This window comes from Ochotona princeps, chromosome 2 (assembly GCF_030435755.1).
Source record: "Ochotona princeps isolate mOchPri1 chromosome 2, mOchPri1.hap1, whole genome shotgun sequence".
Lineage (NCBI taxonomy): Eukaryota > Metazoa > Chordata > Mammalia > Lagomorpha > Ochotonidae > Ochotona > Ochotona princeps.
In genome coordinates, this window is record NC_080833.1 from 96,399,219 (window position 1) to 96,638,879 (window position 239,661).

Below are 239,661 nucleotides of genomic sequence, written 5' to 3' on the forward strand. Positions count from 1 at the left end.
CTGGGGAAGAAAGAGACTTGCCTTTCATGTAAAATAACTCTGTTTCCAGAGTTTGTGGGAGGTCTTGCCATTGGCCAAGAAATTGGAATGGGATGAGAGAAAGAAGGAAAGTTCAGTTTTAGATCGAGTTGATATGAAGGCCCAATTGATCCATTAGTCCTCCATTTTGCCAATTTAGTGATTTAGGTTTACCATTGTGCAAGAAATAAGATTTGTGAGTCACCTATCAACCTATTCCTATTGTTATGGGTTTCCAGATTTTTAGCCAATAAGAAAATTTTGTTTCTCCGCTCTTTGCCTTCTTAGTTTTTCTATTAATTTTCAATGCACATACAGTCTTTGAACACATCCCATCATGCTGTGATGCGTATGCTAGGGCAGGGAGCAGGGTAGAGCTTTGGGTGTCATAACACACCAGGGCACTGAAGCTCTGTGATTCAGGACCAATACTTGGTACCTCTAATTGATAATATTTTCTGCTTCACAGGAGCTGGGCTGAATTGCTCAGACTTGGAGGAGTAAATGAAACAAGTGTTTTATGGAACAACAGGCAAACCATTTAAATCTATAACTACTGTGCTTATGCTTCCTGCTTCCTTGTCTACAATGGAATGTAAGTGGTATCTGTGAGCCACATACAGTCATTTCCTTTTATGTTTGCAAATAACACTCTGAGTGATATTATATCCTTGTTTTGGCTCACAGGAGACTTGAAAGACTGAGTTGACAAAACAGGAAAGCTAAATCATTTAGACGGATGTAAACAACCAAATTTTTACCTACACCACTCTCCCCAAGATGCTGGGGGGAAATAAAGGACTTCCTAGCAAACGTAAATACTGAAAGATCAAGCACTTTTGTTTTACTAGGAATAATAAATACTTCTTTGGCTTGCCTACAAAGTTTTGACACCCCTAAAATTCATAGATGATTTCAAAGTTTAGAAAATCTCAAAACAAGAATTATGTACAAAACCACTTGTATAGAGTCTGACAATATTGCATAGTATTTACAGCTTATTTTAAAATTTAAGAATAAAAAACTATATGTTCAGGTAAATATCTGCAGATACATTGTAAAGAATACAACAGCAGAACAAATAGGGACTTAAAATGGCATGAAAGGTTATCACTAACGGATCATTAATACAGGTTAAGAGAAAAGAGCTGCTGGCGTGGCAAATCTGTACTATAAGGCAGCATTTGCTCTTCTAGAATATGGCAGCATAGCACCTGCATCAATCACCTTGCCTTGGGACTCAGTTATTTTGGCTAGTTCTGGTTTATACAGCAAACCTGCTTAAATCAGAAAATGTACAACTCAGTTTTCATTCCCAGTATTAAGCACCTGAAGCAGCCTACTTTGGAAAGAAAGGGGTTTATGTAGCTCACAGTTATGGAGGCTAAAAGACCCAAGCTTGGCAGCCTCAATGAGGTGGCCTCTGGTGATGATCTACAGGTGTCACCAGGGCAGGAGGGACAGATCCCATTTCAGAGCAGAAAGCCAGAGAGCCACTCAGGAGTTGAACTTCCTCTTACGTCAACTCATCCTCATGACAGCTCAAGGATCACCTGAGAACTCCCTTCCTTAGCCCCTGCCAATGACTAGGCCTCACCCTGTGAAGGTTCTCCCACCCCTCAAAGCTACCACACTAGGGACTAACTTCCAGCTAGGAACCATGGAGAGACACTGAAGCCATATGCAAACCACAGTGGAAGGGTTTGTACAATTAGTGCTAGCATCCCCTTTCACTTCTAAAAGTATCTACATTTAGAAAGTGTGTGTTCACCTGCATCTTCATGCAGTGATTCCATATGCATTTTTTAAAACTCCAGAGCTTATACCAACTCTAATTCAATTCTGAAGTTACTTATTTTCTATCAAGTTAGCATCCTATATACCAGGAATGATTGTTTGAGATACAAATAAATGGACACAATGACATAGTGGCTATATCCTTGCCCTGAATGTGCCAGGATCAAATATGGGTGCTGGTTTGTATCCTGGCAGCTCCACTTCCCATCCAGCTCCCTGTTTGTGGCCTAGGAAAGCAGTGGAGGTGGCCCAAAGCCTTGGGACTCTAACCCATATGAGACCCAGAAGCCTGGCTCCTGACTTCAAATTGGCTCAGCTCTAGCTACTATAGCCATGTGGGAAGTATACCACTGAAGGGATGATCTTTCTTTCTGTCTCTCCTGCTGTCTGTGAATCTTTCTTTCCAATTAAAAAAAAAATTCTTAAAAAAAAAAAAAAGATGATGATACTGTCCCTGCCTGTGAGAGGTTTACCCAATGCAACATGAAAATGTCCCAAGAGGATCAGCATTGTGGCATAGTAGGTTAAGTCTCTGCCTACTATATGAGCAATAGTTCAAGTCCTGGTTGCTGCAATTCCAATTCCAATCCAGTTTCCTGCTAACATGCCTGGAAAAACAGCAGAGGATGGTCCAAGTGCTTGGGCCCTGCATCCATGTAGGAGAACTAGATTTAGGTCCTGGTTTCTGGTTTCCACCAGGAGTGACCTAACAGGATGAAAAAATCTCTCTCTCTCTCCTTCTCTCTCAGTAACTCCACTTTTCAAACAAATAGTGTCCCTGGAGACTTAACCACATTTTAGTTATTTCTCAAGTAATGACTATACCACTGTCAACTGACCATGTTATTATTTGGTTAGGCAGATTTAATATAATGGTGTTTTGCTCCTAAACCGAGTGATTTCTCTCCAGCTATCATTTTGAGATCTGCGGTTGAGGTCCAAGAAAAAAGGCCCTGGGTGAATTTGATGTCAGTTTGCCTTGATTGAAACCCAGGCTTTGTCATGGCATAGCTGAACGCTCCTGGGCTCCTTCTTCACCCTCTATTCATCATATGCTCACCCACAAAAATAAAGGTAAGCAGTGTCTGCTTTATAGGATTTTTCCCAGAATTAAAAGGGTTTCCCAGAATTTTAAGATGCCTAGCACATAGTGAATACTCCTCCCATTTCAACTGTTGTTATTTAAACACAAGTATTTCTACATTGTCATGACCACTCAAGCTAGGATCATAAAATATCACAAGCCCGATGCGTAAACATCCAACATTTCTTTCTTACTGTTCTGGTGGTGGGAAATCCAAATCAGGGGCAGAGGACCTTGGTGAGGGCCCTCCCCTTGGTTTACAGCTAGCTATAGAGATCTATGGGCTCTCTCTCTCTCTCTCTCTTTACAGAATTAAAAGCAGTGGAGTCTGAACAAGAATCACTACATGCAACTCAGCCTGATTGAATGCTGTAATATAACTCTAAGTGCTCTACAAGTCCTTACTAGCAAGATAGATTAATTCTGTTTTACACACACAACACCTTCTAATTTTGATTAGGAAGTTTCATCGAAGTAGATCCCAGCACCAAATACTGGCATTATTGCAAACAGCTATCAGAATGCTGCCACCCTGCTAAAACTGGCTTGTCCAATAGCAGCACCACGTTTAGGATGAGTCAGGGTTGTACATTTTGCTTTAAAAGGATCTTCTGATTCCCAAACATAAAATTTGCCAACCTGATTGCCCAATGCAAGCATATTTTTCCAGAAAGCCTTAGAAAACCTCATGCACCAAATGTCACATTGGCTGTAATCAAATCACACAGGAATAGTCACATTCAATGCACTAGGTTTAATTTTATCTATATCTTCTTCCATTTTGCCAGGCTTCCAGCACACAATGGCATTTTCCCAAGACTTGAAAAGTATCAAATTACAGCCACTGCACATGATCAACATAATTGCTTTATATGTCTCTGGTAGAAAAGTGTATTCTACACAGAGGCTTAACTTGCTGTGCCGCAACACCTGGCCCCCAAGGGGAAGAAGGGATTGGAATAAGTCCACACAGGTACACGGTAGAAAACGCTCCAACATAGGTTGCATATTAAGGTAATAAGGCTTAAGTTTCTCCTGAAGCAGTATTAAAATAAAGGGAAGGGTGACCTTTGGATGCTTTCTGACCCATCTGTGTAGGGGTTGCTTTTGCAGTAGGTGGGGCTGGACCAGCCAAGGCTGGCTGGTAGCATCGCTCCCTGGAATGTGACTAGAAACATGAAAGACAACTTTGGGGAACCTCAGGTGTTTTTAGGGGCGTGAAAGGAAAGTGAATCACGGGGCCCGGCGGCGTGGCCTAGCAGCTAAAGTCCTCGCCTTGAAAGCCCCAGGATCCCATATGGGCACCGGTTCTAATCCCGGAAGCTCCACTTCCCATCCAGCTCCCTGCTTGTGGCCTGGGAAGGCAGTCGAGGACGGCCCAAGGCATTGGGATCCTGCACCCGCGTGGAAGACGCGGAAGAGGTTCCAGGTTCCTGGCTTCGGATCGGCGGGCATCGGCCTGTTGCGGCTCACTTGGGGAGTGAATCATTGGACGGGCAATCTTGCTCTCTGTCTCTCCTCCTCTCTGTATATCTGACTTTGTAATAAAATAAATAAATCTTTGAAAAAAAAAAGAAAGAAAGAAAGTGGATCACAGTAGGGATGGCTTCTGTGTCCTAGCAATTACAGCTATTGCTTGAAAGGCCGCTCTCCTAGACTAGAGAGCCCAGTTAGAGTCCCAGCTCCCTTGCTGTTGACCCAGCTTTCTGCTAAGGTGCCTTTTTGCAGACAGTGGCTGGTGGCTCAGCAGCTGAGTCCCCGATGTGGGAGACCTAGATGCAGTTCCGGGTGCCTGGCTTCACCCTGGCCCAACTCTGGCTCCTACAGGCATTGAGAAAGTGGTCCAAAGGCTGAAAAAAAAACTCTCTCTACTTTTTTTAAAATTTTCTCTTTCTCTCACCATTTACAATGAAATGAAAATAAATTAACTAAACTGTTTAAAGAGAAATGAGTCACAATAAAATTTTTTGAGCTAATGGGGCATTAGCCAGTGATTGTATTTTTGTCTGTTTAAGCCAAAGAGGAGGATGAAAACTTCCCTAAACTGAAAAAAAAAAGTGTTAGAGTTTACTGAGCATTTTGCTGACATTTATGAAAATGAGTTCGGTTCTATCCAGTTAGGGCTAGTTCAAAAATTTTGTTTTAAAAATCACAAAGAAGCTAAAGAATTCCCACATTGATGAAAGCAGCTCAGCAGAAGGAGTTACCAAAACCCAGTTTGTTTGTTTTACATAATTCTACTTTTATTGTATTTTTGTCCACAGCTCTCAGGATTGTAACACTTATACGTGTCCAGGGACCACCTCAGTATAAAATTGCTGTTTGCTTATAGCTTTGTTTCTTAAAGCAATTTTTAAACCTACTGAAAGGGAACAGAGCCCCTTGAAAGATAGACTGGCTCCTGGCCTCTGGCAGGAAATTAAGAGGCATCTGAGGCACTTGCCATGCTGGGAAGCAAGGAAATGATCAAGGACTAAAAAGTCAGGTCAGACGCATGCAGGAACAACAAGGATGAAACAAGGGGAAGGAAAGAAAAAGAGAAAAAAGGAGCAGTAATGGAAAGATGACAAAGCTTCGTAGCTGTTGATTCATTTTATCATTTTCTCTTTAAGTTTGATTTTTTCTTTGTATAATAAACATTCACACCATGTAAGCTTCCTTGAACACAAGGCAACACACATCGACACAGCCTCAAGAAAATTAGACAACTCAGATAAGTCAAACACAAAGCATTGTGAATTCTACCAGAGCTAATTACTCAACCGATGCTAACAACTTGTAATGCTTCCTTGACATTCTTCGCTGCATATGCAATTTTGGAAAAAAAAAAAAAGATTTCTTCTCCTTCAACTACTCACATCTTCCATGGCCTAACAACACTACTTGGATTATGTTATTACACTGCGCTGTAATCCACTAAGGCTTTCCATAATTACCAGAATCTGGCTTCCTTCCAACATTCTTTCCCTGTTTCTCGCTACTACTTTGCATCTTCGCAAGCCACTCTGGGCACCCCAAGAGCCAATCCAGATTGTTTTCTGTCTAAATGTCATAATCTGTAACCCGAACAAATACACAAGACCTTTCAAATAATGTATTTGGGGATTTCAAAGTTTAGAATTCTTGGTAGAGCTAGCAACTTGTCCCAGCACAGAGCCTAATTTTTGTGAAAAGGCCAAGCTATTACATAAGCAACTTACCGAGGTCCATGAAAAGAAACCAAGAGAATGCATTTCAGCCTGCAAGGAATGACTTGAAAACTGGAAAAAAAAAAAAAAAAAGTGGGAGGACCTCCCTTCACAGGTCGCAATCTTCCTGCAATATTTGTTTCTGTGCTTGCGGTGATGGGAGCAGGAAGAGCATGTTTCTTGCTTAGCTGAGCGCAGGGGCCGTGAGCGTTTCTAAAACTCAGGGCGTTGTACTCTTCAGAATGGGGGATTGGGAACCCTTGAAGAACCTTAGCTTTGTCCTACACTACGCTCTGTTTCCAGGCACTCTGTTTCTGCAACTAGGAGTGGTTGTTGATACGACTGAAAGAAAAAAAAAAGTATCACTCCATTGTTTTTTCTAAACATTAAGAATCCTGAATGCCAATTATTTTGCTAATTAGATATTTTTACAACTGGAAAGAATTTTACTCATGACAGATGATGAATATTTCCTTTGGTATTTATTTTTAACCAGTCTTTCAGAACCAGCCAATTTGACACTAATACATTCAGAGTGGAATTCCCAATAATTTCCTGTCTTTTTGCCTGTGTACGTTGGCTGCTGCTCTACTAGTACTCTGTAAAATTTTGTTTAGATTCATTTTCAAAACAACCTGATTTTGATACTATCAGCCAGCTAGCACAGGATAAACATGGACTAGAACTCCCTGTGAAAGCAACCCCAAACTTTACCACAAAAATCTATCTTGATTTCTGCTATAATAGATGTTACCCTAGTAACGTAAATTCATCCTTAGCTTTAGATAGGTAGCATGCTGCTTGGGCATGTTAGTATTTTTTTTCCCCCACCGATGTTGATTTGCTCTTTGACTCATTTAAGACAGCAAGCGCTGAGTAAACTTGAATTTCTGTCTCATAAGGACTACCTGCAAGACCCTCCCTAGCCTGAGCATCTCATTTACCAGATCGTCTGGTCTTCACAGGTTGATATGAGTTGAAAATATTGGACTGGACTTGGATGGCATTCAAGATTGGTAGGAGTAGGAGAATCAAGATGGCAGAACAGGGTAAGGACACATTTAAATGGATGGAGAAACATTTCATCAGGATGAAGCAGAGAAAACATGTTCCATGAAATAGAAGAGGACAGAACAACACCAGAGGGGTACCTGGAGACTGACAGACACAGGAAAGCAGCGGACAAAATGGTGTGGTGTTGTAGTGACTGATATTCCAGCGGCATTCAGCTAATGGCAATCTGAACTGCACCAGCAGCCAGAACTCCACCAGCAACCAGGTGGGAAGGGACTTTCAGTGGGAGCTTGGGAGGTGAACCCAAAGAACTGTCCATTTGATTTGACCAGGAACAGAGACAGAGCAGCAGATCCCAGAAGGGCAGTGTGAGAATAGGGTGAATTTCACAGCCCAGTCAGCGCCCTAGAGCTGAATTGGGTGCCATTTTGTGTAAGGAGGCAAAGGCAAGGGAAGGGACTGAACATATGCTGAACTGGGAGTGAACTCATTTCTGACTCAGTGAACTGCATCAACGTGGCATTCTACAGGTTCCACCCAAGACAAGTCTGGGGAGCCCTCAGACCTGATGGCCAGCAGATCAAGAACTCTAGTAGTGGTATGTCAGGTGCCATTTTGTACACAGTGGCAATAGCTTTAGGACTGCAGGGGACAACAGTGAAGTGCGCATGTGCTGAGCTCACGAGAACTCACTGAGTTGTATGGATTGCACTGGACCCACAGGAAAATAACACCGACTGTGGCATCATATGGGTCAAAAGAGGTCTGTGTGGCACCCAGACCTAACGTCCCACAGATTCCATCAAGATCAGTGCCATCAACAACCTAGCTAAATAGGACACCTAGTGTCTCCCTAATCCTGGGACCTGCTCTAAGAGGAAGTGGGGGAAAGGTTGTACAGACAATGGTTCAGCTTCAGCATGGGATCACAGGAGGTTGAGAGTGGTAAGCCAGCAGCTGGGGCTACAGAGTTCTTTGTGGAAATCTGACATAAAAACCCAGACCTGGAAACTCGCTGGAAGGAGTGATACAATTGGCTGCAAGCAAAGAGTTGTGTACCAACCACAGTAACTAAAATCGCGTTGTAGACCTGTGGGTGACACAGCTTAGAAACCTGCCCCGGGCTCGGTGGCATGGCCTAGCAGCTAAAGTCCTCGCCTTCAACACCCCGGGATCCCATATGGGCGCCAGTTCTAAACCCGGCAGCTCCATTTCTCATCCAGCTCCCTGCTTGTGGCCTGGGAAAGCAGTCGAGGACAGCCCAATGCTTTGGGACCCTGCACCTGCGTGGGAGACCCGGAGGAGGTTCCAGGTTCCTGGCTTCGGATCGGCGCGCATCAGCTCGTTGTGGCTCACTTGGGGAGTGAATCATCGGATGAAAGATCTTCCTCTCTGTCTTTCCTCCTCTGTGTATATCTGGCTGTAATAAAATGAATAAATCTTTAAAAAAAAAGGTTCATGATTTTCATTTCTTCAGCTACACATTAGTCTTTTAATAACATGTTATTTAACTTCATGGTGTTGTTAATTTCTTTTTTATCCCTCATGTTGATTTTGTTTTGTGGCTTTTCATTTAAGGGAATGTATAGTAACTGTGTAATGGAGACTGTCACATCTAGTAACATGTTATTTAACTTCATGTCATTGTAAATTTCTATTTTTCTTTCTATTGTTGATTTTGTATTATGACTTTTCATTTGAGGGGATGTACAGTAGCTATGAAATGGAGACTAACATATCCAGATGTGAGGATACAATGTAGTATGCATTTCTACTTCCAGACAAAGATGGACTTACAATGAAACTGTGTACTGTATCTTGACAATAGGATGCTGGGCTCTCTGTCATTGTCCATGCCCTCAATGATGGACATATGACTGTGTAGGAAGAACTTTACTTTAGTAATGATATAGAGGAACTAGTTGTGGGGGGAATTGGGGCTGGGATAAGGGAAATACCAGGAGCCTATGGAACTGTATCATAAAATGATGATGATGATGATGATGATAATAATAATAATAAAAAAAGAATAAAACACACACAAAATAAAATCTTCTCTAGCTATTTTGAAAGGTTCAGTATGATATTGGTTAACTGTGATCATCCTTCTGTGTAATAACCACTGGGAAAAAAAAAGATTGGTAGGAATAGTCATAGTTTGGGAGTTTTATTTATTCATCATACTCTACGTCAGACTGGGTGACTGCAGGACATGCAGAAGCAGAGCTTTCGATTATTTGTAGCTCTGTTCCTCCCACGCTCTTTGTCCGCTACTCCACTCTCCTTTATCCCCCTTCCTCTTCATTCTAGAAACACGATGTTTTTATTTTCATGTCTTCTTTTTCATGTAATGCATGTGTTTGGATTTAAAAAAAAATAACAAAAGGAATTCATAGTACAAACAACATTTGACAAAAGCATTTCTCCCTTCCATCTTCCCAGTCATTGCCCAGGGTGACTACAGCCAATCAGTTCTTGTGTACCTTCCAGAACAATATATGCATATCGGGTTCTACTGCTTGTGTATGTTCGATATTTCCTCTGAACAGGAGCAAATGCTTCTGAATCTTTAAATTTTATCTTAGGGATCTTTGCACATTATTAAACAAAGCTCTGCCTCATTCTGCACCATAGTGATAGCTAGCCAGTGTTTTGTACAGCAAATGCTGCAATGTGCACACCATGTCTTTCATGTCTTTCACTGGCAGAAACTGTGTTGCAAAATTTATAACTTTGGATGTGATATACTGACCAGCAAAGAAGCATAGCAATTTGTAGTTCTGTCTCAGCAGTATATTGTTACTAATTTTAAAATGAGGTTGACTGACTTTCCTTCCACATATTTAAAGTCATTTTTTTTCTATAAAAGAGCTTAGCTTGCCTTTTCACCAGATAATTTATTTTGCCTTGTTTTACATATTCACTTATGTATAAAAGTTCCTTGTATGAGAAGGAAAATTGCCTTTGTCAACAAATATAAATCAATATAGTCAGTTATTTTTAAAGCTTGTTTATAGTGTTTGTTTTGCGATGTATATATCTATTTGCAGAGTTAATCTTTTCTTCATGATTATCTTCTTTTATATCTTAATCAGAAAGACTTCCTTTTCCCCCCAATATTGTAAGATAATATTTACAATTTTTAAAATATTTGTTTACTATTTGAAAGGCTGAGGGACAGAAATACAGATGTCCTTCATCTACTGGCTGACTGCACAAATGCCCACAGCTGGGGCTGGGTCAAGCCAGGGTCTGTAGCCAGGAGTGCCTGAGTCTCCCACGTGGATCACAGGCAACTGTGCACTTGAGCCTTCATCTGCTGTCTTCCAGGCTCCTCCAGTACTTGGAAATTTTTTGTGCCTAAATATTTAATCATCTGAAATTTAGAATATGTTTTGTTTTCAGATGGCTAACCAGGTGTTTTATAACCATTTAATGCATCATTTCCTCATTGAATAAAACCATTCATTAAAAAAAAAACATTTTTTTCTTTTGAGTGGTCTTCAGAAAGTTCAGAGAAAATGTGTAGCATGAAAAAAACATGCAAGGAGTTTGGAAAAATTTTGCTAAAATACAAACACCCTGGGGCCAGCACAGTGGTACAGTCACCAATTTATGTGTTCTGGGTGCTCCACTTCTGATTCAGCTCTCTGTTTACGGCCTGGGAGGGCACTGGAGGATGGCCAAGTCCTTCGACCCCTGCACCCACAGCTAAGGCCTGGAGGAAGTTCCTGGCTCCTGGATTTGGATCGGCTCAGCTCTGGCTGTTGCAGCCACTTGGGGAGTGAATCAGTGGATGGAAGATCTTTCTGTCTCTCCTCTCTGTAACTCTGCCTTGTAAATAAAAATTAATAAATCTTTTTTTAAAGGGATATGTGATGTAAATACAAAGTGGAATAATATTCATGGTGCTCTTTTAAAAATAAACTCTAATTCAATTTTCCACACAATTACTCTTTTGGGTGGGCCTGCCGTGGGAGCCTAGTGGCTGAAGTCCTTTCGCTAGTAGTCTATTGGCTAAGGTCCTTGCCTTGTTGCCCCTGGATCCCATATAGGTAGTGGTTTGTATCTCAGCTGCTCCACTTCCCATCCAGCTCCCTGCTTGTGGCCTGGGAAAGCAGTGGAGGATGGCCCAAAGCCTTGGGACCATGCACCTGAGTAGGGGACCCAAAAGAAGCTTCTGGGTCCGGATTAGTTCAGGAATCTGGCCATTGTGGCCACTTGGGGAGTAAACCAGTGGGTGGAAGATCTTTCTGTCTCTCTTCCTCTCTGTAAATCTGACTTTCTAATAAAAATATAAATAAATATTTTTTTAAAAAAAGAATTACTCCTTTGGGCAACCTCATATAAATCTCTTACATAGTGAGTTATATTATCTTATGTGTACAGCCAGGTGTATTCCCACTTATTCTTATACCTTTGTAAAATACTATACAGATGAAGACATCTCTCACTGTCAGGATCCAGAAGGACCATTCAGTTGATATCCTTTCCAAGCTAATCATCATTCAAGGGGTTGCTGCTGTGGTGTACCACAAGCTAAGCTTCCACCTGCAGAGACAGCATTCCATATGGGTGCCAGCTTGAGTCCCTGCTGCTTCCAGCTTATTCCAGCTGCTTCACTTGCATTCCAGCTTCCTGATTGTGGCCTGAGAAAGTAGTGGAGGATAGCTCAAGCTACTGGACACCTGCATTCAAATGGGAGACCTGGAAGAAGCTCCTGGCTCCTGGCTCCTGGATTTGGACTGGCTCAATTTGAGCTGTTGTGACCATTGGGTGGTGTATTGGGCCGGGGGAGTTCATCAGCAGATTAAAGATCTATTTCTCCTTTCTCTGTAACTCTTCCAAATTAAAATAATAAAATTATTTTATAAATAAAGGTAATTATCAATCTGACCTTAATCACCATACATTAATTGTTCCTATTCTTGAAATTCACATCAATGGAATTCACTCAGCAAGTACCTCTGTGCCTGGCATTTCTTTTTTTCTTTTTTATTTTTTTTGCTTAAAATTACAGTTTGGCATTCATTCGTTGTGTGCTAATTAGGTTTTTTTTCCCACATTGCGGTGTATTGGTTTATTGTAAGATTATCCTAAAACTGATGTAATCTTTCCAACTTCAAGGGAAATTTGAATTGTCTCTAGTTTCAGGCTATCAGGGATAATTCTTCAACAGCTCTTTAGTAAGGCATAAATATTCATTTCTGTTACATATATATACCCAAGAGTAGAATTGAATAAACAGCTGCCAACTTTTGTGGAAACTGCCAGTTCACCAAAGTGAACCAACTTAAATTATCTTGTGATGTGTAAGCATTCCCAGCAGCCTACATTTTTTTTTTTTTTTTTTTTTTGCTAACATTCAACTGGGTCAGTCCTGTTAGTTTTAACTATTCCAATGCAGTTGCAGTACAGACCGCTGTTTCTTAACCTGAGCACTTTGATGTTTGGCTTCACTGAGAAAATGTCTTAGAATGACTACCATGGCACACTGAAGGAAGCAATATATGGGGTAAAAATATCTGAGCGCAAGTTGGACTCAACCTTTAATGTTACCCGTGAGTGGACTATTTTAACCATAGTATCTGCTACAAATAGGAATATGATGACAGCCACCTCACGGGATTATAATAGGCTGAATTATGTAAAAAATCATGGATGGAGGCTAAATTACATGGTATAGTTATTATATGTGAAAGACATTTGAAAGGAAAACATTTGGCAAAAACTATTTCCTGAAATCCAGCCATGAGCTAAGTTCTCTTCTAGGCATTGTGGATAAAGTAGTGATCAAAGCAAAGATCATTATCCCTCTGGGACTTGTGTTTTTAGGCTAGAGTCAGAAAAAAATAATAGACAATGATAAGTAAATTTTTAGCAAGTTAGAGAGTGATAAAGAGAAGAAAATGTATATCAGGGCAAGGAGGGTTAAGGGTTGGGAGGATGGCATGTTTTGAAACAGGAAGGCGAGGACGGATCCCATGAAGTGGTCTGTAAGCACAAATTTGGAGGTGAGGGGATGAGCCACGCAGACATCCTGGGAAGAGCCTTCGGGGTGGAGGCAAGACTTAGGCAGAAGTATGATTGCCATGTTGAATGAATAGCTAGAAGGCCAATGTAGCTGGAATGTAGTCACTAAGTGGGAGAATAAGGGACAGTCACAGATGACGTCAGAGGTCACTGGGGACAGTGGTAGTAGAGAGGGGTAAGAATGGTTTATAACACAAAGGGCCTGTTGGTCATTACAGCTGGCCATAACAAAGCAGTTTATCTTGTCATGGTTCTGAAGAGTTAAAGCTCAAAATCAAGTGTCAGTACTCAGATGCTGGTGAGGGTTTTCTTCCTGGCTTGCAGACAGGTGCCTTTTTCATAGTGGAAAAAGAAGAGGGAGAGGAGACCTGGCGTGATAGCCTAGTGGCCAAACCCTCTCCTTACATCCACCAGAATCCCATATGGGCAGCGGTTTGTGTACCGGTTGCTCCACTTTCCATCCAGTTTCCTGCTTGTAGCCTGGGAAAGCAGTCAAGGACAGCCCAAACCTTGGGAACCTGCACCCACGTGGGAAACCCAGAAGAAGCTCCTGGCTCCTGGCTTCGGATCAGCTCAGCTCCAGCTGTTGCAGCCGCTTGGGGAGTAAACTAGCAAACTGAAGATATTTATGTCTCTGTATCTCCTTCTCTCTGCATATCTGCCTTTTCAATAATAAAATAAAATAAAAAGAAGGGGGATGGAAAGTAAGAAACCCACTATATAGCCTCAGGTAACCTTCATTATCGTTTAAAGACAGCTACATTGTTGAGAGCAAGGCATTGACTCATGAATTTGACCATTCCCTAGCAAGGTATAGCTTGAAACTCTCCATTTTTTTTTTTTTTTAAAAGCATTCTCAAACACAGCAGGACTGAGAAACTAACCTTAAAAACCATCCATGTATTGTTTGTATTAGTGGTCCCACAGACTGGCTGTTGATTGAACCAGTTGCTCTCTTTGTCCCTGGCTATGCCTTTCAAGCTGTAAATGGACAATCCCAATACATTTGGACATGCCAAGATTAGATTCAGATGCCAAGCACGGGCACTCCTCATCAGAGCCCACAGGACCTGGAGTTCTGCCCTGCTTCTGGACTGGCTGATAACCAGTGACTTTCTTCCTTCATCTCAATTTAGCAGGATCACTCTCCATTATTTATTTATTTAGATGTTATTGAATGATGTCATGTTGCAACCATATACAGGAATGAGGTACCAATGATCACTGAATCAAGCTAATTTATGTATCTACAACTTCCACAACTTATCATCTATTTCCCCTGTCTGAAACATTGTATCCTTTGATCAACATCTCACTTCCCTCCTACCTGCCTTTGGTAATTACCATTCTGTTCTTGGCTTCTGTGAGTTTTAGATTCCACATGTAAGTGAGAATATGCAGCATTTGTCTTCCTGTGTTTGTAGTGTGATGTTCTCTAAGCTGATCTACGCTGTCATGAATGACAGAATTTCCCTTCTTTTTAACGGCTGCATAATATTCATTTGTGTACATATGCCAGGTTTTCTTTACCCGTTCATTATCTGGTATGTTAATTCCACAATGTAGCTGTCGTGAATGTTTTGATACATACAGAAGTATAGAAATCTCTTAGATAAACTGGTTTGAAATCTTACGGATAGGAAGCCAACAAGGTGGTGCTGTGTGTTAAGCTGCTGCTTAAAACTCCGGCATCTCACATTGAAGTTCCAGTTCAAGTTCCAGCTGTTCCTAATCTAGCTCCTTGTTGATGTGCCTGGGAAGGATGTGGATGATGGCTCAAGTGCTGGGACCTAGGCTTCTCATGTGGGAGACCATGATGGAAATCCTGGCTCCTGGCTTCAGCCAGCCTTAGCTCGGAATGTTGTCGTCATTCAGGGAGTCAAGATCTCTCTCTCTGAACTCTGCCTTTCAAATAAATACTAAATCTTAGAAAAACACTTTGGAAATATGCCCAGAAGTGTAATTTTCGAACTCTGTGGTCATTCTATTTATAGTTTGTACAGAAATCTCCATACAACTTTCCATAATGGCTCTAATAATTCTCATTTCTACTAACAGTGTACAAAATTCCTTTTTCTCCAAATCCTGGACAATGCAGGTTATCTTTCATCTTTTTGATAGTAGCTATTCTGCTAGATATTATGGGATATCTTGCTGGGATTTTAATTTGCATTTTCCTGAAGATTAATGATGTTGAACATCTTTTCATATACCTCTTGTCTATATCTTATTTCGGAATACCATCGCTTTTGAATGAAGGCAAATAGAAATTTTGTTTGATAACCCTTAGAATGAGAAAGGCCAAAATCCCCTATGTTTAGAATGTGTTTAACTTGATATGATATGTTTCCAATCATTTCATTTTACTGTGAAATTTGGGAGTGTACACTTGGAACTACTTCATCTAAGTTTATCAAGTAAATGAGAATTTTCCTTTTGTTGACAAAAGAGATCTCACATTGTGCTTTGTAATGGAATTTACTAACAGTTTTCTCCCAGTCTTTAAGGATAAAATAAGATTCAAGAGTTTGCAGTTTTCTAACTGAAGAATCTAAAAGATTTTATGTGGTGGTACAGCTCTTTCCTTTATAATTTAAGAAACAAATTCCACTTGTACAACAATGTTCTATAGAACAATACACGCATCACAAACCTTAAGGTCATCTTATGCTTCGAGTGAATATTATTTTGTTTTTAAAGATTTATTGGATATTATCTTCTTAAGAGCTTAAACAAAAACCATAAAATTACATTATATCCCTTTGGAAGTTCGTCTCAATAAATACAATAAAGGAAAGACCTTCTATAAATTTAAACTTAATTAAAAAAGGTTTCCTCACTTTTTATTTTATAATCTCTTCCTCCTTATCTAACTGGAAAGGGACATTTCAACAAAGCAATCACATTCCACAAAGATTCTTATTAAAGGCAATTATAATTTATATTTCTTTAACTATGATCAGCCTAAGGCAATTAAAGCTGTAATTTCTTTTTATTTCCACAGTGCATTCAACAAATAGTCATCTTCATTGTATCCATTCTGGCCCAAGCCATGGGCATCTCTCACTGGGTTCCTCCCCTAGGTTTCCATTTGGTTTGCCTGTTATCAGCTGTTACCTTCCCCCTGCCATCCTTTCCAACAGAGCATTCAGAATCGTAACAATCATGTTAGATTATGCTGTTCTTCCCCTTAAAATGCCACACTGAATAAAATCCAAATTCCTTGTTTTAGTCTACAAGGCTTTATGATCCTGCCTCCAGCCCATCTCTCTTGACTTCATTTCCTACCACTCTATCTTCCCTAAGCATAATCCACTCTCTGTTCTTCACAGTTAGACACTCTAACTGGTCTCCCTAGGGTTTCCATGCTGTCCTAGAATGTTCTGGATTTCTGTTTTCACGTTGTTCAGTCATCTTTCCTCAGGTCTCCACTCAAATGTCACCTTCCCAGGGAGGTCTGTAAGCCATGTTTTCCCTGTGGCCTGTGGTGCAGTTTCGTGGTGCAGCACACCATCCTAGGACAGTACTAACCGAAATTACTTTCTCACTTATTGACTATCTTCTTCCTCGTGAAAGGAGGGCCAATAATATAAACCAGCATCTAAAATGATGCCTGCTCATCTGTGTCATTTTAGAGTGAATGAATGCTAACTATGCACAGACAAAGCACCCAGTCCATTGGGAGATACATAAATGAACCAGAAAGGGAGTTTGGGATCAACAGAACAGCATAAGACACAGCATGCTCCTGCTTGTGGAGAAGGAAGAGCTGACATCCATCTGTGAGAAAGCAAAGCCAGCCTTGAAAACAGGGTTTTTAAGCTGGAAGGCCACAAACAGGCATTTAGGCATTTTCTGTCTCACTCAGCGTTCTCTTTGTCCTATTTTGTTAAACAAACTTGACATCTGATTGTCTAACTCTCTTTTCCAAAGCATGTTAGACCTGTAGTTGACTTTTAATGATTCTGTGCTGTGAATTTAGGCTGAATTCATTTGATCATTTTCAGGTAAGTGCACATACGGGAAAAAAATACATGTTTATGCATGACCCATAGGAATACTGTTTTTAACCAATAAATTAGTTTGTTAATTGAAATAAAAAATTTCTGTGTTATTGCTTTTGTAATTGAGCATTTTTTTTGCATTAGCATACAAATTAGTCCACAGGCCTAGGCAAATAAAAATCCTAATAAAATGTAGAGATACAAGTGAATAGTAATACTGAATTTGGTTAGACTTTTTTTTTTATCTTAGGAGGTTTATTCCAACGGGGCAGGAACAGGGTAGAGGTGGTGAAGATCAGGAAAGAAAGGGAAAGAAGAGAGAGAGAGAAGAGAGAGAGAGGAGGAGAGGCCAGAGAGACCAGAGAGGGAGGGATAAGAGAGACCAGAGCGGTTAGACTGTTAATGTTGGGCTACATTGCATATATCACTTTCATTATAAAGGTAAATATGAACATTAGCTAGGTCAGTAAAAGATGTCATGAATCAGAATGTAAGCATCTTTTATAATTTTTGTTTTTTTTTTTTTAAAGATTTATTTTTATTACAAAGTCAGGTATACAGAGAGGAGGAGAGACAGAGAGGAAGATCTTTCGTCTGATGATTCACTCCCCAAGTGAGTGCAACGGGCCGGTGCTGTGACAATCTGAAGCCGGGAACCTGGAACCTCTTCTGGGTCTCCCACGCGGGTGCAGGGTCCCAAAGCATTGGGCCGTCCTCGACTGCTTTTCCAGGCCACGGGCAGAGAGCTGGATGGGAAGTGCACCTGCCGGGATTAGAACTGGTGCCCATATGAGATCCCAGGGTGTTCAAAGCGAGGACTTTAGCCGCTAGGCCATGCCACCGGGCCCCCCATTATACTATTCTATGAGAAGAAACCAGGAAAAATTTCTTTGTACATTGCATAGAGACAACTACTTCTCTGTCCCCTCCACCTCTTTTCTACTTTTTGACAACTTCATACTTGAGAATGACTTCCTCTAAAAATCTGATGGCTTAATAACCTGTGACTAGAAATCCAGGAAAGAAACCAGTGAAAATATAAACACAACATAACATCCCTCTGCACTTGTCCGGCTCTGGCACAGACTTGTGTATGATCTCAGGGGTGCAGCTCCCACAGTCTCTGAACCACCTACCATGAGTGTAGATGAGTAACTAAGCATGAACCACTTCAGAAAAATTGGAAGCTCTACTTTCCATTTGGGAGCTTTCCTACTTAAACAGGTAGACTTATTTAAATCTCATTAGGAATACTTCACACAGTATTAGGAAATAAACTTTCCACTTGGCTAAAAAAAAATAGAATTAAATCATTGCCGTGTATTTGTGGCACTATGGATTGTTTATCCAAAAGCCATCATCCTCTCTTCACAGTTCCTACAAGACTACCCCCCTTCTTGTCACTTTTGTTTAGATACTGCATAGCCATGCTGATTGCAAGAGGCTGGGCTTTTTTGGCACCTCAACGATGAAACTACATGATCATGTGTGGCATTTCATTCACCTTGGCGAAGACTGGTTACTAAAGGACATTTGGGCAACTGTGGCTAATGAACTACAGGCCTTCTGCAGAAGTGTCCCTTGATCTATAAAGAAGAAAGGAGTTCTCTCCCTCCCTTCTTTGGGACATCATTGTTTGAGAATGTGATGCTTGGAACTGCTGCAACCTCTCTAGAGGTTACAGATGGCCCAAAGAAATCTTGGAGCTCATTAAACTCAACTGTCTCATTTTTTTTTTTTTTTGGTTTATTAATATTCCCCAGTGGAAATCAAAACTATGAAGTCCACCATTAAGTTTGGGAGCCACTGATAAACATAGCTGCAATCTGATTAATTAAGTGGTATTTTAGAGACAGAAGCTTATAATATGATCCTGTTAACCATGTAATAATTTCCAGACTAGTATCCTACATGAATTAATCAACAGAGTAGGCAGCTTACTTCTAGAATACTTTAAAAAATTGAATCTAAGCTTACTCTAAGATGGTGGATTGAAAAGTTCACAGAATTATAAAGGTGATTAGCAATGGATTTGGATTTGTCATAAATATTACAGTTTAGCCCAAATGAAAATTATTTTGGTATTCTTTATTGGTCATACCCTATTTGGTGCTTAACTCAAATAGCTTTGCCCAGTGTTACAAGCCAGTTAGAAAAGTGATATGCCCATTTTATAGATGAGGAAATGGAAGTTAGATGAAGTTAAATACCTTGCTCAAGATCATAAAACTAGCAAGCTGATTAGCTGGGATTTTCAAGCCCCTAATCACTGTAGTTCTGTGCCCAGGAATCAATGTAACTTCATCTTGATTGAGGTGTGTGGCCGACACTCTTGGGGGTGTCTAATACTAGTTCCTTCTTTTTCCTTTCAAACAGAACTCCTCTTTGTTTGGAAGTGACTCATGGTCAACTTAATGAATGGTGGCAATCCTATTTACCGAGTGACTGATCTGAGGTAGGCAGGTGACCACGTGGGAGGTGAGCAGGTGACCATGTGGGAGGCAGTCTGGGAAAGACTTTTCTTCCTCATAAAAGTGGCTGTGAGTGCTCCTTAACCCTCCCTTCCTGCTTCCAGGATATCAGGATTGCACAGTGACCTCTGAGGATATAATGTCTAGAGCTGTGGCAGCTACACTGCAATTAAGAGGTGACAAAAGCCAACAGGCTTGTCATGACACTGAGCAAACCCAAGAACTCGATTCCAAGACTAACCTTGAAATGACCAATAGTTGGAATTCTTGTTAAAGATGCAATATATGCCCTCAAGCTTTGGGCTATTGTTCCTTATGGCCAGAGGCATGCTAAACAGATGGGATCTAGGCGGGGGAGAGGCTTCCTGAGTTTTAGCCAAAATAGTTGATGTGAAGTTTGTCAACACTCCATCCAGGAATCCATTAGTCCAGGTAGTAGTTTTATCTCACGTCTGCATGCTGGGTACTTCCCTTCACCCTGCTGATACACAGTTCTTCTTTTTTGGGAAACTGGCTGAGGACGGACCACATCCAAAGGCTCCTCTGGCTTCCAGTGGGATTTAGCCCAGGAGATGGGACAGAGGAGGTGGGATGTTGGTCCCCAGCTTCTTTTTGGTGATGACGCAGAAGTGCCTCTGCCCACTGCAGGTCACAGGCTCTGATCAAACTGGACTCTCCGGCCCTGTGTTTTAGTAACGGTTCCTTCTCCTGCCTTCATAGATCTAGGAGCTGGGAGCCCCAGGGTTCCACGCCTCCCTTGTGGTTTCCCACGCCTTATGCATGTTATTTGTTTCCTGCCAGAATGCTGCCTGGTGCAATGATGGGAACGAAATCACAGCCACTGTCCTGGCTTGGTTCAGTCGATCTGAGATGTGCTGAGATTCTGGGGGAGTTATTCACAGTCTAAATACTGGCTTTCTTCTGCCACTAAAGGAGAGCAAAAGCAAAATCAAAGTGTCAGAGCACAGAAGCCATGAAATCAGAGAAGGCTACCTGGAAGAATTAACATTTGGGGAGCTAGCGCATTTGCTCAGCTTTCCAAGTGCTAGGATCCCATATAGGCGTTGGTTCACGTTGGGGCGACTCCACTTCCCATCCAGCTCCCTGCTTGTGGCCTGGGAAAGCAGTGCAGGTCAGTCTAAACCCTTGGGACCCTACACCTGCGTGGGAGACCCAGAAGAAGCTCCTGACACCTGGCTGTGGATCAGTTTGACTACAGCTGTTGTGGCCACTTGGGGAGTGAACCAGCAGATGGAAGATCTTTCTGTCTCTCCTTCTCCCGGTAAATCTGCCTTTCCAATGAAAATGAAAAAATCTTAAAAGAAATGGCAGTTGGGATGAGAAAAGATATAATTTCTTCAAAGACACGGAATGAAGGGCATTTCAAAGACAGGGAAGGCAAACGAAGCCAGGGAGGAAAGCTCAGGAGTTTCTTAAAAAAACAAAAACAAAATAAAATAATAAAGTAAGTGTTGGAAAGACACTGGGGTGTCCATTTGGCCAAGGTCACACAGCAAGTAAGTATGGTGGCTACGAGGCGAGTTCCGAACGCACCTTCCACCACCAAGCACTCCACACCACATCTTGTCCCAGGCAGGAGGCCTTCTCCCTACAATGCAACCTCCAGGAGAGCAGGACCTCTGTTTCAGTCACCCCTGAAGCCCAGGAGCTAGCCCAATTGCTTTGGGCCACAAATTCAGCATCAACTGCTACTGGCGCACTAAGCCGCACTCCTTTTCTGGCAGGCACCATGCAGCTCTCTCACAAGAATCTCACACAATCTTAACCAACAACCCGGCCGGGTGCGTATAAACATCTCCACCTTTCAGCCAAGGCTGCCGCGGTTCAGAGCGGTGGTCTCCTCTGCTGCGCTCACGGCGCAGTTAAAAGAGCAGGGCTTGTCTGCCACCTTCCACGCACAGGACTCCGGAAGCCTGCGGAGCTTCGGCGGCCGTTCAGGAACCATCTGTTGCACCAAGGGAACGGTCGACTCCAGGTTCAGCGACCAGCAGGCCACTCGGGGACTCGGGGCGCGCGGCCGACCAGTCTAACCACCTCGGCTCCTCGCCGCGCCCCGCAGCAGCTCCGCCCCCGGCCGCGCCTGGCTCGCCGGCCACGCCCCCCACCTCAGGGAGTTCAGGCACTCCTCGGATCCGAGTTTTCTCGGGCTCCCGTCGCCGCCCCGGAGGGCCTCTCCCAGCCGGGCGACCCGGAGTCCGGTCCACTTCCCCGCCCCTCCCCTTGGGCCTCCAGCTCACTCTCCAAACTTCTTTTTTTTTTCCAACCCTCTCTTGAACTTCAGTCATTCTAGTACCCGCCTCCTCCACTCCCATCCACCAATCACCCGCCCTCATCCTCGCCGAGGGCCCGCCCCCTGTCTGCCGGGGCCCAATCTCAGGCGCGAGAGTCGAGAGCCCGGCTCGTTCCCAAGCGCCCGGCCTGTGACGGCAGCGCGCCGGGCGCCGCGCGGCGGGAGGGGGCGGGGCTGTGGCTGAGGGCCGGGCGGGGGGAGGGGAAGGGGGGAGGAGGAGGAGGAGGTTGCGGCGGGTTTGAAAGCGGCAGTTTCCTGGCAGCCTGGGCCAGGCGTCGGTCTCCGCGCTCCAGCTCCGCAGCGGCCGCGATCGATCCGGCGACGGGTCTACACGCGCTTCTGCGCGCCCCCGACGGATTATTTTTTTACGCCCGATCCGGCTCTTCCCGTCCCCCCCACCACCTCCCCTCGCCTCCCCGCCCCCCTGCCTCAGCCTTTCCCGCCGCTGGGGCGCGGAGCCCGGGGGCCAGCCGTCGGCAGTGACCCCGCCCGGAACCCCTTCTAGAACCGCCCGGGGACAAATTCCCTTTCTCTTTCTTCGGCCCGGTCAGCTCCGGAGAGCGCAGCCGGGAGGGGCGTCTTGGGGCTCGCAGGGGTCGACCCCCGGCGGGCTGTGGTGGTGGGTGTTGGGGGGCCCCCCCGGAGCGGCGAGGCCCCCCACCCCTGAGCCGGGTTACGGCGGGCCGCCCGGGGTGCCCAGGCTGAGAGGGGGGCGGGAGCGGCGCCCCGGCCGCCCGCGCGGGGTCTCCCCCATGGTGCAGCGGGGTTCGGGATGTCGAAGACGCTGAAGAAGAAGAAGCACTGGCTCAGCAAGGTGCAGGAGTGCTCGGTGTCCTGGGCCGGGCCCCCGGGCGACTTGAGCGCCGAGATCCGGGGCGGCGCGGAGCGCGGCGAGTTCCCCTACCTGGGGCGGCTCCGCGAGGAGCCCGGCGGGAGCACCTGCTACGTCGTGTCGGGCCAGGCGCCCAGCCCGGGGGATGTGCTGCTGGAGGTGAACGGGACGCCGGTCAGCGGGCTCACCAACCGGGACACCGTGGCTGTCATGCGCCACTTCCGCGAGCCCATCCGTCTCAAGACCGTGAAGCCAGGTACTGCCTTTCTGTGATGCTGGTGGTGGGGAGAGGGGTCACGGCGGTCCGTGGTGGGCGTCCTGGGGCGTCGGCTTCTCCCCCCTCCGATTTCTAGGGTGTGCCTGACTCCCTGGGGAGAAGTGGTGATGGGGTGGGAAAGCGGTGCTGAGTCCCATTTTGCAGATTGGAAAACTGAGTTTCTGGATTTGCTGTGACTGCCCTGTCACACACAACTGCGACCAGAGGCGCTGGGTTTTTCCTAAATGTATGGCTCCGTCTCCCACCGCAAGCAGATTTTTTGGCTAGAGGGGAGGCCAGCCGGTCCCTGTGTTGCTTTGTGGAGAAGGTCCTCGGGATTTGTAGCATGTTCTTGGGCACGGTCTTATGCACCTTTTAAAAGGGAATACGGTTTTTACTATTGGTACGCTTGGTGCCAGGGTTCCCACCTGGTGTTGGCGGTGCGGTGCAGCTTAGCTGCTTATGGCTTTCCTACACACCCGCAGACGTCTCCCTCCTTCCAGGTGGTTCAGGTGTCTGGGTGTGGAGGACGGTAGGATATGTGATATCTGCCTCCAGCGGGAGTTTTTGCAAGGAGCTGTTGAATAGAGGTTGGGTTTTGAAGGAAGAGCCAGGTACCCTAGCTGAGTAAAAGGATTTTGTAGAGCTTTGATTTTTCACGGAATTCTGTTGAAGTGGTAGGCGCAAAGAGGACCCGTTGCCCTGGTGTATTTCATGCTAGTAAAATCTGCTGCAAAGCACATTACGTTTAAGGCATACTTGCCAGTTTCAAAGCATTGATCTTGCGTACAGTGAGAGCTGGTGGTGTGTAGTAGTCTTGATGGATTGTTGTCCACTACAACATCGATTCTTTTAGCATGGGTGGGACGTTGTTCTGTCTTCTGTGATGCTTGTAGGAAAGGGAATTAGGATTATAATATTGTTAATATTGTTAGAGATTTTTTTTTCTTTTTGGCTAAATGTGCGCTACTGAGTGTATGGTGCTGCTTAATTGTGATCTGTCCTAGCTATCATTCCATCTCTTCGCTACGGAATGCTAGAAAATTCTGGAGAAAAATTTGTCTACCTCCTTTTTTCCTCAGCAGCTCACTTTGGAAACATCTCTGGTAGGTTCTTGTGCTTAATGGGAACTGATGGTTTGTGGTGCAATGTATACATAGGGGTGAGTGTACTGGCTTATCCATACATACATGGTACTTTAATGTTAAGATTTTCTTTCTATTCCATCATCATCATCATCATCATCATCATCATTTTGTATTTATGCGTTTATGTGAATTTTTCTTTGTTGATTTTAGGAACTCTGGCAGACTTTACAACTTTCTGTTTGTAGTTTTGAGGGTCGCAGAATTCTTTCTGAGCCAAAGGTGAGGAAGGGTAGAGGAAGGGGCTTTCTTGGAGCCAGCACTGTCAGCAATTGTCCACCTAGTAGACGGACAGCGTTTCTGCGGCCAGGTGCCGTTTGGCTCCGTCCCAGGAGGCACTGGGCAGTGAGAGCATCTGCGGCATCACTTTGTGTCTTGTTTTGATTAGTTGAGGCATAAATGAGAGTATAACTGTTATTTAAAGAAAAATTGCTTTACTGTGTTTAGATTGATGAAACAAAGGCATTCCAAGTAATTGTGATGCTTTGGGAAAACTGGGGAAATAGCTCTTTAATGAACATCAGTCTGTCTACATATGATGCAGTTCCTCAGTCTGTATATCGAAGTTAAGAAGATAATTCAAGGTTTAGAGTGTGTTTCATAATGCTCATAATACTCATTTCTGTGTTAAATATACATCTTATGCCTCTGAATGTTGTTTTTATAGTAAGAATACTTTGCCCTCTTGGTGTCTGAAGACACTGTCCGGTTTAGGTATTTAGTCATAGTAAAGAGGATAGCATTGATTGCAATTCAGCTTATAATTATTAGTATAAGGTCTAAATACTCTGCTTGTTCATTTACTTATTTATGTACTTTATATTGATAATTCCCGGTGGACATTATTATGTTGGTGCCACTTGAGATTAATATTATTGTTTCTAAGCAAATTGAGTATATAAGTCTTCATGTGTTTAAAAAACACTATCACTGCTATCTTAGTGTTGTGTTAGGTTTTATGTTAAATGACTTTATTGAATCACTTTTTTAAAAAAAGCAGTGTTTGTTTTAAAATAAGCCAAAGATTTTTGCGCAGTAAACACAAGACTTTTAAATATTGAAAGTTAAGAGCTTGAGATTATTTGTAGAATTTTGGATTTGACTAAAACCAGGATAAATGTCATCTCCAGAGGAGGCAAGGAGCTTCTGCTGCTATGGCTGATGTAGAAGAGGTTAAAACACAGTCAGGGGAAGGAAGGTTGCCCTGCCAGCTTTCCCTTTTATCTGAACTTTGTGAAATGAATTTTTCAATTTAATGAGGTGCTGTAAAGTGTACTTAGCCTTCCTTGTCTTGTCTTGACTAGTGACTGCTAAGCTGTGTCTATAACACGTCATTTAGAAACTAGCAAGTATAAGGATAAAATAGAGAATGTAGGCACATCTCTCAGCTGTAACACTAGTGGGGACTGACTGGGTGCGGGGTAAGGCTGAGCTGGCTTGTGGGCTGTGACTGCCACACCCCTGATAACTCCCTGCCTCCCTTCTCCCTTTCACTGGGTGCTGAAGGAGACCTGCCACAGCCAGCACCATCCATCAAATGACTTCTTGTGTTTCTCCGGCAGTGACTGACTACAGCTTTGATTTGGAGATTTATTTATTGTTTATTTATTTATTTATTTGGTAATCTCTAGTAGACAATGGAAAATAGCTCTGGTCCCTGAAGCTTTTCTGTGGCAATTAAGGAATTTCCTACTACAGTTTAATATTAATATCGTATTTAGCTGTCGGTAGTTTTAATACTTCCTGGTTCTACCATTACTTAGCCCAACTAGTTAGCCATTTGTTAATTATGACTCTGATGTTTATTTTTCTGCAGAGAGAAGTTGTCACTTGAATTTGAACTTTGTTACTTTCCTAGCAGTAAAGGAAGCTGAACTTTGGAACTCAGGGGAAATTGTTTTCGTGATAGTCATACTATGACCAGAATTAACTTGTTTGATTTCACTTCAGAATATGTTCTTAATAAGTTGTAGTTTGATTAGTGATACTGGTAGTTAATTTAGTTCTAAAATTCCCCTAACTTTGAGTGTACAGAATTTTATGAAATTTATAAAGTTGCTTTTCCATGTACCTGTAACATGTATTTAATCATGTAAATATGTGCATTTTTTATTCTGGAGATTAAGTGTTGACACAGTCAGAACCTGATGTCTTTGTGAACTGATTTTTAAGGAACTTACTGTCATCACCTTCTATAGCTAAAGGTGAAAATCAGGGGAACAGTGTTACAGTTTGTTTCAGAAAAACTAATTTGAAGCATCTTTTTAATGTCAGTGAAATATAGGTAAAAAGCCTTGACTGTTGGGGATAACTAATTTATAAGGGAATTTTGCCAAAATGTGCTGATTCCTGGAAATCACTTCCTCATGGTGAAGAAACATGACTAGGAACTTTTAAATAAGGCATATTTATATTATGTAATTAATGAAAAAAAAAAAATCTCAGTGTCTTTCTTTTTGGCCCTTGGATCCTTTTGCAGTGTTTTGTTTGCTTTGATGGAGGAGGTCCTGGCAGATTATTTGGGACTTCTGTGAGTCTTTCTTAGAAGGTTGTAGTGTTTGAAGAAGACAATGGTAAAAGAAAGCAAGTGCCAACCTCCTAGGTTTACAATGGGAAAAATTCTTCAGTACCTTATTTTAAGTTGTAAAAACTAGAGATTGGATGAAATAAGCCTTTTTTGGGGGGAGATGTCACATTTTGATACATGTAAATTTGACAAAGTCCCCCCCCTTTTATATTTTGTTAGCGATTTCTTTTTGTTCTGTTGGTCATAATAACAAGAGGATTCAGGTTGCAGATTCTGTTCACTGATGCCTTCTTTTCACATGAGTGATGAGTTTATATCATAGTGGCAGGACTCAGTGATGTAATGGCTCCTACTACGTCATTGACATCTTCTCTACCCATCATTTTGTGGGAGTACAGTATCCAAACATCTCAGTTATATTTAATCTTATTCATTCTTTTAGTATATCATTTTTTTTCTGGTTGCTTTATTGGTCCTGCTCTTAGATATCTTTTTTTTAAATGGATTTATTTATTTTCATTGGAAAGTCAGATCTACAGAGAAGGATAGACAGAAGGAAAGATCTGCTGTCCATTAGTTCACTTCCCAAGTGGCCATAAGGTCAGAGCAGAGCCGATCCAGAGCCAGGAGCCTCTTCTGGGTCTCCCATGCACTTGCAGGGTCCTAAGGCTATGGGCCATCCTGCTGCTTTCCCAGGCTGCAAGTAGGAAGCTGGTTGGGACGTGGAGCTGCCAGGACATGACCCGGTGCCCATATGGGATCCTGGCACATGCAAGGCAAGGACTTTAGCCATTAGGCTACCATGCCAAGCCCGCTCCCCAGATCTTACAACTTAGTCTATAAAATTTTTTGAGTGACTTTATAAATTATTATTTCCCCTCAGATCCTGAGAAGTACTGTGTAAAACCTTTTGTTATGAGACAAAGTTCATTACTATTTGGTGATCTCTACTTTATATAAGTAGAAAATAAAATAAATTGCCTAAATTTGCCATGACGTCAGTGTCTGACTTTCCCAGGGTAAGAACTCATATAAAGTCCTTGTTCTGTGACCTTCAAGTGCTTTGTAAGTTTTTTCGGCTCTTAACATCTGTGGAGTGTGTTGTAGGAGAGCTTCATTTTTTGAACCATTGTATCTACCTGTTTCAAACCACACCAATTTCAAAGTCATTGTTTGATTCTTTGTGATTTAACAAAGGATAAATGTTTTGTTATTGAAAACTACAAAACTGTCACCTTTAATTATGTTTTGCTTCTCTTATGAGATTTTGAGGAATAATTTCTTTGAAATACTACATTGTGTAGAGAATGCATGTCCTGAATTTTAATCTGTTATCGAGGGCAGGAGTTCCAGTAGCTGGGAGTTAGGGGTTGACAGACTTGTTTGTGGGAAAAGAGAGACAGATCCATTCATTGCTCTTCTCCTTGAAGAATAAATATTATCCAGCATGTTTTCCAAGGAGAGCTGCTTACTTTGATTTATAAAGCAAAACAACAAGCTCTGTTAGTGGTAAGCATTCATTCCCTGCACCAGCTCTTAGTGCTGCACCCCCATGTGGAGTGCTGAGCTGGCTGACAATGTAAAAATGAGTCAGAAATGGTCTCTTATCACGAGTGTGGCAATGTGGTGGGAGCTCAATGACTCACTGGTGAGGAATGCTTGTGGTAAGGATTTCACTTTTATCCCAATATTTAAACTCTTCAGGTAAGTTTTAGCGAGAATTTGGGTGAAAACTAGACTGCTTAATTGGATGTGTACTGTATTCTAAAAAATGATTGTGGGGTTGTATTTTGGAAAGTTTTCGGGATCTCAGGTTTCTCTAATACACACACACAGACACACACACACACAGCAACACACACACACAGAGGAAATGAAATATAAACTGTATTGTCTTTGGGAAAATTCCTTAAATTGCCCATAAAATACCATACTGTCTCATTTTTAGGATAGGTCTCAAAGGCCACTTTTTCACTCATCTTGAAACTGGTTATATTTTGATTGAACACCAAATCAAGCAATTTGCTTGCAATAAAGAAATGTTTTATTCCCATAAAATATATCTTTGAATTCTTAGGAATTGCCCTCATCTTGGTGATCACACAGCATCTGTGAAAATGTGAAATGTGTCTTAGATAAAAGAAAGGTTTCCTGTTTTTTTAATGTCTTGAAAGGGGCCTTGTCACCTGCCCTTATTTTGTGACTTGTGCTGTTGGGGAGGACATGGTGAAGAATTCTGACCTTATTCTGGCTTTGAAAGATGGACAGGTTTTGCTTGAGTGGAATTAGAACCTTTTGAATAGTAGGTAAGAAGCAGAGGAGGAAAAAACACAGGGCAAGAAAATTCAGCACAGAAAAATCTGCAGTGTGGTTCTTCTGAACTGTGTGTGTTTGTGTATAAAAATTTATTTTGAGCCAAATGTACATTATAGAATAATTAGAAAATGAAAGTCGTATTAGTTATTTAAATGTGTAGGTAATTCCACTATTAACTGTCTCATTTTTTTTAATTGGAACTTGAAACATGTTTTCTCATAGAAAAAAATCTTGGTAAGGTGCTTAATACTGTTTCTTCCTTCAGCATTATTCAGCTTTTGATGTAATACTGGATGTATGTTTATTTAAGCTATAACATTAGCTGTAATATAACCATTTAGTAGTACTCTTTGTGATAAACTAGTGTATTTGGGTTGCTTTGGAAATCCAGCCAGTTTTCTGGGAAAAAACAATTTGCTATTGTACTTAAAAAGGATCTCCAAAAAGCTTTGCACCTGAATCCTGCCTGCTTTTTGTAGTCGCGGATGGTTGATTTCCGGTGAAGAGTGATGTCCTAGTATCTCCATTCCCTCTTAGACCCCCACCTCCAACTCCAGCAGTTTTATCCTGATGCAGCCATTTAGATGCATGGCAACAGTTCCAAGGAGCAATTTCCCCCACCTTATCTGTCATTCTTGTATGGCCAGCGGAGCCTGGGCTGCCCTTTGAGGATGATAATTTGGCTTCTGGCATTTCTAAATGTCTAAGAAAGGAGAAACTGTACTCATAGGTGTTCTATTAATGCATACTAAAGATAAACATTGTCTCAGAGACTCGTAAGAGACATAAAGGGTAAAACTTTTTTTCTCCCATAACTTATTTGAGAAATATAGAATAGGAATGGGAAATAAATTTTGATTCAAACTTATTAACAGGATCTTTTATTTAATGGCTTTCCGTATTATATTGGTGTGCGTATGCACAGTGACTGATCTACTTGAAACTTTCTGGCATCTTTGCACCTTTGCTGCTGTTAGGTCTTTATAGAGAATTTAAAACATATTTTTCTTGCTTCAGGAATGTTTGTGAAAAGCTGTACTGTATCTTGTCCTGATTGGGAGTTACATAGGACGAGTGGAATTTTACTATGCACGGTGACATTTAACGGAAGTAGTTTTATGAAATAAAAGTATCCCAGAAGCAGAAAAAGGGAAATATTTATTAATAAATGCTTTGTTCTCTGGGTTGAAATGTGTAGTATAATGGATTAAGTTTCCACTTGTAATACCTCCAACCCCGATGAGCACCAGTTGAAATCCCAGCTGCTTCACTTCTGATTCAGCTCCCTGCCAACATGCCTGGGAGAGCAGCAGGAGGTGGCTCAAGCCGAGCATCCACACGCAGACCTGGGTGAAGCTCCTGGCTCCTGGCTCCTGGCTTTGGCCTGGTCCATGCCTGGGCTTTGTGGCCATTGGAGAATAAATGAGTGTGTGGAAGATTGCTCTTTCTCCCTGTCACCGTTGCCTTTCAAAAAATAAAATAAATCCTAAAAATAAATAAATAAATAAAAATTTCTGAATTTAATCAAAGAGAATTAAACTTGACTGTGTTTTCCTTCAATAGGATGACATAAAAATATCTACTTTAATGGATTAATCCTGGAGATAACATTACTCTTTGGATGTAGTTATCTAGTTTGCAATAAATGTTTTGTGATGTATAGCTTTGCTTTCATAAAAGGGAGGAAAGTCACACGAGGTCGCATTCTGATTTCTCTCTGTGTTAGAATTGTGTAGAAGGCAGAAGATGTTAATTTAGGCCAAGAAGTTATTTACTTGAATGCATGAAAACTCCAGGCATAGTGCAGTAGCAGCGAAATTAATGTTCTCAAGTGATGCTCATCTGAACTACTACTTGGCTTGCTTTGCTTCCAGTTGGCACATTCCTCAGAAAAGAGCAGGGAGGTAATGGAATGCTCCAGTTGCAGAGGATCCACAAAGCTCTTGTCATCCTTGTGTGTGTATCTGAATCCAACAGCAGATATCATGCAAGGTTTGTGCAAGGTCCTGTGCCTATGTCTTGGATCAGTTACTGTGAGAAGAGGGCAATGGGTGGCATGCTTGGGCAGCCTGGGTGACATATCCATTCTTACAATGGGGTGTAGCTAGCATGTGTTATTAACTACAGCAGGACTGTGTAAGACTAATTAAGGGGGCCATCCTTAAAAGGATGGGATGCTACAAAGACAACAGTATCGGAAATGATCTCCTTTCTGTTGCAATATCTCCTGCTTTGAAGCCAACAGTGGTACATAGTTGATATACAAATCGCCATTTATATAAAAAAAAAAAAATATTGACTGTAGACCAAAATGGAAACATAGACTTTACACAAATACTACATTTGATGTTTTTAATTTAAAAGGTGTTTTGTATTTGAAAACAATTTCTCAAACTGAGGTATTGATACTTTATATAATTTGAAAGTGCTTATAATTTTTCCTTATTTCTTTAAAATATCAAGATTCTCTAAATCAGTGATTCTTATTCTTAGAATACTTTGAAGAATCATTTAACATTGAGAAAATGACTACTGGTCTAGTTAAATAATGAAGTTTTTTCACACTTATTTTACTGTTTTGAAAATGAAATTCTAACTGAATTACTGTGAATGGTGTTTTGCTTTTAAAACAATGACTTTTTTTAAGATTTATTTTTAAAATTTTTATTGGAAAGTCAGATATGCAGAGAGGAGGAAAGAGAGAGAGGAAGATCTTCCATCCGTTGATTCACTCCCCAAGGCCCCGTTGGCCTGAGCTGTGCTGATCCAAAGCCAGGAACAAGGAGTCTCTTCCGGGTCTCCCATGTGGGTGCAGGATCCCAAGGCCTTGGGCTGTCCTCGACTGCTTTCCCAGGGCGCAAGGAGCTGGATGGGAAGCAGGGCTGCCAGGATTAGAACTGGCACCCATATGGGATCACGGTGTGTGCAAGGCAAGGACTTTAGCCTTTAGGCTAACGCGCTGGACCCAACAATGACCTTTTAAAAGATGAATTATCTCAAAAAAAAAGATGAATTGTCTCAATAGTGTCATGAATGTATTATTAAAATTTTTTTAATTTATTTATTCGAGAGTCAGATATTCAGAGAGGAAGATTTTCTGTCAGCTGATAGTGCCTGCAACAGCTGGAGCTGAGTTGATCTGATGCCAGAAGCCAGGATCCTCCTCTGGGTCTCCCATGTAGGCCTTGGACTGTCCTCTACTGTTTTCCCAGGCCACAAGCAAGAAGCTGAATGGGTTGTGGGGCTGCCAGGACACGAACCAGTGCCCATATGGGATCCTGGTGCATGCAAGGCGAGGACTTTAGTCACTAGGCTACTGCACCAGGCCTATTAATGTATTATTTATAAGGAGTTCCTAGTAACACCCTTAAAAAAATTTTTTTTAAGAGTTATTTAATTTGAATGAGTTGCAGAGAAAGAGGAAGATCTACCTGCTAGATCATTTCCTATATGGCTGCCAATGACTAGCACCACGCCGGACTGGAGCTGGGAACTTTATCTCAGTCTCCCACATGTGCAGTAGGGGCTCAGACACTGGGCCATCTTCTGCTGCTTTTCCCAGGCCATTAGCTTAATTGCTCAGCTGGATTATAAGCAGGACAGCCAGGACTGAAACTGGTACCTGAATGGGATGCTCCTATTACAGACTGTGGCTTTTCCTACTATGCTGCAGTGCCAGTCCCTTTAACCATGATCTGTTAGAAGTTACCCAAACTACTTCATTGACTCTTAACTTTGAAATGTGGTGTAATGTAGCAGTTTAATTAGCAAAAAGTTATTTGATGTTGTAGGATAAAATCTGACCCCTTTTGTGAAGCTTTTTCCTGTCTTCACTGAGGGAACAGAGGGTTCTTGTAGAAAAGAAAGGCCTGGGTGATGTAGATATCATTTCATATTATTTTGTATTAACCATTAAAAAATTTATTTTCATTGAAGTGAAAGGCAGAGAGATAGATCTTCCATCTGATGGCTTATTTTCCAATTGCCCACAGGAACCAACAGATGAAAGTTTTTTTCACTGTCTTTCCTTCTGCCTTTCCAATGAAAATAAACAAATCTTAAAAAATAAACAACAAAAAAACACTAGAATAGTTTTATGTGTGACAGAATGGGAATTTTACAGTTTTACTGTGTGTTGTTTTATAGATGAAACTTTAGTGCATATTAAATGTTGGTAATTTTTTGGAAAAGTAAATATGTATTGCACATGCAAATAAGTGTTCATGGAATTGGCTGTGATTTACCTATAAGAATCCTAGCAGGGACTTTCTATTTTTGGAAAAGCTATGCACCCTTGGGATATCTTTCAGCCATATTTGGAAAATTACTGCTTCAATTGTGAAAATCTGCATTGTAGAATTCTCCAACATTAATTCTGTATGTTGATTAATTAAGCCATAAAATCTTTTGAAAATCTTAGTCTTTCTTAACTCTGCTTACAGAATTATATCTTAATCCATCTTAGTAGCTTTTAATAGACTACTTTGTCAAAATATTTTCAGTTTTAGCTAAGGATTCTATTCATTCATATTGTTATTGACGTTGGAATGTCCATGCTAATAAAAATTTAAATTTCTTCTGAGTAGAGATAGATTTGCTACTGGTGCTGTCTCACAGTGTAATACTGATGGATGAAATAACACTTTAACCTCCCTCTGGTGGCATCTATGAGTTTAAGCTCTACCTTGCTCTTATCTAATTAGCGGTGTTCAGGCTTGGGGACTTGTCATGGTAATCTGGTTTAATTTACTGAATAAAAACCTTGTGTCAGCGCATTATATACCCATTTCATTTGGCTTATGAGGATTTACATGTTGGCACTTACATCTTCCTGCAAAGAAATGAACCAGTGGTTGTCATATCCCTTTGCACCCGAGAAAACTAAGAAACAGAGAGATTAACACATCGGTGTTCATACAGGCAGGACTATCATCACAAACAATATGGAGTTTGCTTCCTTTTCTGGCTAGAAAATAGTTGTGGTGGTGCCATTTAATCTGTACATCTAAGCTGCATGATAGCTCTTACTAAGAATGACCAACAAATGGGAAGTTAGTATTAATTCTTGCATGAGAGTGTTTTCAGCAGTTTTATATGTATATATTAAAAACTTAGATACTTTAGGATAAGCGTAACTGGGAGAATTCTGTATTTGAGATTGGAGTGATACCTTGTTCTCGTGTTTCCTGTCCTCTTGCTCTGTAATTCACTCACCAGGAAGGTGTTTGTTAGCACACTTATCTGGAGATAGGTAGCTTAGAAAGTGTTCTGGGTAAATATAGGAATGAATACACTGGAATTAGAGGATTTTTTTTTTTATAAGTATGCAGACTATTTTCTTTTTCTTTTTTTTTTTTTTTTCCCTTTTTCCTTCAAAGATTTATTTTTATTACAAAGTCAGATATACAGAGAGAGGAGGAGACATCCGAAGCCAGAAGCCAGGAACCTCCTCCAGCTCTCCCACATGGGTGCAGAGTCCCAAGGCCTTGGGCCGTCCTCAACTGCCCTTCCACGCCACAGGCAGGGAGCTGGATGGGAAGTGGAGCTGCCGGAACCAGAACCGGCGCCCACATGGGATCCCGGCGTGTTCAAGGCGAGGACTTCAGCCACCAGGCCACGCCGCCGGGCCCGCAGACTATTTTTAAAGTTTATTTTGGTAAGTAAAATTTAGTCAAGCTAGTAACTCACTGCAGTCAAGTAGAGCTCTCTGCTTGCAGTCTTCAAGTACTGCACACTAAGATGGATTCTTTTGAAGAGGCGGGTTGTAGAGTGTTGGCACTCTTATTCTTTAAGTGTTTGTGCTGTTATGTTTCGTGTTTAGGCTTAAAATCAGTCACTCAACTGGAAGGAATCATAGCAGGCCAATCAGTACCCTTTAGTCTATGAAGAAGTTGAGGCTTAGCGGTGGCAAGAGTCAGCATGAACCTGGCAAACAGACACTAAGACTTGAATCATCTGGTTCCTTTTATTGTTTTGGTTTCTGGCACAAGCATTTATGTAGAAAATTGATCAAACAAACAAAAACTGTTAAGCATATTCTTTATGCAATCTGCATTCCTTTGGAATTAAGTGTAATGTGCTAAACTCAGTTTGTTAGGCCATCATTATTTATGAGTGTGGTTAGAGTCAGTGGTAACCCAGAAGTTGGAGGACTAATAATTTTAAACATTATATTCCACAGATTTTTTCAGGGCATTTTCACCCTTACATAATAATATAGCTTATGGTTTATGTTTAAAAAGTCATAAAATAATCAGCAGCATAACAACTAATATTTAAGTATATGTTCTTGTTTTAGTTTTTTTCTATCAGATTCTTTTTTTGTTGTTTTTGTTTTTTTAACATATATTTTTATTGCATTTCCTTTTTTTTTAAACTAATTACATTGCATTATGCGATACATTTTTTAATGCACTGGGATCCCCCCCGCCCCTCCCCACACCCTCCCCCCATGGTGGATTGCTCCACCTTGTTGTATTTCCATAGTTCAAATTCAGTTGACATTCTTTCATTGGAGGTATTTACCAAGCATAAATTCCAGCATCTTATTGTCCTGGTAAGTTCAATGGTTTCTTGGTGAGACCATCTCTGGTCTGAAGGTAGAGCCGGCAGAGTATCATTCCAATCAATTAAAAGCCCCAACATAATATTTCCAACCATTTACAACATTATGGCATTAATTGACATGGTATTGATTAACCAGTATGTTCATAGGAAAATGCAGGTTCTCAACCACAACCTGTGACTTCTTCATAGACATTTCAATTTTGGTTTATATTCAACCGTATTCTATACACCTTAAAATGGCTTAGATTGCTATTCAGCTGTCTCATGCCTATTTTAATTTTAGTCTTTAGCAGTTTATAGCATTGAAGCATGATTTCGCTGAACCTGGCTGTTTTTCGGGTGGTCTAACTCTATAATTCTAACAGGATATATGTCAACAGTTTAGGTGAGCATGTTTAGGAGGGGTGTGCAGAGAAATCTTCCATACCCCAGTTAGGAGTAACTAATCTTTGTGTCCCACCCAGTGAGTTATAAGTGCATTCCCGCTGACCGTTTCCTGTCTGGTTCTAAGCTTTCCTTGTTGTTCTCTGTCTATCTATTCTAGTTTTGTTTGTTTGTTGGTTTTGAGGGGTTTCTGGAGCGCTCCTGATGGTTATTATAAGAGGGGGGTGGGGACTCAAAGTTGGAAGAAGGCAAGGACCAGAGAAAATTCCTCTCCCTAATCCCGAAGGAAGTTTACTGTTCTTCTGTTTCTGCGGACTGCTCAGGGATCCTGGTTGTTGTTCCAATGACCTTGGAACCTGCTAGGCAGGATTTGGGCTTCTTCCATCCCATGTGGTAGATCCAATTGGGGGTGGGTGACCTCAGAGTTGTTGGTCTCCGAAGGCACTCCATTTCCCCGTGTTCTCCTTGGCAGTAGGGATGTAGTCCTCGGTGCTCCTTGGTGAGGATCTGGGAGTCTTCAGGATTGGGATAAAAGCCTCCTCCTGTCCGCCTGCTCCACTCTGGGGTCCCCCCCTGCTCTATGCGTATGGCCTCCTGTTAAGAGGTTGTTAGGATTACTCCTGATACCCCCATATGCTTTTGTAGTTTTGCTAATGCTAATTCGAGTCTGTTGTCTATGAGTTACCAGTTATGATCCTGTCTATCAGATTCTTAGTGTTCATAGTAGAATCCTTCTGGTAGTTGCTGCTGTATTATGGATTGCTAGTGCTGTTTCTTGCCCTTGTCTTTGGGGTAATTGCTACAAGTCTGAATTACAGTAAGTTGTACTTTTATTTTTTGCTTGGCTGGCCAGGGAATGCAATGAAGAAAGGTAAGTTTTAGGAGTAAGAAGTGCTCAGGGATGTGGTAGAAGTACTGTAAAGGTTGCCTTTGGCTCAGAGCCCTGAAATTTGTCGGGTATTCTAAGGGCCAGCTGACAAAACAGGCAGGAGGGACTGTGCTGTTGCTGGTTGCAGGATAGGTAGGTGCAGGATGGCCACATATGGCTGGCTGCAATGGAGGAGAAGGCCAAAGTGAAGGATAAGGATTAAGGTGGGATTTCTGGGGAGATAGGCTCTTTGTATGTGTCTTGAGGAAATCACATTGTGAAGACATGAAAAAAAAATTATGTTTATAGTCAATCACATAAGTCTTTGCAGTGTCAGTTATGATCCAGTGCAAGAAAGCAAGGGCTACAACACAGACAGTTAGTTGCTTAGGGCATTTTTGAAAGGACTGAAAGGTTGAGCTGTTGGCCAGACCTCTGAGGATGACTTCCAGGGCACCTTGGAACAACACACCGTGGGAGTTGCCAACTCTGCCACTTTCGGGACAGTGGCAGCCAAGAGGTCACCACTGAAAGTTGCCCTATAGCTGTGGTCAAGGACCGTTGGTGGTTGGCATCCTAACCAGTACAAGTCTGGAGTGAAATGTCTGAGCCCTGCTCTGGTGACTTCCTGCTAAGGGCTGGTGACTAGCTGCCAGAAGACTGCCTCTGGACTCTGCTGCCTCTGCCACTGTCCATAAAATCATCAGGACACGGTAGCTTTTGTGTCTTTATGACCTTTGTTGTTTAAATAGTTCATTGTGATTTTATGCAACTTGATTCCTAATAATGAGTGTTTAGCAATTGACTTATAAAAATCCTTAAAATTTAATATTTTATCTCATGAAGGAATATGATCAGCTCCAGTTTTACTGTGTTAAAACCTTTCAGTTGAAGCTGCTAGTCCTAATAAGAATTTCTTTTTGTGTTAGTTCAAAGGTGAAGTCTAGACAATGAAATGTCTACAACTAAAGCAACTAAAAACGATAGGCTGGTTGGGCTCTGTTCGCTTTTGCCTTCTGTTTGTTGCTTGTGTCTTGTATTTTAATGGTGGAATCAAGTTTGCATCTGGAATACTAGCTGAAAAGGAATATAGAAAGTGGTTTTTAGTTTTTCTCCTTCTGCATTCAGGAAGGCATACCATGAAGAGGTGGAGGTTGTGTGTTAGTAGATTCTTTCCCACATACTTATCTTTGTTAAATGTTATGGTGTCTTAATCCTAGGTTAGTCAATTCTTGATAACTCATTGCCATGTCATTGAACCTGTCTTTTTGAAATAGCCTGCAGTTGGAATGATCGTAGTGCTAATGGGTTGTCACATTTGCAGTGACCTTTTATACTAGGTTGGCTGGTGTCTATCATGCTGCCATATCTGCTGCTGAGCCCCTGATGGTCCATATCATTTGATCTTGGCCTTCCCTACAAGCCACAGGCATACAGAGCAAGGAGGGGGACCCAAATCGAAACATAGAAACTGGTCAGCAACCTGTAACTTCTGTGGCTTGAAAAGGTGAGAGCAATCAGTAATAATGTTTCTTGAGGGTTTGAACTAAGGCAAAAAGGAAAATATTTCCATTTGGAGTAGAGATGGAAACTTCGTTTTGCAGTGGATGTATTCTTTCACAAGAGCAATTGTTAATTTTTTGAAAATTGATCAGAGGGTGTGAAGTTTCAGGTGGACAAGGGGGGGCCTATCATTGTAAAAAATGACAAATAGGCAACATAATGGATATGTTGAGGTTAATTTGATATAATTCTGTATTGTATATATAAATCAAAGCATCACATTGTATACCCTATAATTTGTCAGTCAAAAATAAAAACACCAAATACCACAGTTGTCAAGCGCAGACACATTATTAGAAATCAGACTGCACACAATCACAATCAAATCAGCAAAGATGATGAAAGCTCAATTATTTTCTAATTATTTTACTACTTTCTATGTTCATATGTTTCTTAGTTATTATAGCTGTATTATGAAGTCTGATAGTTTACTTCTCCATTTATTTTCCCAGCTCTGTTTCCATTGCTTCGAGTTGACTGGTAGTAGTTGTTAACTGTTACATAATGCAATACTGATTATAGGGGTGGGGATAGAGAGTCAAGGCTGGATTGGAACGGAGAAGAGCCTGTGAGTGTGCGGAAGAAGCTGGTGTGTTAAGTACTGCTGAGTGGTATTAACAGTGCAAAACTGGAGGGAAGGGCTACAGAGTGATCAAGAATCAGAGTCATTCTAGATCACCTGCCCCTGTAGTCTGCAAGGTATTTGGCCTTCTCTTATTTCCTGTTCTTGTCATAATAAAACACTCTTGGGATTTTATTTTTATTTACTTATTTATGCTTATTTACCTTCTCATGAAGAGAAGACAGTGTATTCAAAGTTAGGCTCAAATTTTCTGGAGAGAACTGTAGGCAAAGAAGGAAGGAAGGAAGTGTGATACTTATGTAAGAGTTTCCAGAGGAAGACCATTTGTAGCTTTTAAGTATGTGGTCCACATCTCCAAAACAATAAGATTGAGGTCTCTGTTGAGGGATACATGCTTGTCATACTGTTTTATTTTGGGATATATTTAGCATACAAATATGCAGACTGTTGTAGTTGCTTGTACAGAGAATAGCATATTACCATATCAGTGCTCTGAACCTGAAGTGCTAGACACGCTTAAGTGATACCTGCCTCTTGCCTGTGCCTTTAAAAGCTGCTAAGGTGGAGACTGATCAGCCAGTTAATGCCCAGCCTCGGCCTCTCTGCTGCTCTCTCCTCATCTCTCCTTTTCAGTTTTCACTTTACTCTTACTGCTTTTCCCACGCTTCTCTGTTTCTAAAGAAAAAAATGACCTTATGGAGTATGGATCCTGCCAACCAGTTAGGGATTGTTCATTCTCAGGCTGTCAGGTGTAAACCTAGGCTGCTGTTCCTCTCCCTCTCTCAGTTTGCTCTTGTTTAGATATTCGGAGCTGCATTTTACCCCAACCTACCTACCTGTCTGTGCATTTCTTTCTGGATCTGGAAATATTTCAGATGCTTTTTATTTGGTACCCTTGTTTTAGAGGTTCAAATTGGACCAAATCCTGTCTTTTCAAAAGTTGTGTTATGAAAGAAATAATGATTTGGAATGAATCTTTGATGAAGCATCAATGGATTATTTTTAGGGTGATTTCTTACTACATGAAGAATAAAATGTTCTAATTGTGGCATGAATCCACTATTGAAGTGTAAGACTGAAGATGACAGATTCCTCAGCACTCCTCATTTGGAGCTTGATTAGCTTGTTTGTGGAGGGCCTGCCTGAAGAGGCGACCTGAAACCTTAAGTTGGCTTCAAAGAAGGAGTTTGTCATGTGAAAGCTTTCTTTCAAAAAAAAAAAAAAAGAAAGCTTTCTTTCAGAAGTTGCATAGCGTGAAGAGCTCAGTGTCAATCTGGTATCTTACAGAAACACAAAGTCCAGTGTGGCTGGCACTTAGTAAGTGAGGGGATGAGAGTGATAGGGATGAAATCAAGGGAGTAGACCAAGACCAGCATGGTGGGGCGGAGCAGGAAGGGGAAGGTGGGAAATGCTGTAAGGCCCAGTGAGGAGTTGGAATCTAATCTTTGTCAGTGGGAGAATGGTTTGTGTTTCTAAAAAAAAAAATTTTTTTTCCTGACTTAGAAGGAAGAGTAAGTGTGGAAGGAAGGAGACCTTTTAGTTTACTTGAAACTTACAGGGACAGAGGCAATGAAGCAAAGTGGTACCATTTGTTACTGGTAACAAAAGGAAGGGGTTTGAGGATAACTGTTAGGTTTATGCTTTGAACAACTGAATGGGGTAGTGGTACCATCTCCAGAGATGATGGAATGATGGAATGATCACATGTTTTATTTATTTATTTTTGTGAAGAAAATAGATCTACCATCTTGATGGTGTTAATATTTCTTTTTTAAAAAAAACTTTTTATGTATATATGTATTTGAAAGACAGATACACTCCCACGGAGGTATCATCCATCCACTAGTTTGCTTTCCAAAGTGCCCACACCGATCAGGGCCGGGCCAACCTGCAGTAAGGAACTAGGAATTCCATCTAGATTTCCCAGGTGATTTACAAGAAAACTGTTGCCTCCTAAGGTGTGGCAGCAGGAAGCCAGGTTGGAAGCAGAAGTAGGACTCAGCTCGGTTGCAGACGTACTCCTAGGAGGTTCAGGTATCACAAAAGGGGGATACCCTGCTGTTCCACAGCATCACCATTTTTTTCCTGGCTTGCTTTATAATGTATCAATCCATCCCTGTATTCATTTTTTCACGCATTTCACAATTAATTGCAACCATTGAAGCACTTTCCCTTGGCAGGTTTTTACATACATGTTTTTCTCATTTCGCAGATGAGGCTTGGAGAAAAATAAGTGCAAAGTCATATAGCTAGTTACTGGTGGATTGGGCACTCTGATGTACATGTTTTGATTAGCTTAGAACTCTAAGCTGATTACATTTTAACTTAGAAGTAATCGTAGAAAGTGAACCAAATGCAAAGGATGAATAGCTAGTGTTTGTATTTGATGGATTAGCATGGAACTTAGGACATGTTAGAAGAAAGTACTTTATAATATTGTAAAATTGTGAACAATTTTCAGTTTCAGGTTTTTAGTTTAGGAAACTAGCTTGGGATTCTTCCAAACATTAGTCCTCTTGTTGGCAAGGTCTTTGTATTTAATTAGCAAAGGTCCCTTGCATGCCTGCTGTGCACCAGCTCTGTGTAAGCCATAGAGATACAAAAGGGGAAGGATTCAAGTTCGGTGTTTTGAAGGAATTCAACCTTTCCCAAATTCTGCTTCATCTTTTGTTGTATGTATTTGTTGAAAAATATAATAAAAGCTGAAATTCAGTAGAAAAGCTTATCCAACTTATATAAAACTTTAATGTATGCTAAAATTATATCCATAATAACAAGCTGGGATTGAATCAGTTTCTAGTAGTATAAATAGGGAAGTAGATTCTGTTTCTTTGTATTAGCACTTTTTTTCCGTAGGGAATGAAAATATAATATTTCAGTTTATATCTGATGTAATTAACTAATCAAGTTATCAGTTAAGTTTGTATCTAACCTGGAAGTTTGTTTTTTTAAAAGATTTATTTATTTTTATTACAAAGTTAGATATACAGAGAGGAAGATCTTCCGTCCAATGAATCACTCTCCAAGTGACCACAGTGGCTGGTGCTGAGCTGATCCAAAGCCAGGAGCCAGGAACTTCCTCTGGGTTTCCCACATGAGTGCAGGGTCCCAAGGCTTTGGACCGTCCTCAACTGCTTTCCCAGGCCACAGGCAGGGAGCTGGATGGGAAGTGGAGCTGCCGGGATTAGAACCGGCGCCCATATGGAATCCCGGTGCGTTCAAGGCGAGGACTTTAGCTGTTAGGCCATGGCGCCAGGCCCTAACCTGGAAATTAATAGTGATTTAAGCTAGTACAGAAACATGAGACATGTTTGGCTTTAAAAGTCAAACTAATTGCTTTATATTGATGTTATTTTTATGCCTTCCTATAAACATTTATATTTTAGGAAATTAGTTCAAGAGCATTGTATTTGTTCCTTGCTTTGGTTATTCTCAGTTCTTATATCCATATCCTTTAGTAACTTTGTTTGCTCTTATCTTCCCAAACTCATTTCTCATTAGTATCCAAGATGGATACATTATTATAGACAGTATACTTGTTGCAGTTCCTGAAAATTTAGCCCTTATTTCCTTCAGACATTTCTAAGGATTAATCTGTTAAAATGTATTTGTACATTGGATGTATACTTACTATAGTTTTACATTTTGTCATTATACACTTTTAGCTTTAGACTCCATATACCAGACTTTGTGGATAGAATTGGTCAATCAGTAAACATTTTCTAGACTAGAAGACAAGTCTTATATTTGAAGATCCTCACATTGATTGGAAAGTTTAAAGATGAATACACATAGAGTAAAAAGGAATTTTGTATTAGTCAAATTGTTTGTTGCTATTGTAAAATACCTGAGAAAACAAACTTTATAAAGAGGAAAGATTTATTTAACTTGGAAGTTCTAGTCCATCATTGATGTGCCCTGTTGGTCTGTCCTCTGAAGAGGGTGGTGATGGTTGAATATAGAGGCAGATGGCGGATCACATAGGCAGGAAGGAGAGTCGTCGGGTCCAGTGAGGCTTCTTTATGAGACTGTATATCCATCTTTCCAATAAAAGTAAATAAATAAAGAAAGAAAGAAAGATAAATGTCTGCATTAGTTCAGGAGCCAAATCCTATCCAGACCATAACAGGTTCATTTCCCCCACTCCTCCAATTTCCTCTGTCAGATTAATCAAGGACAATGAGAAGTAAGTGGAATTTAATTTCTTGTCATTAGAATTTGAAAAGTATAGAAGGGAAAGAAAATAAAATTGGTGACCAGTTGCATTTCTTGGGGATATGTGTTTTAGGTAGATTGACTTTAAAGATCTTTTAAAAAATGTAACAATATAGAATTAGTTTACCCAGCTGAATTGTTTTTTAAACATATAGCTGACAAATCAAGTCCAGTAAGGAAGAGCTGTGACATTGTTATCTATACAGTTTCCCATAACTGAATTTGTACATAGATTTATAAGTGATCATATGTCACCTTTGTTCTTTTGGGATCTCCAACTTATCTTGGTAAAATGTTCCTGAAAAAAATTTTTTTAAAGATTTATTTTGTTTAAAAGGCAGCATGATAATGCGAAAAAGAGAAAGATTTCTGTGCTGATTCACTCCCCAAAAGACCACAATGGCCGGAGCTGGGCTGATTTGAAACCATAAATCAGAAACTTCTTCCAGGTCTCCTACATGAGTGCAGGTTCCCAAGAACTTGTGCCGTACCCCACTGCTTTACCAAGTCTTATGCAGGGAGCTGGATCAGAAATGGAGCAGTTGGGATACAAACTGATGCCCATATGGGATGGTGGTACTTGGGGGAATTAGTCTGTTGAGCCGCTGTGTTGGCCTCATATTCCTGAAATTTTTGCACTTAACAATAACATGTCTGAGATGACTTAATGACCACATTTGAGTCATTAAGGGCAGATAGGGCTTAAGGCTATGTATAGGTCAGATTGCAATGTGAAATTAATATTGGCATCTCCTTAACGTTTTTTCCTAATTCATCCATATTTTCACCTTTTAATAAATATTTTTCTTTGCATGTGCAGATGCATTCTCTTAAGATTTATTGACTTATTTATTGAAAGGTAGAGTTATAGACAGAGCGAGCAATCTTTGATTTGCTGATTCACTCTTGAACTGATTGCAACAGCCATGACTGGGCCAGGCCAGAGCCAGGAGTTTCTTCTAGATGTCCTGCATGGATGCAGGGGTCCAAGCGCTTGGGCCAGCTTCTGCTGCTTTCCCAGGTGTAGTAACAGGGAGCTGGATCAGGAGAGAAGCAGCCGGGCCCATATGGGATTGCCTGTGCTCCAGGCCACAGCGTTCATGCACCGTGTCTTGATGTTTGGCCTCTGTTCCCTTTTACCTAGTTGGCATTCATCAACCCTTGACATTTTTTCATTATAAAAGAGGTAACAAAGTTATATGATGAACATATTCTGTATGTTATTCTATTTTATTCTGTATTAACATATTCTAACATTAATTCTATATTATATAATGTACTATATAACATTCTGTATACTATACTATATAGCATATTGTATAACATTCTGTATACAGTATAACACTATGACATAACAAATGGCCATCACTGATGTGAAGCATGAGCACGGCTCAAACTGCTCCAGGTGTACTTTCTTATTTCTTATTAACTTTCAATCTCTGTTATCCAAAATAACAAAACTTCAAGTTGTGCTTTAAGAACTTTCTTTTGGTCACATCATTAAATTTATTTTGACTAAAGCAACGAATCCTGGGAAGTATATGGCAGATGTGTGTGGCTGCTAGCCCAATCTTTCATCACCGTAGTTCTTCAGGCAGCTCCACTTCTCTCTGAGGCTTACTTTTCTCTTTTTATCTGATTTCTTTTCATAATAACAATACTGTATTTTGTTGTTCAAAATAAATTAATTGAGGGGTGTTGTGTATTTTGAGATTCTTTGTAAAGACTGAAATATGAGTTGACTCTTTTCTGGGTGACAATTCTTTAAGGAAGTTGGAAAACCTTTTATGTTATGAGGAGACCTAAGGCTAGGTTTTTGATTATTATTCCTAAATGTGAGTCTTTGTATTCCCCTGATTTTGAGTTCAAAAGCTTCCAAGTTTTGAAGAATTGGGGCAAAGACTCACCAACAATTCACCACCCAGAAGTTATCATAATAGTTTCCTTTTTTATAATTTTAAATTATTTTCACTATGACATTCATAGACATGTAACTATATCATCAAAAATAGGCACTGTTTGGTAATCTTGATAACTTAACATTATCTCTCTGACTATGTAGTGCATAGATTTTCATCATACTGCATTGGGTCATTTGGAGTTTTATTTACTATTTTAGATGGCGTAGATTATTTTAGTCGAAGAGATTCTCTTCTGGTTCCAAAGCCATCCATTATTTTGAGTTATTTACTAAATTGCTAACTATACAGGAAACCTTCAGCCTTCACCTCATAGCACCAGCTGTCATGTTGATAAATGATCCTGATATTCCGGGTTGTTAGCCCTGCTTAAGTAGCTAAATCGTCCAGTGAGGATGCCTGGTATTTACTGGTGGTTCCTTGGGCTTTGTTTTGTGCACCTGAAGTTTTGCCATGGGTAGCTGCTGTGATCAACACAGGGTATGGTCCTTTTACTCTGTGTGTAAACATCTTCTCCAGTGTGCATCTCTGGAAGTTAACTCCTCACCTTCCAGTTGCTGCCCTCCTTTAATCAGCTGGATTGAATCTTGTATAAATGTAGAAGTAATCACGCTTATCCAGCTGGAACTGTTGATATTTTCAGTTTAAAAAGTTGAATTAGTCTGGGCCCAGCGGCGTGGCCTAGCAGCTAAAGTCCTTGCCTTGAATGTACCGGGATTCTATATGGGCACCGGTTCTCATCCTGGCTGCTCCACTTCCCATCCCTGCTTGTGGCTTGGGAAAGCAGTAGAGGATGGCCCAAAGCCTTGGGACCCTGCACTTGCATGGGAGACCTGGAAGAAGTTCCTGGCCCCTGGCTTTGGATTGGTGCAACTCTGGCCGTTGCGCTCACTTGGGGAGTGAATCAGTAGACAGAAGATCTTCCTCTCTGTCTCTCCTCCTCCCTGTATATCTAACTTTGTAATAAAAATAAATAAATCTTAAAAAAAAGTTGAATTAGTCTGAATTTTGAGTCAGTAAGTAAGTTAAAAACAAACCAAAGCAAACCTTTGGTGAAATACTCATAAGTTAACAAAAGATTTATTTATTTATTATTATTAGACATTTATTTATTTGAATGTTAGGGTGATAGGAAGAGACACAGATAATGAGATCTTCCATCCATTGACCTGCACTCCATAGAGCTGCAGTAGGGCTCTATGCAATAGAGCTCAATAAGGCTGGGCCACTCCGTTGGAGTTTTCCTTGTTGATTCTAGGGTCCCAGGCACTTGGGCCGTCTTCAACTATTTTCTCAGGCACATTAGCAAGGAACTGGGTTGGAACTGGAGCAGCTATGACTTGAACCAATGCTCAGATGTGTTATGCCAGCATGCAAAAAGCAGCTTAACTTGTTGTGCCACAACCCTGCCCCCTTAACCAAGTATTTAAAAAAATTAACTTGATAAACATAAAACACTAATGTACTCTTTTTTTTTTTAAAGATTTATTTTATTTTTATTACAAAGTCAGATATACTAAGAGGAGGAGAGATAGAGAGGAAGTGGAGCTGCTGGGATTAGAACCAGCGGCCATATGGGATCAAGGCGAGGACCTTAGCCACTAGGCCACGCTGCTGAGCCCCACTAATGTACTCTTATGATGTTTTCTCAGTTACTGAAATCTGTTTGTGAGTGGTAGTATTTTGAAATTTAAACTATTTGGATACACTGACCTTAGTAGAATAGAAAACATATTTTAAAATCAGCACTGTGCCACAAACCTTTTATTATTATTTTTTAAAGTTCTATTTATTGGGCCCGGCGGCGTGGCCTAGCTGCTAAAGTCCTCGCCTTGAAAGCCCCGGGTTCCCATATGGGCACCGGTTCTAATCCCGGCAGCTCCACTTCCCATCCAGCTCCCTGCTTGTGGCCTGGGAAAGCAGTCGAGGACGGCCCAATGCATTGGGACCCTGCACTCGCGTGGGAGACCTGGAAGAGGTTCCTGGTTCCCGGCCTCGGATTGGCGCGCACCGGCCCGTTGCGGCTCACTTGGGGAGTGAAACATTGGATGGAAGATCTTCCTCTCTGTCTCTCCTCCTCTGTGTATATCTGACTTTGTAATAAAAATAAATCTTTAAAAAAAAAAACCAAAAACAAAACATGGAGTCCACAAATAGGAGCTGGGAAACATACCATCCAATGCTCAATGTATGAAGCCCTCCTTTAAAAAAAAAAAAAAAAGATCTATTTATTTTTGTTGGCAAGGTAGAGTTACAGCAAGAGAAGGAGAGACAGAGAGATCTTTCATCTGCTGATTCACTGCCCAAATGGTCACAGCAGCCAGAGAGAGAGAGAGATTGATCTTCTGTTTATTGGTTTACTTCTCAAATAGGTCCAACAGCCAGGGCTGGACACAGGAACTCCATTGTTCTGATATGGGATGCTGGCCTTGCAGACAGCAACTTAACATGTTATGCTACAGTGCTGGCTTGAAATACCTCATTTTTGTAAACCTTTTGTTTAACTACTTCTGACAGTTTGTTTAGGCACAAGTCATTTATCAAAAGGCTGATTTGTATTTAAGTGCGTATTTTGATTTACTGAGAATTACTGTAACTGATTACTGCCCAGATAATTTATTCTTACCATTAAGTATCTTGAAGTGATACACTTTAAGTATAAATATATTTTTAATTTTCTTTTAAATATTGTTTACTAGTTGTTAGGGATGTATGCCCATGTGGACTGGCAGGTGTTATAGTCTAAACTGGCCTGGCCTGCATCCCATCCTGTCTTTCGCTCGGGCCAGTGTGTACTGTGCCTTGTTTCCAGCTTGCCCCCGAACTTGGCTAACATATGCGCCAATGGGTTCTGCAGCCTAGCCTGAGCTGGCCTGCTCCCGGTCCAGCTCTCATGCTCACTGGTGGGAGCTGGAGCCTAGCAGGGGAGTTTACCAAGTTTCCCTAATAGTCCTGCTCCCAGCCCTGAATCTCACGTATGCTGGCAGATGCAGTGGCCCTGCTTGGCATGGTCTGCCCTCAGTCAAGGCCTTTGCATGTGGTGGTGCTACAGCCTGGGTCTGTCCTGCTCCATCCCAGCCCCAGCTCCTGGTATGTTAGGTGAATTCTTTGATCAAACCTGGCTCAGCTGGGTTGGATCAACTCCAACTTTCTCGCAAACTGGAGAGGACTGCAGTCCCACAGAGGCAAGCCCTCAAGTTCCCTACAAAATCTCCAGATCTGGTTATCTCACAATCTGGTGGGTGCTGTGGCCCAGTCTGATGTGGCCCACTCCCTGCCTTGACATGAGTGAGTACTACAGCTGTTTATTGGCTCAACTCTGGCCTTGTGGCCACTTGGGGAGTGTACCCAGCAGATGGAAGATCTTTTTCTGTCTGTCCTTCTCTCTGTAGATCTGACTTTCCAATAAAAATAAATAAATCTTTAAAACAGTATGGGAATGGTTATTAATAGATCACTATAAAAAAGTGATATTGGCCTTACTTTGTGTCTAATATAACATCAAGTAACTATTGAATTACCTTTGGCTATTTGCCATTGAATTTAACAATTGGTAAGAAGTAAATTATCTTTTTTAAAAAATGTCAGATTTATTGAGGTATAAACTGTAAAATTCACTCTTTGAGTGTGTAGTTATGTTGTTTTTGGTGAATATATAGGGTTGTATAATCACTGCCATAATTGAAATACAGAATATTTCCATCATTCACGAAATTGTCGCTTTTTTCAATTACAGAATGCAATTTCACCTTGTAATGTATTTTTATTTTTAATTTTAAGTAAATTATGTAGGTGGTTATTTAGTGGTTGTGTTAATGATTACATTTATCTCTGATCATGCAATTTGAATTCCCTTTGTTTAACTTGATTCATTCGCAAGAGAGACCTAAAGTCCTTTTTTTTTTTCCAATTGTTTTCTTCATTTTTTATTATTCTCATCATTTTATGATACAGTTCCATAGACCTTGGGATTTCCCTTATTCCCTCCCCAAATCCCTCCCCCCACTTAGTTCTCCTGTATTACAATAGTATAGTTCTTCATAAACAATCATATGTCCATCACTGTCACAGTTTCATTGGGAGTCCATCTTTGACCTGGAAGTGAAATGCCTACTGCATTATACCCTCCCATCTGTATATGAGAGTCCCCATTACAGTTACTATATATTCCCCTATTCCAGCATCTTGATTTAGAGACCTAAGGTCTTATATACGCTTTTACTGTTCTCTCTCTGACTCCCCACAATTGTTCTCATTGGATTTCCTCCCTAATGTCAGTCTGGGCTGTGTGTTCTTCCTGTGGACTTTCCTTTCCCTATTCATAGCATTTGTCATGTCTTAAGAGCTGATAGTTACATGTCTGTGTCCTCTTAGTCCATAAATCTCATTGAGATAGTTATTTTGATCATTATTTTATCCCCGTTACCTCATGACTGGCAGAGTCTTTTTTCAGTAAATATTTTCTGAATATGTCTTCCTTATAATCCATACTCAAGTCTTTTAGAATAGTATTAGACTAAAAAAACAGAGACTACTGAAAAAATCAAGTTACCATTTTTGTCAGTCATTTTTTTTTGCAGTGTGTGTGCGTGTGTATTTATATCCCCATCTACTTTCAGATCTACCTCTTTGCCTGGGCTTTTTCAACCTTAAAGCTGAAGTTCCTTGGTTTCATTCTTTTCTTTTACCCTATGCGTTAGTGGTAAGTCAATTTTGTAGAAATTCTTCTTTTTTTTAAAGTTGTTTAAAGATTTGTCTATTTTTATTTGAAAGACAGAGTTACAGATAAAGAGGGCAAATGGGAGGGGGCAAGAAGAAGGAGATGAAGAGAGAGATCTTCCACCCTCCGGTTGACGCCCCAAATGGCTGCAAACACCAGCTGCAGCTGGGCTAGTCCGAAGCCAGGGGCCAGATTCTTTCATGTCTTCCACGTGGGTGCAGGGATGCAAGCATTTGCACTATCCTCTGCTGTTTTCCCAGGCAATTAGGAGGAAGCTGAATTGAAGTGGACCAGATGGGACTTGAACCTGCACTCATATGAGATGTGGGTGTTGCAGGTGGAGGCTTCACATAGTATGTCACTGCACTGACCCCATAAATCATTTTCTTTTTTTTTTTTTTTGGATGCAATATGTCTTTATTTTTTTTTTTATAACTGATTTTTTTTTTTAATTATTTATTATTTAACTTCAGTAATTACATTGTATTATGTGACACAGTTACATAGATACTTGGGTTCATTTTCTTATACAAGGAACTCAATGGTTCCTTGCTATGTACCATGAAAGACAGAAGTTTATTTGTTTAGCATTTAAGGTCTTTGTTATTTATTTCAAAAATGTGGATGTTTGGTACTTGTAACACACTATGATAGGTCCTATTTGTTTCCTACCCATATTTCTGGTCATCTTTTTCTACTCCCCTACTTAAAATTCTTACAGTGTCTAACTTGGCTGCTTACTTTCTCAGAGTATCTCTCTTTTTTTTTTTTCTTAAAGATTTATTTATTTTATTTTATTATTTTTTTAAAAAGATTTATTTATTTTATTACAAAGTCAGATATACAGAGAGGAGAGACAGAGAGGAAGATCTTCCGTCTGATGATTCACTACCCAAGTGAGTGCAACAGCCGGTGCGCGCCGATCCGCCGATCCGAAGCCTGGAACCTGGAACCTCTTCCGGGTCTCCCACGCGGGTGCAGGGTCCCAATGCATTGGGCCGTCCTCAACTGCTTTCCCAGGCCACAAGCAGGGAGCTGGATGGGAAATGGAGCAGCCAGGATTAGAACCGGTGCCCATATAGGATCCCGGTGCATTCAAGGCGAGGACTTTAGCAGCTAGGCCACGCCGCTGGGCCCAGATTTATTTATTTTATTGCAAAGTCAGATATATAGAGGAGGAGAGACAGAGAGGAAGGTCTTCCATCCGATGTTTCACTCCCCAAGTGAGTGCAATGGCCGGTGCTGTGCCGATCTGAAGCCAGGAACCAGGAACCTCTTCTGGGTCTCCCAATGCGGGTGCAGGGTCCCAAAGCATTGGGCCTTCCTCGACTGCTTTCCCAGGCCACAAGCTGGGAGCTGGATGGGAAGTAGAGCAGCCGGGATTAGAACCGGCGCCTATATGGGATCCTGGGGCGTTTTAAGGCGAGGACTTTAGCCGCTAGGCCACGCCGCTGGCCCTCAGAGTATCTCTTTTGCATTCTTGCATTCAGTTGTTAAATCACTATTCCAATACTATCTTTTTTCATTTCTGTTATGTCTTAAACCAAGTCAATCCCACTTTCAGTTTCTTTGTACTTTTCTAAGGTTTACTTTTCTTTGAAAGGCAGATTTACAGAAAGAGAAAGATCTTCCATCTGTTGCTTCATTCCCCAGATGGCCACAACAGTCAGGCTGAGCTGATCTGAAGCCAGGAGCCAGGAGCTTGTTGCAGATCCATGTGGGGAGAACTAGTCCCAAGGTATTGGGTCCCTAGAGTCCCAAAGTTTTGGGCCATCTTCTTCTGCTTTCCCATACCATAAGCAGGAAGCCAGATCAGAAGTGGAGCAGCCAGGACACAAACTGGCGTGCCTGTAGGATGCTGGTGTTAGAGGCAGTGGTTTACATGCTATACCACAATGCTTGTCCCTGTCATATTTCCTGTCGCTCACTCTGATCCTCTCTTAGACAGCCCCTTGTGGTTTTGCTGGGTTATGAGACTTACCCAGAGCAATCTCCTCGCCTCAGAATCCTTAATTATATATTCAAAGTCCGTTTTTCCCTGTAAGGTAAATACTCCCTGGTTCTGGGGATTGGGGAGCAAGCATCTTCGGGGAGCTATTATTCAGTCTACTATAATACTTATGAAAAACTTGATAGTTATCTTCTAGTGGTTGAAGGAAAGGCCAGCATATGGAAGATTGAAGAAGGATTTGGCCTTTTCTGTGCGGTCCTAAGGGACAGAATTAGAACCTGTGGGTGGAAATTACTGCAGAGACAGATTTGTACTCATTTTCTGAGAGAACTTTCTCACAGTCAGAGCTGTGAGGATGGAGTGGGCAGTCTCAGAAAGTAGCAGCGTGTCCCAGCCACTGGCACTGTTGAACAGGAGGAAAGTCCTGTTAGTGGCGTTGCTGTGGATTGGATCTAAGCATTGCCAGGGCTGCATGAACCTTAGACATTTACCATCCCTAAAGTGGAGCCCTTTTCCGCACAGCCCATGCTGTTATCTCTTGCCAAGGAGCCATAGCTCCTGCCTTAAGGTATTCAACTGGCTCCATTAGCTGCTTTATTGTACCCTCTTCGTTAGTGCAGCAAGCACAAAGTCTTAAAGAGAGGCTGGGGAAAGAGCTGTGAATTTTGGAACCTACTACCTAAGGCAATGACCCACTTGTGTCGAGAAGTCAGTATAGGAGGGTCTTCAAAGTTAAATTATTTTGAATGTAAAAGCTTGAATTCATTGTAATTTTTCATAACATGCATTTCCATAAACATTTTGAGGACCATATGCATAGACCCAAAAACATGTGTGCCAAAATAAACTTAATCTTTTAGTTTCATTTTTCATGAACTTTTTGAAGCATCCTCTTTTAATTATTTTTCAGTGGTTCAGATTCTTTCTTTCACATGAAAAACAAATCAGAGTTTTTGAAAGAATAAATGATGTTCCTAAAGAGCATGTGGAAAAGAGCATGACCATTTCCAGATAGGAGATGGATGGATATTTAATGTACTAGGCTGATGGGAAAGGCTGTGGGTGAGGAATATAGTAGCCGTAGATGGTTTCGTCCATAATGTGTTAGTGGTTTCACTTGGAAGATGTCTCTGCTCAGTAGTTCCCTTTTAGGCATGCCTTAAAAGCTATCTAAGTGAATCCAGCTGAAAGATCTGAACAGAAGACGTTGATTTTATGGTGGTAATCAATGAAGATTGCAATGGGAGACCTAACAAAGTTTATGGACTTTTTGACATCTTATAATTTATTATGTAGGCTACTTATTTCTTATTTTTGCTGAAACAGCTAAATTGAGTATACTTGCTAAGCAGTCTGATATCATGCAACATCTGGGCACTCAACTTCTTGTTCTGAGACTGTTATGTCTCATGTTTTCTACTTAAGCATGCCTTTGCTAATAACATAAAAACTTCCCATAGTTTGTCCAGCTTATTCCTTGTATTTAAAACTTCTCTCGCTTGGCAGATATGCTTAAACGGCCTGTTCAGTTAAAACTTCTCTGCCATGACATTTGACAGTGGAAAAAAAAAGTGTTACTAAGCAGGCTTGACCAGTGGCTTCACTAAATAATAGTATTTTAGAAAGGACTTGGAGAAGTTGTCGTATTTTCCTCTTGCTCCAAGGAAGCAAATAACCTAATTCTCCAGGGCAGACTCTTCAAAATGCAAAATCTAAACCAAGATTTCCTACAATCTGGGCTCCAGGTACTCTCAAGTAGCCTGCACAATTTGTAGGAATGGGTTAAAGGTTTGTTGAACTTATTCATTCATTCATTATTTCCTCCCTTTCGTCTGTTCTGTAGTGAATGTTATATATATAAAGTTTTTATTATTTGTCCCTTTTCTTAATATACATAGTTTATAATAAAATTGACTTGTTTTTTCTACAACCAATGGGAAGTAACCAATTTTCTAACAGAAAGGAAACTAACACTATTGTGATCATGGATGCCAGTAATTACTGTCATAGTGAAGTTGATATCACAGAGTTTTTTTATTATTTTAGGAAATAACTCCTGATTTGATTAATAGTTGCATGTAATAAATCAGATATAAGGGACTACGTGGCTCTGTAGTTATTTTTTTTGAAACATTTATTTATGAGGCAGGTGTTGTGGTATAGTTGGTTAAACCACTGCTTGCTATACCAGTGTTCTGTATCAGAGTCCCTGATGCTCTGCTTCTTTCTTAACCTGCTTCCCACCAGTGCTCTTGGGAAGGCAGAAGTGGCCCGAGTAGTCGAGCCCCTGCTGCCCACATGAGGGACCTGGATGAAGTTCCAGGCTCCTGATTTTGACCTGGCCTAGCCCTGGCTGGTGTGGTTATTTGGGGAGTGAACCAGCAGATGGAAGATCAGTTACTTTATTTGTCTCTCTTCACAATCTTTTTTTTTTAAATATTTATTTTCATTGCAAAGTCAGATATATATAGAGAGGAGGAGAGACAGAGAGAAATATCTTCTGCCCAGTGATTCACTCCCCAAGTGACTGCAACGGCCGGTGCTGTGCCGATCTGAGGCAGGAGCCAGGAGCCAGGAGCCTTGAGCCTCTTCCAGGTCTCCCACGCGGGTGCAGATTTGCAAGGCTTTGGGCCATCGTCGACTGCTTTCCCCTTGCCACAAGCAGGGAGCTGGATGGGAAGAAGGGCTGCCGGGATTAGAACCAGTGCCCATATGAGATCCCGGCATGTTCGAGGTGAGGACTTTAGCCGCTAGGCCACTGCGCTGGGCCTTCTTCTCAATCTTTAAAAAAGATTTATGGTTATTTGAAAGGCAGAGTGACAGAGAGGGACACAGATGATCTGTCTACTGTCCTTCCACTTGTTCACTCCCAATGCTTGCAATAGCCAGGACTGGAACAGGCCAAAGCCAGGAGCCAAGATTCCAGCAGGTTCTCTCACATGAGTGGCGGGTACCCAAGTACTTGGGTTGGCATTTGCTGCCTTCCCGTGCACATTGGCAGGAAATAGGATCAGAAGTGGAGTCAGTGGGACTTGAATTGCATTTTGATAGGGCATGTAGTGTTGGGTTAATTTGTTGTGTCACCACACCTGCCTGCCCAGGCAATTACTTCTATTTGCTTTGAAGTATTATTTCTAGTCTAACATTAATCTATTGTTATACTCTGTTGTTGTAACTGTTTTTGCTTTGTGTGTGTGTGTGTTTTAAATACTTAATGTGTTTGTATTTGACTTTGCTTATTGATCCTATCATATGATTTGGTGACTTGTGTGCTGGACTGAGTGCTTCCTTAAATTTGTTAGTTTTTGAAATTTCTCTTCTCACAATTAGTGTGAGCCAACTTTATAGCTATAGATAAAGCAGATCATACCCAATTTTTCTCTCCTCCTTTTTACTGTATGACAGGAATGTGAACTTAACAATTATTGTTTTCTCTGTTTAATTAACATTTTTACTAATATTACTGTAAATTGAAAGGTAGTGAGAAGAAATAGGTCCCATATATAGGTCCCATATATCTTTCCCTTCAATGTTACTAATGATAACATCTTGTAAAACTATGGTTCAGTATCATAGTCGGGATATTGACATTTATGCAATCAGTCATTTTATCAAATTTCCCATTTGTACTCATTTGTGGTTTATGTGTATTTGCAGACAGTTTTGTTGTTTTTATCAGTTTGTAGTCATCTCCCAAGTCAAGATATCGAATACTTCATCACCAGCAGCATCTTTTCTGTTGCCCTTTTAAACCCACATCCACCTGCTCACATCATTTCCCTCTCCTATCCCCAGCAAAAATAACTTTGTTTTCCATTTCTAGAACTTTATCATTTCAGAAATCTAATAAGTAGAATCATATATAACGTTTTTGGATTGGCTTTTTCATTCAGCATAATTTTCTGAAGATTCATATAATTGTATGTATCAGCCATTCATGACTGTTGAAAGACATATGGATTCAGTTTTGCCTATTGTGACTAAAGCTGGTATAAACATTCATCTATTTTATTATGTGAATGTAATTGAAAAGTAAATGTTAGTCAAAACATTGGGAAATAATCTTTAATTTTCTTTTTTGAGGAAGAGTGTATGTATGTATCTATTTGAAAAGTAGAGTGAGAGAGAGAGAGATTAGGGAGAGAGAGAATTGGTCTTGAATCTTCTGATTCACTCTCCAAATGCCCTCAACGTCTGAGGCTGAGCCAGGCCAGTGTCATGAACCAGGAACTCAATCTAGGTCTTCTCTATTGGTGTCAGGAACCCAAGTACTTGGCTCATTGTTGCTTTCCAGGGAACCTGGACTGGAAGCAGGGTGGACTTGATCCCAGGCATTCTGTTAGGGCACCCCATTACTTCTGCTTTCTTTCCTTTTCCCTTCCTCCCTCCCTCCCTTCCTTCCTGCCTTCCATTTCAACATTTACTTTATTTATTTCAAGGGTCGAATGACAGAGAGGCAAAGACAGGTTTTCTTCTGTTGGTTCACTCCCTAATTGGCCTAATGGCTGAGGTTGGTTCCTTTGGAAGCTAGGAATCTGGGACTCCAGCTGGGACTCCCTTGTGGGTGGCAGCTATTTTTCCAGGCAGTTAGCAGGGAGCTGTTTCTGAAATGGAGCTATGGGGTTTTAAACTTGCTGCCCCACAATGCTGACCCTACCTCTTCTGTTGCATAAAAGAGATTAACAAATGGTATAAAATTGGTGCTGATTTTTTTTCTACTACTTTTAAATTACCAATTCAGTCTCTTTAATGTTTATGGGACTAGATTGTTTCGTTTTGGCTGAGTGGTCAGTTGATCTGTTTTAAGACAGACCTCCTCCATCTGCTGGCTCATTCTCCAATTTCCTACCGTTTCTCTCCGGGGACAGGCTGAACTCAGGAGCTGGGAACTCAGTCTGGGTCTCATACATGTGTGCAAGGGTGCATGTACTTAGACCGTTACCTGCTACCTTCCAAGGGGCACATTAGCAAGAAGCTTGAATTACAAAAAGCAGAGGCTGAATTTCATCTAAGCCCTCCGGAATAGTAACTGGACAGTTCAGGGGGCATTGTCTAGCCAGACACACAGCCCCATGTCTGCTGAACTGTTGAATTTTGAGTATTAAGTTGTTCACAATATTCTCTCATTTATAATGGTTGTTGGATCTGTAGTGGGACCCCCTGTTTCATTTCTGACATTGCTGATTTGTCTGCATTTTTGTGCATTTCCTACATCGAACAGTACATTCAGAAAACCAAAAAACTTTGTTTTTTGTTCATTTTTCTATTAGTTTCCTATTTCAAGTATTAATTTTCTGTAACTTTTCTTTCCTTCCCTCTGTTTGTTTTGGATTAATTTTTACTCTTATTTTTTAGCTTTAAGAAGTAATAACATTGGTTTGAGATTTTTCTTATTACTACAATATATAGTGCTATAAAATTTCTTGTCAGCATTGTTTTAGGTGCATCTCATTTGTTTCATTATGTTGTATTTTCATTTTCATTCAGTTTTGTAAACTGTTTTTTAAAGGAAGACTATATTTATTTGAAGGCCGAGTTACAGAGAACAAGAGAGACAGAGAGATCTTTCACCTTTTGATTGACTCCCCAAAGTGGCAGCTGGGGCAACATGAAGCTAGAAGCCTGAGATTCCATCTGGATCTTCCATGGGACCCAAGTATTGGGCTGTGCCTCTGCTGCCTTCCCGGGTGTCTTAGCAGGGAGCTGGACTTGAAGTGGAAGAGCTGGGAATCACTGGCGCTCATAATGGATGTAGCATTGCAGGGCAGGCTTAACCCCAGTGCACCACCGTGCTGGCCCCTGGAAGATTTAAGACTAGTAGATTATTTACAAGTGTGATGTTTAATTTTCATGTGTTTCAGAGGTTATTCTGCTATCTTTCTGTTACTGATTTGTAGTTTGATTCTGTTCTGTTCAGAAAACGCACTGTTTCCGTTTACAAAAAAAATGCTGAGGTTTGTATTAACTGGGGTGTGTGTGGTCTGTCTTGGTGAGTTTGCTGATGTGTATTCTGTAGGTGGGATGAGTTGGGAGGGGTTGTGTCCTTTAGATCCTGTTGCTTAGTTTTGTTGTTCACATCTGTGTCTATGCTGATTGCCTTGTTAGTAGTTCTTCCGTTTTGAGAAGAAGAGGTTGTTGAAACCCCTATACTTGTAGCCTTGTCATTTCTTCTTTTGTATCTGTCAGGTTTTGTTTAATGTATTTTGAGTCTCTTTTACTTGGTAAGTAAACACTTAGGATCATGTTTTCTTGCTAGATTAGTCCTTTTAGCTTTATGGAATAGCTCTGTCTCCTAATTTTGTTTGGTCTATAATAAACTATAATAAACTTTATTGGATACTGATATAACTATTCATAGGTTTTAAAATTAATATTTTCATAATATATTTCCTATCATTTTGCATTCATCTTAGTGTTGAATTTATATTGTGTTTTTTTAGATAATATATAGTTGGGCCTTTTTAAAGTAAAGATTTATTTATTGTGATTGGAAAGACAGATTTACAAAGAGAAGGATAGACAGAAAGAAAGATCTTCTGTCTGCTGGTTCACTCCCCAAGTGGTTGCATTGGCTGCAACAGCCAATCTGAAGCCAGGAGCCAGGATCATCTTCTCTGTCTCGCATGTGAGTGCAGGGTCCCAAAGCTTTGGGCCATCCTCGGCTGCTTTCCCAGGCCACAAGCAGGGAGCTGGCTGGGAAGTGGAGCAGCCGGGATGTGACCTGGTGCTTATATGGGATCCTGGTGCATGCAAGGCATGGCTTTAGCCCCTAAGCTATTGAGCCAGGGCTAGGTCATGTTTGTGTGAATACTCTAGACTGATTTTTTAAAAAAAGATTTCTTTATTTGAAAGACAGAGTTACAGATTGAGAGAAAGAGACACCCTTTCATCTACTGATTGACTCTTTAAGTGGCTGCAGTGGCTGAGACTGGACCAGAACAAAGCCTGTAACTCCCATCAGTGTCTCCCACTAGGGTGGCAGGAACCCAAGCACATTGGCCACCTTTTGCTGTTTCCCAGGCATTATAAGCAGGGAGCTGTGTTCGAAGTGGAGTAAGCTGGGATTTGAACCAGTGCTCATATACCATGTTGGCATTATATGTGCTTAACCCACTGTGCTAGCCTCTCAATCTTCTCATTGTATTTGGGCTATTTACATGTAAGATAATCACTAATAAGTTAGACCTTAAGTCTGCCGTCTTGTTTCTTTCTGTATAAATGATTATTTATGGTAACTTCATATGTAACTTTTTCTCATTTTATATTTTATATATGTGTGCATATATGCACTTAAAATATACATACATATTTATACAACTCATCACATGTAATGATTTTGTTTAATTTTAGCTTGATACCCTGCTTCCCTTTGTGGCCTGTGATTCCAATCAATATTTAACTTGTGATGTTACTTTGATCTGTAAGATTACATTAGTGTCCCTGGGGTTCCCACTGACTGACCTGTGTTGTCACCTTTGGAGGTAGAAGGGCTTTTCCCAGGCTGGGCCACCTCATGCTTCTGATTGTAGGAAGGGAGATTGAGGCCTTGTAGGCCAAGGGTGACCCCTAAATTGGGATTTTAGCGAGGAATCCCTCTTGCTGGTGCCATTTGGGTCCCCTGGCAGCCTCTTGTTTCAGATTTACCTGGTGGTACAGTAGAGATTCCTTTTGGTCCTGGAGGAGTGAGCCTGCCTGGCCTGTCTTCTCTGCTAGACTGGGAGCAGTTCCTGCGGCTGTTTGCCTTCCTCCTTTTGAATGGAAGGCTGTTAAGATGCCCTGCTTTTGTGTTGCTCTTGTCTTGGGGTCACAAAACAGCTTGTCTTCTCTTTACCATTTCTACCTCTCTCTCTGTCATTTTTTTCTGAAGATTTTCTGAATATTTATTTATTTTTTATTGGGAGAAGGAGATACAGAGAGAAAGATCTTCTGTCTGCTGATTCACTCTTCAAGTGACCGCAGTGGTCAAAGCTAAGCCGATCCGAAGCCGGGAGCTAGGAGTGCAGGTGCAATGTTCCAAGGCCCTGAACCATTCTCCACTGCTTTCCTAGGCCACAGGCAGGGAGCTGGATGCGAAGTGGAACAGCCGAGACACAAACCAGTGCCTGTATGGAATCCCATAAGGCAAGGATTTAGCTGGGCCTCTACCATTTGTCTCACATATTTGTAGGATTAATAGGTATACTTGGAGTGAAAGATTAAGGGAAAGCAATCAAAGCTGTATTATATGGACTAAATGTTTAAAAATATTAATTAATCTTCATTTGAGAGTAACTTTCCAAGGATACTTTTTTTTTTTTTTGGAAGATATATTGTATCCTAACTCTAACAGTGACCATGTGTGGTCTTGTAAAGACTGAATTTGTATACATTATCTTTAATAATCAAGCATATGTAGTAAGTTTTTCCTAAAGTAAATCAAAATTGGCTAAGTTAGATTTTGTTTCTTAAATGTGTAAACTTTAGTTTCTCAAAATTTTTCTTCTTTGGAACATGTTAACAGGAAATCAGTGGTCAGATATTGCGGCATTTCTGTTTATATAGTGGTTGTGCCCTTTCAGGCTGTGTGTGTGTATCATATTCTCTTCCATGTACATACCCAGGTCTGAGGATTCTTTTTCCATACTTGCTTGTCCTTCTTAGTCATGTCTTTTGATGAACAGAAGTTATTAATTTTAAGTGTAGTCTAGTTGATCATTTGAAGATACTTTGTTTTCTTCTAACAACTTTATTCACATTAGACTTTCACGTTTAGGCAAACAGTCCATCTGGAATTGATTTTTTTTTTATTGTGTGAGGGCCCAGGATTCATTTTTATCCTATATGGATATTCGGTTCATCCAGCTCCATTTATTTTAAGATCTATTTATTTTTCCTGAAAAGGCAAATTTACACAGAGAAAGAGACAGTTAAAGATCCACTGGTTCACATCCCGAATGATCCCAAGTGACTAGAGCTGAGTCAATGTGAAGCCAGGAGCTAGGAGCTTCTTCCGGATATCCCACACAGATTCAGGGTTCTAAGAGTTTGGGCCATCCACTCTCCCAGGCCACAAGCAAAAAGCTGGGTGGGAAGTGGAGCTGCCGGGACATGAACTGGCGCCTATATGGGATTCTGGTACTTGAGGGTAGAGTATTAGCAAATTGAACCAGCTCCATTTATTAAAAAGACCATCCTTTACTCTCTACATGTCTAATATCAGCTTTCTTACAAATTCTGTATAAACATGTAGTACTGTTTCTGGACTGACTATACCAGGACTATCCAATAGAAATATAACACAGGGGTCCGGTGTGGTAGCCTAGTGGGCAAAGTCCTCGCCTTGCATGCACTGAGATCCCATATGGGTGCTGCTTTACTTCCCACCAAGCTCCCTGCTTGTGGCCTGGAATAGCAGTCCATGAGGGCCCCAAAGCCTTTGGATCCTGCACCCACGTGGGAGACCTGGAAGAAACTCCTAGCTTCTAGCTTTAGATCAGCTCAGCTCTGGCCACTGCGGCCACTTCGGGAGTGAACCAGCGGGCAGGTCGTCCTTTTTTTTTTTAATTAAATTTATTCATTAATTACATGTGTTCTAATTTCATAGGAACTGGAATTCTCCCCCCACTTCCTCACACCCTCCCCCCATGGTGGGTTCCTCCACCTTGTTGCGTAACCATAGTTCAAGTTCAATTGAGATTCCCTCTTAGCAAGCATATGCCAAGCATAGAGTCCAACATCTTATAGTCCAGTCAAGTCCAACTACTTATTGGGGAGACCCTCTCTGGTCTGAGGGCAGAGCCAGCAGAGTATCATCCCGGTCAAATAAAAGCACTAATATACCATCTGCAACAATTAACATCGTTATGGAACTAATTGACATAGTATTGAGCAGCCAACATGTTAAAAATAAATGCGATTTCTTAACCCCATTCTGTGACCACCCCCTTCACATTTCCATTTTAGTTTATATACTACATATGACATAACATCCATAACATGTCAGGTCGTTCTTTCTGTCTCTCCTTTTCTCTGTAAATCTAACTTTCTAATAAAAATAAATAAATCTTAAAAAGAAAAAGAAATACAACACAAGCCACAGGCTTGAGCCATGTGACTCACTTTAGATCATTTAGTAGCCATATTTTTAAAATAAAAAGTATAAGGAAATTTATTTTGATAATTAACTTCAAATACTCAAAATACCATATTGAATTATTTTGATGAGATAATTTACATTATTTTTGCAATATTTCTTTTGAAACTGGGCATATATTTTACAGGTACAACATCTCAGTTTATACTTAACATCTGCATTAGAAACACCTTATCTCTATTGAGATATTAAAAATTGCACCAACTGCTAGAGTCAAATACTTAAAAAGCGCTGTAACTCACAGTTGAAAAAGTTTTCCAATAATCAGTGGCTGTTTAGCCTAGTATTTAAGGTGCCTGCCTCTATATCAGAGTTTGGGATATGTGTGTGTATATATATATATATATATATATATATATATATATATATATATACCTGAGTTTGGGTTCCCAGCCCAGGCTCCTGGTGCTAGCTTCCTGCTAGTGCAGATCCTAAGAAGCAGGAGTGGTGGTGTTAGTAATTGGATTCCTGCCCCCTGCATGGGAGACCTGGATTGCATTGTAGATAGAGAGATCTTCCATTTCCTGGTTCATTCTCTAAATACTCCAACTAGGACTGGATCAGGCTGAAGCGCAAGAGCCTGGAACTCTATCCAGGTCCATCCTGTGGGTGCCAGGGACTCATGTACTGGAGGCATCACTTATTGTGTTCCAGTGTGTGTGTGAACAGGAAGCTGGGACTGAGAGAGGAACAGACTCAAACCCAGACATTCTAGACATTCTGTGAATATCCTAGTTGCTGTCTTAACCACTGTGCCAAACACCTGCCCCTTTGTGTAGTATTTGTAACAGGACCTGGTGCATAGTAAATATTCAAATATTTAAATATGTAGGAGCATTATTCTTGGTGAGATATGAAACTATGGTAGTTTATAAGTGAGGTCCTCTGTTAACTACAAACTGACTTTATTTGGTTGAAGTGGCTGAATAACATAGAAAGTCATATGTGAGATTTAGCTTTGTAACATTTTTTTGCTGTCCAAAAAGTGGTGTTAGGAGCTATAATTACAATAGAATTGCTGTATGATTGGTATAAGTCAGAATGCATGGATATATAAGTAAAAAGTAAACTGCACTGATTTAAATAGAACACTATTGAAGTAAACCCGTCTCATGTTTTTAAAAATAGTTACCAATTTGTAGTCACACTAGATCAGTTATCTAGTTAAGTATTCTAATACAAACATTGCCAAGTTTAAATATCATGGTGATTTCATCACCACCCAAGTGAATTGCCTTATCAAAATCTTGTTTGAAGGAGTTTTCCAACTGGAATAAAGTATCTTAAAGTAACTTCTGAAATAGCGCCTTTAGGAGAGAAAAGGTCTAGAAACTCAATAGGTTGATGTTATTAGCTTGAGCAGTGAAGGAAGGAGCCACTGGGTTTGCTTCTCTGACAGTGTGGCTGATTGAAATTTTCATTTGTAAAACATGCTAGATTAAAAAAAGAAACTTGATAACAAAAAATCATTTTAAATGAATGAAAGAAGAAAAAAGAGCCCTCAGAGCAGGGATGACTTCGAAGCCACTAAGTACCTGGGGGTGTATACAGGCATAGAGCACCTGGAACCGTAGAGCACAGAGCTGCTGGGGCTAAGACAAGGGCTTCCACGGGGTGGATAGCCTGACTGGACACCACCTTCAGGAAGGGGAGCAAGCAGCGAGGGGAAATGAACGCTCACTCACTCTGCAGAAGTAGGCCAAAACAAACAAACAAACAAACAAAAAAAACCCAAAAAAATCCTACCAAACCAAAACAAAACAAAAAACTTTTCTATGTGGCCTTGAATTTGAGTTATAGGTTAAGAAGGAGAAAAAGTTTCTGAGTTCTAAAAAAGGTTCTAAAAAAGACTTCATGACAACTCATTTTCCCTCATGTATTTTTGGGTTCTAAATTAATACTGTTTGCATTATCTGATAAAGCCTAAACCAAGAATTATAATTAACATGGATCTTGGTCTTGAATGTTCCAAGCAAGGGCCCAGCAGAACTAAACACAGATTCCACTTGGTGCAAAACATCTTCACCCCCACTGTTAGAGAATTGCCAGTTATATAAAATAGGTGTTCATATTCAGAGATATTCATAATCAGGAACCACTGTCATAACAAGCCACCATGTCAGGGTCAGTAAGTAGTTTCCTGAGGAGACAATTCCCAAAACTTCGGTTAACAGAGTAATGAATACAAATTATGAAATGAGTGTTTTAAATAATAGTTGGAGGGATAAAAGGAAAAGTTGAAAATATGGGTAAGGAATAAGTGGTCAGTTTTGAAAATGAACCAAAAACAGGTTGTAGGGCCCAGTGCTGTGGGCTAGCGGCTAAAATCCTTGCCTTGAATGCCCCGGGATCCCATATGGGCACCGGTTCTAATCCCAGCGGCTCCACTTCCCATCCAGCTCACTGCTTGTGGCCTGGGAAAGCAGTTGAGGATGGCCCAATACTTTGGGACCCTGTACCCGTGTGGGAGATCTGGAGGCGGTTTCTGGCTCCTGGCTTCAGATCAGCACAACACTGGCCATTGTGCTTGCTTGGGGAGTGAATCATCAGACGGAAGATCTTCCTCTCTCTCTCTCCTCCTCTCTGTATATCTGACTTTGTAATAAAAATAAATAAATCTTTTAAAAAAAAAACAGGTTGTAGAATTGCAAACTAGGAAACATTTTAAAAATCGGCGAAAAGTTTAAATAGCACGTTATCTGAGGATTTTGAAGCTATAATCCAGAAGCATAGGCATGGAAATTGTGGTAAAAGGACTGAGATACTCTGGATACATTTGAAAAGATGCCAGAGGGGGGAGGAGGCGATATATCTCTAATTATTTATTTGAAAAACAGACACAAAGATTGTGAAAGATCATCTGATCTCTGGTTCACTCTCTACATGCCTGAATCCTGTGTCCGAGTATCTGGGTTCAGGTGTCAGCTCTGCTTGCGGTGCCCATGTTGCTACTACTGCCGTGGCTTAACTGCTGCGCTCAACGTCTGCCCCTGGGGAGGAGGCGATATGTGAAGCAATCAGTGGCTGCACAATTTGTAGACAAAAGATTGAAGTGTTCATGTTCTCAAAGTCCAGCAAATAAATACAAAGAAATCTACACCTGGTAGTTGAAGTGTGGGACAAAGGCAGAGATATTAAAACAGAAACCTGAAGACAGTGGAATAATCAAAGTCCTAAAGAAGATAACGGCTAACCTAGAGCTGTTACTAGTCTTTCCAACATGAGAGAAAGGTAAAGATTGTGAGGATAAACAGAAATCCACTGTATGCCACCCTCTTTCTCGGGGTAATTTGAAATGTTTGCTCCCGATCATAGAAAAGGATTTGAATGGTTAAGTGTGGCAATAAGTCTAACTAAACACTGGTTATATATAATAAAAACACTTTCATTTTTGGAGTTTAAAAAACCCAATAACAGGATAATACTAAGCTACTGTACTGCAAATTCAGTTTGTGTGGGGGGGGGGGTTAGGGAAGATAACCAGATTTAAAACCTCTTAGGATATCATTTGGGGAGAAGCCAACAAATAGGATTTTGGTAAGAGGGAATGTTAAACATTAAAGCTTAATGTCACAAGAAAGAAAACGAGGAGAGGAAGAAATATGACATGAGAAAAGAGTACTTTATTCAAAAATCAAGAAAGAAAAAATGTTGGGAGAAAAGCACAAGATTATATGATAGAAATAAATCCAAGTATTATAATAATTAGTGGATTGTATTCTTAAGTTAAAGGTCAAAGGTCATATGGAAAAGGGTAAATTAAAGCTAGCCATATGGTATTTATAAGAGAATACCTGAAGGTTAGCATAGAAAAGAAGGCTGAAAGTATGGAGAAAATCGACAAATACTAAAAAGATTTATTTTTTGGGAAGATTTATTTGACAGGCGGAGCAACAGAGAGTGAGATAAGAGATTTAGATGATCTCTCCTAGTGGCTAAAATAGGTAGATCGAAGCCATGAACCAGAAACTCCATCTGTGTTTCCCATATAGGTGTCCTGCCTACCCAGCATTTCAGCAGGAAGCTAGAGTAGAAGCAGAGTAATCATGACTCAACCCAGCACTTGGATATGGGATGCTGGCATCATGCATTTCACTTGTCATTCCATAGCACTGGCAAAAATGCTTTTTGTGTAGTGACCATATTGTCAGAGTATATATAATGTATGGCAAAATATTAGCTTTGTGAATACTCCATAATGATAAAAGTTTGGTTTTACTGAGAAACTATGAAATTTTAAGTTTACAAATGAAGGTAATAACCTAACTTCAAACTATAAAGATTTATTCATTTTATTGCAAAGTCAGATATACAGAGAGAAGAGACAGAGAGGAAGATCTTCCATCCGATGATTCACTCCCCAAGTGAGCCGCAACGGCCAGTGCTGCGCCGATCCGAAGCCGGGAACCTGGAACCTCTTCCAGGTCTCTCATGCGGGTGCAGGGTCCCATGCATTGGGCTGTCCTCGACTGCTTTCCCAGGCCACAGGCAGGGAGCTGGATGGGAAGTGGAACTGCCAGGCTTAGAACCGGCGCCCATATGGGATCCCGGGGCGTGTTCAAGGTGAGGACTTTAGCCGCTAGGCCACGCCGCCGGGCCCTATATTAATTTTTTATGAATGTATTTGAGTTCAAACAATTCCACTGAAAATTCCAATAGCTCTTAAAGTTATTTTTAAAATTTACAAAGACAAATTATCTTGTGTAACTGAAGAACAAGTTGGAGATGGTGGGGCTTCTTGGTCCGCACCATGTAGTTTAATAATTATTGATGTCGGAAATTTCTCGTCTGACAATATGAGATCAGGATGCACACAAGAGAATTAGATCAATGTGGCAGAGAGGCACAGAAAGAGCTTATGTCACAGTGACATTGCACATCTGTAGGGAAAGGAATACATTATTATATATGCTGGGACAGTTAGTTAAATGGCAGACATGCAATGAAATGTCTAAATTCTGTATGAAAATTAGTTGCAGGCGTATCAAAGGTTGAAACCTGATAACCTTTATGTAGTTGTTGTTATTTTTAAATACTTGACTCTATCCTAGCATTTCACATACATTTACTTCTATAATTATGTCAACTGTCTTCAGTTTTTGCATGAGGAAGCCGGGGCAAACAGAGAAGTCAAGTCAGTTGCCCAGGTTCACAGTTGTAGAGTTCTATTTGAACTCAGGCAGTTTGGCTTCATGTTAGTGTTCTTAGCCACTGTGCTGAGCCTGACTCAGAAGTTTTCAGTGGGGGTTGGCATGGTGGCTCAGTAGGCCAGTTGTGCAACGCTGGCATCCCATGTGGATGTGGGTTCTCATCCCACCTGCTCCACTTCTGATTCAGCTCGCTGCCTAGGAAAGCAGTGGAGGATGGCTAACGTGCTTGGAGTCCTGCATGCACATGGGCAACTCTAGGAGCTCCAGGCTCCTGGCTTCTGATCAGCTGAGCTATAGCTATTGTGGCTGTTTAGGGAGTGAACCGATGATTGAAGAGCTGTCTTTCCTTCTTTCTATAAATCTGCTTTCCAAATAGAATAAATAAATCTTTAAGGAAATTTTTGATGTTAGTTTTTATGACCTTAAACTAGGAAAGCACTTATGTTTATTGTAAGTAGGGAGAAATATCAATACGTTTGAATAGCTTCAAGTTAAGAACCTCTGTTTAATAAAAGATTCCATAGGGGCTGGTGTTATGGTGCATCTTCTTGGGCTGCTTCCTGTAGTGCTGGCTTCCAATATGAATGCCGGTTTGAGAAGATGACCCCCAAGTCTTTGGGCCCCTGTACTTGTTGGGGATATCCCAGTGGAGCGTCAGGCTCCTGGCTGCGACTATCTGGGAAGTGAACCAGTGGACAGAAGACTTGTCTCTCTCTCACCCACACCCCATATCTACCCCCATAAGTCTGCCTTTCAGATAAATAAATAAGTCTTAAAAGAGGGGGCATAAATAAATAAGTTAAATCAGAAATTGAGGAGGGCCTGGCACAGAGGCTAAATGGATAAATCCTCACCTTGCAAGCACTGGGATCCCATATGCGCACTGGTTCATGTCTCCCTGCTTGTGGCCTGGGACAGCAGTAAAGGATGGCCCCAAAGCCTTGGGACTCTGTACCATGTGGGAGACCCAGAAGAAAAAATGCTGGTTCCTGGTTTCGGACTGGCTCAGCTTCAGCCATTATGGCCATTTGGGAAGTAAACCAGTGGAAGATAGTTTTCTCTGTCTTTCCTTCTTTGTAGATCTGCCTTTCCAATAAAAATTGAAGGATCTTGAAGAAAGAAAAAGAAATTGTGAGAAAATATGTGTAACATTTCTGATAAGAATTGTAACCATAAATATAAAGAGGCCCACTATATCATGGAAGTGTGAATTTTTACTGATTTGTATCCTTTATTGCAGTTACTTTCTCCTGCTTTTCATTGATATTGGGATACAGCAGGTTAAGGTTATTGGAGTCTTATTTAACTCTGCTGCCATGCCGCCTACCTGGCTTCCTGCTAATGCGTTGGGAGGACAACAATGGATGGCCCCAGTACACAGGCCTCTGCCACCTTTTTACAAGACCTGGATGGAGTTACTAGCTCCTGGCTTTGACTTGGCTCACCTAGTTCTTGTCGCTTAGTCAGTGAACCAACAGATGGAAGACATTGCTCTTGTTCTTCCTCGGTCTGTTTCTTTCAGGTAAGTACATCCTTAAAAAATTCTTCTGAAAGGAACTCATATAATGGTATTCACTTATTTGTACTTTTAATATGTGTTCCTTGATTTTTTAAAAGATTTATTTATTTTTATTGCAAAGTCAGATATACGGAGAGGAGGAGAGACAGAGAGAAATATCTTCTGTCTGATGATTCGCTCCCCAAGTGACTGCAATGGCCAATGCTGCGCCCATCGAAAGCCAGGAGCCAGGAGTTCTTCCAGGTCTCCCATGCAGGTGCAGGGTCCCAGGGCTTTGGGCCATTCTTCACTGCTTTCCCAGGCCACAAGCAGGGAGCTGGATGGGAAGCGGGGCTGCCGGGATTTGAACCGGTGCCCATATGAGATCCCGGCACGTTCAAGGCAAGGACTTCAGCTGCTAAGCCACTGTGCCAGGCCCTGTTCCTTGATTTTTAATGAGTGTTGTATTGTTTTCTGTTATTAGCCTTAGGAATAGGACCCCATTGAGTGCTCAAGAGTGCGTGATGTGATTCTTCCTCAAGGTGAACTCCTGGGCCTGTACATTTTACTGAGAGACAAATGCCATCAGATCTGCTGCCCTTGCTGAAATTTTATTTCTAGGAGATTTTTCATCTGTTTATCTTCATTTAGAGTTGTACTCCTGCCTGAATCATTAAATAGAACACTGTGAATTTGCTTCTATGGCTCATAACATTTGAAAGGATTAACATTTGGTTTATTCTCTCTAAATCCACAGCTATTAGGAAATAACCTAAAACTTCAGGATTTACTTTGCAGAAGTGATTTCCTTCTAATATATTCGCTTTCAAAGGAATTCAGAATCCTGTTACATAAGAGGCTACACAGCTTTAATCCCATGCATTGACACTTATTGGTCACTCAAAAAATGTTTAAATATCCCTAATTTTAAAAATAATTACTCCTTATGTGAAATGAATTTTGAAAATATAAACATATAGGTCATTTAGAAACCTGTGAATTGACACCATATATTCTTTTGCCATCTTTATTTTGAATGCATGGTTGAGAATAAAGATCCCACTTTAAAAAAAGAGCTTTAACTTCTTATGTCAAGTAAAGGAACCCCACAAATAATCAAAATTAGAAGTTTAAGCACACAGAAATTGAGTTAAAATTTCTACTCCTTCTTTAATAGCTATTTCTTAAGCATGATTTGTTTTTTTTTCTTAAAGATTTATTCATTTTATTACAGCCAGATATACACAGAGGAGGAGAGACAGAGAGGAAGATCTTCCATCCGATGATTCACTCCCCAAGTGAGCCGCAACAGGCCTATGCGCGCCGATCTGAAGCCGGGAACCTGGAACCTCTTCCAGGTCTCCCACGCAGGTGCAGTGTCCCAATGCATTGGGCCATCCTCAACTGCTTTCCCAGGCCACAAGCAGGGAGCTGGATGGGAAGTGGAACTGCCAGGCTTAGAACCGGCGCCCATATGGGATCCCGGGGCTTTCAAGGCGAGGACTTTAGCCGTTAGGCTATGCCGCCGGGCCCAAGCATGATTTGTTTTTAAAAATTTTGACCATTTGAAATCCTTGATAAGTGAAATGGGTGTGTGCCAGCCATCAATTTTTTGCCTGTCTGCTCCAAATCTACCAGACATCATTTTAGTTTTTGATACTGGAGCTCTACCCTGAAATACTTTTTTCTCTGCCCTTTGGTACAGTGTTAGATTTTGTGAGGAGAGGGTGCTGGAGAAACAGGATGGAGGGTGGATTTTCTTCCCAAACATGGCATGCATTCCCTCTTGCAGTTTGGTTTTGAAGCAGCCAAGGGAGAGAGGCAGTGAAGCCCCCCGCCCCCTCCTTGGTGGGCAGCAGCAACACTTCCACAGGCAGCTTGCAGGTGAGTTTTGTTGGTAACCTTGTGGATGTATTCTTGTTTGCTAGTTCAAACTGTAGCACTTCTGCCATCCAGAGGGCTAAAACTACACCCTCTCCAAAGAAGGTGAAGTGCAGCTGGTGGTAGAGAGGACTGTGCTGTGTATCTGTCACATATTTGTTACCATACCTGACCCCTTTCCCTAGATGCTGTTGCTGTATTCTACTTTGCCAAGTCATGATGACCAGAAATCACTGGGCATTGCCACAAGTTCCTTAAGGGGACAAAAATCACCCTAGTTTGAGAACTGTAGTTGTAGAAAACAATTGCTTTCTTCTTTGGATTTTGCAGATAGTCGCCTCTCTTGGCTTTCTTCCTTTTTATTTATTACTCCTTTTCATTCTGCTGCGCTGATTCCTCTTCCTTGTCGTCTTGTTGCCCTTGCTTGTTTCCAAGTAATTATTAGACTTCTTCACTCAGAGCCCTCCTAGATATCTCAACCATAAATGAACTCCGAATCTGTGCCTTCTTCACATCCTTCATTTGTAGATGTCCTCATTTCATTTGCTGCTGCCAGTTTCTGTTCTCTAGGCAACAACTTTACAGTAATCTCTGATTTGTTTATCTCACAGTTCACACCAAGTCCTGTTTTTTTTTCCCTTTTTTTTTTTCATACTTTTACAATTTCCTTGGAACCTGGCCTTTGAACACTGCTGTCACCATGCTCCCTTGCTCATTTTAATGTAATAATCCCTTAAGTGGCCTCTGAGTTTCTATTCCCTTGTCTGTCCTTAATCTTAGAACTGTACCCTGAGTAATCCTTTAACAATGTGAAATCATGTTATTCCTCTTTTCAGAGTTCTGCAGTAACTCCTGCATTGCTCTTAAAACACAGATCAAAGTTACGTATCATGGAAAAGACATTTAAGAATGATTTTTGAATTAGGAAATAGTAAATCAAATCTATTGGGATGCAAATTTCCCTCTTCATTTTACTGGACTTTGTAGGTTTCACTGCTCCTTTTCAAAATATTTGTTTATTTGAAAGAGTTACATCAAGAGAGGGAAACACAGGGATCTTCCATCTACTGGTTCGCTCCCCAGACCAATGGCCAGCACTGGGCCAGACTGAAACTGGAGTTTTTTTGTGTCCGACTGGAGTTTTGTGTCAAGGGTCCAAAAACTAGGGCCATCTCCTGCTACCTTTCTCAGACATAATCAGGGAATTGAATCTGAGGCGGAGCAGTCAGGACCGGAGCCAGTGCCCACTTGGGATACTGACATCATAGGGGCAGTTCTACTCACTGCGCCACCATGCCAACCTCTGCTCCCTCTTTCTTGAACTTTTGCCTTACTTCCTATTGTCTCTGATTGGTCTTCTGTTTCTTTCATTGGCATGTTTCCTCTACATAGCCTCATAATTCTGTGTCAAAGTCCTTGGCTTGTTTCTGCCTTTTTATTTTCTTCATTCTTGGTGAATTAAATCACATCAGACTAAACTGGCCCTTCCACATTGACTCTTCTCTATTGCATCATGTATATTATAAAAGAAATCTTCTTTCACATTTTCACTCTATTAAATATGAACTCCGTAAGAGAAAAGAGGGTTTCCTGATCATCTGCTATGTATTTTCAGGGCCGAAAGTAATTGCCGATACATGATCATCAGTCTAATGAATGAATAATCTAAAAGCTTGTTTGTATTGCTTTTCTGGATATTCTAAGTTAAATGCCGTTTTATCAATGCATAATATTTGGTATGCTTCAAATTAAATTCCAGATGCTCCCCCCATACACTTAGTTTCATTGCTCCCACTTTCTCTTTTTAATAAAGTTTTTCCATGTTCACCTGTGAAAAGCCAAAGTCTAGATATTTACTTGAATTCCTACCATTTTTTTTACCACAATTAATTATTGACCAAGTCCTTTGCTGATTATTTTTAATAACTTTTTACAAGAATGATGTATATACTGTAAGCTTCACTTGTTTGACTTGTCCAATCAGCGAATTTTATAGTACATATTTAGAGTTGTCCAGCTGTCACCACAATCTAATTTAGTAACATTTCCTTCACTCTGAAGAGAATCATGTTCCATTCTTAGCCCAGCTCTAGGCAACTGCTATCTAATTTTGTTTTGTTTTGTTTTGTTTTGTTTCTGTATAGTTGCTTTTTGAGTATGTCACATAAGTTGGGTCACACAGTATGTGTCCTGTCTGGGTTTTCACTGAGGTTCGACTGTGCTGTGAGATGTGTCAGTACTTTGTTCCTTTTGGTCGTTGTAGTTTTTGTTGTACGAATATACTCGCCTCACATTTTTCTAATGTGTTCACCAACTAACGGGCAATGGTGATATTTTCAGTTACAAACCTTCATGTACAGGGTTTTTGTTTATGTATTTTCAGTTCTCTTAAGTAGACACCTGAGAATGGAATTCCTGAGTCATGTGATAAATCTATGTCTGAAGGAAAGTGACTGTTTTCTGGAGTGGTTGTGCCATTTTACCTTTCCACACCAGCAATGGGTGAATGTTCCAGTTTATCTGGTTTCACTCTTTGTCCTTTTATTTTAATTCAGTTTAAAGTGTGCAGTTTAGTGGTTTTCCGTGTATTTGCGAAATTGTGCAGCCATCACAACTGTTTAATTCCAGGCCATTTTCAGCACCGTGAAACAAAGTCTATATCCATTAGCAGTCACTCACCATTCCTCACTCCACCAACTCTTGGCAGTCACTTATCTGTTTTCTATCTCAAGAGATTTGCCTAGTCTACCTTTCTATTGTCTTGTGGTGTCTTTTGAAACAAAGTCTTAAATTTTCATTAAGTTCAGAACATCGGTCTTTTTTAAATCTTGTGTTTTGATTAATGAAAAATAATTTCTTTACAATGATTTACTTCTAATTTTTATTTTCTTGTAAGGGTTTTATAAATTAAAGATTACTTTTAGTTCTGTGGCCTATTTCAATATGCCATTGTCCCAGCACCATTTGGTGAATATTTCAAGTGTATTCCTTGCAGGCAACATGTACCTGGATTTTGTAGTTCTCTCTGGTCTGACAGTCACTACCTAAGACCCTTCATTCTTTCTCACATCTCTGTCTGTGATCCTGTTTGCTGTTGGTGCTCCCACTGCCTTGGTTTGCCGGGATTCTGAGTAGCCTCCGAGGTGTTTTTCTGGTCTCTGGTGTGGATTTTCTTCCATCACTTCGTTGATGACCTTACTTGCCTGGCCCTTTGAGCCTTCAAACACTGACATAAAAGATGTTCTAGTTCCTGGAATTCCTGGCATTCATTACTTAAATCACCAGAGATTTAGTGAGTGCCAGTGTTGAGGTAGACACTGAAATGCTATATCCCTAAACTTTCGATGACTAAGTTACCACCCCAAAATGCAATGAGAATAATCATTTCCTGGTTCTGTAGATCATTTCATCAGTTCATGGTCCTGTAGGTTGATCATTTGTTCTACATTCAGTGGATACCTCTTTTGATTTTGGTAGAACCCATTCATGTATTTGTGATCGGGATTCTGCTCTGAGGTTGTCTATTCTCTAGGGCATGGATTGGCAGTCTATTCCCTGTTACTTATAGCTCCCAACTTGAGTATTATTTACATTTGAAGAGTAATAATAAAAATCTAAACAAGAATATACCTTAAAACCATATGTGGTCTCTAAAACCTAAAGTTTTAGCTCTCTGCTCCTTTGGAGTTATGGTGGCTCATCCCTGTCTCAGCAGAATGATAACTGACTGAATTGACTGGGATGTGTCTCTGATTATCCAGTAGCCTGTATAGGGTTTTGAGAAGGAGCATGCAAAAAAATTTTTTTTTCAATTTATTTGAAAGGCAAAGAGAGAGAGAGAGAGAAGCAAAGACAGGGAGAGCGCTTCCAACTGCTGATTCACTCCCCAAATGGCCACAACAGCAGGGGCCTGAGCTCTTCCTCTGCTTCCCCAGGCACATTATTAGGGAACTGGATTGGAAGTTGAGCAGCCAGGACTCAAACTGGTGCCTGTATGGGATGTTGACACTGTAGGCGGTAGCCTAATGTGCTACAACACTTTTTGAGGCATGCCGACCCGAAGCCAGGAACCAGGAATCTCTTCCTGGTCTCCCACGCAGGTGCAGGGTCCCAAAGGTTTGGGCTGTCCTCGACTGCTTCCCCAGGCAACAAGCAGGGAGCTGGATGGGAAGTGGAGCTGCCGGGATTAGAACCGGCGCCCATATGGTTTAAATTTTGGTCTGGAATAAGATTGCCTCTGTTGTATCCTATTGGCAAAAGCAAATAATAAGGCAAACTAAAATCCCAGGGATGCAGTAAAGTACTTCATTTTTTTTTTAAGTGGGAGAAACTGTAAAATCGCATTTCAGAAGTTATGGATATAAAAAGGAAACAAATTGTAACCATTTTTGCCTTATGCCACCGCTAGTGGAAAAGCAGATAAAATATCCCTGCCCTTGCAGAATGTTCGTCCCATAATAGCAGTGCATTTTCCTGTTTTGTTATATTGCAAAATAACACCTTTTAATCCAGCCATACTCCCCCAGTTCTGTATCCCTGAATATTCTTTGATTCTCAGTTCCTTCTACTTACAGTTATGTAGATAGACACCTGGTGAACGAGAGCATAGTATATGTGATTTTCTTTCCTCATTTACTTGATTAATTCTGTTCTTAAAGGCATTTCTTCAATCTCTTCTGTACTGTCTATGTTTTATAACTATGTTGTATCATCAGTTAATGCTGAATTGTGATGAGTAATTTCCTATCTCCTTAGTAAGGCATTGAAGACAAGTATCAGTGTCTTATTTTTCTGTTTCTGTTCGGTAGATAAATATATGTTGCTTGTGTCCTGTCAAAGAAGATTCTTATACTCGTGAAACTATGTAAGTAGTGTTTTTTAGTAATATGGACTTAAAAAAAAACTAGTATATTGAATTTTTCCCATAAAGATTTATGTATTTAACTTAATCAATTGATTTTATTTTATTTGAAAGGCAGAGTTACAGAGAGAAGGAGACACAGAGAGAGAGAGAGAAATGTTTTATTGCTTGTCTACTCACCAAATGGCTGCAACAACCAGAGTTGAGCTGATATAGAGCCAGGAGCCTCCATTGGATCTCCCACATGGGTAGAGGGGCCAAGGACCGGAGTCATCCACCACTGCTTTCCCAGACCGTAAACAGGGTGCTGGATCGAACCATGTCTATATGGGATGCTGACATCACAGGCAGAAACATGCTATGGGTTCAGCCTCTAGATTTTGTTTTTGCATTTAGGTCTCAAATAAATTTTTTTGCTAATCAATTAATTAGTTAATTAATTAATTTTTATTAGAGATGTCTTCCATCTGTTGATTTACCCCCCAAAACTTTTGAGTATCCATAACTGTGACAGTCTGAAGTTAGGAGTCCAAGTCCAAGTCTCCTGTGTAGACAGCATGTACACAGGTCCTAGTGCACAGAATGTGCACTGGCAGGAAGCTAGATCAGAAGGCAAATAGCTCCAAGACTCAAGCCAGAGCTCCAGCACGTGATAAAGTTATCTTAGGTGGGACTCAGCTTCTGTGCCAGATGCCCACCCTAAACCCAAGCCATTTTCATTTATTTGTCTTGTGTTCTAGCCTTGCAAGATTTTCTCTATCATTTTAAATTTTTATAGTTACATCCTTTGTTATACAATATGTGTTTTGCAAACTAAGCATACTATATTTTTCTATTTATGCATATGTTATTGTGCTTAGTAGTTCAGTTTTTTCTTTGTTATCCAGTTTTTCTTTCCCTTGGGTATGCTGTCTCTAGGACAATGTGTTACATATTTTAGAATTCAGAGTTAAGGCTCTAAATCCTTTTCCCTAAAGGGAAATTAGATTTTTAGTTTTTTTTCTTTAGGGAAAAGTAATAGTGAACACTTAATAAGCATTTTTCGCAATCATAGCCTCTTTTTTTTTCAATTGAATTTTATCCAAGGTGGTTATTGCCGACTGAGCTTTAAGTGGCTCAACGGATTCTTTATTTTAATGTGTATTTATTCATTTAAAAGGCAGAGTTAAAGAGGGAGAGGCAGGGAGATAAAGGGAGAGAGACAGATGTCATCTCTGCTGGTCCATTCCTCAAATACTTGAAGCAGCCAGGGTTGGGCCAAGTTGAAAGCAGGAACCAGGAACCTAGAACCTGGACTGGATTTTAAAAGCACATGGGTGATAAGGGTCCAAGCAGTTGGGCCATTATCTGCTGCCTTCCAGGGTGCTTTTACAGGATGCTGGGCAGAACTGGAGGAGCTAGGACTTGAACCAGCACTCCTAATATGGAGATGTGGGTGTCACAAAGGATAGTTTAACCTGTTGTGCAACAGATCCTCTCCTTTATAAATCTTTATCCTCAGTGTAATAGCTTTTAGGGCCCCGGGGACGTGGCCTAGCGGCTAAAGTCCTTGCCTTGAATCCCCCGGGATTCCATATGGTCGCGGTTCTAATCCTGGCAGCTCCACTTCTCATCCAGCTCCCTGCTTGTGGCCTGGGAAAGCAGTCGAGGACGGCCCAATGCTTTGGGACCCTGCACCTGCATGGGAGACCCGGAAGAGATTCCTGATTCCTGGCTTTGGATCGGCACAGCACCGGCCGTTGTGCTTGCTTGGGGAGTGAATCATCGGATGGAAGATCTTCCTCTCTATCTCTCCTCCTCTCTGTATATCTAACTTTGTAATAAAATAAATGAGTCTTTAAAAAAAATAGCTTTTGTTCAGTAATGCATTGATAAGTATTTTTGCTTTTCCTGGTTCGTTTTTCTCTTAAATATTAAGCTATAAATTTGGAAGTGTTTATTTTAAGTTGCTAACATACTTGAAATGCTTTAAAAATATGCATATGAGTTTTATGAATTGATACCTACAAAAATGAAGCTGAAAGCAATTTTGAGAAGTGATTTATTACTTTAAAAGAATGAATAATAAGAGTTTTTTCCTAACAATTGCTAAATAGTCATATTATTGGTTTGTTTCTTCATTCTTGGTACAGACATCCGTTTAGTAAGCAGTTTTTTTTTCCCCTGCTATTAATATGTACAGCAAATTCTGGTGTTACTAAGAAAAATTAGCATAATTGATATATGGAGGAATGCTTTTTATTATATATTCAAGTCTTTAAGGCTTAAATGTCATAAAGGGCTAGAATATAACCATTTGTCTAATGGGAGAAGCAAATGCGAGAGCAAAGAAGACTGGCAAGGATTTTAAACTAAAAAAAAGATTTTAAACTAAAAAAAGCATCGCATTTGGCCAGTTTGAAAAAATGTAGAAAATGATACTCTCGTCTTCTGGATTGAAAATATAAAGCTGTAAATCTCTCATAAATGAAAGATTTTTGGAGATGCTAGTAACATCTTATCATTACTATAATCTTCAAATTGTATTTGTGAGGATTTAATTCAATGTTGGGGTAATGGTTTTTGAAAATGTATTCAAGAATACTCAAATCCAATGAAAATTATGTCAGATGAATTACTTAATAGTATTTGAGCAGTCCAAAATGATATAAATGAAAATCATGTAAATTTTGATTGCAGATTTAGAGAAGTTATAGTTTAATAACAAAGTGACTGAATAACAACCATTCTCCTTAATCTCAATGATATCATTGTGGTATACGATACACACATGACTATATATAATTTCCTTCTATATTATATTTTTAATGTGTAGAGGGCCGTTTTTAGATATTAAAATGCTAGTGAGATCAAAATAAATTTCTCTAATGACTGGTTGTTTTCTTTTTCCATTTTATTATTGTTATTTTATGATATAGTTCTATAGACTCTGGGATTTCCCTTACCATCTCCCCAGGTCCCTTCCCCCACCCACTGATTTCCCCTGTATTATTACAGTACAGTAGTTCTTTATAAAGTTATAAGTCCATCATTGTTGGTGTGAGTATTGGCAGACAGTCCACATCCTATTGTCAAGGCAGAGTTAACAGTTTCATTGGGAGTCCATCTTTGATCTGGAAGTAGAGGTGTGTACTGCATTGTATTCTCACATCCGAATATGATAATCTCTATTACACAGTTATATACATCCCCTTAAATGAAAAACCAAGAAGCAAAAATCACAAAAAAGGGAGAAAAATGGAAATTAACAACAGCATGAAGTTAAATAACATGCTTCTGAATGACTAATGTGTCGCTGAAGAAATGAAAAAGAAAATCTAGAGCCTTCTTGAAGAAAATGATGCCACTGTATGACCTATGAATCAGTGAAGAATTGAGTGAGAAAAAAAAACTATTTTGAATAAATGAAAATAAAAACATCAAAATTTATGAGATGTAGTTTCCGCTGATCTTTGTTGGTGAGATGTGTTTCCTGTAGGAAACAGACAAATGGGTTTTTTAAAAATCCAGTCTACTAATCTATGACGTTTGATTGATGAGTTTAAACCATTTACAATCAGGGTTAGTATGAATAGGTGGTAATTTGGTCCTGTAATTTTGGCAATGGGTTGTTCGTTGTTTGATTTAGTCTTCAGTTGTTATTTTACTGGAATGTTCTTCTGATTTGTCTTCAGTTTTAGTGGGTGCTATTCCTCTTCTCTGTCAAGAGAACATCTTTAAGTAACCTTTGTAGGGCTATTCTAGAAGAGGCGTATTGTTTGAGCTTTTCTTTGTGGAAGAATTTTATTTCATTTTCAAAGACAAAGGAAAACTTTTCTGGGCACGTTATCCTGGGCTGACAAATTTTTCCTCTTAGAATCTGGAATATGTTGTTCTATTCTCTTCTGGCCTATGGAGTTTCCTGTGAGAAGTCACTCTGAGTCTGATTGCCATTTCTTCATACGTCAGTTGATATTTTTCACATGCATGTTTAAGGATCTTTTCCTTGTGTTCAATTGAAGAGAGCTTGATTATTATGTGTCATGATGAAGATGACTTTTGGTCAGTCCTGTTGGGAGTTCTGTGCGCCTCCTGAATGTTGTTTCCCAATTTTTTCTCCAGATAAGGGAAGTTTTTCTTTATTATTTCATTGAATACATTTTAAACTCAGCTACTCTTTCTGCGCCTTCTGGAACTTCATAACTTTTATATCTGGTCTTTTAATAGTATCTCTTTATTCTTGAGTACTTTTTTTTAATTGACCCAGCTTTGCTCCCAGCTTTTTGATAGCTTCCCCATTGTGACAAGAAATATGTTCCCCCATTAAAAAAAAAAAAAACAAAAATATGTTCCAATTATGAGATTCTTTCCTCTGCCTCATTCTATTATTGAGACTTTCCACTGAATTTTTAATTTGCTCTATTGCATTCTTCATTTTCAATAATTCGACTTGATTTTGTTTTAGTGTTATTTGTTGTGTGACATATTCCTTAAATTCCTTGATCTCCTGCATGTGTTTTATAATGTGTTTTGAATTCTGTATCCCCCATTTCCTCAATATCTTCCTCAGTGAACTCTGAGGTAGGCAAAAGGTTTTGCTCCTTTGCAGGGGAATCTTCAGTAATATTCATTGTGCCTTTGTCTCTTCTTTTGCCCTTGGTCATTGTATTTCTGGTTATCAGATTCTTCTTCTTGGGAAAGGTTTCTAAGCGGTGTCACCCACAAGTCCACAGTTAGATTTATTGTGGTTGGTACATGGTTCTTTGTTTGCAGTCACTTGTGCTACTCCCTCTAGCAAGTTCCAGGTCTGGGCTCTTATGTTTGACTTCCATCATGGTCTCCATAGCCTCAGCTGCTGGCTCACCAATCTCTACCTCCTGTGATCCTGTGTCGGGGGCTGTTCCATTGTCTGTACAACCTTTCTCCCATTTCCGGTTCGAGCAGTTCCCAGGATTAGGGAGACACCAGGTGTTCTATATAGCTAGTTTGTTGATGGTGCTGATCTTGCAGGAACTTGCTGGACAGTAGATCTGAGGGACTACCCAGACCTATTTTGACCCATAGGATGCCAAAGTCAGTCTTATTTTTCGTGTGTGACCAGTGCAATGCACTGAACTAGGGGTAAGCTTGCTCCCAGCTCAGCACATGTGCAGATCACTGTTATCCCTCCAGTCCCAGAGCCCCACAGCCTTTGGCACACTATACAAAATAGCACCTGGTGGGCTATTCGTGGAGTTCTTGATTTGCTTGCCATTAGATCTGGGGACTACCCACTCGTGGATCATGTACTTTCCAGGTGGTTCTGCAGTTTAACTTGACAGAATGAGCCCCCAGTGCCAGCATCTGCCAGCTGATGCTGCGGCAAAACCCAACCAAACCTCACCCATTCTGATTTATGCATGGACCAGTAGGGACAGTCAACCAAGCTTGGCTCTTCCTTGATCTAGCTCACATGAGGCCTACAGGTGTTGTAGCCCTGCCTGGTCTGATCTGCCCCCATCCCAACTCATGCTCACCAGTGGGAGTGGTGGTCCAGCGGGGGAGCCCTCCACATTCCCCCTACTGGCTTTGCCTCCTCCCTCCCTGGTTCCTACATGTGCTGGTTGGGTGTTTTGGCCCGGTCTGGCATGGCCCCCTCCTCGCCTCAGCATTTGCCAGTGGGTGCTGTAGCCTGACCTGGCCCAGCACACCCCCACTTCCAGCTGACGCTGGTGAGTGTTACAGCCCAGCAGGCACCCAATCCCAGCTGTGATGTGTACTGGTATGTGTTGCATCTGAACCTAGCCTGATCCACACTCTGTTCTGGTGCTTGGATTTGCCAGCAGGTGATATGAACTGGTTCAGCCTGGTCTGTCCACGATCTATGCCAAATCCTTTCCCTGGCCTTGTCTGGCCTGCTCCCTTTCGTGGTTCTTGCGCTCACTTGCAGGGACTTGTTCTGACAGAGGAGTTTCCCAGGCTCCTCCATCAGTACCTCTTCCACTGCGAGATCTTGTTCATACCGGTGGGTCCATGAGCTAGCCTGCTTTGTCTACCTCCTGTCCTGGCAGTAATGGTGGTCTTTCCTGACTGGCCTTCAACCCATTGCAGTTCTTACTGTTGGATATTTCAGCCCAGCCAAGGCTCATCCATACCCAGACACAGCTCATACATGGCTCAGTAGGGGCAGAGACCTAGCCTAGTCCATTCTCCATCTACTCTGGTCCTCATGAGCACCAGATAGTGCTGAATTCTAGCTCACACATTAGTCAGTCATTGGAGCTGCTTTGCCCAGCTTGTCCAATCCCCAGGCCTAGAGCATGTGATCGTCAGTGAGAGTTGTAACCCACTAGGGGAGTTTCCCAATTTCCCCCACTTGACCTACTCCCAGACCCAGATTTCATATATATGCCCGTGGGTGTTAGGTCAGTGCCCGGAATAGTCTGGCCTTCCATTTTGGCCTTTTATTAGCTGGTGAACGTTGCAGCCCGGCCCACCAGATGGTGCTGGAGTCTAGCCCGGTTAGGTACACCCAGCCCCAGTTCACGCTTGTGCCAAGGGAGATTACAGCCATATCCAGACCAGAAAGCAGCCCCCACTCTGGCCCCCGCACTCACCGGGGGATTCCCAATCCAGCAAGGGTGTACTCGGCTCCCCATCCGAGCCTATGCCCAGCCCTAGATTATTCATGTACCAGTGGTTGCTCTGACCCAGTTGGCTCAGCCCCTCACCTGTCTCAGTCTTTGCCTTGGATGCTGTGGGCTAATATCCCTGGCTCCTGCAGACCAGTCGGTGTAAGAGTCTAGCTTGGCATGACCTGTGCTCCATCCTGATTTCTGTTTTTGCTTGTGAGTTGAGGTTTGCTCGGCCCTACCTGGTCCACCCCCTTCCAGCTTCAGCTCTGCCTCCCCCACATCCTGTTTTAGGATGCACATTTGGGTGCTGCTGCCTTGACCTGCTCAGACTGTTGTCGGTTCCTTTACCCGTAGGTGATGGCAGGTTCCATGGTCACACCTAGCTCAGCCCATCACCACCCCAACTCTTGAGCTAACCAGCGGGACTTGTATTTCCACACATCCCCCACAGAATCTACCCACGGAGAGTTCTCTCGTGTGCTGGATAATGTCATGGCCCTGCCAAATGTGACCCATACCCTGATCCAATATTCTGTCATGTACTAGGATCTGGTCCTGCTAGACAATCCCCAGCCTTAGCTTTTGCATGGACTGGTGTGTGGTGGCCAACATTGTTCAGTGATAACAAGTTCTACACAGGACTCAAAGGAGGCTGGTATGTCAGTCTGACCCATAAAGATCGTCTAGTCTTGTCGCCAACCAGCAGCGACACTACCTATGAGGCACACTCGTGAGGGTCTGGGAAAAGCCGAAACAGCAACCCGACCCCTCACTGCCAAAAGTGGCTGCGTTTAAACTCTTCTCTCCGCTGCCCTTTTCCCCATTGGTCTTAGCTTTCCTCCCCGCTTCTCCAGCCCTCTCTTTGCCACCCTTCTTTCTGTTCCTCTCCTTGTAGATCTGCATTGCTTTTGTACCCCTCTCTGCCACTTTTTCCCATTCTTGTCCCTGTACTTTTCTCTACATAGGCCTTACTGCTTTTGTACCCCTCTCTGCCTCTTTTCCCCGTTCTTCTTCTCCTCGTCCCGTATGCCTTAGCTTTTCCACCCCTCTCTGCTGCCCCGTTCTTCTCATCCCGGTCCTCTCGCTCTGGCCCTCATTCCTCTCCCCTTCCATCCTCTCTTAGCTTTTAGCAGCTGCTTTTATAGCACTCTCCACCAATCACTTCTCCCGGTGGGTCCACTTGGCGCTGATAGGCCAGTAGCAATGACATTATCCCAGAGAGGGGAACATCCTATCCCTGTGACTTCCTGTTTGCCTGCTGACGAGACCAACTCCACCTCCTGGCCCTGGGCCAGCCACCGTCTTGCAACTGCCCTTCTCAATCCCAGGAGCGGTTCGGCACCCTGCTCCCCACACGGTCTCTTTACTGCAAACCACTAAGTCTCAGTATCCTCGCTTACGTTCAAGGAAGTTAGTCTGTCATTGGGATTCTTTCAGGATTGATTCGCAGCGCACAATCACAGTGGGCTTAACATTGACATACCTAGGCAGCAATTCCATACCCCCAAAACCTCAGAACTTGCCATTGGGCGGCTAGCAGGCAGAACCTGGCGCCAATTGGCACTCTGGCCACCTAGGGACAGCTCACTGTGTGTTTGCAATGGCTGGAGCTAGGACCCCGAGCATCGAGTCTGACCAACAGGCTGCTGGAAGTTCTCCCACCCAGACCCCAAGGTCAGCAAGCTGGTGTGTATATATATATATGTTTTTTTTTTTTTTGAAGCATCTTGGAAAATAGAATGAACCTAGCCATACACCTATTTTGGTAGAGTTACTCTTAAAACTCTGATGTATTGGGCCCGGCGGCGTGGCCTAGCGGCTAAAGTCCTCGCCTTGAACACGCCCCGGGATCCCATATGGGCACCGGTTCTAATCCCGGCAGCTCCACTTCCCATCCAGCTCTCTGCTTGTGGCCTGGGAAAGCAGTCGAGGACAGCCCAATGCTTTGGGACCCTGCACGTGTGGGGGAGACCCGGAAGAGGTTCCAGGTTCCTAGCTTCGGATGGGCGCGCACCGGCCCGTTGCGGCTCACTTGGGGAGTGAAACATCAGATGGAAGATCTTCCTGTCTGTCTCTCTTCCTCTGTGTATATCTGACTGTAATAAAAAAATGAATAAATCTTTAAAAAAAAAACTCTGAAGAATTGAAATTTTTATTTAAAAAAGAATCTATCAAAATGTTCTAAAAGTAATTTATATTTTGTGCTACAGGAATTTCTAGATTCAAAAATTGTTCTGTGGAAAGGCAGTAATTGTATGTGTGTATGATATATATATATTTTATTTTGGATAAACTAAATTCTATGTTTATTTGGTCTTTTCTGTCTGTGTGTGTTTGAATTTGTGTGTTTATTTATTATATATGTGAAGAAAAGAGAACAGTTCCTCTTTTCTCCCTCTAAAAATATTCCAGCTTTTTGTTTATAGAGTTGTTTGAGCATGGCATTGAGGAAATGTTGGAGTGTATTGTGCATAGTACGCTTGGCCATTACTTGCCTGGAATGAAGCACCTCTTCTGCTTCTGGTCCAACTTCCTGCTAATGTGCCAGGGAGGCAGAAAATGATGACCCGAGTACTTGGGTTCCTCCTTTTCATCTGAGAGAGCCAGTTGAAATCACTGGCTCCTGGCTCTTGTCTGCCCTAGTCTTGGCTGTCCTGGGTATTTGGGAGAGTTAATTGGTTTCAGATAATCTCCCAATCGTTTTCTTTCTGTCTCACCCTGCCTTTTGAATCAATCAATTAAATGGTAATTGAACTTTTGAAGTAGAGAAGATATCAAATCTGAATAAAGTCAATGTCATGCCAGGTGTTTTTAGAAGGTTTAAAAAATGAATTAATTAGGGCCTAGTGGCTAGTGGCCTAGTGGCTAATGTCCTCCCGTTGCACGTGCTGGGATCCCACATGGGAACTTGTCCATGTCTCTGCAGCCCCACTTCCCTTCCAGCTCCCTGCATGTGACTTAGGAAAGCAATTGAGGACAGCCCAAAACCTTGGGTCCTGTACCTGCGTGGGAGACCCAGAAGAGGCTGAACTCCTGGATTCAGATTGATGTATGGCCACTTGGGGAGTGAATTATTGGATGAAGATCTTCCTCTTTGTCTCTCCTCCTCCCTGTGTAAATCTGACTTTCCAATAAAAATAAAATAAATCTTTTTAAAATGAATTAATTAAGTACAATTTTAGAGATGTTTGCTTAGCATTAATTTTGATCAGGGGTGTGCATTGTTTTTTTATGATGTGTTAAGCCATCACTTGGGATGCCCTCATCCTGTAACAGAATGCTCATACCAGTCTTGGCTTCTTTGCTTCTGTTCTGGTGTGCTCCCAGTGTGCCCTGGAGAGCAGCTAATGATGACCTGAAACCTGTTGAAGACCAAGATTCTGGCTTTTGTAGGAAACCAGCACATGAAAGTCCTCTGTCGATGAGTCTCTCTCTCTCTCTTTGTAACTCTGCCTTTAAAATAGAAGGAAAAATAAACAGTTAATGTTACCATTGCTTAAATCTTAATGCTACCTTGCAGTCTTTTCCACTTTTGTCAAAGACAGGCTTAGGCCTAAACTCAGCAGTATCCATTAATCTGTTAATGTTGGAATTCGAACAAGTGCATGTTGTTGTCTTAAACTGATTATAATTTCAATCACATGGAACTAATTGGATGTTCTGATTTTTCTTGCTTTCATCCTTCTTTCTCTTGTCTCATTAGCTTGTGATTAATTTTCTCTTTAGTTGTGTTCCTTATAGATAATAGAAAGGGAAAGGAAGTAGAACATAAATAACGATTACTTAAGGATTTTTCATTCACTTATTTATTATTTAGCTATTTTGCTGCTGGCAGAGATATTTCTGTTTTACCTTTGTAGATGTTGAATAATACATTTAAAGTACATTTAAAGTTTGAACTATTTACTCTTCCAATCCAAAAGCATATGGATTTTTTTTTTAACTTAGAACATGTTGGGCACTATAATTTTAGTTCAGAAGCTCAGACTGATGTTTCTTGTTCAGTTTGAATTATTGACTGTTTACAATACTTCAGTGTACCTCTGTGATCTTCACTGGCAATCATTCTTTTAAAAAGAATGACTTTTATAATATGTTGCTTATCTAACCCCAATTCTTTCCTTTGTCACTCATTGCTGAGTTACTTGTAATTCCAGGAATGCATTCAGTTTTCTCATCCTTTTGTATCTTTGCACCTACTGTTCCTGGACCTCACACATTTTTTCTGCTGTTGTCTTCTCCCTTTCTCATCACTTGGCAAGCTCTTTAAACACACACTCTCTTTCTCTCTCTCTTTCTCTCTCTCTCTCTCAAACGTTTTCTATTTAGGCAGAAATAGAGCATGCCTCTATCCACTGATCCACTTCTCAAATACCCTTGACAGCTGGTACTGGCCCTAGCTAACGCCAGGTTTCAAAAACTAGGGATTCAGTTTGGATTTCCTACCTAGGTAGTGGGGGCCAACCATTTGGGCCATTCAGTAGCTTACAGATATGTATCAGCAGAAGCTGGATTCAGAAGCAGAGCTTGGCTTGGAACCCAGGCACTCTGGCAGGGGATATGTGTGAGTAGCCCATGTAACAACTCAGTCATATGCCAGGCCTATTCACAGGTCATTTTCTGTAGTCATTTCATCATAATTCTTTTTCTTTGCCTCTGTGGATCCATCCTATGAAAGCCTCTAAGATTACTATACTATATGCTCTAATACCCCACTTAACTATAAATTCTGTGATAGCCCAAATAGAATGTTTTTTTTTCTCTTTGTGCTTTGGACAGAACATTTAAATGCTAGAATAGAAAAAGGAAAAGAAATTGAAGTTTGAATGTCTCTTATGTCCCAGGGAATGTATTTAGTTTCAGGTACATTGAATAAATGCCATTGTTGCAATAATTTTGCAAGAACATATTATCGTATTGTTTATTGTTATCATCTCCGTTTTACTGTTTAAAATAGAAAGTTATGTGCTTAGCTGTTAAATACTGAACCTAAGACTTGAAACCAGGCCTGTTTCCACTCCACGGTCTGTGGTTATTTCATCTCACTGTTCTATTTCCTTAACCATATAAGTGTAATAACTGATAATGAGATATGATGTATTATAAAGTATCTGAATTTGGGCATCAAACAAATCTGGGCTTGAATTCTATATTAATAGTAAGTGTCTTAGTTTCTATAAATCTCCTTTTTCTTCTTCTTAAAAATGTCAGCAAAAGTCTTATTCACTTTGGAATATTGCTCAATTAAATGAAACAATGAATTTAGAGTGTTAACCGTGCTGTGCTGGCCACATTTTTTGTTATTTATAGATGCTAGTTGTATCAGGTAAGAGTACACATGACTACAAACAACAGGAAAGCTGACTTAACACTGGTTAAGCAAAAAAGTCTTAATGGCTTCATGTAATAAAAGTTTAGCAGTAAACACTCAACAATTACTATGTGGTTTTTTTCTGTTTCCTATAGTTGTAGATTATCTGTAGGATATCTGTGGAGTTGCAGATGCCACATCTAAAGCTGCAGAAAGTGAGGAGGAGGAAATGGTACTAGCCACATCTTTGCCTTTTATTAGATGACAAAAACCTGTATGTTATGTTCCCTTTACATTTCATTGGCTGCAGTTGGCTGCATGGACTCCTGTCATAGCTTACCAACTCCTAATCTTGCCATCATTTTACTCTATTAAAAAGACTTGGAAAATAGAGATTACAGTGGTTATGATAAGACCAACAACCTTTGTTCTCTCAGGTATGAACACATTGCTTCCTCTTAGAAGGTTTGAGAAGTGTCTCTACAGTGGTGGTGGTGATGATGCTGTGATGATAGCACTGAGAGCTATCACATGGTATGTTCCTAACTTGTTGATTTTTAACTGTTTTGGAGAGAAAGGGAACTTGAACTGTGGAGCTCTTGCTGCTTTGCCAGATTGTGATTGGGAGGATTTGCCTTTCAAATGCACATTTGACTTCTGGAATGAATAATGCTGTAGAAACAATGGTCTGAAGGATGTTTGTGTTATGTGCTATTACTAATTTTCTAGTTCATGTTGACCTTTGGAAACTTGAGATCTACACTAACACATTATTCCTATTGGAAAATACTTTATTACTGTCAAAGGATTTGAAAAGAAATATTTGGAATAGAATATAGCATGAACCAAATGACCTCTGTTTGGATTTTGCCTTTGTGTTTGATGGTGAGCTGGAGGAACAAAATACACTTGTCCAAAATGAAAAAAAACAAGCTAAGGTTGTGGATGATTCATTGTCCAATTAGTCCCTATATGATAAAAAGTGAAGAATAAGCATTCTGAATATTAACTACAGAATGAAGGATATTCTTTCTTATGGGTGCTTCATATTTTAAAAAATACAGAAGTTTCAAGTCTCATTATTGCTCAGAGATCTTATATATGTATATTAACGTCTGATTATTGCATTACTTTTATTGGATTTCATTCTTTGACATAACTATATATTTTAGAAATTAATACATTTAATTTAAAATATTTGTTTATTAGAAAGAAGTTTTCCATAAGTAGATTTACGCCCCAGATTTCTTTCTGCAAGAGCCTGGGCGGGACCAGCTTGAAGCCAGCCAAGATCCAGGAGCTCATTCTGGTCTCAGTGGGTGGCAGAGTCCAACTGCCGGAGCCTTCACTGTTTCCAGGTTTGCATCAGCAGGAAGCTAGAATCAGAAGCAGAGCTGGACCCAGGTCCTCTGCCATGGGGCTGAAGGTGTCCCATTATACCAGATGCTCATCCGACACACCAGCTGGGTGGTTCTGTTGATGTTAATACCAGATTCCAGACCTCTAGATTCAACTTTTTAAGAAATTACTAATAATGCTGTATACTAATAAAAAACCATGATGATGATCCAGTTCAGCTTTCAAATTGTGAGGAGAAGCATATGTATTTTATAACGGGAAATTTTTAGAGACTGCTTTGAGATAGATGAAGAAAAGGCAGAAGATGTGTTGAGAAGCAGATGTTGAATGACTAAGTACCCAGCTGTGTACTAACAAAATGAATCTCATTTCGATTAGTTTAACAATTCTTTGGCAGTCAGAGACATATGTACAGCAGTAAACACAGCATGGGGAATTTTTTAAAAATTGCAAGTGTTTTGTAAGCCTAAGACATTGGCAGTGTGTGGCCTACCATCTGTGTTACTGAAACGTTGATTTTATTGTGGGTAAGTCATAGCAGGGTTACTTTAAGAAAAACATTAACTCATCAGAGTCTTCAGTTTTTTACTTCTACATTTTGTTTTGTCTCTTTTATGTACTGAAAAAGTAAATTTGTTAAAATAAATTGTACAGGGCCCAACATGGTAGCCTGTTGGCTGAAGTGCTCATTTTGCATATGCCAGGATCCCATATGGGGTACTGGTTCATGTCCCAGTGGCCCCGCTTCCCATCCAGCTCTTGCTTGTGGCCTGGGAAAGCAGTTGAGGATGGCCCAAAGCCTTGGTACCCTGCACCCATGTGGGAGACCTGAAGAAGCTCCTGGCTTCAGAACAGCTCAGCTCCAGCTGAAGGTGGAAGATCTTTCTCTGTCTCTCCTCCTCTCTATCTGACTTTCCAATAAAATAAATTAATGTTTAAAAAATATATTGTACATAAGCTGAAATATTTTATGTTAGCTCCTTGCATTTGTGTGTGAAACAGGTTTTCTGTTGTTCCTTTACTTAAGCTTACTTTTAATCCTTTCCATTCAAATGTAATAGTTATTTTAGAATTTTGACTTAAAAATTTTTTTGCACAGATTTAAATATATGCCTATTTTCATCACTGTTTCACAACACTAATGGCTGCAACAGCCAGAATGAAGCCAGGAGACTAGAATTCCATCATCCACTGCCTTTCCAGAAGTGTTAGCAGGAAGCTAGATTGGAAGGAAGCAGAACAAGTAGAGCCTAACCAGGACTCTCATATGTATTTTATTGATCACTTTTTCTTTTTATTATAAAAGAACAATAATCAGTATATTAACATTGATTCTACATTAGAAATGAATTTGAATGACACTCTAAACTTTCTATTTCCATCTTACGTTTCGTTAGAACTACAGTAGTGAAAAGTGAAAGATTAAATGACTAAAAATGAGAGCAAACTATCAAAGAGTATGTCCTGTCCTAATTGGAAATACTAATGGTAAATATAAAAATTGTAAACTTTGAAAGCACATCCATCCAAAAGAGATGAGATCTTGGAAATTCTGGGTAAACTATTGTAAAGGTATTATTTTTCAATAAATTTGGTTTAGTGTTAATATTCAATCTGCTGCTTAAAATTTTTTTAATGTATCTGCATAAATAATATTGGTCAATCATTTGTGTTTAAAGAAGCTGTCATTCCTATGACATCAGAATTATGCTGATTTGTAGAATGAACTGATATACTTCCTATAAGGGTTATGCGCCATTTTAGGCTTTAACTTCCAAAAATGATCCTGTGCTAAATGACTTTAAAGATATGTTGCTGATTTTAGATTTTTTTTTCAGAGATTTGTCATCTTCTTGGATTAGTCTTAGAATCTGTATTTTTCTAGAAAATATTGAAATGTGTAGATTTTAAGTTTTTAATATGAAATTATACACAATATTATGTACATGAAAAATGTCAAATATGTAGTTATATAACTCTTCTCACTTATTATTACCCATGAGACTCACTTTTTGATATTAAGTGTTCCTGAGAATGTCATAATAAAGGATAGTGCTGGAACAAGGTTACACTTGGGCTATTGTTGCTTGTGATGAGATATGCACATCCGTGTGGAGGATTTTTTTGTTCTTTGTTTCTTTCTTACTTTCCTTCTTCCTTTCTTTTTTAGAAGTGGACACTATGGTCAAAGAGATATATTCCCCTTGGGAAATATGCTATGAAAAGGAAAAAGTGATTCCAGCAGTTAATAGTTTCCTGTTAATGGTGGGGTTGTAGCTAGTTGTTTATTCTGTAGCATTTTTCTTTATTTCTGAGTCATTTGCCTTTTTTTTAAACTGAGAAAATTAGTAGAAATAAACCTGGTCTTAATTGCCACAACAGTGCGTCCATACATATTAGATTTTTTTTGTGTGTGTGTGGTTGTCTACCCAACTCGACAGTCCCTCAATTAGTTAAGCAAATGAGGCTCTTTGGATAATAAATGTTCCCTCATGATTAGTTCCTCTCAGTAGGGATTTTTGAAGTATCCCATTATAGATGCCAATTACAGGCATGCCAGAAGGTCCAAATTTGCTCTGGGCGGTTAGTCCACTTGTTAGAAAGGAGTCATGGAGTGGGAGTGGGGATGGGGGGGGGAGTGAGTGAAAGCGCCTGGTGTTTTTCTTTCCTGGGCAACAAAACTATACACTATATAGATTCTCCCAAAGAGGAATATCTTCTAAAGAGAAGACCTTGTTTTTCTGAGCTTTCCCCTTCAGAAAGTGTAAGGCAAGAAATGGGAAGGCCAGTGAACCAGTGCAGGAACTACAGCCAAGGGGTCTGCCCTAGAAATTTAGGCTAATGTAGTTATGAGATATTCTGTTTGAGAATTAAAATGCAGTGAAATATTTTAACATTAAAATTTATATTTGGAGGCTTACACCAAATGACTGCAAAATTTTAACCTGAAATCTGTTGTGAAGATTCATGAATTTTCTGTAGGATCTCTGTGTAATTATTTAGAAGGGCAGCAGACTTATCCAAGTGTCAGGGTGTATTGCATTGGGAACACAATACTGTGAGCCTACACTAACCATAATGGTATTCTCATGTTTTAGTTTTGAACAATGCAGAGTCTTTTGTGGTGACTGGTGATTGAGAATAGTTTCTTAGAATCGACTGCTTTGATATCTTATAGTGAGAAAAAAGTCACAGCACAGTATATTTTTCCTCTGTTGATATGGATAGAATTAAGCAATCTCTGGGGTGATCTGTCTGTTTTGCAAGGTGGCATATTAAATGAAATAACGGACAAACAAGAGAAACAGAAAGGAAAACCCAAGAGTAGAAATATTGAGCAAAACAATGTGGCAGGAAGTTTTATGATTCATTTTATTTATCAGGCAAGTAAAAGTAGAAGCAATTGTTGACCAACAAATCAATACACTCCACGTTACAGGCAAAAGTCAGGTTCTTAAAACTAGGCAATTATATGTTGTAAATGGTAATTATTGAACATATGTAAAAATAAGTTATTGATTCTTTGTTTTTTTAAGATTTATTTTATTTTTATTGGAAAGTCGGATATACAGAGAGGAGAGGCAGAGAAGATCTTCCGTCCAATGACTCACTCCCCAAGCAGCTACAACGGCTGGAGCTGAGCCAGTCTGAAGCCAGGAGCCTCTTCCGGGTCTCCCACATAGGTACATGGAAAGGCAGACCAGCCCAGCTTATTTTCAGTATCACTCAGTGCTTTCTTATTTGTATAGAATGTAAATTGAGGCAGTCATTGACCAACAAATTGAAAATACTAGTGAAGGTAGAGGATTTTAAATTTGATGTACTTACATTCTATGAATAATTGGTTGTCAGTTTAAAATATGTAAATACTGATTCAAGATAATCTTCATTTTTGCCTGCATAACCAACCTGTAATGCTTATCTTCTTTTTCTTATTTCTATTAAGTAGCATAAGTGCTTAAACATTTGCAAAGCAAATGGAATATGTAATCCTGTTTGAATTTTACATTTTAAAAATAATTCCTTTTATATATTTTAATGCTTATGGATTTACAGAAACTTTCCAAAACTTTCAGTATTTTTCTAAGACATCTGTCTTAGTTTTTATAGAAATATTGTTTTGTGTGCTCACATTTCACAAAATTAGTATTAAATTTCATAATCACAAGCTTGCATAAAAATGCAGTGGCAATGAAACACAAGCATATATTTTTACTTAGACAGCATGTGAAGGCATATTGCTAGTGAAACAGCCTATTCAATTTAAACATGTAGTTTGCCTTTATGGCTTAGATCTTTAACAATAATATTTTGTGAGACAAGTTGTTATGGAACTAATTATACATATTATCAGTATGAGAGGCAAGCAGTAGGCCTCTGATTTCTGAGCTTGTGCAGTGAACTACATGTCCTGAGACTTTCTTTCATGGGAATCACTAGCACATGACTGTAGTCTATGACACAGCAAGTGGATGATAAAGAAATGGTGAATAGGGCCCGGCGCCGTGGCCTAACAGCTAAAATCATTGCCTTGAACATGCTGGGATCCCATCGGCTCCCTGCTTCCCATCCAGCTCCCTGCTTGTGGCCTGGGAAAACAGTTGAAGACAGTCCAAAGCCTTGGGACCCTCCTCCTGCATGGGAGACACAGAAGAGACTCCTTGTTCCTGGCTTCGGTTTGGCTCAATTCTGGCCGTTGTGGTCAATTGGGGAGTGAATCATCGAATGGAAGATCTTCCTCTCTGTCTCTCCTCCTCTCTGTATATCTGACTTTGCAATACAAATAAATAAATCTTTAGAAAAAAATGATGAATAAAACATAAATAACACTATTAAATACTGTAACACTTAACACCATGTTAAACATTACAGTCAAAAAAACATTATACCACCTTATTTCAGATGCCTCTAGAAGACTTACCAAAACTGATCTTCAGTGAGGATAATTATAAATTAGTGAAGAATAGAAATCATGCAAACCATTTATGTAGCCAAATTCCAAATAGTTATAAATTGATAAGATAACAAAAATACAAATTTGGCTAATACTTGTTATTTGGGATGAATGTTTTACTTGTTTTAAATTAGATATGGTGGCTGGCTTCTTAGTGTTGAGCTCAATGATAGAAATGACCCAGAAACTGCTAAATTAAAAAAAAAAAAAATAGAACTGGATAACATAGCCGAATGAACTTTCTGGAAAATCCCAAGAACCTATAGCAGATCTAACCAAGAAAAGAAAGAAGAAGGAAGTAATTGTAAAAGTTAAAGAAGAGTGTTTTAAGAATGGGGAGTAGACCATGTGAGAGTTGGGTTTGAGAGATTGGGGTTGGCATTGTGGTTCACAGTTAAGCTGCCGCCTCTCATGCCAGCATCCCATATGGTCACCAGTTCCAGTTCTCCAACTGTTCCACTGTGATCCAGCTAGGGAAGTAGCAGAATATGGTCCAAGTACTGGGGGAAACCTCAATGGAGTTCTAGGTTCCTGGCTTTACAGCCCCCACGGTTGAAGCCATTTGAGGATTAAACTAGACGATGGAAATTCTGTTTCTCTCGCTCACTCTCTGTTTATAGGTGCTTGTGGGTGTCCTCTGCTTTTCAATTAAGTGATTTTTTTTTCAAAGTTTGTGGCTGCTATGCACATCTTTGGTAATATATTTGAAAATCTTGATGAAATCTGAGACTTCTGATCACACTGAAGTGATTGCAGAAGTAGAAGAGTCTGATTTTTCTTACGTTCTCAAGATGAAGAGAGCAATGTGCAGTGTGTCTTCCGATCCTCTGTGGGCTGATGTTTCACTACCAGCTAGCCTTGTGCCTGTATCCTTTATCTTCTGCACGTTTACCATCATAATCATCTTCTGACCATCTCATAAACGCTGTTCTCTTTTGCACCAAGATCTTTGCAGTGTTCTATTGTTTTGCCTGGAGTGCTGTTACATCAGTTTGAATAACTAACATCTTTATTTTTAGGTTCTAACAATTTTATGTTCATGGATTAACTTCCCTAATCTTAATAGAATGAATATGGGTCCCTGTGCCGAATGTTCTCACATTATAAAATTCCATATTTTCCAGGCTAATATGTAGTGACAGAGAGGCAGTCAGTGTTTTACCAGCAACTGAAAAGGGATTTGAGGTCTTTTGGTGTATCAAAGAAATGTTCTTTTGTCTGTGGTAATATAGTGTGGCTAAGTCACACCTCTTAGAATAGTACTAAAAATACATAGTTATGTTGTATATGTGTATGTTTCTGTATTTCTCTCAAATAATACATCCATTTTGTCAGCACATTCTGTTGGCTGCACTTTCAGAATGGAACCAGAATTTGGTTACTTTTCGTTATTTGCAATACCAAAATACTGGTCTTAAGTCATCACCATTGTATTAGGATAATTGCTTTAGAATTCAGCTGGTCTTGTGATGCTGTGTGTGCTTTAGTTTTATCAATAACTGGAGTGGTCGTATTATAGCAAAGGTCAGATCATATCACTCTTTTGCTGAGCATCTTATATGATGTCCATCATAGAATAAATCCCGGAGTTCTTAAAATGGACTACCAGCTCTTAAAGGATATGGCTTCCTAATACCTCTCTGACCTCAATTCTTACAGCTCCCCATTTCATACACTGCAACTGTGTTACTGTACTTGGTTTTCCTAAAACATTCCAGCTTGCTACTGTTGTCTTCTCTGAAAATTTTTTTTTCCCAGATATTGCATGGTTGTCCCCCTACCTGCTTCACATCTTTGCTTAGGTACTGCCTTTTCAGAGGGGCTTCTCTGACTAATTTACTTAACATTAGAGCCATCCTTGGAAGCTGAAGATGATGCCTCAGTAGTTGTGTCCTTGACACAAACATGGGAGACTTGGAATGAGTTCTGGGCTCCTTGCTTCCATCAGGTCTAGCCCACCTGTTATGGGTTTTTGGAATGTGAACCAATGAATGGAAGATCTCACTTTATCTTTGTTTGCCTTCCCAGTAAAAGTACATCTTTTTTTTTAAATGCAAGTTCTTTTTTTTTTTTTAAGATTTATTCATTTTATTACAGCCAGATATACACAGAGGAGGAGAGACAGAGAGGAAGATCTTCCGTCTGATGATTCATTCCCCAAGTGAACCGCAATGGGCCGATGCGCGCCGATCCGAAGCAGGGAACCTGGAACCTCTTCTGGGTCTCCCACACGGGTGCAGGGTCCCAATGCATTGGGCCGTCCTCAACTGTTTTCTCAGGCCACAAGCAGGGAGCTGGATGGGAAGTGGAGCTGCCGGGATTAGAACCGGCGCCCAAGTACATCCTTGCGTATAAATCACTCCCTGCCTCTACCCTATCTTGTGTCTCCCTTCCTTTCCTGCATTGTTTTTCCCTACAGTATGTATCCACCAGCTGGGACATTGTGTATTGCTTGTGGTCTGTTTTTTTTTTTTTTTTTTTTTTCCTCTCTCTCTCTCTTCCCTAACACGTTAGCTCAAAGAGGACATGGACTTTTATGCCTCCTCCTACTCTAACAGTTTTCATAGTGTGTGGAACATAAAAGTTATTCCACATACATTTATAGAATGAATGGAAATACTTTGACTTGTGCTTCATTGAAATCAAACTCCGAATAGAAGAGAGATGCTTTTCAAGCAGGTTATTTTTTTGAGTCAACATTTATTTATTTGAAAGGCAGTTACAGAAAGACATACAGAGATTTGTCCATTCACAGGCTTACTCCCTAAACGGTCTTAAAGGCTGGGCCAGGCCAAAACCAGAGCCTGGAACTCTACCCTGGGCTCCCACGTGGGTGGCAGGGGCCCAAGCATTTGGAGCATCCTCCTCTGCTTTCCTAAGTGCATCAGCAGGGAGCTGACTCAGAAGTGCAGTAACCAGTGATCATGTGGAGAGACAGTGGCAGGAGGCGATCTCTGCATCCTGTGGTGCAACACTGGCCTGGAATTCAGTTATTGCAAAATTTTTGCTCGTTGCATTGTTTTATGCATATTCTTTCTTAAATATGAAATATTAAGGACCTGTTAAAGTGGGATATTAATCTGATATTCATCATTTTCTTCCTTTCTAAAATATGGTAGGTAGAATGATCACCAAAATTGCTTTCGGTTTTTGAAGTGTGTGACTTTTTATATTTGAGCATTTGTAGTTTGAGAGCAATGAAATATTCCCCTTTAATTTATAAAGGGACATATGAGGGCTTAAATTTTCATTGGTCCTTGTTCGTTTTTAAAAGTCATATCTGCAACTCAGAGCTTGGCAAGGAAGCAGTTAATACAGGAGAAAGGACAACTCAGGAGTTTATCCCAGCTGATAGACTGGGGTGGGGAAATGGAATATTCCAAGTGACTATGTATGGGTGAGATATAACCTGAGTAAGAATTTGGGCATAATTTTCTTTTATCTGCTGATGAAGGAATGTATTGGAGCTCATGTCTCTGAAATTGGTTTCAAACTGTAAATATAAATCAGGGAGAGCAGGTAGAATTTGATGCACTATATTCTATGGACAGCAATATCTTAGTTCTGTATATAGATGGGTTTTTAATAAGTTTTTGCTGGTATCAAAAAACAAAAACTGTGCAAATGACATGGGTCTTGTTTTTGTGTCTTCTCTTACTTCGCTTTTGCTGAAAAGCGAAGAGGAAAAAGTAAATTGTTCCTATCATGTAAAACAAAGTTCTTGGTTTTAAAATTCAGCAAGCTGTTAAGCAGCTGCATTAGAGATATATTCTGAGTTTCATCTGAACTTTTAAGAATATAACTAGTTTCACATGCTTATCAGTTCTTTCACTAATTTTGAAAGACAAAGTACAGATGTCCTTGGTAAGTTTTGATTAACTAATTACTCTATGAATATGCTTCATAGGATTATTTTGCTTTGATTTTGGAATTCAGAAGAAGAGATGTTTTAGATGTTTTGTGTACCAATGTCATTTAATTTAAAAATCTAGATATTTGAAATAACTAAGCTATTAAAAATTTTAAAGTTAATAATGACAGTATGAGCTCACTCAGAATCAGCAAGTTGTTTTTGTGGTAGTACAGTTATTTATTTAAATAAATAAATAAATAAATATATAAATTTATATATATAAATATATATATAAATATATAAATATTTATATATATAAATATATATAATAAATATATATAAATTTATATATATATATATATATAATTGGAAAGGCAGAATTACAGAGAGAAAGTTTACTTCCCAAATGCTTCCATCTGCTGATTGACTCCTCCCTAACTAGAACTGGGCCGATCCAAAGCCAGGAACCAGGAGCCTGTTCTGGGTCTGCCACGTGAGTGCAGGAACCCAAGGATTTGGGCCATCCTCTGCTGCTTTCCATGGCCATAAGCAGGTAACTGGATGGGAAGTGGAGCAGCTGGGACACAAGCTGGTACCCATATGGGATACCAGCACCACAATGGAAGCTTAGCTGGCTATGCCACAGCAACAGCCCCAGTTGTATACTCTTTACTTTAAATTTTATGTATTTTGCCTTTTTATTTATAAATAATTTATAGAAATAAATAGGAAAAATTAAAATGACTTTATTAGAAACTTTAATAATAGTATATACATAACAAATTGCTTTTTATTCTGTATTTTAAAGGCATACCCATATTCAAACTGAGAAACAAGTCTTGAATGTAATTAATTGTTCTTCAGTGGCTATATACAAGCCTGGAACATAAGAACTGCATTAATAGTGATTTCCAGATAAAATATTTTGTTGTTAAAGGCAATACATTTTGAAATTGTCAATGACTAATTTTTTTAACTGCTGCTACTTATTATTTGTTGATTTTATTTTATTTGAGAGAGAGAGAAAGAGAAGAGATGGAGCTCACATCTGCTGATGATTCACTTTTCAAACAATCAGGGCTGGGCCAGGCTGAAGCCTAGAGCCTGGAACTCAGTCTGGGTCTCCCGCAGAAGTAACAGTGACCCAAATACTTGAGCCATCGTCTGCTGTCTGCCGGATGCACCTTACCAGGAAGCTAGATGGGAAGCCATGTGATCAGGACTCAAATCAGGCATTCCAATATGGACTGTGTCTCAAGCTGTGTATTTGAACCACTGCACCAAACTGCCTGCCCCCTAAAAGTGGGCCTGCAATAGTGGACTTTGGGGTATAGGTAGTGTAGTGTAAGTGGTAAGTTAAGTAGTGCTGCAAGTGGTACAGCTGTTACTTATGATTTTCCTACAGCAATAATGGTCATTTTCAGTTGAAAAGCATTTATTTATTTATTTATTTATTTCAGGGGATTTCTAAACTCCAGTTAGTATGAGCAACACAATGGATTTTTTTTTTCACCTTTGTATCAGTTTCCTTTTACACATTGTTGTTTGGCTCTCTGTCTTCCGTTTGTTTGTATCTATGAACTTTCTTAAGTATACTTTATAGTGCACAAATATAAAAACCTGAAAAAATATTATTACAAATGTTTTTAGCTAAATGACCCAACCTCTCATAAAATACTGCATGCTTAAGTTCCCTGGTGGCTAGACTCTTAACATGTTCCCATTTTATCCTTAAAAAAATCTTATTGTACATGTTTAAAAGATATTATCTAGCAGGTCATGGAAATTCTCGATCTAAGAGTTTCCTTTTATCTGCCTGTTTATATTCATATAAGTTGTGAAACATAAAAACATCCTTTTCTGTTTTATTTTCATTCTGCCAGCATGAGTGGAAAATATAATATTCTGAATTCTCAGCTATTTTTACTGATACCCTTGAGAATACAAGGATGGGATCGCCTGACTTCTTTTCAAAAGATGAGGCAATGCTGTGGCTAATGTTAATAAATAAATAAATAGAACGGAAGGGATGATACAGATGTAGAAGCAGGTTCATTATTCCATTTGCATTAATTTAGGTTTTTCTTTAGTTGGGAATAGTTTTTAAATAATGATGAACTGGTTTTTAGAATGAAAAGTAGGAAAAATTCGCAAGATGTAAAAAATACCATCACTGAGGCCTCAGAATGTATCTGAGATTTAAAAGATCCATCTGGTAACTCTGAGTTTTTCTGCTTACAAATATATATATATTTATCACATATAATGTATAATATAGAAATATATATGTTTGCTATTTGAAGGGCTATAAAACAAACAAACTGCCCTGAAAAACATTACAAACTAAAATTCCAGTCCTGTGGCCTCTCATGGGGTTGCCAACGGTTAGTTCCAAATGCTGAGATGCCCTAGTGCAGTAGTGGTTGTCTCTAGGACTCCGGAACTAGGTCAAGAAGTTTAGGTTGGAGACTGCAGTTTGCAGTCTTTCTTATTGTGGGTCTAGATGGCACCATGTAGTAAGACAATAAAATTTGAAAAAAAAAAAAAAAAAGCCAAGACTTGCACCCCATGGCATTATAGGCTTTAGAAGTCTGAAACAGGAAAAGAAGACAAAAGAAAGGGTGTAGCCCGTGATGTAGGAATAGAGCAGAGTGTTCTAAGGAGAGCAGTCAATTAGGTCAAAGGATGCTGAGAGAGAGAATTTTTGAAGAAATGATCAGTGAAGTGACCATTAGGTTTTTAAAAACTGAAGATCTTTGATGACCTTGAGAAGTATGCTCTTACTGCAGTGATGAGGCCAAAACCTGACGGAAGAGAGGATAAGCAATTAAGGCAACTTTTTGGATAGATTTCTGATGTGAAGGAGGATCAGAAAATGCTAGGTAGTTACCTACCTCAGGGCATTAAGAGAAATTGGTGGAGTGCTTGGAATTGAAGATATAAGCCAGGGATGATATTGTTACTTAAAGTATTGTCTGTGAGGAAGCAGAATAGAGCCTGCTGTATCTCCGCTTCATTCTCTTTTATGATGTTAAAGAATTCTGCTAGGAATTTTTCTTGCCTTTTGCCTTTCAAGAATATAAAATACTGAATACTGGCATGGCTATCATGATGAAATCAGCAAGGAAGAAACTGGCATCTTTGCTAAACAAATGCCTGTTTTCTGGCAAACAGTTAATGCCTTCAGTGAAACATACCTGTTAGCTAGATTTCCTTGTGTGTTTATTTTTAAAAGATTCATTTATTGATTCAAAAAGCATATTTACAGAGAGAGAGAGAGAAAGAGAGAGCTTCACCCACAGCCACAGTGGCTGGCCTGGGGTTGAACCAAGCTGAAGTTAGAAGCCCTCATCTGAGTCTCCCTCAGGGGTTTCTGGGGCCCAAGCACTTGGGCCATGTTCCACTGCTTTTCCATGGGCATCAGCAGGGCTGAGCAGTCAGGATCCTAGCCACCATCTGTATGGGGGTGTCAGCATGACAGGCAACAGGTTAATGTGCTGTACTACAGTGTCACTCCAGTTTCCCTATCTCTCTGGCTTTTTATGTAATGTGATAATTGCTATCTCAATGATAGGATGAACTGGAATAACATTTAATTTAGAATTATGTGAAATTTGAATTTAGCATATCTTTTTACTCTGTGGGTGCTGCTAGGATTATGAAAAACAAATGTTTTAAATGATACTGTATGTTTTGAGAGCTACAAATAAAATTGAAGGGACTGGCACTGTGGCTCAACAGGCTAATCCTCCACCTAGAAGAGCCAGCTTCCCATATGGGCACCAGTTTGAGTCCTAGCTGCTCTACTTTTGATCCATCTCCCTGTTGCTTGGGATCCTGCACACACATGGGAAACCTAGAGACACTCTGAGCGCCTGTCTTTGGATTGACTCACTGTAGCTGTTGTAGCCATTTAAGGAGTGACCTAGCAGATGGAAGATCTTTCTGTCTCTCTGTAAATCTGTCTTTCTAATGAAAATAAAATATTTTTTAGAGCAAATAAAAATGAAATAGAAGTCATAAAAATGTTTCTCTGGAAATTAGCTTATCAAAAACCACTAGGGTGAGGACTATATTCAGTGAGGTTGACACAAGTCGTTTCTGAAGGTTTAAATATGGTTTTTAATGGGATGTTAAATAATCTAAGGAATCAAAGTATCTTATTTACAGTTTTATCTTCTGTTTTATTTTATTTTGTGTTAAAAATTGTAATCATTCTGTGCTAGATGTGATAGCTCAATAATGTAAACCATCTTAGGCAATAAGACTTTTTGGAACAAATCTTAAGTGCTATTCCTGGAATTCAATGGCATTTATACGGTACAGATGTCTTTTGGCTCTTGAAATTTTCATGGTTGGCTTCCACTAAATGAGATTGTTGGATGCAGAAATTATTTATTGTCATTGTCAAAAGTCCCTCCGGATAGAATTTCCAAACCTAATTTCTAAAAATTTTAAAGGAAACAAAACCTCAGGTCTCTAAGTTGAAAAATTAAGTTATTTTGATGATGATAAAGTGGTTAAAGTGTTTGCCAACTATTGTTTCACATACTTATGTTGCTTAATTCTGTATTTTAGAATTTCTTCAGCCTCTTGATGATGTAATTTCTTCGATTTACAGCCCCCTCCCACTTCAACACTTACATACTTCTTAGTTTTACCACCATTTCAGAGAGAAAAGGCTTCATCTTCAACAAGTCTCTAGTATACTGCAATGTTACATCATGGGTACATTTAAAGATTAAGTTCCTGCCAAGCCTTGGCCAGTTTCAAGTCTTTAGTGTTTCTGAGCTACTTAGTTTTCCTAATAAACTTTATGAAACTCCTGGTTGTTTTCCCCTGATTTTGTTCTTTTTACCTGTGATTTCTTTCCCAAGTTGTTCTACTGGCAAATTCCTACTTACTCTTTCCATTTTGGTGGAAAGATTACCTTCTCTATAATCTGGTTCCCTTGGGCAGACTTACATTCTTATTTCTTAACATATCTTTGGCAGATATTTCCAGTATAGAAATTATCTAAATCAAGTTGAAATCTCTCTAGATCTACAGTGATCCATAAAAATCAGTGGCCATTATCTTTAAGTAGCTGCTGAGCACCTTCAAATCTGGCTACTGAAACTGAAGATAATTTAAATGTTGAAATCTCTCTAGATCTACAGTGATCCATAAAAATCAGTGGCCATTATCTTTAAGTAGCTGCTGAGCACCTTCAAATCTGGCTACTGAAACTGAGGATAATTTAAATGTAATTTTGGTGGGAGGAGCCCAGGTGAGTTCGACCTCAGGGCTTGGGTGGGTGGACCTGCCAGGAACATGGCAGCTACTGGGGGCACCTGAGCCAGGTTGGACTCAATGCTTGGGGCTCTAGCCCCAGCCACCACTGCCACGTGGCATTTTCCACATGGGCATTGGAGCCCACGTTCATGAATCGTCTTCCACTGATTTCCTGCATTAGCGGGTAGCTTGACTGAGAGTGCAGCAGCCTAGACTGGAACCAGTATCTATATGGGATACTAGCAGCACAGACAGCTAGCTGAATTATCCACAATAGCCTCAGTCCCAAACCTGTGTTTTCTAGGTAAATGTCTACATAAAGCTAATCAGTTCTGCTTACGCCATATACTTAGAAAAAAAAATATTTGCCTTCCATTATATTTTTCCTATTTGCTACAAGCTAGTATGCAAATGGATGGTGCGGACTCAGATTCTTCTCTGTAGACTATCTTACAAGATGCTAGAACAAACAAGATAAAAGCAACAAGGTCCCTGCATGGCGGTGTGAAATAGAATTTCCTAATGTTCAGAACTTTCCCCCGGCATAGACTTAAAGAAGTAAAAAATAAGCCTTCAATTTTCTACATGCATTTTTCTATACTGTTACATGCTTCTACTATTATATAAACATATATACTCATATATAAACCCAGACAGGAGAACTTTTTTGTCAAGTAGAACAAGAAATTCCTGGCACTTAACTCTAAAAACTGGAGGATTACAGAGACTAAAGCACAGGGACTGAAACAGAGAGTGTGGATAGATGATTTTTGGGGAAGTGGATAGGTCCAGTCTTGTAGGGCGTCATACCTCATGTAGAGATTGGGCCCTGGGGTGGGAGTTGTGACCACATATCATCTGGGAGTACTGGTTCGAGCCCTAGCTATTTCACTTCCAAAGCATCACAGGAGTCTCAAGGATGTGGGCCTCTGCCACCCATGTGGGAGACCCAGATGGAGTTCTGAGATCCTGGTTGTGAGACTTCACAGGCTGTTCCTTCTGGGTTTAGCAAAGCTCATTATGGCTGCTATGTGGAAAATTGACTGTAGGAAATAAGGAGAAGCAAGGAAGGCTCTTACTCCAGAGAAGACAAGAGTCTGACAGTAATGGAAGCAGTGAGAAAAGGCTCAGATTGCAGCTGTTTTTGAAAGAAGACAAGGACTGAGCTTGAAGATCATAGGAAAAATATTACTGGACTTCGGTCCATTTCAAAGTGATGCAAAATAAACATGTTTAAAATGTATCCTCCATGTTAATTATGTAGATCCTTTTAAATTTATGGTATGAAAAAGCCAAAGAGATCACTTAGAAGGTGGTGATTGGAACTTAACTGTGATACCTTTTATTTATGTCAGCTGAATTTGGCCTTTTCTGTTGTACTTCCCTCTGAATAATATCCTGTTAATTTTTTTCTTGTACAATTCACACCTTGAAAAATAACCATGTTTTTGATTCTTAAAGTGTTTTTATTTTTATTTTGAGGGGCGATCTTTTTGGTGCCACAGGTTAAGCTGTATTTACAGATGTATTTCTTTGATAGGCAGAATTACATAGAGAATGATAGAGAATCAGAGGGACAAAGAAACAGATATCTTTCATCTGCTGGTTCACTCCTCACATGGCTACAATGGCCAGACCTGAGCTGATCCAAAGCAGGGAGCCAAGAGCTTCTTTTGGGTCTCCCACATGGATGTAGGGGCCCAACGACTTGAGTCATCCCTCCATTGTTTTCCCAGGTACTTAGGAGGAAGGTAGATTGGAAGTAGAGCATCTGGGACTTGAACTAGTGCCCATATACGATACCTGCACCAAAGACAGTGGCTTTATCCACTGTGCCACAGTGCCAGCCCTAATGTCTGGATTTTTTTTTTTGATTCGTGAAATATGGCTCACCATATCCTTTGTCTCTCTTTGCCCAGTGATGAGCACACTACTTAAAGTAGAACAACCCACTCCCAAATTGTGGCAGGTGTTGCTAGACAATCCCCAAACGTAAGTCTCTCCTCTCACAGAAAAAGCCAATCACTGACATCAGGGTGGTGGAAGAAAGTAGGTATAGGTATGTATTTGCATGGTACGAAGCAAGGAGCTGGACTGCTGTTGCTTAATCCCTGGGTTGTCTGAGGCATTACAGGTAAAGATTCTTATGGGTAGAAAGTGATGTTGAGGGGTACACATTAGGTTGTGTCCAAGTTCCTGGTTAGTGTTGCCCATGACCTTCCTTTGGTAAATGATGCCATTCTCTTTAGGGTCTTTTTTGTGTGTGTGATAGGGAAGTGATTCCTTGAGTACGGTGATTAGAATCTCTTAGGACTAGCTGTACCACTCTCTCAGTTCAGTGAATGCCTTTACCCATTCCAAGGAAAGGGCTAGGAAACCCTGGAGAAACTGGGTCCTGGTGAGGTCTTCCTTTACTTTTAGGGATGCTTGAATATTGTTTTGATTTCTCTCTTGGCACATTCATTCAGTTAATGAATATTGGAGTAGTGTCTCTTTGTAATATTATCTCATTTTTTTCTACTAAAAGAAGTTTCACTCTGTGAAGATCTCTGGTCCTTTGGAGTTATGTTCTTACCCTTTGAATTAATCACTACTGACCCCAAAATGAGACATCATTGTTGCCACTATGACCCGAGGTTGAAGCATGGCCTTTTTCAGATATTTTTCCCACCCACTGATGAGCCTGGAAGAAAGGTCCTTCAGTACACAAGTGACTAAGTTGACAACCTAGCAAAGTTTAATGAAGAAGAAGAAGTATCTGTGACAGGCCAGGTTGGCAACTCGGCAAAAAAATCAACTATGCTATCTGTGGTTAGACTGGCGTTCTCATAGAAACCGGGTAAACTTGTTCCTGCTGTTTTGTCTCCCTCACTCTTCTCCTGGCTTAGTACCAGGTGACAAGTCTTCTTCGCTTTGATTAAGTGTTGTCATACAGAAAGATTCTATAGCAATCAAAATGTAGATCCCCTTGGAATGTCCACTACGTTACGGGGAGTGCCATGTCCTCGGCCGCTGGAGTGTTTACACAGAGATTCCCTGGCACTGGATCGCCAACCATAGTTTCAGGTGAGACCTTTGGTTAAATGTCAGGTTGCCTTTAAAACAGCTAGATCATTTCCCACACTTGTTTATTTCTTCTCACATACAGGCTAGTGTCTGTCTTCCTGCTTAATACAACTTACCACACTTTAAATTTTCCTTTTTGTTGGCCATGGAGGCAGTATCCATTACTAAAAGATAGGAACGGGAGCTTGAGCAAGCTAGAATGGCAGCTGTAGTTGTCTGACACCAAAATCAGTGTTTAATGTTTCAAGCAAGTCTCTGTCTTACCTGGTGCTAATTTATGAGGAAGTACAAGTTAGAAGGAAAAGCAGTGTGTGTGCAGCTTACTGTGTGTGTTAAGAGATAAGCTAGAACAGATGCTATGGAAGTGATTGAAGTATAGAAAATTTAATAAGTGCCTCTCTTCAAGTTTGCATATCTGTGGCCAAAGGGCTGCAGTGCAGATGGTTTTCCACGCCTACCTGACTTTTCCACTGTTTTCCTCACAGACTCAGTGGTCCATTGAAGGGCAAATAAATGTACTTTGAAGCTATCATAACTCACCTTGTTTAACTGAACTTGGTTGGGGGCAGTTATCACAGTTTTTAAGTCAGCCAAGCTTGTTCCTGCTAAAGATGGGAGATGTGAGAATGAAAAGAATTGTGTAGAGAACCTTTTGGGAAATAGGAGAGGTAGGAGTGCTGGTGTGCTTTCCCAGCTGTCACTGGTAAACATCTAATGCTTGCTAGTTCTTGTTCCTTAAAGGTATCTACATTTACTGTGTGCTGGATGTATTCTCTAATGGAAGAATGAGGTCAGAGCAAAAGGAAACATTTAAAAGCTTTATTGATCAGTGTTTATCCTGCATGGCTCCTCCCAGCTGTTCCTTGCTGTGAAAATGATTTTTTTTTCCTAAATTCCAGAAGCTTTTGTTGCCATTGCTGGTTCTAAATAGGAAATCCATTATGCAAAAATTATGTGGAGAAAGCATTTTTTCTTGATTTTTTTTCTTTCTAAAATTGAATGGGAAGAAACTACACAAAGTGGGTAAATGATGGTATTATTTAGAAATAATTCCAGTCTTGCTTCAGCAACCCTAACATTAAGCAAGAGAATTTTTAGAAGGAATTTACCGATAATGTCATTTGCCTGTTTATAAAAAAACTCTTTGATACAAAGATTATTTTGTTCTGAAATTACCATTTTTAGATCTGGAAAATGTTTTCCAGTTCCAAACAAAAAGGAAATCCTATATACACTTATGAAACAATCATTGTTTTGTAAACTTCATTGTTAACTCTAAAATGTCTTCCTGGCTGGTCATTTTTGCCTTTTTAGTATGAATTTCCTCAACTGAAATCAGATAGTTTCAATTTATCAACAACACATTGATACTGTTCAGTTATTCTTTCTTATTAATTGTGTTCCTGGGAGAGTGGGTATGCCTCTGTAAAAGCAATACTGTTTCTCAGTAAGTATGTTTGCTAATCACTCAAAATGTGGGCCCACTTTCTGGAAAGTTCTAAGGAACACACCAGACTGAATGGTCACACAAGGTAATTGATTTGTAGCAAATTAGGAGATCATGAGGATTCATTTCCAAAGCCACACTTGCACCAGTAAGGAGAACTGGGGTGCTACAAGTACACAAAGGTGCAGTTCAGAAACTTGCTCCAACACAGGGTGCATGCTAGTGTTAAGATAACAAGGCTTAAGCCATTCCAGAAGCAAAGCTCTTAGTGTTGAAGCGGAGTCAAGGGTGACCTTCAGATTCTTGCTAACCTATCTGTGTATTTATTTCTCATGCAAAAGGGTGTGGACCAGTCATCTCTTCCTAGAATGTGGCTGGAAAGCTGAAAAAGACAGCTTTGGGGCATGTAAAGTTCTTTTAGATGCTTGAAATAGAAGTTTGAGTTGGTCAGGACGTTAACCAGTGACAAATATGCTTTTAAAAATGCAGCTGTTAACTGTTCCTTCAATCAGATATCTATAAACCAAAATCTTCTGCAAGTGTCAGTGCCAATTAAGGCACTGGAAATTACTAAATACTAAACATAAGAAAAATAACCTTTTTAAAAAAAGATTTATTTTATTTTTATTGGAAAGGCAGATATACAGAGAAGAGGAGAGACAGAGAGGAAGATCTTGCGTCCGATGGTTCACTCCCCAAGTGACCACAATGACTAGAGCTGAGCCAATCCGAAGCCAGGAGCCAGGAGCTCTTCCGGGTCTCCCATGTGGGTGCAGGGTCCCAAGGCTTTGGGCCGTCCTTGACTGCTTTCCCAGACCACAAGCAGGGAACTGGATGGGAAGCAGGGCTGCTGAGATTAGAACCGGCGCCTGTATGGGATCCTGGCGTGTGGAATGCGAGGACCTTAACCAATGCTCTATTGCACTGGGCCCAAGAACAATAACCTTTTAATATACATATCATATATATATATTATATATATCATATATATTAAATATTATATATATTAAATATTATATATATCATATATATCATATATATTATATATCATACATATATATTAAATATTATATATATTAAATATTATATATATCATATATATATATCATATATATATATTAAAAGGTTATTGTTCTTGGGCCCAGTGCAATAGAGCATTGATATATATATATATTATATATATATATATATCAATGCTCTATTTATATATAGATATATATATCATATATATATCAATGCTCTCTCTATATATAGATATCATATATCATATATATATATCATATATATATATATATATATATATATATATATCATAATGTACTCCTGGGGTTTGAGTACATTACCTACTGCCATGACATTTCACATGAAATTTGTGTAAACATGTACATGATTCAGATCATTAAATAACTTCAGTTTTTTTTAGCATTATTCTTTTTTAGTATTATTCTTAAGTATATTCTTCTGGCTAAGAACTTTTTCTTTCACCAAGTCTAAAAGTGAACTGATTATTGAGGTCTCTCTATAAAGCTTTTACACTTCAGACTATTTCATACGATTGTCAAATTATCTTTCTAAACATAGAGTCTTGATCATACCACATTCCTCCTTAATGATCTCCAGTATCTTTCCTTGCATAAGGGAAAAATCCCAAACTCTGTCATGAGCTTAGAGCCTCTCACCAATGTGGCCTCAGGCCAACTTAGATTTATAGTATGCCCTATAACCCTCTCCCACCATCACCTCATCAAGTCATACTGAACTGCTTCATGTTTTCTTTTTTTCTTCTTCTTTTTTTTTAAAAACTACATTTATTTCATTTTATGACAGTTTCATAGGCTCTGGGATTCCCCCAACCCCTCCCCAAGCCCTCCCCCCACATTGAATGCCCCCACATTGTTACAGTAGTACAGATCATAACCAGTCATGATTCCTTTATTGCGGGCTTGGACCATGCAGAGAGTCCAGCATCTTATTGTCCAGATAAATTCAACAGTTTCATTGGGAAACCATGCTTCATGTTTTCTGGACTTACCTTTTCAAGTCTGTCTTCACATATACTCCTTGCCTTGAGTATCTTTACTTTGCTGCTCAAGTGATGTTTTTGACTTGTCTGGGATTCTGTATTCTTTCTACCCTTTGTCGCTAGCCTAGGGACCCCTCAAAGGTGTAGACTAGTCATTATTTGTGCCAGTCCCTCCCTCTGTGCCTACTGTGGTGTTTTGACTTGTGCTGAGTATTCATTATTCCTTTAGACAGCTGAATTGAATACAGATGCTGGCTTAGACACTCCCCTCCCCCCCCATACACACTGGGGAAAAAAAGTGAAACCAAAGTCTAAGGAATGTGATATACTCTTTCCAAAGTAGGATTCTTCCAAAGTAGGATGTGTTCAGGATATTCTTTTTTTTTTTTTAAGATTTATTTTATTTTTTATTACAAAGTCAGATGTACAGAAAAGAGGAGAGACAGAGGGGAAGATCTTCCATCCGATGATTCACTCCCCAAGTGAGCCGCAACGGCTGGTTCTGTGCCGATCCGAAGCTGGGAACCAGGAATCTCTTCTGGGTCTCCCATGTGGGTGCAGGATCCCAAAGCCTTGGGCCATCCTCAGCTGCTTTCCCAGGCCACAAGCAGGGAGCTGGATGGGAAGTGGAGCTGCCAGGATCAGAACCGGTGCCCATATGGGATCCCGGAACGTTCAAGGCGAGGAGTTTAGCCACTAGGCCATGCCGCCGGGCCCAGGATATTCTTTTACTTTAGTTGCAGATAAGGAAAGTTACTTTAGAATATAAACCATAAAACTTTTTTATAATTTGCTCGACAGTGAATATTTAAACTGGTGTTAATGAATCCAAAAGAGCATGTCTAACACAAGTTGAGAAAGAAGGAAAGGAGATAATCATTTTTTCAGTTGGGTCTAGTATTGCAGCACCGAGGATTAAGCCACCACTGCAATGCTGGCGTCAATATGAGCATGCTGGCTTGAGCCCTGTGTGCTCCGCCTTCTGTCTGCTCCTTGCTGGGTATGCTATAGGAGATAGTCCAAGTGTTGGGCCCTGCCCACCCACTGGAGAGATCTAGACTAGAGGTACAAACCTGGTCATGGTGGCCATCTGGGGAGTGAACCAGCAGATGAAAGAGGTCTGTCTCTCCAACCTTCAAGTAAATAAATTTAAAAATAATAATAATTGTCCTAACTCTTAGATAGAGTGTATTGCTTCTTTTTTTTTTTTTTTTTTCGCTTGACTAGAAAATGTCGAAGTACTGAATGTTGATTACTTGGAAGCTTGTTCTTTGAAGTGGTTGGTGTGTGTCTATGGTTAGAGTGGAAACAATTCAGTTTTCTGGATTGTTGTTTCTCTTCTTTTACTTAGCAACAAAGGTTTAAATGTTTGACTAAATTCTAGTACTTGCTGTGCAGATATCACAGGTATATGCTTTTTATGCCTCCAGGTTTAGAAGATTTAATTCATGGAATGGCAGATGTCTTATCTGCCTTCATAGGGTTATTACAGGTTAACTACATTTTCTGTGTCATCTAAATCAAAGTTTGTCTATCTTCAAAAGCACTTGGCCTTATCACTGTGTTGATCATTGCATTCGTGAGACCAATACTTCTCCACCCTTACCCACCAAAAAAATTTTAAAGAAAGCCCAAAGCATCTTTATCTAAGAAAAATCAAATCTAAGCTAATATTACAAATGGTATTAAAGGGAAAGGGAAGCCATAGCATGGTAATGTTGAGGAGAACTCGTAGAAATTGCATTACCATTTGCCATGAACATGAGAGCTAGTCTGTAGCATTTATCACAGTGGCTGGCACAGGCTAAGCATTCAACATGTAGTAACAATGTGTAGATGGCTTTATTAGCAACAATGACTACTACGAACTAGCATATCCCTTGCTTTTGCTAAAATTAAATGAATGTTGTCTGAAGTCAATTAGGATAGCATTGCTTTTGTTTCTTGTTTTACTTCAATTTTTTCATTAATTTTTTAAAAGATTTATTTATTTTTATTGGAAAGGCAGCTATACAGAGAGGAGAGACAGACAGGAGGATCTTCCATCCAATGGTTCACTCCCCAAGTGACCACAATGACTGGAGCTGAGGAGCCAGGAGCCAGGAGCTCTTCCGGGTCTCCCATGCAGGTGCAGGGTCCCAAGGCTTTGAGCGGTCCTCAGCTGCTTTCCCAGGGCACAGGCAGGGAGCTGGATGGGAAGCAGGGCCGCTGGGCTTAGAACAGGCACCATATAGGATCCTGGTGCAAGAACTTTAATCACTATGCTACGCTATTGCGCCGAGCCCCTGAGTTTTATTATTTTTATTTTTTTTATTTTAGGCCTCTAGACCTCAGTTCGTACTTTGTATTAGTTAGTGACAGGAAAAATGAAATGATTACCACACAACCTTGGGCAGACCCTTTTCTGTGTCTGTGCAAAGGATCAGATCAGATAATCTGGAAGATTTCTTGCAGGTTAGTTACAAGGGACCAAATAGACAGTAGTTTTATGAAACTTAATTTATAAGAAATGTCATTTAGTAAATTCATTGGAACAGATATTTATTGATCTGTAACTTAAATGGTTTTGATGCAATGAAGGTTAAATTAGTCGAGGGGAAAAGTCACCATTCAGGAGCATTGCTCTCATAAAGCAACACATTGGAACTGTAGGGGTATTACAGTTAAGTGTAAGTTACCATGCTACATGTTAATTAATCAGTTACACATAGTGGATGATTAAAAGAATTCAAGTGAATGGAGAAAGTATAAGTGGGACTTTAGAATCTATTTGTTCATTTTAGTTTTGAAAGACAAAGAGAAAGAGCTCTTATTTGCCAGCTCATTATCCAGATGCCTGCAATAGCCAGAGCTGAGTGATGGCCAAAACCAAGAGCTGGGAATTCATTCTAGGTGCTCCACTGGTTGGGCAGGGACACAGACATCTGAGCCATAACTGCTGCCTCGTAAGGTACGTATTCCATGAAGTTGGAAACAGGAGCTTAGCAAGGACTGAAACATGGGCACTTTTAACTGGAAGGCAGGTATCGTAGGTAGCGCCTTAACCATGGCACCAGCACTAGTTTGTAGCTTTTAAAGTGGTATACCCTGGCCTGCAGAACCAGACCTTACTAGTTTGTGATTTAAAAAAAAATAATAATAAAGTTTCTCTTAAACTTTGTTTTTCTTTAGATTTGGAGTTCATTTAGTTCTTTAAAGACGAAATCTATCGTAACTTTACCTTGAAACATTAAACACCATAGAAACCTTGATATTTAAAAATCAATAAAGGGCCCGGTGCAATAGCGCATTGGTTAAGGTCCTCGCCTTGCACGCTCCGGGATCCCATATGGGCGCTGGTCCTAATCCCAGCAGCTCCACTTCCCCTCCAGCTCCCTGCTTGTGGTCTGGGAAAGTAGTCAAGGACGGCCCAAAGCCTTGGGACCCTGCGCTTGCGTGGGAGACCCAGAAGAGCTCCTGGCTCCTGGCTTCGGATTGGTTCAGCTTTAGCCGTTGCAGTCACTTGGGGAGTGAACTATTGGATGGAAGATCCTCCTGTTTGTCTCTCCTCTTCTCTGTATATCTGCCTTTCCAATAAAATAAATATTTTTAAAAATCAATAAGTTATTCTTATGCCAAGGCACAATAGATAAAAAGAGTTCATATGTGTATGGAGGCCTAAGGAAGTTGTCGTAAAGAGAAACATTTTCCTGTGTGTCTAACATTAAATCTTAAAATTTAAATCACATTTCGTCTGCAGATGTTCAAGCATATTAATCTGATATAACTAAAAGGCTTAAAGATTAAATGCTAATGCCTCTTTTTATTTGGCTTTAATTGTAAATTGCAGGCCTTGAAGACAGCATAATTAACTTTACTAATGCAGCAAACACTTAAAGGTCAAAATATTTTGGAGCATTCTGTTTGAAAATTAGCCAGGGAGAACTACTTGCTTCCAAAACGTACAAGTTCTTTGCATCCTTCATATTCTTTTTTCTCCAAAAAAAGTTGTTGTTACTTGTTAGGAAGAGAAATGAAGATACACTTTTGGAGGAACAATTTTTAGAACCTGTTCTTTTCATTCAGTCCTCTTCAGAACGACCTGTTTACTGGCTGTGCCAGGTGTTCCTGCTCTCCTGGCCTCCTTAAACCAGAGTCCTGCTGCAGCACCAGTCTCCCGGACACAGAGTAAAACCAAAGTAGAGAATGTGAAGACAACATTTAATACCGTAATGACTTTGGAAATGTAGTTGTTTCAGTTTCCTTCTCTAATGGCCAGCTTTCACTGAATATTTTAAAGGATACATCATCCATCTGTGTAAGTAAATCTGATGTGAATACAATATTCCTGTTTTGTTTTTTTTTATTAGAAAGACTTACAGAGAAAAGGAGAGACAGGAAGATGTCCCATCCACTGGTTTACTCCCCAAGTGGCCGCAGTGGGCCCAGGAGCCTGGAGCTTCTAGGTCTCCCATGTGGGTTCAGGGTCCCAAGGCTTTGGGCCATCTTCTATTGCTCCGCCAGGCCACAGGCAGGGAGCTGGAAGGGAAGTGGAGCAGCCGGGACATGAACCAACATGCATATGGGATCCCAGAACATGCAAGGCGAGGACTTTAGCCACTAGGCTATAATGTGAGACCACAATATTCTTTTTCAAATAAATACTGATTTTAGTATCTCATTGGGTCTCTTCTCTCCAGCTCACAGTGGTAAAATAAAGTATGAGAAAAAGAAAACCTCTCCTTTAGTAAAAATGGCAAAAAGTTATGATCTCATCGCAACCCTCCCAAAGGCTATTGATGTTTATTTTGTTGTAATATTAATTAATATGAATTATGTTTGGGACTATTCAGTTTCTGTGATTTAACACTTGTTGTATTAGAATCTGACTTAAAGCAATAACTGTTGGCTTGATGTGGAGTTTTGATTAAAGGAATAGGAAGACTAGAAAATGAATTTTTGTTATTACTTTCCAAATGCATGTCTAAGATTAGTCTAGCCCTTGGGCCCGGCGGCATGGCCTAGCGGCTAAAGTCCTCGCCTTGAAAGCCCCGGGATCCCATATGGGCGCCGGTTCTAATCCCGGCAGCTCCACTTCCCATCCAGCTCCCTGCTTGTGGCCTGGGGAAGCAGTCGAGGACGGCCCAAAGCTTTGGGACCCTGCACCCGTGTGGGAGACCTGGAAGAGGTTCCTGGTCCCAGCATCGGATTGGCGCGTACCGGCCCGTTGCGGCTCACTTGGGGAGTGAATCATCGGATGGAAGATCTTCCTCTCTGTCTCTCCTCCTCTCTGTATATCCGGCTTTCAAATAACAATAAAATCTTAAAAAAAAAAAAAAAAGATTAGTCTAGCCCTTCACTACATTAAAAATCACTTAAATTTAACAGCTTTAAAATTTAAATCTAACAATTTAACTTAATCAGTTAAATTTAATAGCTTAACAGCAACTAACTTTAACGACTTAATTTAATTTCCATTTTATGAGTTTTTAAAAAATGATCTGACATGGGACATCGGTGGTGGCTTAGCTTGCTGATCCTCTGCCAGCAGCATCTTAACCCACATGAGCTCTCATTCATGTCCTGGCTGCTCCACTTCCCATCCAGCTCCCTACTTAATGATCTGGGAAAACAGCAGAGGATGGCCCAAGTCCTTGGGCACCTTCACGTCCATGGGAGACACAGAAAGAAGCTTCTGGCTTCTGGTTTCAGATCGGGTCAATGCCACTTGTTGTGACCATTTGGGGAGTTAATCACGGAGGGAAGACCCCTCTCTCTGTCTCCTCACTCTGTAAAATCTGCCTTCCAAATAAAATGAGTAAATAAATCTTTTTAAAAACGACTGACATGGGCCCGGCGGCTAAAGTCCTCGCCTTGAAAGCCCCGGGATCCCATATGGGCAACGGTTCTAATCCCGGCAGCTCCACTTCCCATCCAGCTCCCTGCTTGTGGCCTGGGAAAGCGGTCGAGGACGGCCCAAACCTTTGGGACCCTGCACCTGCGTGGGAGACCTGGAAGAGGTTCCAGGTTCCCAGCTTCGGATCGGCGTGCATCGGCCCGTTGCGGCTCACTTGGGGAGTGAATCATCGGAGGGAAGATCTTCCTCTCTGTCTCTCCTCCTCTGTGTATATCTGGCTGTAATAAAATGAATAAATCTTTAAAAAAAAAAAACAAAAAAAACGACTGACACTTCAAAATTCTGGGCTAGTATGTCAACTTTAACATAATTATCTTATTTAACCCTCAAAATAGCCTTACAAAATAGATCTCATATGTTGACACTGCCAATACAAAATCTTTAGCCTTGAGATCATGAAGCTTACTTCTAGCTATAGAGTGGGCATCTGTCTAAACTTCTGTGTCTCATAGTTTGTTAAATTCATAAACTGTTGAGCAGTTCAGTTAAAAAAATCCCATTTTCCCTGTGTTTCTTTCTTTCCTCCTGCTCGGTTGTGTGGAAATCAACCTCAATTCCCTTTACCACAAGTGGATGATTGTATAACTTTCCTGCAAGTGTTTCTTCCATTTTGCTATCAAGGATGAATCTAAAGCAGAAATTTGATCTTTTTAATGTCTTTCCACATACCCCTTCAGGTGCCTCCTGATTGCCTGTGGGGAATATTCTTTACTGTCATATCCTGAGTACCTCTAAAATAGACTGCATTTTCTGTTGTGCCCCTAAACCAATAACAAATAGTGTACCACTCACATGGCTGATCTGTCTTACTTCCATGTGTCTTGCTTTAGTATTGTAACTAAGTGAGTAATGACGTTTTTGATTGATGGCTATAGCTTTTATTCAGTATGATTGACTGGATTGGTTTGTTGTTGTTGTATTAATATCTCTTAGAGTATAGCTTTGTAAACTTAATAGTAGTGATCAAGATGATTTTTAGTTGAACAATGACTTTCCGTTGAACATTATGATTAGCTTCAAACTTAATTCAAATTTTTATTTATATTTTAAATTACATTAGAAAGAAACCTGACTGCATTTTTTCCTCAGAAAAATGTGATTATTTTTGTGTAAGAATGGCTGTTTGATTAAATATTGAGACATTTCTTCTATAATTAGAATAGCACATCTCCCACCCTGGCCTCCATCCCCATTTATAAGTTGCTTCTATTCAGATTGGGATTTAAAAATTGGACAATGCATCTAATCTCTCTGTTAATCAGTTGTTAATTCTTTCTGTTGCTAACAGAATTGTTTCAAAGTGAAAGTGCTGTGGAACTTGTTAGGTTTTCCTGTGATAAAAATATGTATTGTATTTTGTTTCCAAAGGGTTCTTAACTCTCATTAGATTAATTGAAAAAGTAGTTTAATTTATTTAGAATGTTATTTAATATTTTTATAAAACGCCTATATGCTTATTCTAAGGCAGTGAATATCATTGATTTCTTGTGCTTATTTATAGATGGAAATATACTGCATGGAAGTAGCTGAGCAAGTTTTGGATGTTTACTGTCTATACGTTTTTATTTCTTCAAAGTAATGAATAATACTTTGTTCACCCCATTATTGTGAATTCTGTATCATTTTAGGAGGGAAGCAAAGAAGGGTACTGGTGCTTTCTGACATCACTCCAATCTTGTCTGTGACAGAAAAAAGTTTGAGGAGTTTGGGCTTGTAGAATGCAAACTTTGTCCCCCAGGAACCTGTTCAGGAGGTCTATATTGAGATTTGTATGAACTCAGGAGGGTATAGGTAGAAATGAGAGTTCTTAAGAGTAATTACATTGATTTTGAGGCTAAGACCTAGTTCATAGCTTAAAGTATTATTTAATTTCTCATAATTAATTATCTTTTTGCTTCTTTGTCCTAAGAGAAAAAACCACATTAGCTATTGGATAGAAGTAGCTATTGCAAAACACAGTCCTAAGTCAGAATCCTGATGATTCTCCTCACATGTCCTTTTGGTATGACTTCTTAGGGAAATTTGCTAACTGTTTGATAGTTTTCATTTTCCTCAACTTACGGTGCTGCTGTCTTGTACAGCATGCTGTTTCAGAGGCCTCCAAGACCACTTCCAGGTGCAGTGATTTGCTGGAAAAGACTTGGAAGACTTGGAAAACAGTCCTCACAGCAGGAAGGAAAAGGTACATGGTGCACACCAGGCTTGTACTGCCCGCCCGTGGGGTCCCACAGAACTTCTAGTATTGTGTTGTGATAAAACTTGTGAAACGTTACATGTTAAGGTAGCTCGTAAGAAAGTGGCCAGGATTCTAACAAAGTTAGTTGCATATGTGCCCTTAACTTGGCATGTGGCAAAATTCCAGACCACCAGAGGAAAAGTAAAACCACACACACAGTCACACATACACACACACAGTTTTTTGCACTTTTTATGCACAGTGAATAGACTTCTCAGTGAATGATGAAAACTCACCTGAAATCCAGGTTTCCCAAAAGCCAGCCAGCCTTGCAAACAGACTTTTAAAAATTATTTTTAACAATATACTTTATTATTAGTATTATTAGCATGTTATGATACAGTTACATAGGCCCCTGGGATTTCCCTTATCCCCTCCCCAATTCCTACACCCACCAAGTTCCCCTATATCATTACTAAAGTGTAGTTCTTCATACACAGTCATGTTTCCATCATTGAGGGCATGGACAATGACAGAGAGCCCAGCATCCTATTGTCAAGATATAGTAAACAGTTTCATTGTAAGTCCATCTTCGTCTGGAAGTAGAGCTGCATACTACATTGTATCCTCACATCTGGATATGTTAGTCTCCACTTCACAGTATTGTACATCCCCTTAAATGAAAAGCCACACTATAAGATCAACAATAGGAAGAAAAATAGAGATTTACAATGCCATGAAGTAAAATAACATGCTATGCTACTAGATATGAGAGTCTCCATTACACAGCAAATGACTATCAACATACCCTTTGCTTAAATTGATTTTTAACCTGTGCTAAATTTTCTTATCTCTTTGTTTGGTATGTATGTGATTAGTAAACTACTTGTATCTTTTAAGAATACTTTTCTACATAACCACTAGGTTATTTTAGTGCCCAGTGAAGGAATGAGTCAATAGAAGTAATCACTACACAGGCTAGATTCAAAGTTTTTCCAGTTATGCCCCACCCAAATTTTCTTTATAGCTTTTTTATTTTTAAAGAGCTAGGATTAATAATAATATTATTAATAATAAAATCAACACATTTGCTTTTAGTTATACTCTTTTGTGTGTTAATATTAATTTAGACCAGTCCTCCTTTTTTTTTTTTTTTTTTTGGTCTTTTTACGAGTTTGACATTGTGAAGAGTAGGGTAACTGCTTTGTAAAATGTTCTAGAGATTAAAAGATAACAGACTTTGTTCACCTATTTTCTCTCTGTAGTCCTCACGTATTAAAACTCAAATTTTGGTGAATAATGGAGATAATTTGGATAATGTGGAATATCATTAAAAATAAATGTTTTGAGTAGGATATCACAGAAGACAAGATTAGGTTAGTGCTAATTTGTGCCTGTTCTAATGGGTGCGTTGCAGAGACTCAGATGAGTAGCACGGTGTACAGTATTGTAAGGCATGTATTGTGATACGGGCTTTTCAAATCCCAAGGGAGCAAATTAAAGAACTGGCCAACTTTGAGTTGCTGGGACAGGTAGGCTTCTTCAGAGAAGCAGCAGCCATGGACAGACATGGTCCCAGTCTCCTAGCTTGCCTCACTTGGCTTTCCTCGCAGAACTGAGAGTTGTGTTGTGGTGTATTTGTGAATAGTGCATGAAACAGCCAGGCAGCTGGGTGGAGAAGGATGCTCCAGAGGAAAGCAGTGTAGCCTTCAAAACGTTATGAACAGGAGAAAACCTGGTGTTTGAGGAATGTGGACTGTGGGCATGGGATTTGAAGAGGGAAGGGCAAGTGTGGAAGAAGAAAGCTAAAGAGGCTTCATCAAGCACTTGAAGTGGGTAAGGATGTGGCACGGTTTTTAAATTGCGGCTTCGGATGCCTGCATCCTGTTCTGAGTGCCTGGTGTAAGTCCCAACTTAACCTTCTTTTGATCTGCTTCCTCCTAATGTGCACTGTGCGAGGTAGTTTGAGAAGAACCTGCCACCCCTTTGGAAAACCTCGATTGTGCTGCTTGCTCTTGCGTGGCCTGGTCCAGCTGTGGCTGTTGGGGGTACTCAGCAGATAGGAGACTCTGTCTCTTGGCCTCTGGCTTTCACATTAATTAAAAATTGAAAAGCACATAAAGAGATTTGAGTAAAATGTTTAATTCTGTTGGAAGCTATTGGAAAGTTATGTACAAAAGCAGAAGTATGAATGATCATATTTGTTTTTTTGGGAAAATTTCCCAGGCTAGAAATCAGGGCTGGTGACAAGGCTTTGAATTAGGAAGCTACTGCCTTTATCAGGCAAAATAATGGTGATTTGGATAAGGGTAGTTGTCTTTGGAACAGAACTGAATGAGTGTGAAAAAGATGATATCAACCATACTTGATGCCTGAGGAGGAAACAGAGAAAATAAAAGTTCATGGGAATTCCATGTTATGAAGATTTATGTGTGGATTTCAGAATTATTTTACATCAAAATGAACTTAGCTTTTAGTTTCGCCATCCATGAGCGAACAAAATATTAGGATATGCTTGACAACTAAAGTTGTGAGTTGTCAGTTAGAATGTCCAAATGAAGAACAAGTTAAATAGGGAGAAAAGGATGTAACAGCCTGTATTATCTTTAAGAATGTGCTACATATGTCAAAAAAGCATAAAATTTGGTGCCGAGTGAAGGACATAGAATACCTTCAACATTTAATACAACTTAATTTACGTTAGTTGGGCTTCAAAGGATGTGGTGCTGAGGTTGAGCAGTCAGTTGAAGTACATTCTTGCCTCTGGAGAAAACCCACAGTCTTAGAAAAGTTATTTTGCTCGCATAGAGATGCTTCTGACCACTTATCTCTGTTTTGTTTTTGACTGAGGGAAATAGAAGATATCAAACAGGTTTCCTAATTGGCAAATGATAGAGAACGGAGAATGAGTTCTTTTGTAAACTGAGTATTTTATTTTAGCACACATTACTAGTACTAGGTAATGCAATGTTTGCTAAAGGATTTTTTCAACTCATGGTGTTGCGGGGTGTGAGCAAGATCACACCAACATGTCTAAGGTTTATTAAGGAGTCTTTATTAACCAAGCTTGGTGATAATAGATCTCAATAGCAAATCACAAGTCCATACGGCAATCCAACTAATCATAATCCCTAAAGCAACAAATGGTCATTATCCTTAAGTCCATCCATTAAGCTGAAGACCTGTGTCCCAGCTTCCCCAACAATATAAGCTATCCTAAGACATGCAACGAATAAGCTGAACACACTTACAAAGCTGCAGACATTCACCTTTCCCTGGCTTCTCTGCCCACATTCTACCACTACTGCTAGACCTCACCCCTCTTGGAACTCCTGACAGCACACAAACCAGAAACAACATTATTATAACCATTGCCCCATCTAGGCAGTACACAGGGACCATGCTTAGGGGATTACCTGTCCTGGGTCAGCCAAGAGTCGAGGTGCCAGAGTAATGGAAGCACCTGGCCAGAGAGTGAGAGCCCCTGCTTCCTGGGCCTTTTCAAGGGTCTTGTGAGAGGAATGGTTTGCAATACTGCCCCCTCTCAGATGATAGGTGAGTCACAGGTGGACAGGAGCGAATACCTAAGTGTTGTGGGCTAAGGAGTTGATTAGTGCTCGTTGGGATGGGCAGAACAGGAACTGGGCGTGTAGCTTAAAATGCCTAGACTAGTTGGACTTGTCTGCATCCAATATCCTGGCTAAATTAGGACATGGGGGAAGTGGTTGAGAATGGAATTATCATTCCATTGCTGTAGGACCCACCTTCAGGACAGAGGATAGGGGGACACAGCCAGATTTCATTTGCCCACAGTCAATGGGTGCTGGCTATCACTGGCTGTACCCCATAACAATGGAAACAGTTAATATGCAAAAAAGTTCAAAGAATAGGACACTGCTAGGAGTACCACATACCTGTGAGACTCCAAGTATGTGTATGTTTGCCCAAACCATTCCAAAAAAATTTGCGCATTTCATGACACGCACATCTAAAATATTTTAAAATTTTTATTTTCTTTGTTTGAGACAGAGACACAGTGAGAGCTACCCTCTGTAGTTCACTCCCTACCTGCTTGCAGGAGCTATGGTCAGAGCCAGGAGCTGGGGGTGCAATGTAGGTCTCCCCTGTGAGTGGTATGAACTCAGATCTTGCTCCCTGCCAGGGTCGGCCTGGGCAGGAAGCTGAGGTCAGGAACTCGAGCTGGACCTGAATACAGGTGCTCCAGTGTGGAACACAGGCATCTGTACTAGGTGAAACCCACATTACACCTAAGAAAGCCTACAGTAATCTTTTAATATTACCAATTACCCAGTCCCCAGTTAGCTTTAAAATGTTTTATTTTTTAAAAGGTTTATTTATTTTTATTGGAAAATCAGATTTACAGAGAGAAGGAGAGGCAAAAGATCTGTCTGCTGGTTCACTCCCCAGGTAGCCACAATGGGTTGAACCAAGAGTTTCTTCTGGGTCTCCCACATGGGTGCAGGGTCCCGAGGTTTTGGACCATCCTCCACTGCATTCCCAGGACACAAAGGAAATGGAGCAGCTAGAATATGAACTGGTGCCCATATGGGATCCTGGTGTATGTAGGGCGAGGCCTTTAGTCACTAGGCTACTGTGCTAGGCCCTCAAAAATTTTTTTTAATAGACATCTTTCTTCTTAACAGGATTTTGGCAAGTTTATATGTCTTTGGATATTATACTTCCTCATCTCCTTTGTTCTAGAACATTTTTACACACACACACACAATTTTTGAGGGGAGTAGAAATTTTTAAGAAATGGGGATTGGCTTTGTGACACAGCAAGTTAGGCTGACACCTGTAGTGCTGAAATCTCTATTAGGATGCCAGTTGAAGTTCTTGCCACTGTGATCCAGCTTCCAGCTAACATTCATGGAACAGCAACAGAAAAGCCCAAACACAGGGTTCCCTTTCCCCATGTGCAGGAGACTAGGCAAGAGTTCCTGGTTCCTGGCTTCACCCTGATTTCAGACCTGAATGTGGGACCATTTAAAGAGTGAACCAACAGATGGAAGATTTCTCTCTCTCTTTGTCCAACCCCACTCCTTTCTTTGCATTTCAGATAAATGAGTAAACTTTAAAAAAAAATTACTTATTTTCGTTGCAAAGGCAGACTCTCAGAGAGAAAGGGGAACAGAGGAAAAAATCTTCCAACATCTGAGTCACTCCCCAAATGCCTGCAACAGCTGGAGATGAGCTGATCTGAAGCGAGGAGCCAACAGCCTCTTGCAGGTCTCCCACATGATGCAGAGTCCCAAACACTTGGGCCATGATCCTTCGCTGCTTTGCCAAGCCACAGTCATGGAGCTGGATGGGAAATGCAATAGCTGGGGCACAAACTATCACCTATATGGCATGCTGGCGCTTACAGGTGGAGAGTTGGCCAATTGTATACCATTGTGCCAGACCTGAATAAATAAACTTAAAATGAAACCAGAATGTTCTAAATTCCAAAGTTACCTGGTTGATTTATCTTATTCCAGATGATAAATTTTGAGACTTGATACTACTCAAATGAGGTGTTCCTGGCCAAAACAATATACTTATATGGTGCCATGTATAGTATATTGCTTTATTATGAGGAGCTCGTCAGAGTGCCCTGCTATTTGCTAAGCTAGGTTTGATGTTTTCCTGATTAATAGAAATTAACAGGCAAACCTGGGGGAATAATTTCATACTAAATGCCATGGCATCATTTCCCTGGATGATTCTCGCCTGAGTTGACTTATTTCAGTGGGGGTTGCTAATTCTGTTATTCCTTTCACCTTGTTAGCTGGCATTATTAGGTAAGGAAAATTGTTCTCTTCAGCTAGAAATCAGTAAGTTATTTCCCGTTAAAGGCAGAAAAGATGCTCAGTTCTCTTAATTAGAAGTTTTGAGAACAGGATTTTGTTATTATAATCACCTCCACTGGTTACACATGAGCTCTGTTTTTGCATCTATTAAGAGTATCATTATAGTCTTTTGGCTTTTTATGTACTCAGTTTATTGCAATCAATTACAATCATTCTTTTTGATGTTTAAATTCTTTCCCGTGGCTTGTGAGAGCCTCTCAAAGCTGCCTGTGGTACTCTTTGAACTACCCTCAATTATTCTTTCAATATTTATTTTCTTTCCAGAAAAACATGATGACATAGGCTCACCTACATTTTGTCCCAGACTCAAAACCAATAATTTTTTTCCAAGGAACTCTGATTTCTTTTAATGGAGAGAGATTTTAGAAAACAAGGTCTGGATATTAAGGGTTTTTATTGCTACTGACATGTCATTACTTCTAATGGATCTAATTAGGATGTATGTTTATTTCTAATTATTGTTACATATGTATTGTTTATTTGAGAGAGAGAAACAGAGAGCTCCCATCCCTGACTCCTTCAGATGCCTTTAGTGGCTAGGACTCGGCCAGCCTGGCACTGGGAGCCAGGGTCTCTATAAAGGTACTAACCTCAGTCTTTCCTCATGATCTTGGAATACCATCTCACTGGGCTTAGATTTCAGAATAGGAATTGTTGGAAGACATAAACATTTAATTTCTAGTAGTAATTGTGTGTGACTGGTTGAATAATTTTAAATTGACAGGGACAGATCTAGTGTACTTGATGCCTGGAGCAGAGAATTGTCTAATACATTTATCCATGCGATAAGATTAAATTCTGTAGTAGCCATGAAATAGTGGATAGAGAAATGAGATGTAAGCATTAAATCATTTATTTAATGTTGAATATATAGCCATGCGAAGCCAAATAAAGTTTTAAAAAGTACATGAAAGAAAATGTTCACTAAATCATCTTCATCAGAAAATTTATCTTAAATTTCTATATTTGGCTCAAAATTTCTACAAAATCCAGGGAAAATTACAACAATTTAAAAATCAGGCATTCAAATAAACATTACCTTTTTGGTTTCATCTAATGTACGAGGAGCATGTTTTGTTGTATCTTCTGGCGTTTTAAAAAATACTTTATTCTATATAAACATTCACTTCCTCAAATTGTATTGTTGTGTACTTGACCACAGTTTCCATGCACTGTTTTTTTAAAGACCAGTTTTAAAGCTTTGTGTTTTACCGTTCATTGTTCGGGGCTAATTCTGGCTGTCTGCAAATATTTTTCTGTGTGATAACTCCTCTAAAACTTTTTACCAGAAAAAAAGAAAGGCTAGAAATAGCATATAACTAGTTATCTTTATAGTTATGTTTATTTGAAATATGTTGTTTAAGAGTGGGAATATATGGGGCCCGGCAACGTGGCCTAGTGGCTAAAGTCCTCGCCTTGAAAGCCCCGGGATCCCATATGGGTGCCGGTTCTAATCCCGGCAGCTCCACTTCCCATCCAGCTCCCTGCTTGTGGCCTGGGAAAGCAGTCGAGGACGGCCCAAACCTTTGGGACCCTGCACCCGCGTGGGAGACCTGGAGGAGGTTCCTGGTTCCCGGCCTCGGATCGGCGCAGCACCGGCCGTTGCGGCTCACTTGGGGAGTGAATCATCGGATGGAAGATCTTCCTCTCTGTCTCTCCTCCTCTCTGTATATCCGGCTTTCCAGTAAAAATGAATAAATCTTAAAAAAAAAAAAAAAAGAAATGACTACATGGAACTAAGTTCACATGTTTCAGAGTTCTCGAAGGTAACTTCATATAAATTGAGTAGTTATTGAGAAGCAAAATCATAAAAATTTGTTAATGTGGAATCTACATATACATTACTAAAACTCAACCAACGGTCACTGTGATAATTATGTAGAGTTTGTTTATTTTTTTAATTATGTAGAATTTAGAAGGAAAGTCCCCACACCCCCACCCCCGGCCCCACGAGAATGTCGTCACCGGTATGTTTAGAATAGCCAGCACAGGGATAGTCAACTTTTAGAGTTAATAGTAAGGTTTGCTGTGGACAGTACACCTCCATACCCAAAAGCATTGTATAGAAATGTCATTTCTTCCTAATCTCAAGAGGATGAAATATTTTGTTAGTCTGAAGAGTGGGAAATGACACCTCACTGTTGTTTTAATTAGCATTTATCTTATGAGTGAACACATAACTTCTTTTGTAAGTTTAAATGTGATTATATATATTTTTGCAAATTGCCTTGTTGTTTGCTTTTTTCTTTTCTTTTTTCTTCTTTTTTTCCCCTGATGGTTTTGCATCTTGTTTTCAATCTGTGAGAGAACAGATCTATATTTATATTGAAACAGAAGTTATGTTGGGAGATGAACAGCATAGTACCATTATTATTATTGATTTTAATTAGTTGACCATGCTTACTAAGGGAACCTTAGTACATAATCAGATATTAACAAAAATTTCCCCTCAAACTGATAAATTTTAATTTCTGTCTTTATGCAGTTATTATTTCTCTTTTTCTTGGACATGGTGAACTTCCCATTTCCAACCCCATTTCTTTTTAATTCATCCACATTTCTTCAGTTATCCTCCTTGTTTATGGTTTAGTGCATTCTTGTCAAGGACACTTATAATTTGAAATTTGAATCACAGAACTTTCTGTGAAAATCTGTGATTAATTTCTTACATTTTGTGATTTCTGTGGTTAATTTCTTACATTCAGTGTGTTTCTTGCCCCTGCCTGCTGTTTCTGAATCTGCCAGAGTTTAATTGGATTGTGGCTAAATATCCTATACTGATTTTTTTTTCTGATTTCTCGCAGTGTTCTTGTCTGCATAGCTTCCACTGTTGCCAGAATGGTCCATCTAAATCAGAGAACAAGTGTTTGTCCTAGCAGTTAAGCTGCTCAGGACTCCCTGGACCCCATCAGAGTACATGGGTTTGGTGCCTGGAGTCAGCTTCTAATTTCCATTTCCTACTAATGTGGCCGCTGGGAGACAGCAGTGCTAGCTCAAGTGCTTGGGTCCCTGTCACTCATTTGGAATAACTGGATTGAGTTCTTAGCTTCTGGCTCTGGCTGTTGTATTTGGAGAGTGAATCAGTAGATAGGAGCCTTTCCCCCCCTTTTGGTTAACTATCTTGCTCTGTTTCTGTATAAATAAATAGATTAATTAATTAAAAATAATTAAATAAAACAAACCACATGTTAGCTATATCATTTCCCAGGTAAAAGTTGTAGTGACTTGACTACAGAATGATGCTCTAACCCTTAATGTGATTGACGGGCCTGCCTTCTGGACTTCCTGCTTATCTCTGCTTATCTCTGCTCCTGCTCTCACTTAACCTGCTTGTCCCCTGCCTAGAGGGTCGTTGTGCTCCCCCGTGCATTCTCCAGTTTCATGCTTCTAATCTGCATTTCCTGGCTTCCCCTGCCAGACTTTGTTTTCTCCTGGGTGCATGCTCCTGTTGTCTTGCACATACTTCAATACTGTTTCTTGTAATTATTTGTATCTACTTCTCTGTAATACTGTAATACCAGCAGTAGACACTAGGACACTGACAATGGATACTACATATAAATATGTTATTCCAAACACCTAGCACACTGCCTGCTGCTTTGTTTTGATATCCTCCTCTTTTGCTTTTATTTAACCTTAAGAGAGAGGTTGACATCTGTCATGCACTTTTTCTTCTTTTCTGTTTATGGATAGTATTTTTATGGGAATTGGTATTTTCCTCTTCTCTGTGTTTTCTTGCACATGGCTTACTAAGCCTTTAAGTGTGATCTGAGGCTAACTTGCCCTGTATCACTCTATTTTACTCAATCCCTGGGTCGCAGGTCAGGAACCAATTTTTTCCCTGGGTGGCAGGTCAGGAACCAATTCTTTCAAGTGTCTTGTTCTCAGGTCCAGTCAGTATGCATTTCATAAGCAAAATGTGGATTTGGGTCAGACAGGACTGACTTTTTTTTTTTAAGATTTATTTATTTTATTACAAAGTCAGATATACAGAGAGGACGAGAGACAGAGAGGAAGATCTTCCGTCCGATGATTCACTCCCCAAGTGAGCCGCAACGGGCCGATGCGCGCCCATCCGAAGCCGGGAACCAGGAACCTCTTCCGGGTCTCCCACGCGGGTGCAGGGTCCCAAAGGTTTGGGCCGCCCTCGACTGCTTTCCCAGGCCACAAGCAGGGAGCTGGATGGGAAGTGGAGCTGCTGGGATTAGAACCAGTGACCATATGGGATCCCGGGGCTTTCAAGGCGAGGACTTTAGCCGCCAGGCCACGCCGCCGGGCCCAGGACTGACTTCTTTAGCCCAGTTGTTTGGTCCTAAGCTGGGAATGGTGCTCAGCTTTGACTGTGTTCCTAGTTACACTGCTCCAAAATGTCCAAGTGAACTGTACTTAGCTAAGGTGTTTACCTCCTTCTTTTTTGCGTACTTCCAGTATTACATTGTGTTCTGCCTCTTCAACATTTAAAAAAAGGAAATGCTTTTCATTGAACAAAGCAAGAATATCATTTTTCTGTGTTATGTAACTTTATAGGATTTGAGAGTTATTTCTTTACTGTTGAAGACTTTATTTTTAAATGGTCACTAGGTCTTCCAGAGGTTTCCCAAGATGAGAGTTGCCACTCAAATTAGCATTTATCCTTTAACATTTTAGTATATGTTTGTGAAATACTTCAGAAATGTGCGTACCCGTTTTGTAAATGCTTTGTGCCCTGATGCTATTTTGCAGCTTCCTCTTTTTCTGCTTAGGAATGTGTTTAGCTATCATTATGCATGAGTATTTGAAGATGTGTTTTATTGGTTTTAATTTACTCACTGGTTTTCTATAGTAGCAGTTAAACTCCTTGTAAGAGATGCTGTGATAAATATCTTTTAGCTTTTGTGTGTGTGAATATTTCCTTCATAGAGCTCTTTTTCAGAGGATATGGAAATATATGCTATTGATCAGAATTTTATTGCAGTGCCGTTCATAAAGGGTGTGCCTACTTGTATCCCCATAATGCATGAAAATACTTGATGCTCCAAATCTCTGCCAAGGCTAGATTTTTGTCAGTTTCCCAAAGAACTAAAGACTCCCAATTAACAATTCTAAACGCAGAACTCTTACACCCAACAACCTACTTGACATTTTCACAATGACTCTCTCATCATCTTGAAACAACACACCTCATACCATAAACTGATTTCCTGCCTTATTTGCCAAACCTGTTTCTATTTCTTTTGCTCAATGGAACTTATTTACGTAATACTCAAATTAGAAGCCTCGAGTGATTTTTTTGGGGGGTGGGTGGGTGTGGTGGGTGTGTATGCTCTTTTTCCTTGAGTCTTCCAGCTTAATATATCACCAAGGCATAGGAATTCTAGCCACAATGCCAGGTATGTCCAAATTTGAGGAAATCCTCTTCTTAAAGTATACCACAGTTTATCAAAGGTGCATTTTTTTTTTAAAGATTTTTATTATTATTGGAAAGCCGGATATACAGAGAGGAGAGACAGAGAGGAAGATCCTCCATCCGGTGTTTCACTCCCCAAGTGAGCCGCAACGGGCTGGTGCGCGCCCATCCGAAGCCGGGAACCAGGAACCTCTTCCGGGTCTCCCACGCGGGTGCAGGGTCCCAAAGGTTTGGGCCGTCCTCGACTGCTTTCCCAGGCCACAAGCAGGGAGCTGGATGGGAGGTGGAGCTGCCGGGATTAGAACCGGCGTCTATATGGGATCCCAGGGCTTTCAAGGCGAGGACTTTAGCCACTAGGCCACGCCGCCCGGCCCCAGAGGTGCATTTTAAAATAATATCCTTTTGTCTAGGCAAATGAATCTTAACTTTTAAAAAGAAATACATTTATTTATTTTTTATTGGAAAGTCAGATTTAGAGAGGGAAGGTGAGACAGAGTTGAACCCCTCTGAAGCCAGGAGCCAGGAGCTTCTTGTGAGTCTCCCACATTGGTGCAGGGTCCCAAGGCTTTTTTGGGCCATCCTCTACTGCTTTCCCAGTCCACAGCAGGGAGCTAGAAGGGAAGTGGAGCAGCCAGGAGATGAACTGGTGCCCATATAGAATCCTGGTGTGTTCAAGGTGAGGACTTTAGCCACTAGACTATCATGCGGGAACTTAAACTGACATTTTAATAACCGTATTTTATAAGGATAATTAAAAAACCCTTTTAAATATGTTGTTGATTAAACACACAGATTAGAAATGAAGATGGAGTGAGGATGTGCATTGTGTCGTAATGTACTAAGCTGTAACTTGCAACACCAGCATCTTATATCAGAGTGCAGGTCCAGCTGTTCTCTTAGGTCCCTGCCACCCATGTTGGGGACCCAGATGTAGTTCCTGGCTCCTGGCTTCAAAATACTTGGGCCCTGTTATTGCAGGCATTTGGGGAGTGAACCAAAAGATGGAGATCTTTCTCTCTTTTTCCTTCCTGAGCTTTGTCACTCTGCCTTTCAAATAATTAAATCTTTTTTCCCCCCATATTTTAATTGGAAAAGTTTAAATTACTTTGTTGAATGAATGTTGGGCCTTGCTAGAGCCAGACTACTTATGATTTGTTATGGTTTTTAGGACATTTGATCATCTGCTTTAGAAAATACCTAAGGCTTAGTATAAATTTTTTTAGAATCTACTAAGAAAAAGGCACTATTGTGTTTCCTTTAATAATGTTTAATTTTATCAGCTGATTGCCTGAACCCAGAGTTGAGGGTTTGTGTAATGAAGCCTCTTCAGATACAGTATGAATTCTCTAATGGTCACTGTTTCATGTTAGGTTTCTAGTCAAGTGTCTATTCTCTTTCCACTCTCTCTGTTTTGTAATGAATAAAGCATTAGCAAGTAGATCTCGTACCTCAAGTTCTGGACAGTCTGTTGAAGCACATAACTTTGTTATGGAAAGACTGTTGAACCCAGTTACTCTTTCAGGGAAAATGACAGAGCATAATAGATGGCTTTGTACCCGCCTGTCAAAAGCATGAAGCATTAATACTGTGACTTGGTTATTGTTGTGCCAACCAGGCATTGGTTATCTGGCGTTATGACAGGTTTGCCGATGATTCTTGACAAGAGTGTCACAAAGGAAAAAAATTGTAAATAGCCTTAGGATGGCACTTTAAAAATACTGTTTGCCTTTAAGAACTAAGTATACATAATCCTATCAAAAGTTTGTGAAAAGGAAAACGCCTATTTTCGCTATTTATTCCTTATTTTTCCCACTCTGTTTTTCAAGGAAGGTTTTCTTCTCCCAACATTATGGTTCTTTATTGGAAAAATTTGGTAATGTTGTTGTGTTATTTAGAATGATCTTTTTAATCTTGCTTTGCAGACAGATTTAGTTTTGTAGCTTAACAGTTGACATTAAAAGCAAAATATTTGAAATTTAATATATATGTTGTAATCATACTTATTTTAAGACATGTTATTAAAGAGAATGTTTGCAAACAATTTGTCATGACAGTCCATTAGGTCAGGCTTCCCTTGACATTAATGACCTTCAAAGGACAGAATGCTTGAAAATGTTCTTTCTAGTTTGTAATTTTTTTTCTTAGTATAGTACAAAAATGGAAGAAAAAGTTGCAAAAACATCAAATAGTACTTATAAGCTGTGACAATACTTCAAGTATTCAGTCAGTGTTTATTTTATATTGTCTCTTACATTTTATGTGTGTATCCTCATAATGATTTCATTTTGGATTCACATTGAATATCATGTTTGTAACTTGGTGGGTTTTTTAATTTAAATGTTACCATGATCATTTAACCACTTTGTATATTAGAGTGTTACTTTTATGATGTTGCTTAGTTAAAGGATTTCAGTAACTTTTGAAACTATAGTAAGAATATTTTTCTAAGATAAATTTAATGAAAAACCATCAGGATAGCTACCCCCTTTTTAAGATTTATTTATTTTTATTGAAAAGTCAGATTTATAGAGAGGAGATACAGAAAGATCTTTCATCCTGTGGCTTACTCCCCAAGTGGCCACAACAGCTGGAGTTGCGTCAGTCTAAACCCAGGAGCCAGGAACCAGGTCCCCCACACATGTGCAGAGTCCCCAGGCTTTGGACCACCCTCAATGGCTTTCCTAGGCCATGAGCAGGGAGCTAGATGGGAAGTGGAGCAGCTAGGACACGAACCGGTACCTATATGGGATCCAGGGGCATGTAAGGCAAGGACCTTAGCCAGTAGACTACTAGTGAAAGGACTTTAGGCACTAGGCTACCATGGCAGGTCTATATAGGTGCCCATATAGGATCCCAATGCATGCAAGGTGAAGTCTTTAGCCATTGGGCTACAGCGCCAGGTCTAGTAGCACCAACTCTTTTACTTCACAACTTAGATAGCTTATTGGAGAAATCATTATTTGTAAATGCATCATACATGGAAATACAGACTTTATTTAAGCAAAAACTAAAAACCTGAAAGAAAAATTACAGCATGTTGCTGGACTTTACTTACACATTATCTGAATATAGGAAGGCAGAGAGGAGGGGACAAGATAGAAGGAGAGGAAGGCTATAGAGGAGAGAACATCTTTCTAGAGTTGCATGGGGGAAAACCAGGAGGAGTTCAGCAATAGGCTCGGTCTTAAAGTGCTGGTGATGGAATACCCGGGGTGATAGATGAACTCTGCACATAGCATTTATTATGGCTGCTTCCAAGAACCTATGACACCTCAGTGCTCCCACCTTAATGCGTGCTAGTGCCATAGTTTCTAATAGCAAAAAGATATTACTCTGTGAGTTCTGACTAGTGATGCTCTAGTGATGTGACTGCAGTGCTCTGCAGAAGATAACTTATTACTCAACTGCTTCAAATTATGACTTGAGAAGAGTATTGAAAACTGAGTGATTATTCAGAATTGCAATCATTGTGGCATAGTGAGTAAAACCATCAGTTGTGATCCCATATGAGTGCCAGTGTGTCACTGCTGCTCCACTTCCTGTCCAGCTCCCTGCGTACAACCTGGGGAAAGCAGTGAAAGATGGACCAAGCACTTGGGCTGCTGCACCAATGTGGGAAACCCATATGAAGCTGCTGGCTGTGGCTTCAGCCTGGCCCAGCCCTGGCTGTTGCAGCCACTTTAAGAGTGCATCAGTAAATGGAAGACTTCTCTCTGTCTCTTTCTCTTATGTTTAACTGTTTCAAATAAATAGGAAGTATGTTAAAAAAAGCACTTTAAAGAAGCACTTTAAAAAAAATCTAGTGGTTGAAATTCCAAAATATTTAATGCCTCTCACACTTGAGAACTGTCCTTTTGGAAAAATGATTCAGTGTTGCTAATTACGTGATTTTCAGCTGTTTGCATAGCCATACTCATTCTGGAATGTCAGTGTTTATCTAAATAAGAGCAAGTAATTTCATATGTTGATTGTTCAACACATCAATGGTAAATACTAATTTTCATATGGTCAAATTATTGATTTGGAGTTTTGATTATGGATTTGTAGGTTGAAACTTCAGAGGCTGGGTGAGATTTCAGTTGTAGGCGTTTTCCCACTTGAGTTGTGTTTATAAGATCTTTTTTGTGGGTCCAGCGCGGTATCCCAGCGGCTGAAGTCCTCACCATGCACATGCCAGAATCCCATATGGGCAATGTATTTTTTTTTTGTAAGATTTATTTATTTTTATTACAAAGTCAGATATACAGAGAGGACGAGAGACAGAGAGTAAGATCTTCCCTCCGATGATTCACTCCCCAAGTGAGAGCAACAGCCGGGAACCTGGAAACTCTTCCAGGTCTCCCACACAGGTGCAGGGTCCCAAAGCATTGGACCATTCTCGACTGCTTTCCCAGGCCACAAGCAGGGAGCTGGATGGGAAGTGGAGCTGCTGGGATTAGAACCGGCGCCCATATGGGATCCGGGGGCATTCAAGGCGAGGACTTTATCTGCTAGGCCATGCCGCCAGGCCCTGGGCAATGGTTTTAATCTTGGCTGTCCTGCTTCCCTTCCAGCTCCCTGCTTGTACCCTGGGAAAGCAGTGGAGGATGGCACAAAGCCTTGGGATCCTGCACCTATATAGGAGACCTGGAAGAGACTCCTGGTTCCTGGCTTTGTATCGGCGTAGCTACAGCCCTTGTGGCCACTTTGGCAGTAAATCAATGGACAGAAGATCTTCCCCTCTGTGTCTCCTCCTCTCTATATATCGTACTTTCTAATAAAAATTAAAAAATGAATCTTTTTAAAACAAGATCTCTTTATAAGTTTCATAAAATCATTGTGACTTACAAATCACTTAGAAGCCAAGTATAAATTTAAAGCTGGTGAGGTAAAAAAGCTAAAAGTATAAAGGATCTTTTATTTGTTTGAAAACAGCTAAATCTACTCCAGGTAGATTTGTTTTGTACTGTGAAACGTCAAATTTCTGTGAACTCTCCCTAAAATAGAAAGCAGTCATTCATAAACAACCTGATACCACATTAATAACAATTCTTCCTCCTTCCTTTTCAGGATTCTCATACATGCTTAGTGTGAAAACAAAGTACAGTTTCAGTCTAATATAATTGTAGATCTGTTAGGCCTCAGATCTGCAAATCTAGATTTCTTAGACAGCTAAAATAAGAATTGAATTTTTCAATCGCATCTTCCCAAATGCATCATCCTAACATTTGTTGTTTATAATTTTATTGTGACATTATTCTTTAGTTATATCTTATTTCATGATTGTTATAACTATACATTGAAATCTTATCTGGATTTTTATATATTTATGTCCAAGGTATATCTTTATGTCTTTCAGAAGGTTAAAAAAATATTGAGTTGATAAGCTGTTGATTCAGACTATCTTCTATTTTTAGTTCAAATTACACATTTTCCTGAAACATATTGAATCTTGTATTTCTATACTAGAATAATGCTATTTTTTAAAAACCTTTATTTGCTTTAAAAACATAAGACTTCTTGTTCAGTAAAGCATAAGCATGTTTCATCTACAAAGTCAGAATATCTTCCTCATGGAACACGCAGGAAGAAAGGAAAAACACACACATGGAAAAGTAGTCACAGATTACCTCTAAAATAATTAAGACTTTCGGCCAGAAAAATTAATCTTTTGAAAACAAAAGTATAACAATAGCAAAAAGCCATATTTCAACACCTGGTACTAACAGTAAACATTCATAGTACAAAATTATCTGTTAAAATCAAATTCCTATATATTGAAAGTATTAATATCATCAAAATGCCCATCATACTTAAAGCAATTTACAAGCTTATTGCAATCTCAAAATACCAAAGACATTTTTTTCTCATATCTAGAGCATTTTTTTAAACTATTTTTCGAATTGACATCATTTCATAACAGCCACATCAATCACAGCATTTAAGTGGGGAAAAAAACCCAGTGTGATCTCTATTACAAACTGTAACCATTCTGCAAATATCACAAAAACTTGTAAGCACTTATATATGACAATCTACCCAACCTCACACCTCTTATGTAATTTTCAGATACTTAAGGAACTTATTGTCGGGTGTATTTTTAAGAAGCAATAAAATATATTACTAATTATGAGTTAGTTTTTTACTTGGTAATGAATAATCATTGTAATAATGAAGAAATAGTGAAGCCATCAGTATTAGACTTGAGTTTATGCGACCCCTAAATGCCTGAAAGAAAAAAGCTACAGGAATAGGGACTCTCGATATCCATTCCTGTCAATATCTTTCCTGTTTATTTCCTCCAATCATAAAGGCTCTCCCACTTCCTCACTGATTTTGTTTATTAGCCTCAGATCTGAAGGTTATCGCTGCGCTGCAGAAACTTCCCTATTTCCTGCTTGTATTTACACCCTCACACAGGTTGTTTATTTTCATGAGAGATCTTTAAAAACTTTATGAAAGATCCATGCGTGTACTATCAGACACTTTTCTTGTAATTCCACCTTCCTGCAAACCTTTTGAATTTTAATATGTGTGAGAAAAGAGTCAAAGCGATTGGAGATATAATACGGCATGATAGTTAAAAGAATGAAATGGTCTTTTATTGTATCTAAGCTTATCATGCATATGTTGTTCCAAAAAAACTGAAGAATATACTTTCATCAAATAGTCATTTTTTATTCAGTAAGAAAATCTGTTAATAATCTGATTCATAAAATAAATGTTTTTTTTAACTTTTTCTAATTATCCAAAGTTTTATCTAGTGAGCAGTGTTTGGATTGTTTTATTGTTTTAAATTCAATCCTCATTACAAATTCCTTGTGTAAGATTTCTGCAGTCCTGTGTCTTTCTGATTACCATTTTTTGAGATTCCTGATAGTCCCCTAATCATTTACCATTTTTCCACAAGTAATACAGTATCATCTAACCTCTTGTTTATTTACACTATATGTAGGAATCAGTTATGTAGACAGAAGGTTCAAGTTCAATCTGGTGAGAGCTAGAACTCTGAAACTTCACTGCGGCAGCTGTGTGCATGTTAGGGTCAGTGAAGAGGCCAGACCAGATGCAGGGAGGCTGACTGAAAATTGTTACGAATTCCACAGGAGAAAAGATGTGATGAAGGCAGAGCTGTGGCTTTGCAAGGGGGAGGAGTAGAGTAATTTCAGAGGTGGAGCTGACAAAAGTTGCTGATGGATTTGCATCTGGGGAATAGAAGTGATAAGAAGAACTCAAGGAAGATGCCTGTATTTAGAGATGATTCTGTGGGTGAATACTGCTGTTTCTGTTTTCTAAGATCAGAAAACTGGGGGAGAGGAAAATATTGGAAGAAAATGAAATTAAGCTGGTTTGTTTTAGTATTTATTTTCTTTTGCTATCTGAAATTTCAGGTGCTTATTTAATTCCAAATACATCTCCAGTATACAACAATGAGTTTGATGGGTTTAGAGCTGGATAAAGATAAGGGTGGAGACATTAGACAAATTTGAAAGTGGTCAGTTTATTGCTGATACTTAAAGTTATAGACTGAGTGAATTCATGTAGGACATTTGTCATACTCTGTGACTTTTTCATTCTCCTCCTGTATGTAACATTTTATACATAATATATTGTAAGTATGTGTTTTAATTGTAGTATCTATTATACTTTGCTCTTAGTTCTCTTCTTTTGAGTTAAATATTCAGATTTTTTTAAAGATTTATTTATTTTATTGGAAATCCAGATATACAGGGATGAGAGACAGAGAGAAAGATCTTCTGTCCATTGATTCACTCCCCAAGCAGCCGCATATGCTGGAGCTGAGCCAATCCGAAGCCAGGAGTCAGGAGCCTCCTCTGGGTCTCCCATGCGGGTGCAGGGTCCCAAGGCTTTGGGCCGTCCTCAACTGCTTTCCCAGGCCACAAGCAGGGAGCTGGGCAGGAAGTGGGGCCGCCGGGATTAGAACCGTTGCCCATATGGGATCCCTGTGTGTGCAAGGCGAGGGCTTTAGCCACTAGACTACGGCACCAGACCCAATATTCTGGGGTTTTGTTGTTGTTATTTGTTTGTGGTGAAGTGATTTAAGAGTGTTCATTCACTCAATTCTATATGTAAATGGATATCTGGCAGTTATGTGCTTATTCTCTGTGTTTGTGTTTTTGTTTTGCAGGCAAAGTCATTAATAAAGATTTGCGACATTACTTGAGTCTTCAGTTCCAGAAAGGATCAATTGATCACAAACTACAGCAAGTAATCAGAGATAATCTCTACTTGAGAACCATTCCATGTGAGTACCTGACGGGACACAAGCAATAAGGCAGAACTATTCTTTCCTAACTGGACACCTAGAAATAACCCAGGAGAATTCAGGTGAAATTGTGAAGACTAAGATGGAGACAAGAATGAAATAAAAGGTAGATAAAGAGAAAGATTTTCAGAGACCTTCAGAGGGTTTAAAAGGTGATGATCGGAATTGGAGAATATATATTTATGTGTTGCTGGCTAGATTTGTTCTTAGCAATCGATTTCTAAAGACCATATAGTCAGAAGACCTTTAAGCTCTCAATGCCTTATATACTGAAAATGAACACTAGTTTTCACTAGAAAATGTTTCTAGTTTTAAAATCTGCCGTCTGCCAAATTGGGAAAAGGAAGAAAAGGAGAAAGCATTCTTTGCCATTTTGAATTTTCACCCAAATGTTGATTAGTACTCTACTCGTAATAGCTTTCAGAGGACCTGGTTGTTATTGTAATGTTAAATTTTAAATGTGTAATTAGAAATCATATATTGAGTTTATGTTAGCACAGATCTTGGAAGAATAAAAAGCAGTTTTAAATAAAAGCTGTGTGAAGACATTCTGCTTTCTTTCTGTTTCCAGTCTGTTTGTAACTCATTGTGGATATTAGCTTTCATAATAGTGCCGGAATTCTTGATTTCTGTTTCTTCTTGTTTGATCTTATATAATGTCCCATTTATGATTAAGCTTTCCTAATTATTCTTCTAAAACTCTATCCTTCTTAACTTCCTTAGACCTTTATTTTTTGCTTGGATGGGTTTTTTCTTTTTTCTTTTAGCAACAAATAGTATTATGTAGTAGCAAAGAGCTAGTTAAATCTGAATTTGGAATCTTATTCTAGCTGCTTCAGATTCCTAGCGGCTCCAAAATCTCCATGTATAAAATGAGAAAAAGTAAGACTTACCTCATATATTTGTTACTGGAATTAAAATGAGAACATGTATGGCAAGTCTGGGTGTGGAGTTGGCATGTAGGCAGTGCTTACCCCTTCCCATTCCTGTGGACCTCCTCCCTTTCATGGTACTTCAGTACAGTTCATCTTTAAAGTGTGTATTGGATTCTTGCCCATCTTCAGTTGATCTTTTAGAGTTCTAAGAATTGCATACAAATTTTTTTTTTTTTGTTTTTAAATTTTCCACGTCTGTGGTTTTCTCCAATAAATCTACCATGCCTGATTTCAAAATTGCAGCAACCCCTGCTTTCTATTTTATTTGTCTTTACCCTGATAAGTATTTGTCTTTTTATTCTTAAAGTTTCTGAATTTTTTTTCTTTTATAAAAAGTTCTGGACTTTGCTCAATAGCAAATGTAAAACTTTCTTAATGTATATTGATGCAGTCAGTGTCTTCAGCCTCAGTTTTGCCATATTCTTCTATTTTGTCACGTAAGTCTTTTATACATTGCAATGTGAAGTCCATTATATTTGCTGTCTCTTTTCAGAAAGGTCTGTATCATATTTAAATGGTTGTCTTTTGGCCTTTGTTTACTACTCTTTTCTCCTCTTCCTCCTTTTATATTGATTTAATATGGATTTTGGCCCTGCTATGAAGAAGTTTAAATTGTCCAGTCGTCTCTTCTTGTTTGCCTCCCTCTCTCAGTCATCTCTTCTGAAATATCTTTTTACTCCCAGCAAATATGAAGTAGTCAGTGAGCTGGTCCTACCGTGTGTGCTTTCCTCGTACTCTGTGTCTGAGAGCTGAGCTGCATTTTCACTGGCACAGTAAACGGCCATTGCATTCCTGTAATCTCCCCCTTAGAATCATGATTTATTCTTTTCTGTGTGAGTAAATGCACATTTAATAGAACCACAGCTCCTCATTCTGTCACTTTTTGAGTCCTTCTGGTTGTCCAAAGCTTGTTCTCTCTGATATTTTCCAGGAAAGACTTGCAGGATCATCTTAGTAGTTTTTCTGTGCCCTTTATACTTTGATGTTTGGATGGATATGAACTCTAGCGATATTTGTGAGTTATCTTAATTGTTTTCCGGCATAGAGCTCTGCTTTTACAAAGTCTGATAACAATGATTTTTCATTCTGCTGAAAAGTGAATTGGCATTTCGCTCATGGGGGGTAACTCAGAATAACATTTTTAATTTCTTAGTTCTGAAATATTCTCTTCTCTTGATAAAACAAGGTAATGAAATTCATTGTTGTACTTTGTAAACTGTGGCTCCATTATGGTGTTCTGCTATTTGAACTTGGGTCTTTACAATTTACTTTTGTTGTCACAGTTTGTAACTTCTCAGTGTGAGGTTTTGTCCTAGAAAGGAACTACAGTTTATTTAGTTTTAGGTCGTAGGATACAAGCAGCTGTACTGCATTCAGATCTTAACAGGACATTGAACTTGGAAATTGAAGTGTATACAAACCCCCTCTGGGAAGCTAGGAGTAATCAGTAGCAGTTAGCACATGGAACGATCACATCTAGTGTTCTGTTCCTTACTGAAATATCCTGAGTCTTGGTAGAGGAAAGTTTAATTCCAGATATGGGGCAAGAAAAGTACAAAATAAAGCTAAAATATCTAGTTGTACCAGAGCATATAAATACTTAAACAATTTTAGGCACATATCATAAGGACATAGAAGCCACTTAAGAGATCCTCACTGACAAAGACTGAGATAGCTTGGGCAAGAAGAGCAGAGGGTAGATGGGGGGAGTTCTACTCTTGCACAAGACCATTGTTGCACTGTAGGTAGAAAAGACCATGATATCCTATAGAAGAGAAAAGGAGATGATACACAAAGGGGTCTTATGATTTCAACTTTTTCCTTTAAGGCTCTTTCTGAATCCCAGAACAGAGAGGGAGAGCCCAAAAGAGTACAGTGGGCATTGCATTGAGGGATCAGAAATCTGAGTTTTAACAAAATCTGAGATACCTGGAATTTGCAGGACAGAGTATCAGAAAAGAGAGTCCTAAGAAGAAGCTCCAATAGTCTACAAAGGTGCCTTCTTGAATCTCTAGCTGAATACTAATCTAAAAAAGATGTAGAAGATAAGAATATGCTAGGCCTGAGAACTCTTCAGTAGCTCTAAGGTCAACATTTCCCAGAGCTTTATGCAGGGCCAGGAGACTTCTGAATTTTAACAGTGTGAAGGAATAGAGAAATCCCATACAGGTCTGCCCTGCTAAGTAGGGCTAAAATAGCTATAGATTAAACTCCTTTAGACACACTTCAGCAAAGTTCAGTTAAGCAGACTCCCTACACAATCGTGGGCGTGGGTGTGATTAACAATGGATACTAGTGTAACCTGCTATATTCACAATATCCAGCAGCTAAAGAAAAATTACTAGGCATGCAGAAAAATCAAAAGAAAAATTACCCGATAGAAGAAAAGAAGTAAGAATGACATTGATACAAATGATGGGTTTATTATACTAGGATTTTTGATATTATATATTTTTAAAAATATATAAATTTCATGAAGAGAAATGGGATGTGTGTAAAAACACTGAAACTAATTGGGTGGGCTTAGTAGTAATCAGAAACACAGATGAGAAAAGATCAGACTAAAACACAGAGATGAGAAATACACTTCTGCCTTCAAGGGATTAATATCCCAATTTATCAGCAACTTAAAAAAACTCTAAACAACAAAAACACAGCCAGTACAGTTGACAGATAGGCGAGGAATTTCAATAGACAGTTTTCAAAAGAAGAAATTCAAATGGCCAACAAATATATGGAAAAATGCTCAGTACCACTAGCCATTAGGGAAATACAAATCATAGTGAGATATCACCCCACCCTTGACAGAACGGCTCATATCCAAAACACAGAGAAATGCTGGGGAGGATATGGTTAAATTTTATAGGAATGTAAATGCAACCACTGTGGAAAACAGTCTGGAAACTTCTTTAAAAGCTAGAAATAGACATGTCATATGACCCAGCAGTCCCTCTACTGGGCACATACCAAAAGACTTGAACACAGTGAGCCGGAGATAACTGCACTCCCATGTTTATAGGACAAAATTTGGAATCAATCACATCATGAGATGAGTAGCTACTTAACTGTAAAAATGATGAAATTCTGCCATTTGCAGTGAAATGGACCCAGCTGAAGAACATGATAATGAGTAAAATAAACCAGACCCAGAAAGACAAATGCCTAATTAGTGGGAGCTAAAATTTAAAAAACAGAACAAAAAATAGAAATGTTTGTGTGCATCACTGTGGCTACAAATATAGCTTTGTAAAACTATAACGAAAAGTAAAAAAAAAAAAACTATAACGAAAAGTGGTTATACTATTATAGTTTTAATGATTTGTAATTATTTTAGGACTTACTGTACAGGGCTGGAATGGCTATTTTTCCATTCAGTTATTGTTCATAGCCATTGTAGGTATTCCACTAAACTAAGCTCTCCTTGCTTTGTACTTGGTAAACTTCTTACTTGGTGAAATGCCAAGCCACTTCACTGTAATACAGATTTTTAAAACATGTTATATCAAAAGCCAAAAAGGGGGGTGGGAAAGACGGAGGGTGAGAGGAAAGGAATATCAGATGTGCTTAGAATTATATTTATAAATCATATTGACTATTTAAAGTTAATTAAAATTACAAGAAAAAAAATTTAAGAGGATTTAAATCATTTAAGATAATAGTTGTCTGACTATAATGGAATTAAATTAGAGATTAACAGAATTATTTGGAGACTCTCCAAATACTTGGAGATTAAATATGTGCACTACTAAATAACCCATCCATCAAAAAGAATACACTACAACAGAAATCACAAACTATCTCACATATCAAGACATATGAAGCAATATATCAAAATGTGTAGGTTGTATCTAGACTAGTGTTTTGTACATGTCAAATTACATGAAATGCTTATGTTAGAAAATAATAAAACTCTCAGCTCACTGCTCTAAACCACTACCTTGGGGGGCTGGAAAGAATCTATAAAAACATGGGGCTAGTGCTGCACTGTAGTACATTAAGCCTCTGCTTGCAGTACCAACATCCCGTATGAGTGCCTACTCCAGTCCAGCTGCTCCACTTCCCATGCTGCTCCCTGCTAATGTATCTGGGAAAACAGTAAAAGATGGCCGCGTGCTTGGGCCCCTGCACCCTTGTGGGAGACCTGGACGAAGCTTCTGGCTTTGGATTGGTCCAATTCCAGTTGTTGCAGCTATTTGGGGAGTAAACCAGCAGAGGGACTATCTCTTTTCTCTGTCACCCCTCTCTCTGTAAATCTACCTTTCAAATAATGTTCATTTTTTAAAAAGTAAAAGGAAAAAAATCTAGGGCCAACCTTGTTGCGCTGTTAACGTTGCTGCCTGTGGTACCATCATCCCATACACCAGTTTGAGTCCTGTTTGCTCCACTTTCAATGCGACTTCCCGCTCCTGGAAAAGCAACAGAAGATGGCCCTTGCACTTGGGTCCTATCACCCTCTTGGAAAATCTGGATGATTTTCCCAAGCTCCTGACTTTGGCCTAATCCCCACCCTTGACCATGGTAATTACCTGGGGAAGTAAATCCAGGATGGAAGATAGCAAATAAATTTTGTTTTTCAAAAAAGACCAAAGGAAAGCCAAATTAAGCAATTCAATAGAAATAGAGGAAATCAGTGAAACTCAAAATTGGTTTTGTTTATTATTTCTAACATGTATCTATCTGTTTGAAAGAGTTATGGAAAGAGAGGGAGAGACTGAGATCTTCCAACTATGGGTTGATTCCCCAGATCATGACAACAGCCCAGGGCCGGTCCAAGCAGAAGCTAGGAGCCAAGAACCTCATCCGAGTCTCCCAGGTTGTTGGCAGCGGCTCCAGCATTTGGATTATCTTCTACTGCTTTTCGAGTGTGTTAGCAAGGATTGGATTAGAAGTGGAACAGTGGCAACATGAACCAGCACCCATATGCAATGCTGACTTTGTTGCAAGTGGCTATTTTACCTGCTGCACCACAATGCCAGTCCCCAAAGCTGGTTCTTAATCAATAAAATTAAGATATTTAATCAGACTGCTAAAGGAAAAAGACACAAATTAATATTAGGGATAAGAAAAATGACATTATTTAGGAGAAGGGATATTCTGCCAAGGAATTGAACAATCGAAATGGACAGATTTCTTAGAGGACAAAAACTACCACTGCTAACTCAAGAAGTATTAGATGACTCGGCAACGTTTTATCTATTAGAGATACTGAACTTGGCTGTTTGTAATTTTCTCATAAAGAAAATTTCTGGCCTGGATACAACTGGTGATTTTTTCTGAATATGTTCAGTAGAAATAGTACCTTTTCTATACAAATTCTTTTCTAGAGACCTCTTCTGAAACCATTCTGTGATTTAAATATAGTACCAATCAAAACATTAATAGAAAGTGTTTGAAATCGATATAAATCAACATATAAAATGATAATGCATTATGACCCAGAGGGACTTGTGCCAGAAATGCACAATTGGTAGAAATTTGGAAATTATTATAATGGAACTATAATGGAAAAATATACCATCTTCTCAGTAGATGAGTAAAAATTATTTGATACAATTCATCTCCCATTCACTGTAGAATCTCTCAAAACTAGCCTGCTTATTATTCATGGCTTCTTGGCTTTATGTCTGTTCTTTGCTTGTGAAATCTTTCCTGCCCAATGGCACAATGTTAAGCTTTGTCAGTAGAGGGCGCAGGAGGGATGCTGGAGAAAGAAGTGGCTGCTTGTCCTCATTCTAGAAGACATCCAGTAAATTTCAGCAGTACTCTTTTTTTTTTTTTTTTTTTTTTTGGCTTGTTTGTTTCCTTCTTTTTTATTTTATTTTTTTTTACTCATTGATTACATTGTATTATGTGATACAGTTTCGTTGGAACTGGGAATCACCCCACCCCTCCCCCCGCCCTCCCCCCATGTGGAATGTTCCACCTTATTGCATATCCACTAATCAAGTACAGTTGAGAGTCCCTCTTTGCAAGCATAAACTAAACATAGAGTCCAACATCTTATAGTCCAATCTAGTTCCTCAGCTTCCTGGGGACACCCTGTCCCGTCTGAGGGCAGACCATCAGATTATCAACACGATCAATTAAAGGCTCCAACATACCCTCAGCAACAATTAACTTCGTTGTGTAACTAATAGTTATAGTATTGAGTAACCAGTATGTTAAAAACAATTGCAATTTCTTAACCATCTTCTGTGATCACCTCATTGTCAATTCAGTTTTAGTTTATACACAACATATAACATAATATACATAAAATAATATGTTTTACATAACATAATATCCTCTTAAATTAACGCAAACATGTGGTATCTGACCTTTTGGGATTGGCTCATTTCCCTTAGCATTATGGTTTCCAGTTTGGCCACAAAGAACTGCATTTTGTTTTTTTTTTAATAGCTGAGTAGTATTCCATGGAGTAGATGAACCATAGCTTTCTTATCCAGTCTTCTGTTGATGGGCATTTTGGTTGCTTCCATGTTTTTGCAATTACTGATTGTGCTGCTATGAGCATAGGGATGCATGTTGGCTTCTCATAAAACAGGTGTTTTGGGTATATTCCTAGGAGTGCTATTGCTGGATCATATGGTATGTCGATTTTGAGTTGTTTGAATGTTCTCCATACTGATTTCCATAGAGGCTGTACCAACCTGCAGCCCCACCAGCAGTGGAGTAGGGTTCCCTTTTCCCCACAACCTCGCCAACAAGTGTTGTTGGTGCTTTTATTCATGTGGGCCAGTCTTACTGGCGTTAGGTGGTACCTCATTGATGTTTTAATTTGGATTTCCCTTATTGCCAGGGAACTTGAGCATTTTTTCATATGCCTGTTTGCCATTTGGGTTTGTTCTTTTAAGAGTTCGCATCCAGGTGGTGAGTTCCGAGGTGCACCTGTAAGAGGCTTCCCAGTGGTTGAGTTCAACAAAACCCTCATGAGTTGGGAAGCTCTGTATGGTCCACCACTGTTCCTAATTGACTAACAGTTTGCTGGTGAGTTCTGTGGATACCCCAGCTGACTCTCCAGATTTTTAGCAGCTTCCCCTTGCAAGCAGTTTTCTGGTAGGTTTCTGCCAAGTTCAGTCAATATCCCAGCTGGTTTCTATTAAGCTAAAAACACTGCCTGTCTCTTGCACCCTTCACCACCAGCAGCTTGCTGGGAAGTATCATTAGTACCCCAGGCGGTTCCAGTGTGCCTTCCTTGACCTACCATGTGTGAACCAGCTCCACCCTGGGGCAACCCCGTGAAACCATCTCATCACTCACTGGGCTGTCACCACACTCTCTTCAATGAGGTCAGAATCCCTAATTGTATTTTTCCCTTATGTTTTATTCTCGGTTAATTCCCCATAAGTAGTTAATAATTCTTTATATGAAATGTTTTCTGTTCAAATTACCACGTGGTATCTCTCTCCTATCTGGATCTTAAGTGATACAGAATTGGTATTTAGGAGAGTTCCTTCTAAACAGATACTCCCATGAGGGGTTTTGGGATTGCCTGTATTTATTTACTTATTCTTATATGTAGTTTCCTAGTTTTTAAATTTTATTTACTTAAAATGCAGGGAAAGAGTGGGAAGATCTTGTATCTACTGACTTGGTCCATCTACTGGTTTATTCTCCCAATGCCGGCGGCAGCCAGCAGTGGACCTGACCAAAGCCAGTAGCCCAGAACTCCAGATCTCTCATGGGAGATGCAGGGATTCATGTTCTTGAATCCTCCCTACCTATTAGCAGGAAGCTGGGAATCAGAAAAGGAGCTGGGACTCAGGCCCAGGCATTCCAGAATGAGACACAGTTGTGTCATCTCAGTGTTCTGCCCACTCCAGGGTTTGTTTTAGTTGTGTTCCGGACATGATTGCAGTACTGAGTCTCTTCCAATGGGAAGTAGGATGCTTCCAATTCATGACAGGACATAACCTCACAGTTGAATCACAATTTTCACTTAAGGTTGTTTTTTTTTCTTCCTTTTTTTATATTATCATTATCATTTGATGATACAGTTCCATAGGCTCAGGGATTTTCCTACCCCCTCCTCAAGTCCCCCCCCGAAGGTTGGTTGTTAAAAGTTCCAAATGAACCTAGTGCCTAGAGAGCCCCCTTGACTGACGGCCTTGACTTGTATGGCAGCAATACAAATCCTAAGAGTTCACCTGAGTGCTATGTGCTTACAAAAAGAAAAGTAGCAAGATAAAATTAAATAATTTGTTGTTATGGTGAACTATTATGATTTTAAGCATTTTTAAATGATCTCTACATGAAACAGGCATTTTCTAAAGGGAAGTGGCTGATTCAGCATACAGAGCTGCTTGCCACTTGGATCCGTGTTGCATAGCAGGTAACTTGAATTTGAATCTTGGATCTGCTGCTGATTCCATCTTCTTGCTAATAGGTACTGTTTGAGGCCTCAGGTGATGTGCAGGTAGCTGGATCTCTGCCACCCCTGTGAGTGACCTGGATTGAATTTGAGGCTCTGACTCCTGCCTGTTGCAGCCCCAGCTCACCTGAAAACTTTGGGAGGAAACCAACATATGGAATGTGTCTGACTCCCTGCCTTGCAGATAAAATGAGAGTAAATAAAATATTAAGGACAAAACCTTAGTATTAACATAAATAAACCTTAGTATTAGGAACATAAATACCAAATAAAATAGATATTTAGTTTGAATTTTTAAATTCTAATGAAAAGATTTATCTATTTCTGTTGCAAAGTCAGACATACAGACAGGAGGAGAGACAGAGAAGGCTATCTTCCTTCTGTTGACTCAAGACCCAAGCAGCCACAATGGCTGGAGCTGAGCCAATCTGAAGCCAGGAGCCTGGAGTCTCATCCCAGTCTCTCACACAGGTGCAGGAACCTGAGACCGCAGGCCATCCTCGACTGCCTTCCCAGGCCACAAGCAGGGAGCTGGATGGGAAGAGGGGCTGCCGGGATTAGAACCGGCGCCCATATGGGATCCCGGCACATGCAAGGCGAGGACTTTAGCCACTAGGCTACCACGCTGGGTCCTAGTTCTAACTATAAAGTACACAAATTGTCAGTTGCATTATCTGATGGTCTTGAGCTTTGGTGATTAATATTCCAGATATAGAAAGAATTTTATTTGTTATTATTAATGACCAAAAGCATCATCCAGTTGGATGTTGGAATGTATGTGGCATCATATGTTTTCTTTTTAAGTTATGAACATATTTGATATGTTTTTTTTTTCTGGTTTAGGTTTTGCTATTGAACCTTGTTACTTTATATTTTAGCTTAGTTTTTGCTGTCAAGTTTGAATGTTCTGCAACATTCATTTTCTCTCTTTACATTGCTTTTTACAAAGCATGAAAGCTTTTGTAGCAAATAGAAAATTGCTGCAAAAAGTTAATGGAAAATGGAATTTAAAAATTAGTTTGATGCAAAAAATTCTGAAGCCTGTATATACTGGGCTTTTAGCTTTGATCTGATTATTGCAGAAGTTTGGTGAGTGAATCAGAAGATAGAAAATCTCTCCCTCCCAAGTAGATGAAGATAGATAAGTCAACATTGTAGAAGAAAAATATACGTTATGAAAGAGAATTGTGTGAATTAAAAAAAATGTTTTTTTACCAAAATAAGCCTGTCTTATAACTACTTTTCCATGAAAAATTTCAAGTATCCCCATATTTAAGGAGAATATTATTGAATAGCATTCAAATAATTTGACATTTGTTTATATCTTGTGGCAAAGTTAAAGCATTCCACTGAATCAGTTGTTGAAATTGCCGAATGAGGACTTATTTTACCTCTAAAACTTACTATTTCTTTGACTAACATTCAGGGAAATTATGTAAAGTGTAATACACAAATGTGAGAAAGACCTAGCTCTGGCAGCTAGGACCGTGAGCCCTCATGTGGAACAGAGAGCAGTTGCTCCTAAGACTGAGAAATTCTGATGACCACTCTCCCACAGGCTTTTTGTCTTAGTTTTTTTTTTTTTTTTTTTAAGATTTATTTTATTTTTATTGCAAAGTCAGATATCCAGAGAGGAGGAGAGACAGTGAGAAAGATCTTCCGTCCGATGATTCACTTCCCAAGTGAGCGCGATGGCCAGTGCTATGCCCATCCAAAGCCAGGATCCAGGAACTTCTTCCAGGTCACCCACACAGGTGCAGTGTTCCAAGGCTTTGGGCTGTCCTCCACTGCTTTCCCAGGCCACAAGCAGGGAGCTGGATGGGAAGTGGAGCTACTGGGATTAGAACCTGTGCCCATATGGGATCCCGGCGCGTTCAAGGCAAGGACTTTAGCTGCTAGGCTATGCTGCCGGGCCCTTTTTGTCTTAGTTAATGGAAAAATTAATGTATGTCTGTCCAGAGACTCAGAACTTCTAGATTTTATTTCTTACAGCCAAAATTCCATCAATGATGAATGGATGGTAAAAATTTTGATATTTGCACATGTATACAATTAAATACCACTCAACAGTAAGTGAAACTGAGTAGATTAAGGTAAAAGATCAGTGAGGAAAAAGAGGACTTGAACAGCACTTTAGGCCAGATGGACCTGAGAGTGACACACAGAACATTTCACTTTGCGAGACAGAATGCACGTTCATGCCAAGCACACGTGGAGCAGTCTCTATGCAGAGTCCTTTTTGGTATGCTCCTAAATCTCTGTCATGAAATTTGTTCACTTTATATAAATAAAAAAGAAATCATGACAAGTTTAAGATTTAAACGATATGGCATATCTTCTCTGACAATAATGGAAAATCTATGAATACAATTTACTAATTAAGCAGTGCATTCAGAGACAAGAAGTGGGTTAAAAGAAATCACAAGGGAATTTGTAAACTATATAGAAACAATAAAAATGAAGATAGAGATCGCTTCTCAGCCGTTTGGCTAAGATTAACTGTAAAAATGAAGATAGAGGCCCGGCATGGTAGCCTAGTGGCTGAAGTCCTTGTCTTCCCTGCGCCAGAATCCCATATGGGCACCAATTTGTGTCCTGGCTGCTTCACTTGTTGCCTGGGAAGGCAGGAGAGGATGGCCCAAAAACCTTGGGATCCTGCATCTGAATGGGAGATCCAGAAGTTCCTGGCTCCGGGCTTCGGATCGGCCCAGCTCTGGCTGTTGTGGCTACTTAGGGAGTGAACCAGGGAAAAAGATCTTTTTTCCATCTCTCCTTGTCTCGATAAATCTGACTTTCCAATAAAAATAAATCTTTTTAAAAATGAAGATAGAACATAGAGAAATTTGGATGTTTGGAAGTAGAAAGGTGAGGAAAGTTAATGGCAGCAGTACTTAATTTAAAACAAAAAACCTCAGGGCTGGTGGAGTGACATAGTGAGCTGTCTTGTCTGCAGTACTGACATGGTACTGGAGAGAGCCCTGGCTGCTCCACTTGCAATCCAGCTCTTGCTTATGGTGTGAGAAAGCAGTGGAGATTGGCCCACTGCTCCCATGTGAGAGACCAAGAGGAAGCTCCTGGGTCCTGGCTTTGAGTTAGCGCAGTTCCAGCCATTGAGGCCACTTGGGGAAATCATCCAGCAGATGGACAATCTTTCACTTTCTCTGTAACTCTGACTTTCAAATAAAAGCAAATGGACTTTTTAAAAAAAACTTACATCTCCCAGTACCTATGAAATTGTGTCATGTAATACAACATAATTAATGAATAAATGAGTAGAAAAAAAAACTTACATCCATGAAATAAACCATCCCTGCATGCCAAGGATAAATCCCACCTGGTCTGGGAGAATGATCAGTCCAGTGTGTTATTGGATTCTGTTGGCTAGTATTTTGTTGAGGATTTTGTGTCGATGTTCATCAGGGATATTGGTCTGCAGTTCTGTTTCTCTGTTGTGATCACCATATTAACATCTTAATTGATGCAGAAGAGGCATCCTTTCATTCTAAAAACATTCAATACACTAAGAATTCAAGTATACTTCAAAATATTTCAGAAAACAGGGTTTGAGCAGTGTTTAATCTGACACAAACATTTTAAAAATTAGGCATATTTATTTTATGATACACATTTTCATAAACTTTTTGGAGATCCTTCATATGTGCTTCTTCAACATCTTGAAAGCTATATATGAAAAATCGACAGCTAGCTTACTCAATAGGGAAAGAACGAGAGCTTTTAAAGGTTTATTTGTTTGAAGGGCAGAGTTACCAAGAGAGGGAGAGAAAGACAGAAATACTCCATCCTTTGATTCATTGCCTGAATGTTTGCAGTGGTTAGGGTTGGGCCAAGTGGAAGCCAGGCAACTGGAACTCCATCTAGGACTCCCATGTACATGACAGGAGCCCAAGTGCTTAGGCCATCTTCCACTGCTTTCCCAGAAACATTGTTAGCAGGGTCTGAAGTGTGGAGCAGCTGGGACTCAGGCATGTGCTCATATGAGATGCTGACATGGAAGGTGGCACACCACAGCACTTGCCCCTGGTATAATCTTTATGTAAAAACAAATTGACCAACATGGATGAATTTCAAAGCTTCAGGCTAGATTAGAGAAGTGGTTTTTTTTTTAAAGATTTTATTTATTTTATTACAAAGTCAGATATACAGAGAGGAGGAGAGACAGAGAGGAAGATCTTCCCGCAACGGGCCGGTGTGCGCCGATCCAATGCCGGGAACCAGGAACCTCTTCCGGGTCTCCCCCACACGTGCAGGGTCCCAAAGCTTTGGGCCGTCCTCGACTGCTTTCCCAGGCCACAAGCAGGAAGCTGGATGGGAAGTGGAGCTGCCAGGATTAGAACCGGAGCCCATATGCGATCCCGGGGCATTCAAGGCGAGGACTTTAGCCACTAGGCTACGCTGCCGGGCCCGAGAAGTGTTTTTTAATAAGAGAAGTCATACACATGACTATTGGTTTCAAATTAGCATAATTCCTTTGAGAGCCTACTAAAGGTAATTATTGTAGGCCAGTGGCTGCCACAGGGTGACAGACTTCAGAGGGCTTAAGGAAACTTTTGGAGTGATGGTTTCAAAAACTCATAAAGCTGTAGTATTCAAATTAATGTAATTGCACTGTAGGTAAATAATATCTCTTAAAAGTGATCTAACTTTCCAATAAAAGTAAAATAAATCTTTTTTTTTAAAAAGTGACTGAATAAACCTCTTAGATCGTGTTTTTTGATACAATGAGCAATTACAAAAGTCAAAGTTTAGAAATAAAGATGCCATGTGAATACGAAGATAGCATATGAACATTTAAAACACTGACAAATTGCATCTTAGTAAATGTAGGTTCTCTGTTGGATAAAATTAAGGGGGTCACCTAAGAAAATCTGTATGGACAGTGCAGTGTTCTTGTTCATGGATTACAGATTCCATGTAGTAAAAATAGCAGTTCTCTTCAAGTTGCTTAATAAAGAATACTTCAGAAATTCTAACCTTTTTTAACTCTATCTCATTCTAGAATTTATTTGGGAAGAATTTATATGGGAAGGCTATGAATACCTTTTAAAAAAAAGGTAGTTTTGCTGTATTACACATCACTATCTTGACAATGCAGTTATCAACACTGCAGCAGAGTTACAGGAATGTTTAATAAATAAATAGAATTTGAAGTCCAGTAATAGACAATAAATCTTGTGTAGATGTTTCTGTGACAAGAATTCTGTGCTTGATTGGAGTGGGAAATAACTGATTGTTCAGTAAATTATGTTAGATTATTTTTCAGAAATACCTACAATCAGTGTTATTGCCTAACATATTGTTAGGTTTATTAAAGTCCAATGTGAAATGCTTTCAAAAGCTATAAATGAGTATCACCCTGTCCTTAGGAAGGATCTCTTCACTTAGACACAAACTCTATTAGCTGCGTTAGTAAAATCAAGAACTTATTTTCTTTTTAAGATTTATTCATTTTTATTTGAAAGGCAGATTCATATAAAGAAGGAGAGATGATGGGCCGAGTGTGGTGGCCTAGCTGCTAAAGTGCTCGCCTTGAATGTGTCGGGATCCCATATGGGCACTGGTTCTTATCCCGGCAGTCCCACTTCCCATCCAGCTCCCTGCTTGTAGCCGAGGAAAGCAGTCAAGGACAGCCCAATGCCTTGGAACCTTGCACCCGCATGGGAGACCTGGAAGAAGTTCCTGGTTCCCGGCTTCGGATCTGTGCAGTTCTGGCCGTTGTAGTCACTTTGGGGAGTGAATCAACAGACAGAAGATTTTCCTCTCTGTCTCTTCTCCTCTATGTATATGTGACTTTGCAATAAAAATAAATAAATCAGGAGAGATGGAGAGAAAGGTCTTCTGTGCATTGGTTCACTGCCCAAATAGCTGCAGCAGACCAGCAGACGGAGCTTAGCCGATCAGGAGCCTGGAGTTTCTTCAGATCTCCCCCACGAATGCAAGATCCCATCCTCCAGTGCTTTCCTGGTGCTTTTAAAGGGAGGAGTAACCAATTGAGCTGTTCCAAGGGGCCCGATCAAGTACTTCTGTCATCGAAAGCCTACTTGTTTAAGAGGGTGAAAGGAAAATCAGAGTGGGAGAAGATATGTAGTTATGTAAATCACTTTTAACTTTTAGCTGTTTTGTGAGTTTTCTGATTACAGAGTTAGAGTACATTCTGAAAGGTCAACCCTGATAGTGTTTTCATCATATCTCAGGTATACAGTCTTTCAGAAGTCAGTATTTCACAAACTCTTATTCACAGAAATCCTTTGGCAACACATGTCTGATGAAGGACCACTGTCCTTCATCAATACTAGAATGTTTTTTCATATGCAGCATCTCCTAGATTGTGATGCTTCATACAGCAGGTGAAATCTTATCATTGTAATAGTTGGGATTGGGTGTTACTCTTCCTTTCTTGAGGATGGCATTATAGTATATTTTAGAAACGATATTGGGTTTGATGATATGTTGTGGTGTCCATAGTATAAAGAACTATGCATCAGTTCTTTAAAAAGACAAATAACTCAGCAGAGATTGGAGGAGGAGGGATCTTGGACACTGCTCAACACAAATTTTTTTTTTTTTTTTTTTAATTATTTATTATTTAACTTCAGTAATTACATTGTATTATGTGACACAGTTACATAGATACTTGGGTTCTCCCCACCCCTCCCCAAACCCTCCCACCATGGTGGATTCCTCCACCTTATTGCATAACCACAGCTCAAGTTCAGTTGAGATTTCCCCATTGCAAGCGTATACCAAACATAGAGTCCAGCATCTTATTGTCCCGTCAAGTTCAACGGTTTCTTAGGTATACCCTCTCTGGTCTGATGACAGAGCCAGCAGAGTATCATCCCAGTCAATTGAAAGCTCCAACATACCATCAGCAAAAATTTACATCATTATGGAATTAATTGACATAGTAATGAGTAACCAATATGTTAAAAGTAAATGCGGGTTCCCAGCCACCTTCTGTGACCACCTCACCTATACTTCAATTTTAGTTTATACACAACATATAACATTCAAAACATAACATGTTATACATAACATCATATCATCTTAAATTAAGGCAAACATGTGGTATTTAACCTTTTGGGATTGGCTCATTTCCCTTAGCATTATGGTTTCCAGTTTGGCCCATTTGGCCACAAAGAACTGCATTTTGTTTTTTTTAATAGCTGAGTAGTATTCCATGGAGTAGATGAACCATAGCTTTCTTATCCAATCCTCTGTTGATGGGCATTTTGGTTGTTTCCATGTTTTTGCAATTACTGATTGTGCTGCTATGAACATAGGAGTACATTTTGGTTTCTCATAGAACAAGTGTTCTGGATATATTCCTAGGAGTGCTATTGCTGGATCATACGGTATGTTGAATTTGAGTTGTTTGAATATTCTCCATACTGATTTCCATAGAGGCTGTACCAGCCTGCAGCCCCACCAGCAGTGGAGTAGGGTTCCCTTTTCCCCGCAACCTCGCCAACAAGTATCGTTGGTGCTTTTATTCATGTGGGCCAGTCTTACTGGCGTTAGGTGGTACCTCATTGATGTTTTAATTTGGATTTCCCTTATTGCCAGGGAACTTGAGCATTTTTTCATATGTTTATTTGCCATTTGGGTTTGTTCCTTTGTGAAGTGTCTGCCCATTTCCCGTGCCCATTTCTTGAGTGGCTTGTTTGTTTTTCAACACAAATTTTTATGGCTAGTGTCTTAGTCTGTTTTCTGTTCTGTTTCAAAATTCCTAAGCCTCGGTAGTTTATAAAGATAAGGCTCATTTTGGCCCACACATCTGAAATCCAGGAACATGGCAGCAGCACCTGTGTGGCTTCTGGTGAAGATGTCATAGCAGAAGGAAATGCAAGCAGTTGTATCTAAAAGAATGCACATATGCCCAACGCAGACGTGAGGCACTCCCTTTTTAACAGCCTGCTCTGCAGATAACAGTTTTGCTCTTGCAAGAACTACATTAATCCCTTCTTTAAGGTGGAGGCCATGTGACCTAATTACATCCTAAAGGTTCCACCAACTCTCACTATTGTTCTGTTGGAGATCAACCCTCAACATTAATGTCAGTGGGGACACATCAGAGCTCAAACCAGAGTAGCTACTTGATATTTAAGAGTATTTAATCTGATAAAGCAAGTGCACATTAAATATGCAGTGAAGTTCCTTTATACATTCAACAATTGATACAGGTTTTAAAACTTGGTAATAAGTATTGGTATGGACACAGGACATTTATTGTATGATTCCATTGATATGAACGTGAAAACCAAGCATAAATAAGCTGTGTTGCTTAGAAATGTGTTATGATCATTAAAAAAAAAAATAAAAGTAAAGGAAATCGTCACAAGTGTTAAGATGGTAGTCACGTTAGAGGCTGGAGGGAAAGAGATGTGATCAGAGACACACAGGGAGGCTTTTGGGGTCCTCATGTATCTCTGTTTCTTCAACCTGGATGGATTTACTTTTATTCGTTGTAAAATTTTAAAGATCTACATTGTGTATGTTTCTATTTCCAAATAAAAAGGGAGAATGACCAGTTATGTCAAATATTGTCCACAGGGCAATAATAAATAGTGAGAGCTAAGACTTGACTGTTGGTTTGAACAAATCACCAACAACTTTCAAACAGAACAGATTGTCTCAGTGAGTAGTTACAGCAATGCTATGATTGCAGTGAGTTGAAGAAAAGCAGAGGAGAGGAACTGGACACTGAATAAACATACCTCTTGGGAGAAATTGTTATGTGAAACAGGAATGTAATGGCAACTAAGGAAAGGAGGAATATGCAAAACTTTATGTAAGACATGCAGAGTATCAGAGTATGTAATGATTATGTTCTAGGGGCCACACTGTGGGCTAGTGCATAAAGCCGTCACTTGTGGGGCTGGCATCCCCTGTAGGTGCCTGTTCAAGTCCCAGATATTCCACTTCTGATCCAGCTCCCTGCAGATGCACCTGGGAAAGCAATGAAGGATGGCTCTAGTGCTTGGGCCCTTGCACCCACATGGAAGATAAAAAGATTTTCCTGACTCCTGGCCCAACCAGCTGTTGTAATGTGCCTTCTGAAAAGTGAACCAGCAAATGGAAGATCTCCTTTTAGCTATGTCTGTCTCTGTCTCTATCTCTATCTTTTTCTGTGTGCGTGTGTGTGTGTGTGTGTTTCTCTGTCTTTAAAATTAATGAATCTTGGGATTATATGGTTTGGGGGATGGAGAGGAAGTGAAAATTTATGGTGTTTTGTAAAGAGAATTAACATTCATGCTGTTCTTTAAGTCTTAGTAATATAAATGTTAGAATCATATCTATTAATAAACTATTTCCATGAATAACATCCACAAAAATAAAGAATCATATCTATTAATAGAAGGAATCATGACACCAATTTGCAGAAAGAATTGAATCAGAAAAGTTAGGTACTTGGTCCAAACGGGTTGATACTTTTTATTATGTTGCCTGTAATATGTTTTACTGTTAAATTGGGTTTTATGTAGTTATTATCTAAAACTTATTTAGATAATATCTCAATTAGTTTTTGTGTGCAATAGACCACCCTTAAGCTTGGTAATACAAAATAACTATCACATGTTATGACTCCAAGTTGTTTGTGTTGACTAGGCTCAGCTAGGAACACTCATGTGACTGTAATGTTTGATAGCTCACCTGGGGCTGAAGTGGCTAAGATGACCTCACTTTGTGTTTGGGGCTTTGGTGCTGCTTGCTGGTGGGAGCACTCACTTTGCTCATTAGTCTAGAGATCCACTCCTGATTGGAAATCCAAGTCAGAAATCCAGTCGAGATTCAAGGAGTTGCGCAACAGACCCCATCTGTTTATTGTAAGAGATGTAAAATATTGTGGTAATAATTTTTCCTGTTAAGAATTATTGTAACCATCACTAACTTATTTTCTACTGTTAATTTGTTATTTGCTCTGGAGCTGAAAACTTTTGATTTAGAGAAGTAGTTGTAGTTTTAGTCAATATATGAGAATTTAAAAATGGAAAACTATGCTTAGAAAAATATATTTCTGGTTTTCATACCTTGTCAGGTGAAACAAATAGTTATTTTTAGATAACAGCAAAAAAGATTAGAGGAAAAATTCAGTTGTCAATCTTTAGAGTGCTTCATTTTCTCAGATTATTTTCATTAATGAGGAACCACCTTTTTGTGTGTTATAAGATATATGTAATTCAGCTACTAAAGTAGGAGCAGTTAAGAATTTTCTAAGGATTAGTTTATAGTACTGGCATATTGCTAGACATTGTGCGATTTGCATTTGTTGAAATTTTCACTGACAACTATGTAGATTGAGTACCTACCAGGATAAGATACGACAAGTCCTGGTGCTCTTACAGTTTCTGCATGCTGCAGTACTCTACGGTGGGAATTTGGGAGGGTTCTCTGAAGAAACTCTGAACGTGGACCTGAAGAGTGAGTAGGAGTTAGCTGAGGTAACGGCAAAACTGAGAAATTGTGGAAGAACAAAGACTTTATAGGTACGTGAGTGGAGGGAACATGAAAACATCAGAAAAAAATTTTTGTGACTAAAGCCTAGAATGTAAAAGGGGTAAAGCAAGAAGGAGCCAGGGGCTACGTTACAAAGGGCCCTGGTGAGTGTCTTAGAGTCTAGATTTTTTTGCCAAGGGTCATGGGAAACCATTAATGAATTTAGACAAAATGTTTCTCTTCAGCTTACTTTGGTAAGGTCACTGATTGCATTTGGTGGAGAGATGTAGTCAGGGAAGGCTGACATGGGGGACCAATAGTGCCTGCCGCAGGTAATGATGTGAATTAGGTGGTTTGTGGAGATGAAGAAGTATCAGCTGGATTTGGAACCTGGGAATGGAATAAAGGGAGGAACCTAAGGTGACTGACGAAGTATCATTACTGGACAGGACCCAAGTGGCAAAGGAGGTTTGGTTACGTGGTCTTACATGGCACTCGCTGTCGTATCTTACTCTCTGTTCCCAGCTGAAAACCTGCATGTCTGTATTCTGCAGTTGAAATGAGAGTTCTAATATTAGCTCATAGAAGTGATTTGTTCTTCTTTAGTAAAGTTAAATGAAATGCAGCAATTATGTACCATGACCTGAATTAGAACCTTGGATTTTAAAGGAAGATTCTACTTCAGCATAAATTCTTTCATATTTAGAAATTTAGTGATCATTTCTATAAACAATATTGTTAAACCAACACATTTTAAAGTTTATTGGAAGACCTGTTAAAATTATTTTTTTGTTGTTTTTTGTCATTCTGTAATAATTAGAATGTTTAGATTTATGCTAGGGAAGAAAACATAGGGTAACTACTTAATGAAGTCTGTCTTTTATAATGTGTTTATGTATCATACTCATATAATTTATATGTATGTAAAAAATGTAGTGTGCCATCATAACTACATACAATATTTATTAATAACAATAAAAGAGGTGGGACTTACTGGTTAATTTTTTTTCTTTATTTTTTGCTGTTAAGTAATGGTAATTGAGATTTTAAGAGAATCAACTGCTTAGTTTTGGAGTTAAGCCTCCGTTGGCACTAAAGTTATTTTAAACTTTTGTGGTTGGGAGTGTCTTGGCTCTCTGATTTTATTAAAGTATTACTCCTTATTGTGCTGCTTTCCCCAGTAATGCTATGTCACCTAAAATTTTCTGATTCTCATGCTGACAAGGTATAATGTATTCAATAGTTTGTTTCCATAGACTGAACTTCCCATCACTTGGATATTTTGTAACTTTAAGAATACTTTATAATTTTTTCTCTTTTTTCTTCATAGGCACTACAAGGGCCCCCAGGGATGGGGAAGTTCCAGGGGTGGACTATAATTTCATTTCTGTTGAACAATTCAAAGCACTGGAAGAGAGTGGAGCATTGTTAGAAAGTGGAACGTATGATGGTATGTTTCCAAATACTAGCCACAGCTATACCCAGGAAACTGAGCAACTGTGAGTTATTTCAAAAGGGAATTCGATCTGTGAAATTCATTTTTGTTTGGTTTTGTCTTTCCTCTTCGATTTTGGGAAAATTCTGTTTTGATTAGGAGGTTTGTCATTTACTACTTAAGCTGGAGTAACCATAAACAAAAATATTAAATCATCATAAAGCTGATTGAACATACTAAAAGACTGGCTTGTTTGCACATATTATAGTAATTTGCCTTCATCATATGAACTCAACAGCGAATGATTGCTTTTTATTTGTGGTTCCAAATGCAAAATCTATAAACTTTAAAAAAAACCCACAAATACCTCAATTTTCTTGGAGAGAAAAAAGGAGTAACATGGATAGGAAAAAAAGCAACAAAAACAATCATTGATTTTCTTATCTCTGTTTTCCTCTAATTACTTGATTCTAGAAAGTCCAGATTTGAGATGAGTTTCAACTATAATTTTTCATCATAACTTTATCATGCTATTACAATTGCTTATTTCACCTTTTCTGTGATAATAAGGATTGTCTTGCTTATCTGATACTGTCTTCAGTGCCTAGAAAGGATACTCAATAAATATGTAACCTTGGATTCAGTGTACCCTCAAATATGCATGTATGTTCTTTCTAAAAGAAGTAATTTTTTAGTTCCTCTGTACAGCAACATTGGTGTGCCCCAAGCAGCAGAATCATTAGCTTCTCCCAGCTGCCTTGTCTTACATTTCTTAACTTCACATACATCAGCTAGCAAGGCTAGTCATTCCTTCCTTTGCAGACAGTTTCACAATGCCCTTCCTCTCTCTGTCACTGTGGCATTGCAGACCCACTTTATGAGCTCATGTCTGGGTTATCAAAGTTTAGTCTCCTGTTTCAGATTCTGCCCTGTGTCCCACACATCCTTCCCATTGCTACCAAGCTGATCTTCAAGCATACCTCTGATCAAGTCCTATTCACATCTAGTGATTACCTTTCACCTACTAAATTTGCTGGAATGTCCCTTCCTAAGCTTAGCCTCCGTGATTCATTCATTCACCCATTGATCCCGTTTTGTTCTTCCGGCAGTTGTTTATTATTACATACCTACCACATATTGACTACAGTAACAGGGCCTGAGGACAGACCCTAATTCATCCTGCATGTTAGTGGGGAAGGTAACCAAAAAAGAATGGAATTTAAAGAAAGTAACAGGAATTGCTTTTTTAGATGAGGCATCCAGTCAAGATGTCTCAGGGGAAATGTCAACTTGTTTATCTTTATTTTTATGCAAAATTCTTCCCTTTGTATTGTTAAGCACCTTGTTGTGTTTAATATGACTCTTATTTTTATGTGTTCTTGTAAGTTGTGTCTTGTGTGAATGTATTTGCTATTTATGTCTGAACTGTTTTCTATTTCAATGTTTTTTACTATTACCAATTACTATGTTGGATTCATCCATGTTACTGCGCAGTACTGGTTAGCTTGACTGCATTTCAATGCATTGCACTTAGCCATACTCTTTTTTTTTTTAAGATTTATTTATTTTTATTACAAAGTCACATATACAGAGAGGAGGAGAGACAGAGGAAGATCTTCCGTCCGATGATTCACTCCCAAAGTGAGCCACAACGGCCGGTACGGGCCGATCCAATGCCGGGAGCCAGGAACCTCTTCCGGGTCTCCCACGCAGGTGCAGGGTCCCAAAGCTTTGGGCCTTCCTCGACCGCTTTCCCAGGCCACAAGCAGGGAGCTTGATGGGAAGTGGAGCTGCCGGGATTAGAACCGGCGACCATGTGTGATCCCGGTGCGTTAAAGGCGAGGACTTTAGCCGCTAGGCCACCATGCCGGGCCCCTTACCCGTACTCTTAGTGATGATCTCCCAGGTTGGCTCCCCAGCTCTCCATCACCACAGCTAAAGCTGTCACACACATTATTATCAAGTCTTCTGGATACCCAAGAGCAGAATTGCTTACTTTAGATGAGATCACTTTGGCTAGCTGTGAAGTGTCTGTTCCTCTAAGCAGTGCATGAGGGTTACTGGACCAGCTACACATACACAAGGCTTCACACCCTTGCCCAATTGTCCAGTTTTATGATTTTTGTCAGTGTAATGACTGTAGAAATGATATTTTTAGTTTCTATATAATCTTTTGGGCTTCTGAAAATTGTGCATTCATTTGCTTTGTTTTTTGTAAATTAAGATCCCAATCACATTCCCATTTGTAGACATTCCTTAGCTACTTAGATACTATTGTCATATAAACTATAAATGTTTTCTTCCATTTTGCCATCTGTTCTACTTTTCATTAAACAGAAATCCTTAATTCTTTATATAATTTTTATCACTGAATTCATTATTATTTATAGCTTTGATGTTTGAGAAGTCCTCAGCTCCTAAATCAGAGCTATCCTACTTTTTTTATGCATAAGAGCATGATATGTCACAAAATCTCATCTATTATCAGTTACTGTGTGTTCAGTCCAAAGGAAATGCTGATTAGCACAAGTCATACATCATGTCACACTCATCATATTGGTAAAAAAAATTTAAATCCAGTAATCTCAAGAGGTGGAAACTCCCATATCCTGCTGACAAGAATATGAAATGAAACACTCCTGTGAAGCACCTTGCAGATTTTTATAAGTGTTCTACACATCTGCTCTAGAAAAACTATTGCTCATGTACTAATGTAGACATGAACTACAGTGTCCTTGCAGTACTGTTTCAGATAATAACAAAATGAAAACCACTGTCTTAGTAGACTAGATAAAATATTTTAATTTATTTATGGAATGGACTATTATGCAGCAAGTGAATGAACTAGATTTTTGTGTACCAACATGAATACATCTTAGAACCATAATTATACTAAAAATGATAAGAGTATATGCACAGTATTTCATTTATGAAAAAGTACATGAAACCTTCTGAAAGCACTTTATGAAACTTAAAAAAAAAATTATCTGTTTAATTGAAAGACAAAGTAAGAGAGAGACTTTCCATCCATTAATTCACTCTGCATATGGCTGCAACAGCCAGGTCTGTGCCAGACTGAAACCAACAGCCAGGAATTGCATCTGAGTCTCATAAATGGCTGGCACTGGGCCAGATTCTTGAGCCATCTTCCACTGTATTTCCGGAGACATGAGAAAGCACCTGAATTGGAAGCAGCGCAGCAGGGAATCAACCAGCACTCCAAAAAGGGATGCCAGTGTTACTAGTGGTTTAACCTGCCATGCCACAGTGCTGACTCCCACTCGGTGACACTTTATGGAAAAAATAATAATTTATATATACGTGTGCATTGAAAGAAAAAAGGAAAAATTAATATTATTACTATTTATATAGGATAAATACACATTTCGGATACCATTTTTTTTTCAAGATTTCTTTTGTTTTCATTTGAAAGGCAGAGTTACAGAGAGCAGGAGAGATAAAGAGAGGTGTTCCAAGTGCTGATTCACTCCCCAAATGGCCAGTACAGTCTGAGCTGAGCCAATCTGGTGCTAAAAGCCAGGAACTTCATCATGTGTCTCATGCAGGTGCAGGGTCCCAAGGCTTTGGTCCATGTTCTGCTGCTTCCCCAGGCCACAAGCAGAGAGCTGGACGTGGAGCACCTGGTCCACAAACTGTCACCTGTGTGAGATGCTGATGCCATAGGCGGAGGCTCAGCTTACTGTGCTGCAGCACTGGCCCCTTGAATATTATGCTTATATAATAACTATAATTAGCTGTAATAGTAATAGTAGATAATTCTGTTAAAGTTAAAAGGAATAAATAAATACTGGAATTTTATACCTTACATTATCCAGAATCTTGATTTAGAAAAGTAGACTTTTTATTTTTCCTGGTATATTCAAGTTCCTTCGTAATTTGATTTGCAGGCATCAGGCAGAAGATAAATTGAAATCCTAGTTCACCCTTTCCCCCAAACATCTTTTTTAGGATATTCCTGTACCTGCTTCTTCAGAGAAGTGCAAACTAGCTTTTTGATTGGTTCTTTGCTTTCCTTTTTGGTAGACCAGAAAGTGTCCAGAAAATATAATCTGCTTTAAAACAAATCTTCCAATAAGATAAGAACAACCTGTTTCCAGCATGGGCTTGGATTTACGTTGAGAGGGGATAGGCAGAATGTAATGCAAAAGTTTTTTAGTTTGATTTAATTTTGTCTTGGATATTTAATGCTCAAAGTCAAACTTACAAAGAATTCATCTGAATGCATTCCCCCCTCAAAATATGTTCTATTTAAGTTAAGCTTATTTCTAGATTTATCTGCCACATTAGTTTGCTCTACAGGAGTGTGCATATTGTTTACTTTCTTAGGAACCAGAGGTGTGAATAGAAGGGGGTTTTAAAAATAAAGCATGAGTATTTTGCTGTTTTACCGTATTTATTTTTTCTTATCAACAGAGCAAAATGATAACAGGCACAATTCTTACTAAAGACCTGTGGAGTGTTTACTTACTGCATTTGGCTGCCTCTAGGAACTGTATGGCAAACTGAGAAAAGATTCTGGTTTTGTTAATTTTTTCTTTGTATTACGGAACATTTTGCTTCTACTGCAAAAGTTACTGATGGTCAGGATTCATTGCGTGGCTCAGCCACTTCCAGCACTGGCATGCTGTATCAGAGTTCCAGTTCACGTCCTGACTACTATGCTTCCAATTCAGTTCCTTATTCATGTACCTGGCACTGCAGCAGAAGATAATTACTGCTTGGACCCTTGCCACCCAAGTAGGAGATCTGGTTCTTAGCTCCTGGCTTCGTCCTGGCGTTAGCCTTCGCTGTTATGTTCACATAGAGAGAGAGAGCCAGTAAATGGAATATCTTTGTCTCTCCTTCTACTCTCTTTTGCTTTGCAGTAAATAAGCAAATCTTAAAAAAAAAAAAAAAATCCTAAAGAAAAGATTGAAGTATTTGTTTTCCTGAGAATAAGCCAATATTGAATTAATAAATTCTCTATTTGTTCAGCAATTTTCAATAAAACAATAGGATGCCTCCCCCCAAAAAAACCTTTTTAAAGTAAACTTATGATGCTACAGCAAACCCTGTAGAAATAATTATCCTACATGTAGTCCAATTTCATGGCCTTAGTATAAATGGTATAAGATGTTTGGTATTATATGGTGGAGAGTACTTGAAAAGCTTTCTCTTCCTTATTTCTTCCTCCCTTCCCAAGGAGCTCTTTGGTCTCTTGGGCATTGAAATGTTCAAAACGTTTAGTGTGAAAAACAGAGACATGTTCTAGAGCTTATTGTTCTGGCTCTCAGTTCAATGCTGGCAGTTTCAGCTATTCTTGTTTTGTCTACTTAAGGAAATTTCTATGGAACTCCCAAGCCTCCAGCAAAACCCAGCCCTTTCCAGCCAGATCCGGTTGATCAGGTCCTCTTTGATAATGAGTTTGACACAGAATCCCAAAGAAAGCGAACAACATCTGTCAGCAAGATGGAAAGAATGGACAGCTCTCTTCCTGAAGAGGAAGAGGATGAAGACAAGGAAGCTATTAATGGCAGTGGAAATGCAGGTTTGTAAACAGATGAACAATGAAGGTTGGTTTTCTAGGTTGATTTTACTGTAACATTGATTTGGAAGTAGTAAACTTTCTCATGAAGCTTGTAGAGAAAAGTAACAGGATTCGGACTTTTTGAAAATGCTATATATGGAGCCTAGTTTCTCTCTATACTACAGATTAAAATGTGTTGTTCCAATTATGTAAAATCAATAATAAGCTATCAGTAATCAAAACAAGTATTGTGCTAATATTCTGCCGCTTAAAAATATTTGAGATTCATGTCTGATGCTGGAATATGGGATTCTTGTTGGTCTGAGTCCTACTTTACAAAGTAGAAAAAAAACTGTAGATGTTTGAGAATATAGTTTTTAGCCCAAGCAAAAGTCTGCAGTATCTGGAGATAAGCCAGTCAAAATATCTGAAAGATTTGTTAACAGTATTTTGAATTCAAATTCTAGATCCACTCAAGGAAAATCTCCAAGTGTGACTCCTATATTTTATATTAATTGCAAAACTGATAGAAATTTCGTGATGAAGAATCTTACTCTTTTGAATATTTTTAAAAAGTGGCAGTTGATCTAAAACCAGCCAAACTTATGTCAATGGAGTCTTACAATAATTTCATAAGTACTAGATTTTTTCTTGTTTTTTTTTTTTTTTTAATTGTTGTGCCCTTTGCACCCAAACCAGCCCTAACATATAGTAGGAACTGAAAGATGTTGATTCCATGCCTAAATTTGCAAAACCCATTTCCATATGCTTTCCCCAAGGCACGTTGATCTTTTCCCTCAAGTTATTAAAATTTACAATTATATTTGCTTTGATATATTCATTGTGTAAATTTTCCACAAGAGTGTAAGTTCTGTTTCTCCTAACTCCTTATATAGTTATATCACGTACTTACTGTTAAATGAGTTATTGAATGTACGTGAGCGCCAGGACTGAAAATTGGTTTTAAAATATTTTAGTGAATTCACCCCTACTGTTTTAGAGATTCTTAAGGGAAATTGTTACATCATGGAGCCATTTCATGTTAATGTTAGCTTTACTATCCCACAAAATTAAGTTGATTCATGTTTTAAAATGTCAAACCCTAAGATATGATTATGTCCCAGAATCCAGGAATTTATGTTTTTGCTTGGAAGGAAGAAAAAGAACGTTCTTTTTATTTTCTTTATATGCAGTGCCTTTCAGTGGTCCTCACAGTTCCTTGGAGATAGACCTATGTATTAGTTTATTTATTGTGACATAAGCCACTTACCAATCTAAATGTCCCATACACTTTGATGTTGATACTTAAAAGGAATGTATCCAAGAGTATGGAAGACGTTTGTAAACATCTTGGATGCAGATAGTGTAGGACATTATTGTTTGATTATATATCTCTTTGCAAGAAAAAAATACCCAGAATATTTAAATCATAAAAATAACAAACCCATGACTAAAGCCCTTTTATCTTTCCTGAATGAGTAGTAACCACAGTCACTAATTTGCCCTTCAAAATTCAGGAAATACATTTTGTATATTGCTTTTAGGTACTAGAATCTCTGCCTTGGAGAATCAGAAAATTATTGGGGAGTGGAAATAGATGTGTTTTGTTCATTTGGTCTATAAATAATTATTGAATACTTGCTGGGCCACATGAGTACTAGTTGATGTTCTGAAAGCTAGTAATAATAATAAAAAAAAGACCCTTGCTTTCCTGGACTTGACTCTTGGTAGAAGAGACAATAGCGTGGTGAAAGGTGCTAAAGAGAAAAATAAAGCAGAGAATAATAATGAGTAGTTGTGGTCAAGGTTTACCATTTTAGATAGTGTCAAAAAAAAAAAAAAAAACCTCGAAAAAGTGAACAAATTCTTCAAGTCAACCAGGGAAAGAGTATTCCAGACAAAAAGTGTAAGTACAAATGCTCTGAGGTGGGAACATGGCTGGTATGGTGAAATAACAAGGAAACCAATGGGGTTGGATGCAGAGTGGACTGTACCTCATATGTGGTTGTAACAGAGTGATGGGAGGCACTAGCATGGAGCAGTAATCAGTAAAATCTGTTATTATCACATGTGGGGAGCAAAATGTGTATTATTTGGGATCTTCTAGTTCGTTAGAAGAGTTTTTATTTTGGTTTTGAAATGAGAAGCCACTAGAAGGCTTTGAGTATATGAGTAACATTTTGCAATACTTGTTAAAAAATACTTTTATTTTATCTATAAGAGTTATATATAGAGAGGGAGAGGTTAAAAAAAATGGAGATCTTCCATTCACTGGAAATGGCCACAATGGCCAGGGCTGTGCCAGGGTGAAGCTGGGAGCCTAGAACTTTTCCTGTGTCTCCCATATGGGTACAGGGACCCAAACGTTGGTCCTGTTCTGCTGCTTTCCCAGGGAGCTGGATTAGAAGTAGAGCAGTTGGATCTTAAACTGACCATATGTAATACTGGTATTGAAGGAAACAGCTTAACTTGCTTCACCGTAGCGCAGGTCTCCTTACAACACTTCTAGCAGGATCGTTCCGGTTCCTGTATTGAAAGCAGACAGTAGGAAAACATGAACAAGGATAGCAATTAGAAGGTTTTGAATGTGTGTGTGCAAAGATTCAAGTGGCCCACCATGTCAGATGGTGTTGACAGCTCGAGTGAGATGAAAACTGAGTCCATTGAGTTTAGCAAAGTAGTAGCTTTGGTGATCTTGATAAGAACAGTTCAACTGCTGGCAGTTGGAAGGCATTGCTGGAGTGAGATCCTGAGAGTCTTTGGAAGGGTGAAAGTAGAAAAAAACAACAAAAAAAATGTTTCCAAGGGAGTTTCATGAAAAGAGGGAAAAAATGGTGGTGGTTGCCAGAAAGAAAACCAAATTATTTCCTTTATAAAGAACTGAGAAATAGTATGTTTTTATGTGGATGATTTGATGTAATTGCTAGGGAATATTGATAGTACAGAAAGGAGAGTGAGAGAATTGCTGTAGGCAAGAGGAGAATGGGGTGTAATTTTTAATTGGAGTATTAGCCTTAGCTAAGAGTACAAACAGTTCTGTAATCGTAGCATATAGTCAGTGGATGGGCAGAATTCCTATGCAGTTCGGATGGTGGGAGTTTGTGAAAGTTCTCTTTTGCTTGCATCTGTTTTCTCTGTGAAATAGCAAACAACATTCTCGAGTGATTTTAGGGATAAAGGAAAAGTAGCACAATAGTTCTCCTTTATCCACAGCTTCCCTTTCTGAGATTTTAGTTATCTACTATCAATAACAGTCTGAAAATATTACTGTAGAATAAGTTGAGTGTGACCACATTCATGTGGCTTTTGTAACAGCATATTGTTAAAATTGTGCTGCTTCAATGGTTTCTATTACTACCAATGTCTTACCGTGTCTTCTTTATAAAGTAGACTTTATCATAGGCACATATACATAGGCAAAAGTATATGTGTAGAGTTTCATATTAACCCTGATTTAGGCATCTACTGGAAGTCTTTGTATGTATATCCCCCAGGGATAAGAATGAACTATTTGGTTGATTAAGGAGAAAGGTGTGATTTGTTATCAAGAGTGTCAAAGTGATTGGACTACAGCTACTATGGTTGCCAGACTTTGTTAAATGCGTGCTTGAGGTTAATGGTCATCAATTTAAAAGGAACTAGTTAACATTGCTTCAGCTGCATGTGCTGGCAGTTGGTGAGTGACATTTAAGCAGATCTATGAATTAGTCAAGCCAAACAGGAGAAATTAGGTTGGGACAAAGGTATGCTAGTCAGGCATTGGTTATAGTCTTTCGTGGTGTGAATTTAAGCCAGATAAAGAAGGCAGAGGGGAATTATGAAAGGTAGTGAGTAATAGGATTAATAGATTGTAGAATATGGCTAGGTAAAGGATGTTTGGAGATAAAGTAATGTAGACAATGGTACCCTAAGATATCCAAGGCCTTTCCTCAGATGCTGATATATTAGCTCCACTTTGGAGTTGCTCTAGATATAAGTTTGCAGCTCATGAGTTGTGAATTTCCTAGACAGTGACCAAGTTTTAGTAGTCTTACCTATGTTACAACACTTAATGACATTAGAAAAAATCTAATAACAAAGTTATATTTAATAATAATAGATCTATTGAGTGACATTTTGGGGGATTAGGTTTACTAAAAGACCTACATTAAATGTGTCTGAGTCAGCTTAGATATAGCATGGAACATATTGATTCAGAGATTGGCATTGTTGTTCAGTTGCTGTGTGATGACTAAGTTAACTATAATAGATTTTGTGGGGATTATGAGTTCATATATGTTAAATGATATGTATGTTAATATGTTAATGTATGTTAAGGCCTTAACATATACAAGTACTGCATAAATGATGCTGTACTGTTGCCGTTGGGATTTCTATTAAATTGACTTCAGTTTGGTTTTCTTCTTTCCCAAAATCAGGGGTGCTATCCAGAATTAATGTGAACTAGTAAATTAAAAAGTAGAACATGTCTCTTCTCAAAATTTATAGCAGAAAGTAGGTATAAGAAGTAAATTTGCTCCAAGTGTGTATGTTTTAGCATTTTGTTAGCAATGAAGAATGCTAAAGAGTGTAACTTTACCTACTTTCCATGCTATTCTGTTTTGGACACTGACAGAGAACAAAGAGAGACAATCAGAGTCCTCTGACTGGATGAAGACGGTACCAAGTTACAACCAAACAAATAGCTCTCTGGACTTTAGAAATTATGTGACGAGAGATGAGAATCTGGAACCACTGCCCAAAAACTGGGAAATGGCCTACACTGACACGGGGATGATCTACTTCATTGAGTAAGCAAATACCTGTATCTCCAGGCGTGCTCACTGTGAGGATTTCCTAAAGCACTTTTAGCCTCATTTTGGACATGTGCCTATTTCTAAAGGCTCTCACTTGTTTTCTTCTTTGAAATTCTTTCTCATTCTAATGACAATTAATTTGTAATCTAATTTCTTCCCTCGATGTTTCAGTTTTTATTTGACTTGGATAAAAGAGTAGCATACTTGACCTGCGGTTGAATAAAAACAAGATTAAAAACAGCTTCATCATAATGCTAAAGAAAATAAGAAATAAATGATATTTTGTCTTGCATTTTCTTAAAAAAAAAAATAAAAACCCTTAGATAGATTGCTCACTAGTGAGCATTAAAAAAAAAAGTTTGATTGACAGATTTAAAAGCCAGAGTGAAGGGGAGAAGAGAGAGAGAAAAATATCTCTTCCATTCACTGGTTCACTCGTCAAATGCCACAGCAGCCAGGGTTGGACCAGACTGAAGACAGAAGCCAGGAACTCCATCCAGATCTCCTGCATGTAAAACAGGGACCAAAGTAGTTGGCTGTCTGCTGCTATCCCAGGCTCCTCACTAGGGAGCTGGATTGGGCTAGACTGGAAACAGAGCAGATGGAACTTGAATCAGCATTCTGGTATGGGATCCAAGTATTACACCCACTGTATCACAATGCTGGTCCCCTTAATGAACTTTTTTTAAAGATTTTTTAAAAATTTATTTACTTATTTATTTGAAAGCCATAATTACTGAGACAGAGAAGGAGAGGGAAAGTTGACTCCTGAAATGACTTTAATAGCTGGGACTAGGCCATAGCAAAGCGAGGAGTCTGGAACTCCAGCATCTTGGTATTGCACGTGGGTGACAGGTGCCCCAGGACCTGGGCTGTCTGAAACTGCTTTCCTTATCAGGAAAGTGGGGCAGCCAGGACTCCAACCCGGCACCCAAATGCCATTACTTGTATTGCAGACAAGGGCTTGACTTGCTTCACCACAACACAGGCCCCAAGCATTTTAAGAACTGTCATTGTGGGAAGGAGGTGTTTTATTATCTGAGCTAAATATTTTCAGTCCTAGAGTGTGGATTTACTATGTTCAGGCAGCATAATTAGTTTAGAAGAAACATCATTGGTTCTTAGAGTAAAAATTGATACAAGTTCATAAAACACAATTAATATGAATAGAAATACTGAACACCATATAATTAGATCAATCTAAATTTTAAAGAAATAATATTATGCCATTAATTGGCAGTTTCATTATGAACAGTTTTTATATTCTTATGCATCTATAATTTAATTTGGTTAGAGGTATGATATTAATATATTGAAGTTACAGAATATAACAATTAAAGTTGAAATATCGAGGCCTGGGCACTACACTCAAAGAACATCTGTGTATATTCAGAAGTGAATTAGAGGTGGGGACTTCAATCTCTTTTCTCAGATGGTCCCAATTCTATATCCTTCCCATAGAGTTAACATCTTAAGGGAGTAGAATTCTAGCCTTTAAAAGACAGATTTTGTATGTTTCGTGTTCTTTTTATCATATGTAGTAATTACTGATTATAAATATGAGAGACTTCAGAAGCATTTGCAGAAAAGGAAGTTAAAAGGTAAGTTTATTTGAAGGGGAGGGATATTTAGCCTACTGGTTAAGGTATCAATTAGAGGTCTGGATCCCACATGCGAGTATTTGGGTTCAACTCCCAGCTCTGGCTCCAGATTCCTCTTCTTGCTGATGCAGACCCTAGGAGACATCAATGAGGCCCATGTAATTGAGTTTCTGGCTGCTGGCTTCATGTTCTTTTGGACCATTAATGGACTTTGAGGGGGATCAGCTGGGGTCTCCTCTCTTCTCTTCATTTCTCAGCCCTCACCCCGTCCCTCTTCCAGCTTTTCCCTTTTGCTCCCCTCAACCCTTATTGCTCACCCCTTTCTGCTCCTCCTCTCTCTTCCTCTCACATAAACAAATAAAATGGTTAAAGGAGCAAAGATGGAGTGTTTTAGTTTATTTCCTGTGTGGTCTATACTGATGAGAACTTTGTTTTTGTAGCATGGGGTTGCTTTCAATCCTAAGTTTTCAACTGTACGTTACAGAGACAGCCATTTTAAAACTTCTATTTTGTGTTTCTATTTATTGTATAGAGCCCCTGTGAAAAGAGGAGCTATATTCGAACTCCTGTTCCATCTCCCTGGCCCCAGCACAATACCACCATAGACAAGCAATATGATATTTTTTAAAGGGAGGGAAGGAGGAATTCAGTCTGCAAAGCAAAAAAGGTTTTCAATGCAGCGTTTTTGCCTCCATAATGCACAGTATGTGCTTATATGCCCCCGTCTTTTGAAACATTTTTTGACTGCTTATAATGTATCTTGTTCTATATTTGTCATTTTATCCCTTCTTTTAAAGTCTTCATTCTCCATTTAGTGCCTCTAGCATTACCTTTACTTTATGGCAGTTTTAAGTAGCAGTGTGAGAACAATGGTATTATTGAATTTGAGATTTACAAATGGAACCTGTAGAGGATAACTGTTCAAACATCGTATACTTTTGAGTCAATTTTAATCTTTTCCGGTACTTTACTCGCTATTTTACTGCTCCTAATTGAAATCTTTATTCTGCAGCCACAATACTAAGACAACCACCTGGCTGGATCCTCGTCTTTGTAAGAAAGCCAAAGCCCCTGAAGACTGTGAAGATGGAGGTAGAGATTCAGAAATCTTTTATGCTGTTACTTCTCTTGATCTTCCCTTGCTCTTGGTTAGCTAATCAGTTTGCCAAAACCCCAAGCAAACTGTAATGTACGTAAGCACATGAGCAATGCACAGAATCAACTGGAATAATTATGTCATTATATCTAATTTTATGGGAAGTTCTATATGCCTCTTTTGGATTATTGCAGTTTCTTTTTATTTAAAAAACTTAAGTAAAATTTCCTTTTTTGGCATGCATTCTAAAAACAGGCTTTTAAAAGTTTAAATAAATATTCAGTGAAATAGATATATTCTCAGCTGCAACATAGCTTTATGTATGTTAAAGCTTCCAAAAATATGCTTAAATATAATATACAATAGCATAGATAAGCTAGTATCTATGGCTCTTCCCTTAGTTATTTAGAACTAAGTATAAATTCAAAGCATTTCATATGCCAGTAAGACACATGTAACTTATTCCACTTAGAAAAGTTATTTTTATAAGGATTGTCAGGTAGTGACAATAATGCTTAACTTATAATCTATATGTAATAATATAATTTTACAAATAAGTGTAGAGTTTATGCCATCCAAAATTGTTTGCTACGTATTCTTGAGCACAGAGTACAAATGAATAAAATTTGCATTCATTTGATATCACTATCAAAACAAATTAAAGTATATTTTTACATCCTTTGCCCAGGATGATCATATTATTAAAAATTTCTCTGGGAACAATTAGAAAATGAACTTGTTTAAAATTCTACGTACAGTTAAGAAACATTAGATATCTTGGATAATGTCTGTGGCTGTGGAAATTCTCAACACTGAATACTATAGAACATCCTTGAAAGGAGCTGATGACGACTTAAAATAATTGATGAGATATATTGTGGTCATAGATTGAAAGACACAGTGTTGTTAAAGATCCCATTCACCCTAAAGTGGTATCTGGATACAAACTATTTGGGGAAAATGCCAAGTTCATTCTAAAACACACAAAAACGCATAGGTTATAGTTAGCCAAGCAACCTTTTAAAAGACAAAGTTAGAGGCCAGATTTATGATGCAGTGGGTTAAACTGGTACATGCCACACTAGCATCTTATATCGGAGTTGCACTTTGAGACCCAGCTGCTCCACTTCTGATCCAGCTTCCAGTTAATGTGCCTGGAAAGGCAGTGAAAGACAACCAAGTATTTGCACCCCTCCCACCCATGTGGAAGACCAGTATGGAGTTTCTGGTGCTTGAGCGTAGCCTGATACAACACTGGCAGTTGTGGACACTGGAGAGTGAATCAGCAGAGAGATGACTTCTCAAATGCTGTGCTTTTGCAATTTGAAAAAACTTTTTGAAAAAATCAATTTTCTAAAGGTGAAATTGGTGTGAAGACTTACTAAAAAAAGCTAAAGTAATCAAGACAGTGCAATATTGACATAAGGATGGACAGATAGAGAAAGTGGAACAGATGAGAAGGTCCAGAATTAGCACGCACTTAATTTTCAACTAAAATTCAAATCAATTAGTGAAAAAGGAGAGTATCAATAACAAAAAAAATACAGCTGGTTTATTCATGTGGAAAAATGAAACTCAACTACATTCATTCTAATCACAAAGTAATTTTAAGATGAGTAAACGATCTAAGCATTAAAAACTAGAATCGCTGAGAAAAAGTCTGTTTTGGTTGTAGAGATCAGCCTTTCTCAAAGATTCCAACTTCTTGAAATAAAGTCTTTCCTCTTTATAACCAGCAAACAAAAACCTAGAACCGTAAAGCTTTTAGAAGGTAATATAGGGTTGTGTCTTTATTTTTGTTTTGTTTTGTTTAAAGATTTATTTTATTTTTATTACAAAGTCAGATGTACTGAGAGGAGGAGAGATAGAGAGGAAGTGGAGCTGCCGGGATTAGAACCAGCAGCCACATGGGATCAAGGCGAGGACCTTAGCCACTAGGCCACGCTGCTGAACCCAAGGGTTGTGTCTTTATTACTTAGATTAGCAGAAGATTTTAGTTCACAAAAAATATGGACCATAGAAGAAAAGCTGCTATTTTCTACTTTAAAAACTTTGTTTTTCTATTCATCATCATTAAGAAAATTAATAGACAAAGTCTTAGCCTTTGCAACATACTCAGTAGCCAAGGGATGATTTGCAAATTAAAACCACTATGAGATATTTTACTGTCAGTAGAATGTAAGATAGTATGTATAGACTTATGAAAGTACATGCTCAAAATTTCTGTGAAGGTGAAATGATCATAAAACCATGGAAACACTGACTAATGTCCACCAAATTAATTTTTCTCGCTGTAACTCTCTCTTCCTTATTCTCCATTGTCAGCAAAAGAAAGTCCAGACTTCTTAGTGAAATATAAAGGTGTTTTTATATTTAAAGCCTTTTATATTCTTTTTTAAAACTACCTTCATATGATGAATCTGACATTTTTATCTTTGCTTTTGTCAGATACCTATTTCTTCTACTTGGAACCAGTCTTACTCTGTCTGCCTGACCTATACCTATTATTGTTCTTCCTAAGCTCATATCTAAAGTGTGATTTATTTTTAGCTCTCACTCTTTCCTGTCAAAACTAGGTGTTCTCTCCCCTGGCTTTGTTGTTCCCATGACATACTTCTGAAATACTTGCGACACTGTAGTTGATTCCATACTGTTCTTTTTAGGCTGGCATTGTGGTGCAGTGCCTTAAGCAACAAGGATCCGATGTCAGATATTTGGGTCACGTCGCGGCTGCTCCACTTTCAGTCCAACTCCCTGCTAATGCATCTGGGAGAGCAGCAGATGACCTCAGTACCTCTACTCTTGCCACCTAATGAGGCACCTGGATAGACTTCCTGACTCCTGTCTTTGATCTAGTCCAGCCCTTGTCATTGATGCTCATTTGGAGAGTGAACCCAAGGAAGGAAAATCTGTGTCGATTTGCCGCAAACCTCTTTTTCAGAGCAATGTTCTTATTCATCTATGTATCCCTTCAGTAAAGATTTAAATGGAAAGAGGGAAGGAGGGAAGGCTGATAGATACGAGAAAGACTAGGAAGAAAATAAAACTATTCTGTTCTCTATACTTTGCTCACCCTTCTCTGAAATATTTTATCATCTTTAGAAGGCTCTGGAGGTCCAGCAGCTAATAATAATCCTGTTTTCATTGGTTTGGAGTCAATAGAGAAAAAAGATACAGGAGGTAGATAAATAAAGGCAGAAATGTGGGTTTTGCCCTGCATCTCTATGGATTACTGATTTTTTACCCCTACAAGGAGCATAGGTAAGCAGTCCTCTGACCTCTGTGTTCAGCTACAGGCCTCCTTCCATGAGGCTGGCGTGAAAGAGAACAGAACAGAAGGTACCCCTACGGGTTGCCTGGTATCCAAAACAACAAGAATATCCTAGAGTCCCTGACCCAAGCATGTTCATTGTATAAAACTGAGCATTCAGATAAGACATTTTGTCTTCCTTGGGAAAGAAAGTGAGGGAGCTCAGAAAAACTGAAAATGTTTCTTCTCTCCTTTGAAGAATTGGGATAAACATATTCCTAGATGAGTTTGTCCCCTTAATGCTCTTTGTATTAGAGATGATTGTGTGTCTTGGACCAAAACTAATAACCCAGTTTAATTTTGCTGAACCAGCAAAATTATAAGTAGTGTTCCTTTTATTCTTAAGTAGATAATACTCTGTATAATTATTTCAAATATATCTTTTTAGAGATAGAATAAGTGAAAGTGCATTCAGTATTCTAGAAGTGTTGAAAACCCTTTAATACAGAATGGCCCACTAGTCGACACCACAACTGGGTACACCTGCACTTCTGTGGTAAGGATTTGGAACACTGAGTTTGTCTTGTGTGCAGCCCTTGTTTACACCTTTCTCTTAGCATTCGTCACACCCAGAGAAGCTATTCTGACTCACAGAGGCTTTTCCATAGTGCTATGTTGAGTAGATGCTGAAAAGATTAATAATAATAATAATATTATAAATGTAGAATTATGTCGTTTAGATGTTTTCATACTGCCGAAAAATTAAGATCTTCTTTTATCCCCCATTCTTCTTATATTCAGAACCAGCTGTTTCTTTACACTGGTTTAATTGATGTACACATTTGTCTTCCATTCAAATAAGATAATTAGTATTTTCATTAAGCACTTATCTTAAAAATATGTTAGGAATTCATTTTACTCTCAACACACCCCATTTTCCTTATGAAAGATTAAATTTTTACTAAAGGCAGCTTACAAATGTGTTGAATGTTGATGTCATTTTGGAACTTGGAACAAGATAAAAGAAAATTATCCACTGAATAAAGCTCCATCATGAGAAAGCAATTGTAATTTATACATTTAAATATGAAAAGTCCTATTTTGAGAAGAGGGAAGAAAGAAGGATAAACTCATGGGCCTTTGAAACAGCCAGCTTCATGATATGCCAAAAATAGTTCTGCCTTTTGAATCAGTTTTTAGGGGGAGTGCTCTGACTTCTAACATCGGGGAAGATGATTAGTTTAGGTCTTTCCTATCTCAGAAATAAATACTATCTTTTGGCCCTAATCTTCCCCATAGATTTTTGGTTTTTATTTATTTGTTTCTTCATTTATCTATTTTAGATAGATTTATTTATTTGAGAGGGAGACTTACAAAAAGAAAGGAGAGACAAGAAAGAGATAGGTGTCTTTAATCTGCTGTTTCACTCCCCCAATGGCTGCAAAGGCTGGGGCCGGGCCGGGCCAGGTCAAAGCCGCAACCTGGAGCTTCTTTCTGGTCTCCAGTGGGTATAGGAGCCCAAACACTTTAGCTGTCATCTGCTGCTTTCCCAGACACATTAGCAGGGAACTGGATTGGAAGTTAATCATTGCCCATAGGGAATACCAGCATTGCAGGTGGCAGCTTCACACACTGTGCCACAGTGCCAGCCCCTGCCCATAGACTGTACACCACCTTCTCACATATGCTGTTGAAACAGACAAAATAGATTTAAAAATCATGTGATCTTAAGGAATCTACCTCCTGTTTTATTCTTTACTGACTGTAATATTCCATTGTTTGCCCTTTGCCTTTGCACCGAAACTTCTGTTGTCATCTGATTTTTATTTTTATTTTAGCTGTTTTTGTTAATGTAAAGGGAACAGATTAGGTGAAATTCCAGGAACACAGTCACACTTCCCTCACCTGCTCCCCACAACCCTCCTCATGCATCTCCTCTCTTTGTCAGATTTTGCAATTCACTTGTAATCTACTGCATATTTATAGGCTTATTTCACCACTAATCACAATATTCAATGAGTAAAAAGTAGGAAGACCACAGAAACTGATTTTCTTAAGGTTACTGATAATTTCTTGGGTGCCAAGTCTGGTATACTCTATAGTCATCACCGCTTTGGAAAGCATTTGCTAGTGTTGCTCATTCTCTCCTCTTCTGCCTTCTTCTGTTCTTACTTCTCCATCTACTCCTTAAACTGTTAGCTTTCATTAGGTTCTTCCAGCCTACATCTTTGTTCATGATTTATCTACATTATATTCTTCCTTGCCATGGCTTTAATTACATTGTCCTGCAAATCAGTCTGCTATATTTCTCTTTTGAGTGCCAGATTCATATTGCCAAAAACTCATTAGCTAACTCTGCCAGCATGCCCTACAGGCTGCACAAATTTGACACCTTCTCTTTCTACCTTTAATAAATGACATGACAGAGCTTAAAGCTAGTTATCATACAACTTCTTCATTCTCTTCTAGTTGGTTAAAAAAAAAGCTAGATCCTTTGTCTTTGAAATTAATTTATTCCCATATGTATTTGCATGCTAGATATTCAGTAAATATGTGATAAAAAATCAATTTAATAATAGAAACCTTGGCATGTCTTAGCTGTCTGTCTCTTTTCATCCCTTAATACCACTGGTAGTTATTAAGTTCTATTGCTTTGATTTCTTTTTATCGGTAATTATTCTTTTTTTTCCTTCCTGCTACTGCTGCTTCAGTTCCTGACTTCACAATTTCTCATCAGTTTTGTCTGCCCTTATTCTCACTTCACCCAAAGTATTTCATCCTGTTATTTCCACCCTTATCTTTTTCAAGTATATATTTATTCATGTCACAGTTCAGTTTCGTCAAGTCCAATATTAACAAAAGTGAAGATCAAACCCTAATAAGGAACTTCAGGGATGTTGGAGTTGGTATTTGATTTTAAGGCTCACCTTATTTTTTGTATACACCTTTTGTTCCAGACTACAGAATTATTTGTAATTTCTGAAAATGTCAGCCATTCTTAACTCCCAAATACCCACTGATTTGTCTGGAATAACCTCTGTCACTAATCTCAGCTTCTCCTTGAAGACTCAAACATCACTTTCTTTGAGGTTTTTTGGGATAGCTACTCTTGTAAGATGATTGCTGTTGTTCCTCTTCACTCCCCCAGAAAGCTGTGTTTGTCTTATTTGTATCCTCTGCCTTCTTGTCTAGAACATCAAGTCTTTGAGGTCAAGAGCTATGGTGTGTTTGATTTCTCTTTCTGCATAAAGAAGAGGAAGAGAGAAGGGAGATAAGGAAGGAAATGAGTAAATAAATGAGTCCATGGGTGCTGCATAAACATGCAGGGTATTTTAGTCTTGCTTTTATTGTCTTCAATTTAAGTGAGAAAATAATGACCACTTCTCTATCTGCATTGTTCTGCCTTGCCAGAAACTGGTTAATGGTATCAGTGAAGGGTTTAAAATTATTAAAAGTAATCTGGAAGATAAATTGCCACATTTTTAATTATTTATTTTATTTTTATTGCAAGGTCAGATATATAGAGAGGAGGAGACAGAGAGGAAGTTCTTCCGTCTGATGGTTCACTTCCCAAGTGGCTACAATGGCCAGTGCTGCGCCGATCTGAAGCCAGCAGCCAGGAGTTCTTCCGGATCTCACACAAGGGTGCAGGGTCCCAAGACTTTGGGCCGTCTTCAACTGCTTTCCCAGGCCACAAGCAGGGAGCTGGATGGGAAGCAGGGCTGCTGGGATTAGAACCAGTGCCCATATGGGATCTCATCATGTTCAAGGCGAGGACTTTAGCTGCTAGGCCACGCCGCCGGGCCCCACATTTGTTTTTAAGGAGGAGCTTAATCTTAATCTGTACTTAATCTGTTAATTCCTAAATGCTCTAAGTGACAGCCAAAATGCTAAACCAGTCCAAAATCACAATGAAATATTTTTGCCAAGTTTTTTTTTTTTTTTTCCTTCTTTTTCGGTGAATTTTTCAGATAGTAAGTACACTGTTGAAGCTGTCCCTATAGTTCCTGCAGCTCTTAAGACAAAACATAAATTCAATTTGTGAAGTTGTGGAAGTCATCCTATTTAGCACCATTCAGTTCCCATGATATTTCAAGAAAATTTTATAATAAAGAAAAAGATTTCTTTTAGTAAAGAACCATAATGAAAATGCTCTGATACTATTGTGCCACTGCCCTTTTATGCATCTAAGCTCTAGATGGTCTTATCCACATAGTTAATGCTTTCTGATAAAATAGTTTATCTTTTTTACTCATGATTGTTTTGTAACTAGGGAGGATTAACTGAAGTCAAACGATGTACGGTATTTGATATCTCCTGCACCTGCCTGCTGTCCAGCGCACGTCAGAGTGTTTCAGCCTAGGAAAAATGCTCTAAAAGAAATGGAAGATAAAAATATGGGTCATCATAATATGTAAATTGTGAATTTTAAAAAATTTTCTAGCTCAACCTCCTATATAAAATTAATAGCATAACATCAACCTGTTAGGAACAGTCAGTGTAATCCATGTCTAAGATGATTCTTCAGAAACATTATCTTTGTAAAAATGCAGACAAAGTAAGAAGGAAAAAGGAACATTTTTCTAGAGTCAGTTCATGTTGGAATTTTCAAAAAGCGCTTAACTATCAGAAATTTAACTACCTTCAGTTTTTCAGGTTATATTTTATTAATCCATTACTTGAAGTAAATAATGTGTAATAATGTTATGTAGGATATTACGTAACTGTCAGCAAAAACAAATGACTTAGGGCCAGTGCAGTTGCATAATGAGCTAGTCTTCAGCCTGTGACACTGCCATCCCATGTGTGGGCACTGCTTATCTGCTTCCAGTCGGAGGATGGCTGAGACCTGGCAGGAACTTCTGGCTCCCAGCTTCAGACTGACCCAGCTCATCAGCCATGTGAGGAGGAAGCAGCAGATGGAAGCTCTCTCTGTCTTTCCCTTTCTCTCTCTAACTCTGACATTCAAGCAAAAATGTATAAATCTTCAAAAGAAATTACTTAAGATGCTGTAGTCATTATGTTAGTGTTCTGTTAGAAGCTCAGATAGATTTAATATTAGTGAGAACAGATACTTTCTTGGGTTATAAACAAATCTAGATTGCCCACTTGGAATTGCAAAACTACAAGGCTGGACTCCCATTGTGGAGAAATGGTTCAAAATGGAGTAACGAAAATGGTTATATACAATGATGACAAATTGTAACAAGTAGCTGCTTCTTGTATTGGACTATAACTGAGTATGTCTCATGTCAGCATTATGAAGCTTTTTCAATAAAAGGAATGCATGGAGATTTCTTGGGATAATTAGTATTTTTATATATTATGAGTCAGGTATCTTTTATTTGGGTGTCTGCTTTTGTTCTGGGATTTTCTTTACTTACTGGTGTAATAACTGTCTATTGAAGAAGCCATTCAGACTTGAATTGTATTTGTTCTTCAAAAATGAGCCTTTGACTTTAGGGCTCCCAAATATTAAATAAATTAAACAAGGAAGAAGTTCACTCTCGAATCTTTTTTTCTGCTCATTTTGGACCTGGCATTTCACTCAGTTTTCTTTATTTACAGAGCTTCCTTATGGCTGGGAGAAAATAGAGGACCCTCAGTATGGGACATACTATGTTGAGTAAGTTTGTTACCTCAGTTAATACTCTCCCACATGTTTCCTTTCAGCATACAGCTTTAGGGAATACGGGACACAGCACAGTGTGCTTCTGCAATCCAGCTTTTCAGTTTTTCAACTAGGGGAATGAGAAGGCAGACGCAGTGAGCACTTCCTGTGCTGACTTTGGGCTTCCCAGAAATTGGGTGTGAATATCCAGACAGACAGACAGCGAAGTTGCCTTGAGTGCAAATAGCTGCAGATGCTGTTGTTATTTACCACAGCTTCTAAAGAAAAAGGTGGAGGGGTAGAAAACTAAAATGAAGCAATTGGATTGGCGAAACTGTTTTGGTCATTTCCAGTCCTAGTGCTATATGCCTCTGTGATCAACAAAAGGGCTTTGAGAACATTGGAACATAAAGGTCCAAAGTTTTGAAGTGTATGGTCTAAAGTATATTCTTTGGGGAAAGAGAGAGTTGCTTTTTCTACAGATTGTATAGTCAAATCTACATGGAAGTGTATATGAAGAAGGATTACCAAAGAACTATGTATGTTGGGCTGAGAAATTAAGCTGATGTCAACATTTAGTTTTTCTTTTCCTTCATTTATTTAATTGCTTTATTGCTTTCGCTGGTGAGAGTGCCTTCTGTCTAGATATTGCGCAAAGACTTTAGACATCTGGCCTAGTACCACGCACTTAATTGTATGAACTATGTTGTTATTTACCTGGAAACTCTTGAGTCTGAACTGTTTGGCTATTTGAAGGGAAGATGTTATTACGTGGAAAAGCAGCAAATGAGAGAATCTTAACTTTATGCTTGTTAATTTTCATCATTTTGGGGCATAAACCAATGCAAATGCCTAGTAATTATCCCTAAAGTGAGGAGCTTCCAGTGGAGTGATGCTTAGATATATGATTTCTTCTTTTTCCTTTATTTATTTTTTGCTGGGTTCTTTTTGTTTGTTTTAATTATATATTTTGGTTCCTTTGAAAAGTTATACTGATTTTTTTTTTCTGTGTTACTTAGTATATTATTGATACTGATAAAATGTAGTCTGAGAAGTATATAGTATCTCTTTTTATTTTTTTCCAAAGATGTGTTTAGATAAAGTAAAGGAAAAAACAACCATTTTCAAGTCAAAACAATGTTTGGAGGCCAACTGAAAACGTTTTGTGGAATTATTTGTTTTTTCCTTTCTAGCTTTATCTATTTAAATTAGACTGAAATCAACTATTCTTTGTCATTGACACTGTTGAACATTTCTGAGATAATGATTCTCATTATTATCCATTCCAAGTGAATGTGGATGCATGGTCAAGAGGTGAAAGTCATTTGCCTGTTATAAAATCTTGAGTTGAATGATCTGGTTTCCATTAAGCAAAGATGTAGTATCGAAGCAACTTTAGGACAAACCCCGAATGACCTTCACCCCGTTGTCATGGAGGTGCATGCAGTGGCTTAAATTAGAAGCAGCAGCAGGATTCTGTATGTGGTTGTTCCCAGAATGAACTCTTTTACAGAAGAGTAATTTATTAGACTCAGGAAAAGCAAATTGGCTCAAAATGCATGTTAGTGTGGTGTCAGCTCAGCTCTGGAGTGTGGCTTGATTCCTAGATGAGTTAGGTTTGGAATCTCTGTGGAAGTCGTCTGCAGTGCGTTTACTGAAGGAGATAAAAAGCTGTTATTTGAATGGTTTGTCGAACCTGATGGCACAGAGATTGCTTTTGGCAGAAGCCTTGGAGTAGTAACGCAGACTGCACTGGCAGTTTTTCTTTGTGAATCTTCGACTCCAAACTGGATTAATTTGATTTTAAAAATAAAATTTTTCCAAAAATGTAGTGGCTGTACCTTCTATAAAAAATTTATATATTTAGAAGTGTTATGTTGATTGTCTTGCATTAAATAGACACTGAGATGTCAATGTCAGACATCCACTTTATATCTCAAACCCTTTGCTTAAAAATATTTTATTTGTAGAGATGAATTTTTAAAGCTGATACTAGAACCAAAAATTAAATACTAGTTATATCCGCAGTTAAATAAACTTTCTTGCTTCTTGTGTGTAGTCTTTCTGATAATCTGTAATATTCTCTCCTCTTACTTCCCAAAGTTTGTTATATGGACAATAAAATCTGTTACATCCTAATATTGTGTATATAAATAACTAAGTGAATAAGATTATTGTCACGGTTTTGTTTTCTAGGGTAACGTTTTAACATAGCTAGTCTAAGAAAAGATGCAATTATTTCCCTCATTATATTCTTTTGTCAGTGAATTTTTAGGAAAGGGATTACTCATTTGTGTGCTTCTCCTCTCTTATCCCACACATTATAAAAGGTATAAATACAGATTACTACTTTTCATGTTCTAATGATTGGGTGGCAAAGTGAGTCATTCTAACATATGACGTGATGAACTGAGGTTCTTTCTATATAGCTTTATTCTTTTCTGAGTGTCTAATTTTAGGAATTTTTTCCAACTATATAAAATGTCAATATGTTTTTAAAATTACAAAGATTTTCATTTTCATAGAGGGTTAAATAGTTAAATAGTTATCTCAGTGGATGGGAGGCCCTTGTAGCAAAAAGCAGAAGCATACTTGAGTGTTAGTGAAATCAGTATCAAAGAATGCTAAATACAACTTCGCATCTTCAGAGCTCTGACACTAAATAATCCCACCTGTTTTGGAGCTAGCATCCCTTGGAAGCCTTAAAGACATATATAAAGCTCACATTCTTTGCCGTGAGGGTTGGTTGGTTGATTTTTGCCCCTGGGACTCATTCTCTACCATCACCATTAATATTCAGAAGTGGTAGAGTATGTATCTGATTTATGTAGCCATATATATGTAGATTTTCTAGTATTCATCCTAAGGAAAGTTATAATACTGACATTCTCATGATTTGACGTTTAATTTTTGGTGTTCACTAATTTTGCTTCTTGTTATGGTAGATTTTACTGGACAGTGCACATCACTTTGCAGAACTGTATTTGTACTGTGGAAGTGCTTTATGTCCTTAAATATCTTTTTAGTAATAGTTGCATTCTCAACCAGCTGCAGCAACATGATTGTGTATCATTGCTTTCAGGATGATATCATTTAACTCGACCTGACTTGCCAGAATTACAGTCCTCTGTTCTCTCTGTAAAATGTATTATTTCTCATAGAATGTTGAAAACCATTGGCTAATTGGCTCCCTTTAAATTTCCTTACATTTTCCTAATTTCCTCTACAGAATTCTGTGTTTTCCAAGAGTAAATTGTGAATGTTTCCAATCATAAAAATTAATAGAATTTATAATTATGTGGTTCATTTAATTAGCACAAAATGATGAAAATTTTAAATCTGAAAGAATTGTTCTATAGTACAGTTTGATATATGCAAATCATTTTCTTAGTTGCTAATGAATTGATTCCAGAGGGATTTTGTATATAAATTCCTTTAAGTATTTTTGTAGTTTGCTTTATTTTGGAGAAACTACAACTAAAGCTGTGTCATTAACTGGCACCAGCTTTGTGGCAAAGCAAACTAAACTGCTACCTGCAATGCTGATATTGCATGTTGGAGCACTGATTTGAGATCCAGCAGCCCTGCTTCAATCCATCTCCTTGCTACTGTGTGTGGGAGAGCAGCATTAGTATGGCCCTAGTATCTGAGTCTCTGCTACCTGTGTGAGAGACCCAGGTAGAGCTCTGGGCTGTATCATTCTCAGCCATTACAGCTATTGAGAAGGAGTGAACCCAAGGATGGAGGATATTTCTTTCTTTTTCCCCTTTAAATAAATAAACAAATCTTTAAAATGAAAAGAAATAAAATTAACTGACCCAGTTGTCAGCATTTCCAACGGTATTAAATTAGAGGATTTTTGCTATAATTTAGAAACACTTTATCAGTCACATTAGGATGTTTTGTGAAGGAAGCTATAGTAAATGAACCATAAGCTTCAGCTTTTAAGTAGCTCTTCAACATAGCTATTAAGATACCAGGGGGTGCCAGCATCCAACATTGGGATGCCTGATTCAAAGGCCCAGTTTCCCTGCTTTCAATCCAACTTCTTGCTAATGTGGAGGGGTAGGAGATAGGGGAGTAGGCCGCAGATGAGGGCCAACTTGCTTGAGTGAACTGCCATTCATATTGGAGGCCTGAATCCAGCTCCTGGATCCTGGCTCCGGGCTTTGTGGCCCTGGTGAAGCCCAGTCCTACCTAGTCATTTGGGGAGTGGACTAGTAAATTAGTGGATGGAAGATCTCTCCATCTTTCTCTGCCTGTCTCTGTCTACCTGTACCTTCCAAAGACAAAAGGGAAAAAATTTCATAAAAAAAGCTTCAGCTATGCTGTCCAGGTATCTTCTGTAGGTCTTTTTCTGTTTTCATTTGTGAGCCTGTCTGTGTTCTGCTTATTTGCTTATCAAGCTATGCTGATGACATGGTATAGACTATTTTAAATATATAACTCTTCTATCTTAAACTGATATAATTGTTCTGTATTTTACAGTCACCTTAACCAGAAAACCCAGTTTGAAAATCCAGTGGAGGAAGCCAAAAGGAAAAAGCAAGCAGGACAGGCTGAAATCGGGTCTTCAAAATCAGGTACAACTTTTTTTCTTGATCTTTGTTTCTAAGAATAGCTTATGAAATGTGTATGCTATGTGAGTTTAAAGTTTTTATTGCTAAGTCTTTGAAATGTAGGAGAGAGGAGAAAAATACAACAAAAAATGTCTAACTTTTATCTTTGTAAAGATAGGTATGATGTTAATAAAACATTTAAACATTGTGAGAAGGCTGAAGTTTTTCTCCTCATATTAAAAAACATAAAATATTTTAAAATCAAGCTAAAGAAGCATTTTAAGGATGAAAATATTGGAAGGAGGGATTGCGGAGCATTTGTCTGAGGTTGAGGTTTGTTTCCAAGATGGAATCGCTTCCTGGATCTTAAGACCAGGTTAGCATGGAAGCTGCTGATCCGATGATTTGATCTCATGGTCCTTCTCCATGGTAACAACTTAAGGGAAATGATTTTTCCTGAGCCAACACATACTAAATTAATATATACAAGATTATCTGCCTGTATCATGAAGTCTTGCGTACAACAGTAGACATTAGTAAAATATGAGACATTTTGTTGAAGTACTTAAATTCTGTTCATCCCTCCCATATCCTTCCCTTCATTCATTTGTCATTAGTAACTATGAGTCTTCATAGTCACACTGGTAATCTGGTAGGCTCCTCACCTTGAATAGTTCTTTCTTTTCTTTTTTTTTTTTCTTTTTTTCCTTTATTTTTGACAATCTTTACATAGTTAATTAGAGTACAAAGGTTCAAGGGTTACAGGAAAGTGGGTAAGACTATCATTTCCACATTTTTTTCCTATATCTAAGGTAAAGGGGGAGATAAAGGGAGAAGCCCCACTGCGTCTCCCACCCATCCCAGGTCCCTGATGTGGGGCATGCTCTGAGGATCTTGCTCAAGTGGTTTTGATAGTTGAGCAGTTAAGAATTGTTGCCAATCTCACCATTCCAAACACCATGAGGTTGCTGAAGAATCCACTGATTGACAAAGTCCAGCTTAGAGTCTCGGTTTGCCCAGTTTTTCACTGCCAACATATGGCTGGGGTAGTTGATTGACTTGTCCTGTTCATGGTTAGAGATCTGAATCGGGCAGTTCGATTGGGGGCATCTCTAAAGAAACTTTGTCTGAGGTGAACCCAGACTAGGTTCTTGTGTGTACTTGCAAGTATGGGGCCCCGTACAGGCTGCCGGAAGTTTTAACTCCCAGACCCCAAGGTCGCCCCCTCCCCAATCCCATCCATAATTCTTTTTTTTTTAAATACATTTTTAAAAAATTCGTTCATTAATTACATTGTATTATGTGACACAGTTTCATAGGTACTGGGATTCTCCCTAACCCTCCCCAAACCATAGTTCTTTCTTAAAACTACTCTTCAAAGACATAATCTCCTCTGCTGAAGCTTTACATATGGCTTAGCATTTGTCTGTAACAAGTATTTTGAGCACCTTCTCCAGCTCTGGTTAATAAAAAATGATTGAAGGTCAGACAGATCTTGCCCTCCAGAATTTAAAGCCTGACCTAGGAAACTGTTATGATATAGCCATAGATGCCATCCTGGAATAGTACAGTTACACTTGCACTCTGGGGAGCAATTTTGAATCCTAGCTGTGTAAACTGGTTTATACTCTATGTACCTATTTTCTGTAAAATAGGAATAGCAATACTACCTACCTCTTTAGGTGGTTATAAGCATTTAAATGAATACATATAAAATGCTTTCAGTCGTATTTGGCACTGAATTATAACATTTTTTAAAATTTTATTTTTTTTGTATCAGAAAGTCAGATATATAAAGATGAGAGACATTGAGGAAGATCTTCCGTCCGATGATTCACTCCCCAAGTGGCCAAAATGGCCAGAGCTGAAGCCAGGTGCCAGGAGCTTCTTCCGGGTGTCCCATGCTGGTGCAGGGTCCCAAGGCTTTGGGCCGTCCTCAACTGCTTTCCCATAGAACCGACACCCATATGGGATCCTGGCATGTTCAAGGCAAAGACTTTAGCTGATAGGCTACTGCACCAGGCCCTTTAATTGTGACTTTTTTGTTATTTATAATAATGTATGGTGTTTACATGTTAGCCACAAAGGATACAAGACTCGCCCAAAAAATACCTGAAACTATGGGTAATATGAAAACCTATATATATGTCATGCTTTTTCCTATATAAAATACCTATGACAAACTTGGTTGTCAAAATAATTTAAAGCAAGCATTTCATGGCTTGCCATCTCACAATTGCCCGACGTTACTACTCTTAATGCTGTTTGCTTGGCTTAACTAAATTAAGGGTTTCCTGAAATAATAACACTGCAGTTGATCTGATATCCAAGACTATCAGACAGGTAGCATTTCAGGGTGAATATTTTGGACCAAAATATGGGTAATGTACCAGATGACATGGTTTGATATTTTATAATGCTACTCAGAACAGTATGCAAATGAGCATTGTTTGTTTATTCATTATTTATTTATTTATGATTGCTTATTTCTGAAATAGTCTAATAAGTTACATAGTCCATCTGGAAGATCAGAATTGAGAGCTGTATTCGCTGTAGTCTCAAACTCATTTCTTACTTTGTCACAGATGTGGAAAGATCGCACTTCACACGAGATCCGTCCCAGCTTAAAGGTGCCCTTGTCCGAGCATCACTAAAAAAAAGCACAATGGGTTTTGGCTTTACCATTATTGGTGGAGATAGGCCTGATGAGTTCCTGCAAGTCAAAAATGTGCTGAAAGATGGTCCTGCAGCTCAGGATGGAAAAATTGCACCAGGTAACAAGTGTCTCAGAATTGCTTGAAAGAGTAGTGATATTTTAAAGAAAATTATACTAGAGAAGTTGTATAGAGAGAAAATTAAACATCTGAAGAGGGAAGTGCCTGTATTGAAATGATCTACCTTGAAGATTAAATGTGTACTAGCTTTGAAGAAGGGCCATTGTTACAAATAAGCAAAAATTATTAGAGAAAATATTGAATTTATTAATGTTTTTGAAATATTTCATACAATTTAAAATTATCATTTGACAATATAAACCTGCATTTATTAGCCATGCCAGAAAACTATCTGATTGTTTGATTTTCTTGGATTGTATGGGGTGTTTTTCAAGATATCCAACATTTACGTATCCAACATTTTCTTTCTGATGAATAGTCCATTTGATGGTTACAATGATGTCCAATTGCACATACCATGTTTATTCCCCAGTATTTTTACTTCTTTACTGATTGTTAATAAGATCTAACTCTTCTGTTAAGAGTTGTAGACACAAACATAACTTTCATAAAAGTATATAAGCTTTGTCTTTTCTGTATTTTTCCTCAAATCTTTACTTAGCAAATATTGGTATTGTTAGTACAATTGACAATGTCTGTGCCTGTGGAGCTTGGAGGAAGTTCAAAACAATTTACTGATTAGTGGGGGTTAAGTATTTTTTCCAAAAAGGATTTTAGTTTTATATTGAGGTTGTGTTTTTTTTATTCTTTTTTTTTTAATTCATTAATTACATTGTATTATGTGACACGGTTTCATAGGTACTTGGGTTCTCCCCACCCCTCCCCAAACCCTCCCACCATGGTGGATTCCTCCACCTTGTTGCATAACCACAGTTCAAGTTCAGTTGAGATTCCACCATTGCAAGCATTTACCAAACATAGAGTCCAACATCTTATTGTCCAGTCAAGTTCAACGACCTCTTAGGTATACCCTCTCTGGTCTGAAGGCAGAGCCAGCAGAGTATCATCCCGATCAATTAAAAGCTCCAACATACCATCAGCAAAAATTTACACGTTATGTTATGTATGTTATATGTTGTGTATAAACTAAAATTGAAATGTCAATGAGGTGGTCACAGAAGGTGGTTAAGAACTCGCATTTACTTTTAACATATTGGTTACTCACTACTATGTCAATTAATTCCATAATGAGGTTGCTTTTTTTAAAAATTTATTTACTTCTTTATTGGAAAGTTAGATTTACAGAGAGAAAAAAGACAGAGAAAGACCTTCCATCCACTGATTCACTCCCCAAGTGGCCATAATGGCCCCAGCTGAGCTGATCCAAAGCCAGGAGCCAGGAAGTTCTTCCAGGTCTCCCATGTGGGTGCAGCGGGTCAACACTTTGTGCCGCTTTCCCAGGCCACAAGCAGGGGGTTGGAAGGGAAATGAAGCAGCCAGGATATAAACTGGCACCGCTATGGGATCCTGGAGTGTGAAAGGACTTTAGCCACTACGCTACTGTGCCTGGCTCTTGAGGTTGCTTCTTACAGTGTTTTTGGGAGAGTGTTCTAATCCTCTCGTAATTGATAAGCCATATAGATACTAATCTGTATTTTTTGCCTTATCATCATATTATTTTTTGATGACACACACCAATTTCTTTTAAATTTTTAAAGCATTTATTTGTTTTAATTTTATTTTTATTTTATGATACAATTTCATAGGCTCTGGGATTTCCCTTACCCTCTTCCCACATTCTTTTCCCCCCACACTGAGTTCCCTTGTATCATTAAAATAGTTTTCTTCTTTATAAGCACTCATATATCCTTCATTCTGTTATTTAAGTGTATCCTGTTGTCAAGCTATATTTAACAGTTTCATTGGGAGTCCATCTTTGATTTGAAAGTAGAGGTGCATACTGCATTGAATCTTCACATCTGAATATGATAGTCTGTGTTGTATAGTTACTGTATATTCCCTAAGTGAAGAGCCACAAAACAAAATCAACAACAGGAAGAAAGTTTAAAAATTTACAATGCCGTGAAGTTAAATAACATGCTACTGAGTGACCAGTCTTTCTCAGAAGAAATGAAAAAGTAAAACTACTGTTGGGCCCAGCATGGTAACCTAGTGGCTAAAGTCCTCACCTTGCAATCACTATGCAATCCCGTATGGGCCCTGGTTTATATCCCAGCTGCTCCACTTCCATCAGATTCCCTGCCTGTGACCTGGGAAAGTAGTTGAGGACAGCCCAAAGCCTTGGGACCCTGCAGCCACATGGAAGACCCTAAGAAGCTCCTGGCTCCTCGCTTTGGATCAGTTGGTCATTGTGGCTACTTGGGAAGTGAGCCAGCAGATGGAAGATCTTCCGCTCTGTCTCTCTGTAAATCTGACTTTCTAGTAAAAATAAATAAATCTTTAAAAAAAATGATGCTACTGTATGACCTAGAAATCAATGACGAGTTTAATAAGAGAGAAGAAGCTATTTTGAAGAAATGAAAATAAAAGCAAAAATGTTAAAATCCATGACTTTCAGCAAAACGGTATTGAAAGGGCTGTTGATCTTACATTTTACTTATTTGTTTGAAAGGAAAAGTTTCAGAGAGCAAGAAACAGATCTTCCATTCATTGGGTTCTTCCATCCATTGGGTCCATCCATGGATGCAGGGGTCCAAGCACTGCTTTACCAAGTACATTACCAAGGAACTGAACTGGAAGTAGAACAGCCAGGCTTTTATAAACTGGTGCCCGTGTGAAACACTGCACTAGGGGTGTTATCTTAACTCATAAGCCCCAGAGCAAGTTATTTTCAGTTAGGATGTGGGATCTCTAGTTGTCTACAGCCATACCACCCTGAACGTGCATGATCTAGGATATGGGATCGCTCCTTTTGAATTCCCAATGAAGTGCTAGAAACTTATAACAGTAAGACTTAGAGACTTAGAATGGTCCAAAGTTTTATTTCTAGAGAAAAATATTAAATTTTTAATTTACAAAAATAATGAACTCTAGATACTTAAATAATAGATTTTACATAGTTCTCAGTTTTGACCTTTTCAGCATTTTATCTGTGAAACACATCTCTTAGCAATTGTTTGCTGACAGGATTGTATAATAAAAACCTTAGATTTGTCTGAAATTGTTACCTAATTTGCGTAGCGGAATAATACATTCTTCCATGAAAATTCTGGGCACTTTCCCTAGGGACAAGAAGTCAAATTTTTGTTTCTAATTAGTCTAATTTCTCTGTCCTCCTAAATTCTGAAATAAAAATTCACATAGACTAACATTTGTTTATACCACTGTTCTTGTTGATTTTTAAAAATTAAAGCACCCTCACTTAGCAGTAATATTTCAAATAATCTTATTGAAATTAAAGAAGCAAATGAATAACAGAAATCAAATTTTGAAAGTCCGTAAAACATGACCATCTGATAAATGTCAGTGATAATTCTACAATTAAAATGGTGATAATATTGTAATATTAGGATAGCAAAGCAAACTTTAATGAAAATTAAGTTAGCACAGTCTCCAGTATCTTAAATAGTATGTGCTTTACCTGTGTTGCAACTTTGGATGCTTGTTTCACTTGAAATTTTATTTATGATAAATTCAAAGTCTCTACAAAAAGAATGTTAAAATACATTCTTAAATTCTCATCATTCTGTTTTTCACCTATACGCTTCACAAACTGAAATTTGTAAAATACATTGTAATCATGGCTTCTTAGAATCCAAAAAGATGACATATGGTGTGTGTATCAGTAACCAGTGTGGAGTTATTTGCTTCTCTTCTATATACTAAATACTCACTACAATCTGCCCAAGTTTGTGTGGCAGCTCTGGTATGAGTCAGGATATAACAACAATAATTATTTGCAGGGATTTTTAAAATGATTCACTTGAACTTGAGGTCAAAGCTTCTTCCTACTAAGATAGTTAAAATTTTAGATATTTGTGTATACTTCTTAGAGGGGAATTACAAATAGGAGAATGTCTGTGTTTTGTGCATTTTTTCAGCAGGAAATACTTGTAAACAATAATATACCCAGTATTCAAATATAGTTGCTAAATCGATTTTTACCTGACGTGTTAACTCAGACCAAATAACTTATTTGATGGTTATAATTTTTTTGTGTATGTTTTACCAGGTGATGTAATTGTGGATATCAATGGCAGCTGTGTGCTGGGTCACACTCATGCAGATGTGGTCCAGATGTTTCAGTTAGTACCTGTCAATCAGTATGTAAAACTCACTTTGTGTCGTGGTTATCCGCTTCCTGATGACAGTGAAGATCCTGTTGTGGACATTGTTGCTGCTACCCCTGTCATCAATGGACAGTCATTAACCAAGGGAGAGACTTGCCTAAATACTCAGGATTTTAAGTCAGGAACAGGAATTCTGGACCAAAATGGAAAATCAGGACATGCCGTGACCAGTGATCGTCTTAATGGACCATCAGACCCAAGTGAGCAGAGAGCATCCATGGCTTCGTCAGGCAGTTCCCAGCCTGAACTAGTGACTGTCCCTTTGATGAAGGGTCCTAAAGGCTTTGGGTTCGCAATTGCTGATAGCCCCACTGGACAGAAGGTGAAAATGATATTGGATAGCCAATGGTGTCCAGGCCTTGAGAAAGGGGATATAATTAAGGAAATTTACCATCAAAATGTACAGAATTTGACGCATCTCCAGGTGGTAGAAGTGCTAAAGCAGTTTCCAGTAGGTGCAGATGTACCATTGCTTATCTTAAGAGGAGGTAAGTAAAAGCACCACGAGGAAAAGTCTTTAATGCTGAAGCATTCTTGTATGTTCGTTGTCCTTTAGAATGTCTATTCCCAACAGACTTAACAATTATCTAGTGCGCATTTTCCTTAGGGTTCTGATTATTTCTATCAACAATATTTTTTCATCAGTTCTTTTAGTTATTAGTGATTTCATTGGGATCCATTATAGATTTCTTTCCCTCAGTGTTACTTTTTGAATCTGAATTATGCTTTTGTCAATTAGAGACAGGCAGCATGTGCTACTTGGAATGAAATATATCCTGTTTATTTCCTTTTCTGTTTTGATGACAGTGGTAACAGTTGACACTCAACCAGTGCTGCTTCATTTGAACCTCTGTTGTTCACCAAAGATATTTTGAAAAAGCTGATATCTTAATGAATAAGTAAATGTTGGGTGGTATGTCAGCCTGTTCTGCAAACACTCCTGATAGCTTACGCACATAGTTTTTGACTTAAGCTTTAATATTTGACATAAATGTTAATTAAACCCCACCATGCGTATGTGGGAAAAGCATATGTTTGATTTTTCCAAGGTCATAAGCTGTTGTGAACTGCTGCTAGACATCATAAATCCAGCTCCAATGACTAATCACAACATTGCATATTAGTTACTTTCTTTAGCCCTTGCCTATGGGTGACTATTTTAAAGAATAAAATTGAGCCTTTTGTTCTCTTTTTCCTCTGACTTTTAGTTTTCATTTTGAGAGGTTTCATTGGGGGAGTTTTCGTTGTCATTTCTTTAAACCATTTTGGATTCTGATCTAGGTCATAGGGTAGGTTGTGCAGAAACCTTGAGTGCTGGAGGGTTATCTAAAACTTCAACAAATATAGCAGAAACCAAGGTTGTATGTCAAATAGATTGATGTCAGTTTCTTGATTTGTTAACTTGTTGAGTCTGTGATAAAGGGAAGAATCTTAATTTACCTTATCTATGAAATGATAATAACATTTGTGCCTTCAGATTGTCATTAAAAAATAAATGAAGAATGTATTTATAATGTCTGATACACAGGAAGTGATATGGATTAAATCTTCTAAAAGTTAAAGCTAGTTTTATTATTAATAGTAACAGTATTTATGAACTGGGAATGCTCGTTCTGTTGTTAAGTTTTGGCTCATTTTTTTTTTAAGGTCCTCCTTCACCAACTAAAACTGCCAAAATGGTGAGTATACACTTGGTTCTTAAATTCTTCCTGACATAGTGAGAAAAACGCTGCCTTCTGCTCTTGCTGTGGTGGTGGTGATCAGCTCAGACAAGTCAGGGGTGTGCTGCCTGGGGCTTGCATCAAAACTCCAGGGAAGTGTTGAAAGGCCGCCTAGTGAGGGTCTGCCCTTGCAGATCAAGGCAATAGAGGAGGCCCATGCTGCCAGTATCCTGTCTTCTAAGTGGTCAAAAGTGGATTCACTCAAAAGATCCTTTCACTTTGCTTCTATTTCAGAAGCAAACAACTGTTAGAACAGGTGATAATCTATTATAGCATTTTGCTAGTTCCTAAAGAGCAGTCATGGTGGCTCCACATCATTTCATGGGCTTGTAAATTCCCACATTTAGACACTGTCTAATGTGTAGGGCTAAGCGAGACTGGAGTTTCTGTGACCTTCTGTGCTACGTGTATTTGTTATCAGAGTGATAGGCATCAGACCTGGACACCATCTTGATTGGCATTCTTCTCAACAACTGAGTAGCTTATTTAAGGACTTGTGTAGAGAAAATAGCTTTTAAAAACCTTACCAAATAGAGCTGTTGCAAAAGAAACTGTCCTAGGTGTACATGTGTTGCTTTGTAAATACCACAGCTGTATACATATCAATACAATGACAAATCCAGATTTACTTGTTGTTTGCTTGGTTTGATATCTTTCATCTCAGAATTGAAAGATGGCTTCCCCTAATATAAACTACAGACGGTTAAGAGGAGGACAGATATTAAATGCATTCATCTTTCTAATACTCCAAGTAGGAATCCTCTGCAAATGTATTTTGTTCCAAAGACAGAAGTATTCACCTGCTTCGCTTCTTAAAGACTATCTGTCTGGTGCAAACAGAAATTCTTTTTGTCCAGTCAGTACAAATTGAATTGTGCTTTTCTGCTTTTAACCAGTTCCGCTAATAATTGCTAACTCCTGTGCCACCATTTCCATTTCCTAACGGAGGCCATCACAGCCAGGTGGCTGTAATGTTTTCTAATTGCTGAACCCTAGGATCCTAGGACAAATGGAAAGACAGGTAGGATGCTCTTACCTTCCCTGTCATCTGATGACATTTGGGTTGGAGGAAATGCCCTATCTTGTTTTTCTAGAAAACAGTTCCTATCCTGTTTTCCTAAAAAGAATGTTCTCTTAAGCATCTTCATAGGAGTTAAGTCAGTGAGTGAGAGGTGGGAATTTTATGAAGGTGTTTCCTGCCTGTTTTTCTTAGAAGTGTTCTTTTGTGTTGTATTTTTGTGAATCTTCATCTCAGATTCAAGTTATGTATTGGCAGCAGAGAAAAGAGTATTTGAACTTAGAAGTATTGAGAGTTTTCAGTGAACATCATTTTAAACTTTCTTTCGTTTAACTCAAATGTGTTTTAACCAAATAGACATGGCCATGAAAACGGATCCCTGTGAGTCCACTAATCCCCCGTGGCTTGACCCCGCCCCACCACAGCTGTAATAACCAGCACACCTAGCTTGGAGGACAGTTTTATAAACTAATCATCTGTCTGATTTTTTAAAGTGCTAAATAAGACCTTTTTTTTTTTTTTTTTTTGCATTTCAGAAAACAGATAAAAAGGAAAATTCAGGAAGTTTGGAGGCCATAAATGAGCCCATTCCCGAGCCTATGCCTTTTCCACCCAGCATTATCAGATCAGGATCCCCCAAACTGGATCCCTCTGAGGTCTACCTGAAATCGAAGACTTTATATGAAGATAAACGTAAGTGGCTGTGGAATACTGCAGGAATATGTAATCATATAAATTTGAAATATTTTTATAATTGGGAGCTTCCCAATTTCAAGCATACTTCATTCTCATTTTAATGACCCTGGGCCTCTTTTGTGTACATTCAACATTCATTCTTTCAAAGGTTCAGCTGTTTACCAGACACCATTGTAGGTAATCAGCACAGGCCCTACACTCAAAAATCTAACTAAATTTAAACAGAAAAAGGACAGATATACACTCCAGTTAGTGTAAATAAGCACACATAAGCCCAACAGGTGCAGTGATGGAAAGATGAGTTGGGTAAGTTAGAGACCAAAGTAGGAAATAATGAGTTAACTGTGTGAGTAGAAGGAAGTAGGTAAAGCTTTTTGCAGGAAGTAACATTTTAGCAGTTTTCAGAAATTAGATGTTTATGGGGAAAATAAAAAAAGAATTGGAAGAAATGGCATTTACAAGGCTTGGGTTATAGCAGGAACTCACTTGGCTAGGTGGGACTGGCAAAGCCAGAGGAGAGGCTGGTGGCACCATGACTTAGCATGTTAATCTTCTACACTGTGGTGCCAGCATCCAAAATGGGTGCTGGTTCATGTCCCAGATATTCCACTTCTCATCCAGCTCCCTGCTTGTGGCCTGGAAAAGCAGTGGAGGTGGCTCCTTGCGACCCTGCACCCGCATGGGAGACCTGGAAGAGGCTCCTGGCTCCTGGCTTCAGATCAGTTGAACTCAGCTGTTCCAGCCATTTGGGGAGTGAACCACTGAATGAAAGATTTTTCTCTCCTTGTCTCTGGAAATTTGCCTTTCTAGTGAAAATAAACAAATTTTTAAAACATTCATTTTCATATTAATGCACATGGAACAAAAATATTTCCAATGTAAAATTCTATGTTTAATTTTTAAAATTCACTTGTTTTTCATAGCCATATCTAAAATCACTTTAGAAAAGGTATGTGCAGATGGAAATACTAAGATTACTTCACACTTATTTAACTAGTTGTATTCTCTGTCTTGATATGCCCAGGTCATATTTATAAAGATGACAAAACAGGTGTAAGCATGTCAAAGAAGTAATTTAAATTGTTACATGTAGAATTCCTTTCTGTGATACATTTTGCATTCATAGCTTGATACATTCTTTTTTTTTAAAAGATTTATTAATTTTTATTGCAAAGAGAGAGAGGAGAAGAAACAGAGAGAAAGATCTTCCATCTGTTGATTCACTCCCAAGTGACTGCAACAGCTAGTGCTGCTCAATCTGAAGCCAGGAGCCAGGAACTTTCTCCAGGTCTCCCACGTGGGTGCAAGGTCCCAAGGCTTTGGGCCGTCCTCAACTGCTTTCCCAGGCCACAAGCAGGGAACTGGATGGGAAATAGAGCTGCCAGGATTAGAACCGGCGCCCATATGGGATCCTGGCACGTTCAAGGCAAGGACTTTAGCTGTTAGGCCACTGCAGCTTGATACATTCCTAATGTAGCTATGAACTCTACAGTCCCGTTATTTCATAAACTGTTAAAAAATTTCCTTAACCTGTTTCTCCTTTTCTGTTTTTAGTAAATACTTCCTTGTAAATAATATGAATGTTTTCTCAGGGATAATATTGTGTTGTGAAATAGGTTTTCCAGACGTGATATTTGAAGTGTACAAACTATCCTCTGGGAACAGGACACTGTGGGCTAAGAGCCTGCATTGTGAAATCAATCTGGGTTTATATATCAGCTACAGGACCCAGTGTGATGGCTCAGTTGACTAATCCTCTCCCTGCAAGTGCTCAGATTCCGTATGGGTGCTAGTTCATGTCCTGGCTGCTTTACTTTCCATTCAGCTTCCGTACGGCCTGGGAAAGCAGTAGAGAATGGGCAAAAACCTTGGGACCTTGCATGCATGTGGGAGGCCTGGAATAGGCTCCAGGCTTCTGGCTTTGGATTGGCTCAGCTCTAGCTGTTGCAGCCACTTGGAGAAATGAACCAGCTGATGGAAGAACTTTCTCTCTGTCTTCTCCTTCTCTCTTTTCCAAGGAAAAAGTAATAATAAAAATTTAAGCTCCACCATTTACTTACTGTGTGAGACTGGACTGGTTTCTTAGGCCCTCTGGGAAATGGTACATTCTAGATAATAGATGTTCTTTTTATTTTCCTTTATACTACTGTTGTTTTGCAAAGCTGTCATAAATAGTTCCATGGGACAATTTCTGAGACAAAAATATTGATTAAAAAGTTATGAGTTCTTTTTTACTTGGATTTAAAATGTATTTTACCAGTGTTAACTTAGATAATTTGTACTTGTCAAATAACAAACTCAAGTTGAAGAATTCTGAATTTACTATTGATTAAAAATTAGTAGTTAGTGGCAGAGAGTACATGAAAGAAGCGGTAAACACTCCTAAATAATCTTGATTCAGCTTTGTTTATTGCTCAAAATAAGGCTTTATAGTTGAATGTGTGCTATGCTCCTATGTAAATTTTCACATAACAAAACTTTCTCAGATTATGTTTCTTACTCAATGAATTTTTTTTTCAGTTCTAAGTCTTCTAAAATATAATTGCTTCTTGGCCTTTTGGCTAAGATCAAGTGTCTAATTCTTCTAAAATATAAGTTTATGTATTTGTATTTTCTGTTTTTTCTTAGCACCAAACACCAAAGACTTGGATGTCTTTCTTCGGAAACAGGAGTCAGGGTTTGGCTTCAGGGTGCTAGGAGGAGATGGACCCGACCAATCTGTAAGTGTTAGCGCGTTGGAATATGACTGCCTCTGTTAAAACTTACAAGTAGTCATTTGGCAGGCCATGGTATATTTTTATTTTGTTTGCCTGCTGATTTTTTTTTTTTTTTTTTTTTGATCCGGAAAATGGATTTTTTTTTTCTTTATTTTTGACAATCTTTACATAGTTAATTACGGCACAAAGGTTCAAGGGCTGCAGGAAAGTGGGTGAGACTATGATTTCCACATTGTTTTTTTCCTGTATCTGGGGTAAAGGGGGAGATAAAGGAAGAAGCCCCACCCAGTCTCCCACCCATCCCAGGTCCCTGATGTGGGGCATGCTCTGAGGATCTTGCTTAAGTGGATTTGATAGTTCAACAGTTATGAATTGCTGCCAATCTTGCCATCCCAAGCACGATGAGGTTGCTGAAGAATCCACTGATTGTCATATTCCACCTTAGAGTCTCGGTTTGCCCAGTTTTTCACTGTCAACATATGGCTGGGGTAGTTGATTGACTTGTCCTGTCCTCCTTTGTGATGCCAGGTATCGTCTGCAGGTTCCTCTGGTCTGCCATATCCTCCGTGTGCAGCTGGTTATGCTCTCCACTGCTCCGTCTGAGCCTCTTAGGAGGCTAGGCTCTGGCACTTGCACTCCATAGCAGTCCATGGGTTCTGAGTCTGGCAGTTACCTGCGGATCTTTTTTTAAGCTTTGTTTTTCTAGTAGGTTCTCTGGTATGAGAAGCAGCTGCATCTTGTGAGTGAATATCATTGTCCCTCTGTTCATGTGGTGTCGTTGAGGATAGAAAGTGTAAATTGCACAGTGATTAATGTATTTGCTTTTCTGTATAAGTTGGTAAAGCTTATTTTACTTTATTATTTGCCTTGCCTTTGTTAAACAGATCCTAAGACATTTTCTTTCTCTAAAAGTCCTTTTTGTCCTTCACAATCATTGTTGCAAATGCTGGGTCTTCTGAATATTCCAGTGTCATTGGCTGAACCATGTATGACTTCACCTGCTCTTACGAATGGGGTGGCATTTTCATACTCAGACTTGGCATGTCCTTACAACTGTTAATATTTGAAACTACAGATGTATAAAATAATCAATATTTCTGCCAGAAAACATAAGGGTTATAGTTGTAAAGCATTTATTGCCTAGAATTTTAGATAGGCGTTACGGTGCAATGGTTTAACCCACTGCTAGGAACACCCACATCCTGTATCCAAGTGCTGCCTCATCTGCCTTCCTTTGCATCCTGGGAGGCAGCAGGTCACAGATCAGGTGCCTGGGCCCCACCACCCAGATGGAACTCTGGGATCCGGGCTTTAACTCAGCCCACCGATTGTGATCATATAAAGAATGAATCAGCAGCTGAAGAATCAGTTTTCTCTCTCTCTCCTTCCCTCCTTCCATCTCCGCTCCCTCCTTGTGCCCTTGAAATAGATGAACACAGTTAAGCTTTTTAAAAACTGCTGAAACATATATTCATTAAAAAGTTAAAATCTTGAAATTTGCTTGGACATGATTCTCACATTAATTAAAAGAACAGTTTCAGTGGGTTTGGTTTTAACTTTTGCCTTTCTTTAAATAACGAAGAAATAAAGTGCTTTGTGGAATTTTAGAACATACTTATATTTTCTTTAAAAGAGATATTTTATTATTTCATTTATTTGAAATGCAGAGTTAGAGAGAGAGAGAGAAAGTCTTCTGGTTTGCTTCCCGGAGGGTAGTCCCTGAGTCTAGGCCTAGCTGAAGGAAGGAGCCCAGAACTCTGCCCAATACTCTTGTATGAGGGAGGGGCAGGCTTTCGCTAGTTTTCTGTAAGGAGTTTGCTTGAGGTGAAACAACCAGAACTTGAACCGGCACTGAGTATTGCAGATGGTGGCTTAACAATGCTCGTGCCATTGTCTTTGGTATAATATTACAGATCCATTTGATTTGTGTAGTATAAATGTGTTCTAATTAATCATATTGGCTGCATTTACAATAATTTTTTAAAGATACATAAAATCTAATGTTGCCTTTATAGGACAAATGCAAGATGTTTTCATTGTTTTTGTGTGATATATGTATTATTGTTTTTGTGTGGTATATGTATTTTTGTTACTTCTATATTGCCAGTAATCACAATTTTCACTCAGACATTTTGAGAGTTTGTCTGTTTAAACATTGGCGGACTCTTTCTTTCTTCTTAAATATCAAATGTTGGCAGCTCTGAAACTAGCCCAAACATCCAGGATTACCTAATAAAAGGATGCTAGTTGCTGGGGAGCAGAGTGAACCCAGATCTTCTCAACTAGGTGCAAAAGAACCTCTCACCACTTTGCTGCCTTTGATACCCAGGAGAGATGTTTGATTTGCATACTGAGCTTGTACTGTTAGCCCTGTGTGATGAAACATTGTGAGAATGGTCCCGCTTACTGTGAACAGTGTGCAGAAGATCTTTCCTGCTGGCCCTGAACAGACCTTTTGCACTAGTAATAGTTGCTTCACATAAAATTGCCTTTCTGAATTTGCTTTGTTTCATTGTAATGATAGAGGTTATGTGGTGCTTTTTAAATTATTCCAACAAGATTTACATTTTCTGCCTTTCTTTTACTCTGAAGAATCCAGAAGTGTTACCTTATACAGAATGGTTATTTAAAGTGCATTTAAGAAGGGGCACTTCATAAGATGCCACCTTTCTAAAATATGTTTTTATAATTGGGTTGCTGTCCCCTACTCTCCAGCTGATCTTAGTGCGCAGATAGACCAAGCTGTACTTTGTTACCTTATTAGATATATATTGGAGCAATTATTCCTCTGGGAGCAGCTGAGAAAGATGGCCGGCTCCGTGCTGCTGATGAGCTGATGTGCATTGATGGAATTCCTGTTAAAGGGAAGTCACACAAGCAGGTCTTGGACCTAATGACAACTGCTGCTCGCAACGGCCATGTGTTGTTAACTGTCAGAAGGAAGATCTTCTTTGGAGGTATGTGAACTTGTTCCTACTCTGACAAATTAAGAAAGAATCACAGACTGAGTCTATTTCCTGTGTGATTTTGCAGGCTATTTGATTATGTTTAGTAGTGTGTGAGATACCCTGTTTGATGTGATCCGGGTCTTGTTGTGGAAAGCTGTATGGGGTCAGATGGACTCAGAAATAGTATTGCCAAAAAAAAATTGGGGGCTCAATGTTAATATTTTATTTATTGACATGTTACTGGATTTTTCCCTGTGGTTTGGAGAAGGGACTATTGTTTAGATCTGTGTTTTTAAAACTCAGAAGCAGTTACTTAGACATACAAAGGTATCTTGGTATCTCTTTAACTGAATACCAAAAAGACTTTAGATACTGAAGAAACTCCATATGGTCAAGTGAAGTAGAATGTGTCTACTCTAAGAAGTTTTAGTGAATAATAACATTTTTAGAGTTTATTTTTCATGTGTTTGAAAGAATCTTCCAACTGTTAATTCACTCTCTGTGAGTCCCTAAAATAGTAGTCATGGCTATGCAAAGCCAAATCCAGTATCCCAGAACTCCATCCTGGTTTCCCGAGTGGGTGGCAGAACCCTGAGGCATCAGCTGCTGCATCTGAAAATGCATTACTAGGAAACTGCATCAAAAGTAGAAGAGCTGGTGACTAATGTCATGGTGCAGTAGGCTAAGCCTCCACCCATAGTGCTGGCATCCCAGTTCTTGTCCCAGCTGCCCCGCTTCCCATCCAGCTCCTTGCTAATATGCCTGGGAAAGCAACAGATAATGACTCACATTCTTGGGCCCATTCACCCACATGGAAGAGCCAGAGGAAGCTCCTGGCTTCTTCCTTCAGATAGGCTCAGCTCCTGCCTTTGCAGCCATTTAGGGAAGAGACTTCTCTTTCTGTCTTTTTCTCTGTAATTCTGCTCTCAAGTGAAAATAAAATTACTGCAGGCTTCCCAAGTGGCAACTTAACCTGCTGTACCACAGTACCCATCCCTGAGATAACATTGATTTAGTGCTTTTCTGTGTCCCAGATACAAGGATTGTATATTTCATATTCATAACATGATGCAGAAGCTGACATTACCTGATTATGTAATTTCACAGAAAGGTTGAGGAAAACTCAGCTTAGTTTCAGAGCCCAGGATCTAAATCATTACATTAGAATATGAGCATATCTTGTAGTTTCCCCATCAATTTCTTTGTGAATGCTACACAGGAATTGTATTTGTGAATTTTTGGCACCTGTAAATTTTAAAGGCAACACTATAGCAGAAAAAAAAAGAACTGCATGAAAATATAGATTTGAGTCCATCTAGTTATCTGCTGTGTCCTCAGAATGTGGAACAGCACCTGGTGCTAAATAGACATCAAGAAATATTTGTTGACTTGGAGGATATTTATATCACTCTTAAGATTAAATTACATGCTGTAATTGTGATTGCAGCATCCAAAGTAAAGGCCCGCTTATCTTAGGAAATCCCTGGCATTTAGAGATGAGGACCAGTGTGCCCCAGTTTGGCTGTGCTGGAACCAGGACATAAATACTTGCAGTAAAAGTGTGATGTTATACAACCTACAAGCTGTCTCTCTCCTGGAAACCATCATGAAGAAGATTCATAATGGTTGATATTGTTGAGGCATCTTTGCTAATTCATTCTATCCATACAGTATATGAAAAAAAAATCCATGATTTTTAATAATATTGGGATTCTGAAATTTATTTTAAAAATCATATAAATTCTGTGGGGTGATTGTTTTTGTTGCAGCAGTTCAGTTGCCACTAGGGACACATGCATGCTGTGGTTCAGGTAACACCTGCTGTGCTTCCAGTCCAACCAGTGCACATCCTAGGAGACAGCAGGTGATGATACTGGGTCCGAAACACTCATGTGGAAGACTTTGATAGAGTTCCAGGCTTCTGGCTTCAGCCAAGCTCTTCCCTGATTAGTGTTTCTTTTTTCTTGAAGTTTATTTATTTTTATTGGAAAGACGAATTTGCAGAAAGAAGGAAAGAAAGAAAGATTTTCCGTGTGCTGGTTCACTCCCCAAGTGGCAACAACAGACAGAACTGAGCCAGGAGCAAGATACTTCTTCTGGGTCTCCCACCCAGGTACAGGGTCCCAAGACTTTGGGCCATCCTCTTTCCCAGGCCACAAACAGGAAGCTGAATGGGAAATGGAGCAGCCAGGACACGAACCAAAACCCATGTGGGATCCTGATGCATGCAAGGCGAGGTTTTAACCTCTGAGCTATTGCACCAGATCGCTTCCCTGACTATTGTCAGCATTTGGAAATTGAGCCAGGAAATGAAAGATCTCTTTGTGTGTCTCTCTCCTTTCTCTCTCTCTCTCTCTCTCTCTTTCTCTCTCTCTTTCTCTCTCTGTGCTTGTGTTTCTGACTTTCACATAAATTGAAGTAAATAAATGAATAACTTTGAGAAATAATGAAACTGCTTCCTAAAAGAAATATCATCTGGGGGCTGATGTGGTGGTACGCTAGGTTCAGGTGTCACGTGCAACTCCAGCATTCTCATGTGGAGTGTGCTAGTTCGAGTCTTGGCTACTTCTAATCCAGCCCCTGATAGTGTGCCTGAGAAAGCAGCATAGGAAAGCCTAAATACTCAGGCTCTTGTCTCCCACATGGAAGGCCTAAGTGGAGTTCCAGGCTTCTAGCTTCAAGCCAAGTTCTTTGTGACCATTTGGAGAGTAAACTGGTGAATGGAAGATTTCTTTATCTGTCTCTCCTTCTTTTCACTCTGCCTTTGAAATAAGTAAAATAAATATTTTTAAGTCTAAATTTTGGGCCAGGAGACCTTATTATTAAGTATTCCACAATTTCAATGTATTGTAATTGTTTTGATGATTGACATGTTACCAAATTATGGCACAAGATATGCTGTTAAAATAATTAAGTAAATAAAGGGCCTGGTTTGATAGCTCATTAGCTAAATGCTCACCTTGTATGCACCAGGATCCTAAATGGGCACCAGTGCATGTCCCATGCTCCACTTCCCATCCAGCTTCTTGCCTGTGGCCTGGAAAAGCAGTAGAGGATGACCCAAAGCCTTGGGGCCCTATACCCGCACAGGAGGCCCAGAAGAAGCATCTGGCTGTTGAGTTCAAGTTGGCTCAGTTCTGTCCATTACAGCAACTTAGGCAGTAAGCCAGTGAGTGGAAGATCTTTCTGTCTTTCCTTCTGTCTTTAAATCTGCCTTTCCAATAAAAAAAGGGGGGGTGGGCAGGGAGGATAGTTCAGGTAGGTTGGCTCCGTGGGTGAACCAGACTGGGTTAGGCCCCAGCACCCACTGGGGCTTGTAAGTGCCAGAAATGGGTACAGGACAGGCTGGGCTAGGCTAGGCTAGATTGTAGCAACCACCAGCAAGAGCTGGAATGAATGTGTGCCAGTTAGGCCAGGCGTAAGTTCCTGCTTGTGAGCATGAAACCTGGGGCTGGAGGCAGGCCAGGCCAGTCTGGACTGTAGCACTGGTCAGCCTACATGTGAGCTGGGTCTGGAGGCAGGCCAGGCTGGGCCAGTCTGCAGCAACCACTGGCACATGTGAGAGCTAGCACAGGGTACAGTCCAGTCCAGGTTAAGCTGCAGTACCTGCCCATTCATATGAGGGCTGCCGGTGGGCACAGGCCTGGATAGGCTAGGCTGCAGCACCCACTAGCAAATGCTGAGACTGGATGTGAGTCAGTTAGGCTAAACAATAATACCATCTGGCAAGTTCAACATCCAACACTGGAGCAGGTCTGATAGGGGAATAGTGGCCACTTCCTTGCTGGATTACCTCCCACTGATGAGAACAAGAACCAGGGTCGGCAGCAGTTCAGGCTAGTCAAGGCAGCGGCATCTGTTGGAATATGTTTGGGCCAGGTCTGGGGACAGAACAAGCTGAGCTAAGCCACAGCACCCATGTGTGCACATGAGAGCCAGATGGGGTGCAGGCTGGGCTAGGCTAGGCTGCACATGCATCAGTTCACATGAGATGGAGTTGGGAGCCAAAATGACCAGGCAGCTGCATCTAACAATATGTGCATTGGCTGGGGTGCAGGTAACAGACCGAACCTAACCTTGCACTAGCTGTTACAATACAAGAATCAAGCCTGATGTCACTCCCAAATGAAGTTTCTTTAGGAACTTACCAACTAAAATAAACTCTAGGCTGAAACCCCAGCCACAAGGAAAATCACGACGTATGTCATCAGTCCAACCTTGGAGTGCATGTATCAGGACTGGACTTCCTCAGTTGCTGATGCCTGTACAGTGAACAGCATCCCTAGATGCAAATGGGATGACAGCCAGCTCATCTAAGCCAGCAGAAAACATTGAATGCCTGTCAGAGAAGCTTTGGGCTGTTCCCTACTGCTTTCCCGGGCCACAAGCAGGAAGCACCAGGGTTGAAACCCCCCTTTTTAAAAAAATTATTAAAAGGTCTATTGGCTGATCAAGTACACCTCAGTGCATCCACAGACTCAGACACTTCTTGCAAAACTTGGCCCAGTCCTCAATAACCAGCAGGTACCTAAGCCCAAAGCTTCAGGACCCAGCACCCACAGAGGAGGCCCTGTGGAAGGTGCTGGCTCCTGGCTTTGGACTGGCTCAGCTCCAGCCATTGCAGCCTCTTAGGGAGTGAACCAGTGGATGGAAAATCTTTCTCTCTGTCTCTCCTCTCTGTAAATATGCCTTTTCAATAAAAATAAATGAATTTTTTAAAGTAAGGTATTTGGGAGGCCCAATGTTCTCCCAGCTTCAGACCAGCCCAGCTCTGGATATTACAACTATTTGGGGAGTGGATGGAGGCTCTCTCTCTCTGTCTTCTCTGAAACTCTACCTTTCCAATAAAATACATAAATAATTTTATTAAATGAGATAAGATGGCACATGAGTTTTCTAATTATGTACGTTTATGTATTTACAAAATTAAATGTGTGCTGCTGCCTGTATCTGTCCTCATACTCTGCCCCCAGTTCACCTAGAAGACTGCTTTTCTATCCTTCGTATTGTTAGAAACTAAACTTTCTTGTAAGAGGTTTTGCACAGAAATACTGATTCATCTAGACTTACAGTTTTCCAGAAATATCTAAATATGTCATGTTTATTATATGACCAAAAAGTGTCCTGTCTATTACAGAGAAGCAGCCTGAGGATGACAGCTCCCAAGCCTTCCTCTCAGCCCAGAATGGATCTCCCCGCCTGAACAGAGCAGACCATGTCCCCGGCAGGCCTGGTCCCCAAGAGACCTATGATGTCGTCTTGCAAAGAAAAGAAAATGAAGGGTTCGGCTTCGTGATCCTCACCTCCAAAAACAAACCCCCTCCTGGCGGTAAGGATGCTAGATCCTTGGTCTGCCTCTGTCAACTTCTGCTTTCTCTGCCTTCCACTGGAGCTTGCGAATTTCCCTAGAGGCTTGTTTTTGTTTTTTCTTTTTTGCTGTTGTTGTTGTTTTTTAGTATCTGTGACTATTAGGTCATCAGAACCAAACCCTTCAGGTTTCAGGTTTATCTGTCATCTCAAATTCCATCAAATATCACACTGAGTCAGTGTGTCAGGAACACAATTGAAGGGACTTAGTGACCGAATTTTAAATATTGAACCTAGGTTTTCTAAATTGGAAGAAATAGTGTTTGTAAAAATGAACTACATACTAAAAACAATTGAGAAAAAGCAAAACACATTAATAGAAAAGTCTAGAATGAGATTTGTCATATAGGTCTTTCATGTTATTTAGTAATACTTGCTGTATTCTGCTGTAAGATGCCATTGTTGAATAATAAGTGTCATTCCTACCTTGCACATATGTTTCAGGGAAAGGTCAAAAATTTGTCTGACCTTTTAAACCTAATCTAAATATCCTCAATCAGACCTTAAAGGACATTCTCATCTGGGAGAGTAAGTTGTGTCTGTTCCTTGAGCAAAGAAGGAAGTATGTCTGGCAGGTTCAGGTTTATTGTGATTCAGCAAATAGAACATTTGTCTTGTCTGGATGTTTCTAAGAAAAAACTTAAATATTATGAAATTGAACTTAATATTGAGATTTATATATTTCACCTCTCTTGGTAACTTTATTTTTCCAAGTCAAGTAATGAAAATTCTTGACCACATGAAAATATCCCTCATGTTTCCCAAGAGGTGTGGTTCTATCTTGAAATAGAGCTTTTTAGACTAAATGATCATCAAAACCTAAGTAAAGAAAAAAGGAATTACTCAGAGGAAAGGATGTATGCCAAACTAATTTGCTAAAACTCTTGCTAAAATTATTGCAAGTATGTAAAGGAAGAAGGTTCAGTGATATGGATGAGTTATTGCTATAGTGTCAGGTCAGTGCTCACTAATGTTAGTTTCCAGTTTCCAAAAGCAGTTGCTATGGCAACACTTGGAGCTGGAGATGTCCCTGATGCCGTGAAGATTCTTATGTGGCCTGTGTCAGAAAAATGAAAGAAAAGCAGCTTTTTGATGGTTTTTCGTGTTGTATCATTGGAAATCAGGATAATCACATTGTTATTCTAGTACCTTACAATAATGCTCAATAATCAGATTAACAAAACTTGTAAAAAGACAATTCCTCAGGGTAATAGTGGTTAGCCACTATGTATAGTAAACATGTTCCCTTTCTAGCATTGCAGAAATGAGGAAAGTGGCTTAGAAGAGAAATTCAGCAAAATCAGTTGCATATTTAAATATGCTTAAGCACTGTTGAATTTGTACTTCAAATTTTGATATATATCAAATATGTCCTTTCTTGATACATTTGTGTATATTTAAACATTTTTAGGTATTTTTTAGTTATTTGAAGTATTTTACCATTTTGTGAGCTTTACCTACATACGTGCTAGATCTCTGTAACGCAACGTTGTTAAGTGTTAGATTCTGTTATAGACAGAGTTGAATGTAAGCCTTGCTTATATCTTTTTTTTTGTTACTTATTTTTTTTTTCTTTATTTTTGACAACCTGTACATAGTTAATTATGGCACAAAGGTTCAAGGGCTACAGGAAAGTGGGTAAAACTATTATTTCAGCATTGTTTTTTCATGTCTGGGTAAAGGGGGAGGTAAAGGGAGAAGCCCCACTCCGTCTCCCACCCATCCCAAGTCCCTGATGTGGGACATTCTCTGAGGGTCTTGCTCAAGTGGTTTTGATAGTTCAACAGTTATGAATTGCTGCCAATCTCACCATTCCAAACACCAGGAGGTTGCTGAAGAATCCGCTGATTGACATAGTCCACCTTAGAGTCTTGGTTTGCCCAGTTTTTCACTGCCAACATATGGCTGGGGTAGTTGATTGACTTGTCCTGTCCTCTGTCTTTTCATGGTTAGAGATCTGAATCAGGGAGTTCAATTGGGGGCATCTCTAAAGAAACTTTGTCTGAGGTGAACCCAGACCAGGTTCTTGTGTGTACTTGCAAGTACAGGGCCCGGTACATTCCACAGCCCCAATCAGCTGGTGGTTACAATTGCTGGGTCGGTTCTGTTTCCTGCGCTGTCTTCCTCTGGAACCAATGAGTGTTACAGTCCAGCCTGAGTCTGCCCAGCACACACTTTACCCTCACATAAACCAGTGGGGGCTGCAGGCTAGTCAGAGTGACCCACAATAACCCCCACCAGGCCCGCCCCCTACCCTGGTTCTCATGCTTGCCATTATGTGCAGCAGACTAGTCCAATCTGTCCCACATCCCATTTGGTGCTCGTGCATGTCAGTGGGCATTGAAGCCTAGTTCAACGAGCCCGACTATCCAGCCCATACACATGCTGTTGGGTGCCTTTCTGTCTAGCCACCCTAGTCCTTGTCTTGGTTTTTGTGCCCTCCAGTGGGAGTGGTAACCCAAGAAGGAGGAGCCCACTATTTCCCTTCTAGGCCACTCCCACTCCTGGATTATGCACACTCCAGGTGGTTCTGCAGTTTAACTTGACAGATTAGCCACACCCTCCTCCCCCCCGCCCCCCTCCCCCCCCCCCCGCCAGCTTCTGCCAGCTGATGCTGTGGCAATGCCCAAGCAACCCTCGGCCACTCTAATTTTTGTTTGCACCAGTAGGAATAATCAGCCCAGCCTGGCTTTTCTCTGATCTAGTTCACATGAGGCCCGCAGGTGTTGTAGCCCTGTCTAGTCTGGTCTGCCCCCCATCCCAGCTCTCTGTCTCCATTGAGAGTAACTGTCCAGCAGGGGAGCCACCCCATACTCCCCCTGCCGGCTCTGCTCCCTCCCTCCGTGGTTCTCACGTGTGCTGATTGGACGCTGCGGGCACATCTGGCACAGGCGACCTCACCTTGGCATTTCGTAATGTGCTCTGGTTTTTGTCACAACCAAACCTGGCTCGACCCACACTCTGTTCTGGTGCTTGGATTCGCCAGCAGGTGATGTGAACTGATTCAGTGTGGTCTGCCCCCAACCCATGCCAAATGTATGCCAGTGGGAAACTTTCCATGGCCTGTTCTAGGCTGTTTCCTATAATGCTTCTTGCACTTACCTGCCGGGTCTGTGTCCTGCCAGAGGAGTTGCCCAGGCTCCTACATCAGAACCTCTCCGAGTGCCAGATTTTGTGCATACCAGTGGGTCCATGAGCCAGCCCTACTCAGTTCACCTCCTGTCCTAGCAGGAACAGTGGCTTTTCCTGACTGGCCTTCAACCCATTCTGGTTCTTACTGTTGGATGTTTCAGCCCAGCCACAGCTCATCCATACCCACACATGGCTCACATATGGCTCAGTAGGGGCTGAGACCCAGCCTAGACCATCCCACATCTCCCCTGATCCTACAGATGCACCAGATGGTGTTGGAGTCTAGCCTGGTTTGGTGCATCCAGTCCCAGTCCACACTTGTGCCAAGGGAGACTACAGCCATATCCAGAACAGAACACAGCCCCCATTCCAGCCCCCTTGCTCCTCAGTGGGAACCTCAACCCAGCTAGGGTGTCCCTTTAGCTCCCCAACTGGGCCTGTTCCTAGCCATAGATTGCGTGCATGCCAGTGGTTGCTTTGACTCAGCTTGGCATAGCCCCCTCACCTATCCTGGCCCCTGCCCTAGATACTGTGGCTTAATGTCCCTGACTCACACAGACCAGTAGGTGCAAGATCCTAGCTCGGCATGGCCTGTGCTCCATCCTGATTTCTAATTTTGCTTGTGAGATATGGTTTGCTCAGTCCTTCCTGGTCCGCCCCGTTCCATTTCCAACCATTAACAAGCCATTGGAGCTACTTTGCCCAGCTTGTCCGACCCCCAAGTCTGGACCAGGTGTTTACCAGTGGGAGCTAGGACCCGCCAGGGGAATTTCCCAAGTTCCTCCACTTGACCCACTCCCAGACCCAGTTCTCACATATGCCATTGGGTTTTAGGCCAGTGTCCGGTATAGTCTGGCCTTCCATTTGGCCTTGTGTAAGCTGGTGAACGTTGCAGCCCGGCCCACCCCACACCCTATTCGGGATGCACATTTGGGTGCTGCTGCCTTGACCAGTCCAGACTGTTACCAGTTTCTTTACCCATGAGTGATGGCAGGCTCCTTGGTCCCACATAGCTTAGTCCATTACCACCCCAACTCTTCAGCTAACCAGTGGGGTGAGTATTTCCACAGGTTTTGATCCACACATCCTCCACAGAATCTACCCCCAGATACGGTTCTCTCGTGTGCTAGTTAATGTCATGGTCCTGCCTAATGAGACCCATCTCCTGATCCATTATCATGTCATGTAATAGGATATGATCATGCTAGTCAAGCCCTGAGCCTTAGCTTTTGCATGGACTGGTGTTCGGTGGTCAGCATCGTTCAGTGATTACAAGTTCTGCACAGGATTGATAGGTGGTTGGTATATCAGACTTTTCCATAAAGATCATCTGGTCCCTCTCCTCATTCCTACCAGGTCTCATTACCCTCCCTTACCTTCAAAGGAAAAGTTACTCTGTTGGGAGTCTTTAGGATTGATTGACATCCCAGAAGTACAGTGGGTTTAACATGGAGCTACCTAAACAGCAGTTCAAAGCCCCAAACCCCCATAGCTGGCTGCCCCCTCCCCAATCCCATCCACCACGCCATGATGGCAGCGGGTGGGGCCTGGGCCCACCTGGCTCTCCAGACTTCCCCCTTAGGTGTACTCACCATGAAGGGAGCAGCCTCTGGAGTTTGGGCAGGCCCAGGGACAGGTCACCATGTGTACGCGGTGGCTGGAATGGGGCTCTGAGCATGGAGACGATCCCAGCCTGGCACCCACCAGCAACCAACGCTGCTGGAAGTTTTAATCCCCAGACCCCAAGTTGGCTCCCTCCCCAATCCCATCCACCGCGCAATGATGGCGACGAGTGGGTATTTATTTTTATTTTAAAGTAAAATTTATAGAGAAGGACAGACACAGATCTGCCATCTGCTTCTTTACTCCCCAAATGACTGCAACAGTTGGAGCTGAGCAGATCCGAAACTAGGAACTTAGAGCTTCTTCTGGGTCTTCCACATGGGTACGGGGTCCCAAATACTGGAGCAGTTCTTTTGCTTTTCCAGGCTATTAGGGAGCTACATCAAAAGTACAGTAGCCAGGACACAAGCTGATGCCAAAGTAGGATGCCGCTGGTTGAGAATTGGCTGGCTGTGCCACTGTGCCAGCCCCCTCTTATTTCTTTGAATAACTGTGTCATCTTGGACAAATCACCCACCCTCCACAAGCTCGATCTTCGTCTGTGAAGGAGGCTAGTAACACTCCACCTCTCAGAGGGTGAACGTCACACAAGATTACGTCAGTGCAGTGTTTAAGCCAGACTTTGTTTGCTTCTTTTGTTTGCTATAGCTTCTACTGCCGTAGTTGTCATCATCATTAATTAAAAATTGTCACTCTCTTGACCTTTAAACAAAAAGAAAGCTTAAAAGTTTATCAATACTGAGATGGGAAAGAAAGCACAATTAAAATGTAGGTTTGAAGTAGTAGCTTAACATATGACAGGAAATGAGTGTTTGCAGCTCATTAATTATCGACATGAATGGTACGTTAGGCGTGGGTGGATGATGAATGTTATGTAAAGTACTTGAGATTTGCACTCATAGTATAAAACCAGAATTTGTAATTTCACTAAACTGCTCATTAGCAATTTCTGTAGACACTGTGCGCTGTAAGCTTTCTCCCTGGAACTCCATCGGTCTGGTAGAGATAGAAGAAGGATCCTGGGGTGTGTGTGGGTGGGGAACTCTCAGCCAAGACGGTGGGCACTGCAAACCCTATCAAGGAAGGCATGGGTTAGAAAGCAATGAGTGCAAGTGGGAAGGCCAGAAACTGTCAGGATAGATCATGTGGCATAGGCTGTTTAGCTCTGCTCAACGCAGGTGACTCTTTTCTCTAAATTGTGTCTATTTTCTGGTGAGGTATGCCATGAAAAGAGTTCCTTGTAGCCTCTCCACCTGTGTGATTCTGTGATTCTTCCCAAGGAAAGCAGGGATCCAAGTCCTCACCTTCACTGGGTGCCTGAGTCAGGGTGAGAAATGTCTAGGCAATGAGCTGTGTCTGCAACGCCAGTTGCAGCCACAGGCAGGACTCAAAATTCAGTGAATCTGTAGCAGGCTAGTTTGTAAGGTGGTCGTTGTGTGCAGCTCACACACGATGTTCCAGATAGCCAGATGGCCCTTGGCAGGGGAAGGGTCCCCAACCCCTGGCAGTACCGAATGGCCCTGCCCTCAGAAAGGCCTCCAGGAGGGAGAGGCCTTGGTGTCTTGGCTTTGCCAATGCCTCACAGCTTTCTCATGACACAATTTTTAGTCCTGCTCAAAAAGGATTTCTTTGAGAAGGAGCCATTTCCAGTTACTTTGCTTTCTTTTTCTGGAAAGAAATACAGTAACATGATCTCACAGCTGGACAGCCAGGCCTGGATTGATTGATTCAAGAGATTGATTCAAGCCACAGATGATTAAGATGGACAAGTTGGCTTTATGCAAGTCCCAAAGACCTTGTATGCCAGTAAAATAAGGCAAGACTTCGGGCTAGTCTGTAGCTGTGTGTTCTCTAAGGGACTACCTTGAAAAATGTCTTATTCCATGCACAGAATGCTCTGAAGTTACCTCTTTGCTGGTCTGTGTAATTTTTTAGCCATTTTGATGGTACTACTAAAAAAAATGCCAACACAGAAACAACCTACTACTTCTAAGTATCCTACTCTGTAATCCCAAAAGAACTTAGACACAATGTAGAAACATAAACCATGGTCAACATTAACTTTTCTGGTCCAAACGAAGGTCTATTAAAATGCCTTTAATGTCCTCCTCGATATGATTCAGAAACTCTAGCAGTAAAGACATTATATGTAATCCACAGTACCATCTAAAAATGTTAATTTGTGGGTCTGGTGCGGTAGCCTAGCAGCTAAAATCCGTGCCTTGCACACACCACAATCCTATGTGGGCACTGGTTCTAATCCCAACAGCTCCACTTCCCATCCAGCTCCCTGCTTGTGGCCTGGGAAAGCAGTTGAGGATGGCCCAAAGCCTTGGGACCCTGCACCCTCGTGGGAGACCCAGAAGAGGCTCCTGGCTCCTGGCTCCTGCTTTCAGACTGGCATAGCTCCAGCTGTTGAGGCTGCTTGAGGACTGAATCAACAAACAGAAGATCTTCCTCTTTGTCTCTCCTCCTCTTTGTATATCTGACTTTCTCATAAAAATAAAATAAATCTTAAAAAAAATTGAAAATGTTAATTCGTAGAAGTCACTGTTCAGCTGGAGCCCAAATGTCTGATAAGTTTACTAACTTCAAACAGAAAAGTCTCAGAGAATGTAGGCATTTGTTTCTTACTACAAATGTCCCTTTTTCCGGGATGGAAAATACATTATTTGGAAAAATTTCCTGAATGCCTAAGAACTGATTTTAAATTATAATTTTAAGCTAAATGTCTTTTAAAAATTAGTATAGGAAAACTTGCAGTGTTATGAACTAAGGATATACCACAGTGACCCTGAGTGTCTTTAGAAAATGTTTGCCTCAGATTTAGGCGTTCAGGTTAGAATCTTATCCGTGAGCAAGTGATCCTCATGAGAAGTGCTTAATATTCTAGTTCTTTTTGGCTTTTGAATTTTAAAAACACCTAAGGTAGATAGGAAAAATTAATCTTTATGTGGAACAAAGTATGACTGATTTTTAAGGACTGATCATTTTACTCCCTGTGTTTCTACCAGTCACTACTGAGCCTTAAACTCAAGTTTGATTCCTTATGGGAGTAATTGTCCTGCCAACATAACCAGAGATAGTCTGATTGTTCTGGTTCTAAAATAGCTCACAACTTGATACAGCCTAAATGACCAACAGTGAACAGTGGACTGCAGGTCACTGAGATCAGTAACGCTTACTCCAGGTCATTCTGATGACGGGAAAACTGGGGGAAAGTTCCTGGTAAGTGTTGGAAACAACAGAGAAACTTATTTGCTATAATTACAACTATGTAAAAATTATCTGTGTCTAAGGTCAAAAGTGAGAGGTGAAGAAAATAGTTAAATAGTTGGTTAGGTTGCTGATGAGAGCTGGTTTTTGTTTGCTTGTTTTGTTTTTGGGTTTTTTTTTTCTGTACTGCAAAAAAATTTGTTACATTGAATGTCGAAATGATGATAGCGGTAAATTCGGTCCTGTTAGATAAATAATTGAAAAATTTGGATTTCCGCCCTAGTTATTCCTCATAAAATTGGTCGAGTCATAGAAGGAAGTCCAGCTGATCATTGTGGAAAACTCAAAGTTGGAGATCATATCTCTGCAGTGAACGGGCAGTCCATTATTGAGCTATCCCACGACAACATTGTTCAGCTGATCAAAGATGCTGGCGTCACCGTCACACTCACAGTTGTTGCTGATGAAGGTGAGTAGCCGAGAGGTCGGCCTCTCCCAAGCTGAGAAGCGTGGAGCTAAAAAGTTTATTTAGCAGTTTGGAGGTCAGAGTCAGAGAAAAAGGGACAGGGAGAAATGGCTGGGACTGGCCCCTGTCAGTTAAAACCAGCAGTTTTTGTCAGGTGAGTGGCAGGTACCCAAGCGCTTGGGCCATCACCCGCACATTAGCAGGGAGCTGGATTAGAACTGGAACAGCCAGGACTTGAACCAATGCCCGTATGGGACGCCCATGTTGCAGGTAGTGGTTTAACCCACTACCATAATGCCTGCCCCCAAAGACAGTTGCCAGTAGCTCAAGAAAATAATCCAGCTAGTGAATGATGGTCATTTGTTTATGTGCCGAAGAATCCAGTACCCAGAATTGAGGAAATTGGTAATACTTTTCAGATCTTATTTTCTTAAAATGATATCTTTAAGTTTTTGCTTTAGTAAGAGAAATCCTTTAAGCAGTTCAAAGAAAGGCGCTGTTAGTGTCAAGCTTTGTATGTCAAGCCATGCCAGAGTATGTCTTTCCTGCCATGGACAGGGCTTTGTTCTGGGCAGCTGCTTTATAAACAGGAGAAAAGGAAGTGGGCAGAACAACTGGTAGACAAGGCATACAACACAAGCTGGCAGCCTTGGGGTTTAATACATACATTGAGTGGCTTCCCTTGTGTAAGACTTGCTTTTGATTATTAAGAATTTCTAATTAGGAACTAGTTTGAACCACTTCATGTTCTGTGTATGTGAGTTACAGGAAATTATGATGTGGTACTTACCTCATTTTTCCTGATTTTTGTTAAACTACCTGGGATTAAAGGTGAAAATCTACATAGCTATTAGTGTACATTGGGTTCATTTAATATTACCTGCATGACAGGCTGCCTCATTCAGGTCTTTACTGAGTATCTGCCGCTAAGGGAATAATAACCCGCACAGGCACTGCCCTCAATTCTTTATCTCTGTTAACTCATACAGCATAATCATCCTAGATTAGCACCATGACCTTTCCATTTTGTAGTTGAGGAAACTGAGTCATGGAGCAGCAGACAATTTGCCTATGACCACAAAACCAGTTAGCAATAGAGCCAGTACTTGAACCATTCATGGTCTCATGGCTTTAGCATCTGTCCTTACAGCTGATGTGCCTTTCAGAACCATAGTGTCTGACCCTCCCCAGTTCCAGGGCTCCTATAATCCCTTGCCTTCCTTTACTATTTCATCATCACACTTACATCTAAGACTATTGTTGTATCTAGCTCCCCAGCTGCTAGAATTCAGTCGTAGGATTCAGAAATGTGGACATTTTCATGTTCAACGATCTAAAACAATATTAGGCACCAAGTATAAATGTTCAGTAAAATGGTTTTGAAAGAAAAGGATTGAAAATTTTTTTTTGACTGTTCCCTATGATTTAGGCCATGTTTCTTTATTTCAGTTTCTAGTCCATGGCCTCTGTAGCCTGAGTTCTAGCCATCACGTTTGTTCTGTATTCCACAGAGGAAAACAGACCTTAGTTGCCACTAGAAATAACATGGCAGGATTCTGAAAGAGGTGTATAGTGCACTTATGTGACACCACGCCTGGCTGCAAGAACTCAGTGACATAAACAGCTATAGACACGGTGCCGACAGTAGCGTAGATGAGTCAGACCATTATAAAAAAGGACTAGTGTGTTTTTTCCTAGCTTCATCTTGGTGTAGTCTTTCTGAGATAAAATAAAATAAAAAAAAAAAAGCTAAAACACAAAGCTATTCTGCCAAGATGTTAAAATATTATCTGGGGGCCAACACGTTGGGAATACTGGCCAATCCTCCACACTGTGGCACTAGCATCCCATATCTTAGCTGCTCCACTTCCTTCCTGCTCCTTGTTTGTGGCCTGGGAAGCCAGCAAAGGATGGCCCAAGGACTTGAGGCCCTGCGCCCATGTGGGAGACCCAGAGGAGGCCTCTGACTGCCAGCTTTGGATCAGTTCAGCTCTGGCTTTGGATCAGTTCAGCTCTGGCTATTGCAGCCATTTGTAGAGTTGACCAGGGAATGGAAGACTTTCTGTGTCTCTCTTTCTCTCTGCAATTCTGTCTTTCAAATAACAAATAAATAAGTGTTTTTAAAAGTTATCTAAATGCGTATTCTCAGTAGTTCATGTCATTGCTGACTGACCCTTACTTTGAGTAGCTTTGAAATAACTTAGTAGGGAAAAAGGGTTAATTTCTTTCCTGTAGTGTATTTTCTTCAGTATTACCAAATATTGTTGATGGTGTTTTCTCTAAGAGGTTAATCCAGAATTCCTCATCATTTTTTTTAAAGAAAGCACTTCCTTTTAAAATATGTATTTATTTATGTATTTGAAAATCATAGTTACAGAGAGATAGGAAGAGACGAGAGAGATCTTCTCTCCCCTGATTCATTTCCCAAATGGCTGCCACAGCCTGACTGTGTTAAGCAGAAGCCTGGAGTTTCTTCCCAGGTGTCCCACTGGAGTAGCAGTGGGCAGGCACTCGGGCCATCTGCTGCTGCTCTCCCAAGCACATGAGCACGGAGCTGGATAGAAAGTAGAACAACCAGCTCTCAACCCATCACTGTGTCACAGTACCAGTCCCATGCTTAGCAGTTTTCATTGACTAAGACTTTCTGGTGCAGGTACTTCAGGAAAGACTCAAGATTCCCTATTTAATCGAGCCCGTGTCCAGGGGAGGAGAGGAAGCAGACTCCCCAGCAGATGTGTACTTAGAGCACCTTAAAATAGAACCACATTGGAGACGCAAAGGCACACTTCTGCTATCACACAGCATTTATTACACTCTTCGCTTTTACGGAACTATGAAAGCATTGATAATCTCTTAATGTTTCTCAGGAAAAAATTCGAAAGATCCCATCTGTCTATGCAAAGTCTTATTCATAGATTTGTAAGCCTTTCAGGTTTCTCATTAAATTGGATGTGAAGTCTATCAACCACATGACGAGTGTATGGGTTAAAGTGCTTTTATTTAGTTATTTTTTAAAATTTACTTATTTTTGGGCCCGGCGGCATGGCCTAGCAGCTAAAGTCCTCGCCTTGAAAGCCCCGGGATCCCATATGGGCGCCGGTTCTAATCCCGGCTGCTCCATTTCCCATCCAGCTCCCTGCTTGTGGCCTGGGAAAGCAGTTGAGGACGGCCCAATGCATTGGGACCCTGCACCCGCGTGGGAGACCTGGAAGAGGTTCCAGGTTCCCGGCATCGGATCAGCGCAGCACCGGCTGTTGCGGCTCACTTGAGGAGTGAATCATTGGACAGAGGATCTTCCTCTCTGTCTCTCCTTCTCTCTGTATATCTGACTTTGTAATAAAATAAATAAATCTTTCAAAAAAATAAAATAAAAATTTACTTATTTTTATTGCAAAGTCAGATATACATAGCGGAGAGACGGAGAGGAAGATCTTCCATCCATTGATTCACTCCCCAAGTGGCTGCAATGGCCAGAGCTGAGCTGATCCGAAAACAGGATCCAGGAGCTTCTTCTGGGTCTCCCACTCGGGTGCAGGGTCCCAAGACCTTGGGCCATCCTTTGCTGCCTTCCCAGGCCACAATCTGGGAGCTGGATGGGAAGCAGGGCTGCCAGATTTAGAACCGGTGCCCATATGGGATCCCAGCACATACAAGGCGAGGACTTTAACTGCTAAGCGATTTCACCGGCCCCCAGAATGTTTTTAGAAATCCCACATGCACGTGAGTCCCTGAGGGGTATGTGGCTTCCTATCTAATACTGTTTTGATAGTTCTGAAATTCCTTTGCTCATTTATAACTCTGTCTTTTTTATATTATTTAATTGTAAGACTTAGATATGCTGAATTCTAGACCTTTTCCAGATGTAGTAGGCTCCAAAAAGGTCGTGAAAAAAACTATGCACAGCTTTCAAAATTTGGGGCATTAAAATAAAACTGTTACTTCCTTTTTTCTACAAACGTTTTTTTAAAGATTTATTTATGTATTTGAGAGACACAGTTAGAGGGAGAGTTGGAGAGAGAAAGGTCCTTATCTGTTGGTTTACTCTCCAAATTTGCACAACAGTCAGGGCTGGGTCAGACCAAAGCCAGGAGCCAAGAACTTCTGGGTCTGCCACATAGGTGAGAGACCTAAGGACTTGGGCCATCTTCCGCTGCTTTCCCAGTCACATTATTATCAGGGAGCTAGATCAGAAGCAGGCCAGCCAGGACTCGAACTGGCACTCATATGGGATGTTGACTCTGCAGGTGGTAGCTTAGCCTACTGTACCACAGTGCTAGCCTCTGCACAATCTCTTTGAAGTGCCTTCTTCTGTTTATATTTTCTGTTCTGTAGTTGTCCTTCTGCTCTTGATGTTATCCTTCAATGCATAAAAGTTATAATGCCCATGAAATTAATTACATATTTTTGTCTTGGTGTCATATCACATGCTTTAAATATTTACCTAAGCTAAGTGAGTATAGTTGGTTCCTTTTAACCACGTGATAATTTTCTATAATGTGTAGCATTAGTTGTCTAATTCAGCATATTACACAGTCCTGCTGTGTGTGTGTGTGTGTGTGTGTGTGTGTGTAGCCTCATACTACCTTGTAACATAGTGTGGACATCAATGGAAGTGAGCTTGCTTGATCCAGGAGTACAGGGGTGTACTTCGACTCAGGACTCTGTAAGTACTGCATCCATCTGTCCTCCCACCCACAGACCACTGAAGATTCCTGTACCTCTACCTCCTGGCCCATGGTGGCATTATCAGCTTTCAGATTTGCTAGTCTAAGCAGCGAAGACATCATCTCATTGTTACTTTATTTTTCTGGTTATCCATGTATTTGAGCATCTCTTCCTATGCTTGAGTTTTTCCCCCTGAAAATAAATGTTCATACTCTTCACTCATTTCCTTGTGGGATTTCTGGTTTTTTTCTCATTGTTATGCCAAGTACTTTATGAATTATACAAGCATTAGTCCAATTTCATTTTAGAAGGTACAACTATGTTTTCCTACCATCTGTATGTTAATTTTGACCATGGTACTCTTTATTACACAGAAATTCCTGACTCAGATGTAATCACATTATTTGATTATTACTTTACAACCTGAGCTTTTGAGATTGTCTCTCTTGTATCCCACAATCACAAAGATTCCTCTGTTGTATCATCTTTTTATAGATTTGCAAGGTTTTGTTAAATTCTTTAGTTCATCTGTGTAACCCTGTAAATAGTTCTAGGAGAGATATTCTGTGTAAACTTCCTTATACGTGTGAGTTTCCAGGTGTTTGTTCTTGGGCTGATGAGATACATTTTTATTTATTATTTTGTAATCTGTGTATTTGTGATATTCAATCTATTTGTCCACCAGAGAAAATACCTGTCGTTTCCTCTCCCCTTCGGAATCAGTTCCTGAATCAAATATCCATGGAAGATTTCCATATAAAATTTTAGAGCAAATTATTAAGCCATTCAAAAAACTCCAGTTTTATTGGAATGTATTGAATATGTATATAGGTAGATATAGATTAATCCTGGTAGAATTGAAATCTGTAAATGTTAGTTCACACCACCTAAAAGCACTGCATGACTCCGCTTACTTTAAAATGTTCTCAGGTTCATATTTACTCTTAGTGAAGATAACACATCATGTTTGTTGCTGTAGTTTAACTGTGGATTTGTATTTATCCTGTGCTAATACATTTTCTCTCAAGTACTCACAGAAGCTCACTGAAGGAGGGATGCATTGATCGCATCGCTTTATTGTTTGAAGATATTTCAGATAAACCGAGAGAATATAGCCTTGTTGGATGTCATAGGATGGATATTTAACTTTGCAAAGTAGAACTACTTATAGCCTAGAAGTCAAATGTAACAGCCATGCAGTTGGGTTGCAGTGGAAAGAAAAAGAATGCCCCTGTTGGGAGGTTTTCCTTTACCATGGTATAGACAACAGCATATAACAAAAAAGGCAGGCACCAATTTGTAGTACGTTTGGCTGGAGTGGCATGTCTCACCCTTGGAAAGGTAGAGAACACTGATCCAGTTAGTTATGCGGTCCTGCCTTAGTGCTGCACACCCATTACTCTAACCAACTAGTAAACAGGAAGGCCCAAAAGTGAGCCACACTCCACCGTCTGCGGTGCATCTGCTAGTCATCCTATTCGCGGGTATAACCTTCTTACCAGTGTCCATCCTCGGAATGCAGCCATGAGTTTACAATGAGGAGAAAAGGTTTCAATTCTAATGAGCTCTCAAGTTTAGAAATAAAATTGGCATGCCAGCCAGGTCAGAGGTCTCCTGGGAATTTCCAGTAGGTACAGAAGTGTAAAGATAAATGAGCCGGACCCGGCGGCGTGGCCTAGCGGCTAAAGTCCTCGCCTTGAACACCCCAGGATCCCATATGGGCACCGGTTCTAATCCTGGCAGCTGCACTTCCCGTCCAGCTCCCTGCTTGTGGCCTGGGAAAGCAGTCGAGGATGGCCCAAGGATTTGGGATCCTGCACCCGCGTGGGAGACCTGGAGGAGGTTCCTGGTTCCCGGCTTTGGATGGGCACAGCACTGGCCGTTGCAGTCACTTGGGGAGTGAATCATCGGAGGGAAGATCTTCCTCTCTGTCTCTGCTTCTCTCTGTATATCTGACTTTGTAATAAAATAAATAAATCTTTAAAAAAAAAAAAAAGATAAATGAGCCTTGGGTCCTGTAAGCCAGAAGTTCCCAGGCTGGCAGAAGAGACAGGTGCTCAGCCAGCTCTGACACCATGTGGCAGATGCTATGGAAATGGTTTGATCGCCGTGTGCTGAAGGAACTACGCAGGATTTCACAGAGAAGCTGACATTTTGAACAGAAAGTGAGTGGGCAGGCAACAGTGCCCAAGGGGGTTTTAAGCAAGGTTTCAGGCTGCGTTAGCACTGGAATCCATCCCTGCCTGTGGTTTCAGCATCCCATCTGAGTGCCAGTTCTAGTCCCTGCTGCTCTCCTTCTGACTCAGCGCCCTGCTGATGTACCTGGGAGAGCAGCAGCAGATGGCCCTAGAACTTTGACCCCAGCTGCCCACAGAGGAGCCTGGCTGAAGTTCCAGGCTCCTTGCTTCAGCCTAGCTTAGCCATGACTGTTAGAGTCATTTGAGGAGCAAACCAGCTGATGGGAGATCTCTTCCCCCTCCCTTCCTGCCTGCTTTCTACAACTCTGCCTTTCAAATACATAAATAAATAAATGTTTAAAAATAAATTTTAAAACTCAGATTTTTTTGTTTAGATTTATTTGTTTTTTTTGGGAAGTCAGATATATAGAGATGAGGAGAGAGACAGAGAGGAAGACTTACGTCCGCTGATTCACTTCCCAAGCGGCCACAACGACCAGAGCTGAGCTGAGCTGAAACCAGGAGCTTCTTCCGTGTCTCCCGTGCAGGTGCAGGGTCCCAAGGCTTTGGGCCTTCCCCTACTGCTTTCCAGGTCACAAACTGAGGTGGGTGGGAAGCAGGGCCGCTGGGACACGAACCAGCACCCATATGAGATCCCGGTAGTTGCAAGGCAAGGACTTTAGCCACTAGGCTACCTGCCTAGCCCAAAATTCAGATTTGTAAAAACGGAGTACACAGAACCCACAGCAAGTCAGTCGTGAGGTCAGGCCTAGACCTGTTCTTCTGTCCTACATCAGAGCACATGACCTTTGTCATCCCTGCTCTCTGATACTTTAAAGAGACTGTCAAAGTTTGACCATTTCGAGCAAGAGTGATGAACTTTAGAACCTCGTCTTACTGCTGGGCCCCATGACTTCCCCTTAAAGCAGTGCTGTGCTGCAGGGACCAGCAGGGACCAGCAGGGAAGGAAACAGAAACGTTGCTGCTTTCACCTGTGTTTGTGTTCCTGAAAGCCAGAAACAGTAGAATCAACAAACATTTGTCAGCAAAGGGTAATTCTGTCGTGTTCATTGTCAGCCCAAGTAACTGCTCCCATGTGCAGGAGCCTCGTGGAAACAGGTGTACCAATGTGTGTGGTCCGCCGGCTGGCCTGTGTCTCAGCATTCCTGCCACCTGTTACCTAGAATGGATGCCCCGTCCTGACGAGCGAGCCTGGAGTGTGACTGGAGAGCGCAGAGCAGGCTGCAAGGTGGTTCCTGGAATTCTGTGCTACATCAATAGGAGGCTTGAGTTCATTGCTGATTTCTGTGATGTATGGATGAGCAAAAACAAAAGTGAAAGTGGTATGTAAGAGTATGAGTTCGATTCCCCTGAAATATAGCCATTAATACCAAAAGCCAAGGGGAGCGAGGTGTGAATGTTCCAATTCCAGATAGCCAACAGCAATACTTCACCCTGATGTCAACGAAGGCCTGTTCGTAACTGTCTCTCACTGTCGCATATTCTCTTGGTCCCACATTGTTAGGAATCACTTCTTACTTCTGCTCTTATTTGAACAGAACATCACGGTCCACCATCAGGAACAAACTCAGCCCGGCAGAGCCCTGCGCTGCAGCACAGGCCTGTGGGGCAGTCCCAGGCCAGCCACGCCCTCGGGGACAGGTGAGCTTGCTCTCTGGTTCCCTTCTTGCCTTGACAATTCTTCCAAATTGTCTTATCTCACCGTGTTCCCTGTTCCTGTGCCCATGTGCAGGAGCAGCTATGGAGGTCAGAGTGAGCACTCTGGCACGTTCCACCTGCAGCAACTCCCCAACCCCTTCTCTGTGGTGCCTTCATCCCAGGCTCACAGTCCTCAGCCCCTTCCCAGGCCCAGCGCAGTTATCCTGTCGGGCCAGGCACACAAGGGCTGGAAGGAAGTGACTGCAGGCGATGCTTCCGCTGTGCTCATTTGTCATGGTTTTGGTGAGGAAACTCCAGATCCACATGGAGTATTGTCTCAGATTTCCAAAGCGGAGCAGACCTCCTTCTCGCCTCTTCTTTTCAGAACATTAGCTGTACAGCAAACACTGCATTTGCTGGAATCCAGCATCTGCATGGTGCCCGGTGCTCCAGGAAAGCTGTTTTTCACTGTGACCACTTCAGCCTCCCTGCCCCGTGGTGCAGTTTTCCTTGATAGGAACTGCACTGAGGCATTCCCAAGCCAGGGCTTTTAGCAGGGTGCAAGCTGGGCAGGAGGCAGTGAGCAGGCTTAACCAGCGTCCTGCTTCCACACGCAGTGCGCCTTTGTTCCGGGAACAATCACAAGGCTCAGTGTTTCAAAGAAAAGAAATTGATCGGCCTTGACTTCTGGACTGCTTTTTCACTTCTGTCCTCCGAGAGTGACTTGATTTCTCTCTTGTAGAAGTGTCCTAGAAGGTGAAATGGGGAGAGATGCCTCCATGTCCTACAGGCAGTCCTGGAGTGATCCCAAGCACCTGGGCCAGCCTGACACCGGCGCCATTTCAGTGGTGGGCAGCCGGCACAACCAGGTGAGCCGACGCCCCCAAATGCAGCTGATCTGGGGGTTGCTCTGGTGTGGATATGGATGCAGGGTTTCTACAAATGAGTTCAGCAATATGTTGCCAAGCTTAGTTCTTGTCTACCTACTGTGTAACTGGCATTCAGTTATCTTCCATGAAGGAATGTAAAGTAAAAACAAAAACAGCTTACTCTTAAAATAGGAGAAATGTGAGCCCTTAGTTAAGTCCTTAAAAGTAATTGGTGCTTAAACGAAACAAAGTAGGATTGGTTTGTCTTCAGGAAAATATCAAAATCTGCTTAAAGGAAGCACCTTTTAAATGTTTCATTCCCAACCATGCCACCGCACATCGACCAATGAGTAGAGAAGACATGTAAATCTTCAGAGTAGTTAGGGTCCATTTATGAAAAGTAAATAGACTTCCCACGAAAGCTAACCTTCCTTCCAGTACGACATGTGTCAGCCCTTGAGGATTGTTCTTCCCTGTTGGTCTGTAGAGCCTTGGCTGTTACCCAGTGGAGCTGGAGAGAGGGCCCCGGGGCTTCGGATTCAGCCTGCGCGGCGGGAAGGAGTACAACATGGGGCTGTTCATCCTTCGCCTCGCTGAGGACGGGCCTGCCATCAAAGACGGCCGCATTCATGTGAGTGGGCTGCTGGCCACAACCACTGCTTCTCAGCTAAAAATAATATTTACGGGGAAGCCGGAAAGAAACTTCCAGAACCTTAAGAAACAGGTTTATCCGGTACTAAAAACTAAAACCCCAATACTTGGCACTTGTTTATTTTTTGTTTAATTTTTGCCTGTTTATTTACATTTTACTTTAAAGGAAGAAACAGAATTTCTGCCTGCTGGCTCACTCCCCAACTGCCCCCAACTGCCAGAATTGAGCTAGGCTGAGGCCAGGATGTGGAGCTGAGTCCAGGTCTCCCACATGGGGGGGTGGGGACCCAAATGTCACCTGCTGCCTCCCGGGGTGTGCGTTAGCAGCAAGCTGGATCTGAAGGGAAGGAGGTAAGACTTGGCTCAGCACCCAGTATGGGCTGTGGGCCTCATCCTGACCACCGTGCCACACGCTTGCTGTGTTTCTTTTTCGACCTCCTGATGATTACATGTTTTCACTCAGTGTGCTATTTTATATTGCAGTATACTGACCCTGATCACTAGAGAATATCATTTCTTACTTGCACAGTCAACACTGGCAAGCAAATGAGTCAGCCAGTAAAATACTTCCTGGGGATAGGGCAGGATCTTCAGTTTCTTCCAAGAAACAAAAAGCCCATATATCTATATTTTTTCTCTTACTATCTGTAGAGGTAAGAAAAGGTTAAAAAGTGACTCTCCCAACCTTCTTTATTGTGTATTTCAACTCCAAAACATTGTAGCTTTGAGTAGGGTGTTGCAGACAAAATTTTTTCTAAATCTTCATAAGATTTTTTCTCCTGCAGCTGGTAATCAAAGGATTCTCTAGGAAGATGTTGTGGCACCACAAGCTAAGCCGCCACTTCTGAGCATGTCCGTCCCATGCAGAGTAGCTGGTGTCAAGTCACACCTCCAATTCCAATCCAGCTTCCTGTTCATTTGTATTTGGGCAGACAGACAAGGATGGCCCAGGTACTAATGAAGAACTGCTGGATGTAGTCTCAGTTCACTTTCTCGTAGAGATAGTTCAGGAGCCAGCGTTGTCGGCATTGCACATAAAGCTGCTGCTTGACACCAGCATCCCATATGGGCACTAATTAGAGCCCTGGCTGCTCCACTTCCAATCCAGCTTTCTGCTATTGGCCCGGGAAAACAGCATAAGATGGCCCAAAGCCTTGGGACCCTGTACCCAAATGGGAGACTCACAAGAAGCTCCAGGCTTCGGCTCAGTTCAGCTCAGTTCGGCTCAGTTCCAGCAGATGCGGCCATTTGGGGAGTGAACCAGCAGGTGGAGGATCTTCCTCTCTGTCTCTCCTCTCTGTAAATCTTACTTTCCAGTAAAAATAAATGAATCTTTAAAAGAAAGAAAAAGAAAATGTTAACTTACAGAAGAAAGGGAATTGAGAGGATGTATGTGTACGTTTAGTTTTGGTTTGGTCCTTAGATCTGGGTGCCATGAGGGTGTCCTGAGACAGGGAGTAAAAACAGCTGAAAGGAAAGCTAGGGGCTGCTGTCAGACCAGCATTGGACAGGAACAGGCAGAGCTGTCTTCGAGGCAGCCTCTTGTCACTTGAATCTCACAGAAGCTCTGCAAGTGGCACTGACCCATCTACAGATTTGAAACTGCGGCTCCCTGGGCCCTGCTCTGAGCTCTAAGCTCAGCCACGTGCTGTGCACAGTGTCACGCCTGGACACGCTCTGTTGGCATTCGATGGTGCGCGTAGTGATGATGTAAGCCTGCGTCAGAAGCACTGTTGGGAATTTTATGAGAAAGTCCAGTGGCATTGTTGTTCTCCAGCCCTTCTAACTCATTTTCTTTTTCTTCTATTTTATTTCTCCCCTCCCCCTTCATTTCTCTCTGCTTTACTTACTTCCTTTGTTCCCCACAATTTTACTTTTACATAATAAACAATTAAACTTGAACCTTAATTTGTTTCTGTATATCCAAAGTTGTTCCCCCGTGTTAGTGCATTTTCAAAATGACACTGCAGGATTCTTGCGCGTGCCTCTCCGAGGAGCCTTGAGGGCTTCAGCTTGTTTGCTTTCCTGTCTGCGGGCCTGAGCACCCTCGCCTTCCCACCAACGTAGTCTTTAAACAAAAATGACACCTGGTGGCAAATCTATCCCATTACAAGCTTTATTTACAGTTTATTCTACTAAAAGTAAAGTGCACTGATTTAGAGAGTTAATCCAAAAAAAATTTTTTTTAACTAGAAATAACTAGATTGAAATTAATTAGAAATAAAATAAACCCAAGGCATGCCCCAGATATTACCTTCTTTGACATTCATCAAACTGTCAGCAGGACTGTGTATCTCATGCCGATTTCGCCCCTGTATTTCTTCATAACAGTTCTCCCTCCACTTACCCAGGAAAGCCAAGGTTTGTTGGTTTTTGTTTCACACGTGTATTTTAAATAATTTTTAATTAATGCTTTTCTCCATCCTGTTTTTAATGATCTTTTAAAAAAATAATGGAAAAACCAGATACCGGGTGACTTATAAATAAATGAGGGCCACCCAGACAGCTTGACTCTGCAGTGCTGACACGTCCAGGCAGGCATGCTCCCACAAAGCCCATCCCCAGTGCCATGGCTCCAGGGATTAAATTTTCAACACATAAATTCTGGGCACAAACATTCCAATCTTAAGAATATTGAATCCGTCTGCTGATGATGTATCTACCATTTCTCCAAGAGTGGGACTTGTCTTTTTTTTTTTTCTGTATGACCATATACAGTATTATTTTCTGTTTCACAGTTTACTACTTGAAATTCTTGTGTTCTGAACAATAAGTTGTAAGAGCACACTTTAAAGTAACTTGAAAACTAACATTTACTTGCACATGGTATACAGTGCTGTTCCACCTCATTTAATCCTTCTCAGAACCCCAGAGGTTGGTATAAAAATCCTCCTTTATTAAACGAGGAAGATGAGATGACACAGCTAGCAAGGAGAGCCAAAGGGGCCCTGGATCCTGTGACTGCCCAGCCCGGCCTCCTGGCCTGGTAGGATTTGCATTCCGGGTGGCAGGCACTGACCTCTGAGGAGTAATTAGTGAGTCCCCAGCACAGCTACTTACAGATCATTTCAGTAAGCCCTTGGAGTAATTTAGAATATTCTGTTGGGCATTTTATCAGTGTTCTGCAATTTAGTCCTGTTCTGAAGCTCACAGTCTTCCGCTGGCCTGTCTTCTCAAAATAGAGTTTAAACCACTACCACCATTATTTTTAATCATGTCCTTTGCAGAAGTTACATTTGACTTTTCCATATTTGTCCTTTTCCTTTTACGATAAAACTACCAGCAGCCTTTGTAGTGAAGTAGGAACATTGTTGAGGTGTCCTACTCTGACTCCAGGTAAATGATCGTATTGGCTTTAAGTGTTGGTTATTCTGTTCTCCAAGCCTACTTGTTTTTAGGATTTTTATCTGTAAATATGCTATTTATCCAGTGCTGCATACCTGTAAAGATACAGTGGCAGTATCAAGAGATGAGCAATTCTCCCAGCAAAGACTTAAAAGATGAGGGAGCACCTACCCAGATTTTAGGGAAGAGATTAGAGGTTCAGCTTTAGTTTGAAAGTACCCTTCATGTGTGACACTAGATTTTCTACCTTTGTCTACACCCACAGTACTGTGATGCACTTAAACAGCAGAATGTTACCCCTGTAACTGTTACTAAAGCACTATACTACTAGAATCAGAGGGAAAAGAGGAAGGGGGAACAGAGGAGCTGGGGGAATCCCCATGCCTACAAAACTGTATCACGGAAAACAATGATAAAAATTGAAAAACATCGCTTAATGAAAGACTCCTGATACAGAGATGGCTCTGTGGGAGCGTCTGGATTGGTAGGAACGTCAGTTCTTCACCTCATGTTTCGCTGCCTGCTCAGGTTCTGGTGGAAAGTGTAGAATTTGGTTCTTGATTTGAAGGTGTCCTTGTCCTGACCTACTAGCCATACTAACAGCCTGTGGGATTTTTAGAGAGTAAGTAAAACCGGACGTTGTCACTTCCTGTTGCTGTCATCTGTCCACTCATCAGCGCTCACACAACAGCACTGTGACCAGGTTAAATATCTGACAAATCAGTTATTTAGCAAGTCCACATGACTCTAGAGGTGACAACATCAGAACTGGAGAATGCCTAGCCTCATGTTTCCCTGGGAATGTTCCTGTCCAGGTTGGTGACCAGATTGTTGAAATCAACGGGGAGCCCACCCAAGGCATCACGCATACTCGAGCGATCGAGCTCATTCAGGCCGGAGGGAACAAAGTTCTTCTGCTGCTGAGGCCAGGAACTGGCCTGATACCAGACCACGGTGAGTAAAGTCATCAACTGACGGGCTGTGAGTCGGGGTGGGCAGCCTAAGGAGAAGGAATGTCTGCCTGGAGGCTAGGTTGTTTCTTAACTAGTTAATTCAGAGGTGATCAACCAAACGATTAGAAATGAGTTGCATAACCCAGTGTACAAGTGAATTCAAGCAGGGCTAGGTTGGGATGGAATATATTTTAAATTGCTTGCATCAGAAAACACATGATTGCTTTTGCAGAGAAATGTACCTGTAGAACAGAAGGGCATGCCAGGCGGTGATGTAAATGCCATGCAAAGCACTTTAAGACTCCTTCAAATACCCAGCTTTCTCCCTCCTTGACTGATTACGCCTCACCGCACCTGTCACTTCTCCCTGTGCAGTAAGATCCGTCTGTCTCAGTGGGCAGCATAAGAACTTGGGGCTCACTGGTCATTGTCAGGAACAAGTTGCTATAGTCCAATCTCAAGACAGAATTGGGCCTGAGACCATATCTGCACTCCCGTACTAATCTCAGACTTCCTTGGTTTCATCATATAATTTTGAAATATCACAGGATTTGAAAAAAATCACTGTTTTTCACTGAGTCCACTTATTCCAGAAAGAAAGGCAGCTGGCAGCCCCTGCAGCCCCCCTTCCCACCCCGGCCTGTGATTTCTGGCCAACTGTGTCATCTGCCACCGTGTGCTTAGGCAACATACGGTCCCCATGACGTCTTTGCTAACTGCGCTGAAAATTTTTTTTTCACTTAGTCCTAGGCTTTTTCTCTTCCTCCTTCAGGTCTGGCTCCTTCCGGTCTGTGCTCCTACGTGAAACCTGAGCAGCATTAAGGCTTTCAGGGCTTTTCTTGGTCTTTCCTTAAACAGACTTGGTAAATTTGCATGTCTTGTAAATCACTTCCTTCTTTTGTTTTCTTTTTAATTAAAAATGATGCTGTTAGATAATTTCTATCTTCTGCACTTTTCAGTCTCCTTTTGACATTAAATTGGACAGTTTACTACAAGAAAATGATTTGCAAATGCCCATATGTCTCATTCTGGTTACCACAGTTTGGTCTCCTTTATTAATTAGCAGTTTTGTTGTATCAGTAAGATAATGACTTAATTAGTAAACACATGGACCAGGTAGTTGGGTCCAGTCTTGTTTTTATTTCTTATAAGTTCATTATTGGGCCTTACTAATAATTTACAGCTCATATATTACCCTGCTAATTATACATAACTGGAAATGAATTGTGCTTATATAAACAAGCCGCCCTTCCTGTATGAGCAGATGTGTGTGCACGGCTGCGGTTACGGGGGCTGTGAGCACACAGGGCTGTACACACGCCCCACGGAAGCTGCACGCCCACAGCTGCACACACGAGATAGCTGTTCCAGTTGAAAATGTACTGTGCCGGTGTATAACTCTAAAATGTAATGCTCTATTCAAATCACTTTTGCAGGCGATTGGGATATTAATAATCCTTCATCTTCAAACGTGATTTATGACGAGCAGTCACCATATCCCCCATCTGCACACTCTGCTTCCGTGTTTGAAGAGTCTCCTGTGCCGGTAACTGAAGACTGTTTGAGAGCACAAACAGGTAAAAAGGCAGAAGAATTAAAGGACAGTGTGCCTGAAACAAAAAGCACTTTAAGTGACACTCACTCTGAGATGAAGCACCAATCTACTCTCCAGAAAAATGTGAAAAAGAGAGATCTACCCAGCAGTCATGGGCACGGGGACAAGAAACAGCTATTAAAAGTAGAAAATGGTGTTACACGAAGAGGGAGATCTGCTAGTCCCAAAAAGTCGGCCAGTCCACATTCCAAGGAACATTTGGGAAAGATTCCCAGCACTCTAAAAAATGACCCCAAAAGAAGACCCAGAGAACGGTCCCCGAGTCCCAGGCAAGGGGAGAATAACAGCTCCCTGCCCAGAAGCAGGGCGGGCCCTGGACTGGATCCCTGCGGAAGCGGCCGAGGCCGGCCTGGCAGCCTGATGGAAGGGGACAAGGAACTGGCAAAGGCAGGAGCTGAGCGGTTAGAGGGCAAGGGCGGTCAAGTCGGGCGCCAGGCCGGCACCCACCCCGAGCAGATGCCCACAGGCAAAGACAAGTCAGGGGTCGTCAGGAAGGAGGCGGCGACACAGGGGAAACACAGAGCAAGGTCTCCAGAGAAGAAGGACAAGCGGAGGGAGGAGAAGTCCATGCCATCCAAAAAGACCATGCCCGCCACTGGCAGAGCCGTAGCTGCAAGGGAGAGAGGGCAAGGAAGCCGAGAGACAAGTTCTCGCCAAGCAGAACTGGTGGAGAGCGCACAGGTGTCAGAGGGGCAGCCACGGCAGGAGCCTGAGGAGAGCGGCGGGTTCCCCGGAGACCAGGCTCACCAGGGGCAGGAAGCAGAGGCAGCCGACAGGAGGGCCAAGCCTGCAAGTGGGTCCCCAGCTAAACGGCCACCAATAACTCCAGGGCCCTGGAAGGTGCCGCGCGGAAACCAAGTCACCAGTGCTGGTGACTTTCAGACTGAGAGGCGGGTGTGACCCTCAGTAGCAAACCAGTCGGAATCTTTCCTTACTAGAAAGCATTTCCCCCAAGCATTTCTTCCTTCCAGTTCAGAAACAACAAATACATTTGGAGTATCAAACTACCTAGGCTGCACGGAGGGCCTCTGGGGCTGCGGCAAACTGTCCCCAGCCACGTGTGCGTGCCCACCGTCCCACTCAGGAAGCAGCAGCCATGCTCCCAGCTCGCCTGCAGGAGGAGCTGAGCAACTTGCGCTGACAGGTGCAGTGTGGTCACGACACACTCTACAGGTGCCACGTTATCTACTGTATCGTGTCAGTCTGATCCCCCTCATGCAGACACGCCCACAGTAATGCGAAAGTTAAGTTTGGCTTGAAAGTTGTTCTCAATAGCATGTTGCATGTTTACAGAGAGAAATACTTGAGTCTTTGCAGAAAAGATTTATTAATTCACCATTAAATAAAGGTGGCAGTTGCTCTTCCATCAGCTATCGATGTCCCAGTTTAAAAATTAAACTCCAGATTTCACTACTCTAAATATATAGAGTCAGATACTGACCCTTTCATACGGCTTGTATTTTCCTTTGGCTGCATAATTTGGCTGTATCCCCAACAGCTCAGTGTTCCGACTGAGGAAATGCCTGGAAGCCCTGAGCTGAGCTCCTGCCTGCGATGCGGCCCTGACACAGTTCTCTCAGGTCGCCTCTCTGTGTCGCAGTTTCATCCTGAGGCCACAAAGCAGCACATGGAACGACTGCTTTATTGCTCTTCGAACAAAAGCTGCCAGCTGTCCTGCTGAGGTTCGTGTTGTGTCCACACCTAGAGTCATCAGTCTGCAAACGTATCTGGAGAAGCAGATACTGCAGAGCGTGCTAGGGGCTTCGTCCTAAAGCTTGTCTCCCTGTCCTCTGAGCTACAGTAACCTTATTTAAAAATGAGGGATTATACCTGTGCTTAGCTTGTACCAACTCGCAGAGTTGTTCTTCATGTGGGAAGTCACAGGAAGTTTGAAACTCCAGTAAAATAGTCCGGGCCTTGCAGTCCCCTGAAGCAGCATCCAGTAGCATCTATAAAGACCTGTTCTCTGAAGAAAATGATGTTATGGAATATTTGAGCACACTCGTCCATCACCCAGGCTCATCTTGTGAAACACACTCTGCCAGGCCCCTCCCTCCGAGGGCCTGCCCGTGAGGTTCACCGTCATGGCTCCGTCAGCCCCTGTAGATAGGACGTGCTCCCCAGAGGGAGCCGCGTGAAATTCCCTTCTCATCTGGAACTGTACTTCCCCACCTAGTGTAACTACCTGAATAGAGCAAAACTAGGAGGCTTGGTAACTGCTAAGAATCTAGTACCACAGAAATGCTTTATTATCACTGTAGTTCACAATTAGTGATAAAAATCCTATTTTTATCATTAACTGTGACATAACTTTGATGTCATATGTTGTCAGTCCGATGTGGCTCTCCCTAAGTAACCTGTCACTGTACCAATCATATACTAATGGAGCAATGTGGCCTTGGAATGCTGAGCGAACTATGGAATACTGGTTGTAAATGTTTATATATTGTACAGTTCCTTTATCTATACACTGAGGTTCTGATTAGAGAAAGATCTGTAAATCGCTCGTTATTTTTTATATAGATATTAAAAAAAGAGAAAAAGCAAAAAAGAAGTCCTGTCCACGTCGCGTATTGTTGCAGTGTGTGTGTATGAACATCTTGTTTCTAAGAGGCCCTCTCTCACACTGTCAGGGAGAGAAGTGTCCTGTCGGAAAGCCGGCTGCTGGCTGGTAGGACCACAGTGTGTCAGGGTCACTTTACCACACGAGCACAGGATTTGATTGTAGCACACCACGGCAATTCACATTATTTTAACAGATCACTTAACATTTATACTTAGTTTTAGCTAATGTTTACTTCAAGACCATGAGGAGCTGGTGCTCATCAGGGTAAGTGAATTCCTACTTGCCAGTTGTATGAGCTCCTACTGAAAAGCCAGGCCCCCAGGCTCCAGGCCCCACAGCAGTTACAGCAGTGGACAAAACATGGCAGCACAATCATTTGTTGTTGTGGGCCATATTTTCTTCTTGGCCACAACAGGCAGGGAACTGGAGGACGCTTCACATTGGCTTACTGCAAGATTAGAAAGCTAGGCTCTGTAATCCTGTCTCCTAGGAGCCAATCAGCTGCTTTCACAGTTAATTCCTATGTGAGACTTCTTAGCCTTAGAAACACAATTAGTTTTATATTACTCTATGGGAATATCTTACAGCAAGATGTGCTTTTAAACATGTAGACAAATTAACTTTCTGTTCAATCCAGAGAGAGTTGGGTTATAAAAGAGCAAAGGGTGGTTTTAAATCAGCCCAACTCTTGAATGGCTGCGTGGACAGAAGCACACGACCTGCCCGGCCTGGTTGGGTGAGGTGGGTGGCCTGCACCGTGGGTCTCCTGCCATGGCATGCTTCACTGATGCAAACTACATTTTTAAAACAGCAACAGACTGATTAACTTAGCCAGCTGCTTTCTGATTGTACTGTTAGAAGAGTTACCAGTGTAATGACCAATCCTAACTTGAGCTGCAGTTTAACATCGCAAAGGCTTGTGTGCAGCATACTATATTTAAATCAGAACTGCTCAAGATATTCACAGAATTGCTGTTTTCGGTGTTGCGATTCAAGTAGCCTTAAGAGGGGGCCAGTGTTGTGGCATAACAGCTTAAGCAGGCGTTCTATGTCGATGCCAGTTCAAGTCCCAGCTGCTCCCCTTCTGAGCAAATGTGCCCAGAAAACCCCTGCACCCATGTGAGAGATCTGGACGAAGCTCCTGGCTCCTGCTTCAAACCAGCCCAGCTCTGGCCATTGCAGCCATGTAGGGAGTAAACCAGTAGATAGACGATCGCTCGCTCTCTATATAAGCCTGCTTTCAAAATAGATTGTAAGAAAGGAATATGAATGAAGGCTTATAAACAGTTGCAATTTTATCTAGTAGAAAACTGAATCTTCCTAATACATTAAAGTATGAAAACAGTACAGAGCTTTAACCAAAATCTGGGTTTTGGCAGTTATGTGGGTATGTGTCTTTTATGATATTTGCATAAGTAAGAACCATGAGCAGACCAAGGTGGTGGAAACATTCACTCAGAGTGAATCGTAAAACTCAGAGAAAATGGACGGGCCATTCATGAGCAGTGGGTCGTGGCTGTCTGGGTGAGAGGCAGCATGGGACAGTGGTGGTCACCCCAGATGACTTGCAGGGTTCCTAGGCTCTGCTGTGCAAGGGAGAACCCAAGCCACGCCAAGCAGTCTTGCAGAACTGAGGAGACAAATGAGAATCTGGAGAAGCCAGGAAGCAGAGAACTTGGGGACCACAGTCTGTCCAGTTCATGGTAAAGCCCCCAGGAGGCGCACAGGGTCCCGTTCAGGTCTCCAGCTGAGGAATGGCAATCACCAGCACATGAGGAAATATCCAAGATGAGGGAAAAACAAAACAAAAAAATTAAGCAGGAAAATTCCTGGAGTCTACAGCAAGCTGGGAGTGGTTCACCTTCCACAGCCAAAGGGAAAAAATCCTGCAGAGCGGTCAGGTAGTCCTAAAACTACTCTGGCCCATTGACAGAAGCTTCAAAATCAGCAAGCTGTTTGCAGGGAGCTTGCCTGCCTTCTCAACCAAAGCTAAAGAATATATAAAAGACCATGAAAATAGGGGATGGCCTTATGGCAAACTGGGTAAAGCCAGCACTTGTGATGGGCACCACATAGTGGAGCCAGCTGTTCCACTTCTGCTTCAGCTCCCAGCTGAGGCGCCTGGAGAGCAGCAGGTGAAGGCTCGGGAGCTCGGACCTCTGCGCCCGGAGAAGTGCTGGACTGCACGGTGCCTGTGGCAGCCAACTGGGAATGAACCAGTAGGTGAAATATTTCTTTTTCTGTAACTCTTTCAGATAAGTCTAACATTAAAAAAAAAAAAAATTAAGGCCACAGGATAAAAGGCAACACCTAACACTACAAAATTCATAACCAATAAAAAAAATTGTAAAAGCTCAGGAAAATTAAAAAAGAACCCTCCGGGCCCGGCGGCATGGCCTAGCAGCTAAAGTCCTCGCCTTGAACGCCCCGGGATCCCATATGGGCGCCGGTTCTAATCCCAGCAGCTTCACTTCCCATCCAGCTCCCTGCTTGTGGCCTGGAAAAGCAGTTGAGGACGGCCCAATGCATTGGGACCCTGCACCCGCGTGGGAGACCCGGAAGAGGTTCCTGGTTCCCGGCTTCGGATCAGTACAGCACCGGCCCGTTGCGGCTCACTTGGGGAGTGATTCATTGGACGGAAGATCTTCCTCTCTGTCTCTCCTCCTCTCTGTATATCTGGCTGTAATAAAATGAATAAATCTTTAAAAAAAAAAAAACCCTCTCAGGAAAATGACAAAGAGAAAATTCAATCATGAAAAACAAACCCCTCAAACAACACACAGAGCTGTTCTAAGGTACTTATTCACTGTTGCTATTCAAAACACTGTGTTCAACAAGCTGTAGAAAAAAATAAGCATATTAAGACATAACATATAAGAACTAAAATTTTTAGAAACGAACAATACATTGGGGCCTGGCGCCGTGGCCTAGTGGCTAATGTCCTCACCTTAAATATGCCAGGATCCCATATGGACGCCAGTTCTGATCATGGCAGCCCTACTTCCCATGCAGCTCCCTGCCTGTGTCCCAGGTTGTTGTAACAGAAAGTTGGCGAGCACCTTACTGTCTCCCACCTGCTCCTGGGACTCGACTTCACGCAGACATAGGTGCTCTCCAGTCCCCTGTAAGCCAATGATGGCGCATACATTTTTTCCAGTCTTTTAATTTTGGCTAGGTTCTGTACTATGCCTTCAGGTTAACTGAACTACTTTTCTGCATTAATTGTTAATCTCATCCAATGAGTTTTTTTATTTTTTTATCCAATGATTTATTTATTTTTATTGGAAAGTCAGATATACAAATAGGAGGAGAGACAGGAAGATTTTTGTCCTATGGTTCACTCCCCAAGTGGCCGCAATGGAAGGTGCTGCGTGGATCCCAAGCCAGGGGCCAGGAACTTCCTGCAGGTCTCCCACACGGCTGCAAGGTCCCAAGGATTTGAGTCATACCCTGACCCTAACCCTAACCCAACATACTATGGATTGAACACACAGATGAGGGTTCCTCACACCACCACCTGGACACAGAGCCAATACCTCCCTCAAGACTCCTATAAAAAATTGCTTCAAAGCTCCTTTGAAGTTGTAATACTGCAGCAAAACCACAAGTAAACAACTACCTGTTGACCTGGTATTTAAAATACAGACTGAGAGGCCAACAGGCATTGTTGTTACAACAACCTGGGAATGAAGGAAGGGAGCTGATTGAGGCTCACGAGTTTGGAGGCTTAGGGTCCAAGAGCAGGGGCCCTTCTGGTTAGGCGAGCAGGTGAGGCTGTAGCGTGGCAGCGGGGAGGGGCCGGGGAAGTCCTGTGGAGGGCCACATGGCGAGGCTGGAGGCAGAGAGCTCTGGGCTCACCAAGGCTCAAACAGCCAACCCTCCATGAGCAGTACTTTCTCAGGCACGACCCCAGGACCTAAAGACCTCTCACTCGGCCTGCCTCTTAGATACCATTATTAGATCAAGCTTTTGCCCTGTCAGCACCACTAGCTTGTGACACTGAAGACAAAACACATTAAATTTGGGGCCCAAGTATTATTTTAAAAACTACCTAAGGGCCTGGCGTGATGGCCTAGTGGTTAAATCCTTGCCTTACAAGCACCAGGATCCCATATGGGTGCTGGTTTGTGTCCCGGCAGCTCTACTTCCCATCCAGCTCTCTGCTTATGACCTGGAAAGCAGTTGAGGATGGCCCAAAGCCTTGGGACCCTACACCCACGTGGGAGACCCAGAAGAAGCTCCTGGCTCCTGGCTTCGGATTGGCTCAATTCCAGCCATTGGGTCACTTGGGGAGTGAACCAACAGACAGAAGACCTCTATCTCTCCTTCTCTCTGTAAAATCTGTCTTTCCAATAAAAATAAATAGACCCTTTTTAAAAACTAGCCAAAAATCTTTTCAAATTTTATGTGAAAATGTAAAATTACATATAAAACAATGTATAAATAAGAAGCCCTGGAGAAAACTAAACTAGTATATATCATAATTGCAAAAATTCAATGGTAAAAGAATTCTAAAAGCAGTCAGGGAACAGGCAAAAAAATATATACACATAATACTTACGGAAGAGCAAAGATAAAATTAACAGCAGGCTTCTTACCAGAAACACAGGATCCAGGTGATGTGGCACGGTGGCTTATCCCATTGCTCGGGACTCCCACATTCCACATCAGAATGCCTGGTTTGAGTCCCAAGTACACTGAATTTCCAAGGCAGTTTCCTGCTAATCTACTCAGAAGGCAGCAGGTCATGGCCTAAGCACTTGGATTCCTGCCACCCCCAGTGACGATCCAGATGGAGCTCCTGGTGCCCAGCTCCAGCCTGGCCCAGCCTGTGTGTTGCAGGAATGGGGAGAGTAAATCAGTAAATCTGTCTCTTACTTTCCGTCACTATGCCTTTCAAATAACAAATCTTTAAAAAGAAAAGAAAGAAATGAAATGTCCAGGAGGCAGTGAATAACGATACTGTAAACCTAGAATTTTATGCCTGCAAGAAATCTTTCAAATGTAAATATTCAAAAAAATCATTTTCAACAGACTGAACCTATACATCATCCTAAAAGAATTTTGGATTTTTATCTTCAAAGTGATAGTTAGGTTACGAATAGTTTTTTTTTAAGTGATAAGACTTAAAATGTCTCTCAGAAAAAACATTTTTGTGAGGAATGGAGTGGACATGATCAGAGAGCCACGCTAAGAGCTGAAGAGAAAGTTGCTCAGAAAACAAAGGATGTCGCCCTCCATGAAGGGAGAGGTGGAGGTCCCGGAGAACAGTGGGTGGAGCAGAGACAGAGCGCAGGCCTTGCGGGCGGCGGCACGGAGGGAGGCACAGCCGCGGCCCACGCCCAGCTCTCCCACATGATCTGCTACACTTCCATGCAATTTCACCCACGTGAAAAACAACTTACACCATCAGAGCCATGAGTGAAACACCTGCAAAGTATAAACTCACATATTAAAACCAGAGAATTCATTCCACAAATAAAAAGAAAACAGCACTTTTTTGTAGGAGAAAAAGAATCAAGCATCAGCTTTGTTATCTGATACCTGCATGGAGCTCCACCTTGGATTTCCGACGCTTGCCATTCCTTCTGGAACACAGTAAAAGCGTGATTTCCATGAGCCACCTGGAGACATGCTGAACTCTCCCCATAGGAGCTTTTTCTAAAGGTCAATCAATAAAACGGAGTTTTACCAGTGCTATTGCATGATAACCTAAGCTGTCACCTGAGGTATCAGCATTCCATATGAATGCCAGTTAGTGTCCACACTACACTTCCCATCCAGCTCCCTGCTTATGGCCTGGGAAAGGAGTGGAGGATGGCTGGAGCCCTTGAGCCCCTGTACCCACATGGGAGACCCTGAAGAAGCTCCTAGCTCCTAGCTTTGAACTGACTCAGTTCTGGCTGTATGGACTACCTCTCTGTGTCTTTCCTCTGTTGTAACTATGTCTCTCAAATAAAAACTAGTCTTTAAAACAAAAGTCAAACTCAGCATTCAGAACAGCTGCACAGTTTTGGTAACCAGTTTCTAGTTCAGCAGCCTTGCTTCCTATGCTGGTGACTTCACAGGCAGCTGTCAGTGAGTCTTTGGGAAGACTATAGTTTAAGATGGATTTACTAAGTCCTGATGCTCTGTGCTTAATACCTCGTATGATAATCGCCTGTTAACAGCCCTGCTGGGTGGCTGCTGTCCATCCCTCACTGAGCTGAACTGAAATGGTGACAAACTGAAGCAGAGAGGCTTAGGTGTCCCAGATTATGATGCCACCGAACAGCATAGCCCAGGGGCTGAGCCCAGAAGCCCTGACCTCAATCCCTGGGCCCTGCAGAAATCCTCAGACATTTCCTCTGTGTAGGACACGGGGGCCTGACACACTGAAGTTTTGAATGAATATATGCTTTAGATTAAATAAATTCCTAATTTCTGCTTAAAAATTTGCAAAATCTTATAATTAAAACATTGTTTCAATCTGCCTCAAAGACTTTTCGAAGCAGGTAACTTCATGAAAACAAGAGTAATAAGACTACTGGAGTTTTCATTAACATAGGCTTATGCATGCCCGTCTGTGTGACGGGACACCGATGGAAGAACCTACATCAAGAAGGACCTGGCTCAACGACAAACACTGAGAACCTGAAACTGGACGGCGGGCTGGATACATCCACGTGCACAGCAGACAAATGACGCCACGCATGGCGACCCAGCAGCGCGTCGGGGGACGAGCAGGCGCAGCTCAGCAGCAGGCCACAGCTATTCCTCCTGCTTAAGAAAGTGGCATCACATAGTATCACCAACAAGTGAGTCTGTGTTAGGATTAAACATAAATCATAAAGGAAGTAAAATTTCAGGTTGACAAAGTCAGTTTAAAAGG

The 239,661-nt window shown here is 40.3% G+C and overlaps 1 protein-coding gene across 2 annotated transcripts; it reads left to right on the forward strand.

Annotated features, from left to right (window-relative positions):
• Window positions 1-22,471: 22,471 nt before the first annotated feature.
• Window positions 22,472-231,228, forward strand: MAGI3 (membrane associated guanylate kinase, WW and PDZ domain containing 3). 2 transcript variants are annotated; one of them, XM_004581911.2, is made up of 22 exons: window positions 22,473-23,008; window positions 136,628-136,744; window positions 157,857-157,976; window positions 163,300-163,509; window positions 168,104-168,278; window positions 170,898-170,977; window positions 179,800-179,857; window positions 184,331-184,425; window positions 186,987-187,175; window positions 191,269-191,874; window positions 193,034-193,065; window positions 194,662-194,818; window positions 197,450-197,541; window positions 200,303-200,495; window positions 205,624-205,815; window positions 214,108-214,293; window positions 222,692-222,794; window positions 223,534-223,660; window positions 224,148-224,291; window positions 228,472-228,610; window positions 229,382-229,472; window positions 230,046-230,174. In XM_004581911.2, exons 1-21 carry the CDS (start codon window positions 22,693-22,695, stop codon window positions 229,429-229,431), a joined length of 3,381 nt encoding a protein of 1,126 aa, XP_004581968.2. In that variant the 5' UTR covers window positions 22,473-22,692; the 3' UTR covers window positions 229,432-229,472; window positions 230,046-230,174. The 2 variants fall into 2 exon arrangements, with proteins under 2 accessions (XP_058516050.1, XP_004581968.2); XM_058660067.1 differs by lacking the exon at window positions 229,382-229,472 and having other exon boundaries at window positions 22,472-23,008; window positions 230,046-231,228.
• The last annotated feature ends 8,433 nt before the right edge of the window (window positions 231,229-239,661 follow it).

Coding starts and splice junctions, on each gene's coding strand:
- MAGI3 (XM_058660067.1), top strand. CDS start 22,693: ATGTCGAAGACGCTGAAGAAGAAGAAGCACTGGCTCAGCAAGGTGCAG. Junction 179,858..184,330: donor TATGGGACATACTATGTTGA/GTAAGTTTGTTA, acceptor TGTATTTTACAG/TCACCTTAACCAGAAAACCC. Junction 222,795..223,533: donor AGCCACGCCCTCGGGGACAG/GTGAGCTTGCTC, acceptor TCTCTCTTGTAG/AAGTGTCCTAGAAGGTGAAA.